Source organism: Vulpes lagopus, chromosome 23 (genome assembly GCF_018345385.1).
Source record: "Vulpes lagopus strain Blue_001 chromosome 23, ASM1834538v1, whole genome shotgun sequence".
Classification (NCBI taxonomy): Eukaryota; Metazoa; Chordata; class Mammalia; order Carnivora; family Canidae; genus Vulpes; species Vulpes lagopus.
The window spans coordinates 39,762,351-39,992,642 of record NC_054846.1 but is presented as its reverse complement, the minus strand read 5'-3'; the positions used below and the strand labels follow the sequence as shown (position 1 = coordinate 39,992,642).

General features: G+C 36.7%; 2 protein-coding genes and 1 pseudogene across 20 annotated transcripts; 1 reads left to right on the top strand and 2 right to left on the bottom strand.

Moving 5' to 3' along the window:
• Nucleotides 1-68,285: 68,285 nt before the first annotated feature.
• On the bottom strand, nt 68,286-77,346 carry CCDC59 (coiled-coil domain containing 59). 2 transcript variants are annotated; one of them, XM_041739211.1, is made up of 4 exons: nt 76,885-77,346; nt 74,275-74,587; nt 71,021-71,120; nt 68,286-68,765 (listed from the first exon to the last, which is right to left on the bottom strand). In XM_041739211.1, the coding sequence occupies exons 1-4, from the start codon at nt 77,036-77,038 to the stop codon at nt 68,604-68,606; spliced, it is 729 nt and encodes a 242-aa protein (XP_041595145.1). In that variant the 5' UTR covers nt 77,039-77,346; the 3' UTR covers nt 68,286-68,603. The 2 variants fall into 2 exon arrangements, with proteins under 2 accessions (XP_041595145.1, XP_041595146.1); XM_041739212.1 differs by having other exon boundaries at nt 74,291-74,587.
• On the top strand, nt 77,223-228,040 carry METTL25 (methyltransferase like 25). Of its 18 annotated transcripts, none has more exons than XR_005985350.1 (17): nt 77,349-77,487; nt 84,445-84,690; nt 85,054-85,152; nt 100,611-100,775; nt 101,460-101,566; nt 109,941-110,537; nt 111,352-111,499; nt 138,904-138,998; nt 141,607-141,636; nt 145,557-145,630; nt 167,095-167,188; nt 180,241-180,315; nt 180,869-180,940; nt 182,567-182,675; nt 197,860-197,966; nt 199,315-199,393; nt 208,536-210,264. XR_005985350.1 is itself a non-coding variant. In XM_041739210.1 (12 exons), exons 1-12 carry the CDS (start codon nt 77,223-77,225, stop codon nt 182,657-182,659), a joined length of 1,815 nt encoding a protein of 604 aa, XP_041595144.1. In that variant the 3' UTR covers nt 182,660-182,869. The 18 variants fall into 18 exon arrangements, 1 of the variants encoding a protein (XP_041595144.1); XR_005985352.1 differs by lacking the exon at nt 77,349-77,487 and adding an exon at nt 78,222-78,324; XR_005985351.1 differs by lacking the exon at nt 77,349-77,487 and adding an exon at nt 83,565-83,652.
• On the bottom strand, nt 171,398-172,676 carry LOC121481355 (annotated as a pseudogene).
• Nucleotides 228,041-230,292: the final 2,252 nt, after the last annotated feature.

Below are 230,292 nucleotides of genomic sequence, written 5' to 3'. Positions count from 1 at the left end.
ATGAAAGCAGTCTCTTCTACAATTTTCTTCTTTCGTTTTATAAATATTTTTGCCATGTGGCTATCCTGATGACCAGCTCTTGAATGAACCAAGGTTACCTTGGACTGTGATATCCTCTACAAACAGGGTTGATACCAGCCTGCCTCTCCCCTGCTTGCCCTCCTTTCTTCCAGGTGTAAGACATGTGGAGGGGGGGGGGGGGTTGTGGTTGTAAGTGATCATATTTTACGCCCCTAAAAAATTATATGCAGAAGTTCCAGTCAATAATCAGATATGTATAATTTAAAATAGTATTGCTATGACATTTGCACATATCTCTGAGATGTGTCTTAAGGCATGAGAATAAGAAATAACTAAATATTATCCCATGTGCGGTAACACACTTAAGATTTTCTTCTGAGATAAACATGATTGTCTGCTTAAGGCACCAATTCAAAGCCATATATTATACTTTTAATATGAGCATTATCCAGTTTTCAACTCCTCCAAGCTATCTTATTTCATTAATCCATTATCATTTTTTCAGAAATCTTGATAAGGGAAAAACTAAAATTGTATAATTTATGTGACTAGGAAATTAATCAATAAGCTAAGGAAATATGTCACCAAAACACAGTTAATTCTAGAGAACTTTTTTTTTTTTTTTTGCTAGTTTTCTTATAAACAGAAGACATTTAAGGTAAATGAAAGTACCAATCCCTGCCTGGATGAGTGTTGCCAGTCTATCATATATCTACAACCCCTGATGCCATTTATCATTTATCCCCTCAATTTTTAGAAGTTCTAAAAATGAAAAAATACTTTCTAAGATTAGTAGGATTAATATGTTGAAGGAGCAACGCCATTTTTAAGTGTTGTTTTCTACTGCTCTCATTTGGGAAAACTAGCTCCGTGCTTCCACCCAGTGGGATTATTTCACAAAAAGGATTAAAGAAAGATAAGGAGAAAGAGAAGGAAGGGGAAAGAAAAGAATAACAGGAGGAGGAAGAAGGAGAAGAAAAGCAAAAGCATTTTTTCCTTTCAAATTTCATGGCTGGAAAACATGGGTGTATGACTTTACCCTTGAATCCCATACCATTTTTCCAAGGATGTCCACTGTTGAGTTACACTCAAAAGTGTCTCATCTCTGTTTAACAAAATGTGATCTTGCTACGGCATGAAGCACCATAATAAAAATATATAATTAACAATAATAGTCCAATAATGGGTTTGATAATATTTCATTCTAATTCAGTAATCTAGAAAAACATACATTTGGAGCTCCAACTTAATACTGCTTAGAAATATGTCTACAATGAAGCCCATTTATTTCCTTCATATTTAAGCCCATTATTTCCTTTCCTTTCAGAAGCCTTACTTTAAATGAGTACAGAAGTATTTTACATAGGAAGATACATAAAGAAAACTAATTTGTATCATTTTTCCCATTAGAATCAATTTAAATGAATTTCCAGAATTGGTAAATTTTTAAATACCACTAATTCATTCATTCAACAAATAGTCATAGAGCTTCTACCAGGTGTTGGGAACCGGGGATGTAAAGACGATGAAAAAGAATGTCCTGCCCTCACAGTTTCCTTTCTTGTAAGGAGACAGTATGCACACAAACAAACATAGAATATAATCTCAGAGAGTGATAAACAGTTGAAGAAAATCACAGCATGGGAAGGAAATATAAGTTAGCCATGAAAGCTCTGAGAACGTGGTATCTGAACAAAGAAAAAAATGATATAGAGGAATAGAACGATATTGAAGAACATCCAGAATGAGAGAATATAAAGGGAGAGGATTAAAAGGGGGGAAAAGACTCAAACAACATTACAATAGTAAGTTTGCTTTTGTCAAATAATCATATAAGACCCCAAAGTTATAAAACATTTTGAAGGCAGCCATTGGCATATTATAAAACATAGTTGACCCAGTTTAACCAAAGACTTTGAGAACTATCTATATGCCTCTGATAAAAGGAAATAGCAAAAGTTTTATTTCAATTACTTTGAGGTAGTCATGAATTTTCAAAGCCATGTTCCTGCATATGCAAATTAAATTTTTTGTTTCTCTATAACCCATCTTCTTCTCCATTTGGAATCAACATTTTACCAAAGGGAAAAAAATAATAATTCCGTTTCAAGTGACTGAAGACACTTCAGATCTTCTTCAGTGACAAATTTAAGAAGGCTTCCACAACACATGGTAGGAAAGTGGACCTTAGGTGGGAAATCAGAACCTGATTTATTTTCTCATCTATTAAAGTCCAAAATCCTGGTGGGTCTACTGATATGTTCTTTTCACTATCCTGGCAACTGCTGAGGGAGTCAGCCTTCCCAGTGAGTCAACAACCACATAAGCCACAGCTGTTCTCTGCTCTGGAATGCCGTTATTACCTCAAGATGCTCTAGGTCTTCATCTTCCTGAGCCACAAAAGAAAACAATGGCTGCTTCCCATATGGCAGGAGGGCCTGTGTAGACGAAAGATGCATCTCCAAATCTCCTTCTAGAGACTGGTTTGGGACCCAGCTGTGGGGAGTGTGGTTAGCAGACCACCTCCCACTGCCAGCCACCTCTTGGTCTGCTTCACCAGCAGTGAGCTGTCTTGCCTGAGCTCATGCACATTGCTGAGTGGCTCATGCCAATGATAGAACAAGGTCAGGGCCTATAAGTCAGCCATGTCAGCCAAGCCAGGAAACTGATTGGCGATTCCTGTTCCAAAGTTTCCCTCAAGGCTGGCCAAGGCTGTATCACAGCTAGACTCTCTTGTCCTGTCTTCTTTCCCCCTTCTCTTCCAAGGTATTAAACCCCTAAAAAAACATCTTGTACCCCAAATTCTGCCTCAGCATTTGCTTCTGGAGAACCTCACTTATAAAAGGCTTACCTTAATTTAATGAGCCTACTGCACCCCCTTCTGCCCAGGCATCTGATACGGTGGCGCCCATTCTGTTTTCCCACATGGTGGATATCAGAGGGATGTGCCATTCTGTCCCACCCAGGTAACCGGGTAGGAGATGAATCACAAGTCCCTTCTAAGCTCCCATCTCCAAACCCAAGGGGGTGGGGGTGGGAGGGCTCAAGTTTTTATCTCCCAACTTGGAACTAACCCCAGAATGAAATGTAAAGGGTCCTTCTCAGTAGCCCAAGCCATTCTCCTACATTGCTGTCTTCACCTCTTTTCTCACCTCTGCATTGCAGCTATAAAACTGATACAGCAAATGTTCCCCCACACATAAAGTCTGATATTTGAATCATGACTTTTCGTCTAACTTTACAAGTAAAAATTCATGTTTCTCTGGGTTCCAGGGAAAACTTACCCTCCTTCCCCCCAAAGATGATGGAAGTATAATGTTTAGCAGCCCGGGCTAAAGAGAAGGGGAAAGGTCACAGAGTAAAAGTAAATTAAATACATAGGTACATACAAACATACATACATACAGAAAACTCATACGTTTCAAATGAGATCTGACCCCCATCTCTTTGGGATAAGCACATGACCTAGACATGATCAATCTAAGCCCTTCCTTGGGTTTTTAATAACTGGAACAGGAGATGGGATAATGAGTTTTTACTATCTACTGGCTAAGTTGCAAGATACCCTGGAAATTGCAAGGTACATCCTGTACAAAGAAAGCTCATCTGCATGCCAAAATATAGAGAAGACCAAGATGATAGATTTAGGAGATCAAACAAAACCACCCTGATGGCTTTCAGGCCCCTGATTCAGTACCTCTGGATCCCGGAACTGTCCTCATTCTTGCTTTCCTGAAGCTGATGTTTTGCTCTGCCTTGGACTCTGAAAACTCTACCAGAATCCTTCCAATATTGTTTTCCATAAGCTGGTATAACTTGGGGTTCATTATATGCAAATAATATGCTTTACAAAACTACACTGGAACACTTAACTGCCTATTGAGGACCTCTGGCCTATGAATTGTAACCACAATTACCCAAGGGTGGTTGTTCCTACTCTATCGACACACGTGTGTGAGCACACGCCACACACACCGAGGCTTCTGGGCCAAGGAATTATCTGAACAGTAACTTCATCAACTTAATATACACATCTATTCCCAATTCAGAACACCATTTTAGCATGTTTATCCTGGGCCAGTTGTAACAGTATCATTTGTATATAAGACCTGAGCAAGATCTGATTGTCCTAGTGTTTGAGTATTATATCTATTTCCTTAAGGGAGTCCAAATTTTCCTGAAAAAAAATTAGTATTACAGCAATGAAAACCTTCAGTTATTCCAAATATCTCTGGTTCTTACTGGCTCTAATGCCCAATCCTTGACATTGCCCATCCCTTTGCATATATCTCCTGAAAAAGATTACATAATTTTAGTGATTCCTGATGGCATAATATATTCTCCAGAGTCTGCATTTCAAATTTCTTTTTTTTTTTTTTCAAATTTCACTTTAAAAATGTTCTCAGCTGCTTCTGATGGAGATTGATGGACCTAAATGGTCATGGCTGCCTTGGAGGCCCAGGGGAACCCTAACTATTGCCTCATGAAATTCTTAAAGGAGCTCAGCCCAACAGAATGCAACTATTCGCTCCATGTGGGTAATGAAACCTCAAGAACCACATTTAATGTGGGATGCCTTTACTAGGAGGGTGGGGATATATTACAAAATAACAAATGCAACCAATTGCCACAGCTTAAAATAACTCTATAAAATTACATAGTTAAGTGGTGATAAAAATAGTAAATGCTGTACTTTGTGTATCTCAATTCCAAGATCATAAATAAGCCTAGAAATCTAACCTAAAACCTAAATATCTAAGTCAGATAGCTAGGCTCAAAGAAAAAATATCTGGCTGTGCTAGAACTGTTAATCAGTAAAAATAGCCTTAGCCCTATTTTTGAATAAGAAATTCATCATTACTCAGCCTACATTGAACTTCATCTTCCTCACCTGGTAGCAGCACAAACTGGTCTGGTTGACCATCTGATTTACTAATATTCACATTCACTCCTATTTGTATCCCTAAACATATTGCATTATTGGTTTCCTTCTATATGTGCATTTTTGTGTATACCTTTCTTACACAAGGGTCCATGGACCTCTAGTTGGGCCACAGCCTTACCTGGAACCATACTCTCCACAATGTCTCTCTTTACCCTTATTTGCCATCTGGTAATTCAACAGGCTCTAAGTGTGATATCTATGCCCGGAGAAAAGACTACTCTCAAAAACTCCAAGGCATTTCCCACTCTTCATGCCAACATACATGGCACAACCACAGGGGAATGATAAGTGACCCTAATCATCTTTGTGCCAGTCTTGTCATCATAGACTCTCAACAAACTGGATTGTTTAATATGTGGCTTGAAAGTCATCATCATATTCAAAACATTCTCCATTTTCTCTGATAGATCTAAATACAAAGGCTCACTAAGTATATAATTAAGATTACAGGACATGGTCATTTTCTATTTCTGAAAGGTTCTCATAAATAAGCCCAAATTAAGGTTTGCTTATAACATCACAATGCTCATAATTTCTGCCCAGTACTAGGCACATAAATGATGGCTATTAAAAATGGTAATTATAACCATAGCAATTTTAATTTGAAATGCTCTGTAAATATTTACTAACTGCTTACAATATGACATCATGCTAGGATATAGACAATCAATAGTAAGGAAATAATTTGGGTGCCTACTATCATGGAATTTAGACACTGGCAAGAATGATCAATAAATTAGTAAGAATAAATAAACATGATTTTTCTGACATAATAAAGAGAATAGAAAGTACAGGATGCTATAGGAGTGTGTAATGGGAATGCACGTTGGAGTAGGGTGGGGTGGGAAAGTACCCTGCAAAAAGTGATGCTTAAACTGAATCCTAAAAATTGGACAATCATCAAAGGAGTTGGCGTAAAGGGGAGAGATGAGAAAAAATTTGAGCTCCAAGCAGAGGAATCAGAATAATAAAAAGGCTGGAGGGGAAAAACAAAATGACAAACATGAAGAAATTAAAGAAGTTCATTCTAGTTGCACAAAAAGCCACATGAGAAGAAGAGAACTGGATTGGGGTGTCTGGGTGGCTCAGTTGGTTAGCATCTGCCTTTGGCTCAGGTAATGATCTCGGGGTCCTGGGATTGAGTCCCACATTGGATTCCCTGCTAAGCAGGGAGCCTACTTCTCTCCTGTCCCTCCACTTGTTTGTTCTCTCTCCCTCTCTCAAATAAATAAATAATATCTTTAAAAAAAAGAGATGGAGAGAACTGGATGGACAAGTAAGGGGCGGACAATAAGAATTTGTGAAAGACCTGCTCAGAGAATTAGAATTTATCCCAAGAGCAATGGAAAATCACTAATGGGTTTTTATGCAAAAGTACAATAAGATTTGTGATTTAGAAGGAAAATAAGAACACAGGACATTCCTCATCACTGCCGTAACAAACTCTACTGCTTTTTAAATTCACATTCTATTGCCCATGAATGTAGATCCATTTCTTGCAATATGGTGAACTAGAAATTGTAAAAGCCTTCAAACTACAAAACTCCTAAGTACACATTAGGTAAATATAAGAAATTTTTTTTTAATACACCATGGGTTTAGAAGTAACAACATTCCAAGGAAATTTGGGGGGAAGAAAAAGTGAAGACTAATTCAAAAGTGAAGAGCGAGCCAAAATCCAGAACTGGAAACACCAAGTCACTGGTATACATGGGTGGAGTGTAATAATGCTGCTTTTACCAAGAGCCTTATCGATTTCCTGCTTTGAGCTCTCGCCCCTCCTCCATTAAAGGAGAATCCTCAAAGGGGGCATCCCCACATGAAATGATAAGCAATAAATATGCACCCAGCTCCTACCAGAGAAAAATGTAAAGATAGGATATTGTTGTGCTCTGGCTCTACAACAGAGAGGAAAACAAATCTTTGCCAATAATTTATAACCACAGGCCTGACCTCAGTCAAAATTGGTGTTTTGATTGCCACTGGTTCCTGGGTCTAAATCTCCAAAGTTTAAAAATTAATATAAAATGTTGCCTGGAGGCTGGATAATCTTTAAGATTCTTGGTAGAACTAAATATAAAATCATTCCTAAAGGATACACCTTAAATTCCATTAGCAGAAGATTGCCTACTGAGGATAAACAATCCAAAATTAGAAAGCACAGAAGGAAACCACCACTGAAGGCAAAAATCAGCAGATACTATAAACAGCAGGTAAGACATCTACGACTTCAGACAACATAACAATCTCATATAAAATACTAAATATATTTAAATGCTTAAATATGCAAATAAGGGATTAGAAACCCTGAACTAAAAAAATAAAATAAAATCAGAAAAATCCAGGCAAATTTGGAAAATAATTAAATATAATTCCTAGAAACTACTAATGTAACAGAGAGTAAAAATAGAAAATTAAATGAATCTAAAAACATGATTAGTAAATTGCTAGTGCTGAGAAAATTACCAAGAAAGCAATAATCATAAACAAGAACAATGATTAATAGAGGGGACATAAAAATCAAGGTGAAACAAAAAATATTTTATCATAATGACATGGAAACATGCTGGGCATTATTAAAGAGAAAAACATTCTAGGTAAGTTATATTGTTTGGGAAGAAAGCAGAAATTCTGATTTGTTTAAACTTTGTTAAATATATATGCTAAAATTTTAAGGTTAACACTTACAGGAAAATATACAATCTTCCTTAAGTGGGAACACGTAATTTCCAAATCAATAGAGGGATTAAAAACAAAATAAATTTTAGCAACCTAATAGAATACATAAGAAGGAAAATGTGAGCATAGAAAAATACAGCACAGGGCAGCCCCGGGTGGCTCAGTGGTTTAGTGCCACCTTCAGCCCAGGGCCTGATCCTAGAGACCCCAGATCGAGTCCACGTCGGGCTCCCTGCATGGAGCCTGCTTCTCCCTCTGCCTATGTCTCTGCCTTTCTCTGTTTCTGTCATGAGTAAATAAATAAAATCTTAAAAAAAAAATAAAAAGAAAAATATAGCACAAAATCAAATGAGAGAAATAAAAATTAACAATAATTACAATAAACATAAATGTAATTTTTAAATACCTAAAACATATGGACCCCAAACAATTGCAGGCAAATGGATAGAAAAAAGACTGCAAATACTATCAAATGCTAATAGCAAATGTTGATCAAAAGAAAGCTGGCATTAGACAAAGTAGGATTTATGGACCAAAATATATATATAAGTACTGTTATGCAAAATGAGTGAACGAATGATAAAAGGTAAGATTCATCAGGAAGACCTTAGAATTATGAACTAAACATGTATGTTCCTAACGACATAACTAGATCATTCTGTCACAACAAATTTAAAAACTAGGTGCTACTATTATGCACATTCTACAAACGGAGAAACTTGGACACAAAGAGGTAAGTAATTTGCCCAGAATCACACAGGATAAAGCTGAGATACACTCATTTATACCATAGTCACTCAAGATTTAAAAGGTCATAAAAGTATAATTGAAATAAAGAGCTGAAAACAGCTGCTCTTTGTTTTGTTCATTGCATCCAGGGCACCTCAGAGTATATACTGTATAGAATACATGTATAAATCTCTCATCCAGTACCTGAAAAGTAGTAGATAATCAATAAATGCTAGTTCCTTCCACTTCAGAATGGGGTGGTAGGAATGAATATAGGAGTCAGGCAAGCAGGTTTGAATACCTGCTTCTGCTACTTCTTGGTTATGTGACCAAGGTCAATTTTCTTAATTCTTCTGAGACGTGATCATCCCATCAGTTACCAGTCCTACGGTAATACTCACCTTATTGCTGTGTGCATTGAGAACGGTGCATGAATACTGACACATAGTAGGTGCTCAACATCATTTATGCTTTCCTTCCATTAGACGACAGCTTGTATATGGTCTTGATCCTAGTGTTTTATATTTGACAGGGTTCTCCAGAGAAACAGAACCAGTAGCAGTTGAGAAGGGCCACCATCTGCCCTATGTATGCTGGAGATGCAAGAAGGCCAGCGTCGCGGTGTAAAGGCTGAGATCCAGAGAGCAGATGATGGATCCCAGTTCTGAGGCTGAGAATTAGGAGCATCAAGGACAGAAGACTGGTTTTCCAGCTCAGCAGTCAGACAGAGAAAGACTGAATTCATCCTTCCTCTGTCTTCTTACTCAATTCAGGCCTTCAGTAGGTTGGATGATACTCACTCACCTTGGGAAGGGTCATCTGCTGTGTTCAGTTCACCAGTTCAAACACTAATCTCTCCTTGAAACACCCTCATAGGCATCCTCAGAAATAACATTTAAACAGCTGTCTGGCTATTCTGTGGCCCAGTCACGTTGACACATAAAATTAACTATCATGAGTTTATTACAGACATCAGATCCATATAAACAAAAGTATTGTTCTTAAATTTTTTTAAAGTACAAATTGTAGGGATGCCTGGGTGGCTCAGCGGTTGAGCGCCTGCCTTCAGCCCAGGGCGTGATCCTGGAGTCACGGGATCGAGTCCCATGTCGAGATCCCTGCATGGAGCCTGCTTCTCCCTCTGCCTGTGTCTCTGCCTCTCTGTCTCTCTCTGTGTCTCTCATGAATAAATAAATAAATAAAATACATATTTTTTAAAAGTACAGTATCAAAAATACTCCCTTGTGTGCTGCAGTCAGAACTAGGGAGTTGTCTCTGTGTGTATATATTTTAATTGGGTATCTTAGGCAGACAGTGAATGTAAAAGTCGGGCTATCCACACTACACAGTCTACAAAAGCTGTCTTCTTGAACAAGAAGGAAAAAATTGTGCATTGTTTTTCAATCTGGATTCCTCCAGTTTGGACCTTCCATAGTAAAACCACAAATTTTATTCTGAAAGAATAGACTGCCCTTGTAATGAAAGAGTAGAGGTCCTCAGGCACTGAGCCTTTTGATTTCTGTACCTTTAGTCATATACCCAAAGCCTAAACCCAAATCCAGGACAGATTATAAACACCCAGGAACAACATAATTTAATCTATTTTATAAAATTTCTGTGCACTAGTGTCCGTGTCTAATACATCTTTACCTTCAGCACCCTGCCATCGTATGTAGTAGGTTCGTTGCTTCAATATATTAGTGAATGAATCTAAAACAGAGGCTAAAAATAGACCTCTACGCTCACACCATTTGAAATTCAAATCACTAATATAACATTATATATTAACTATACTTTAAATAAATGAGTGAATGAATAAAATGTAAATGAATAAAAACTCATGTTTCAATATGAAACAAAAATCTTCGAACCCCTCATGTCAGTTGATTAAGCAACCTGTGTTAACATTTCTCTTGGATGTAGATAATTCTATTTTTCCTGGACTGATCACAGATTCCAATTTTCCCTCTTTAAATATACTTCCACCAACGTATAAGAGAATGTTATTTACTTATGGAACACCTAGCTCAACGGTACTTGAAAAACTCTCTCCTAGCACCCAATAACAAGTCATTTTGCTGTTCACAACTTGCATAGGTTGCTATGCAACCATAATGAGAGAAAGGGAAATTTCAAGGCACAGAATATAGGCACATGAATTAAGGTGTTAGAACAAAATTAGTCGAATGTGTATATGTATGTGTAGGCAAATACTGTATAAATTATCAGACAATAATGAGCTGAAAGGATAAAGCAGTTTTTCTGTGAGAGGGGGGAAAAAAGGAGCCAGAAGAAGCAGATTTTCTAGTTAGAAGCTTGCAAAGTTCTTTCAGTTAATTAGGCCTATCATTTAATTTGATCACTCAAACTGCAGCATAGGCATAAGGCGCAAAGAAGAGAACAGTGGGTGGACAGTTAGCAACTAAATTGGGCAGGCAGCACAAACCAGCATAACTCTCTTTTTTTCTTCTTCTATTCTGGGTAGGAAGACGATAAGAATATATAGAAGGAGAGCTCTGTACTAAATCATGTGTGACAGTCATTGTAACAAGATGGAATACATGGTATTCAGAAACTCACACTTTTGTAGGAATGCAAGCAAAAAATAAAAGGAACACTAGAAATACATGTAAACACAGCCTATGTGATCTATAAAGGCAAAAGCACAAAACAGAGGTGTTCAAATAGAACCTTTTCTCTCCTACTGATATCGTATCAACTCCCAGTGGCGTTTCACCTGAAAAACCCAAAGCTTTATGTGCTTAAAAAGATGTTTTAAAGGCTTTCGCTCTTGGGAAATAGTAGCATGAATGAGATTGTTTCTCTAAAATCTGCTTGGGCAGTTGCACTGCCTTTATTAATACCCTTCAGCTAAAGACCACCAGAGACAGGCCTGTGGTTGAGTCAGTTAGGTTCATTACTCATGGAAGCCAAAGAAAGGGAGGATGCGTGGGAACTGGGGGGCCATCTTAGTAACAGGGTGCTACAAAGAATCTCCTAAGGGATTTGGGCTTTGGTTGGGTGCTCTTGAGGACAGTCTAAGAAAGCAAGGGTTTACTCTAGATGCTATAAGAAAGCAGGGAAATTCTGGGGTTGGGTATCTCAGGAAGTCTTGTCAATGTAGATGCTAGGCCTGCGCGAGGCTAAAGCTGTCCTTGATGGTGAAGTAGCAGTTTCTCAGGCCAGCCAGGAGAGGGAGATGTGACCTTGTTTCCCCCTGTGCTTAAAATGTTAGGATATGGCCCTGTTTTGTCTCACTCTGTCTTGGTCTCATCACGGCCTTGTCTTGTGTTGGTGTTTGATGAGATTGTTTATGCCCAACAGGACAACCACTAGGGGTAAGTACCAGGCCAGTTTCAAATAACCGTGAAGCCTAGGGCTCTATCAGGCAGTTCCCCATGGTGAGAAGCTGTTTTTTCTTCCTCATGTCTGCTTATTTGGAGAATAATAAACCTTTCTTTCAGGGCGTGATCCTGGGGACCCAGGATCAAGTCCCACATTGGGCTCCCTGCATGGAGCCTGCTTCTTCCTCTGCCTGTGTCTCTGCCTCTGTCTCTGTGTCTCTCATGAATAAATAAATAAAATCTTTAAAAAAAAAAATGTACACAACAAACGAGGCTTGAGATCCTCCATACCATGCTGAATTTACTACTGAAGTCCAAAGGCTTACTGCCACATACTGTATGATCTTTCGTTCCCATTGTCGTGGACCTGTTTTCTCTGGAAATCAACAGTCTTATGTCAGTTCAGTAGCTAGGCTGCCCATAAATATAAATGACAAATACACCTGTACTGATGAAATTACTACAACCGTTGACATTTATGGAGTCCTTCTTATTTGCCAAAGAGCTTTATATCATCTTGTCAGTTATTCCGCACATACAGGAGATTGTAGATGACCTAAAGAGATCAGATGGCTTTCTGAAAAGCATAGACTAGTAGAGCCAAAACATGAAGTCATCTTCTGAACTGAGGATTGAGTATTAAATTGTTCACCCTTAAATTGGTACAAACTAACATTTAACAGCCCAGTGTCTGAGAGAGCAGCTCTGAGACCAGGTCACCTCCATTTATGCCCTACTCTGCCATTTACTGCCTTTGTGACTTTGAGAAAGTCATTTTACCTCTCTGTCACGTCGTTTTCACATCTAGAAAGTAGTGTAGCTAGCTCACAGGTTTGTTGCACAAACAACCCAGTAAATAAAAAGGGGCTAGAACACTGCAGATCCCTCATTACCACTTATTAATGGGCTGAATTGGGCATCTTTCTCAAATTCCGATGCTGAAGCCTTTAACTCCCAATCCCTCAGAATATGACTGTACTAAAGACAGGACCACTAAAGAGTTAGGTAAATTAAGTTAAAATGGAGCTCTTTATTTCTCTCTTAGCTGATACTCTGAAGTGAACAGCCTAGGTCAAAAGGTTGCCCTGCTCCATGTAGTCATTCAAAAATCTGGTCCAATCTGAATGGGGTCCTTATACGAGAGGGAAATATGGACATACAGAGAAACACCAGGAATGCATATGCTCAGAGAAAAGATCATGTGAGGACACAGCAAGAAGGTGGCCATCTACAAGCCAATGAGAGAGTCCTCAGGAGAAACTAGACCGGCTGACACCCTAATATTGGACTTCCATCCACTAGGATTTGAGAAAATAGTTTTCTGTTGTTTAAACCACTCACTCTGTGATATTTTGTTATGTCAGCCCTAGCAAACTAATGCCAATACATTATAGACGGCAGATTGCAGCTGCCATTTCTTAAAATCTGTACATAAAGATATTGATGAGAACATGAAATAAGTCTTTCATTTTTTGGGGATCCCTGGGTGGCTCAGGGGTTTGGCGCCTGCCTTTGGCCCAGGGCGTGATCCTGGAGTTCCGGGATCGAGTCCCGCATCGGGCTCCCTGCATGGAGCCTGCTTCTCCTTCTGCCTGTGTCTCTGCCTTTCTCTATGTGTCTCTCATGAATAAATAAATAAAATCTTAAAAAAAAAAAAGTCTTTCATTTTTTAAAATAGATGACATCTCTTAGATTTTTTAACTGTTGTTTTTTTTAAAGCTTCTCATACAGATCTTTCTTTCTGTCCTCACTGTACCATCTTATATACCACTGTATATAAAAGTATACATTTATTACTTCATTACTTCTAATTAGTATGTGATAAAATCCACATAGACAGAATATAGGGAGATCAGTCAAAAAAGGACCAGGAAGATGATAAGGCCATAAATAAATCTGTAACTAAGCTGGAAATGAGAGACAAGCCATGACCAGTCACCAGGAAAAGATTCCTTGTGTTTTGCTTTTTTTTGGAAATGAGCAAGACCTAGCAAAGAGATTCTCGTTAGTGTCAAGAGAGCCTGTGCTAGAACACAAGCTCTGACTACACACAGCCACATACCTTAAGACTCCCAGGAAAGACCAAGACTCTTATGTCCACTCTGGACAGAGAAGTTTACTCCATACAGATCACTGGGAATGCACAACCAGTTCTGACAACAAAAGTGTTCTTTCAATATTGGGATGTCTGAGAACAGGTACTTCCAAGGAAGCCTCTCAACCATGCAATGTCAATGCTAGGTCACCTAAACCAAGGCCAGCTTCCCCACATGCCTGCAAATCTCTCTTTATCCCTCACTTTTCTTTCCTATTCTATGTCCCTTCTTCCCTCAAGCTGTGGACACTGCTTCTATTTCCATTGTACATCCTGGCATCTCACTCCATTATTATTTAGAAAACAAAAATGAACTTGGGGCCAGAGTGGCCAACTTTGAGAACTGGGTCTTCAATCAAGCAACTGTGTGTAATGGCCTAAGCTAGTTATCCCTCTATCTCTCAGCTTATCCCTCTGTAAAATGAGGAAGTGTTGGCCAGGAAACAAATTAAAAAGAGAAATATATTGTAATGGAAAAATATAAAAATAATAAATACTGTATAGAAAACATACATTAGATATATTGTAAATAAAAATATATGATATATAGTATAAAATATAGATTTAGAATGAAACTAGACCTCTCTTTTGCACCATACACAAAGATACTCAAAATGGATGAAAGATCTAAATGTGAGACAAGATTCCATCAAAATCCTAGAGGAGAACACAGGCAACACCCTTTTTGAACTCGGCCACAGTAACTTCTTGCAAGATACATCCATGAAGGCAAGAGAAACAAAAGCAAAAATGAGCTATTGGGACTTCATCAAGATAAGAAGCTTTTGCACAGCAAAGGATACAGTCAACAAAACTCAAAGACAACCTACAGAATGGGAGAAGATATTTGCAAATGACGTATCAGATAAAGGGCTAGTTTCCAAGATCTATAAAGAACTTATTCAACTCAACACCAAAGAAACAAACAATCCAATCATGAAATGGGCAAAAGACATGAAGAGAAATCTCACAGAGGAAGACATGGACATGGCCAACATGCACATGAGAAAATGCTCTGCATCACTTGCCATCAGGGAAATACAAATCAAAACCACAATGAGATACCACCTCACACCAGTGAGAATGGGGAAAATTAACAAGGCAGGAAACCACAAATGTTGGAGAGGATGCAGAGAAAAGGGAACCCTCTTACACTGTTGGTGGGAATGTGAACTGGTGCAGCCACTCTGGAAAACTGTGTGGAGGTTCCTCAAAGAGTTAAAAATAGATCTGCCCTACGACCCAGCAATTGCACTGCTGGGGATTTACCCCAAAGATGCAGATGCCATGAAACGCCAGGACACCTGCACCCTGATGTTTATAGCAGCAATGTCCACAATAGCCAAACTGTGGAAGGAGCCTCAGCGTCCATCGAAAGATGATGGATAAATAAGCTGTGGTTTATGTATACAATGGGATATTACTCAGCCATTAGAAACAACAAATACTCACCATTTGCTTCAACGTGGATGGACCTGGAGGGTATTACGCTGAGTGAAATAAGTCAATCAGAGAAGGACAAACATTGTATGGTCTCATTTATTTGGGGAATATAAATAATAGTGAAAGGGAATAGAAGGGAAGGGAGAAGAAATGGGTAGGAAATATCAGAAAGACAGAACATGAAGACTCCTAACTCTGGGGAACGAACTAGGGGTGGTGGAAGGGGAGGGGTGAATGGGTGACGGGCACTGAGGGGGGCACTTGACGGGATGAGCACTGGGTGTTATTCTGTATGTTGGCAAATTGAACACCAATAAAAAATAAAGTATTAAAAAAAGAAAACTATACATTGTATATGTTGCATTTAAAAAAGCATCAAGAGAAAAAAATAAATAAATAAAAAAGCATCAAGCCAATAATTTTATTTTATATTTTCATCAGAAACTATTTAAATCATCAGAGATAGAAAAAATAGGGGTGCTTGGGTGGCTCAGTTGGTTAAGCATCTGCCTTCAGCTCAAGTCATGATCCCAGGGTCTTGGGATCAAGTCCTACCTTGGACTCCTTGCTCAGCGGGGAACCTCCTTCTCCCTCTACCCATCTGCCCCTGCTTATGCTTGCTCTCTCTCTCTCAAATGAATAAATGAAATATTACCAAAGAAAAGAAAAAGAAAACAGAGCACACAGACCATGGAATGCATTGGATTCTTTAAATCACATAAGTAAGGGTAACAAAGAACTAGATTGGTAAGGAAACCCATCAAGTTGAGTCAAATATCTCTTACAAAATTGCAATGTACATATGGCTGGCAAGACACCAACCCGCCCTACTTATGGTAATAGCAGTGGAATAAGAGAAAGCACAAGTAAATAGAGCAAGCATTAGTTAGAGGTAAAGCCACATACTAACGTATGAAAGAACTGGGGAGGAGTGTGAGATTGTTGCACGAGACTGATGGCATTATGGGGAAGAATGTGTGTAAATGAGCTAACTTGAACTCATGAGTTTCTGAAAACATCTGGATTTATTCCTTCTCTCACTGAATCCAGTCAAATCACTATGTATTATTTAGCCCACGCTGCTGTAATAAAGAGAATCAACAATAATTGAGTAGCCTACAGAAGACAAAAAAAATGTATCTCTTATCTGATACCCTGAAGTGAGCAGTCTAGGTCAAAAGCTTGCCCTGCTCCCCGCAGTCACTCAAAAATCCAGGTTCCTTCCTTCCTGTTCCTCCACTGTCCCACAGGGCCTTATGTTTAAGGCAGGTCAAAGTCAGGTCACTGCCATTTGAATCAAAGTCAGGTCACTGCCATTTGAATCAAAGTCAGGTCACTGCCATGTGAAGGCTGCGTCTGGCTAACGAGCAGAAGACGGTCCAGTGGCACACACCCAGACCAACTGCGGGGGTGCCATCCAGCACTGCTAGTCATAGTATCTTCAGAGAAAGTTTAGTCACATGACCACCCCTAATTTGGAAACAGACTTAGCTGAGGGATGGGGGGATAGGGGTTATGGGATGAGAGGGGCATTTAGAGATGGAGAACGGAGTTGGCCTCAATACCAAGATGACAAAACGATGCAAAAATAACTAAAAGGAAACAAAAATTGGAATTAAAGATGTGATCTCTGTAACTGTGATTTTTAACAAATTCCATCAGTACTTGCTTTCTCACTGAGTAAAAGAGGGCATAATATAAAAATGTCCACTAATAGCTACCTCATACAAAAATCCCCAGAATTCCCTAAGAATGATAGAGAGCAATTTCATTTCTTTAGGGGAAAATGTATAATAAAGTGTAAATCGTCACCACATGTTGTCTGGGATATGTAATTGAAACAAATTTTGTGGTTATCTTATCTAACCATGTAAAATGTGATTTTAAAATCTGTTTTTTACACAGTTCCAAAGCACTTAAATCATGTTATTATTTTACATATGGCAATAGCAGGAATTCAAAACAAAACTTCTCATTTGATAAATTCAGCTCAAGATTATATATTTTTGTGGTTACCTAGGTAATAGTTACCATAGCTCTGGAATGCAAAATCAGTTTAACATTATATTCATAATTGGTACTACATAATAGAGTCACTATTTTACAGTCATAAGTAAATATCTTTGTATTATTTATCTATCAATACAAACACACTTTTTTATTCCTTCCCTGACAATATTTCAAGTGCCAATTTAAAATCTATTCTTCCTTGGGATGCCTGGGTGGCTCAGCAGTTGGGCATCTGCCTTCAGCTCAGGTCATGATCCCAGGGTCCTGGGATCCAGTCCCGCCTTGGGCTCCCTGCATGGAGCCTGCTTCTCCCTCTGCCTGTGTCTCTGCCCGCCCCCATGAATAAATAAATAAAATTTTTAATAAAATAAAATCTATTCTTCCTTGCATATTCCCCTCAAGATTAAGAATTGTATAAAATTTCATAATTGTGTATATGCATTTATATTGGTCTTAAAAATTCAGTATATGACTGAATTTCTATAAAAAAGAAATGTCACAGGATGCCTAGGTGGCTCAGTCATTTGAATGTCTGCCTTTGGCTCATGTCATGATCTCAGGGTCATGGGATTGAGCCCCACATGGGGCTCCCTGCTTCTCCCTCTCACTCTCCCTTTATGATCTCTCTCTCTCTCTCTCTCTCTCTCTCAAATAAATAAAATCTTTAAAAAAAAAGAGAAAGAAATGTCAAGACATTTATATATATAAATGACATTTATATGTAATACATTTATATACAAATTTTATATATTCTTGAAGAATATATAAAATATTCTTCAGAATATATACAGAATATATACAGAACATATAAGTCCCCCAAAAGATTTTTAATATGACATTCATTTCTACTAATTAGGTCAACTATCATAATTATTCAATCACTCTCTATGTAGGAAAACCAAAAAAAAATGACCTTAATTTAAATGCATAATTCTAGGTCTCTAATTATTGAGTTGTAATTCATCCTGAAGTACTTAAAAGTTTTGGTTGGGGTGGGCATAAATGATTGCCTCTTTTAAGCCATTTGATCATTTTAAATCGAAAAGTAGCATAAGAGCCTAATGCCAGACTTGCAAATTCCATGTCTGAAACTAGCTATATGATTTTGAGCAAATTACCTGAAGCTCAGAGCCTCCGTTTTCTCATCTATAAAGAACTTTTAGAGGATCCTTCTCAGTATTAAAGGAGGTATGTGGAAACAATCTAATAATAATAGTATGTATGAGCCCACAGCAATTACTGTAACTTAACTACCAAGGTAGTTGGTAACTACCAACTTAACTACTTAATTTTTCCTCTACTGGTTTAATTACAGATGCAGAAATGTAAATTGGGTACTGCTCCAAACAAAGAAAAATTCATATCATTTATATCGATATATTTAGCCCCTGGCGTTGTGAAAATTAATAAAGTGAAACTTCATTAAAATGGAGTTGAGAAGTTGGACAGGGGGAGCTCTCACACCCTAGCACTTTTCCTCAACTGCAAATTCAACAGGAAGAGACAGACCTGGCATGTGGGTACTATTTGACCATCCCAACGGGAGGTAGAAAGGCTAACCCCCACCCCTACCAGGAAATAGCCCAGCCACTAAGAGGTAGTCACAACTCAGCCAGTGAGAGGCCACTGTACAATCAGCTCCCAGTTTACTCCAGTGGACTTTTGTCTAGGACAGTCTTTCCAACTTGCACTTCCTTCTATGAAAGAGTGTTCCTCTCCTTTGTTCAGTGGACCTGCCTATGCTCTTTGCCATATCTTGCTTGTCCCTAGTTGCAATTCTGTGCCATTCAAATAAACCCATTTTTGGTTGGTAAAATAACTGGCAATTCTATTGTTCAGGTCAACAGCATCCAAGGTAGAAACTTTTGCATTAGCAAAATTCATCCAACTCTTTATTTTACCAAAGCATAGTGTTTTGAAAGGGTTTAGTAACTATCCATATTCTAAAACTATAACAATAGAACTTGACTGGCATGGTGAACACCCTCAACTATATTCCAGATCTCTCACCTGTAAGAGAAGAGAGGAAAAAATGCAGTCCAAGGAATATGATGTATTGTGCCTTTTAGAAAATCATCTCTTCTATGGATAAAATGTAAACACACACATACACACACACACACACCTTTGCATGACTTCTTTTTTCTCAAGCTTCAAAGCCCTTTCCTTAACCTTGCTTTCAAACAAGTCTTTTCACTATTTCACTGTGAAACTGCTTCTATCAGAGTCAACACTGACTTCCCCTTTACCATTTCCAAAAGTCAGCGTCCAGTCCTCCTCTTACTTGGCTCCTCAGCCACATTTGACATAGTTGATCATCGCCACCCTCTCTCCCTCATTTTCCCCAAATACGTCTTTCCAAGATACTGCATCTCCTGCTGTTCTTCATACTAGTCTGTTCCTTCTCTGTCTCCTTTCCTACCTAATTGTCTTCATCTCTCTTTTTGAATTGTGGAGTGCCTTGGGGCTTAATCAAGGGTGCACATCTCTACGTACACTCGCTGCAGCAGGTGATCTCTTCCAAACTCACTGCTGTAAATTTCACCCAAAGTCTAATGCCCAAATTTTATCTCCACTATACGTCTCCTCTGAGCTTCATGTTGCTCTTCTTAAACTAACTGTTTACATATCAACTAGGAATCGAATACGTAGTTTAATTTATCCCAAACAACTATCTCCCCACTAGGATCACGAACCTGTTCTTCCCCTGTCCTTCCCTGTCATTCACACATTTCCTCAAGCCTACAAATCATCCTTGACTTCTCTGTTTCTCATCTCCCACATTCAACTCACTACAAAGCCATAGTTTGAACATATACCTGAATCCTACCTCTTCTCACCATACCACCACTAATACCCTAGTGCTAATCACAATTTTCCAATGTGACTTTTATAAAAATGTAAATCAGGTCATGGTACTTTCCTCTTCAAAGCCTTCCATGATACTCAGAATATCTGTTAACCATGGTCTTATGTTCCTATTATGCTCACAATCTACCCTCCCAATCTCATCCCCTACCTCTTTCTGTGAACTCTCTTCACTTCAGCCACACTGGCTTGTCTGTCAGGACTTTGTCACTTGGTATCCCACCTCCTGAAATATTCTTATTCTAGATCATCTAATAGATTGAGGCTAACTTCCAAGTCTCCACTCAACTATAATCTTATCAATGGCCTTCCTCACTGTCCTATGTAAAATAAACTTCTCACATCACTTTCTATTCTCACCTATTTTTATCTATAAAAATTGTGGATAAAGAGATACTCTTTTCAGAAATCCCTTCTGTTTCCCAAAAGTGAGGACTGGGGTTAACTAACGGCCCCCCTGATATTAACTCTATCAGGACCTGCCTCATCTTCAAGTACAGGTGACATTCTACCCCAGAGGACTTCAGCCAGTGGCTGAGCAATGGTCAGTACAAGGGCATGGACATTTTTAATGAGAATTCCTTGCTCTGGATTGCCTCACTGGACTGTTAGAGACACTGTCAGGTGTAGCATTATAGTTGACCTCTGTCCAGTCCCTCTTCTTCCTTTTTCCCTTCACTGGTCTTAGTCCCCAGCAAACATTTTCACTCCTACACCTATATCACTGCCTACTTTCTGAAGGACCTAAGAGACACAGCAAAATATATTGCATATTCGTTTGTTGTATCTCTCCCTCATTAGAATGTAAATTCCATTAAGGCAGTGAGTTTGTCTTTCCTACTGCTGTACTCCCAATACCCAAAAAAGAATCTAGGATAAAGTAGGTACTTGACAACTATTTATGACCCAAGAATAAATGAATTACCTGATGCATAAAAAACTTTATAGCACCATTAATAAAATATAACTAAAAGAGTAAAATACCAACCCACAATTTCGCCATCCTAATAAATCAAGGCTTTAAATTGTGTTTCTTTTTCTTTAGCTATACCCTTACAAAATTATTTAGTTATAGTTTCAGTCACAGCCTCACAAATATAATTTTTGTTTCATTGGTCAATTTTAATTTAACATAAATTGTTTCTAGGTTACCATAGAGTGTTCAGATTGTGCATTTCTATTGGTGTTTTTGCTTTATTACACATATTAAAAATTTACTAAATTAAGATTTTTTTTTAATCAAATTTTTCAGTTTTAGAAGTAACAGCACAGCAAATTTCCCTTAAATGTCTGATTTGTTTTTAGCAGGGAACAGAGCTAGATTAGGTGTCATTTCAGGAATATTAGGTTGGAAATAGGGAATATATATGTATATTTTATTCTATGAACCCAGTTTGTTGCACTTTGCCAAAAACAATGAGAAAGATAATAGAAAATACTTTTCTTTTATTTGAGATAGGTTTGGTAGAAAGGATATGAATTAAAGGGAGAGTGAATTAAGATTTTTGCATGACCTCTAAAATTGTCTTTGATCTTTGCATGACCTCTAGATTTATTTTATTTTATTTTTTTAGATTTATTTTCTAAATGAACATGCAGACTTAGAATTCTGTCCTCAAGCTCTGTGCATACATGATACAAATACTAATAAAACGTAAATAGATGATGTAAGTTTCATATGGATGCAATCCAACATGCCTGGTCACTGGAGTACATGTTACTTAATTTTAATAGCAAGAAATTTTCTCTTAGTTTAATAATCTAGTAATGGTCTCAGAAAATTGACAAGATAAAAAATTTATATTTTATCACATTTTGTTAATACACTGAGTGAAATATGACTTCAAAAAGTATAATCTGGGGATGCATGGGTGGTTCAGTGGTTGGGCCTTTGCCTTTGGCTCAGGGCATGATCCCAAATTCCTGGGATTGAGTCCCGCATCGGGTTCCCTGCGTGGAGACTGCTTCTCCTCCCTCTGCCTGTGTCTCTGCCTCTCTTTCTGTGTCTCTCATAAATAAATAAATAAAATCTTTTTTTAAAAAAAAAAAAAGGTATAATCTGATGATACTTCCTAGTCCATACTATATACAAGTAGAAGTTTCTTGACATATAAAGTGATAGGGTAAGAGGACTGAGAGGATCCTTGAATCTGCCATAAACTATAAGATCAGATCAGTCACTGGAATTATTAAACATTGTTTCACAAAACTTCACTTGGCCTTGTGTTCTAATTAATTCCTTGCCCTATTTGTAGCAAAGTTTCATAAGGACTTTAGGCTTAACCTGAAGCACAATTGAAATTATTACATTAAATATAATCCCATTATGAAAGCAATACATGTACTTCATTGTATTTAGCTGGGTTTGATTAAGCCTTTAGCAAATTCCAAAATTTGGGGGGCTTAACCCACTCGAGTTTTTCTTGCTCTTATATTAGTGTGGTTCTCTCCCATAAAATTTATTCAGGACTCAGTGCCCTTCCATTTTATGGCTTTATCATTCTCATCAGTCTCCGCAGGCAGCTAAAACAAGAGGAAGGAAATCATGGAAGAGGCCAACCTATACTATAAAAGCCTCAGATGAGAATGCTACATATTATTTCCATTCACTTTAACCACACTTTAACCACAAGGGAGAGATATATAGTCTAAACATGTTCATGACCACATCTTATTATATAGAAAGAATGAAGAAGTTTCGGACGAAAGTTAGAGTCTTTTAAATATTTATATAAAATTAAAACATCATAAAAATATGCTTTCAAAAGTAAAAATTCCCCTTAAAACATTCTTCAGAGATAACTATTGTAAAGAGCTTGTTACATATTTGCATTTAATGTATTCATATACTTAGATATATTTAAATAAGTCCATAGCGTGCCTAACATTTTTCAATTTTAGAATAAAATTTAAAAATTCTTAATACAGCTAACAAGATGCTAAATAGACTACTTGACTTCCTCTCCCCACCTCTCACTGCATGCCAGCCACATAATCCTTTCTTCCGTTGTTAAAACATCCCCATTTACATTTTCAGTTTTTTCTGTTAGGAAACTTCTTATTTTTTTTTCAGGACTAGTGGCTAGTTTCACTCATGCAGCTGCAGTCAGGTGGGAGCTTGTCTAAGATGGCTTTCTCCATGTGGTCTCTCCATGTGGCCTCTAATCATTCACTCTCTAGCCTGGACTTCACACACCATGTTTGCTGAGATCCATGAAAAAGGAGTGGAAGCTGCAGTATCTCTTAAGGTTTAGTGTAAAAATCTCAGAATGTCACTTTCACTGCATTCTATTGGTCTAGCCAAGCCATAGTCCAGGGCATATTCAAGAAGACAAAAAACAGACCCCATTACTTGGAGTCTACTCATGTATGGTGAAGGAGGGAATTACTGACCACCACGTCTGGAAACCATATACCCCAGTGTATGGAAATGCTGGCATAAAAAGTATGAAACAATTTTAGTAAAACACTGTAAAATTGTTTAGAAATAGATTCTAACAATACTGTTTTGGAGTCTGCCATAATTTGGTCAGCCTCCCTCTTTGTAGTCTGATCATCTAAAATTATATATGTTGATTTTAAGGACTTTAAGTGGTTAAATATGGATTATTCTATTTTACAATGACATTCAGAAAATAAATGGTAAAAAATAAATTGAAAGTTTTTCCCTTAGTCAGAAACGCATTCATTATATCTGGGACTTTTGACATAAATACATTTTAGAGATATTTTAAGTCCTTTAAGTTTGGATTTTAGGATTGAAAAAGAAAGATCACATCGTGCAGCCATCAATTCTTTATAGTGCTGATGTGATTATCACTTTCTTGTGATCCAATTATGCTAATAAACTCCCAAAACAGAGTTTAACATATGTGAACTGTTACCTTAATTAAAGAATAAAAATTTATAGAAAATAAATACACATAATAATTATATCACTCCTTTAATTCTTCAGATTGAGTGATGCAGCACATCTTCTGCTTGTGATAAAGCAATGTCACCTTGTGACCTTAGCAAAGTCACTTACATTTTCTAGATCTTAATTTATTTTTAACATAAAGTTAATAATACCGATTTCAAAGTCATAAGCATGTATGAAATAATACCTGAAAAGTGCTTAGTAAAATGCCATATATAAATCCAACACCCATTAAATAGTTTCTCATTCTATTACTGTTGTTACCACATATATTATGAGACACATGTTATCTTTGACAGCTCTTTTCATAGGTACCCACCCTAGTCAGGTTTCCTCCCCACCACTCCATTGCTACTGTTTATGTCAAGGTCACCAATGACTTCCGTGAAACCAAAGCCCATGCACACCTTTCTGATCTTACATTCCCTATTTTCTGTCCTCTCACCACACTTAGAACACTCTCTGTCTCCTTTACGATCCTTTCTCCTCTACTGAACCTCTACATTGTTAAGGTGCTTCAAGGCTCAGTTTCAAGTCACCTTGTCAATATTCTCACAAAGTAATATTTCTAGCTAATTTTGTGCACTCCATGGCTTTAAGCACCAACTAAATACTAATGGCTCCAAAATCCTTGTCTTTAACCCTACACATCATCTTCTACCTCCTATCTCTGCATGCAACTTAAACAAATATTCCAAAGTTAACAGGGAAAAATCAGAACTGCTGGCCTACCTTCCTAATCCCATCTCAACTATATCCTGTGCAAATCTCTGTTTCATATCCTAGTACTACGACTTCTTAAAATGTAAAGCAGATCTTGTTTCATCCTTCCTTAACCTACCAATGGATTCCCAGTATACATTTTTTTAAAAATTCAAATTATTTTCCCTGGTTTACAAAGGATAGTCCATGGTCTTTTTTTTTTTTTCTAACTTTGACATTACAAAAATGTCAAATCTCTCCTTATCCAGGAGAGTTATATCCCATGATATATCCCAAAGGATGCCTGAAACTACAGATAGCACTGAACCAAATACATATTTTTCTTTTATATCCATTCCTATGATAAAGTTTAATTTATAAATTAGGTACAGTAGGAGATTAACAGCAATAACTAATAATGAAGTAAGATAATTATAACAACATACTATAATAAAAGTTTCATGAATGTGGTCTCTCTACCCATATATTATTGTACTGTACTTACCCTTCTTCTTGTGATGACGTGAGGTGATAAAATGCCTACGTGATGAGATGAAGTGAGTTCAATGATGTAGATATTGCAATGTAACATTAGGCTATTACTGACTTCTGATGATATGTCAGAGGGAGGATCATTCGCTTCCAGGCTGCCGCTGACCATGGGTAACTGAAACTACAAAAAGTGAAACCGAGAATAAGGGGAGACTATTGTATAATCCCCACACATCTCAAAGAACAGACGCTAGTATTCAAAAGAATATGCTAAATGCATCAACAAACATATGAGTCCTCTCTACAACTGAAAAATAAAACTTGAAGAGCTAGTGCAAAACATTTCATGGGGGGGGTGAGGAATGATGAGTCATCACTTTCCTTGAAACTTTCCAAACCATTTTAAATTGCTTCTAAATAAATTTTTCAGTTAAGTAATATTTATGAAGCTACTACTTAAATGCCACCCGGAAACAAAGAACAAAACATAAGCATGATCTCTAATATCCAGTAGTTTCCAATTTCAGTGAGGAGACAACCATACACATGAAAAGTTACATACCAGGCAGCAAATACTAAATGCTAGAAGAATGATACAATTATGAATAAAGAGAAATAGTGTAAGATTCGAATGCATTTACTTCACTGGATAACTACCATGAATAGTGATTTTTTTTTCTTTTTTTGCTTCACTGTTGAAGTGCAGCCAGTGAAGATTTTTTGAAGATTTTGATGTCCAACTGAATATATAATCTGGTAAAAAAAAAATCTGAGAAACTCTAAAAAACTATTTCAGACCATTCAAGAAAAATAAAGACAAAAATGTAAATGTTGCTCACTAAGAAAAAAATAATTAAACTGAAGTCATTTTCAGAAGGATTAGTGGTTGGGACAGAGGGGGGAAAAGCCTGTGCTGTTTTGGACAGAAATTGGCACACTTGGTGGATCTGCCTAGTATACATATTTTGGGAATTATATGAAAGCTAAGTGTATATTTTATAGTTGTAATTTTAAAATAAAGATTTCATTGCATATTTCTAAATGCAGAGATTTCTGCCACATGTATGTTTCCAAGAAAATTTATTTTTCTCTACAAGAGTTCTCTCTACAATCATGACTTTTGTGGCAAACCTAAATAATGCAACTCAAAGATGGTGAGGATTTAAAACCATGGATAACTTTGCCAGATTAATTTATTCCTTGTTAGGAAGGTCTCAGATAATATATGGTCATCACATACCTAGAGAATTAAAAGGATACTATTACTGGGGAAGAGGTCACCAAAAAATGAAAAGTGTGAAGATAAATGTTACCTACTTTACTTTTTTTGCAAATAGCCAGCCTGGACATCACCAACAGCAAAGTTCTTTAATTATTCTTAAAAGAAGGCAGAGAGGGTCAATTTAAGCAGAGCCTATCAGCAAAAGACAACAGTCCTCAATCCTCCCTGAAAACAACTCAGCGTGATGTAGTCTTGAAGTCATCCTGTGTGGCCATATCACCATGGTAACCTCCAGCTCAGGCTAGATGATGTCTGCAGAGCAGTAAGAGCATTCCTTTAAAGAGAAGAATGCATCTAGGTCACACACACACACACACACACACACACACACAATGCAACGGAATAAGACAGTCATTTATGGGGAAGTGCAAGCTGCATGCTCTGGGCATGCAACATATGGACAATGAAACCTTTCTGAGTCTTTTATTGCAGGAGACCTGCAAACATTTCACTCTAGCTACTGAAACTGGGAGCATCTCTGAAATGAAAGAAGGAAATAACCAGAAAATAAAATGTGAATAACAGGGGGAAACTTCTCCTGATTCCATAATCCAGAAAAAGTATATTCCCCACCTAAAACTGAGGTGGAAGAAATTTCATTACTCCGTCTCTGGAGGTACAAAACACCTTTTACAGAAGCCATACATATCTATGTAAGGCATTAGTGAAACACATTTGCATAGAAGGAAAACTATACTTCATCTGTTGTTAACAATAACCCATGCCTCCTCCCTATGGGAAAGAAAAGCATTGACAAAAGTAGTTAGAAGTAATTATAACAGCAAATGCTTTCATAATGCTTATTATTTGATAGACACCTGGTATATATTCACGTGTGTAATTCTTTCATCAATCTTGTAGTATAAGTGCTATTGTTTTCTCTTTTTTTTAATATAGATGAAGAGCTAAAACACAAATAAGTAATTTTTCCAAGGCCACACAACTAATCAATGATGATCCAGAATGCAAACGGAGTCTGTGGCTGCAGAGTCCTGTCCTTAACCACTATGATAAGAGTGTATTGCCAGCACAGAATTCCTTTTTCTTTAGGTACAATTGATAAAATGCCTGGAGTCTGCTTGTGTTATTTATCTATTGCGGCATAACAAATGGCTGAAAACAATAAACATTTATTATCTCAAAGTTCCTGTGAGTCAGGAATTCGGGAGTAGCTGGGCTGGAATGGTTCTGGCTCAGGGTTTCTTATGAGATTGCAATTAAAATGTTGGCTAGAGGCCCTGAAAGGCTTGACTGGGGCTAAAAAATCTGCTTCCAGAATGGCTCCTTCTCACAGCTGTTGGCAGGAGGCCTCTGGTCCTTAAAGCTTAAAGCCTGGACTTCTGTGTGGAGCAGTCTGTGTAGCTAACAAAATGTCAGCTGGCTTCGGAGAGCTTCTTCCAAAAGAGAGCAAAGCTAGGATGTCACATCCCATCACTCCGCTCATTTTCTCCCTGTCGTAAGGACCCTGTATCTCTATGAATGCCATCAGGATAAGCAGGGGATCATGGAGAGCCATCTGGGGGGCTGGTGATCACATAGCTGTAATTTGAATTTCTTTGATTAATGCAAAGCTGGGCTGGGACTACAGGCAAGGAAAGGGAGGCCTCCAGGGAGCAGGACTCAAGGAGGCGCCCGTTCCAGTTGCTGACCCAGCAAGCACATGATGCAGAGAGGATCTCTTTATATTTTGCTCCCCAGGCATCTTGCTTGCTTCACCCTAGAGGGTCAGCCGTGGAGCAAAGAACAAATGCTTTTCCAAGCTCGAATTTACAACTTTTCTTATTATTTATTTTACTGTTGGTTCGCACCCTTGAGAAGGCCTCCCAGGTGAAATGGAAACTGGCCCTCAAACTGGGAGGACAGGGAGAGACTGGAGAGAGAGAGGCCAAGCACTGGGGATTGGCAGGTGGCAGTTCCAAGCCAGGGAATTTACCTACACCCCTGGTCTCTGTCAGCTGCAGGGCGAGGGGTCTCCACTCCACAGCCAGAATCTGAAATGTTTCCATAAAGGCGTTAACTGGGTGTAGCCACAGATTCGGTCCAGGTGGTCTCCACAGCTGCTCTGTCCAGGCTGTGTCCTAGGATATAGCTCCAGCTATGGGGATGGCAGCCGGAACCCACTTTTCAAGGTGTTGGAGGAGCCTCAGGTTGCCCAGGTCCCACCCCCGGGGTCAACTGGAGGTCACGCCCTCTCCATGACCTCCTCCAACAATTACAAGATCAAAGTCAACACACGTTGACCGAGTGGAGTGCTTATTTTATATCCCTTGTCTTTAAAATTTAAAAATACTAAGCCTACATTCTTGTCATCATTTTTAGGGGTGCTTTTGGCCTCTAACAAGGAATTTTAATATCATGGTTCTGAATCTTGTCTTAGAAGACTAGAATGGAAATGCTCTTGTAAAAGTGCTCTTAACCTGGAGTCCCACGAGTCTGCTCCATGAATACTCTACTATCATAAGATTTGAGTCATATATATGCCAACGTTTCCTGGGTAGGAGTTCATAATCTTAACCAAAAAGGTCAAAACTACTTCTTCCTCATGAATTAAAGCAACATTTTTTTCAGACTTTGGGATTTGCTCTCATTTGTCCTATACAACTCAGATTTTTTTTTTTTTTAAGATTTTGTTTATTTGATAGACTGTGAGAGAGCAAGCACAAGCAAGGGGAGCTGCAGAGAAAGAGGGAGAAGCAGACTCCTGGCTGAGCAGGGAGCTCAATGTGGGGCTTGACCCCAGGACCCTGGGATCATGACCTGATCGGAAGGCAGACCCTTAACTGAGTCACCCAGGTGCACCTCAGTTATCATTTTTAAATGCAAGAATACGATTTTTATCACTAATTGATGTTTGGAAATAAGAATGAGAACTGAATTTCATTTCTTGAATTCAATTTTGTTTCATCGGACTTTATGAAAAGAGATTTACAGAACACACAGTTGAAGAACACTTAAAATTCATATTTTTGTGTAAACAATAGTATCAAATAAGCCCCAAAGGAATTAGTTTCTCTACTCTAACATATCAACTTCTTTTTTAACTTATTTTCTCCTACTCCTAGTCTAGCTGCACACAATAGATCATAGTAGAGATGCATTTGCTTTGTTATTCACTAAACAAGAAGGGTATGTGCATTTCTTCTGTGCATAATGCACTAAATACCTTTCTATGCACTATGTACTTCACCTTGCCTTGCAATTCGTGTATCATTTCACATTTTGGTTTTCAAAGCTTTTTACTTCAGAAAATTCCAATCATACGCAAATATGGAGAGACTTGTAGATTAAATCCTGTGTACCATTACCTAGTTTTGACAATTATCAATCACTTAATTCCTAGAGAGAAACTATTTTGCAGATGTGTTTCATCTCTTCATACCTCACTAAATTATGAGATTAGATCTTTAATTTACAATCTCCATTTTTAAAGCACTACACAACTGCATGAAAGATGTTCATTGTGTTCTGATCCTTGGGAAGGATACTTTCCATGCAGTATAGCTGACACAGAGACAAGAAGGAACCAAACATCTTTGAGTTACCCAAGAGGCTAGTCTGTATTAAAAGTTCCAGACTGAAAAAAAAAATTTAAAAAAAAATTAAAATAAAAGTTCCAGACTGTTATATATTTTTAATTGGATACAAAATCATATTAGAGGTTGAAAATCATCCTAAATTGATTTAAAAATAGCAAAGCCTCAAGAGTAATCAATTAATGGTTACTTGTTTATCTATTTCACCTGTTTCAATCATTGCAAGAATGTATTTCTTAAAAAAGTTACAAGTTTGAAAAATGATAAATGTGAAGAAAAAAAAGAAAAAAACCAAAATGTGTTTTGTTATCTGAGACCCGGTGAGGAGCTATTGACCGCTGAGTTCAATTAAGTTTCAGAGAAGAAAGTCAGAATTAGCAAATCCTTAACAAGCCACTCTGGCAGGAAGTTAATTTTTGATTAAATGACATGATTATAGAGTGAGGTAGTTTAATTCAGAGGGAGATCCTAAAGGCATCCAAATATATTACTTATTTCTAAAAATTGAAGAATTTAAAGTAGCACAATATGACATTTAAATTTAAACAGCATTTAAATAACAACTCAAAATTGGTAGCAACTAATGATCTCTGGTTAAATATTCAATATTAGCGTGGGTTTGGCAAATAATCCATACTAATGTAGCTTTTAAACTTTCCTTTCACTTAGGACAAAAGTTTTCCATTGCTGATTTGACTACATAGCTACATAAAAGAGGTAACAATGAAGCTCACACTCCAGAGATAATGTTTTTTAAAGATTTTATTTATTTATCCATGAGAGACAGAGACAGAGACGCAGGCAGAGGGAGAAACAGGCTCCATGCAGGGAGCCCGATGTGGGACTCCATCCCGGACCCCAGGATCACGCCCTGGGCCGAAGGCAGAAGCCCAACCTCTGAGCTACCCAGGCACCCCACCAGAGAGAATTAATAGCAGTAATGAAAAGAAAACTGGACTTAGATATCAAAGGATTTAGATTCAACCTTCAACTCTTTCTCTAAATGCTTATGTCTTTGGGCCTCGACACCTTTTTTGTAAAGAGTATTGGGCTAAACTAAGTTAAACGGATGATCAAAATTTAAGATCAATATATGTAGTATGAAAGGATGATTAATCTTAAATGATAGTTCTCTTTAAGCTTCTATATTTAAAACAGAATTCATAGAAAAACCCTCTCATGACAAAGGTGCTACCCGTCTGCACAGAACTGATATTGAGACAGAGGGGGAAAGAAGTATGTTACCATATGATAATGTTACTGTGTGACTTCACTCAGTCTTTAAACCAAAGAATAAAAGTAAAAATAAATGCTCAGCATAACATAAACTGATCTAACACACCTGAAAAATCATTAAATCTGTATTAACATACAGATTAATGTGCAATATACATTTTTAATATATACTTTTTTGTGAATTCAGTTAATATTCTCCATTTGGGAGATAACACTTAAGAGTCCAGTTATTCAACTTTTGAGAAACAATTGTGATTGGCCTGGATTATTTGACACATTCAGAGACAATACTTATTTTATTATAGATTCTGGGTAGGAAATAGAAAATACTTTAGGTCTATGGTTCTTAGAGTGTAATCTCTAGTTCAGCAATCTGAGAACTTCTTCTACATCAATATTTTGGATCCTGCCTCCATGCCTAATAAATCAGAAATTCCAAGAATGGAGCCAGGTAATCAATGTTCTTACAAGTCCATCAGGGCATTCTGAGGCACCCTAAAGTTTGAGAACCACTGGTCTAGATATTATATGTAACAATAAATACAGATTGGGAGTTTACAGAATCATTAAGAAGGCTGCAGGAGAGGACGCCTGGGTGGCTCTTGGGTTGGGCATCTGCCTTTGGCTCAGGTCGTGATCCTGGAGTCCCAGGATGGAGTCCCACATCAGGCTCCCTGCATGGAGCCTGCTTCTCCCTCTGCCTGTGTCTCTGCCTCTCTCTCTCTCTCTCTCTCTCTCTCTGTGTGTGTGTGTGTGTCTCTCATGAATAAATAAATAAAATCTTTAAAAATAAAAAGAAGGCTGCAGGAGCAAGTTCTGCACTGGGCCTCCAGAAATAAAGAACAGGATAGAACTGACCCACTGGGGAATTACCACTTCTGCATCCACTACTGGAGCAACTGATTTAGGAGCATAGACTGTAACTGCAGGGGGCATCTGGATGCTAAAATTAAGAAGCCATCATTACTGCCTCCACATGTGTGCCTGAATACCAGAAGCTGGAGGGTGGAGCCTGAGAAGCCGCAATAGCATGATCTCACCTCTCCAGGAATTCATTTCTTACAGAAAAACAGTCAAAGGCGACACAAAGATGGCTTCTGCCTCTCAAATCTTACACCAGTGCATATGATCAATAGATTCCACGATACAAGCAGAAACAAAGCTACATGGGTATAGACTTAGTGCTACCATTGGCATGAAGGAGACAATAGAATTAAATCACTGCTTGGACATGGTGCATCCTGTCTTAAAGTATGTAACTGGAATTATGTAACTATCATTATCTGGCTTTATCACTATACTGAAGCATAATTTAAGAAATACTAAGAAATCAAGGCTTAGAAGCAATTCAGACATTTAAAAGGAATGGCTACTAATTTGTTATGTGTCATTATCCACAGATATGAACTTATACACTTGCATATATTCATTGGCTAAATTGAGCAAGTGAAATCATACACAGCCATACCCTGAGAAATACACCTACACAATTTATATAGAGTTGATAGATACAAAGACACAGAGCAATAGCTTATATATATATAATATTGTACTTTACTTTTTACATATTATAATTGAGGTATTGAGGTAGGTAATGTATAATATATTCATTTTCATATGAAGAAACTGAATATCAAAATCGTAAAATTCTGCATGGCCATGAAGCTGAATAATAAGTAAAAGAATGTATGGGGGAATCCCTGGGTGACTCAGTGGTTTGGCACCTACCTTTGGCCCAGGGCATTATCCTGGAGACCTGGGATCTAGTCCCATGTCGGGGTCCCTGCATGGAGCCTGCTTCTCCTTTTGCCTGTGTCTCTGCCTCTCTCTCTCTCTCTCTCTTTCTGTGTGTGTGTGTGTGTGTGTGTGTGTCTCATGAATAAATAAATAAAAATCTTTAAATAATAAATAAATAAATAAATAACCAAATCTGAAAATATTGAAAATCTAATACAATTCCAAGTATATTTATGTACTAGTCAAGACAGTTTGGGCTATGCTGAGATAACAAAGAAACTCAATATCTCAGTGACTTAAAACAATAAATGTTTATTTCTTGCTTTGTTGAGGGACACTCGCAACCCTAATCTGGAGAGTCTTCATTCAGGAACTTAAGCCGTGAAGTATCCATTAACTATAACGTTGCTGATCATCAAGGCAGAGGGAAAGCACACCCTAGAGAGTCTTTTACTGGCGTTTAAAGGACACACTTCACTACTGCTCACACCTCATTGACCAGAATAAATCACATGGTATTGCCCAACTACAACAGAGCTAGGAAGCACAATCCTATGTCATGCTTGCAAAGTAGGTTGATAGAAATATGTGGTGAGCAGCATAATGATGACCACAATGTCAAAGCCAAATGAATAAATAAAGCTTTTACCAAAAACTTGGAATGGAAGGTCAGAGACAGCCAATTAAGACAGATGGAACAATGTTGATATATAAACTTGGTATCAGTGAGTAACCATTTTTCCATCCCGGTCATGGAGAAGCAGAAGTCAGTCTATAAAAAAAAAAAAAAAAAAAAAAAAAAAGCAAGGCTGATGTTCATAGTAATACAGAGAAAAGTGGCAGATTATAGCTGGGAGTCCCTTTGGCTTTCTTGATCTTGCCTCTAGTCATTAGAGAAACCTAGTTGCCCTTTCCCATTAGATTAAGTCAATATCTATCATTAAATTTCTGGCTTTTCCTAAATTCACTCAAGTTAATTTCTATTATTTGGCTTAATATTTCTCTATCAAATGAAATACAATATAGGGTCTAACACAACATACGGAAGTAGTTTCTCACATTAGTGGGCCTTGCTTTTTTTTTCCCCTGCATGTAACATGCTGATTACAGAAAAAATTATGTTAGACTTGGAATTACTATCACAGTATTAGAAAAAGTTAGATAATGTTATTCGAGACTTTGGATCCTTCTCTCAAAGTTAAATAAAATGGAATTTCATTAATTTACACGGGCATCAATAAAAATAAATGGTCAGTTTTTAAAAGATTTTTGCCAAAACAGAAACAAAAACCTATCAGATCCTTTTTCAAGAGCTGAGAAAATGCCAAATAAGCAACTTTTGTCTAAGATTTGAAATATTAAAATTTATATCAGCCAGAGAACAAATTATTAGAATGTATAGTCATATTGAGACAGAGAAATAGAAGATAAAACTTAAAAAGAGAGAGACAAATCAAGAAACAGACTCTTAACTATAGAGAATAAACTGACGGTTACCAGAGGAGAGGGGGTGGGGGTAATGGTTTGGATAGGTGATGGGGATTAAGGAGGGCACTTGTTTTTGTTTTTGTTTTGTTTTTTTTAATTTTTATTTATTTATGATAGTCACACACAGAGAGAGAGAGAGAGGCAGAGACACAGGCAGAGGGAGAAGCAGGCTCCATGCACCGGGTGCCTGATGTGGGATTCGATCCCGGGTCTCCAGGATCGCGCCCTGGGCCAAAGGCAGGCGCCAAACCGCTGCGCCACCCAGGGATCCCAAGGAGGGCACTTGTGATGAGCACCAGGTGTTGTGTGGATGTATTGAACCACTGTATCATACACCTGAAACTAATATCACACTGTATGTTAACTGGAATTTAAATCAAAACTTAAAAAAGAAAAGGTTTCTAAAGTCCATAGCATGATACATTCAGTAATACTTCATACCAACTATTGGTGTCCTTAATTGTAACTTTAATGTTTCCATACATTCTCCAGTTGCAGAGTAACAATTCTGGGAGACAAGTTTTATTATTATTATTATTATTATTATTATTATTATTATTATTAATTTTATAAGCAAGAAAATAATTTGGTTCACATTGTGAAAAAAAAATTAGACAATCATGGATAGAAGCTGTCAGATAGTCCAAACTGTCAGTTTGGCTTAAAACATTTCTGAAAAGATGAAGTAATTTGACCAGAACTGCCAAAAATATGCCAACTGCTTTAGTGCATGCTTGAATAAACACGAAACAATACTTGGATATACTGATTAAAGATAAGATTTTGTTATATATTTATTAGATTCCATTCAAAATGTTTTCTCTTAGTAGGAGAGCCAATAATGCTTTTAAATATCAAACAAATACTGAAATCTGTTTCTTAGAAAACAAAATATAAATAAGAGTATGATATTAATTACATAAATTATGTAATTAATTATGGGAAGTAAAACACATACTGCCTACCATAAGATGGTGACTTAATAATTATACCTTCTGGGACACCTGGGTGGCTCAGTGGTTGAGTGTCTGCCTTCGGCTCAGGTCATGATCCCAGAATCCTGGGATCGAGTCCCACGTCGGGCTTCCTGCATGGAGCCTGCTTCTTCCTCTGCCTGTGTCTCTGTCTCTCTCTGTGTCTGTCATGTATAAATAAATAAAATCTTAAAAAAATAATTATACCTTCTTGCATAATTCCCCAATTTTCAGCAGCAAAATACTTGTGTACACACAGGATTTTAAAATATTTTTCTTTTCTATTTACATAAGATACTAAAATTGTGATTTTTTTAATCACTTGAAATCTCTAGTTTCAAGTAGATTCAAAAATACTAACTAACCATAAACATTAGGAGACAGTGATCCAGTGATGAGTGGTTCTCTGCAGCGTGATGGTATTGATTTATTTAAAAAATAATTGAATGTCTACTGAGTGCCAGACTTTATTTTAAGTGCTTGGGGTTCAGCTGGGAACATAACAGAAAAGGTCTCTACTTCAGTAAATGTTACTAACTAGTTAGAAAAATATTCTAAAATAAAAGAAAAATATGTGAGATAAGTGCCATGGAGAACATTTAAATTGGGTAAAATGACAAATGTAATACCTCTACATCCATTTTCAGGACTTAGATTCAGTATTCCAACCACCTCTTAACTTCCCCCTCATAACTTCGGCTTTGCAGGATCTGTAAATACTTTCAGCATGTGTACACAGCAATAACTGTTTTTCTACAAAAAAAAATCATAGCTTCAAAATCCATTGATTAATATTCACCTGTTTTTTCCTCAAACTGAAGGAATAAGAAGCAACTTTAAAAATCTGTTTTACAAATTAGAAAAAAACGAGTCTCAGGGACCTTAAAAAGCTGGCCCAGGTCTATGTGCTACAGCTGGGACTTGAACCTGGGTGCGATGAAGAATTTTATTAAAATTCTTTGATATGTCAAGTACATGATGGATATTATAAATGAATGTGGCATGGCCCTGACTTAAAAATATTTCTTCCAAGATATTCTCAATTGCTGGATAGAAGCAACCATGCATCATCGAAAATTAACCACACACACGCAAAAAAATCTAACCCTTGGAAAACATGAGCCTGGAAATAAGTCAAAGGCTTGGTTTCAGTCATTCTTCTAGTAGATGATTATTTACCTCTAGACCATCAGAGACTGCATGCAACAAAATTTACGTTATCTATTTTAAATGTTAACCTTCCCTTTCATAATTTTCAAATATTATCAAGGGTGAACAGAAGAACCAGAGAGTGAGCTCAAGACAGAACATTAGCAGAGGCTTCCTTGTTTTCCCCACACATGACTACATACATTGGAAGGCTGAGGCATGGGATCCCCACGGCCCCAGGTGATCATAAGGTTGTACTTGGCATCCTATGCAGGACAAAGGAAGTGGCTCTTTTTACCAGTTGAAATGTGATTTGACACAGGTAGCTTCTGGGGATCGTTGCCATGCTAGATGGCTTTTGGAGAATCAGACTTAGAAAGCTAATTGAGAGGCAATCCAGTAGATTTCCCCAGGGGGACCTTAGATAGATTTTCTTTTTTTTTTTTTTTTAATAATAAATTTATTTTTTATTGGTGTTCAATTTGCCAACATACAGAATAACACCCAGTGCTCATCCCGTCAGTGCCCGTCACCCATTCACCCCCCCCCCCCCCCTCCTCCCCTTCCACAACCCCTAGTTCGTTTCCCAGAGTTAGGAGTCTTTATGTTCTGTCTCCCTTCCTGATATTCCCTACCCATTTCTTCTCCCTTCCCTTCTATTCCCTTTCACTATTATTTATATCCCCCAAATGAATGAGAACATATAATGTTTGTCCTTCTCCGTTGACTCATTTCACTCAGCATAATACCCTCCAGTTCCATCCACGTTGAAGCAAATGGTGGGTATTTGTCATTTCAGAAAGAGTTGCTAAATACCTGGAGGGATCATCCTTTAAAGGAGATTCAAAATGGAAGTGTTCGTGTTGGTGCTAAAAGGCCTATTCCTGCCTAGTGCCCACAGCGGGACAGAACAATTAGTAAATGTAGGAATTGCTTTCACTTGTGCCTCCAATAATACAGGCAAGGTTTGCAAATCAAGTTCTTCCTTGCTTCAACGGATTCATGCTTGTTAATAATACTAAAGTACATTTAAGTATATTTTATTGTTTTGCGCTCTACACCTCAGGGAAATCTCACGAGTGTATCACTAGTCAAACATTACCAATTGCATAAAATAACATTTAACCATTAGAATTAAAATATCACAAAGGGAATCATTCACTAATTTCTGAATTCTTTATCTTTACTCTCCTCCCAAAATGATCTAATGGACATGGCCAAACACGTTGGAGAATATGCTTCTTACACAGAATTTTTTTGCACATATGACCTGAGTTGTTAGAGGAGGTCATCTAGAGAATGTGACCACCAGTTGACTTCAAGCTGGACCTAGACAATTAGGTGCTCCTCACCTCCTCCCCTGTCTTTGGAATGTACATGCTACCCAACCGTCCCCATAGCCCAAGCCATTCAAGGATGCAACTTTGAGAGAGCAATGCATTATTGAGGCCATTCATTTTTTTCTTTTTTAAGATTTTATTTATTTATTCATGAGAGACACAGAGAGAGAGAGACAGAGAAACAGAGAGAGAAGCAGGCTCCTTGCAGGGAGCCAGACGTGGGACTCAATCCCAGGACTCCAGGATCACACCCTGGAGTTTAAGTTTTTATTAAGTAGCTCAAACAGATCCCGACGTCCCAGGAGCCGGGTCAGTGAGGCTGTGCGGACACACCTTTGCAAGGCAGCGGCCGTCGGGCTTCAGGGCTGGGGCACGAACGAGCCAGGTGCTGCTGCAAACGTGTCAGCCCTCTCTCTACAAAGCAGGGGTCATTCCCCTCACAAAATGCAAAGTAGCCAGCCGTGTCCCATTCCCCCATCCCCAGCCGTCCTCACCAGGTGCTCCGACCCAGGGGCCGGGAGGATATTTACTCTCTGCTCAGGCGTGCTCCTATTTAGTTGAACCCAGCGGCAGCTGCCTCCGTGAGCGCGGTGCCAGCGGGGTCAGGCTGCCCAGCGGACCAACCGCTTAGGCCAACCCCGAGCTGGGCTGAGGCGTCCGGGAAGCGGAAGGAGCCCGACTGGGAAGCCCAAGGGTGTGTGGTCGTGTCGCTCGTGTGCAAGCCTCAGCTTCGGTGCAGGTGGAGAGCTCGACCTCGCCCCCGGTGCTCTGCGCCCCGCCGCGGACGCTGGGCTCGGTCCCACTCTTCCTGCAGCTGGCAGGAGCGGAGGCCGGAGTTGGCGACGCTCGCTCACCTGTCGGAGCCCGCACCTGGGCAGGAAGCGGGGCCCTGCGGCGGGGGCGCGCTGGGTACCGCAACCTCCGCCGGCCGCCCTCCGGGTGCAAGGACCACACTGCCAGGGAGGCAGGTGTGGGGGCCACTCCCAGAAACTCCAGGCCTCTGCCCCCCAGCTCCTTGCTGCCCCCAGGCACCCTCGGTTTGGCGCACCCCGAAGGCCAACTGGGCCAAAGACCACACTAAACTGCTGACCCACGGGGCTGCCCCCATTGAGGCCATCTTGACCTGATTAAGCCTAGTTAAGGCCTCTATATAAACTTTTAAGGTTCTGGGGTCTTGTGCAGAGACCTACCTGTCTTGAGGCCACCCAAGGCAAGCTTTGTAGGTCAGTTCCCTTGCTTATTAAGACTGTCACCTGCCACTCTGGAGTGGCCTCCTCCTCTCTCTGCTCTTTCCTTGCCTTTCCTGTAAGGGGCTAGTTTCAGATTTCACCTGGGACATTCTTGACATTTTGAACCAAAACCCATCAAGCAAAGTGCAAGTAAATTACAAGGACAAGACCCCAAGAATTCCTGGGACAGTCACATTTGCAACATTTCCCTCCAAGGCTCCCATCCAATCCTGGCACAGGCTCTTGTGGAATCCATTGTGCCCAGAGGATGTGGCCGTGTCTGTGCCATGAAGCTGGAATGCAGATAGCCCAAGCCCAAGCCCCCTGTTTAAGCACCTGCTCCCAAACTCAGGATTGATATTCGCCCAGATTCCAACATTGGTTACAGTGCTTGGGACAAAAGGAGCACTCAATGAATACTTGTCTAATTAATTAATTAGTTAATGACAAAGATAAGTGGCAGAACTAAAAAAGTAAGCATAATAGTGTCAAATTTTAAAAGCAAGCAAAACAAAAAGCATCAAGAAAAAAAGTGAGAACTTTCTATTTAATCTATATGCCTTTGATAAATCATATAATATGCAATATGTTAAAACTGACAAAATCTTAAAACGACCAGAGAATCTAAGAGTTCATTAATTCCACTCCCTTGTTCTCAGAGACGTACATTTCTAAGCTTTCCAACGAAATTGTTCTCTCATCTTCTCTAGAAAGTCTCTAGGGACAAATGACTACACATCTTCCTGAGCAGATTGACATAAAAATTTTATGAGGATAAACCTAATGGTGTTAGATATAAAAGAGATGATTAATCACTGTGTCATTTTGAAACTGAATTTTTCTTACTTTTGCAATAAATCATTCATAAGGGCTGTTTCTATTTAATTTTAGTTTTTCTCTCAATAAGAGAATTATAAATATAAAAATTAAAATCTATTTTCTTTGTAGGAATTTTGAAAAACTGGAAATCTTGAGAATAAAAACCACTTGTGTTCCTGTCAACCAGCATGCCAGCATTAAACTTTCTTTCATGTTTTGATATATTTCCTCCTGAACTTTTTCAATTCACGAATTTAAGTAAAATTAGATTTATTTACTCAGTGTATGTATGTAGCTATATATCTATACATAAACAAAAATAAATAGGTTGCCATCATCTTTCTTTTTTTATTTTATTTTATTTTTTTTAATTTTTATTTATTTATGATAGTCACAGAGAGAGAGAGAGAGAGAGAGAGAGAGAGAGAGAGAGAGAGGCAGAGACATAGGCAGAGGGAGAAGCAGGCTCCATGCACCGGGAGCCCAATGTGGGATTCAATCCTGGGTCTCCAGGATTGCGCCCTGGGCCAAAGGCAGGCGCCAAACCGCTGCGCCACCCAGGGATCCCTTTTTATTTTATTTTATTTATTTATTCATGAGAGAGAGAGAGAGAGGCAGAGACACAGGCAAGGGGAGAAGCAGGCTCCATGCAGGGAACCTGATGTGGGACTCGAACCCGGGTCTCCAGGGTCACACCCTGGGCTGAAGGCAGCACTAAACCGCTGAGCCACCTGGGCTGCCCATCCTTTCTTAATTAAACATTACATCATGAACATTTTTCAAGATTTCAAACAGTAACTAAACTATGATTTTTAATAGCACTGTAACAATGTAGTGTACTGTAGTTGGGTAAATGGTGATTCCCCCCCTCAAAAGATAGGTCCTCCTGGAACTTGTGAATACGACCTTAAAAGATGAAAGTCTTTTTGAAGATGCAATTAAGAATTTTGAAATTAGGGATGCTTGGGTGGCTCAGCGGTTGAGCATCTGCGTTTGGCTCAGGTTGTGATCCCAGAGACACAGAAGTCCTCCCTGTGAGGAGCCTGCTTCTTCCTCTTCTGTGTCTCTGCCTCTCTCTGTGTGTGTCTCATGAATAAATAAATAAAATCTTTAAAAATTTTTTGAAATGAGATCATCCTGAATTGGGGTGGGCCCTAAGTCCAATGACAAGGATATTTTTAAGAGAATAGAAGGAAAGAAGACAGAGAGGTAATGTGAAGATTGTGGCATAGTGATGCACCAATGATTGCCAGCAGCCACTACAAGTTAGGAAGTACGGACGGGATTCTCCCTCAGAATCTCCAGAACGCTGCCAAAACCTTGATTTCAAGCTCTTGGTCTCCAGAACTGTGAAAGAATAAATTTCTATTGTTTTGAACCACCCAGTTGGTGGTGGTTTGTTAGGACCACTGCAGGAAACTAGCACACTTGTGGACAGACCATGATTTATGTCATCATTCTTAGACACAGAGGAATTTTTCCCATTTTTTTCTTTTGCTTTCGTGAATAATACTAGAATTCTTGACATTCATTCATTCATTCAATGAATATTTATTAAACACCTACTATATGCCAGATACTCTTGCAGATAATTGGAGGTGCAAGACATAAGTGCACAAGACCAAGATTTCAGTCTTGTTGAGTTTCCAGTGAACAATACCCATGACAAATATGTAAATTATAGGGTATGTTGGAAGATGTTATGTATGATGAAATAAAGAAAAAAGAATAAAATAAGTTTAGGATGGAAGGGTGGGATTTGCAATTTAAAGAGGTTGGTTAGGTAAGGTCTTAACTGAGTAGTTGGCTGCTGAAGATGGATGAGAAGGGCAGTGAGGGAGCTATCCACGTGGTTATCCTGGAAAGAGCTTCCAGGCAAAGGAAAGAGTCAATGTAAAGTGCCAATTTCTAACTATATTTTTAGGATATATTTCTAGAATGGAATTATCAAGTCAAAGTGCATATATATTTTTAAACCTCTTGATAAATATCAGCTACCTGAAAGATTGCATCAGATTAGACACTCACTGGAAATATGTATCAGTAATGACTTCCCCAAATTAAAACATTATATGTTATCGTTTTTAACTGTCATGTTATAAAGAAAAAAAAACTGTGTTGTTGAAATTTGCATTTTGTGATGAGAACATATATTTTTGTATATCTAGTAATCATTTGTATTTTTAAGAAATTCCTATGTTTTGAAATGTATGCTCTTTTTAATATTGAGCTGTGATCTATAATCTTTAACATATGGTACACTTTTTCCCATTTGGAGCTTGCCTTTTAAGTTTGATTGTGTTTATTTTGGCATGCATAAACATTTTTAAGTTAATGTAGTAAAATATACCCATTTTTTTCTTTATGATTCACTTTGAGGTAATGCTCAATTATTTACTATCTCCGAGAAGGATGGATAATCAAGTATATTTTTTCTAGTTGTTTTATAAGCCTATTTTCAACTGAGTATATTTTGCCAAGGTAGTTATATAACTTTTCATGAATGATGACTAGAAACTTAACAGTAGCTAAATTTGTCTTTCTTGAAAAATTGAAAATTCAAATGCTTATCTTGGGTAAAATATTTTGAAAATAGAAGTGTAGAAAATTCAGCAATGATAATAATTAAAATATATCATTCTAGATATTTATTTCAAAATTTAACTCTGGCTGTGCTACGAAGTGTGTATGTCTGAGATATATTAGCTTTATTTTTAAAATTTTTTATTTATTTACTCATGAGAGACACAGAGAGAGGCAGAGACAGAGGGAGAAGCAGGCTTCATGAGGGGAGCCTGATGCAGGACTTAATCCCAGGACCCCAGGATCACGACCTGAGCCAAAGGCAGATGCTCAACCACTGAGCCACCCAGGCGTCCTGATACATTAGCTTTAAAATAAAACTATTCTAACAACACAGTATTGTACTTTTAAATATTTAATTTCATGTATACTCTATCGTCTTATGTAAATATACACACACACACACAGCTCATAATATATATCGACAACAAACAGAACAAAATGTAGAACAAAATGAAATGGATCCATCAAACTCAGGATAATGGAGTTACCCTGATAGAGCATTAAATTTAACACTAAGTAAGGTTCCTGGCTTAAAAAAATATTTGATACAACAAAATGAGGTCTACCTCTGCTATCACATAACAAGTGGCCCACAGGGCTTTTGTAACCTTTGCTTGATTGAATTACTGCTACTGAGAGGTTCAGTGAAGCATTTTCTGCTTCATGGCAGTCTCCATCATTCTGATATTTATAAATATCAAAGAGCAGCAGGCTAGAGACAAAAACTTCCACTGGAATAACCCAGTGTTTTCCAAATATCCAATATAAATTAGCCTATTTATAAGTTCCTACTAAAATGTCAACCCCTTTTTAGGGTATCATGTTTGCAGTATTTTGTAATTTCTTACTTACACTTTTAAAAAAAAAATAAGTACTGCCAGAATGTTTAGAAGTGTTATTTATGCAAGACTTTAATCTGTTTTATGCATATTCAAGCATTAGAAAACTGTGTTCATATGATCAAATATAAGTGACAAAATAATAAGCATTTATTAACTAATCTTTAGTCATTTTCTCTGGATTTTTTCTGTTTGATTTTCAAAAGTTAAGTCGAGATCCCATTTATTATATTCCATATATTATTTTAATTTTATGTTACCTTCATTGTATACACGAAGTTTTGTCAAATATTCATCTCACTCAAAACGAAATTTAGGTTCTCTAAATTATGTGACTTATGGAGAGCCTATAAATATTTAAGCAAGTTTTGATTATGTAGGTGTAAATTTTGATCAATAAATATATTTGATGGAATAAATATTTTGAATTCTTAAATGTATTCCAGAAATCAGTGAGGGCATATTTATAAATGATTTTTAATTCCTCACGAGTAAAACAGTGCCTTGTACTCCCTCTGCTGGCTTTTGAGGGCAGTTTAACTTAAAAAGACATTCCTGTATTTGCATAATAATCTAGCATAAAACAACAGAAGCACTTAGAAACACTTTAAATGTTACATAACGACCTCAACTATGATAAAAATTCAAGTAAAAATAAGCATATTTATCTTCTTTCAGACTTAAAAAGTATACTTCAATGTCAAGAACATTGAAGGAGTGATAATATAGAATCGCAGTAATCAAAACAGTTTGAGGCAGACACAAGACAAAAAGAGCAGAACAGCCAAAAAAAGGTACATTAGGAGTTTACTAGATGGTAAGTAAAATAACATAAGCAGTGGTGACAATACATATTGATATAAGTGGTCACACTTTTTTAAAAATAACTTTTAAGCCCACATAAACATTGGAATAGTAAATTAGGAAATTTCATATCTCCAGATGAGGATGATCTTCCTCAAAAGATGAGGTTTAAGAGTCACAAGAAAGGGGTACCTGGATGGCTCAGTGGATTAGGCATTCAACTCTTAATTTTAGCTCAGTTCACAATTTCAGGATCATGAGATCAAACCCCATGTTGGGCTCCACACTAGTCATGGAGCTTGCTTAAGGTTCTCTTTCTCTCCCTCTCTCTCTTTCTATCCCTCTCTTTCTCTCTCTCTGAAAACAACAACAACAACAAAAATACCATAAACAAAGTTAAAGGCAAGTGACTGGGGGCAAATATCTACAACAAATGTGATAGGTAAAGGTATAAATTTCCTATTATTAAGAGGCTTTTATAAGGTGGTAAGAAAAAAGAAAAAGAACCTAAGAAAAATAAACAAAGTCATACTAAGGAAATTTATAGAAGACATCCACGTACTCAACACGCATAGGAAAAGCTGCTCATCCTCCCTGGTAGTCAAGGAAAAGGAAAAAGAAATATGCAATGAGAGTTACAAACCATTAGAGGATAGTTATCTTAAGCCCTGTTCAAACTGGCAAAAATTAAAAATACAGTTCAAGTTGGGGCATCTATGTGGTATGGTCGACTGAGTGCCAGCTCATATTTGGCTCAGATCATGATCTCAGGATTGTGGGATGAGCCCCATGTGGAGTTCCAAGCTAGTGGGCATGGAGCCTGCTTGGGATTCTCTCTCCTTGTCCCTCTCTAAACAAAGCAGAACAAAAAACAGTGCATGCTGCTACAGTCTTTTAAAAAATGATTTGGCAATATCTTTAAATTAAATATACACACACATGCACACACGAACACACTTTTGACACAATAATCCCACCTGCGGGAATTTATCCAATACAAATAAAAGTGCCAACATCCAAGGCCATGTATCTAGTGACATTCAATGTAACAAATTTCTAATGACAAAAACTAGGGAACATCCAAATATCAATGAAAGATTAAAATATATGGATAACTTTTGCTACGGTCATTCTAACATACAATTATTTAAAGGAAAGCTTATATATAGAAAGACATAATTATATATATAGAGAGAGATCAAAAATACATATTGAGGGGTGCCTGGGTGGCTCAGTGGTTAAGCATCTGACTTCAGCTCAGGGTGTGATCCCGGGATCCTGGGAAGGAGTCCCCCATCAGGCTCCCTGCAGGGAGCCTGCTTCTCCCTCTGCCCATGTCTCTGCCTCTCTCGTTGTCTCTCATGAATAAATACAAAATCTTTTAAAAAAAATACGTATTGATCATATTTAAGGTGAATCATGATGAATCATTACAAAAAGCAGTAACAGTATGTCATTTATTTATGAATATTCATGTATGTATGAGCATAATAGGCATTGCAGAAGGAAAAGAACTAGGCCTTTTATAGTAGTTACCAAGGGGTAAGAATGAAGGGGGGTGGAGGTAAATTTTACCTTTCTACATCTTTGAATTTCATACTAGTTAAAACGAGTATCAATATGTCTCTAATTTGCTGTTTTAATTAAGAAAATAAATTTTGAAGAGTTAATATGAAGTAGTCACATTTATCTCTCAGGACTAAGGTACATACATCCTGTACAGATTGAAGTGATAGGGTCAAAAAGGTCTTCCTCTTTTTATTTTCCCCTAAAAGATAAAAGAAACTTTAACCACCCAGCAGTGTATGGCCATGAAATCTGGATGGAAGGAGGTGAGAAGTAGCAAAGGAATTTCCAGTATAGAGTAGGGGAACAACACCGCAAGCACACATATTTGGGAAAACTTCCCAAAGAACCCCTAACCTGTGCTGAGAACTACAGCTTTACTGATAAGTTAGGGAACACCTTCTCTTTGCTTGCTTTTTAGAGTTTCACCAGGGGCTGGATGGGATCACAGGCGCCAGCATCACTGATTCCCAAAATTATTCTGGAAAAGTAGTGCAGTATTTTCTTCCTCAACTTTGGCTGCACAATAGAATCAAAACTGGGAACAAACAAAAGGATATCGTATTCAAGCTGACTGGATCAAAAATCTTGGAATTGGGGATTGCTTGTACTGTGCTAGTATTTTTTTAAAAAAAGCTCTCCAGGTGATTCTGAAGCAGAGTGAGAGCTGAGGACCATTAGAGTACAGACCTTAACACTGTGCTAATGTAGTAACTGGAATCTGCGGCTTGCCTCAGGCAGGCAACCTAAAGGGGAGGAGAAGATATATATGGTGTCAGATAGAAGAAAATTAAAAACCTGGAAGTCTAGACAACCTGCTGTATGTTTTCTGTGTTTTTTTTTCTTTAAAAACAGCTTTGTTAAGTTATAATCTGGGGCCATTATGAATGATGCTCACAGGTTCATAGTCTTTGTATGAATCTGGGTTTGTTTGCTTTTTTTTAAGTGAATCGCTTGGAATAGATTCACCAAATTGTACAGTAGGTGTATGCTTAACTTTTTTTTTAAACTGCCAAATTAAAAAACAAAAAACCTGACAAATTTCTCCAAAATGTACCATTTTACATTTTCAACAGTAATGTATGAGGGTGCTGGGAAACAGTTGTTATGTGTCTTTCATGTTTCTGCTCATTTGCCAGTAGAATTAACTGCTCTTTTGTTTCAGACTATCTTTTAAAAGCTTTTGGGTTTTTTTTTTTTTTTTTTTTTGGTTTGGTTTGGTTTGGTTTTTGTTTTGTTTGTTTGTTTGTTTTTGTATAGAGAACTGCCTTGGAAAAGCCAAGAGAATGTTAACTCACTAGCACAATAAAAATAATATCTCCCTCTGGGGCAAAGGTCAGCAGATTTTCTTGCAGCCTTATATAAAAGATGTATATTTCCTGAGCTTAGGGCTCTTCAGGCGTGATTAAAAACAAAAAAAAAAAAAACAAAAAAAAAACAAAAAACAAAGAGCACCTGGGTAGCTCAGGTAGTTCAGCGTTTGACTCTTGGTTTTGGCTCAGGTCATGATCTCATAGGGCTCTGTGCTCACTGGGGAGGCTGCCTGATTCCCTCTGCCCCTCCCCTCCCCGCGAGTTCTCTCTAAAATAAATAAATTAATCAAAAAAAAAAATCAACAACAACAATGAAAACCAGGGCACGCATAGCATCACCTGACTCCCATTGCATCACTCCGTAGGAGTTAGGACTCAGGGAACTGGTGCAGGAAAATAATACTGTGGCTACTGCTATTGCAATAAACTGTCCTTTGTCTCAGAGTCAGGAGTCTTGTATCTTCTACTAGGATCCCCAAAATGTGGAGGTCTAGCTTGTTAGCTTGCAAGTGGGGCAAAATCTCAGAACTTTCAGTTTTTGACAGGAGGTTCCAGTTTCTCCACATCCTCATCAATCCCGGCATTGTACGTTTGGGATATTAGCCATTCTAGTAGGTATGATTGAATTTGAGTTCCCTAATGACCAGATACTGAGCATCTTTTTCTGTGCTTGTTGCCATCCATATATCTTCTTTTGTGGTGTGTCTATTTCAATCCTTGGCCCCATTCTTAATTGTTTTTTTTTTTTATTATTTTATGATGGATTTGTGACATAGCCTTTTCCCTTCTTATTAATTATATCTAGCCTTTGAGAGAGTAGATTGAGTTGTCAGAATTCTTTGTGTATTCTAGATACCAGCTCCTTATCAGACATATAATCCCCAAATACTTTCTCCTGTCTGTGGCTTGTGCTTTCATTTTCTTAATGATGCCTTCGCAAGAGCAAATTTTTTATCTTGATGAAGTTGAATTTATCAATGTTTTCTTTTATGGATCATAAACTTGGCCTGAACCAAGGTCACAAAAATCCCCCTATGTTTTGCTCCAGAAATATTATAGTTTTAGTTTTTACAATTAGATCTGTGAGTTATTTCAAGTTTTATATGGATCAAGGTCCTTCTTTCTTTGCATGTAGATATCTTATCGGTCCAGCACAATTTATTGAAAAAACAGTACTTTCTCCATTGAATTATCTTGTCACCTATGGCAGGGGAAGATCATTTATGCATGGGTCCCACTCTAGACTTTATGCTGTTCCATTCCTCTTTATGTCTATTCTAATGCTAAGAGGAGTGTTTTGATTACTGTGACTTTGTAGCAAGCTTTAAAATTAGGTGGTTAACTTTTCCATTTTTTTCTTCTTTTTCAATATTTTGCCTATTTTAGGTCCTTTACAGACTATTCTGTTTTAACAGTAGTGCAATAAGCCAATTTAGGGTGGCAAGTTGGAGTTGGGTTAGGAGTGATGTTCAAAGGGGTTAAATAAAAAGAGATGTTATAGGGACACCTGGGTGGCTCAGCAGTTGGGCATCTGCCTTTGGCTCAGGAACTGATCCTACAATCCCAGGATCAAGTCCCACATCAGGCTCCCCACAGGGAGGCTGCATCTCCCTCTGCCTGGGTCTCTGCCTCTCTCTCTCATGAATAAATCTTAAAAATCTTAAAAACAAAAAAAGATGTTATAGAATGTGTTGGACATTAAGACAGAGAACATGTATACATGCATCTGGTTTACACGGGGGTAGGTTATTTTCCACTTGCTGCATCAATGAATGAGAGTCTAGTTTTATAGTCTGACCATTTGGTGATGTCTCATTCTGATATTTTTGGTTGCTCTAATAAATTAAATACTTCCATTCATCAGTCATCATCAACTTTCTTCTTTCCATTCATGTTTTCGTGAAGGCTCTGCTACACACTGCATGCAAAAAAATGAGTCAGTCTCGGAGACTCATTGAAAGGATTGCACTAAGTAATATTTCTAGAAATAGACTCCTCATAGTTACAGACTTTGGAGTTTAAGTGAACATTGCTCGGACAATTTTCAGGCTGCCCAGAGGACTGAATTATGATTTTCAAGAATCATTTAGTCCAAAAACAGAGATTTTAAGAAAACATATTCAGAAGAACAGGAATTGATTACATAGATTCAAATACATTGAGGCATATTTAATTGTGGCTATCTCTCTTGCCATGCTGTTAGTATTATTTCTAGAGGTCTATTTTCTGATGGATTTGTGAGAAAGCCTTTCCCTTTCTTATTAATTTATAGCTAACCTTAAACTAGTAGATTATGCTTTTGTAAATTGAAGTCAGACATTTAAAATATATCTGATTCTCACTGACCTCTCAGAGCTCAGAAATAGATGCTTTTATAGTCTTCTTACTATTCATGGTAATGCATTTATTTCATAGGTTCAATAAGATTCCACCATTCTTTTTACCAAGACATATCTGACAAATTGATGGTGGAATCAAGGTCATAAAGAGGTACTACACTTCATAATTAGCCTCAGAAGCTCACCATTAAAGCATAAGTATGGAACCAATATTCAGAACACTCTCATATCAAACTGGACTGGTGCTTATCATATGAATTACAAGGTTCCAGTCCCACACTAGTAAGAAAAATCATTTCCTAGTAGGTCAGAAATCTTAGATTATGTGGGTAACTTCAAAGAGGAAACAATTGACCAAAATGTATAGACATTGTAAGAAATCTTATATAAAGAGACTTTTAAGAGTTTTTATTTAAATTCCAGTTAGTTAACCTACAGTATAATACTGGTTTCAAGTGTACAACATAGTGATTCAACACTTCCATGCATTATCACAGCAAGTGCACTCCTTAATCCCTACCACCTATTTCACCCGTTCCCCCATCCACCTCCTCTTTGGTAACCATCAGTTTGTCTCTATAATTAAGAGCCTATTTCTTGGTTTACCACAGTCTCTTTTTTTTTTTTTTCCTTTTCCTTATTTGTTTTGTTTCTTAAATTCCACATATGAGTGGAATCATATGGTATTTGTCTTTCCCCGACTGATTTATTTTGCTTGACAAAATACTCTATAGCTCCATCCATATCATTGTAAATGGAAAGATTTCATTTTTATGGCTGAGTAATATTCTGTTGTATTTCAATTCTAAAAAAACTCTAGCATAAAAATATATGGAAAAAAAGATGTGGCATATCTTTTTTTTCTATATCTTTTTATGGAAGACAATTATATATATATAATTGAGCAATGTTCACTTAAACTCCAAAGTCCTATATATTCCTTATGAAATTTCCAAACAAAGTTAATTTTCTGGCATTAATTTGCCTAACTCTGTATGCTCTATGAGGTTTGTTTTAAGTAACACTTCTCAGTGAATCTATGTAATAATCAGGTCAAAGAACAATGAAACCAGCCATTTTAGGATTAGGAATAATCTTTGAAGATTATTTGTGATTATAAAAGAAGGACTCTTAAGAAAAATTATCCAAGGTTTGGAATAACAGATATAACAAGTCAATCTAAGGAACATTTCATTATCTAGGGGAATCAGTAATGCTATTGTTTGTTTAAATCATTATCTACTACCGGAGTGCCTCAGTGGCTCAGTCAGTTAAGTGTCCAACTCTTGATTTTGGCTTAGATCATGATCTCAGGGTCCTAGGTTCGAGCTCTGAGTCAGGCTCCACACTCAGTGGGAGTCTGCTTGAAATTCTCTCCCTCTCCCTCTCTCTCTCTCTCCCCCTCCCCATGCGAATGCTCTCTTTCTCTCTCTCAAAATAAATAAAATCTTTTTAAAAAAATCATTATCTACTATTGATAGAAGTCCCAGACTATGTGATTTTTTTCTGTTAACATATGTATTATGTATCTGGCATTTTCTTTCAGTAAAAATATAACCTCCCAAATTATGGTTTTATGTTCTATAGAATATTAACTAGTTTTATATCTAAGTGGCAAACTTATTCAGTATTGTGTTTCCAATAACAATACTACTACTATTCCTTCTAACCAACTTAGACTTCCTGCTACTTATCCCATTAATGAGTTGAATACATTTTAATGAGTGTTCATTCAATATTTTATGACAATCATATTCTTAACCTTTAGAAAAACACTCTAACATGTCCATGGCACAAAATTGTTAAGAGTCTTTGCTCTAGCCAATTAATGAAGTCAGAGAAGTCTCTCTGAAATTGATAACAGAAATTCATTCATTCATACTTTCAACATGTCAGCCAAAAATATTTTTAAACATATACATGTGCAAGGCTCTTTTCTAGGCATGATAATATAATGGTAATTATGGGAGGCTATTTCCCTGCCACGTAAGGGAATTTACATTCACTCAAAGAGACACACAATAAACAAAATCATATCCATATAAATTAATAAGTTTTTAAAAATAAACCAAAGGATGAGGACAGAAGATACATATTTGGAGAGAATGATTATCATTTTATGACAATCAGAGTAGGTGATCTTTAATCAAGATTAAGAAAAATTGAAAGTGAGCTATATAACTGGTAAAGGAAGATCTAAAGCATTGGTTCTCAAACTTTTTAATCTCAGAACCCCCTTATTTTGAGTTCTTAAGACCTATTTAGGGAAGAGCTGTTTTATATACTTATACACATATATCTCACTATTTACTGTATTATGTTAAAACCACACAATTTCAAAATATGTATTTACCTTAAAATTAATAAATAAATCAGATAGTAGGTTTATATGTTAATATAAGTAATGTGATTTGTGAAAATTAACTATATTTTCTAAAATAAAAACTTGCAGTGAGAAAAAAGGCATTGCTTCATGCTTTTTGCAAAACTCTTTAATATCAGGTTTAATAGAAGACAGTTGGAATCCCATATATGCTTCTGCATTCAATTCCTTGCAGTATGTTGTTTGATTAAAGCTTATGAAGAAGTTTCTGCTTCACACAGATACACAGATGGGGAAAGAGGATTGATTATTTCAATAGCCTTTTCAGGTAATTTATTTAATTTTTAATCATAGTTGTGTTTTGCAACCCATTCACAAAATTACACACCTATCAGGCTGGCAGCTTCCTCAATAATATATTTTACAGTGTTTTGTTGAGAGAAATATTCTCAAATATTTCTCTTTGTGGTATGGTAAAACAAGGACTGAGCAGATTCTGATATTTCTATCTTTGGGCCTGTAGACTTCTACCTTTACAGTACGTCAGCAAAGTTCAGGCATTTCCAGTTTATAAAGTAGGTACTATTAATGACTCCAGGCTTCAATTAGCCCGTTTATCAGGTTATTGATTCCTTTTCCCCATACTTAAGCCATTTTATTAAATTCTATATTCTAGGTGAATGTATCCATGACAAGAAGTTCAACCCAATTGCACCTTATAGTTTTATCCTCCTTAAAATCCATTTCCATACATATTCTCTAGTTTTTTGCCAATACAACTTAGGGAGGTCCTGAAATCCTTTGGGTATGTGGGCTGTCTCCTTTTAAAGCAATTCTTATACTTTTCATCCATGCTAGGTCTGGAAGTAATGACAATTGTGTTATGAAGAGAATCCATATGTGATATAAGTGGAACCACTGAAAGGCTTTCATAATAAATAGATTTGTTCTTAGTTTTCTAGATGTCTTCATATTTGAGGGAATTGATGGTGGAAGTGAGGAGAACATCAAAGTTCTCAGCTTCATCCATGCTGTTTAAATATCCCTTTCTTGTGATTTAAGACTCTGCCCCTTCCCCATCAACACTTTCCTATCTCTATAAGAGACCCAGAGGTCTCTTTTGAATTAGAGTTAATGCTCCAAAATCCTCACAATTGGATCTTGAACTTGGTTCTCACCCATTTCTTCATTCTGGCCACAGAAAATGAGGGATTCCTTCAAGACTTCTCTTTGAACTTTCTGGCCATCCATGCCAGATATTTTTAATTCTCAACTGCTGGTTTTTCACATCTACATTCTCCAGGGCCATCAGGAAAAGCCAAGTTTTTCCATAGCAACTGAGTTTTATGATCGCTTGATATGCCAATGTTATAGCCTGTTCATATAGCTCATTCCATGGCAGTATCAGTGCCCATTTGAGTAATCATAATTTCACTGCATGTAATGGATTAGCTGTGTCCCATCTCTCTCCAGCACTCTTCAAATATGTGAGCAATCCATCTCCCAAATGTGAAATTCTGCTTCTTGGTGCCACTTTGGTACCAACTATCATATCAGTGAAAGTCCTGGAATGAAATGACACAAACTTAAGAGGTTCATGAAGAAACTAATTTACACAAGTATGGGCAAAGTATAGAGAAACAATAAGGGATCATGTAGGACTGTGTATGGTAACGTTTCCAAGTTCTTAGCTCCTCTCCCCTTAAGACTTAATTCACTACATGACCCAAAATAACAAATTTGGGAGTCATCCAAGATTATCCCTTGTCTACTACAACCCACTTTTAATTAATTAAATACCAAGTCTTACTAAATATATATCCAAATTCTTTTTTCTTTTTTTTAAGATTTTATTTATTTATTCATGAGAGACAGGGAGAGAAGCAAAGACACAAGCAGAGGAAGAAGCAGGCTCCATGCAGGAGCCCGATGCGGGACTCCATCCCAGGACCCCAGGATCACACCCTGGGCCAAAGGCAGGTGCTAAACTGCTGAGCCACCCAGGGATCCCCAAATTCTTTTTTTTTTACTACGTTCCCCCTACCCAGTGTGGCATCATGGTTTAATTCTTACTGAATCAAGAGAATTTGAATATAGCATAGATTATGTATATATAGGAGTAGTAGGAGAGGGACCTAGAGAAATACGGAGGAACTAGGTTATGGAAGATCTTCCATAGCATAATGAGTTAATTTTCCTTTAATTTATAGCAAAAGAAAAAATAGGGATAGTAGAGCCCTTTATATTTCCATTCTATTTGCACTGTTGCAATTGAATGCTCAACTTGAGAAAATGCATTAATACAACATCAGCACAAAAGATGTGAATTTTAATATGTTAGCACATCCAATTACAGCACCACAAGGAGAATTAGGAAAAAAGCAGCTATAAACATCCAGCTGCAGAGTTTAAGCGGTCTCATGCTGTGACTTTAGAAAATGCAAATTACATGTTCTCATCTTAGAAACTAAAATGTTAAGTTATATTAAAGGCTAATCTATATTAATGACCTAGAAATTATTAACTTTGATACAATTCAGGAAATGTATAGACTTTATTTTGATCAATATTACTGAGTAAATGTTAAACTACATTACACAAGGTGGACAGGCCAATATAGGTAAAGGTCTCCCTATTTCAGCTACCATCCCATTTATTAACTATAAAGTGTCAGCGTGTAACATAATCATAGTTCTTCCACCTATGCTATATTGCCTATATGCTTTGTATTAACTATAATGTAGTACAAACTTTACATCAACCATAAAATGTGAGGGTAAAGCATAGCCATTGGTCTCCTATCTGTGTTGTAGTGATATTTATTAACATAATATGTGGCTTGCTATATTACTTGCACGTTAACATAAGTGAAATTAATCAATCTTAGTTTTTAATCACTTGACAATGTAACTTTATAATAATTTATTTTTAAGCATATATGATAAAGAACAGCCTTTTATGAGACAAAGTGATATCCTAATAAAATATGCATACAATGTCCCATTCTTGAATTCCTTTATCCTATTTTTCTTCTCTCAATAGCAGTTCTCTGGCTCATTACTTTAACCCCAAAATGTAAGACTTACGCTTTGAAGAAGAATCTGCTGCAGGTATATAGACTCAACTCTCATGATACTTCAGTTGTTAGGGGAAATAAGCCCACCTTGGGATCTGGAGCCTCTATGAAGCATTATAGAATAGGACCTTTGTGAAACAAGAGCAAGCTAGGTGAGAAAAAAAACAAACAAACACAAACAACACTTGCCTTTCCTTTCTAAACTCCATAAGGGATTATTTAGGCCAGACAGCCCTTAACAGTTGTGTAGCTTTGGTTCAAAGAGGAGGTACCTATTAAAAAGAAAGAATAAATGTCATGTGTTCCAAGAAAAAGATCTATTAAATGTCAGGAGGCTGGCTGTACTTTTCTGTTATTCTGAAATTAATTAGTGCATCGTAAATGGTTCTTCATGGGTACAATGGAAAAAAAATCAGACTTCAGAAATACATAGTCTAGGTCCCTGCTTTCCCTATGACCACTCCCATCAAAATCACACTATAAATTAACTTAAATTCCCTGATTTAGGTTTCCATTCTTTCCCACTCCCAATCTCTCTCTCTCTCTCTGCTTCTCTCTCTCTCTCTGCTTCTCTCTTTCTCTATCTCTGTCTCTATCGCATTTTTGTTGTAGTTAAGGTTTAAGGAACTTAAAATTCTAAAAGATTGTTTTAAAATTTAAGTTAATTATTTAAACAAAAAATATAGTGTATTTTCTAAAAACATATTTTCTTTCAGGAAGTCTGGGTAAAATAGAATCTCCTAGAAAACTGAAAGTCTCTAGAAGCATACTGAAATATATCAGAATATTATTGGAAAGGAATGTGGTTATTACTTTGCTTCATGTTTTTTTGGAGCCTAAAGCCAATTCTATGATGTGATTTTTTTCCCTATCTCTCATTTGTGTGAACTAACATTTCAAATTAATTGAGAAATTGAAATTTTCTTTCCGTTAAAAAGGGTGGGAATTATTATAGCTTTATGGTAATAAGATTAAGAATACTCATCGTTCAATAAAGCTATGTAAGAAGGGGTTGGAGAAAATAATCATATTTTCTTTCTTTTTCAGAACTGAAGGATGTACAATATTTTTCTACATTTTCTTTCCACGATACCTGATTATTTAGTGTGATCCAAGGGAATTTTTTTAAAAGCTCAAAAAGAAATACTTTATATTATCCACTTAATATGTATTTACAATTATAGTTAATATGTCAAAATTTCCCAAGTAACTTAGTTAACATGAAATGTGGTATAAATTTCTATATGGATATTTTGTATAAAACAGAAATCTTTAAAGAAAATTTATCCAAAAAGTGTTTAGGGACGCCTCGGTGGCTCAGTGGTTGAGCGTCTCCCCTTGGTTCAGGTTGTGATCCCAGGGTCAAGTCCCACATCGAGCTCCCTGCAGGGATACTGCTTTTCCCTCTGCCTCTTTCTCTGCCTCTTTCTCTGTGTCTCTCATGAATAAATAAAGTCTTTTAAAAAAAAGTGTTTAAAATTTTAAATACCCAGTGGTACCTGGATGGCTCAGTCAGTTAAGTGTCCAACTCTTGGTTTCCACTCAGGTCCTGACTTCAGGGTGAGATCAAGCCCTGCCTTGGGCTCTGGGCCCAGCATGGAGTTTGCTTAAATTTCTCTCTCTCTGCCCTTCCCACTGGTGCTCACCCACAAACTCTCTCTCTCTCTTGCTCTCTCTCTCAAATAAATAAATAAATCTTTAAAAAATATTTAAGTACACAAATTTCATTACATTATTTTTATTTTAGGATAGTCATAATCTAAAGTCTAACTCAATAGATTATGAAGGTTCAATATTATAATAAAATATATTCAGCTATAAACCCTTAGAATGCTGATTTATCAGACCATTTAATGATGTAAAATATGTTTGTAATATAGTAAGGGAAATATAAAACACTATATTAGGAAGATGTATACCAATGCATTAATAGTCTGTAATAGTCCATAATTTTTCTTTGTTAAAAATCTGCGTTTTCATCTGAACTAATATTTATAAAAATAAAATATTCATCTCTCTATATATTTTTTAATGTACTGCTATTTGGCTTATTCCTTAGCAGAATACTAAATACTGTAGAGATAGCTGAGGAAACACTTCTGTGTGTACATTTGAATGGAAGATAAGAAAAGACAAAAAATACAGCTATTCGTTAAGTAGAATTTCTTTGGAAACACAACTAGTTGATTATTTTTTAATGTATTTTATTCTTCATTTTTTATAATTACAAAAATTATAATTATATACCCTTCATTTTTGTAATTATAAAATGAGTCACTGGTTTAAAGAAACTTTTGTTAAGTAAGTAATGAATATTCCTATTTGGAAGCAAGATGCTTGAACTAACTGGGGTACTAATTTTGAAAATTTGCTACACAAAGAACGAATTTTGAGGAATTTAATTTGGGTAAATACTATTCTATGTATGAGCTGTATGAATTTGGGTAAATACTATTCTATGTATGAGCTGTATGAAGCCTGCTTGTACCTCAATTAATTTACCAGTTATGATTAAGAAGTTATATCACAAAAATGATAATTTTCTTAACTGAAAATGGCAACAATAATAGTATTTATCAGGGGGGATGTTAAGGGGATTACAGGAGATAATGTGTAAAGAAGTCTTAGTATAATTTTGGCCAATATTAATATTAGTATTTTTATCATCATCATATTATATTTAGCCACTCATAGGGTTGGATGGAATCAGAGTTCATTGGGATTAAATGAGATAAGATTAGTAAGTTTCTTAGCATGGTGCCAGGTAATTATAATAATAAGGATCTTAATCTACTTATTTTTTTAAAGATTTTATTTATTTATTCATGAGAGATACAGAGAGAGAGGCAGAGACACAGGCAGAGGCAGAAGCAGGCTCCACGCAGGTAGCCTGATCCCTGAACTCCAGGATCACTCCCTGAGCTGAAAGCAGAGCTTAACTGCTAAGCCACGCAGGTGTCCCAGGATCTTATTTTACTTCTTACTATGTGTCCGATGAATAGTATCTTAATATCTCTATTTCTCTAACATTCATACCTTTCATGACCTCAAATTATTAGTTTGCTATTAGTTGGCCTCAAAATACCTACCTATATTTCACATGAAAATATCTAATAATTATAAGAAGGAAAATAGTATGTTTAACATTTAGCAAAGTAGTGCTAAAAATCTAAAATGTCTGAGTTCTCAGCTTATATGGATATAAAAATATGTTTAGAGATCTACATTTGAATATGGATTTAAGGTGCAATTACATTTTTACCTTGTAAGTGGCATTAGCATTAGCCTGCTTAAGTCTCTGCTATTAGGTTATTTTTATTCATTCATTTATTTTTAAAGACGTTATTTATTTATTCATGAGAGACACAGAGAGAGGCAGAGACACAGGCAGAGGGAGAAGCAGGCTCCATGCAGGGAGCTCGATGTGAGATTCGATCCCGAGACTCTGCTCTGGGCTGAAGGCAGTCTCTCAACCACTGAGCCACTCAGGCATCTCTGCAATTAGATTTAGAAGAAGATAAAGTTTAATTCATATCCTATGCTTACAATCTCATTTTTTAAGTAACAAAAATGTAAAAAGTCTTCATGGATAAAGAAATAAGGGTGGATAATTCAAATATTGGCAGGTTTTATCTGTAAGGGACCCAGCACTCAAGTGTCACTTCAGGATTTTTTTATGGTTTCTTTTTTTTTTAAAGATTTTATTTATTTATCATGAGAGACATGGAGAGAGAGGCAGAGACACAGGCAGAGGGAGACACAGGCTCCATGCAGGGAGCCTGATGAGGGACTCGATCCCAGGGCCCCAGGATCCTAAGCAGAAGGCAGACCTCACCACTGAACCACCTAGGTACCCCTTTTTTATGGTCTCTTAATGGCTGTAATTGCCATTATTAATCGAATGGGTTAATACCTGTGTTACAAAAATAATCATGCATGACATTCAATTTGACAATCTAAAAATTATTATTAAATATTACCAAGACAGAAACAATGTGATTCATATCTAAAATATTACAGTCAGATAATTGCAATTATGGGTAATTGCAAGTGCTTTATATTGACAACATACGTACTTTTTTCCTAATGCCATTTTGATCTTTAAGAAGTGAAATGTCTGTTTATTCACTAAAGTTATCCTATTATGTGTCTATTATTTCAGGTCACTGATCTTTTTACCTACAGTTTTAAAAGGCAAGTCTCGGAGAGCTTTGGTTTTGTTTTTGTTTGTTTTTTCATACAGGCAAAAATGTGACCTGAATTGATATGACGCTATTTATATTCTTGAATCATCTCTTAGTTTGAATATTCAAATTTACTGCAGCAATTTTAATATTTTAATATGCTGCTTGAGACCCTGCTGTGACTGTTATGTAAATATATGTTGTTTGTGCTGAATTACATATTTAAAATTCAAAACATTCTGAATCTGAAACTTTTGGACTCTTGGAAAATAAATTATGAACCTATATTATCGTGCTCATTTTAGATAGATAAACTGGAGCACAGAGATGGTAAGCCATTTTGCAGTCACACAGCTCGTAAATAAGAGAAATGTTGGGATCCCTGGGTGGCGCAACGGTTTAGCGCCTGCCTTTGGCCCAGGGCGTGATCCTGGAGACCCAGAATCGAATCCCACGTCGGGCTCCCGGTGCATGGAGCCTGCTTCTCCCTCTGCCTGTGTCTCTGCCTCTCTCTCCATGTCTCTCATGATAAATAAATAAAATCTTAAAAAAAAAAAAAAGCACTCTCTCTGTGTGACTATCATAAATAAATAAAAAATAAAAAAAAAAGAGAAATGTGACTAATCTCCATATAAACATTAAATTGGTCTTAAATGCTTTCCCCATCCCTCCTTTCTTTTCCACTGGTTCCCAAATATCAAAAATGGAATGTTTGATGGACACCTGTGCATAGGAGTGTCATTTTTAAAAACATCACTTTGTATCCTATGGAGATCATATTGGTCAACCCAGATGAGTCCTTTAAGACCTGGCTGTTAATTTATTTGAAAGTGTGTGTGTGTGTCATGGTTACTGCAAGGGGTGCCAAATGCTGTGCCAGCATGTACTGTCAAAAAATAAAATAAAATAAAGACCACTGTGAATGACTATATAATAATCAGTCTGAAATGTGGAATTACATAGCAAGCAAAGTTTTCAAAGGGCCTAAATACATCTGTCTTGATTGAAATTTCACAGATGGAATTTCTAGAGTTATCCACATAGCAGCTTGGGGTGAATGTTAGGAAATTCAGTTTTTGTTTAAGCTCAGAAATCAAATTGTCGTGTGACCTTGAATAAATAATTTCATAGGTTCACATTTCTAAATTATATCTGGAGTTCTGTTTTGATGAAATGTAAATGAAATAAATGTACCTGACTGAGCCATTTTTAGAAAGCCCTAAAAGTAGTATTTATTACTATCTCAGTGTCTAATCCTGAAGCAATATGTGGAGCCAAGCTCCGAATTTGTCATCTGCTGTGTGTCCCAAGGTAGAACCTTTAAACTACTTCTTATATTCTTTAATAATTTTTTTGAAAGTGGCAAAACGGTAATAGTTTATGATCACAATTCTATACATAGACTCCATTCTTAGTCAACTTATAAATGTGTAAGTTAATAATTCAAGCCTATTTGTCCCTTTCACACTCTACATTAATGTTTCCCAGTTTTAGTTATTCCTGGGACAGCAAAATACTGCAAGCTCTTAAACTAGTTCAATTAATAGCAAAGAATAATTCTTTCCTTTCACACCAGATTAGTTGTTTCTAATTTCTAGAATAGTGTGTATTCCATTATTGCCAAAACCCCTATATACACCAAAGAGTTGTCATCATGACTCATGTGGATGGCTCATTTATTAGGCTGCTAATGCAAAAAACATTCCTATAAAACAAAGAATGTGGGTAAGCTTTTAGAGTTGATGACAAAGTATATATACCCTGTGAAGAATATATAAATGTGGAAAATTATAAATTGTAGTAATTCATGATGCAGAATACATCTCAAAAAAGTTTTAAAGGGCTAAACATGGGTTGTTGTAAATTGTAACCTTTCTTAACTGATTAAAAATTAGATTTTTAGGGGGCACCTGGCTGTCCCAGTTGGTAGAGCATTCAACTCTTGATCTCAGGGTTGTAGGTTCAAGCCCCAGGTGGGCTATAGAGTTTACTTTAAAAACTAAGATTTTTAAAATTAATTTGTCAATAAAGCATACAAAAAAGTAAATTTGCTTGGAAATGGGGGTAAGAACGTAATGGATGAATTTAGCAGTTTTTCAGTTTTTACTAAGGGAAACCGCTATTGTGAATATTTACAATTTAAGATGATACATTCGATACTATGCCAAATTATACATAGATTGGAAGAAAAGAAATCCAAATTACTCCTTTCAATATGCAAGCACGAAATGCAAGTCACACAAATATGCTAATGTTTTTTAAATGAATTCAGATTTTAATCTACATTTAAAACACAAAAAAGTAACCTTCCAAACCTCCTGCCATGGTAATTAACTCAAGAAGAATTTCCAAAAGACTTTTTCCTAAGGATGTCAAGAGGAAGAGAATGGTATTAAGGATCCACTTGACTTTATCCACTGTGGTGAACAGATACATTGAGGTCTACTCAGATGTAAATTGAACAAACACTTACTAACCCAAGCCAGTTCCTTCTACCAGTTTCTCTATTTCTGTTGTAGATTTTCCATGTAGTATATGTAGCATATTATAAAATATACTATATATAAATTATATATAAATATATACACATATATATTTATATATAAATAATAGCTGACCAAGTACAGGGGGCTCTCATAAAAAAATCTGGGGAAGGAGAAATGGACTAGGTCTTTTATAACCACAAGACAGTGAACTATCTCTGAACTATCTCTGTTGCATCTTAGAAAAACAAGATCTCTCAGTGATGTCCATCGGATGGCTATATCTGGGTTAAGTAAGCACTAGGATACTTGGAGTGTTTGTATGACGCCCATTTTAGGATTATACCATCTAAGCACCTCTGCTTTGTATGTGATTTCACCAGTTTAGGATTATGGTGTTTGGCTCTCTCTGCTTTGTATGTTGTGTGCCCAAGACACCAAAGTTCATCAGTCTCTTCTTGTGGTTATTCTTCCGTTCCAGGGGAGAAGGTTCAACCATAAAGAATTTGGCTCACTCTGCACAGACTCATCATTTGAGTGTGTCTGTGCATCAGAGGTTGTGACGGAAGTGACCTATTGAGAGAACAACATTCTGAACCCTGTATGACTGCGCTGCATTAATATTAAACACAACTGATGAAGTTTTGGAATACAGGTGAGGTCTGGAGCCGACGACCAAGAAAGAATTCTCGAGATGTCTTTGGTGCAAAATGGTGGTTTTATTAAAGCACGGGGACAGGACCCCAGGAAGAGCTGCTGCCCCAGGCCTGTGAGGGGTGGCTAATTACATATCTAGGGGTTGGGGGAGGTAAGCAAAAGGGAAATTGCAAAAGGATTTTTCTATACTAAGGAGGACCTACAAGATACTGGAGGTCTTGCCATGGTCAAGTTAAAGATTGCTTTTTCCTCTAGCAAGGCGTTAACATTAAGACAGTTGGAAGCTTCCTGAAGAAGTCACACATATCCCCCCCTGGGTGGGGGTTGTCTGTGGCTTATCAGCTGTCCTTTGTCCTCAGCTAGCCCTGCTCCCTCATCACAACCACAAGTAGAAGTTGAACCAACCAATGATGACCTTTTTTGACCAATGGAACACTGCTTTGCCATCTCAAATGGACCTTGTACACTTTGCAAGGTTGACAATAAAATAGGCTAAATTACTCAGCATAATCAGTTAACAGGCAACATCTAATAAGCTCCAGCTTGCACAAATGCAATATGAGGAAGAAGATACTAAAAAAAAAAACAAAAAACAAAAAAAAACCAACAACCCTTAAGAAACTTGCACTGATGACACTTCGTGTTATTTCCGTCATTTTTACATTATTTTTCATCTCTCGAACATTACTGAAAGTGACACACACTGGAAAGTCAGTCCCCACTCAGACCCCATGACCTGTGTGGATTTTGACCAGGTAAACTGGCCTCTACAGAGGACCACAGGAAAGGTATCACAAACCTCATGTGGTTCTGGCCATCGGGGACCACAGCAATCACCGGTGCCTGTGCATAATAACTGAGAATTACAAGGATGATTCCCTGGTAGCTTGGAGACTTTCTGCGTGTAAAAAGAGACATTCCCACAGACCCAGCCATTTTTGTAATTTAAAGCTATTGGAAATGCACAGGCTAACTGTAACCATGTATTTCGAATATACCAAGAACTGAATATGGTTAAATTCAGCTATGCTGACAGAAAACGATCTGTTCGGGTTATTTGGGTTAAATCACTAAAGAATACCAGAACAAGAAGTACAAAAAGTGAAAGATTTAAAAAAAAAATCATTGTGCTATGTCTTATTTTGTCAGGCATGGGCTTGCTTCACATCCGTCATTACCTTCGGTTCAGACTATTTTTGAAACTGTCTGCTTCTAGAGACTTTTTTGACTTAGCCTCAGTTTAAGGAATCATGTGAGTGGAAATCCACCGATGTGGGTTGGTCATTTGTGCGGTGACATGTGAACCCATAGAAAGAATAGAGTTGGTGTTCCAGAATGTGTTGTATAGCATTTTTATGATGATATGTGTTATGGGTTGAATCGTGTCCCCCATAAAAGATACATTGGATTCTTATCCCCAGGACCTCAGAATGTGGCCTTGAAAGAGGGTCTTTATAGAGCTGATCAAGGTAAAATGAGATAACTGGGAGGCATCCTACTAGAACATAATCAGCATCCTTATAAAAAAGGGAACTTTGGACACAGAGACAGGCATGCAGAGAGAACAGCATGTGAAGACTGGAGTTATGCTGCCATAAGCCAAGGAACCAGTAGAGCTAGAAGAGAGACCTGGACCAGACCCTTCCCAGAGAGCATGGCCCTTCAACACCCTGATTTCAGACTTCTGGCTTCCATCTCCCTGATGGCCAATTCTGTCTTTCAGGTGGATCTAGCTGCTGGGAGATGACGGCAGCCTGCTTAAACTGAGAAAATGATCTGTCTGGAAGTTTGGGGGGTGGTGGGGAGACCTCAACATAGAGGCATCTCCTACAGCTCAGACGGTTAAGAGATGCTCATTTAGCATGTCGCATTGCGAGGGCATTGCCACCGGCTTTTGGTCTGTATGCACTTCTACCTCCTTAACCACCGTTGCCTTGTGAGTGTTGAATAGCTTCCGCTAAGTCATCAATATTTTTCTTACCATTAGTCAACGTATCTGAAGTTATAAATCCTTCAGGTTTCACAGCATTTCTAAATCACAACTGTAAAATCATACCTACTATCGTTTTATCTTCCTCTGCCTCGGTCAGAGCTATTGCTTCCGTTACCTGGGAAGATCTAATGTATGTAATGGAGCTGCTTTAATGGCTGTATTTTCAGTAGACAAAATAAGAGTGGATGCCTTTGTCATTTTTAAGATAAAATCCATCTTGGGATACCTGGGTGGCTCAGTGGTTGAGCGCCTGCCTTTGGCTCAGGGTGTGATCTCGGGGTCCTGGGATCGAGTCCTGCGTCGGGCTCCCTGTATGGAGCCTGCTTCTCCCTCTGCCTGTGTCTCTGCCTCTCTCTCTTATGTCTCATGAATAAATAAATACAATCTTTAAAAATATAAAATAAAATAAAATCCACCTATAAACTATATCAAATCAAGCGTCAGGTGGGAGAGGATGAATGGAGTAAAAAGATACAGATATCTAGTTATAAAATAAGTCATGGGGATGTAGAAAACTGTATTGCATAGAAGTCCTCTGCCTTGAAGAGCAGATAACACTGATATAGTCAGTTTAGCATATTTTTTCTATCATTCATTTTTTTTTCCCCCCCTTTTTTTTTAAATTGTGATTTTCTTGTTCTAGTTTCCTTTATTTTTTATTTTTTTTAATTTTTATTCATTATTTATGATAGTCACACACACAGAGAGAGAGGCAGAGACACAGGCAGAGGGAGAAGCAGGCTCCATGCACTGGGAGCCCGACATGGGACTCGATCCCGGGTCTCCAGGATCACGCCCTGGGCCAAAGGCAGGCGCTAAACCGCTGCGCCACCCAGGGATCCCCTCTATCATTCAATCCTAAATGAGGTTGCTTTCTAGTGTTGCTGCAGCCTCTGAGGAGGTTCCTGAGGCTCACACATAGTTTAAATATAGTTCAAGGTCAAGCTGGAGTGGCCTGCCTGCACCTGCTACCTGCACTTGCCAATTCCTTTAATACCAGCACCGCCAGGGTGACTCACTGAGCCTCATCTTGGCTGGCATTAGCTGAGGCCATGCATGAGGCCAGTTTCTGGATGAGCCCGCTCCCACATTCTGAGCCTTTGCTGAAGGTTGGGTGTCTACCATTCCCACTCCCCACCCTGCTTCTTTGTTGAGGCCGGTACAACTTCTACTTGAGGCTCAATAGTCCACTCTGCCTCTGTAGAAATACCCAATTTTCTATAGATGAAGCTACCCTGAACTTCAGCTCAAAATCCCATGTGCCATAAGGCTTAAAGTATCTCACCCAAGTGGCAGCAATTAAAAGCCTACTGCGTATTTTTAAAAATCAGATTAACGGGGCAGCCAGAGTGGCTCAGTGGTTTGGCGCTGACTTTGGCCCAGGGCGTGATCCTGGAGACGCAGGATCCAGTCCCATGTCAGGCTCCCTGCATGGAGCCTGCTTCTCCCTCTGCCTCTCTCTCTCTCTCATAAATAAATAAAATCTTAAAAAAAAAAAAATCAGATTAACCATCCAGTATAAGCCTCTGCAAACTGCCAAGATCAAAATCCCCTGCGTCTGTATTAGTTTGAGGGTTAAAACTACAAGCTCCGGCCACCCATAGCTGCTGCACTTCTTGTTTATTTCTTGATGTACGGACCCAGGCAGCACAAATTGGTTTTAGATGTCACATTCCCCCAAACACAGGCCTCTCCTCTGCTCTGCCTCCATGTCCTCTCCCTCCTACCCTTCATCCATACTGCCTGTTCTTTACAATTTTGGTGTAAGAATAGTAATCAAGATTATATGCACTGTGCAGGCAGGCCAGGTGTTCTCCCCAAATTACCATTTAGCTAAGTCACTACTTTGCTGGGCAGAAAAATTAAGAAGAGCAAGGAGACCCTGAGTTCTAGGCTGAGGATGCAGGGAAGAAAACATCAGCAATGGATAGGAAGAGTTAGCTCCCATTCGTAATAAAATACACAGAACTATTTTTAAGACTTTTTTTTTTTTAAAGATTTTATTTATTTATTCATGAGAGACACACAGAGAGAGAGAGAGAGAGAGAGAGAGAGAGAGGCAGAGACACAGGCAGAGGAAGAAGCAGGCTCCATGCAGGGAGCCTGACGTGGGACTTGATCCTGGGTCTCCAGGATCAGGCCCTGGTCCGAAGGCGGTGCTAAACCGCTGAGCCACCTGGGCTGCCCTATTTTTAAGACTTTTAAATAAACTTTTACATATACCACAGGCTTTCTTTCCTTCGTCTTTTCCTCATGCTGTCTTCACCTCTCACCCTTAAAACCTTTTCCCACAAACAGTCTCATCCATGAAATTATCTCTAATTTCAACCACATGAAATCTCTCAGCATTTGTCCGATGCTCCGGAAAATGTTCTGAGGGCCATCCACAACAGAATCATGAGCTGTGAAAACATGTTAGTGAGCCCACAGATACGATCCAAACCTTGGAAGTATGACCCTTGAATGTGCCTTGTAAGAAGTTCTGTGGGGGATTCCCTGGTGAAGTCTGAACCTCTTTTTTTGTACCTAATCATCACAGATTACTTTTGTCCTATGATGTTAATTATTTGGTATTTACCATTAAGTTGGAGGAAGGAATTCTTTCTTTAAGACTAATTCCTTGGGCAGCCCCGGTGGCGCAGCGGTTTGTCGACGCCTGCAGCCCAGGGCGTGATCATGGGGACCCTGGATCGAGTCCCAGGTCAGGCTCTCTGTATGATGCCTGCTTCTCCCTCTGCCTGAGTCTCTGCCTCTCTCTGTGTCTCTCATGAATGAATAAATAAAATCTTAAAAAAAAAAAAAAAAGACTAATTCCTTAACGTGGACCTTGCACTGCTCATAGCAGCTACTCAACAGCAATTTGAAAATGAACTCTATTTTTTGCTCATCTCTCAAAAGTACTAGATGTCTTCCCTGGTACTATCCTGGTAAAGTGTCTCCCCTGTCTTATCTTGATAGCGTCTAGAGGTAACACACACGTGAAATCATCTTACAGCAGTTGAAAAATTTTAGTTGCACAATGTATTCTCTACTGATATAGCCATATTTAGGCTCTTGGGGTTGGCTTGTTTTAAAGGCAATATAATGTATTGCAAATTTCTAAGCACTGTTTTTCTACATAATAAAGAATTCCTCTTCTTTAGTAAGTGGTTTCCTCAGCATCTCCTAATGCATTTTTTTTTTTAAGATTTTATTTATTTATTCATGAGAGACACAGAGAGAGGAAGAGACATAGACAGAGGAGAAGCAGCCTCCATGCAGAGAGCCTGACGCGGGACTCGATTCCCGGACTCCAGGGTCATGTCCTGGGCTGAAGACAGGTGCTCAACCGCTAAGCCACCCAGGGACCCCCTTCCTAAATGTACTTTTAAATGCCAAGTGATCAGTAGAGCACCAGCGCTCCCTAAAACCTTAATGCAGTACCAGGCTGCATGTTTCCATTTATAAAATCTTATTACACAATTTTTTGCAAATACTATCATAGGGTCCTTTTGTTTCTAGGGATGATACACAAGCCCTCCTCATTTTGCAGTGATTGTAAGGGGGTCAGAGAAGCAGTACACCAGTCTTTTTCCTCAGCTCACAGAAAGTACCAATAGAGACAACACTGTTGTCCAGTCACAGCATCCTTCCTTAATAGGGTCTCACAGAATCTGAAAAGCTTAATTATTGCTGTGACACTGCTCAGTTTCCATCATTACTCAAGATTTGACACCAATAAGCTATCTGCTTCCATTTAAGAAAAAGTTTATAAATATACCAGATGGAATTCTTACACCAAACTCTATAAAGACCATGTGATGGGACGTCTGGGTGGCTCAGCAGTTGAGCCTCTGCCTTTGGCTCAGGGTGTGATCCTGGTCCTGGGATCGAGTCCCACATCAGGCTACCTGTGAGGCGCCTGCTTCTCCCTCTGCCTGTGTCTCTCATGAATGGATAAATAAAACCTTAAAAAAAAAAAAAAAGAAAATATAAAGACCATATGGTAATATGCTAATGGTAGAAGATGGCTTCAGCACCCATGTAGCCTGCTCTTAGGGATTAATAAATTTAAACATTTCACTGAAATGATTCATTGAAAGTTGTACTCCCTTATTTTCAAAACATTTTATTTCATCTGAATTTCACATGATATAAAAATATTACATGCTTAAATATGTTCAAATAGAAAGTTCTTTGGACCACTGTCCTTCAAAGGCAAATCAATAAGAAACAAATTATACTATGTAGGGCACACGTAGAAAATTTTCTTTCACAAGAATAAAAATATTTGAACATTTTATACTTAGTATAGCTTTACAATCCATTTTATGTTAACAAATTTAGTTAACTGTTAGGAGGTACAGTACCTATACAAAAGAACTCGATAGAGAGCAGATATTTTAACCCTTAAGAACATGTCTGATTTAATTATCCTCTTGTATTTTTTTAAGAAGATACTCCATTTGTAAATTCAGGTTTGGTTGGCCCTTTTTAGTCTTTTTGCTCAATATTTTGAATACTTCCATTTTCTTTTTTTTATAGAGCCTTTGAGCTTCTTCTCTCTCTCGTTTTCTCTTCTCGAATTCCTAAAATTATTAACATATGTAATTTCCATTAGTAACAGACAGCAGATATATTTCAATAATTGTGTTGAAATAATTATCACACAAATGCTTTAGGATTGTCTTATATTTTGCAAAATGGGAGGAGTTGTCACTGAAGTAGTGTACCCTCTTTGTCTTTATACTATAATGCATCCTATAACATAGAATAATGTAAAGTTATTAAATTTTTAATTCCTTGGATAAAACTAAAATTAGAGCAGAGGAAAGGAAGCATATTTAAGATTTCATCGTTTAATTACATCTGCTAGAACTAGAAGAGACTTTAGAGATTACCTACTCCATATAATACAAAAACCTTCACTTCCAGAATAACTGGTATTCTTTTTAATTTGCCGTCTAACTGCTTTAATTCGGCAAACATTTACTGACTATACACTGGCCAAACACTGCTAGGCATTATGACTTTGATTAAGAATTATCATGTTCATTTGATTTGCTAAGATAAAGACTCAAATTCATTTAAGCATAAGAAAAATAATTCAAATTTATACATAAACCTGAAAAGTACTACTTGAAATGCAGAACATTCCTACTAAATTAAATATAAAAGTTAAATGAAAGTTCATAAATAATGCAATACATATACGGTTTCTCAATCTCCCTGGTAACATATACAGCTCCCAAATGACACAGCGTGTTTTGCATGGTAACATAATCATCAAAGGGCTTTCACATCAGAGCATATTCCATTCTTATAAAATTTTCATGCTAGGCTATTATCATCATCTTACAGATGAGGAGCTGATGCTCAATGATACTGAAAGTGACTTGTCCCAAAACCCAAATACCTGGCAGAGCCAAGTCTTGTATCTAGATCTTATGAATTCAGTCTGTATTAGCACTCGAACTTACGTTCTCCAATGGTATAATACTTCATTTATTTTAATAAGTACAAAAGAGCTGGAACTATTTGCGAATTTAGGTATATATAGTCTAGTTTACCTCAATGGAGTTTCTCTAAACAAAGTAAAAAAAAATTTAAATGGTCTTACCATTTACTATGGGTGCTTATGTGATTTCTTGTGGATTGGGTATTAGCTTTTATACTGACATTTGATATCTGCAAGTCCTAAGAAACTGTCAATTATAAAGAAAATTTTAAAGCATACTCTATCTGTTTTACTGTATGATGGCGCTTGCCTTATCTGGCATATTATTTACAAGGGTGCCTAGAAAAGAGTATAATGTAACAAAACCTATGAAACAAATATCCAGTATTTCCATAGAGGGATGTTTCTGCTTATGCTAATCCACCAGTCTCAGAATAATCAGGAGAATTTAGTTGTTAAACTTCCAGATTTTTTAATTATACAAATTCTAAAGCTAAGACATAAAATAAATTATGTCAGTGCCATCTTTAAAGTAGTTTTTGATTGATGTGTTATCCTCTTTTAAGGCAATAAAAATAGCTTCAATATAAAAAATAAAAACCACAAGTTAAATTTTATCGAGGCTGTAGATACTTTTATTATACTCACTTGAATAGGACTTATATTTTGGATTTCTGAATGATAATAAAAAGTGGTAATTTTCTGCTAAGTTAATCTAGGAAGCTGGGGATCCCTGGGTGGCTCAGTGGTTTAGCGCCTGCCTTCGGCCCAGGGCCTGATCCTGGAGTCCCAGGATCGAGTCCCACGTCGGGCTCCCTGCATGGAGCCTGCTTCTCCCTCTGCCTGTGTCTCTGCCTCTCTCTCTCTCTCTCTGTGTGTGTCTATCATGAATAAATAAATAAAATCTTTAAAGAAAAAAAAATAATCTAGGAAGCTTTTTAATAGGCATATCAACTCTTTTGAGAAAGTATTTATTTTAATGCCTCCTGGTTTTTACTTGCTTTGATGTAAAATTATGATAATCATCTATTCTTTTCCCAGATCAGTAGGTCTCAAATTTTATTATACATAAAAATTTCTTGAGGCACTTTTAAAAAGTGCAAGTCCTCAGACCATACATACTCTTGAAAAACGCTGTTCCAGATGCTCATAACCTATAAGCAATGTCTTTAAAATCCTATTCTTGATCTGCTAGTATCTCTTCTCAAGGGTAATATAAATGATCAAGGAATTTGTTGGAATTCTCTAGCTCTGCTCAAACTACTCATTTATTCAGCAAGTACTTGTAGAGAACATATCATATGCACATACTAAGAAGCACAGCTTTACATAATCTTCATTTAGAATAAATTAAAAAAAGAATCTACGTATTTTGAAAGGTCTTACCTGTCTCTTAGCAGCACGCTCAGCTTGTACTTGCTCATATGCTTCCCGTGCTTTTTGATTTGATGTTTTCTTTTTATTTTTCTTTGAAACGGTAAAGGAACTTTTTAAGATAAAGATATGTAAGTCAAACAATTAAAAGTGACGTAACCAAAGTTATGATGCACTCACATCAAATATAATACTTCCACAGTAAAATCTCACTGATGCAAATTGATAAAGCAGGGGAGAGAGGCTGGCAGAAAGAGGCCATCAACCTTATTAGTAAAATGTCCATATAACACATCAAAGTGGAAAATGGGGACTCTTGAAGAAATATTTGAACCAAGGACAATACAGAAAGCTCTGAAAGATCCTGAAATGTTAACAGGAAACTAGCAGAAGAATGACACAAATGATACACTGAAAAGGCAGTAAATTTAAGGACACTGTAAAAGTTATGGGTGACACGAACTTTAATCCCAAAGTGCCCTGACCGTCTCTACTTTATCTATTCAGTCACGAATGACCACACCTTGAAGGCAGCCCGCAGTTAGGACTGTTCCATCCTGTTGAAGTACTCACCTCTCTGGTGTCCCTCTCAAACCTAATTCAAGTACTCCAGGCTCAGATTCCATCCATTTCCTCAAACTATCTGATTCAGCAATTAATCTTCCTTTATCAGCTTCAACTTTTCACTACGTCAACTGAGAACCACAATAAAACGTATTTCGGCAGCTCCTTTTTTTTTTTTTTTTTTAAGATTTTATTTATTTACTCATGAGAGACACAGAGAGAGAGAGAGAGAGGCAGAGACACAGACAGAGGGAGAAGCAGGCTCCATGCAGGGAGCCTGATGTGGGACTTGATCCCAGTCTCAAATCGCTGAGCCACCCGCGCTGCCCAGCAGCTCCTTTCTTTCTTTTTCTTTTTTTTTAAATTTTAATTTATTTATGATAGTCACAGAGAGAGAGAGAGAGAGAGAGACAGAGGGAGAAGCAGGCTTCATGCACCGGGAGCCTGACGTGGGATTCAATCCCGGGTCTCCAGGATCGCGCCCTGGGCCAAAGGCAGGCGCCAAACCACTGCGCCACCCAGGGATCCTCCAGCAGCTCCTTTCTTAAACAAGTGCTTAAATTACTCATCACCAGACTCTCTGTACTCTTCTAACCACGGACTAATCTTTTCCTCGTCCTTTCACAGTCAAGTACCTTGAAAGCATAGTGCGTAGGCTACAGTCATCACATCACACTCTTTAATCACATTCACTCCTTAACTCTTTGCCATCTCACGTTTGCTCTCTCCAATAAAACAGTCCATGCCAAGACAGTGATGACCTTCTCGCCAAATACGATGATTGAATCAATGGACACTATTCAGTCTCACTTAACTGACCATTCACTACCTTTGCAAATATACTCCCTTAGTTCTAGTAACATTTTTCTCTCCTGATCATTTTTTCCTTCCTTGCTCCAGGCCTTTCCCCAAGTGTTTCTCTTCTCGGTCTCCATTCTTCAATCATATCCATGACCATGGATTCAGACACCAAATGGATGTACACTCAAAAAACTCAGAAAGGCTTATACATTAAAATCTTTCCAAAGTCACCAATGATTACTTAGGCCATAAATCCAAAGACTTGGTCTTAGTCGTGTTTTGTGTGGACTAAGTATTTGATAGATGACCAGCCGACCAGCCTCTACTTTGCACAACTTTCCTCTGCTGACTTCACTCTCTGTATTCCCCTTTCTCCAATTACGACAGTCTTATTAACTTTTTCCTGCTTTGACTCCAAAATAAGTAAACTTTAAGAATATGATGGTCATGGGGCAGCCCAGTGGCTCAGTGGTTTAGCGCTGCCTTCAGCCCAGGGCCTGATCCTGGAGACCTGGGATTGAGTCCCACGTCAGGCTCCCTGCATGGAGCCTGCTTCTCCCTCTGCCTGTGTCTCTGCCTTTCTGTCACTCTCTCTCTGTGTCTCTCATGAATGAATGAATGAATAAATAAATCCTTTAAGAAAATTAAAAAAAAAAGAATATGATGGTCACTTACATATCACATCTTATGGTTCAACCCTCCTCACCTCAATTATTGCCAGGAATGACTGAAATCTACATTTCTAGATTTGTCAGAGCTTTACATCCATTATTAAATAATATGATGCACAAGCCGACCAAAAAAATTTGAATTTTTAGTGTCTTTGTCTCTATCTCCACCACACTTTCTCCTAGGGTATTATTTCCTATTACTTTTACCACAAATAGTTAACAACTTTAAAGAACAGTATTTTAGTGAACTAAAAAGTTACAGTCTCAAGTAACACCTGGATTCTCTGCTGGTTTAGGTTTCAACATACATTTTTAACCTGAGATGTGTGTAGAGAAAGCTTTGTAAGGTAGCTCTTAAAAAACCAAAGTGCTATACACCTATGCCATTTGTTTTTTAATGGTCACCAAGTCTATGTCCTCTGGAAAAAGAATCAAGAATAGTAGTAACAGTTAACATCCACGTAGCACTTCCCAGGTACTATACACCTTTTATGGAAATGAACTCACTCTTCACAACATCATGAAATGGGTCAGAGACACCATAGAGACCATGTGAATAATCCATTCGAGAGTTTTAACAACATGACAGCTCTGGATTATGTACTTTCATTATTTCCATTTCAGAGGGCATCAGGCACCAATATGTTAAGTCCAGCTCCAGAGTCTGGTATTAACCACTACACTTTCATAGCTCTCAAGAGACAGTTGTTTATTTTAAACATAGATTAGTAACAGGAGCCAACCATGGTCCCCAAAAGCTAAATATACTCAAAACACTAAAATCCAAAACCTAGATCTTTTAATTCCAATTTCATTACTTCTCCCATTAACCTATAAACTAGCTTAATGCATTTCAGCTAAAAAGGAAAGCTTTCCTGAAAATATTTTCACATAATCCACTGACTTCTATGATGCCTTAAAATAAGAAAGATTGCAATTCCTTAAACTGTCCTATAATCTCTTTGATAAAATACTACTTACATCTAAAATTAAGGATTTGAGGGGTGCCTACATGGCTCAGTCGGCTAAGCTTCTGACTCTTGGTTTCGGCTCAGGTAATGATCGATCTCATGGTCCTGAGACTGAGCCCTATGTTAGGCTCTGCACTCAGCTGGGAGTCTGCCTGAGATTCTCTTCTCCTCCCTTTTGCTCTCACTTTCTCTAAAATCAATTAATCAATCTTTAATTATTTTTAAAAAACAAAGGACTTGAAAGGAAGTTAATACATACTTTACTCTTATGCTACCTTGTTCTGCAGACTGAGGCTGCTCAAAACTACAATGTTCTTCTGAGGAGGCTTTGTCGATGTCACATGGCTCCTGTGGCAAAGGTTGATCAGTTTGTTCTTCTGACAGAGGCTGTTCAACTTTTCTAACTTGCTTCCGGAGTCTTTCCTCTTCAGCTAAATAAAGGTGTTTCAGATGATCTGGGTATCGATCTGTGAACTGGGATTCCTGAGGGGTTTGACCCTTCTTTTCCCTCCATTGCAATTTCTTATAATTTTGCTGAATCTTCCGTTTTCTTCGGAATGCAAAGCCTTGCCCTGTTAAAGAGTATGAGCCATAAATTACTTTCTCAGAAAGGGAGTTGTATGAAAAATGTAGCTGTTAATTTAAAATGGAAAACTTCTCACATTATCACATTCAGAAACTAGAATTACACGGATTTGCCTAAAAGGTCATTCTAAGAAAATGGGTTTCGCGCGGGGGGGGGGGGGGGGGGGGGGGGGGGGGGGCGGGGTGGTGAGTACGTGGTCCTTTGCAAAAAGACTTGGTTAACATCAGTCATGCATGCTCAGCGGGAATCCCAAAGAACAGAAAAGGACTCGTGCCGCACGACTCCGACTTACCATACCCAGAATCCAAACAAATTCTTTATCTCAAACACTCATTCTAGATCTTCAACACTTAAGAAGAAAACCCACATCCGTTATTTGACCTTAGAGAAACACCGGCGGTACGACTGACTTTCTAAAGTAATTCTGTACAAATGTGAGAAGACAGTGTGCGATTTCTAGCAGCGATGAGAAAACTGAACTTAAACTTAAGACTTACACATTTTAAGTGGAATTTGAGGAAACTTGTTGACAGCAAGACAAAAGCACAAACGAAAGCGAAATAAAGGAAGGTCAGTGAGAGAAGGCTGGAAAGCTCTGGGATATTTGTAATCAGCAAAGAACGGGGGCAGTGCGTTTCCAGCCATGCCTCTCTTGCTTTTTTAAAAAGATTTTATCTATTCATATGAGAGAGAGAGAGAGAGAGAGAGAGAGAGAGAGGCAGAGACACAGGCAGAGGGAGAAGCAGGCTCAAAGCAGGGAGCCCGATGCGGGACTCGATCCCAAGACTCCAGGATCACGCCCTGAAGGTGGCGCTAAACCGCTGAATCACCCGGGGATCCCGCATATAAGCATTCTTAAAAGTGTTCACAAGAAGGGTAAAATCTAAGATGAATGGATAAAGAAGATGTGGTTTATGTATACAATGGAATATTCCTCAGCAATTAGAAACGACAAATACCCACCATTTGCTTCAACGTGGATGGAACTGGAGGGTATTATGCTGAGTGAAATAAGTCAATCGGAGAAGGACAAACAGTGTATGTTCTCATTCATTTGGAGAATATGAATAATAGTGAAAGGGAATATAAAGGAAGGGAAAAGAAATGTTGGGAAATATCAGGAAGGGAGACAGAACATAAAGACTCCTAACTCGGGGAAACGAACTAGGGGTGGTGGAAGGGGAGGAGGGCGGGTGTTGGAGGGGAATGGGTGACGGGCACTGAGGTGGACACTTGACGGGATGAGCACTGGGTGTTTTTCTGTATGTTGGTAAATTAAACACCAATAAAAGTTAATTAAAAAAAAAAAAAAAAAGAAGGGTAAAATCTTATGTGTAAGCTGCTTCTCCTCTTTATAGATAAATCCGAGCTCCTCACTGTTCCTGACGGTTGGAAGGAACCGGCTTTTTCTAAAGAGGACAATCCCAGAGGGCTCTTGGAGGGCAGTTTTGCAACTTTGTTCCCAAAATATAGAGCGGCTTACTTGAAAGAGCGCTGGCCTTTGGTACAGAAAGCCTTGAATGAACATGTATGCACATTTTATATACTTCTTTGAGATTTTGCTTTTATACTTTTTTAAAAAAAATAAGTATATATGCTGCTGGATTTTTTTTAAAAAAGTAGTAGCGTAACTAGTTAATTTGATTCCTTTGTTTTTTAAAGAAAACTCTCTGAGTGTGTGCGCCTACAGGCATGTGTGAGCAGAGGCGGGGGCAGACGGAGAGGGAGTCCCGCGTGGACGCTGCCGAGAACACAGAGCCCGACGTGACCTTTGATCTCACAGCCCCTGAAATCCCGACCTGGGCTGAAATCAAGAGTCGGATGCTTAACTGACCGAGGTGCCCCTGGTTCCTTTTTTAAAAAATATTTTATTTATTTATTCATGAGACACACACACACACAGAGAGAAGCAGAGACACGGGCAGAGGGGGAAGCAGGCTCCAGGCAGGGAGCCCGACGCGAGACTCGATCCCCCGGGTGCCAGCCCCGCCTTCCGACCCTCCACCCTAACACGTGCACGCAGGGACCCGCAGGCGCTGTGCGTGCGGCCGCACACGGAAGCCGCAAAGGAAGACAATTCTGATCGAGGAAGGGGGCAAGTCGGGGACGACGCTTGAAGACCCAGAGTTAGCAGCCCGGGCTCATCCTCCCGTTCGCAGCTCCGGGACGCCCACAGCTCTAGGGGGTTCGCCATGGCTTCCTCTACGCCAACCGAGGCCGGCTCTCGTTCCTGAATCCTCGGCTGCGGCGGGGAGCGAGCGGACCGCGGGCCTGGGGACCTACCCTCGCGAACGCTCCCCTGAAACGCCTGCGGATGGTTCGACCGCCACGTCCTCTGCTTCGCATCCTTACTCCTGAACCCGGCCGAAGATGCTATTGCGCTACGCGTCCGAAGACCGCCCGGCGGCCAGCCCGCGGCCGGCCTCACCGGCGCCATGGCGCACCACCCGCGTCGCCGGAACACGACGGACGCTGTTGAAATACGTCACGAGACGAAAGCAATCAACCCCCCCACCCCGCGTCCAGATCGACGTTCCGCTGATCTGGTCTGTGTCACTTGCGACCGAGGCCTCGCCGTGCGGCCACGTTTGCGCCACCTACAGCCCGGGAGGGTGAGCGTAATGGCGGCTTCTTTCTCGCTCCCGGTGACCCAAGACTTGTTCGCGCTGCGTGCCAAGTTGCAGGAGCTGCTGCAGTTCCTGCGGGAAGCCTTGTCCATTTCCAACGCACACACGGTGGACTTTTACACGGAGTCCGTGTGGGAGCAGCTGATCGATTTACCCCCTGAGGCCGTGCTGGGGGTCCTGAGGAAGTCAGCGGCGGAGGCGGAGGCCGAGGCCCGGGTCTCAGAGGCGCGCCTCCTGTCGGAAGCCGAGAGTCCCTCAGGTAAGCGGCAGGTGGGCGGGGCGGGCAGGGAGCGGAGACTCGGTGACTCGGTGCGGCCCACAGAAGCGTCTCCCTAGCGGAAGAAGAGCGGAAACAGGTGTGCGGCGAGGCGGGCGGAGGCGGCCGGACGCGGCGGAAGTGCGGCGGTAGTGGGGTTGGGGGCACGGCGGAGTGGGCGCGGGACCTTCTTCCGGGTTCTCTCTCCTGTCCGTGGGTCCCCAGGTTCCGGAAAGAGAACCGGAAGTCGCGCGGAGATCCGAGCCGACCGACAGGGACTCCCTAACCGGAGGGAAACACGCGCGAAGCAGCGCTTCTGGGTTCCGCGCGGAAAGCGCGGGAGACGGGTGCGCGCGGAAAGCACAGCAGGATGGATTTCTAAATGACAATAACGTCTATCTTGGATAAATAAAAAATTTTTAAAAATAAGTAAATAAATAAGGATAACGGCCGAGGGAAAAAAACCAGGAACCGTTAGGCGTGATCGTGGGGGAGGCTGCGTCCTTCCCGGGGGGTCAGGAGCCGCGGGGTCCGGGCGCCGCCGAGGCCGGGGGCACGCGGGCGGGGCGGGGCGGGCTGGGGGCGCCGCCAGCCGTCGGGAGCGCAGCGGGGTTTGGGGTGCGGCCCCTTAGGCCGCGGAGGGGCTTCATGTCACTTACCTCCGAGGAGGTCGTCCAGCAGGCGTTGGAGAGCGGCGCGCCGGCGGCCGGCCGAGGCGGGCTGGGCGCGGAGGACTGCGGGGGCCGCGTCGTGCGGCTGCGGGGAACGGCGCGGGGGTCGCCGCGGGGCCTGGCGTCCGCGCCCCGGGGCTGTGGCCTCGAGCAGCTCAGGGCTCCGGAGGTGAGTTCGTTCTGAGGGAGCGGGCAGGGGGCACGTGCTGGCCTCTGGCCCGGGCCGCAGGACGCGGGCCGGGGGCTCCCCGGGGCGCTGCGGGCGGGGCCGCCGCCCGGTCGGCGGGGCCCGGCACTGACGGCTCCGCGGGACGCCGGGCAGCCCTCGCGTGCCCCGCTGCGTTCGTGGAGTGACCGCCTGACCGAGTCGCGGTGGCTGCCCCGAAGAGCAGAGCGAGGGGAGGGAAACCTGAAGCCCGGGGCTGCCCTGCGGGGTCCCCCGCGGTGGAAGTCAGGCCGCTGCCGCGCCGACCGTGCGCCGCGCCGCGCCGGGTGGCCGCCCGCGCTCCCGTCGTGGCCCCGCGGCTCGGAGCCTGCCGCTTGCGGGCCCGGACACCGAGAGGCGCCCCGGGGCCGCCGCGACGAGTCCGCCAGGAGGCCGTGGGGAGCCGGCTACGAGGCCGGACGCCGTTCGCGCGGAGCCGCGGTCTACACGGCCCGCATGCATTCCTCGGTTTTTTGTTTTTGTTTGTAATCGTTTCCCCTTTAAAAACGTGAGGACCGTCGTGGTCGCCGCCGGCGAACCCTCCGCACGGGGCCCCGACGCGGCCTCAGCAGCAGGGCTTGGCGAGCGGTGGGCGCGCGGCCCCGCCTGCCTACTGGCTCCGGCGCTGGGGGAGAGGCTGCTGCTGCCTTTTGGGAAAACCTTACAACCGACTTTTTTTTTTTTTTTTTCCATTTATTTAACAGTGGAATCCTGACTGCACTGTTGTTCGCTTTTGAAAAGTTTCTGGCCCTGCAGACTTTCATACAAACTATTCAGCCGCACAAATGCTCAGCTGTCTTTGGTATTAAAAGGAATGAATTTTCATAAGTCGTGCTTGTAAGGAATGTTAATTCTTGTTCACGAGAAGATTAAAGATCAACATTTTCTCTATCACTCTATGAGATCTGTTAGTGTCAAAGAAGAGCAGTTTTTGTCCTTTGACTATTCCCACTTCACTACAGCTTACATCACATGGTTGCTGTGTACAGTATAATTTAGCGGTAAAATTTTTAGACTTGTTCAGATGTGGTTCAAATTCCATTTTTATCACTTATTAGCTCTAACCGTGGGGAAATTTTGTTCATTCAGCAAACATTAACTAAGTGTCTGCTGTGCGGTGGCACTTTTCTGGGAGCTAGGGAAACAGCAGCAAATCAAACAGTAACCCCTGCCTTCACCTTGCCTGCATTCTAGAAGGAAGAGAGAGTTTTTTTGATACTGCAGAGAAAGATCAAGTGTAGAAAGGGAGGAATAGATACGGGAAGTGCAGGAGGAAAGTATGCTTGCAGCTTTAAATAGGCTGTTCCAGCAAGAAATTATGTAAGTAACTCTAGAAAAGAAACCTGGATAAGGAGAAAAATGAGTCCCAAAGCTCTCCGGAAGGGAAGCATCACAGGCAGAGCGAGAAGTACAAAGGGCCTGGGGTGGAAGCATGCTTGGTAATCTTTGGGGAGGATTGAGGAGACTCGAATGGATTTCCACCAGGGACTCACAATAAGTATTTTCTGCTGATTATGTATGAGGAGACACAAAGAAACAATTCCCAGAGCTGCAGTGAGTTAATGAGCAGTGTGTGAAAGTACACTAGCAGATGTTTGACCTAATCATTTGGTGTTTTATGAGACCAAGTTGTTTCTGAAGATCTTCCTGTAGCTATTTTAGTAGATTTCATTCGCCAGGTAATGTTATGGCCTGGTCAGCCTCCCGCAAATTTCTTCTCCACCATCCATCTAAAAAGAACTAGGAAAGAAAAAAAAAAAATTCTCTAAAATAAAAAGGAAAGATGTGGAAAATAATTATATTTTATGGGTATAAATGACAGGTGTTATGGATTGCATTGGACTCCCCCCAAAAATTCGAGTGCCAAAAAAAAAAAAAAAATTCGAGTGCCAGAATCCTAACCCCCCACTGCGACTGTATTTGGAGGTAAGGCCTTTAAGGAGGCAATTAGGATTAAATGACATCAGTAGAGGTGGCACCCTAATCCATCAGGAAAAGGAAGAGACCTCGGGAGGGCGCACACAGGGAGAAACTATATGAGAACACACTGAGAAGGCAGCCATCTGCAAGCCAAGGATAGAAGTTTCATCAGGAACCTCCATCCTCCAACTTCCAGAACTGTGAAACTTCTGTGGTTTAAGCCACTCAGTCTGATACTTGGTTATGATAGCCAGAGCAGAGTACTGCAGTGGGCTTTGCACACAGGACTGCAGGGTTCAGATCCTGGCTCAACTTCTGGTTAGTTTTGTTAACTTGGACTTCAACTCTCTGTGCTTTGATTCTTTATCTGTAATAGGGATAATTATGATGCCTATTGATGGGGTACAAGGAAAGTAACATGAGTTGACACAATAATGCCTAACGGATAGCAGCACTTTAACCAATTCGTCTATTTGGCTCATGTTTATTGACTACCTTCTGCCTACCAGGCTCTGTTCTAGGCCTTACAGTTATGATACTGGATGCAACAAAATTCCGGCCACATAGAGCTTATGTTTAAGTGAGAGTAGATCCATAGTGACTATATGTCTATATGATATATATGTACATGTACATATATATTTATATACACATATCTATGTAATAAGTGAGATCAAGTGACAGTAAATACAGTGAGGAAAAGCAAAGCAAGGAAGGGGATGTGAAGATGATGGACAGTGTAGTAGAGAGAAATGCTCTTTTAGATTGGGTAAGCAGGGAAGTCTTCTCTCGCAAGACAAAATTAGAACAGAAACTTGGAGAAAGTGAGGGGAGCCAGTTGTGCAGCTAAGTGAGGAAAGAGTGTTTTAGGCCAAGTGAAGACCAGATATCCAAGCTGGAATGTGCAACGTGTTGTTGGAAGCACAGGAGAATGGTCTAGGTGAGACTGGTAAGAGCTAAGGTTTGCGAGGTGGTTTGGGGCAACTTTACATAGGACTTTGCAGGCCATATGATGGCTTGGCCTTTACTCCAAGTGAAATGGAATGCTCTTCAAGGATTTTATGGCAGATGTGATACGTGATTTATGTTTTAAAGGGATGACTCTGGCTTCTGTGTGGAAAGGGACTTTCAGAAAGGGAGGGTGGAAGCAGGAAGGCAGGACATGAGGCCAATAAAACAACTTCAGGTAATGGCCACCTGAAGAGGTCAGAAAGTTTCTCCAGCAGATAACAATGATAAACAGTGGTTAGATTATCAAAAAAAAAAAAAAAAAAAAAAAAAAACTACTGGAAGGTTCTGGAAGATGACCAAAGGTAGATGAGAAGAGTTTACTATAGAAGGTTTCTTTTGATTGGATAAGAACTGGGAGTTAAGAGCTTTCTTGCTTTCTTTTGTGCTCCAAGCCCCCCTAGATCTGGTGGCGGAGAGCTGCATCCTTACTAGATCCAGGTGGTAATGACAAAGGTCAGAGATAAAGCCGATGGACATTTAAGGGGTATATTTTGGAAGCAGAACAGCCACAGAAAGGGCTGAGATCTAAAATAGAAGCTCTAAAAATAAATGAATGAAATGAAGTAAAATAAATAAATCTCTACCCTGGATGACTTCTAAGTTTAGAGGTCACATGCATGGTCACATGCAGAGTCCAGCAAAATTGCTGGCAAAACCAGGGGATAGTGAACCTCTGAGAGAGAATTTCTGGGGAGATTTACAAATTTACTGCACCTTTGACAGAGCATGTTCCCCAGGGTGCACACAGCTTGGGTGGCAAACATCAAGAGCCTGACTGAATTCATGTATTTAGGGAAAGAATTCAGGGCTAGTATAGCAAATGGAAATTTAGGCTGGGGAATCCTGGAAACAAAGATAACCACAGAGTGGGTGAGCCCTGCAATCTGACTATAAAATGTACCCAAATTTCAGGGACTGCTGAACTGCACAGGTTCACGGATGCCCTCAGGGGCAGGCTAGTAAATTAGTAATTGAGCAGAGACATCAGTGCTTCACCCTGATGGGGGACAGATGTCACAGTTGAGTCCAGACTAATTAATTTCAACTACAACAAAACCCTTAGGTGTAAACAAAATGGAATCCTCTACAACAAATTATCCGCAATTCTGCTTTTTTAACTGAAAACTACTAGATGTGCAAAAAACAAAACAAAACAAAACAAAAAAACAGGAAAGTGTGAGTCATACTTAGGAAACTGATTCCAAGTGAGCCCTGATGTTGGATTTAAGTAACTATGTTCACAGAATTAAAGAATTGTGTGACCTGCAGTGGGGAGAATGAGTTAATAGGAGCCAATCCTATTGGGCTCAGGTGTTGGATTTCAGCGGCTGTTATAAATATATTCAAAGAACTAGATGAAAATGTACTCAATAATCTCCAAGAATTAAAGGAAAAGATAGCATTAATGAATATTTAATTATATGACTTACCTCATAATTCTCTTAACTGGAAAAGTACATGCATATTGACACGAGTATATCAATGTTTTATATTATCTGTTGCTGCCTAGCAATCTCACACAGTTCCTATGGGCCAGGAATTCCAGGAGCAGATTAACTGAGTGGGTCTGGTTTGGGGTCTCATGCGACCACAGTCAAGATGTTGGCTGGGCTGCAATTGCTAAAGGCTTGTTTGAAGCTGGTGGATTTGCCTTCGTGATGTCTCACTCACATGGGTGGCTAGTTACCCGTTGGCACGAGGCCTTAGTTCTTGACACGTGCGTGGAAACTTTTGTGTTTGCACAATGGCCTTGTTTTTGTCTGTACTCAGACATGGTTATGAAGTAGTTGTGGTCACGGACCTTGTCTGATATTGGTGTACTGTGACACTTTTATATTCCATAGGAAGACTGTGACCTGCATGTCTGTGCCAGGACAGTTATGAGCGGACATCTGTCTGTCACAACTGATTTTTTTTTTCTTTTCTAGAAGTAAAATTTTACCTATATCGCAGAGTTGTAGTCAAGATTAAAGATGATGTACTATCTCACTAAGGGTAGCACTGGGTGTAATACACTGTGGCTAGTAAATGTTGATGATGGTCGTGGTGATGATACCTGTAGTGATGATGCGGTAATTAGTCTTTCTTTGAAAGAAATAAATTGTCAGGAACTTCTGGAAATGTGTATGCCCTCTGTAACAACCTGTGTTCTCTACCAAATTAACAAATGTCATACTGTTGTCATTGTCCAATGGCTTGTCTGTAGTTGCAACTACATCATTAACCATATACAAACCAAAGTACAATATTTGCTTTTTTCATTGTATTCTCAGAACCTTGTACATTTTCTGGCGTACGGAGGAGTAAAGTAAATGATTCTTAGAGAACAAATGAAGTGAAGCATAATGAGTGTCGCTGAAGGTACCCCTTAAAATGTGCTACTGAACTAGACAGCTAGTATTTCTGGTGTGGTTTCTGTCTATACTGTGTTTATTATTTTTATGTATATGTGATTTGGTCCAATTATTTTAATTTGTGGAGGCAGAAACCAGTAATTATTTTTTTCCCTATGTGAAAAGGGTGTACTTCTTTTAGTACATTGCAAATTACAATAAGATACCCTGAGAATTTGAAGATAAAATCGAGATAGGCATCACTTCAGGTTAAAATTCCTGAAAGTCATTACATACGTGAGATTAACCATCTACAGGAAAACACTACCAGAAATAGTTTCTAAATGCTTTGCTGATATAGGACAAAAGGTCTCCTGTATCTCATCTCAGGTAAGATTTTGTTATACCCCTTCCAGGGAACAAGGCTGTGTCCTTAGGAAGTAATAATTATGTATATAAATCTGTAACATTCTCAAATGAATCATCTCTTGGTCTTCAGAAATTTATTCGTTTTCATAAAGTCTAGAAAATTCTTCCAAAAAAACAAGCGGGAAATGATATTCCGAGTTAGGGTAGCCAAAATGTTTAATGAAGTAGAAATAGATCTAGACTACAGAGACAACCAGTTATCCAGTTTGATTAAAATTTTCTTTAAGAATATCTGTCTTTAAAAAAAAAGAAAAAAGAATATCTGTCTTTAATTGTAATTTTAAAATCAGGAGACTGTCCTAGCAAATGAATAGTATGGGTTATTATTATAAGTATATTTCTCAATGCATATTAATAAATTTGTATTTCAATTTCTTATAACTTTGTTTAGAACCTGTTGTGGAAAACCTCCTCAGCTCTCAGAAAATCCAGTTTCTATACCTGCAAAGCTGTCCTTGGTGACTGCCAAAGCCCAGGGCTGCTCTAAGACCCTGCGTGAGCCTCCAGGGCCTCTCTTGACTCTCTTCTTCCAGCTTCTTGAGGCCATATGCTACTTCTCCTGTTTCTTATTAATGTCACTCAGATGATCCTTACCAGGATTGGCTGCTGAGTAAATGTTTAGAATTGATTCCTTTTGGTGAGCATCTGTGTAATTAATTTACTATCATTTTAATTGAACAATGCAGAAAATGTATGCCTGTGATAGATTATTGTTTTGTTGAGCTTTCTCTTAAATTATTTTTATTGCATCTTAATAGATTGCATTTCTTCTTGGCCATCCTAAGTAATTTCTATTGGTGGTGGTGATGGTGGTGATTGTGGTGTATTGACATTATGCTAACGTTTAATTCAAAACACATGAAACCAGAAAATGTGTTTGAAATATAAAATGAAAACAACAGAGAAATAATTAGCGTCGTCTGTTTTACTCTGTTGTATTCAACTTTTATTCATTCACTTTCCTTGTGTATTTTCCTGAACTCTATTTTCCCTTTTTCAGTTTTTCTGGATCTTTTTAGGAGACTTCAAGTGTGGAAATGATATGACACCATAAGATAGTGGCAAATGTCAGCTCTGTTCCTGGGTTGCTACTGTAATTGTAAGTAAGGGAGAGTAACAAAGCAGCAAATCTGGGAGCCCAGAATAATTTGTTATCATACTTTGTTTATTTGATGTATGGAAAGTCCTTTCAGATTGTTCCTTTTAGGTGAGACCATTTAGAACTTGAATTTATGTTCTGGTTTTTAATGTATTCTCCCCAAGTTTTGATTCCCCACTCCTCTATCTTTCCATTATTAAGATGCTCAATAAAACAAAGTTCATGAAGATCCCTCTCATCTCTGACATTTTCCCCCCTCATTCTACTTAAATTATGCTTATCTTTAGCCAGTCAGAATAAATTTGAGTGCCATCTGTGTGTTTAGATATTCATTTTATGTTGTTTATTTAAATTTTGTCAAATCATTAACTTTTCACCGGAAGCTTGCAGTTACGGTGACCTATCTTTATGGCTTACCATGATTTGGATTCTTTTCCCGGTTTACAAAACCACCCTGCTTGCCTGCATGGCTTCATAACCGCCAGTCTGCATTTGTTTTTGTTTTTTGACCTCATCACCTCAGTGGTTACTCTTCTTCCTGTTACTCAGGCTCATAATCTGCCAACTCTTCTTCCTCAGTTTTTCTTGCATCTGCTCATTCCCATTCCCATAGCAAATAGTTCAGTTCCCTCCTTTTTAAATCTTGCAGCAGAATTTTAGCAATAACTTTGAGCTGTTTTTCTTGCCTTCAGACTCTGTATTTCAGTTACTTCGCCATTCAGTTATCTTCCTGGTCCTGTCATTCCTCTGCTCAAAAGCCATCAATAGGTCTGCATTTCCTACAAAATAAAGTCTGGCCTATCCATTCTCTCCTCTCCACCTGGATCCTCAGCTGTTGATGTAAGCAAATAGGAGGCAGCACATTAGGAAAATTATGGGTTTTGTAGTCATTACAGTTAGTTTTGAATCCTGGCTCTGATACTTTACTGCTGTATTATCTTGTGCAAGTTGCTGCAGGTTTTGAGCCTTAATTTTCTCATTTGAGAAATGGGAATCATAATTCCTGCCCTTAAGGGCTGTGTAAAAGTAAATGAGATAAGTGTTAAACTTACCATGTGAGTGGGCATGTAATGAATACTAGTAATCTCTATATTCTACTCCCCTCAGATAGGGGCAAGCTGGGCCCAGAGTCAGGAGACCTGGATAATCAGTTGCCAAGTCTGATGAGCCATATATCTTGCACAGACATTTAACTGTAGGCCTTAGTTTCCTCATCTAAGAAGTAACCACCTAGGGAGTTTCTCAGTGTCAGAGGTAGAAAATAGCTGCCCCCAGATTCATGTGGCTTGTCAACATGTGTTACACGACCAATAAGTTAACTTTTTTTCCAGGCAGCATTTCAAAATGGACAGATTTAATATATGCACATGCACACAAACACACACCCACAAATCTGGAATTGTAGCTTCTCTTGTAAAAAAAAAAAAAAAAGATCAGAAGATCTGGCTGTTTTGTTGCATACCACTGTGTGGCAAATAGCTCCGTGTATTCCCTCAAGTGTATCCTCACCCCCTAGCCAGCATTGCCATCTGAATTTCCCTGGCCCTCCGAAGTACCAGCGATGATGGCTCTTGGTCTGTGGCCTCCAGTCAGTTTCCTTTTACCCCCCGAAAATGAATTCAGGAGTTTGTTTCACATTCTCAAAGGAGAGCAGCAGCCAAAGATAGCTATGGGTCACGTGGCTAAACATTACCTAAGGTTGCTTCTAGTTCTGAAATGCTATACAATGAAATGATTTAAAACTTTTATCTCCAGACCTTATCAGTCCCTGCTTTTAAACCCATGATCATGTGAAGGGCCTGGGCCAACCTGAATCTTGAGATGAAAGAGTGTATGACTGGTCATAATTGAGTCAGCCAGATTAACAAATTTTTGAACTTCCCACATGATCTGATTCCAGATCAACTTTAATTATGAAAACGGCTGAAATTGGGATGTCTGGGTGGCTCAGTGGTTGAGCATCTGCTTTTGGCTCAGGTCGTGACCCCAGGGTTCTGGGATCAAGTTCCACATCAGGCTCCCCGCAGGGAGCCAGTGTCTCCCTCTACCTGTGTCTCTGCCTCTCTCTCTGTCTCTTGTGAATAAATAAATTTTAAAAATCTTAAAAAAAAGAAGAAAGAAAATATCTGAAATAATTTGATGTGCATTCTCACTTTTAAGATATGTCTTCAACCAAAGTTGAAGGGAGGGAGTAGAAGATAGTGGTATAGTATTATCAAGCACTTCTCTTGGCATTCCTCTCTGCCCAAATACCTCGTACTTCTGCTACCTTATTCCCTTAATGTGCCATGTATTTTTCCCCTCCCTCATTTTGTTCATGCAATCCTCTTTGCCCTACCCCAAATATTTAGTAACTGTCTACTTATTTTGTATCTTCTCCCAAAGCCCAAATCAAATTATATTAAATTAATAAAACTCGCTATTTGTATATTATTTTATTTCTACCTTTATTAGAGTACTTAGCACACTGTATTAGAATGATTTGACATTCCTAGTATGTGAGTTCTGATCTCTAGAATATGGTGAGCACACATAGTAGGTTCTCATTGTATGTTTTTTAAATTTCATATAGCTGAGTGAGGGTACATATGGCTTATCATGGGCATTCCAGTAGGCAGAGCAGTAGAAGCAAAAGGCTAACGATGAAAACTATAAAACATATTTGGAGGCAGGAACAGAAAGCTGAGCATTCATACATTTTTAAGTAGCTGAAAGCAAAGTCAGAAAAACATATTGCAGCCAGTTGCTGGAAACTAGTCTTTTAAACCATTTGGAATCATTCTTCCATGGGACACTGCCACCTTTCTGATGGTCTAGAGTTGAAGTATGAACCTGGGGCCAGATGATGGCAGTGGAAATGCAAAAGTAGTGATAGTTTTAAAAGAGTTTGTACGGAGAAAATTGGTAGTTCTTGGTGACTGATATTTACATAGGGTTTAGGAAAACGGAAGAATCAAAGATAATTCCAAGATTTTGATTTTCAAAATGACTTGAAGAATAATGATGAATGTACCATTGACAAAATTAGGAAAATTGGGAGAGGGAGCTCTTTGGGAAAATGATGCATTTAGTTTTAGATATATTGTATTTAAGGTCTCCCAAATAGAGACATTTAAGATTTCACATTCCTTGCTGCTCATTTTCCTACCACCTTACATGCTTAGAATTAGTTTACATGTTTTGAGCAGTATAAATTATCACTTCTCTAGGCTATAAGGACCAGATGTTGATTGAAATGAAATTAATCCTACTGATAGTGGAGAGGTAGCAATCCTTGAGCATCACTTCTATCACCTCTACAAGTTCAGTATTCTTCAAAATTTGTGTGGTTATTAGAGTTAAGAATAGGTCTGTCTCTAAGCCTTACAACTTTTGAGAGCATGATTATTTTTATATCCTAATTTATTTTTGCAAAGATTACTTAACATTTTCTTAGCATAACACAGTGCTAGGTGTTATGGTTGAATACAAAAGTGAACTGGGCATAATCTCTGTCTTTAAAAAAGTCACATTCCAATAAGAGAGAAAAGACACCAGTAATTGTACAGAACAAAATGGGAAGATGAAGGTTTTCCTTTCTAAACAGAATTTTAATCTAGTTTCTTACCATCTGATAGAGTCTGAGAATTATTATACTTTCTGGACTAAATGATCTATGAAAATCCTATGTCCTAAGTATTGCCCAAGAAAATGGCTTATCTGTGTGTTATAATAATAATACATAGTTATTATATGTAATAATTTGCAATTAATATATATGTATTTTTTATTATTTAATTTCCAGGTATGTGACAGTGTTTTTATCCAAAACTAGTTGATTTCATTTTTCAAATAAGTTTTTCATTATTCTTTATATTTGAAATGTAAAATATCCAGCTGTGTATGTTTCAGTTGTATTGCTTTCATGGGTTTTTATAGTTCTCCATAATAAAATTCTAGTGTTCCCTCCTGGCAAGTTAAGCTGTTCCTCATTTACTGTTCTATTCTTCTATATGCATTTCTTAAGAATGTTTATGCCATTTTAGTGGGGTAATGTGCCATGACAACTGTTTTTTTATTTAAAAAGTGACAATATTTTCACTTTATTCAGAATTTTACTACAGCTGGCTCTTTGTCAACTGTTATTTCCCAAAGATTATTATTCTTAATTGACTGCTCTTTGCATCTGTGGAATGTGAAGGCATTATCTAAACACAGTGAATCTGTCCTTTTGTCTAAAATCCCTACATTTATAAACCTTTAATACTACTTAATGTTTTTAGTATTTTCTACCAAAGACAGGTTTGGAAGTATAATTCCATTATTAAATTATCTGGAAATAATTCTTTTTGTAGGAGGAGGGTCATTTTTAATCAAACTTAAACTATATAAATTATTACTACTTCCTTTTTTTTTTTTTTTTTTTTTTAGGAAAGGATGAGAGAAGGGGAGGGGCAGAAGGAGAGAGAGAGAATTTTAAACAGGCTCCATGCCCAGCACGGAGCCCAATGTAGAGCTCGATCTTAAAACCCTGAGATCATGACCTGAGTGGAGATAGGATTCGGACATTTAGCCAACTGAGCCACCCAGGTGCCCCAGATTACTTCTACTTTTGTTTGTTGTTTTCAATCTTCTTTGCCATCCCCCCCACCCCCCCCCATCCTGTTCACTTAGTATGTGAATGTGGCTTAAGTTCACTTATCTTTTTGTCAAAAAATAAAATGTGTGGTTCATTCTTTTCCTGGATCAGATGGTTGTATCTGTCACTTGAGATGTTTTTGGAGTTGTGCAAACAAGCAACAATTTTACCTTTTTCATTAGAGATTTAAATTTAGATTATGCAAATTTATTTAAAACCATTTAATATTATTAACATTTACTTTGTCACATGGAACAGAGTGACCTATATGTTTTGGTACCTTAAATTATTTGTTTTGCTTAGATGGGCATTATTTAGAAAAGCCAGCCCAGTAACTTTGACCATCAACACTGTGGATCTGCTTAATAATAAAAATACTGAAGACCAAAGGGATGTTATCTTTTCAAAGTTAGATTAAGTTCAAAAATATAAAATTTATATTAGGGATTAGTAGCTTTCTGCTGATGGTATAGAAACAATAATCCTACGTTGTTTTGGTAGCCAGTACTTAGTTTTCATGTTTTGAACATTTAAAATCTCTAGATTCCTCTAGCCAGAGGAAAAATACTTGGTTGAATTGCATGTTACAATATTAATATTGGGCAATATAAAGGGTGAAAATATAGTAAAATACAGTGACTTTCAGGTCACAAATCCCATTAAAAGGCTGTATTAAATGAGTACTATAGAACTCTTTCCTCAAAAAAAAATACGGTATCTTTGTTCATAAATAGATACAAAACTGCATACATCTTTTGATGATTCATAGGCTTCTTGAACTCTTAGACCTCAAGGTAAGAATCACTGGTTGAAAGTTTTATTAGTATTACAAAGCTCTTTGAATTCTTGATCTAGACCACCACTTGTGCTCATTCTTCATTTTTTTCTTGTGACTTTTTGTTACTTATTATGAACTATTTATATATTTGCAAACATTTACTTAACTAATCTTTTTTAGTTTGTAGAGTCTGTCTTTATTTCTTTTTTAAAAAGTTTGTTTTTGGGACACCTGGGTGGTTTAATGGTTAAGTGTCGGCCTTTGGCTCAGGTCATGATCCTGGAGTCCTGGGATCAAGTTCTGCATCAGGCTCCCTGCAGGGAGCCTGCTTCTCCCTCTGCCTATGTCTCTGCCTCTCTCTCTCTCTCTCTCTCTCTCTCTCTCATGAATAAATAAATAAAATATTTTTAGAATTTTTAAAAGATTTAAAAAAAGATTTTATTTAAATTCTAGTTAGTTAACATGCAGTGTAACATTATTTCAGGTATACAATATAGTGATTCAACACTTCCATATATCACCTGGTGCTCATCACAACGAGTGCACTCCTTAATCTCCATCACCTATTTCCCCTATCCCCCCCACTTCCCTTCTCCTCTGATAACCATCAGTTTGTTTTCTATAGTCCGTTTTTTGGTTTGCCTCTCTCTCTTCCTCCCTTTTGCTCATTTGTTTTATTTCTTAAATTCTACATGTGAATGAAATCATAATGTATTTGTCTTTTTCTGACTGACTTATTCTGCTTAGTATGATATTCCGTAGCTTTGTCTATGTTACTCCAGTGGCAAGATTTCATTTCTTGATGGCTGAATAATATTCCATTGTGTGGGGGCACCTGAGTGGCTCAGTGGTTGAGTGTCTGCCTTTGGCTCAGGTGGTGATCTCAGGGTCCTGGGATCAAGTTGTGCATCAGGCTCCCTGCAGGGAACCTATGTCTCCCTCTGTCTGTGTCTCTGCCTCTGTCTCTGTTGTCTCTCATGAGTAAATAAATAAAAGATTACGAAAAGTATTCCATTGTCTGTATACACCACATCTTTGTGTATTTGTTGGTGAATAGACACTTGGGCTGTTTCCATTATTTGGCTATTATAGATAATATCAAGTGCTGAAAACAGTCCCTCCTCTTATTAGGGGAAGCTCCATTTCAGGTGCAGCAGTAGATTATCCGACCAGTATCTCTAGGCAACACCAAAGACCATTACAGAATCTGTTCTTCCCTCTTGATTTCTGAAACCAAAATGGCAAATTTAAAGGTTAGGTTGGCATTTTATTTACTTATACTATTTGCAGCCACCTTGAATAATGACTCATAAAGAATAAAAATGATTTGGTTTTATAAATTATATACACTGTTACAAAAATTATGAACAAGAGTATGTAGGAAGTACTGTTGGAAGTATGGTAGGAACTGTATAGACAAAAGTGTATATTAAATACAAATTCCTTTCTTTTGCATGTTCCTTCTACTTGGCAAATGATTACAACTAAATTTCAGTTAAGAGTAGAATAGACATGGTACCCTGAGTGGCTCAGTGGTTGAGCATCTGTCTTTAGCTCAGGGTGTCATCCTGGGTCCTTGGATCAAGTCCCACATTGGGCTCCGTTGAGGAACCTGCTTCTCCCTCTGCCTGTGTCTCTGCCTCTCTCTCTGTGTTCTCTCATGAATAAATAAATAAAATCTTAAAAAGAAAAAAAGAGTACAATAGACACATCTATTTTGTATTAATGTTGAAATGTAAGTAATGGATTTTAACAATAGCATATGAAATTAAGCTGAAATTAATGAAATGCATAATGGAAAAACAATACTATTTTAAGAGAGGTGTGACTTAATTTTACTCTCTCAAAACGCCCTGTTAGAAGTTAATTATGCTTACAATTACAGTTTACCTGGTACAAAAATTCTTTGTGGGTCCTACCTCAAATAATAAGTAAACTGAAAAGTCTCCTTTATTTTTGAAATCTTGGAAATCTAGGTCCAAGTCAATGTATAGAAAAAGAAAATATTTGTCTTCCCAGTAGTGTTAGTTACTAAGATACTGGCTGGCATTGTTGAGGCACCGTGGGATGATAGAGCCAATAGTGGTGTTTAGAAATGACAGAATAGGAAAGGAGAGCTCTGTGGTAGGAACAAGAGAAGAACAGATGTACTTCAAAGTGCTTACTGGTTGATTTTTAAGGTATCCTTTACAATTATAACATCAATTTTTTTAAGTTTTGCAATCTGGAATTAATTTTGTATTTTGGTAATACCATATTTGATTTATTAAATTTAAAATTTATTCTTCAGAAAATATTTACAAATATTTAATTTACTCTTTTTTTATTATTTATTTATTTATGATAAGATAGAGTGAGGCAGAGACACAGGCAGAGGGAGAAGCAGGCCCCATGCTGGGAGCCCGATGCGGGACTCGATCCTGGGACTCCAGGATGACGCCCTGGGCCAAAGGCAGGCACCAAACTGCTGAGCCACCTAGGGATCCCCTTAATTTACTCTTTAATGCTTTTTTTTTTTTTTTTTTTTAATGGAGTTTGAAGTTGGATTTCTAGTAATCTGTATCTTGGTTTTGGTTATTTTCTGAAGACAGACTTTTGATAATAGAAAATTAAAACATAGTAAAACTTGAAACTCGACGTCAGGTCTTTGAGGCATAGTCAAGCTTCTAACATATCTATTACATTTCACATTAAATACTGTGAGAAATATCATTGGTATTAGAATTCTCTCCTATACTTTAAAGCTGATGGTACAATAGTGGTGGCTACTGCTAACCACTGAGCTCCCAACACTGAGTAATTCTTGCTGTCATCCTGCCTAGAATGTCAAACCGAGGATTGACTTTTCAACTCCTATGTCATGTCTCAAGTTATAGCTTACCTGTCCCTAGTTGTGCCTTCATTCTAATATTGGAGGTCTTACACCCAAGTCTTATACCAGGCCCCGAACCTCCTTTCACCCAGCAGGTTCTCCCTTTAGGAACTGGGTATACGTATTGATCTTTCTTTTGGATTCTTCCATAGTAGCCTATATAGTGTTCTGGGCCTAAATATTTGAGTGTTTTCAACCTTCTTATTCCAACAAAGACCTGAGTATACACAGTTACTAGTTTGGACTCATGGTTTGGGGGTTGTCTACTATGTTCTAGGCTCTGTGTTAAGATGATATGTATGTATGTGTGTATGCATGTGCTTGTGCACATCTGTGTGTACTTACATTAAATACTTGTGTACATATTCACGTGTATATGTTTGTATTTTTTAACGGCATTATAAAATATATATTTTCCTCCCATTTTATAGATAAATCAAGCCTTAGAGCAGATAAATAAATTACTTATGGTCATAAAGGGGATAGACAGTCTGAGAACCAGAATTCAAACCTAATTCTTGCTCATTCATTTACTCATTTTCTCATCAGTACCTTCTAAGTACCAGGCATTATTCTAGGTTCTGAGAAGTCAGTAATGAATAAAAATCTTTGTAATTTTGGATCTTATTTGCTATGTTAGATGGTGATAAGAGATGTGAAAAAAAATTAGTAAAAGATCAGAGAAGGGGCAGCCTGGGTGGCTCAGCGGTTTAGCACCGCCTTCGGCCCAGGATGTGATCCTGAGAACCCAGGATCGAGTCCCACATCGGACTCCCCTGCATGGAGCCTGCTTCTCCCACTGCCTGTGTCTCTCTGCTTCTCTCTCTCTCTCTGTCTTCCATGAATAAATAAATAAAATCTTTTTTAAAAAAAATTAAAAATATTTTAAAAAAAGGTCAGGGAGGGTAAAGGTTGAATGGGGTTGCAATTTTAAGCAGTACTGTCAGAGAAACTTTCATCAAAATGATGACACTGAGCCACAAACCTAGAAGTTTGAGTGAGCCATGAAAACACCTGAGAGAAGATGGTCTTGGACAGTTAAAAACAAGCCCAGAGACCTGAGTAAGCACATCCCATGTGGGCTGTCAGCAGAATTTTAAGTGGGAATTTCTGTGCTCCCTAGAATCCACATGGAACATTTGTTGTCTGTATGCTTTGTAAATGTTGACACATGTCCCATAAATTAATCTCAAATTAGCTTTATTCAGGTTCAGTTATTACCTTGCTACAATGTAGTAATAAGCACCTTGGAAGTGTTTATTTTTTTATTTTATTTTTTTATTTTTAAAGATTTTATTTACTTACTCATGAAAGACACAGTGAGGCAGAGATGTAGACAGAGGGAGAAGCAGACAGGGAGCCCGATGCAGGCTTTGATGCCGGGACTCCGGGATCACGCCTTGAGCCGAGGGCAGATGCTCAACCACTGAGCCACCCGGGCGTCCCGGAATTGTTTATTTTTAAATCAGTCTTACTTTTTATTTACCAAATCAGTTTCTAAATTGCTGTTTCTTTGTATGATATTTTTATTTTCCTTCGACTTTTCGTAGTTTACGAAAATGGTCTGTTATAGTTAAAATATGTATAGTTCAATTTTCCTATTTTTATATTTATTTTTATTTTTGTAAGTAACTAAATGTAAAAAGTGCTTTTGAGATGGCTACATGCACTTTATATATAATATGAAGTTAATATTGGTACAGTAAGAACATGCATGTCAGTTCTTTGTTAATTTTACCTTATTCTTTCTAAGAGCATGGTTTACATGTTGAAATGACATATTTCATTTCATATGCAACCTGAAATTACTCTGAGGTAGCATAGGCAAAAAGTTTCCTAACATGTAATTGAATGATATGTTTTTTTTTTAAAGCAGCAGTATATATATTGTTTTCTTCACTTACATAATTGATAGGATTATGGAGATATATAAACATTCATAAAGTTTAATGCATCCCATCTATAATTTTCATAATTCATGAAGACAGACTTCAACTTTTGATTGAAGTCTGCTAAACAAATATAAAAGATTAAAGCCTAAGTCAATCGTTGTGGAAGTCACAGCCTTAAAATGTTTAATTAAATTTTCATTGAAAATAAGTAAGTTTCTGTTTTAGAAAACATGTTCTTTTTTTCAAGGTTTTATTTATTCATGAGAGACACACACAGAGAGAGAGGGAGAGGTAGAGACACAGGCAGAAGGAGAAGCAGGCTACATGCTGGGAACACGACATGGGACTCGATCCCGGGTCTCTAGGATCACACCCTGGGCTGAAGGCAGTGCTAAACCGCTGAGCCACTCAGGCTGCCCTGTGGAAAACACATTCAACTCAGCCAACATTTATGAGCACTTACTGTGCCTATAGGAGTTTCATCGATTAGAAAAAAAAAAAATCACCTGTGAAGCTATTGCAGTAGCACTGCTGAGAGTTAATAGAGTTTGAACTCTGGCAGTGATAGTAGGGGACTGTGGTTAGTTCCACAGTGAAAGACATTTTTACGTTAAGATTGATGGATTGCTGGATATGTGGATTGAGGGCACAGGGAGCATTTAAGATAATATAAAGACTTAACTTCAGCACTGAGTGAGCAAGGACATTATTAAACAAGATAGGAAATAGGAGAGAAAGATTTGCAGAGCATAAGAATGTGCATTTCAATTTTGAACCTTTTGAATTAGAGGCACCTGTAGGAGATTCATGTAGAAATGAATATAAAACATTTCCATGTCCTTTAAAGATTATTATTAAGAGGGCACTGTTGATTTTTCTTGAAATTCTAGGGCATGGGATAGTTGTAGGCTATGTGATAGCAATAGCGACCTTTGTCCTAACACCTGTAACACGGTTAAGCCTCATTATTTAGCACATGATTATATTTTATCTAGTATCATATTCTAAATGTTCTAAGTTGCTCTTGTCTCACCTTATGATTGTAGACATTAGGACTGAGATGAGATTTTATTCTAACAGGCTCAGCAGTGCTATCAGAGTCCTCTAGCTGGCATCAGTGATCACTACCACCACAGAATCTTAGAATTTGTTTCTCCTAGTAGAGCAGGTGATGCTGCAGTAGTAAGTGCATTAAAGAATTCCTTTTCATCTACTCATCCCCTACTGAGTGCCTACCAGGTATTCAAAGGTATTGTTGCTTTACAACTGGGCATGAAGCAGTTGGGTTGTTTTATTTCTAGAAATAGATACCACAGCAAAATCTTATTATAAAATCTTTTTATTTCCTTTTCAGAGACATCAGTTTTGTGTGTAAAAATTACTTTTAAAATTTCTTGAAACTTTATAATCACTTCTGGTAGACCAGGAGGTGTCGAGAGAAGTAAAGTGAAAGTATTAGGAACATGAACAAAGTGAATATGAACCACCTTAAGATACTACCATTGTATGGATCTCTGCCAGAGGGAATTCTTGCTAGACCCGATTCTGACGGTCAAATAGTTGCCTAGCAATTTTAACTGCTGTCTTTCCTGTTTGTATTTGTTGCCCTCTGAACTTACTGCTGTGGCATGCTAATTATCAAATTTGGGAATTACCAGCAAGGGCTGAACACTGCCTTGGGTCACATCCCTTGCCATTTGGTGTCTGTGCAAATGTGACTGACCTGTAGCCTCTTAATTTCTTCCTCTGTAAATAAGAGCACTATGTAATCACTTCCTAAGACTGTTCTGTTAAATGTAAACTATTGAGCAGGGTGCCTGACATGTAGTGTATATACAATAAGTATTAGTTATAATACTGATGAATTATGAATCCTAACACAGTACTCTTCCTTAAAGTGTTAGGTAACATTCAAATAACTATTTTTAAAACTTAAAAAAATGTAAATATGTAAGCTGTGTAAAATATAAGTATATTGTTTCTATTTTATTTAGTTTTGAAGTATTATTCATTTCTTTACCATGAGATTTTCATAATCCAATGTGTATACATAATTTTTCTATCTCTTTGTACATTGATCTCTGCTGGTTTTTTTTAAGAAAAGATAGAGATATCTCGATCTCATTTTTACACAAAATAGCTTCTCCTCTGCCTCTTCACTCCCCTTGCTGTCATGCCCAATTAACCTATATTACAAGAAATCTCTGTGCAGTAGTGATGTAAGATGTACAAAAAGTAAGAGTAAAGACAACATGCAATCAAGCAGAACAGGTTCTTCCAGTAGGGGGAGATATTTACAAAAAAATCAAGCCACATAAAATGCAGGTGCAGTGGCAACACATTTAAAAACAAAACTTTCTCTGTGTAAAAAAATCCAGCTAATTAATAAATAATTAAATATTGGATGAGTAACACTGTGGTTTCTGTTTTGCCAGTTGCCGAACCCAAACTCCTTCTGCAGGTACCTAGAGAAGCGTGGTGAGGACTACATAGACTGCTACCATTGCCACATAACTTGTATTACATATTATATCAGAGGTGGAAGTGAAGACAAGAACATGATTACCCCCCCTCCCCCCGAATCTTTAAAAGTTGCTGGTGGAAGTTACAGGCTGGGTTACTTGAAAACAGTACAGAAGCTGTATTTCTGTAATTCAGAAAGATTTTTTTCACAGGTTCTAGACTATCTGAATAAACTGGTGTAGCCCTAAAGGATGTAAACTAATGGATGGAGTCAGAATACTATACTATATATATGTGTGTGTGTGTATATATATATATATATATATATAAAGCATCATTAAAAAGATAATAGCTTTGTAATTTAGATCTCCAGATTTCTGAAATTACTGCAAGGCCTATAATTAAAATCAAATTAACAACATTTAGATCTGGTTAGACTTGGGTTTTTTCAAGTATTTTCAATGGATAGTTAAGTTGGTATGAACCTTTATTTTTCCAACAGAAACATCACATTTCTTTCTGTTGGCAGCATTGTCCAATAACTGACTACTATAATAGTCCCTCTGCACCTTGAGATTTAATACTCTTATTCTATCACACTCTAAGCAATTGCTGCCCTGGAACTTGGGGATGTTGAGACTGCCTTTAAACCTGAGAGTCTCACTTAATAGTTGACTGAGTTTTCCCCCTTTGTATCATGCCTAAATATTTTGATGTGGATTTTATTACTTTTGGCCGCGTTAGTAAATTCAGTTTGTAAAATACCCAAAGCACTATATAATACACAAAATATATCTTAAATAAATTTACTATAGTAGTTTTGTAGCTTGAATTTCTATTTAGTTGATTCAGAAATGGAAGTTATAGGTCTCTGCCAATTTTATTCTTATTAATTAATGCAGTGTTGCCACCAACAACTTAATAGATATTAGCTTTAAAAAGATACTATCTTAACCATGTAATTTTTATTTAGAATTTTGCAAACTTCATCAAATTTCCTCTTTTAATTTTTGCTAGTGTCATCATTATTCTTTGTGTTTAAATGAATTTTTATAATTTTTTAAGTATCTATGGAGGGTCAGCTATGCTAGAATAGACTTCATAGTGTATAGTTTGGGTTCTCTGGTAGAACCAAAGTTGTTTTCTGGATTTACCATTCTTTCATAAGATGAACATTTTAAATCCTTGATTTAAACACTGGATGCATGGGGCTTTTTAATTATTAAAAGTAATTTTCAGCAAATGACTTTATTAGACTGAACTATCCGAAGAGTTTATTTGAACCACTACAGACACATTGAAGTGATCTTTTTATGAGCTTCCTAAATAGATTAAGTATATTAAAAATGGCCATAAAAATGAAATTGAGCAAATAAAAAGCAGATCTGTCAGGGTGCATATATGTTTCCACCTATTCTATTAGAATAGGTGAGATTATGCTGTAGTAATAAACCTAAAAACTTAATGACTAAAAAGAATGAGGTTTACTTTTTTCTCTGTGTTGCAGACCATGGTAGTTTGACAGCAGTAATATCCATGTCATAGTCACTCAGGGACTCAGGTTCCATCTTGACAGATGCTTCAGTGATTACAGTTCTGAGAAAAGAAAGCATAGTGAATCCTCCCAATTCTCTTAAAACTTATGTCTGCAAATGACATAGTTCACTTTGGTGAGATGTGTCCACACCAGAGTTCAACAGGATACATGATCCTCACACAGAGAGAGGCGCTGGATGTTTGTAGTATGATGGTTGACCATACTCTTCTTAGTGAGTGAGCATTTGGAACTCAATAGTTCCTACAGTAAACGTATAGAATGTCTGGCTTAAAACTGACCAGGGAAAGAATGTTAACTCTTTTTTCCTGATTTTACCGTGACTAGCTTTAAAAAAAAAAAAAAATTTTTTTTAAAAAGAGTTTACATCTTTATTCATGAAAGACGTACAGAGAGAGGCAGAGACATAGGCAGAGGGAGAAGCAGGCTCCCCATAGGGCACCTGATGCGGGACTCTGATCCTGGGATTCCGGGATCACACCCTGACCGGAAGGCAGATGCTTAACCACTGAGTCACCCAGGCTTCCCACCATGACTAGTTTTAAAACTCATATTGGCAGTGCATTGAATACACACACATACGTACATAAGATTTCTGCATGGTCTTTTACAGTAACAATTATACCAATTGGGATATTGCCATTGTTCCACATGCAGTGTGCACAGGGAGTAACAGTGTAGTGCAGGCTGATTACCTTTTTTTTTTAAGATTTTATTTATTTATTTGACAGAGGGAACAACCACAAGCAGGGGGAGCAGCAGAGGAAGAGGGAGAAACAGGCTCCTCACCAAGCAGGGAGCCGGGCCATGGGGCTCCATCCAGGATCCTGGGATCATGACCTGAGCCAAAGGCAGGCGCTTAACCAACTGAGCCACCTAGGAGCCTCAGGCTGGCTGCCTTTAATTTCACAGTTGTAGGTCAGCCAGGACCGTTCATAAATTTAATGACTGCATTACGGTGTAGCAGGATTTTAAACTTTTCTTTTTCTTTCTTTCTTTTTTAATTTTGCCTTTTGGAAGAAAAACATCAAATTTTGATTTAGAATTTAAATATATAATTTTGTACACTATTAAGAGAAACCTGAGTGCTACAAATAACTAATTGATTAAATATAAATACAGTGAATCCATAAGAGATATTGTTAAAATTCACACCAAAATGAAAATATTATAATTTGATGTAAAGATCCAATGTTTTTCATTTATTTTTTAAAAATCTCATACAAATTAGCATTAAGTAAATATTGCTAACATTTCTCTTTTTATCCTGGTTGTTTTAGGTATTACCAATTTTCCCAAAATATTTTGTGAAACTTCCCAGAAGCTGATGAGTGTGGAAGCCTTTGCTCTGGCTGTGAGATATTATTCTGTAAAAAACTTAGGAATATGTACTCCTTTTGAACAGTTGCTTACAGCCCTTCGAGGAAGTAAAAAACAGAGAACTGGTAAGTGTGTATGTATGTTTTTTTAGTACTAGAAGCGATATACCGTTCATATATGTTCCTACCTTCTTTCCAACGTGTTATTTTTCTATCTGCGCTCTTCTAACATAAGCACTGATAGATTGGCTGGCTTATACTTAGATGAGTAGGTTTTCTTAAGCGTCATGTCATACAGAACAACTCCACATTTTTTCTCTACATTTTAGTCCAGCTATCAGTCTTTTCCACAAATTGCTTTTTGTGTAAAGGAACATTTTTGTTCTATTTTCTGTTTAAGATTTTATTTATTTATTTGAGAGAGAGGTGTCAAGAGAGAGCACTAACAGGGATAGAGGCAGAGGGAGAAGCAAGCTGTCTGCTGAGTACGGAGCCTGACACAGGGCTGGATCCCAGGACTCTGGGATCAGGACCCCAGTCAAAGGCAGATACTTCACTGACTGATCCACCCAGATGCCCCTTAAGGAACATTTAAAAAAAATAATAATGTTCTATGGGTCTTCCTATTTATGTTCTTAATTCAAATTTTGATTTATAGCAGCTAAACTAATAGAAATCTAACATGCAGACAAAATGGAATCTCTTTAGTATTTTCATATGTATAACTACAGAAAACACAAACATTAACTGATGATTTTTTTGTTACATTTTGTCATAGCAATATTTTAATTTTGTTTTATTTTTGTTCAGGTGAAAATGTGAAACTAGATGAATTTATGAATTTGAAAAAATCTCATGAAGTTCAGGCTATGTCAGAGCTGATCAGCGGTATTGCTGATTACTGTGGAATAAAGCAAGTAAGAATTTCCTTGTATTTTCAGGTGTTAAAATTAGTGCCCTCTTTTTGTATCATTTACATCTTATCTACAATTACTATCTAGCCTTTAAATGTCATTAAATAATATAACTGATGTTAGTTATGTCAGACACTTTAAATATATGCTCTCATTGCCCAATATGGTGTGATTATAACAAATTTAAACTAAAAATAGATATGACTATTCATGTTTTGCCACAACTTTCACTCTTTTAAATTATCTTTGATAAGTTTCCAACTTGAGGCAGCATTATATAATGACATTCTGCAAAATTGCCGCTAGGTGTTCTCAGAACCTGGGCTACTGATGTGGTGTGGGGTACCTGCCTCATTATAGTAACACAAAGAAACTATGTTTTAGAACTTGGATTCTTTCACAGTGTCAGAATCACAGTGATTCCTGTTGTGAAAAGTAGCTTTTATGAAGCATAGTAGTGTCTGATAGCAGATGTTAAAATAAAATTTAAAAATTGCCTATGTTGACCTATAAAAATAGTAAGTTATTTTTCTTATCTCTATAAGAACATCTATAGGGGTTAGTGAAGAATCTTCCCTCCTTCAATTTCGGTTAGGTGTTAGAATCTTTTCAATGGATTCTTCCAGACTTGTGGAGAGTTTGAGGATGATTAGAAAACTATCACAACTTGGGTGAGGCATGCGGAGCCATTTGTGATAACATAGCTCTCTAGGGTAGAGGCTAGAGGCAAGAGCTAAGGCAATAACTTTCCACCTTTTCTTTCATGTATCATACTTAGCGGTACCTATCTGGATCAGTAACTGGCTTACTATGGCATTGTTACTCAGCTGGAGTACAATTTAAACTACTGCCATACATATTTACGTGGATGGATATTAGAAACATAAAATTGAGTGGAAAAAAACACTTTACAGAAGACTACATATTTTATTTTATTTTGTTTTTAAGATTTTATTTATTCATGAGAGACACAGAGAGAGGCACAGACATAGGCAGAGGGAGAAGCAGGCTCCTTGCAGGAAGCCTGATGTGGGAGCCTGATGGGGGACTTTAGCTCCGGATCACGCCCAGAGCTGAAGGCAGATGCTCAACCACTGAGCCACCCAGGCATCCCAACTACATATTTTATAATGCCATTTTTTTAAGCTTTAACGTAAAATAATGGTATATTCTTAATACAAAAAATGCATGCAAGTATTACAGAAGCAAGGGAATTATGAACAGTAATTTGAGAATAGTTGTTACTTCTGGTCAAGGAAGCAGTGAGATGAGATATGGATGGAAAACATCGCTGTGTGCAGTGGAGTTAACTCACATTCTCATTCATATGATGGCTGGTGCGTTCACTGTTATGGCAGATACTGTTGGATGCCTAACCCAGATATTCTTGGACATTTCATGGTGTGCCAGCCTGCCTTCTATCTGGCAATATTTGCATTTTCCCCTATGGATTTTGTCTGGCTGCCAAAGCAAAGCACTACTTATATACAAGTCCTGGGAATTAGTTCTTCCCTTTGAACATCCTTGAACATCCTTATTAACGATTGATGAAAGTTCTATACAGATACATCAGCTCCTTGACATTTCAGGTAGGATGATTCTGAGGTTTGTGTTCTACACTAGCTCCTAAAATGTTATCTTTCTTAATAGCGCACCTTTTATTGGGCTGCCTTCCTTTCTGCTTTTTTAGTTCTCTACTTCTCTCCCAAATAATTTTTTTTAAATTTTTTTTATTATTTATGATAGTCACAGAGAGAGAGAGAGAGAGACAGAGAGAGGCAGAGACATAGGCAGAGGGAGAAGCAGGCTCCATGCACCGGGAGCCTGATGTGGGATTCGATCCCGGGTCTCCAGGATCGCGCCCTGGGCCAAAGGCAGGCGCCAAACCGCTGCGCCACCGAGGGATCCCCCAAATAATTCACTTATACTTAAAATCTTTGTTGTAGAATCTGCTCCGTGATAACCCAAACTAAGATAAGTGTGATTTTTTTTTTTTGTTGTACTTCGTAACTTTACATTTAGACTGCGTTCATTCTTCATTTGCATGAAATATCGCATAATAAATAACTTTAAATTCATACAGCAGGTTATATCTGAAGTGCAGAGAAAAAAAATTTGTAATACTTTAATGTATCATGTTAGACCTGCTTTCAGCGAACTTTATTATATAGCACTGAGGCTTGTTCCTTAGGGAATGAAATAATCTAAAGACTTACAAAGTTTTTCTCTCAAGACCACTTTATAGCAGTATTTGATTCTCACATTAGTAAAGTTTAAAGTCTATTATATATGTACAACTTTTATGTTTAAAATGCAGATTTAATAAATATAGATTTCATGAGGATAGATGGAAAACCAGATTCTGAAATACCTAATTTACTAGTGATCATAGACACCAAAGAAAACAAAACAATTCATTTTTTTTTGCCTCAGCCACATAGCTCTCTATATGCCAAAAACCTTTGCTTCTCTCACATTACCAAGGCTTCTTAATTTTTATTTCTAAAATATGTTTGTTCATTCATTTAATAGGTATTTCATTAGCTCCTACCATGTGTCAGCACTGTTACAGATTCTGAGGATGCAGTAGTGAACAAAACTAATGATATCTTTGCCCTTACGGCATTTATATTCTAATGGGGAGAGAGTAATAATAAAATGATTATAAGTGTATTTTTTGTATATGTTGATATACTTTAAAGAAAAAAAATTAAAAGTAAAGGAAGTAGCTAATTCAGAGATGGGAGATTAAAGTTTTTGATTAGGAAGGGAGGAACAAGTAAGAGGTAAATTCATTTGAATTAAAGACCTCCTTCAGGAGGTAAGAAAGTTTCCCATTAGAATATCTGGACTAACAGCTTTTCAGATAGAAGGGTTAACATGCTCACTGGCCCTAGTAGGAGTATGTCTGGTGTGTCCTTGAAACAGCCTGAAAGCCAGATCAACGGCAGTGGAGAGAGCAAGGGCAAAGTAGTAGGAGCTGAGGTTGGAGCGGTAGAAGGCAGGTCATAAAGTTGTAGAGTCTTAGAAGCCATTGTGATATTTTGGGCTTTTATCCTGAATGAGATGAGAAGCCACTGAACACACCGGATCGCTCTGGTTGCTGTGCTGAGGGCTGTTACGAAGCAGATATTTTCACTATCTTTGCACTTTTTAATCATAGTCTTTGTAGACATTCAGGCTGGTTTTTTCCAGAAATTGGCTCCTCCCTGAGTATGTGAAGAGGTTTCAGAGTTAAGGCAAAAATCCCAGTAACAAAGGAAGTTAGTAAGCAAGAGGTAAGATTAAAGAGCTGATGAGAGATTTTGCTAAGAGGAGTGGTATGATCAGACTTTGTTTTGCTCTCCTGAGAGTAGATTTGAGGGAAAGGAGCAGGGGGACTATTGAGGAGGTTGCTGCAGTAAACCAGGCTTAGAGCAGGTTGTGAAATTATGGATTTGCTCGCATTTCACATGGAGGGTATGAGAGAAAGAAGGGAGTCATAATTTCCACCTGGAAAGAAGTATGGAGATATTACTGACTATGATGGAGTATCTTATGGGAAGGGCAGGTTTTACAGGGAATATCAAGAACTTAGTTTTGAACACCTTAAATTTGAGATTCTTACTAGATACTCATGTGGAGATGTTTAGTAGACTGTTGCATATAGGAGTATGAAGTTCATGGTAGAATTTTGTACTGGAATTTTATAAATTTGAAAGTCATTAGCTTAGAATGGTGATTAGATCTCTAGGTTGGACAATAAAACATAACTCTTCTAGACTCTGAACTCTAGGAAACAAACTGAGGGTTGCTGGGGGAGAGGGGGAGGGATAATTGGGAGATGGGCACTAAGGAGGGCACTTAATGTGATGGGCACTAGACGTTATATGCAACCAATGAATCACTAAAGTCTACCTCTGAAACTGAGTTTTAAAAAGATATTTTGAACTCCTTATTTAAAAACAAAACAAGGGACACTTGGGTGGCTCAGTGGTTGAGCGTCTGCCTTCAACCCAGGGCGTGATCCTGGTGTCCCAGGGTCGAGTCACACATCGGGCTCCCTGCATGGAGCCTGCTTCTTCTTCTGCCTGTGTCTCTGCCTCTCTCTCTGTGTCTCTCATGAATAAATTAAAAAAAAAAAAAAAACCCTCATGTTGTATACCTTAAATACAGTTTTTATTAAAAAAAAGGCAAACTCAAAAAAATATAACTCTTCTATATGAAGTTCATTACTGTACTAGTAGTGTTAAGAAATGTCAGCACTCTGTATAACAATGTTTCTGTGGGAAAGTCTCTTAAACAGAATTAGGAGACTAGGAAGATACCTCCCACCAGGCTTTGGACTGGAGAATCCTTTATTTTCAAATCCATAAGATGATCAGGAAGGAAAAGACTATTGTGAGTAAGGGGTAGGAGATCAGAATGGTAGAGATTTTGCTATTCAGACTAGATAGTTTGAAGGCAAAAAGTTGTATGGCTTCTGTTACTTGATTGCATAGAGGTTTTCATTGTCTTGCTGCTACATACTCTACTAAAAGACCAATTTGAAGAGGGGTAAAAATCAACATGGATTATTAAAATAGAAGGATAAGTCAGCCCACAGATTTCCTAGGAAAAGTCGCCTACTAACAAAGATTTATTTTTTTTAATTTTTAAATTTTTTAAAGATTTTATTTATTTATTCATGAGAGACACAGAGAAAGAGGCAGAGACACAGGCAGAGGGAGAAGCAGGCTCTCTGCAGGGGATCCCTGGACCCCGGAATCACGGCCTGAGCCGAAGGCAGATGCTCAACCACTGAGCTACCCCAGGTCTCCCTGAAAAAGGTTATTAAATATAATATTGTGAAAACATGATTCTTAGAGTCTCTACAGCCATCTTAACAACTAGAGGAATTACAAAAAAGATGTCCCATGGGCTCTGTGTGGTTTGGCCTCTGAATGGTTCAGCCATTCTACTGCCAGATTTTATAAGTAAGGTGAATTTTCTTCCTTGTTCAAAACTTGATGTTCTATTACTTGCAGCCAGAATATTTTTGATTCACAAGTAGAATCACCATAAACAGTTAAATGAATAAGCTCAGTTACCTCTTGGTAAGAAAACATTGGTAGGAACAAATGTGCTGCTGCTTATAAGCAACCCACTGGTTGCTAACTTTAAGGTTGTCATCAGCATCAGTAAGTTTTCCCTGGAGATTCAGATAGGGAGGAACTGATTAATAGTTTCTACTGTATAGCCCTTGTATTCATGAGTCTGGGAATGGTATCTTCAGTTAGACTGTAATTCCTTAAAATTAAGATCTATATAATGCTTCTATATTTCCTATAACACCTAGCCCAGAGATGAACATAAAAAAGGGTAGAGGGAATTCTTTGTAAGCTTATTTATGGGGATTATATAGGGAGTCTTACCTATGAGCTCCTTGAATTACAAGACCCTAAAATTTTTAAGGATTTAATTAATGGCATTACTTCAAATATAAAAATGTCTCCTTAATGGGCTCATACTTATATCAGAGTTTAACTGATTTTAGGATAGACATAGATTAGATACTGTTTTCTTGGAATAGTCTTGCTGTAATTTTTCATTTATTTCTTACGAAATGACATGGCAATAAAATAGCAATCTTGGTAATATTTTATTTCTCGTTTTTAGTTCTTTTGAGGTATAATTTACATAGTCACCAATTCTAGGTGTACATTTTGATGAATTTGGTGTGTGCAGTTGTGTGACCACCACCATATTAAAAAAATATTTGTCACCATAAAAAGTTTCTTTTTGCCCTTCTGTAAGATATTTCTTTTTCCACTCTCAGGTAACAACTGATCTGCTGGTAGTTGTTTTTTAATTTTGTTTTGTTTCGAAGTAAACTCTACCCCCAACATAGGGCTCAAACTCATTATCCTGAGATCAAGAGTCTTATGTGCTACCGACTGAGCCAGCCTGGCACCCTTGACCTACTTGTAATTTTGAATTTCTGGAACATCATATAGATGGAATCAAATATATTGAGAACTTCTGTGTTTGAATTTTTTCCTTTAGCACATAACTCTTGAAAGTCATCAATGTTTTTGTATTTATTCTTTGTTTTTCTTTATGCAATGGTATGGCTATTACAATTTGTTTTGCCATTCACAGGTTGATGGACATCTGTGATGTTACCTTTTTTTTTTTTTTAGCTCCTATGAATATTCACATACAAGACTTTGTGTGGACATGTTTTCATTTATCTTCAGCAAATAGCCTAGAATGGGATTTGTAGGTCATAAAATAGGTGTATATTTTAATTTTATGATGAGCCACACTATTGTTTTTCAAAGTGCCTGTACCACTTTACATTTGTGAATATATCATTATGATTTTAGTTTGCATTTGCCTGATAGCTAGTGATGATGGGCATCTTTTCATGTTGGCCATTTGTATATCTTCTTTTGTGAAGTGTGCATTCAAATATTTTGCCAATTTTTAAGTTGTTTGTCTTATTATTGAGTTGCAAGAGTTCTTTATTATTTCAGGTACAAATCATTGGTCAGATGTATGTTTTGCAAATACTTCTTTTTTTTAACTATGTGTTTTAAATAGCAAAAATTTGAATTTTAATGAAGTTCATTTTTTCAATTAGTTCTTTTGTAGTAGATACTTCTTAAGTCCTACATAAGAAATCTTTGCCCCTCTCAATGTCACAAAGATGTTCTCATACTTTCTTCCAGATTTTAGTAGTTTTTATTATCACATTTAGATTTGGGATACACTTCTAATTAAGTTTTGTGTTTGCTGTGTGACAGGAAAAGTGCATTTTTTTTTCCCCAGGGAGACATCCATTATACCAGCACCATTTGTTGAAAAGGTTATCTTCTCTATTGGATTACCTTAGCTATTTTGTTAAATATCAGTTGATTATATAAATGTTGGTCTATTTCTGTATGCTGTTATTTTCCATTGATTTATTTATGTATTTTTATACCAGCACTATACTATCTTTGATTACTGTAGTTTTATTTATTTATTTATTTTATTACTGTAGTTTTATATTAATTCCTGAATTAGGTTATATCTTCCAACCTTTTTTTGCAAATATTTTATTTATTCATGAGAGAGAGAGAGAGAAAGAGAGAGGCAGAGACACAGGCAGAGGGAGAAGCAGGCTCCCTGCAGGGAGCCCAATGTAGGACTCGACCCCGGGATCACACCCCGGGCTGAAGGCAGGTGCCAAACTGCTGAGCCAGCCTGGGCGTCCCTTCCAACCTTATTCTTTTTCAAAAGTATTTTGATTATTCTAGGTATTCTGCCCTTTTTGTATAAACTATAATATCTACTTCTAAATTTTTTAAAGAAACCTTGCTGGCATTTTGATTAGGATTGTGTTGAATCTGTAAGTCATTTTGGGGAAAATTGACATCTTCATTTTGAGTCTGCCATTTTGTGAACATGATGTATCTTTATTTAGATCTTTTAAATATTTTCTCTGCTTTTATAGTTTTCAGTGAATAGGCCATGCAGAACCTTCACTGAATTTATTCCTAGATATTCTATTTTTTTTTGCTATTTTAATTCAGTTGGTTTTAAATTTGTTTTCTAATTGTCGCCCTTTGCCGCTATATTGTGTACGTTCTGATGCTTCATTATTAATCTCTAATGATCCTGTATCCTGACGCATTGCTAAATTCACTTGCTAGTTCTTTTAGTTTTGTATATTCCTTTAGATTTTCTGCATAGTCATGTCATCTATGAAGAAAGACAGCTTTATTTCCCATGTTTATATCTTTTACATCTTTTCCTTGATTTTTTATACTGTCTAGAACTTCTTTTAAAATGTTGAATGTAAATGATAAAAATGGTTGTTTTTTAATAGGAATCAAAAATTAAAACAAAAAAACAAACATAACAGGTTGTATAAGTTATACAACCATTTCTTTACTTGCTTAAAAAATTTTTTTAAGATTTTATTTTTATTTATTCATGAAAGACACGGAGAGAGAGGCAGAGACACAGGCAGGGGGAGAAGGAGGCCTCCTGCGGGGAGCCCAATGTGGGACTCAATCCCAGGAAGCTGGGATCACAACCTGAACCAAAGGCAGATGCTTAATTACTGAGCCACCCAGGTGCCCCTTAAATTTTTTTAAAAAAAGATTTTATTTATTTGAGAGAGAGAGGAGAGAGCGTGCACACAAGCTGGAGGGAGGAGCAGAGGAAGAAGCAGACTCCCCAGTGAGCAGGGAGCCTGAAGTGGGGCTTGATCCCAGGACTCTCAGATCATGACCTGAGCTGAAGGCAAGATGCTTAACCAACTGAGCCACCTAGGTGCCCCTACTTGGTTTTTAAAAAAGGTACTGAAGATGCTTTCTGTTCTCATCTGACTAAAATCCTTTAATTCATTCTGTTTTTCTTGCTTTAGGTAATTGACCTGGGTTCTGGGAAAGGCTACCTAAGCTCTTTTTTGTCCTTGAAGTATGGCTTAAAAGTTTATGGAATTGATTCATCAAATACCAATACTCATGGAGCTGAGGAGAGAAACAGGAAATTGAAGAAACATTGGAAAGCCTACCATACTCGGTCAAAATTAGATGCTAATGGACTGGCATTAAAAATGGCAAAAGATAGGAAAGTACAAGATGAAATTAAATATAAAGTAGATATTGAGGGACTATGTAACAGCAGTCCTGCGAATCAAGAAAAGATGTCTACTTCAGATTTTTTGCCGGATTTTTCAGATTCTGTAATTTCTAACATTAGAGTACAAATGGAAAACCTACACGTGTATTCACATCGAGAAGAAAACTTGTGTTTTGAAAATGCCTTTTCTCTTATAGACCTTTTGCCTATTAATGCTGTAGAACCTACTTCATTTCAAACACCTAAGAGAAAAATGTCTGAAGCAAATAAAGAGAGAAGAAAAATGACATCAAAGTCAAATGAATCAAATATATATTCACCTTTAACATCTTTTATCACTGCTGATTCGGAACTGCATGATATTATTAAAGATCTGGAGGTTATTTCACTTTTGAATTCCTTAATTTCATTTTTGAAAACGCTCTAAGACCTAGAATTAAATCTTAATAGTAAGCTTACTTGACTTAATCTTATTTGGTTACATTAATCTAAAGGACCAAGAAATATGATCAGAGGCTATATGCAAACTATTATAAGAATCTAATATAAGATTAGTTGGAAGAATGTTTTCTGAGTCCTTGAAATATTAAGATCTTTGACTGCATGTATGTGCCCACACATTCTGTACACACATTCTTTATGTGTGTACATTTGAAACAAAAAATTTTTCCTGAATTTCATATTGCCATATTTGATATAGTGAATAAACTATACTCTTGGTGTTGGGGTAGAAATGCCAAAGTAGCACCACCTATTCTCTATGACAACATTTTATAAGTTTTGGTAGGCAGTTTGTGAAGAACTTAATAAAAATATTGAAGAAGCTGTAAATGTGTCTCAGTTCACAAATTTGTCCTAATGTATGCTTCATTTGATTGTCCAGTCTTTAATATGGGCTAGTTGTTAAGCAGATATTAGTTGCAAAAGGTATCAGAGAAAATTCAAATGGATAAGTAACCAAAAACATTAGAAAATAAACTCAAGAGTGTGTTAGTTATGATAAAAGATCACAGTCATTTTGCCTATAAAGGAAATAATTATTCATTTAAAAACATACACTACTTTCTAGGTAGACTGTGATCATTTTTAAAAGCCCCATACATTCTAATGAACATTTAAAATCTTCACCTGAAATTGTTTTTAGCCTTCCTCTTGCTAATGCCAAAATTTATTTTTTCTTTTCATTTTTAAAGGATTGTTTGATGGTAGGTTTACATACTTGCGGTGATCTTGCTCCAAATACTCTGCGAATATTTGCTTCCAAATCTGAAATCAAGGGAGTTTGCAGTGTGGGTTGTTGCTACCACCTCTTATCTGAAGAGTTTGAAAACCTGCATAAAGGTACAGAGTTTTCTATACCTCCTAATTATATTTATTTGAGCATAATGACTGTTTTCTGTCTCTCCTTTTTTTTTTTTGTTTGCAGTAACATTTTGAATTCACATTTACGCATTTTATTATATCATCTTACGCATTTTATTATAGTTTTTTTGTTCATGAAAAGGTCTTAATGAATGCTAAACACTGCAAATATTTAAAAATTTTATGTGGTACATTTGAGAACTTCTGTTTAAAAACACTTGTATGATATACATTTACTTAAATAGTGAAGCATAGTTATTTTGAGATGAATATAGAGTTGCAAAGTTTGCTTTATATTTAAAGCCTCTGTTTTTTGAGCTGTATTGATATTTGTCATAAAAAAAGTTCCTTACTGTATTTTGAAGAGTCAGCGTACTCTGATTTTAACAATCTGCATAACAGAAGTTGCATCAAAATAATATTTAGGGATCCTTGGGTAGCTCAGCGGTTTAGCGCTGCCTTCTTTGCCCTGGGGCGTGATCCTGGAGTCTCGGAATCAGGTCCCACATCAGGCTCCCTGCATGGATCCTGCTTCTCCCTCTGCTGTGTCTCTGCCTGTGTCTCTCTCTCTGTCTCTCATGAATAAATAACTAAAACCTTTAAAAAAAAATAATATTCAAACCATTCCCTGGACTGAGAAGGTACCTGAGGGGTACAGTACAAAGTACTTAGTTAGGACTTGAAGCATCTCGTAGCCCTTCTTCAGAGCCGCTCCCGAAACGCCTGTATCTAATCCATTTTATATGCTCTATCTTTCTGTAAGATGTAGTTTCAAAAGCACTGGTTCAGATTAGCTGGTTATTTAGTATATTAACATTAGCAGTTCTCTTTTCTATTAGTATAATGGATTCTTTATCAACATGCACCATCTTGTTAAGAATTTTACATCAGGGACATGTGTGGATATGGATGGTATTGTATGCTCTTCTCAGTTTTAAAACCCGGGTGAAGATGAAATTGTAATTATTTTTCATTCAGTCATGTCCAAGAGGTAAAAATTGTGATTGTATAATTCTACTGAAATTTGACTGGATGAAACAGAGGTCATCCTTAAAACTGACAAAGATTTTTGTGAAATAAAAGTCCATTGAATTTGAATTCTTTTGTGTGTCTTAAAAAGTATCTTTTAGGAAAAGGTGCACAAAAGTAAAGTTGTGAATATATAGAGATACACACAGAGAAGGCAAATTGGCAAAAAGTTAACAACAGTTTGGTTTACATGGAGAATATATATATTTGTTATGCCATTATTTCCAACTTGTCTCTGAGTACAAAAATTTTCTAGTAGAAATTTGGGGAAGAAAGTAAGCCCAAAAATAGAAAAAAAAAAGTAACCAAAATATATACATAAGTATTTTACATTATCTTACAGTCTTGTTGTACATCTTTCCTAAAAAATGAAGAATAATCTTCTATACAATCACAGTTGTACCATTTTAAAAATATTAGGTGAGTAGTGTTTTCCTGCATCAGCAATAGATTTTATGTAGGGGAGGTTTGGTTTGTAATTCAGCAGCTTCCTATTCTGTGGGTACAGTGAAATGGGTTTTTAAAATATAATTGGCTTATTTAGAGTAGGTGTAGATGCTTGGTGTATTCTTCAGTTCAGAAGTATTGTCCTCTACAGTGTAAGATCTTTAATTTCAGCTGTCTTTTTCTCTCATTCATTTTATCATCATCATACTCCCAGAGATGCCTTCCCCTTCCAAAGGACTTCCCTTGCCTCTGCAGGCAGTACTGTTTTAGGACTGCCATCTCTGGTCCTACTGGACCTTTGCAACCATTGCTGTGTATCATCAGGTCTCAGACCTAGTCTCAATATTTCTCACCAGCCATGGGATCCTCTTTTTTGACTTTGTACTGTATTCTAACACCCATTTTTCCACACCTGATTCTCCCTCTGGAATGATCCTCTCAGCTGGTTCTGCTAGTTTAGGATGTTTATTTACTAACTTACATTTAAATCAAAATTTGTAGTGTAGTTGTGGCTTATGAATAGTTTTCTTTATTCTATGTCTGGTTTTTGTCAAACATGTAATGAAATTCAGATTTAAGGGACTCATTATTTTATGGCAACCAGGAAGTACCATTGGTACATTTTTCATCATGTCTAGTTCTCTAATTCTTTTCCTAAAGGGTTTGGTAGAAAAAAAATTAAGAGAATGAATACTCGTTTGTCTATCCATTTTATTTAATTAATTAATTTATTTATTTTTAAAGATTTATTTTATTTATTTATGAGAGAGAGAGAGAGAGAGAGAGGCAGAGACACAGGAGGAGGGAGAAGCAGGCTCCATGCCGGGAGCCCGACGTGGGACTCGATCCCGGGACTCCAGGATCGCACCCTGGGCCAAAGGCGGGCGCTAAACCGCTGAGCCACCCAGGGATCGCCAAGTCTATCCATTTTATATCAGCCTTTAGGTACTTTTTTTTAAAGATTTATTTATTTTAGAGCATGTATGAACAAAGGGAGGGGCGCGCAGAGGGAAAGGGGGAGAGAGAATCCTCAAGCAGACTCCTTCCTGAGTGTGGAGCCCCACGCTGGCTCCGTCCCAGACTCCAAGGTCATGACCTGAGCCAAAATCAAGAGTCAGCTGCCCAACCAACTGAGCTACCCAGGTACCCCTAGGTACCTTTTCTAAGAGATTATTGCATTAAACTATTGACAAGTGTTTATTGACCATGTATTTGAACAAAAATGAAAAATATACTTGATTAGGGCATGTTCAGTGGAGAAGTCTTTGAAGAATCTGAAAGGAGAGGGAAGATAGTAGCATCTGCATCTTCAGTCACTCCTGCTTCTTTCCTGCCATGGAAAGAGCTGATATGTTTATGAGTCTTTAGAGTGTAGATACTGGTTCTTGGTCACTTTTGAATCTTTAGATACTAAACACATTGCCTCAAACATGATGCCTAGAGATCAGTGTTTGTATAATGTGTGTTGAATAGATAGTTTAGAACAAGTGACTAGCAGTAGAAAAAAAAAAAATCACTATCACTATAATGGCAGCTGCATTTCTTTCTTTCTTTCTCTCTTTCTTTCTTTTCTTTCTTTTTTTTTTTTTTTTGAGATTTTTAAAATTTATTCATAAGAGACACAGAGAGAGAGAGGCAGTGACAGAGGAAGAGGAAAAGGCAGGCTCCCCATGGGGAGACTGATGTGGGACTCGATCCCAGGACCCCGGGATCACGGCCTGAGCCAAAGGCAGATGCTCAACCACTGAGCTACCTAGGGGTCGTGGCAGCTGCATTTCATACTGGTGGGAGACAATATGATTGAATAAACATTTCTTGACTAGCTACTATTTTTAAGGCATGGTACTTGGTACTTCATGTATAGTAGAGATGAGGAGAGGGGCTCATAAAAAGTCAGTACTTTGGAAAAAAGTAAAAAACTCAAATAGATGCCAAGCAGAGTTCAGTTCAGTTCAACATTCATTGAATGCCAGCTGTGTTCCAAACTGTGCTAAGCAATGATGATATTAAAATGTATGAGATACCGTGTTTACCCTCAAGGGATTAAAAAAAATAGCCCTTAATCCTAGAACCAGAGAGTCCCTGTTAGTAACTTAATTTGCAAAAAATCAACATAGAAAATTCAAATAATATAGAAAGATATTAAAAATAAAAATAAAGTCTCCCGACCCATATTTTTACTTTCTTGTGTGATTTTCCAGAAAAGATCATGTGTACACATATGTACACACTTCATGTTCTTCTATTTTAGGGAACCAGAAGATAAACAATTCATTTTTTCACTTAATATATTGTAATCTTTTCATATCTGTACATACAATGTTGCCTTGTTCTTTTAAGTGACTCCAAGGGATATCATATGCTGTTTTTTGTAAAATATGGGAAGAGTGTTTCCCTGAATTTCCTAATCCTCCAACATTAGTTTCAAAAGAGTGTAGTAAGTGCTTATAAGACAGAAATTTATACCTGTGGATCTTATACCAGAATAACACGTAGCTCAGTCTGTGATGAGGGAGTGAGAGTTGAGGTTATGCTCCCAGCGTGGTGATACCCTCTGTGACTTAAAAGATCATTAGGAGTTAATCAGACAAAGAAGTGAGAAGGGTATTACAAACAGTAAACAAAGGCATAGGGTGATGAGTGTTCACAATCAGGTTTCCTTCTCTTTGCTTTCCACAGTCACTGTTTCTCTTTTCTCCCATCCTATTTTTCCTTATGTCTTTCTCAGAAGCAGTGATAATAATCCTCATGGTCATTTCAGTGAGTAAAAAAGCAGCTTTTAGAGAGAATGACGCCTCCATTTTCGGATTTCAGTTTACCTAAAAGTCATTTCCCCAGAATCTCTCTTTGGTTCTTTTAGTTTATTTATTTAGTACCTAATTATTCATAAAATAATCTTTGAGTCTTCTGGGAAAATTAGGTAAGCCAGACAACTACATATCTTCACACTCTGGAAATGGAAGTCTCTCAGTTAACAGATCTCAAGCTTTTGGTCTTGGATCCTCTCCTTCTCTAGTGTGGAAGTTAACCACTGTTCAGTGATGAGTGAATAGGACATTTTTGGCTCCAGGATTTAGACAAGAAAAAGTGTTGGGAAGCTTTATAACAACACTGGCAGCTACAGACTCATTTTCCCTCCTTTTAGGCAGGATTAATTCAAGGAAAGACTTTCCTATCAAAAAATATCTTGAGAATCACTGAGGTTATCAGGTAAACAATACTAGGCTTACCTGACAAAAGTTAATAGTGGTACCTTAGTACTGCTTGCTTTCCTTACACATATCTGAAACAAACAGAAGATTGTGAGTTTTCCTTGTCAGGAAAGCAAAGAATAAGCAGAAAGTGAGGACTGGGTGTTATGATGAAGTAGGTAGAGATGTATACAATAGGAGTACCTTCAAATACTTTGGAGGTTGAGGAGAGGTGGAAAGCCAAGAGATAGGAGAAAAATATAGAAAAATAAGTGATAGGAGCAACAAAAATAACCTTTATTTGTGTTTCAGTTTTGCCTAGCTTTGGACTGTCACATTTTCTCATCTCAAAAGCCAGATGGCAAAGGTAACTTACTCCCTTCTCTTTTTCCCAGGTCTTATCTCCATTTTCTTGCCTTATCTTGGCTATAGCAAAAGGAAAAGATGGGAGCTATCTCCTGCAATTTTTATAACAGTATCTCTAGATTCTGGCTGCCCAGCTAGATCAAATATGGCACTTTCAGTATATAGATGCCAGGGACCTGCTTCTGACCTTGTGAATTACAATCTCTATGAATAGCACTTAAATATAAATATTTTTAAAAAGCTCTTTAAGTAATTCTGATGAACAGCATGTTTGAAAACAGGATATTTATTATGATTCCATAAGGGGACATAACAGAGTTCTAAAAGATGACTTGTGGAAATATATTCAAGATTTATTTATAGTCATTTCAGTCTTTCCCATGTGTAGACTTAGAGAGTCTACTGACATGCCAGTTTGCAGATCCAATTCAGAGACTGGACTCAAAAGCTCCCAAGAGGGTGTATCAAAGTCCAGAATGCAGAGTGCTGGAGTAATTAGCCAAAAAAAGGTCCTTGAGGTATGGAGCTCATAATAAAACCCGGGGAAAACCAAACATAGAGGGCAGGATACCATGTCATGAATGCATAATAAACTTGCTAGAATAGACAAAATCAAGGGGAAAAAGATAGGAAAGCAGAAGAATGTCCAAGATAATTATGAATATTACTAGAATTTTGATAGTTTAACTTTGTTGAAGAACTGTGTGTGTGTGTGAGTGAAGGCAGACAACAACAGTTTGTTATGGACTATATAGCTGTAACTATTTGGATAGATAAAATATGAATATAGTCTCGTTTTGTATATACAGTGTATACTATGTAGTTCTCATTTCCCTTACCAAAGTAAAAATCCATCACTATACAGTTTGATCATTATATTAAACTAACTTATAGGGCAAGAGGTTTGCATGCACAAGGTTAGCCTATTTCCTGTCATATATCTAGCACTTGGGTTCCATGGAATTATATCTCTGAATGGTCAAGTGTGTCATGTGTCTCTCTCTTCATATCTTATACACCTGCCCCTCACCCTCACTTTGTTTGCACAGCTGTTTTTAAGTTTAAATTGGGGCATGGTAGCCCTTTGGGATGTAAATTCGAGTTATTAATAGTCCAACGTAGTATAGTAGGAAAGTCTGGTATGTACACTGCAACTTTTTATGATGATATGTACTATGTAAACAATATGTGTTTTACATGATATGTTTACCCAGTATGCTGTGGTAGACCATGGAGGTGGTCCGCCATGAATGTCAATTTTCAAAAATACCTCAAAGCTCTCTGAGTCATCATGAATACTGAAGTTATACCATATGTTTTAAGAACTGCTTTTAAATATTTATACATTATGAGCCAGTAGTTCCTAGGAGAACAAGAAATACCAGGAACAGTTTTATTTTAGTGCTTTGTAGAACACGTATATTTTCCCAAGCTTGAATTGTTGCAGCCTTTTGTTTTAATACTGATTATTATTGTCATAATTAATTTGAAATGCTTTATTCCTTTCCCCCTCAAAGTTGGGGAGAGAAATTCTTTTGGTTGTTTTCCTGTAAATGTAGAAAAGTGCTATAAGGAAATACTACCTAATGCTTACCTATTACCTGTCTAGATCCATATATCTCTTCTTCCTTGCTAACTGAACTATCATTTTGTTAAGGTATCAGTCTTTAGGAAGATTGTGTCCTTCTATAGCCTTCTATAGCCTTAGAAATAAATTACTTTCTTTTTTATTTTTTAAAGTAATCTCTACACCCACAACCCTGGGATCAAGAGTCAAATTCTCATCCCACTGAACCAGCCAGGCGCCCAAGCATTAGATGACTTTCAATCTCAGTTAATTATGGTAGTTTTATTTATTTAGGAATGGATATGAGACACAGTTCTTACCAATGAAGCAGGAGGAGCGTATCTCCTAGGGGGTTTCCTAGGAAAATTTTAATTTTTTCCTTAAAACTGAGCTCAAGGCAGGAAATCACTTTTTTTTTTTTTTTTTGTCTCTGAACTTGGTCATTTGTGTGTTCTATATCTGCCTGTTATATATACTGTCAGAAATTGGTGTTAATGCTCTGAGTCCTTCAGGCCCAGTCTGAGGGACAAAAGATAATTTTATATTTCCTCTAAGTTTATACGATCATTATAGATGCTTAGGAATACAGAAAGAGTAGAGAAAGATCTAGGACCCTGAAAAGTCACATCAGGCTGTTTTATAAAACTTCTTCCGTGGCGTTGGTAGAAAGCCCCTACTGGGAGTACCTCTTGTCAGGGCCCCAGATTTGTGCTTGGTCTTTCCTCACCCCATCTCCAGCCCAGTGCCTGGCAGTCTTCTAGTATGGTTAGTGCACTCCAACAACTGTAGATTTGCAGATCACATGAACGGTGTAACCTTTGAAAGCCTGCAGTATACCTTCATGTTTACTCCAAGCCTTACTGTGTTACAGGGTATTAAGGTGATTCTCCCATAGGTTCCTCCATTTATTTTTGTTTTGTTTTTAACCAGAGGAGGGCTGTAGATAGTCTTTTAGTGGCATATTTCAATCTGGTTCTGCCATTTCCATATCAAATGGTAATATTTCAAGGGCACATGATACCTCTCATATTGTAGATTCTCTGTTTATATCACCAGTAGGAACTTAAAGGAAGCTAGATACTTATATAGTCGTCTTCACTGTCTTGAGGATGAACTATTGATGTGACTGCTTTAAATTTAGAGGTACTTTACTGGGAAAGATATCTGGAGGGTTTTTTTTTGTTTTGTTTTTCTGGTTTTTTTTTTGTTTTAATTTTTTTTTAGATATCTGGAGGTTAAAAAAAAAACGTTGAGCATATCATTTGAAAATGTAGCATACTGCTTAAAATAAGTTTATCTTTTTCTAGAGATCTTTCAGATACACGGTATATGGTATTAAATACTCTTAAGATGGGCAGCCCCGGTGGCGCAGCGGTTTAGCGCCGCCTGCGGCCCGGGGCATAATCCTGGAGACCCTGGATCGACTCCCACATCAGGCTCTCTGTATGATGCCTGCTTCTCCCTCTGCCTGTGTCTCTGCCTCTCTCTCTCTTTCTCTCTCTCTCTCTCTGTCTCTATGAATAAATAAATAAAATCTTTAAAAAAAATACTCTTAAGACAATATTAGCTGGTTAATAACAGCATTAAACCATACATTGTATCATACAGAAAGGTATGACTAGTTTCTTTGTCATGGTAATAGAAGTGAATTATTCCCCTCATTGCAGCAGTACATAGAATTGCTGTCTTTTCAGTAAAGACTCGACGATATATATTTTCTGACACATATAATATGTATTTTACTAAACAAATCTTTTTGCCTAGTATAGTCTTTTAATACTGGAAGTTTGAGGGATGTAGAGGAATAAGGCATGGTTTCTCTTTTCAAAACAACATGTATTTGACTTTTATTTTGTAGCAGTGTGGGAGATGTGATTTTTCCGAGAAACGATCCTACAATAGTTCAGCTAGATCTTGGCTAAACTAGAACATGAAAATTTTTTAAAGCATTGCTGAATCCACAAAAAGTAAGGGAAATCTCTATGATTCAAGAAAAATCAAAACCTAAAAGTTAGGGATGCCTGGGTAGCTCAGTGGTTGAGCCTCTGCCTTTGGCTCAAGGTGTGATCCTGGGATTGAGTCTCACATCAGATCAGGCTCCCTGCAGAGAGCCTGCTTCTCCCTCTGCCTGTCTCTGCCTCTGTGTGTGTCTCATGAATATTTATTGAATATTAAGATTTTAATGAATAAAATCTTAAAAAACGACAATTTAAGGTTAAAAGGAGAGATGAGGAAGAGGAGTTGAAACCAGAGCCTGGAACTGAAGCCATAAAGTAGCAGACAGTGTTGTCCTGAGGCAGATGCTTCCCACAATGGGATCTAGAGAGTAATATTAGGCCTCCTGCATAGTCAGGGGGCTAACCTGAAAAGTCCATACTAAGCCATGACCTTGAATGAGACAAGAATTTTCGGTCAGATCTATACAGAAACAAAAATCAAATCCCTACGAGGGAATACTTTCTAAATTCACGTCCTTGGAATTTCTGTAGGTTAAAATCTACCAAATATTAGCTCAAAACTTAACAAACTAAATCACAAAACATGTCTGGCTGGACATAACCTGAATGCTCCTTGCCCCTATTCAACTAAAAATACTGAATACAGTTCAATTTTGTTTCTTTTTAAAAGCATTGAAATACTAGAAAGATACATAGTATTTATCAGGTCAAAATGTAGGAGAATGCAGGAGTCCACAAAGATGATGGAAGCACTGAAGCCACTAAGGGTATCTGTGTCATAGACCTTCAAGGGGTAGGCACACAAAGGAGTCTTACAGGACATACTCTCACAAGTTGAGACCACAAAGGTGAGGACTAAAGTCAGGGCAGCAGTAGTAGAGATAGAGTCAATTAGGAGAATTTAAGAAACATTTAAGATTGTTTAGAGTGGGAGATAATGAAGCAGGAATTGTCAAGGATTATTACCAGGTGTCAATTTTCAGCTACTGTGTAGGTGGTGGCACAACTTACATGATAGGAAACACTAAGGATGGACCAAGTTACAGGCAAAGTTTTGAACATGTTTAATATTTTGAAATTGCTTTATGTATAAGTGATGCTATTTTGGGAAAGTTTTATAAAAACAGACAATTAAATACATGGAAGTGGAGCTCTTGTAGCGTAATCATAGGATTTATTTTTCTCTTATTTTCCAGAAAATCTGTAAGGTAGTAGCTGACAGTGTCTCATACATAGTTAAAGGATGTGGAGGCCAAGGTCTCTACAGTTTTATTGGCTTCTCAATTATGGCTACATAATGGTTGCTACTGTCCAGCCATTATAGTTCAAATGAAAAGAAATATGAAGATGAAAGAGTTTCTCCCATCTGAGACAGTGCCCTAGATAGAACTTCCTTTCCTTATAGACTATTTCTAAAAGGCTAGGAAATGGAATCTTCTAGATGGGTACATTGCACCTCCAAATGAAATCAAGATTCTGTGAGTGAGAAAGAAGGAGAAATTGGGTATTAGGTGGGCAATTAGCATAGTCTATCACTGTATGGGTGTGTGTATGTGTCACATATGTGCCTTTGTGTAGTATTAATACATGAATAAGACACAAGAAAGAGGAAAGTGTAAAGGAGTGAGAATGTAACAGCATGTAATCACATCCGTTGTCCTCTTCTTCCTTTCTTCCTTTTAATAATTATAACTCCTCTTAGTTTTAGCAGAGAAAATATCACCCAAGCATCCAGAGTACCCATCTCCCATGAGAAGAATTCAAGGCAGTAGAAAGTGAGTCAGAAAAATGTATGCAGCTTATTTAAAAGTGCTGCTCAGATCCCATTTTTTTCACCTTTCTTGCCAGCCAATTAATGACAGTAATCCCGATACCAGTGCCAGTAGCCAGCTCTTGAGGATGCCAGAGCAGCCCCTGTCATCTGGGTCTCTGGATAACACATTGTATAGTGCCTGGCTTCTTTTGGACTATCACAAGAGAGAAGTAGACTTCTGTTTAATTTAGGGACCTATGTTCTGAGATCCTGTGTGACACCCTATCTAGTGTAGGTTAGGCTAAGGCCTTGTTCTCAGTGCTTCTCCTTTGTGTGAAACTTGTATCTTGAGACTATAACTGTATTTATGTGCTATGAATCTACACAAGCTGATAGTAGTAGCAACAATAAACAATAACGTGATTTATGAATTAATTATGTAGGTATATGATTTATAAGTGATTTATTAGAGGTAAGGAAAAAGAATATGATAAGTGGTAAAAGAACCATTCTAGCTAAAATGTAAAGATTACTTCCTGTCAAGAGATTAGGAAAAGCTTTATGAGGTAGTAACTTTGGAATTGAGCTTTACAGTGTAAGATTTAGATAAGCAAAAATGAGAGGGGCATTCCAGACATAGGAATGAGGTAGGTTAAGTCAAAGCGCAGTAGGTCACTCATTGGGAATGACTGAATTCTCTAGCTAGGTGGTAACCTAATTCATATGAACTATTGAAATGTTGAAGAGTATTAAGAGGAACTCATCTGGAAAGTCCATTTTGGTAATAAAACTTTTGAACAGAACAGTAATGTGACCAAGAGCAGAAGTTGTCAGACCTGTGATTCTCAACCATGAGATTTGTTGAGACCCTAAAGTGAGGAAAGGAAAATAAACCAGAAGCTGTGGGACCAAGGCTAGGGGAACTAATCCAGTGGAAGTATTCACCCCAAATCAGGTAGCTGGTTCCCTAATAGTATTCAGAAGGCAAACTCTAGGGGCACCTGGGTGGTTCACTTGGTTAAGCGTCTGTCTTCTGCTCAGGTCCTGATCCCAAGGTCCTGGAATTGAGCCCTGTGTGGTGCTTCCCACTCAGTGGGGAGCCTGCTTCTCCCATCTCCCTGTGCCCTCCCCCCGCTCACTTGTGCTCTCTCATGTGTGCTCTCTCTCTCTCAAATAAATTAAAGAAAGACCAACTCCAGTCACGTGTAAGTTGGCATCTATCATCTATCATCTATATAGTATCATTACTATATGTGAAGCACTATTCTAGGTACGTTACTTGTATTGACTCTTTTTGTCTTCATCTCTCCTATGAGGTAATAATGTTACCATTCCCATTTTCATTATTCTTCATAACGCCACTATCAGGTGAGAAAGGAGTTAGAATTTTAGCCCAACCAGTCTGGTTCTAGAGTCACACTCTTAAAGCATCTGTCAGAAATTGAGACAGAGAGATAGGATTTGGCCTTCTGGAGAGATTCTGTTAATTTTAAAAACATCAGGGCTAAAACCCAGTGTATTAGTTTTGGATTAATTTCTGGCTTTTATTGGAGTCCGAGAATCTAAACCAGAACCTGAGGCAAAGGCTTAGGTAGATCTTCTGTGTATAAAGTGAGACAAATAGGGGAAGTTCCGGGGATACACAAATGCTAGTTCTTCCTAAATATAGAGGAGGGTCCAAGTACAGAACTGAAGACAAATTCTGGTCCTCACCTCTTTTTAAGAATATCAATCCTTAAAAATGGAAAAGCTTGGTTAGTTTGAGTTTGGAAACTAGGGGGGGATATTGACACTGGTGGCGATCAAGACAGTTTGGAGATTGGTAAATCTTTCCTCACTCATACAGGGTTAGGACAGTTTCCTAATTTCTGCTTCTCTCTCTTCAATTGTGTACCCTATAACTTGTTCGCAGTCAAATAGAGTGACATGGTGCTATTTTCCTTCTCTGGAATATGAAAAGGGTGAGGGGTCTCTGAGTGGCCAAGCTTATATAGAAATACTTACCTTTTGTTTTTAGGAGCAAGCAGCATTATCCTTAAACATCTATATTTTGTGTTAAGGTTCAATGAATATAGGTACTTAATATGAGATAAATGTGTCATCTCCCACATTCTGTAAACTTTCTTTTTATGTTAAATATCAGATGCTTTATTTGCTAGAATTACTATTTTATTAAATTGGCATGATTTTAATAGCTATATCCTGCTTTGATTTTGCCTTTCTTTTTTGGTTTTATGGTCTATACCACGTAATTAGCTTTTTCTATTTTTCTATTCATTTTCTATTTGCGTGGGCCACATGGGCCTTGAGAGAAGGGAGACCGAGACAATTTCAGGATGAGTTTTGCCATAATGTAGGAGGCATGTGGCTTCTGAAGAGACTCATCTTGGAAAGAAAGAAAACAGTGGTTAACCAAACCTAGAATCTCAGCCAGAACCTGAGTTTTAAAATACTTTTGGCTGTAAATAATAGCAAGTTCACCTAACAGTGGCAAAAACAACAAAGTCCTTAATTTCCTCACATAAACAGAAGTCAGGAGTAGCAGTTCTAGGGTTGATGCACTGATTCTGTGACATCAGGGCTCTGGATTCTCAGGGCTGTAGTTACAGACATTATGTCTTCATCAAAAGTGAGTTAGAGGGCAGCCCAGGTGGCTCAGCCCAGGGCCTGATCCTGGAGACCTGGGATCAAGTCCCACATCGGGCTCCCTGCATGACGCCTCTTCCTCCCTCTGCCTGTATCTCTGCCTGTGTCTCTGCCTGTGTCTCTCATGAATAAATAAATAAAATCTTAAAAAAAAAAAAAAAAAGTGAGTTAGAGACTTTCTCCTGAAGCATTCGCCCCTCTGTCCAGGCTCTGTCCAGGAGGGTGAAAAATATCTGTCCAGAAATTTCTCAGAATTGTTTCATGTCTTCTTGCCCACACATATTTCACAAAGTAACTTCTAGCTGTAAAGGAGTCTGTAAAAGTGACTATTTGACTTTTCAGCCTCCTTGGTGAGGCCAGCAAAGGGTACAGGTGTTAAGCAATGTCTGCAAAATACTTTTTCTTATCCTCCCCCACCTCTCCTCCTTTCTTTCTGCTTTCTTTATTGTTTCCTCTAGGTTGTGTACTGATTTTGAGGACTGAGTAAAATGAGAGCACTAATTCTCTAAAAAGAGAGGGGCAGTGATCTCTTCGAGTGCTCTTTTGCTTTGGCACCCACCACATAATTTAATCGTTATTAAATTAACGGTTTAGGTTTAATGTCTTCAGAATGCTTTAGTATTAATTTCTTGGTGTAGACTCTGACAACTTTAAAACAGAACGTTTATCTTTAAAATTTTTCTTTTAATGCCTAACACTCACCAAAATATGTGATATATAGCAAGTACTCAATAAAGGAAATTTTAAGAAAAAACTGATTTAGTACTGGTTAAAACTTAAAAACAAAAGTGTTTGATGAGACATCTTGAGAAGAGATATTATTAAGTAGTTTGGGAATTCTTAAGGTACTGAGCTGGCTTTGCCCTTCTCAGCAAAGATAAGAAACAGAAGGTTAAAGAAGGTTTACATTCCAGAGGCCACTGGAGCAAAATGATGAAAGTACACTATCCTCGTGAGACAGAGGTCTTATTTAATTTTAAATATACACAAACTCAGATTCCTTTGTGATCATAAATTATAATTCCCTCTTTTGTTTTCTTTGAGAAGAAAGAAGAAACTTCTAAATACTCACCTATTAACTATGAAGTTTTTATTTCTCTCTAAAGCATGTAATCTTTAACCTCAAATCATATGATGACCACAAAGGTTGTAAAATATGTTTGTGAAAGAAGAATGTATTTGTTCTCTTGATCATAATAGTGGTTTTACATTTTTTTTGTATATTTTTTTTATTGGAGTTCGATTTGTCAACATCACATAACACCCACTGCTCATCCCATCAAATGCCCCCCCTCACTGCCTGTCACCCAGTCAGGCTCATTTTTTTTTACTTAGATCCAAATTAAGAAGTACATTTTATGTCATTACAGATTAATAGATAAATAAAACTGGTACTGAAATTTCACAAAAATTACTTATTCTTTCTTCTTTTTGGTTAATTAATATTCATTTTTTGAAAGGTACTGGATCTTATAACACACAATGCATGCTAATGTGATTATTTTATTCCATTCTGTTAACATTTTATAAAATGTTGGCCATAATCCACTAAATTGGTTTTATGACCTATTAATGGGTTGTAGCTAGTATTTTGATGGTAAATTTATAATGGCTGCCTTTTGCACCTGAAGAAAAGCCCCCAATATGTGTTTTCTGATTTCCATGGTGTAAATACACCCTACTTGGCCAGTTTCAAGCTACTATCCTGATGTCACTGGGTGTTGAAAGGGGAAGAAATGACACATTCGGCTTTCTCTGGAGCCATTATGAGCCAGCTTCGCTACACCACTGGCTATAATAATATATAGTTTAAAATGAATATGAATTCATGTTTGTTATAAGTAAGTTCATTTAAACTGCAAATCAGGAAAAAAAAACAACTGCAAATCACCTTATCTGTTAAACATCCCAAACGATGTCTGTTACATAGCAGATACCAAGTATGTATTTGGTAGAAGAATAAGTTCTTTATTTTGACAGATATGAAAGAGTATTTGTATCTCTCCAAGTTTGTTTCTTTTTCAGTTCAGTTATTCACACAAGGACTATAATTTCTTATCTGAATGTCATAGAGATTTTTTATATTCATAAACTTAAAGTTGAAGAGGAAATGTTTTACTGTATTTATATGCTATGATGCCTACTGTATCATTTGTTCATCACTGAAATGGTTTTCTAAGAGTTTTAGCCTAAAATTTGATAAAATAAAAACAAATCATTATTAAAAAAGCTATAAGTGATTATATTTCAAAACAATTCTTTGAAGAAATGAAAGCTTCAAAAACAAGTTACATAGAAATGATGGATTACATTTCATATTCTTTTCAATGAACTATCTTTTAGCCTTTCTATAAATCATTAATATTTGATCCAGAATCTGGATATAGAGGCATAGAATTTTTTTTTTTAAGCAACTCCTTTTAATTTAAAATTAACCTGAAATTAAAATGAAGACTCTGAAACAGTTATAGAAACATAAGAGCTGATTTAGTAACAGCTTTGGGCATTGAGAATATCAATAAACATTTATTCAGCCCAGAGTATGCAGAGATTTAGAAGACACTCTAGAACTGTGTACCTACTAACTGACCACTTTGCTAGATACCAAGGATTACTAGATAAAACACTTTAAAAAATTTATAACCCAATGGGAAGACAGATAACAAAAGACAGCTGTAATTCAATGTGTTAAGTGCTATATTAGAGTTATAAGTTACATTGAAAGTGTAGAGCTGGTGACATTTAAATGACCAGGGGAGTCCAAGAACACCACTTAGAAGAGGACATGCTTTGACTACCTCGAGTTTTACTTCTGTCTCTGCAGTGCTACACCATTGGATAAATCAGGTAGCCTTTGTGGGTCATCTATAAATTAGTGAGAAGAAAGGGGCTAACTTCAGTGGCCTTGGAGGTTTCTCATAGTTCCAGTAATGATTCTGTGACTTGAACGTAACTTTCCAAAATATGCCTTTTGTTCCAACTGAACCTCATCTATATTTATTATGACATTTAGGTTTAGTTTCATTATCTTCTTTTCTTAATTATATTGGATTTTCATGAACAGATATCTACCTTCCTACCATGATTCTACATTTGGATGATAATATAGAGGTTTTGAAAATAAGTATAATAATGGCCTTAAGTTTATTTTCCCCAAAATTTGGCCTAAGAAGTAAAATTACCTAATAATTTATGGGAAGTGCATATTTACATTTTCATTTACTTAACTATCAATATTAACAGTTTATTAGCTTATTTAGTAATTTTAGTAACTCAGAAACCATGAGGAGCAGTCTCAGCTTAAATAAGGTATTGCTCTTGTAATCTTATAGCAGATAAGTAGACTTAACTGTCAGCCCTGTAGATTCAGCTGTTTATAAGCTTTCGTTACAGTATCACATTACTATCTCACTATTCAGCTGGGTTTATGTCTCAGAACAATTCTTGCCAATTAATATGGGAAAAATATAGAGGTTTCTAGATGTACTTGGCAGTCTTTATGCAATTACTTCACATAGACAGCTGTATCTAATCTTCATTCAGTTCTACATTTTCTAGAGTATTGGCACTGATTTTACTTTTGCCATAGGGTATCTTCTTGCTGTCTAGAGGTAGTTAAATGTGGAGTTTTAATACATTTTACTACTTTTTTTCTTTAGTTTGCACCTCGTTATTTCTCATGACTAATATAAGTGGTTTCTGAATCTCATGCAGATTGTATTTATTCAGCATAAAAAAAGTTCTCCCTGTGCTCATGGTAAATAAAAGAAGTCAAGAATGTGATTAAATCTAAAATAGAAAATTAATATCTACTTAAAAGAAATAGTAAAGAGAAATAAGTTATGTTTCAAATATAGAGTAATATGAAATCAAAGCTAATAGAAATTCTTATCAGAAGGTTGACTATCAAACTAATACAAAACAGGGCTTTTGAAAAAACTAAATTACATTTTGCTAGGTTTATTTTTTTTAAGATTTTGTTTATTAGAACATGTGTGGGGGAAGGGCAGAGATAAAGGGAGAGGGAGAAGCAGACTCTCTGCTGAGTGGGGAAGCCTGACATGTGGTTTGATTCCAGGACCCTGGGATCACGACCCATGTGGAAGGCAGATGCTTACCCGAATGAGCCACCATTTTACCAGGCACCATTTTACTAGGTTTATATACAAATTTGGGTTTGTATATTGTAAAGCATATGATCTTGAAAAATATTTTGCGATAAATATAGTATTCTCACATTTCTTTTTCCCATGGTAAATAAAGTATGAGCAAGTGGTCTAAATTTGTTTCATCATCAATCTGGCACAGTGAGTAAAATTTTCATTGGAATGAAGTCACACCATGATCCATAATATTAGTCTGAAGACTGTCTCATTGACTTAATGTTTCAGATGTTCAGCATATGTCTCAGTGTAAACTCTTATCAAGACTGATAAAAGACTATGAAAAGAGCTCATTAAGAATGGTAGGAGAAACTTTTTGGGCTCAGTGAGAGCACCATTCGGAAGCTCCTATCACAGTGGTGGCCAGGCCAACACTATTTTCTCTCAGCATCGAGACTTTACCATTCCTATAGTCATGCACAAAAAGAGCCAGACAGTAATGTCTAGATGGATTTACTAAGAAATGATGCTTCAGGGGGTGTCTAGGTGGCTCAGTCGATTGGGCAGCCGACTCTTGATTTCGGCTCTGGTCATAATTTCAGTGTACTAGGATTGAGCCCTGAGCTTATTGGGAAGTTTGCTCAAGGATTCTCTCCCTTTCCCTCTGCCCCTCCCCCCACTCACACACATGCACACATGCTCTCTTTCTTTAAAATAAGTAAATAAATCTTAAAGAAACTGTTGTATCATAGATATGATTCTATAAAAGTAATAGATTATATTTTTAATTAGCTGTTTATTTTCTGTTGTGCATATACTATAATTTACATATTCCCTCCCTTGAGATTATATTCCTAGCTGTACTTTTAACCAAAGGATAAGTGAGATACTAATGCATTGATTATATCGTGGAACTAGAAGTAAAAATGAGATGCAGAAAGAAAAATGTTATAAATAGGACTATATGTGTCATGGTCTAGAGAGAAACAAATGAGAAATAATAAATAGCTCTTTTACCATTGACTAACCAGCTCTACTGCTTTAGAATAGTCTGCATAGAAAAAGTCCATAGGTGGAATATATATCTTAGTGACTTAAATCAAAGGTAGCTTCTCGTGAAGGCAGAAGAAGAGGACCAGTAGGGACTCAACCCATATTTACATAATGTGTCAGTTAATTAACATGAACATATGATCACAGTGCTATGATTTTCCTTAAATGTCTTGGATTCTAGGATCTTTCTCCAGTACTTCCTTTACAACTTAAATCATTGTTGATAGCTATGTATAAATTTTATCTTTTTAAGTTATTACATTTTTATACCCATATTTATTCTAATCATTACGAGAGAATAGAGCAATTTTTAGATACCTAGGATACCTATCAACCTATATTTTACCTATATTGTCATAAAGCATTATAGAAATGATACCAACATGTGTTACGCAAAAAAAAAGAAGCTTTAATTAAGTAATTAAACTGAGTGAACTGAAAACAGTAAACATTCTGACAGCATACAAATGTGCAGTAAAAAGTTAAAGTCTTTGTTCAGCTTCACTACCCACAGTGACACTCCCTTCTCATATTTCTGTCCAAATGTGTATATGTACAGATATCTTGGGTTTTTGACAAAAGGAATCAAACTGAATGTAATCATCTATTCATTCATTTATCCATTCTTTCAAAAAATATTTATTACTATGTTTATAGTGTGCCAGGTACTCTTCTGGGAGCTGAAGAGATTGAAAAAGAAAAGTTCCTGCTTGTATGTCATTTAATATAGATATAGTATATCATATGGTGATAAGTGCTGTGGAGAAAAATAAAAGTGAGTGAAAGTGAGGTAGGAGGGATAAGAGTGAGGAGGGATGCTATTTTATATATAGTAGCCAGGGAAGGCCTTTTTAAGATAACATTTACATAGACAGTTGAAAGATGAGGGAAGAAACCATGCAGTTATCTTGGAGAAAGAGTAACTTTCAGCAGGTAACTGAGGGAATAGCAGGAAAAAGCCCCAAAGCAGGAGCTTACTTGCTTTTTTTTCAAGGAACACCAAAGAGACCATATGACTGAAACACAGTCAACAACAAAAGCACAGAAATCCTTTGGGGAGCTATAACCAGGTGAGGGATGATGGTGGTTTAGGTCAGAGGGGAGAATTAAAAGAAATGTTTAAGTTTTGGATATATTTTTAAAATATTATCAGCAGAAATTATTGACAGCAGAGGTATGAAAAAAGCATAACTCAAAAGTTTTTGACCTAAAATAGTAGAAAGATAGAGCTATCATTTAGTGAATTGGTTATAACTACAGAAAGAGTAAAATTAAAAGGGAAGTTGTTCAGTTTTGGGTAGGTTGAGTTTGACATGCCTCTTAGAAATTAAAATGCAGAAGTTGCATTATGAATTAGATAATTCTGGATTCCTGAGGACAAATCTGGGTTAAAGATAAGAAATTTATAAGTTATTAACATATAGATACTAAGTCTGAGGGAGATCACATAAGGAATAGAAATGATGAAGAAGTACAGAGATTGAACCCAAAAACATTCCAAAGAAGGTTGGGAAGATAAGAAAGACCAGCAAGAGGTTGTGATTTAAAAAAAAAAAAAAAAAAAAAAGAACAATATAGTTTTGCCCTTTTACTTAGCAATATATCTTGGGGCTCTTTTCATGAATTTGTTTTACACAGTACAAAGTATTCCTTGGAATGGATGTATCATATTCGATTTAGCTTCTCCTGTATTGATTAACATTAGTTTTATAATCTTCTCCTCTAACTTTTATAGTTTTTGTCTAATCCAATTACATAATTTATCTGGATTTATTTTGTGTGTACCATTCAAGAAATGGCTCTAACCTTAAATTTTTAAATGCTCTTTATTGAATAATCCATGCTTTGGCATACTGATAAAATGACACTTTTATCATGTAATGTATTTATGAATACTCTTCTATTCCTTTCATCTGTTAATTCCTCTGATGATACTATTCTGCCTAAATTAGTATAGTTTATTGGAACCCTTGAAATCTGGTAGAGGAAGTCCCCAAAAGTTCTTATTTTTTCAGTTTTCCTAGCTAACCTTATGTACTTTCTCTTTCAAAGGGGATTTATTTATTTATTTATTTATTTATTTATTTATTTATTTATTTATGTATTCTTAAAAGAGTGATACTTTCATTGCTCTACCAACTATAAAACGTACAGATACAATTTTACTCTTTTTAGAGACCAGGTTCAGGATTACTGAATGAGTTTCACAAAAGAAGAGATTTAAGCAGGGCTTAATGATAGTAGCACAACCATTGTCTGGGATTGGCAATTCTAGATGGCATGACATTTCACTGCATACTTGGTGAATAACTCCAGATAGGAAAGTTAAACAATAAGGCATCTTTGTTTCATATTTGTAGTATGGATGCAAAAAGCATAGACCATCTTTCAAGGAAGAAGATAATTAATACTAAAAATGCTTATTAAATATTAGCAATTTGGAACAGTTTTAATGTTTGGAGAAGAAATCTTTTATTTATCCAGACAGTTTGCTCAGAGAGAATTGAAATGTTCATCACATCAAACATTTAATAAGGCTTAAATAGAAAAATTCACTTGAGTCTTTCATTTAGGATTAAAGTATATGTAGTTTATAATGCAAATTTATATGAAAAGTTACATAATGATTTGTGCTTAGAAAAAAATGATTTTAAAATTATCTCATTTTCTTTATTGTGTACGCATCATAACAAACACTGCTGACCAAATTAAAAGTAAAAGCTGATTTCGGTGATGGATATATCAAATCGTTTTTAAATTAGATTGTTAAGATCCATAAAACAGTCTGTTGGGATTTTAATTGGCATGCAGTGAATTTAGAGATCATTATGGAGAGAATCTATATCTTTAGGATGTCAGTTTCTCCTCTCTGAAATATAAATTATATCTTCATTTATTTGTTGTGGTTTCAAATATTCATATTAATCTTGCTCAGTGTTAGTTTGGTTTACTCATCACAGTTCTGTAATTTTTTTTCATTCTTAATAGGAAATGTTTGTTGGGTACCTGTCACATGCTAGTCATGTGACTCTTCTAAGTTACTAGGGATACAGGATTGAACAAAACAAAGCCCCTGCCTTTATCAAGCTTATATTCTAATAAGAAGGCTTCAGGCAATCGAAAAATAAGTAAGTACGTAATGTCAGTTATAAACAGTAAAAGAAACTAATAAGCAGGAGAATGGAGGGTAAGGTATGTGGTGATTAAAGCAAAGATTTTCAAAACTCACTTATCTTTGTTTTTTCCTATTCCCCCCACCCCATATTTTAATCATGGTTATTGTGGTTATAATTAAGATATTCTAAAGCTCTCTATTTAGGAAGGCATAATGTAAATTGAGATTATTAACTTAGATGACAAAAATTTATGTCTCTAAAGGCATAATACCTGTTTGTTTTTCCCATATGAAATCATTTCAGTCAGATTTCATTTAGGTTTAAAGAAATGTAAAAAGAAAATATTTTTCCCAAAATATAATGAGAACATGTATATGATCTTGGTTCATCTGTCTGATTTCTTTTTATTCAATTCAACAAAGTTCTGTTGGAGGCACTAGAGGATATAAGTAAGACACTGTCTGTCCCCTTAGGAAGTCTCAGGATCTGGTGAGAATTCAGAAGCAGTTAGAGAACTTTGATGCATATCCGAGAATAATATATTCCTAGCTCATCGACCTTTAATCAATTAAGACTGTGAATTTTTAAAAAAAAATGAATGAAAAGTGATAAATGATGTATGTATAAACCAAATACTGTTAAGACTAGCAGAGAAAATAAGTTTTCATAACTAAGGGATAAAGAAAAGCTTGCTAAAAGAGGTGATGTTTGGTCTTGATTGAGAAAGATGAATGAGTAGGGAAGGACGTTTTGAGAACTTTGTGGAGAAGAGGCATAAAGGCAGAAACTGTGTGGTTTGTTCTGAATAAAGCAAGTCCATGTGGCTATATAACTGAGAGTGAGTTGAGGGTGAGAGTGTTGGAAACAGAAAATATGGCTGAAAAAGCAAATTAGGGCCACAGTATGAGAGCCACACATGCTATGCTGGAGTGTCAGATTATTATTCGGTGGGAGACACGATATGCTTTGTTTCATAAAAACATTTCTTGTGTATTGGTTCAATGCAAAGGAATTGCATACACTCATCTGCATTTCTGAAAGGTAGTAACTTTTGGCATTATAGTGGATAGATTGACATGGAGCCAGATCAGGGATAGAGAGAATAGTTAGAAAATAGTTATGAAAGTTCAGATCAAGAATACATTGGAAAAGAACACGAGGAGGAGAATAAACAATAAATAACCTATGTAGTAAATTAAAAAGAGAATCAGGAGAAACCCCATTAAAAGGTGAGATTTTAGCAAAGATTTGGCAAAGGTAGTTGAGTTACCAAGTGAATAACTGGGGGAAAATCATTCCACACAAGGGAACAAACCGGCGTATTTGAGGAATAGCAAGAAGCCAGAGTGAAGGTAAGAAAGAGTAGAAGGAGAGGAGCTCAGAGAGGCAATAGCTCTGGCTAGACAATACTGAGCATGTAGAACTGCATAGGATATTACAGGCCTAATTCTAAGTGAAATGAGAATCAGGAAGTTAACAGTAAGTAGATGCCTTGGTATGCATCAAATAGAGTAATTTGAAATGAATTTATTTACAAAGGGGCTATTTACAAAGAAATGCATTTAGGAGAATTGTGGGGTGTAGTATAGAAATCTAGGGCTTACAACAGAAAATTCCAAAGCTTTGAGATAGGTATTTTACCAGTTGAGGGAACTAAAAATTTTACAAAAGGCTGAAACAGAGAATAACGTATGAAATGAAGACAGAAAGGTAGACATGAGCAGATCACATTAAGGAACAGTCTTAATTTTTTTAAGTTTTTGTTTAAATTCCAGTTAGTTAACATTACAATGTATATAGTAATTACATTACATTGTAATACATTACAGTGTATACAGGTATACAGTCTAGTGATTGAACACATAAGACCTGTGCTCATCACAAGTGCCCTCCCTAATCCTCATCACCTATTTAACCCATCGCCCCCAATCCACCTCCATTCTGGTAACCATCAGTTTGTTCTCTATAGTTAAGAGTCTGTTTCTTGGTTTTCTATCTGAAAGCATAAGAAGGATGTGTTAAACCAGGAAATGAACGGATGAGGTTTATATTCTAAAAGATCACCTTGCAATATTGAAACTGAGGTAAAAAGGAACAAGAGTGTGTGTTGTTAGCCAATCAAGAGGCCTTCGTAGCAATTTCATCATATGGTAGTTTGGGATAGTGGAAATAGAGAATATGAATGGATTTGAGGAGTATTCAGGAGAAAAATAAACTGGAATTTCTAAAACAGGCTATGTATGAGGAAGTATCTGAGAAGATTCCTGAATTTTTTGACATGTAAATGAATAAACGTCGATGCCAGTCATGGAAATAGGAAACTTTAGGATATCTGGTTTTGTATCATTCAGTTATTTAGATTTTGGACATGTTGATTATCAAATGCCAATGAAATACCTATTTGGAGGTAATAGTTAAGCTATTGGTGATGTAGAATTAGATCTTAGAGAAGAAGTTGGAAACATAATTTAGGAATTGGATTAGGTTGAATAGTGTCTTTCATAAAGTCTTGTCGACCCAGAACCTCAGAATGTGATCTTATTTAGAAATAGGGTATTTATAGATGTAATTAGTTGAGATGAGGTCATACTGGAATAGGGTGGACCTTAATTCCAATGGTGAGTGACCTTATAAGAAGAGGGAGGATACACAGAGACACAGAGGAGACAGCCATGTGAAAACAGAGGCAGAAACTGGAATAGTACAGCTACAAGCCAAGGTTGCCGGCAACTGCCAGAAGCTAAGAAGGGGGCAAGGAAAGGATTCTTCCCCTGGAGCCTTCCTAGAGAGCGTGGCCTTGATTTCAGACTTCTAGCTTCCAGAACTGCAAGAGAATACCTTCCTGTTTTAAGCTACCAAATATGTGGTAATTTGTTACAGTAGCCCAAAGAAATTAATACATGGGTCGTTAGTATATATTGAGGTATAGGTAAGATATAGGTATACTAGGGAAAGTATAGAGAAGGGGTTACACACTGACTCTCACTGATAGTCCCCTCAGACTCATTTTGGGCAATTTTGACAGTTACATTATGGCCAGATTGTATTATAGCATTAAGCCTGAGCAAATGAGATACTTGGTTACCAAACAAGTTGAAATTATTACCTATTTTATTCTATCTAGCTGCTTCATACATTTATTTACCAACTGTAAGTATTAGAGTTTGTGAATCCTTCAAAAAAGTTTAAAGGGAGATAGGATTAATTCTTATGAACATTCAGTAGACAGAAAATGACAAACTATCAGGGGATAGGAAGAGCGTTAGGCCACAAATAAGAGAGCATGGTATCATGGAACCAGAGGGAGAGAGTATTATAAGGAAGGAGTATCGGACCCTCCTGAAAATCCACAGTAAGAAAAATACCCATTAGGTTTGGTCTCATAGATGCTAGTGAGATAAACAAGAGCTATTGGAGTGACATGGTTAGATGTATCTATTTTAGAAAGATAATGTTACTTTTAATACAAAGGATGAACAAGACTAAAGGAAAAGAAAAAAAGATTTATTAAGTATTGCATTTACCCAGTCAAGAGCTAATGAAGATTGAAAATGAAAAGGAGGTATAATTAAGAGGTTGTATATATAAGAGCTTGAGGCTTAAAGGAAAAAAATAATAAAAGATGGTTCTCAAGTTCAAACTTGCTTAATTCAGGGGATAATAATATTATTAACACAGGAAGGAAGACTAGTAGAATCTCTCCTTTTATGAGATTAATGGATTTCTAAAGCCAACAAAGAAGAAATGGGATAGAAGAAAACAACAAAAACAAGAGACTTCATCTATTCCAAAATTATCATTTAAAGATAGCATGGAAGTGAGCCTAGAGAAAAGCAGCTGATAAGGGCAGTTAGAGTTCAGTTTGACTAGATTTGAATGTATGAACACAGTTAAATAGGAGATTGATACATAACTATAGAAACAGCGAACTCTGGGACTTTGATTCAGGACATAGAAGTGAGCCTCCTGCTTCACTGCAGTCAGACTGAAGCTGGTGAAATAGATTCCAAAGATAATATTGAACTTATACGTGAAAGGCTCTGTTTGAGTTTGAGGATGTCCTGCCTCCGTATCAGTTGTTTGCACTTACTCTTAAAAAATGAGCAGAGCTGTGAGGCCACCATGACCTCAATCACAGAGGAAACTGATGTAGCTTCAGAAAACTTGAAGGAGATTCCACAACCACCAGATGTCCAAAGGAGGCAGGCTTTGATGGACCAAGGCTGGCAATTCCTATTATCTATAAAGCCTAGAATGCTTTGGCTAGAGATTCAGGGAGCCATATATATCAAGTAAGACTGCCCTTCTGCCTTCATAGTTCGGTAGGGTTAGAGAGGGAGCTCCTTTATGTACAAAAAGTACTCTTCTGTAAGCTGTTTTTGTGGTGGGAAAAAGTAGCTTTGTGAGCCATTAGGAACACCATAGCTCTTCTCAACACTCATCATCTTCATCAGCACAAGTTAGTGAACATGCAATAAGACCATCTTTTTTGTTTTGTTTTGTTTTGTTTTGTTTTGTTTTGTTTTGTTTGCAGTAAGACCACCCTTTACTAGCCTCCACCCTTTACTAGCCTTCTTCCTTTGGTTATAGGAAGAAAAAAAAACTGACTTAATTCTTTCATTTAGTCTCAGTAAAGTCTCAGTAAAGTTGTAAAGCCTTAAAAAAACCTCAAACTGCTATTTCAAGTCATCTTGGAAATAGAAGTAGTCCAAGGGTCCCCGGGACCTGGATTGGCTTCAAGGGCTCCACAAGTCCTGTGCATTTGTAATTGAAATTGTTTATATAGCTTGGTGGTTAAGAGCATGGCCTCTGGAGACAAATTGCCTACCTTTAAATCCTACCCCACTATGTGGTAGATTTTGCAATTTAGGCAATTTACTTAACCTGCCTGTGCTTAGTTTCCCTAGCTAAACCATGAGAATAACAGTGTACCTACTTCATAGAGTTGCTGTAGAGACTAAAGCTTAAATACACTTACGGCATTTACAATAGAGCCTCATAATATACAGTGCTATATAAACACTAGTAGTAGTATTATTTATATTCCCAAGGGAAGGTCTTTATCTTCCAATTAGTTATCAGTAAGGTCTATTACAAATCTTAATTTATGTACTGAAAGAAACCACTTTCACAGGCTTATGATCTGCATGAAATTTAGTGAAAATAAAATTCACTAAATTATTTTGATTAAAACAGTGAATAAAATTCACTGTTTTAATCAAAAGTCATCTGATCCTTCATAACAGAGAAATTTACTTAGTGGAATTTACTTCAACAATATTTTCTTTTAAAGCATTTTTTTGTTTTGTTTTAAAGGTTCTAATTCTATCTTTACTTTTAACCTAATAAAAATTTTGTACTTTTTTAATTGTCATAGCCTTGATAAAATTTAAGCTCTTATTTTTCAAGCTTCAATTTAAAAAAGAAATGTGTTTTCCTTTTCAAAATACCTGTGTAATTCATACTTCTGCAGTAAGGGTTTTAGCATCAGCAAATTGCATATGCAACTCTGTAAGTGAGTTGGGCAAAAGATATGTGTGATTAAGCAGTGAATGTTGATTTTGTTGTTGTTACTTAAACCATATATGCAACTGAGCCAAATTGGATCACAATTGAAAATATTGCAGCTTTTCAATGTAATGAAGAAAGAAGAGCTTATACAGCTGTTCTTTTTCTGGAAAGTGAATATAGTGGCTGAAAAAAAATTGAGGCTTCATCATTATTAGGGATGAATTAATATTGTTCTACAGGAAATTACCAAATGTCATTTAACAAATCTTTTTTTTTTTTTTAAGAAGGTCAAGTCAGCAGTAAATATCCAGTATCTCATTACTTATTTCCTAAGTTGTACTGAACATGAAGAATACTTCCATTTTAAATTGCTTTTGCTAAATCTTAGAAAGATAGTTTTGGCAAATTGGTTAATATCAAACCTAAAAGCTTAAACACAAAACAGCTATTGTTGAAAATACCACTTTCATAACATTAATATGCTTTCAATTAACAGATTGGAATGAATGTTAAACATTACTACCTCTATGTTTAACTGCTATATGACTCTCAATGACTGCTTTTCTTTCTCAATAGATTGTTTACTTTAACTGAAAAAGGAAGAATCTTATTTAAATAATCCATATTTTTTCCCTCTCTGCAGAAAGTACCCAAGAAAAGTGGGGATTTCCAATGTGCCAGTATTTAAAGGAAGAGAGATGGTGCTGTGGTCGTAATGCCAGAATGTCAGCATGTTTGGTATGATTATATTTCTTTCTGGACTAAGGGCTTTATCCAGATGTTGCAAAATTTATTATTGTTGGCTAATATCATGAATTAAATGCCAAGTTTTACAGAGCATCATTATTAGTGCTTTTGTGCATTGCAAATTTTGAGAAAAAAATGACTTGCCCTTCCAACATTATCTACTACTTTACACACATTGTGGTAACAATTTATAGTTGTACTTTTTACATATAATTTTTATATATAATTACTTTAATTTTCATATAAAATGTATCAACTACCAAGTATTAAATACAGAATCAGTTCAGTGCTTTTATTCATAGTTCTATGGTGTGTTTATGTGTGTTTGTAGATCATTTGGTCTCTTAATTTCTTACAGAATGGGAAAAATATTAATAAGCCACCTACGATATGAAGTAGCTAATTAAATAAAACCTTTAATGTGCCTGATTTGGCTAGTGTCATTAAACCTAGATAACTTTAACCTGTGATATTCTCTGTTCATGGTGCTATGTTAGTTTACAAAGGATAGATGCAAGTTAAAAAGTGTAAGTTATTTTTTTTGTTAGAAATTTAAAATATAGTTGATTAAATAATGTGTTTAATGTCCAAGCCCAAGATAAATTAATTATTCTATGGCCGTTATTTCTATGCCAGTTACACAGCAATATAAAAAATAGTACACCAGTGCTCTAGGTCATGTATCCTAGAATTACTTTAGAAATCAGTTTATGCTCAAATAATTTTTGTAAATCTTCTTAAATTGCTTTTCTTGGAAATTGTCTTGTTTTTTCATTATATCTGTTAGTGATATATGTTTCAGGGTCATGTTCAAATGGACAGGTAATTCTTGGAATGACTTGGTCCTAAGAGTCCTGGCAGCCAGGGTTATACCATCCAGACAAGAAATTAAAAGAGTTGTTCCTCAAGAATCTGACTAGCCTGAGAAAAAAGACCTGATGATGATTTGGCATCAGAGATTCTAAAATAAAGCAGGACCTTTATAATGAAGCCCACAATTAACAGTCCTCACTCATAAGCACATTACTTCTAATCAGTTTTATGATATTCTCATTTTAATTACCAGCAAACAGCCAAGAATCACTAGATGTCTCTTAAAGAAAGTCTCATGTGAAAGAACAAAGGTCAGATAAACAGAAGAAAAGAAACTTGGAGAAAATGGAGACTATACAAAATAAACTAAAGTAAAATAACTATTAATTAATATCTTTTAGATAAAAGGATATACTGCATTCACAAACAAAAATATTTGCTATAAAAATAAACATTCAAAGAAGCAAAAAGAAGCATTTTTGAAAAATAAATTTCAGAATATAGAATGTATAGACCACATTGTACTTAACAACTTTTCCTGACCAACGTCAGCTTCCTATGGAATACCCCTCTCCTTGGCTCCATCCCATTCCCTGGCTACTTTGGCTTTTTTATTGGATGCCAAGGAACATTTTTTTGGTACATATTTTTATTGCCTTTTGCTCCATAACTGACCTTTTCCACCAATAAGGCCTCAGGGGTTAAAAAGAGAAAAAGAGACCTTTCTGGTGACACTTTTGAGATAAATTGTTAATGGTACTAACCAGAGATAAGATTTTAATTAGATTAGCACAATCTTGTCAACATACTTTAACTCTGATAAAACTGCAAAATATTTCAGATTAGTATGAAAGGAACACTTGGTTTATTTTCTTCATTATCTTTATTGGCCAAGAAAAATACTGATGTTTATAAGAAACTTTTTATCACCTACCTGGTTATCTTTTATTATGTCATCATAATTTATCATTTGTATTTCTCAAATCCCTTATCAGTAACACATACTAAAAGTAGTCTCGTGTTGACTACTTTTAACGAGTTATACTTATCTAAAAGCAGATACTTTTATTAACACCAATTTATTAAAGATTCTTGTTTCTTTGTTCAATTCAGCCTTTTAGCAAAAGCCATAACACAAAAATCTAATCTGAAATGAGCACAAACAGTACCATAAATGAAAATCAATGTTTTCTTCAATAATAAACTTATTCTGGGCTTGTTGCTGTTTAATTTAATATGAAAATTATGTAATAGCTTTCTTTTATATTCATACATCTGTGGTTCTAGATGATCAGTAAAAGTATGCCTCAAGTCAATGGAAAAATTGCAATTTTTTTCTTCAAACAATTTCTGTGAAGCAACTTTCTATACAGTGAACTCATTTTTCCACTAAAATCTTCATGGTGTGAGGGCAGGAAAAGCTAGTTAGGGTTCAAAGAACAAGTTTCTACTTCCTGCCCACTTGCTAACTAGCTATACAACTTGCAGCAAGTTACTTTACCTTGTTATTGAGTTTGTGCAGCTGCAAAAATTGTACTTACATAGGATAATTTGTAAATTATCTTTAGTTTTAGGAGTATATGATTTCAGCTATATCTAACAAGTAAACCAGTTAACATTCCTTAATGATAGTAATACTTTTAAATGTTTAAACTTAGATGTTATCACTTAATACTTTTAAATGTCTCTTTTATAAGCCCTTATACAGTGTGTTTATAAGTCTTATAAGGTAAGACTAAATATATGAGTAGTCTCATATTTTTTTCTCCTTATTTTTTCTCCAAAGGCTTTGGAACGGGTTGCAGTTGGCCAAGGGGTAAGTAGGAATGTTTACTCTAATGTAGCAGATGGACATGATAGTTTAAGTACTCTCATACTTGACCTGCTGATGAACTTAAAATCTGATGGCTTTTAATAAATAACATCTCTTCTTTCACCTCTTCATATTCAAATTAATACATTTTCTATAAGTTTACTTTAAAAGTGAACTTTCAGAAAGAGTAAATTAAATCTTTAAGCAAACTTCTACCTTGTATTCTTGTACTAATGTCTCATTTCTTTATAATATACGAAACAGTCTGTAAATATTTCTAAAAACTGCTATTGCTGTTAGGTTCTTATGATGGGCTTAGTTCAAGCAAAGATAAACAAGGTATAATATTCAGTTTATTTATTTTTTTTACATATAGTCCAAAACACATATTTTGTTATTGTTGTTGTACTTAGCTTTTTTCCTTATTTACTTGATTAGTCATTAGTTGAAATAGCCATATGGGTTTGAACATATAAACAAGTTAAATGTACCCCCCAAATATCCATATAATTGTCTTATTCTCTACCTTATGATTTATGACACATATTAGGAATTTGTAAAAAAAAAAAAAATTGAATTCTTTTCAAGCTTTTCATAAGATTTCTCTCATTAGATCGAAATTTTAGAAATCTCTTTTTTGCTTTTTTTTCAAGGAACATTAGTATGTCAATTTGAATTTTTAAAAATAATAATAATTTGAAAATGATAATAACAAATATCGTTTACTGAGTTTTTATTCTGGGCCAGGCATAATGCTTAGAACATTTTTTAAAAATGTATTCATTGTACCTATCTAAAAGTTGATAAAAACTGATCTTTTAAAGGTATTAGAGCATATTTACTCTCAAACTCCTAGTTTGCAGTTAACAGCTATATTGCATATCAACCTAATGGTTTCCTAGAGATATGGAAGAGGAAAGAGCCTTTATCATAATAATGTTCCTGTGCATTTTTGTGGTGTTTTTCAATTTCCCAAGTGCTTACTAATGTTTATAGTCAATCTTACAAGTTGGGTATTATCCCAAACTTACATGAGAACGTGATACACAGCAGAAGTTTAATAGTACATTCTAGCTCCCTTAATTGCAGAGTACTGATGTCCAGCTTAGTGCCCTCTCTGCTGGACCTATAAAATGCATGCCTGAGGTAATATTCTTTAAGGGTGTGCTCTTTTTGCTCCCTCCCATTTAAAATGCATTAAAATGTTAAGCTGATTTATCACTTGTATAAGAAAGAAAGTAACTCTGAGCCACATCCAGTTTATTCTTGGAATAGTCAAACACATAGTACCGGGGAGATGTTGATTCCCTTCCCACTTGCCCCCAGTCTGTATTTACTAGGATGGATAGTTCTAGTTATTCTAGGAATGCACATTTGAAGGCACTTCATAACTCTTTTCCATTTCTCTTAGGAAACAGCTGTAAAGTTCTCATTTACTCAAGTTAACTTGGGAATGATGATTTATTCTATCCTGTTATTTCTGTATGCATTTCTGTATGATCTCTTGTTTAAATGCATTTCTCGGGGTTTCTTTGTCATCTTCAACAGTTTTTAATAATATAAATATACATTTATTTCTAAATTATCCTGATACCATTTATATAATTTTTCTCAAAGGCAAAAACTCTTAAAGAGTTTTTTGGTTTTTGTTTTTAGAAAGAGGAAAAAAAAGAAAGTGGAGGGAGGGAGAGAGGGAGAGAAAGAATCCTTAAGCAGATTCCCCCCTGAGCATGGAGCCCAACACTGACAACGGGGTTCAATCTCAGGACCCTGAGATCATGACTTGAGCCGAAGTTAAGAGTCAGCCCCTTATCTGACTGAGCCACCCAGGCACCACATATTTTTAAGAGTTTTTTTTTTCCCTAAATGGAAGTACATAATAAAAACTAATGATACCTCATCCCTGCCCACGTATCCTAGAGGCAAAATAGCATCGTGGCTTGGTACAGAGACATCAGAGCTAGGCTTCTTCAGTGCAAATACTGGCTCAACTATTTTTAGGATTTCATATAAAATTAAACTTCCTACCTATTTTATAGCTAACCAAATAAAAAGTTAAAAACTTTGTTAGCCATTTATAAAACTAATACTAACATTTTACTTCATATAATAATATATTTCCCAGAATGCCTTGAATTTCAGTAGGACAATAAGTGTTAATATGTGAAAGGAGATTTCAGAATTTTTGTGAGAGAATGGAAAGGATTTGGGGAGAAGTGAGGGACAGATGATAGAGATTTTTGGTACTGCAAAAAAGAATTACTCAAGATGAGAAAATGCTAAATGAAAAATATATCCAGAGATGGGAAATTTGGAATGAAATGTTTTTGAGCAGTCTTCTAGAAAGAAAATTTAGAAATCAGAGTTTGTCTTAAGTCAAGGAGTTGTATTTAGAAAGAGGTTTTATATAAAAGTGTTTCTTTTGAAGGTTATAAATTTACTGTGAGTACTCAAATATGTACGTATGTCTGTTTCTAGTGCATTATTTTAGGAGCCAGATTGGGGTCTTTGGTATTCCTAAGATCATTTCCAACTAGAATCACCCTTCTTGGTATTTCTTCCATCTAGAAAGGATATCACATGTGTTCTTTCCAAGTGTTCTGTCAAGATCCTGCAAGTCAGATGTTGTCCAGTGACTTAAGACAATGCCATTAGGTGAAGACCCAAGAAATAATGGTTGGCCCTTAACTCCCAACATGTGTTTTTGTGTAGTTTCAGCATCCATAGTGTAGGAACTTGAGGTCAGATGAGGAGAGGAGCAGTAGTTAAGTTTTCTGTCTGAGCACACAGGCAAGATTTTGTTTTGTGCTAAACTCCATCTGAATCCAAATATATTTCAGTTAAAAACAGATGAAAATAACAATTCTGTGCTCTGAAGGAGAATAGAAGTTACAAAAGGATAGCTCAATATATCCAGTCTACTGAACTCTGTCTTTAAAACTTTACCAGTCATTGCAGTTTTGAGTTTTCACCTTACTAGACTTCTCAGAACTACTCAGTGTTGTTGGCCTCCCTCCACTCTGGCTCATTTTTCTTCTTCTTCTTCTTCTTTTTTTTTTTTTTTTTCATAATAACTTTGGAGCACGGATGTTGCTGATAATATTTTGTATTTTGTGTTGGATTTATTTATACTCTCAGTATTAAGAGGTCTTTGAGGATATGGGTAGAGTCTGGGTGATTTTTATAGTTTCTTAGTTTGAGTACCACTTCCATTTTTTTAGTGAAGTGTTTTCTTTTATGTATAGTACATTTTTTTTACCTTCTACTTCTTTGAAATTATCATTTTTTCACTGGAACCTCTCTCCAGCCATACCTTCTTTCCTTTGGAAAACCATCATGGACACCTGATCCTATGTCCTTTCCAAAGGACAAAAAACATGCCCTTTTCAACTCTACAGTAGCCAACGCCATGATCCTTCAGACTAAAGACATATTTTTAAAATGTCTTAGTTAGAATAGAACCTTCTCTTTCCAGGTTTGAGTCTTAAGTGATATTATTTCTGTTCACTGTCATTAGGACAAATCCATGTTCTCTTCTCTTTTGCATGTATTACACCTGACTGCTCTCTTGTAGGCTCCAAAGCTGATTTGGCTGGTCATGAAAGTTTATTTCTACATTTTTAACTGAACAGCACTCTTTTTGGGACATTAGCTCATTTTTCTTTGATTTTGCATTTTTGTCCTCATTCATTACCATTTCTTTTATAGTTTCTTCTATTTTCATGCAGAATTACTTTCTCAGTGAGTATTGGCCTCAGGGTAACAATTGAACTTAGTATGGAAAAATTTTTAAAGTGTCCTCTATGTTTTGTAACAAAGTCAGGTTTCTAACATTCACTGATGGGCCTGACTCTCTAGTATTGATTCAATTTGTGTTTTTTATTTTTATTTTTTGTGCTCATATATATATACATTTTTTTCAGCTGTCTACTCAATCACTCTTCTATCGAGCCGTCCTTCAGGATATTATTAAAGAATGTTATGGCATCACCAAATGGTATGAGAATTTTATTTTAATAAAATTAAAGTGAAGTGACTTTTAGCCCAGGTGAATTTATTCAGGATCATTGTTACTGATAGAAAAAGCTTTGAAATTGAGCATAATATCAGTAGTAACAAAGAAGTATGCAGCAACTGTTTCTTAGATTAATCATTATTAAACTGAGGGCTCTAACTATCCTTTTTGTGCTGAAGAGTTAGTATAACTAACTCTGGTCTGTGTCGATTGTAATTCAGAATTTGAGAAGTATTGAAGGGTTACATATAAGTAATTCAGTAAATATAATACTATCATATGAGCAAGAGTTGTATTTGAAATGTTTCACAACTAATACAGTCTAAACACTTAACTAATGAGAACAGAAATCGATCATAAACAATTGTAACCATTGTGATGCTGGTAAAATAGTAGCCCTGCCTGTTTTCTTTGTTTTCGTTTTCTTCCAAATAATTAATTGTGCAGACAGGCAGGGATAGGAGAATTTGTTCATAATATTGGTTCAGTAACTGCTGTAATCAAGCATACATTTGCAATTCTGGCAAGTTTCATGAATACCCTTTTGCTAATTATAATTTTAGGATTCTGATAACCATTTGGTTGTAATAGGATTATTCTTCAAGTTAAAATAGGACAATTTTAAAGTTCTCTAAAATGAATCCACACTTATTAACTGAGATAGAAACTATTTTTAGAGTAGTTGTTATTTCTCTGTAAGAGAGAAAATAACCTTTTTTTTTTTTTACTGATAGAAATTATAACATATAAATACCACATACACCATTGGTTTAAACTATCATTTCTGTTTAAATAACTCCCAAATCAATTGCAGACTCCATGCTCTTCTCCATATGTTTACCAATCTTCAAAATTGTCTATAAGTGAATTTCTCATGCTTTTCTGAAAACTAGCTCCCTCTCTTGAGTTCACAACAAGATACTAACCTTGTTGAAAAAAGTCACATAATTTTGCAAATTTATGTTCATTCAAATATTGACTGCCTGCCCCTTTTGAGACTTCATCTCTTTATAAAATTTTTAATTCTCCTACTGACAGCTTAAAATCATCTCCATTCTTTTCTGAATCTTTCTTCTTGCTTAAATTAAACACTCTCCAGCCCTCCATGTTCCTGCCTTCTTTTACTACTCAGAAGGTAGGTATATTATAAGACTTCTTTCATTCCACAGCCTGATTGACCTTTCAGCCACATTTGACCATGTAGATAATTATTTTCACTCCAAACTCTCTTCCTCCTTATATTCCATTAAGTTGCATTCTGAGTTCCTTTTTCCAGCTATGCACAGTCATGTACTTACTGAAAGGTTCTTCTTCTTACGTATCTCCTGCATATTGGTAGACATTCTCTAACATTTTTATACTCAGCTCCTGTCTCTTAATATTTCCTCTTTCTCTTATGAATTGCTCTCACAACTAATATCTTGAATCAGGTGTCCATTCCCACTACTTTCACTTAAGTAACTTACAGATACATCAAATATAGTATATGCAAAAACTAAAATTAACTTCCCATCAATTGTAGTCCTCTTTCTTTCTTCTCTTGACTTCTTTTTTTATATGTAGAAATGCCAGGGCCATTATCAAGCTTTAGAAATCTTAGTCATATTTAATCTTATTCTTCTCCATTGTCAGGCCACATATTCTTATTAGTTGCCAAGACTTACACATTGTTATTTTTTTCAGTCCAGCAATTAATTTATTGTATGACAGGCAGCTTGTTAGGTTCTGGATGCATAGGATATACTGTCCACACAGAAATATTTTGTATTGTAGTCAGGATACCATGTGCAAAAGAAAAAGACAGTGATAGAAACCCAATTCCAGTAACAGCAGACTAGATAATTAGAACCAACTCTCCTTCTGAGAAAAGTGAAAAACATGAAAGGGGTGGGTGTAGGTGTGTGGACACGTGTGTGTATTTGTTTTTAGTTGGTTTAAGAACATCAGACACCTATCAAGAAAGTTAAGAATTACAGGGCAGGGAGTGATTTCACCAAGATGACAACATAGGTTGTTCCTGACTTTGCTCACAAGAACAACTAACAGCTGTTCAAAAATAATACACCACTAAAAGAATCCTAGAAAATGGGGATAAAGCTGAAGCACCTACCTACCTGTACCTCAGAGGCCAAACAGACTACATCAGAAGGGCAAGAAAAACAGCTACATGTTGACCACATTGCTTCTCCTTCAGGCCAGTTCAGCAGCATGGGAAGTGGTCACCCCTGAGCCTCTGGTTCCTCCAGTAGGCAAAGAACCTAGGGGGTACAGCCAGCCCCCAACCAGCATTGGGGATTACTTTATGAAAGTCCATACTCTAATCTTGCCCCGCAGGTATTGCAGGGAAGTCTGTGGGGCTCAACCACTGAGGATCTGACTGATAGGAGAAGGGGGAAGGGGCTTGCAGTAATCAGCACATCGATATTGGCAGACTAAGTTCATACCTGTAGTGCCCAAGTAATAATCCCAACTGGTGGATTTGTTCGTCTGCTGCATAGCCCATTCAACAGCCCTACTTATTTATAGTGGGACTTGAACAGAAAGCACTACCTATGTCATCCTTTATCTGCAGAACAAAACCACTGACATCACCTGACCGTGTACAGTTCAGTGCACACTCAGACCTTATTTGGGTCCCCAAACAATAAGCTATACAGACCTTGGTTATCCTGCTTCCCTGCCAGAGCAAAGAAGTTAGTTCATAGCCCCATATACTACTGAATATAGGACCCAGTACTAAACATCTGGTAAGCATGACTAGAGAATTCAGGCAGTCATGGAACTAGTTCTATAGCTGCCCTCAAGTAAAGAACCAAGCCAACATTCCTATCCAACTATTCTCAAACAGAGGCACACTCCCCATCCCCATCTTTAGTGCTTAAACAGTTGTCTCACCCCAAAATAGACCATAATGGCAGTCCTTGCTACCTGTGGATATTACCAGTAGACAGATCCAGAAACCCAAATTGAGCTAACTGGTAAAGAACTGTCTCTGTCAAAGAAAACCTGTGAAGTTTGGTAGAGGAGCCCAGTTACTTCAGTGCTCAGATACCAACATAAGAAATCAAGGATCATGAAAAATCAGATAAATATACCACCAAAGGAAACTAATAAAGTTCTAATAACCGACCTTAAAGAAATAGAAATCTAGGATTAACAAATAATTTAGAGTAATCCTCTTAAGGAAATTTAGTCTACTACAAGAAAACACAAACAAGTAAAACTTGGAAAACAGTATATGAGAAAAATGAGAATTTTGACAAGGAAAAAGCAGCCATAAAAAAAAAAAAAAAAACTCCTACAGTTGAAAAGTATAGTTGACCTTTGAACAACATTGGTTTGAACTGTACAAATTCACTTATACACAGATTTTTTTTTTTATAAATACAGAACAGTACTGTAAATGTGTTTTCCTTATGATTTTCTTAATATTTTTTCTCCAGCTTACTTTATTGTAAGAATAGAGGATAAAATACACTTAAATATAAAATATACTTTAATCAACTGTTTATGAGTAAGGCTTCAGTCAACAGTAGGCTATTAGTAGTTAAGTTTTGGGAGAATCAAAAGTTATACACGGATTTTCAACTCTGGGATGTTAATGCTCTTTAACCTCATGGAGTTCAAGGGTCTACTGTACAGTAATTGAACTGAATAATTCTGTAGAGAGTTTCAAAAGTAGACTCATCCATACAGTAGGAAGAATCCGTGACCTAGAGGATAAGACATTAGAAATTACCCAATCAGAGAAGGACAAAGTGAGAGGAATGAAGAAAGCCTATGGCAAAATGGAACACAATGAGAAGAAACAATGCTAATATTATAAGAATTCCAGAACAAAAAGTGTATTTAAGGCAACAGTGGCTGAAAACTTCTCAAACCTGGTCAAAGAAAAGGACATGCTCCTCCGTGAAATCCAAAAGAGCTCATATAGGTTGAACACAGCACTACAGCAAAACATGTAATTAAGTTGTCAAAAGTCAAGGACAAAGAATTTTAAGAGCAACAAAAGTAGAGAGGAGTTACATAGGAGTTATAGCCTCCCATAAGATTTCTCAGCAGAAACTTCAGGCCTAAAGAGAATGGAATGACATATTGCAAATATTGAAAGACAATAACTGTCAAACAAAAGTTCTATACCTGGCAGAGCTGTTCATTAGAAACAAAGAAGGCATAAAGTCTTTTCTAAACAAAAGCTGAAGGAGTTCTTTGCTACTAGACCTGCCTCCTAAGAAATGCTAAATAAGAGTTCTTTGAATGGAAGTATAGAAAAGCTAAATCATAAAAATATAGCAGAACTCTCACTGATAATGATAAACATATAGTCATAGTTATACTCTGCAATATAGTAATAGAGGTGCATAATTCACTTAGAACTCCAGCTTAAAAGTTAAAAAAAAGTAAAAATAACCACAACTATATGGTAATCTGTTACTAGTTATATAATATAAAACAACTTTAATTGTAACAAAAATAATAAAATCTAAGGAGGATGAGAAATAAAAATGATAAGTTTTATGATTTCTATTGAAATTACTCAATTTTAAATAGGGGTTATAAGTTGAAGATGTGTGTCATGGTAATCATAAGGGAAAATACTGTAACAGTTGCATGAAAGAACATGATTAAGAAGTCAAAGCATGCAGATACCAAAAGAAAACAAAAGATAGGAGAAAAAACAAGGAACAAAACAAACACAAAATGTCTGCAAAACAATAAAATGTTAATTAATGACAATAGTAATTACCTGTTAATAGTTACTTTAAATATAAATAAATTCTTCAACTGAAAAACATAGAGTGGTTGAATGTTTAAAAAAGACAAAATCCAACAAATTGCTGCTCATAAGAGATTCACTATCACCTTAAAGATACATATACTAAGAGTGAAGGGGTGGAAAAAGATATTACAAGCAAGTGGTAATCCAAAAGAAGCAGAGGTAGCTATACTTCGAGCAGATAAAATAGTCTTTAAAATAATAAAATAAAAATAGTAAAAGGAGACAGAGAAGGTCATTGATAAAGGGGCCAATCCACCAGAAAGATTTAACAGTCGTAAATATTTATGTGCCAGCATTGGAGCACCTAAATATATAAAGCCAAAACTAACAGAGCTATAAAGGAAAAATAAATACAAGAATAACTAGCTGGATCTCAACACTAGCTAGATCAGATTGAGAATCAATAAGAAAACAGCAGATTTGAACATTCTAGACTAAATGGATTTAACAGACATGTACAGAACATTGTATTGAATAATAGCAGAATACACTTACTTCTCAAGTGTACATGAAACACTTTCTAGGGTAGATCATATGCTAGGCCACAGAAGGAGACTTAGCAAATTCAAGAAGACTGAAATCCTACCAAGTGTCTACTCTGACCCCAGTGGCATGAAATTAGAAATCAAATTGAGACCTTGAAAATTCACAAACCTATGAAAATTAATATCAAATAAGATATTAAAAAGTTTCTTGAAACAAATAAAAATCGAAATACAACATATACCAGAACCTATGGGATGCAGTGAAAATAGTTCTAAGAGGAAAGTTCTTAGCGGTAAATGCCTGCATTAAGAAATAAGACAGGGCAGCGTAGGTGGTTTAGTGGTTTAGCGTTGCCTCTGGCCCAATGCGGGATGCGCTGAGACACACTCTGCCTGTGTCTCTGCCTCTCTCTCTCTCTGTCTCTCATGAATAAATAAATCTTTAAAAAAAGAAAGAAAGAAAGAAGACCCCCACATACCCTAATTCTGATTTAAGGTACTATAAACTCAGAAGAACCAACTGAGCCCATGTTAGAAGAAAAGAAATAATAAAGATTATAGAAGAAATAAATGAAATAGAGAACGGAAAAAGAGTAAAAACAGACTATCCAAACTAAGAGTTGGTTCTTTGAAACTTAAACAAAATTGACAAACCTTTTTTTTTTGGGGGGGGGGGGGAGAGATTGAGAGCATGGGGGTAGAGGGTGGGCAAGGGAGAGGGAGAGAGAGAATCTTAAGCAGGCTCCATGCCCAGTGCAGAGCCTGACTTGAAACTTGATATTACAACCCTGAAGTCATGACCTGAGCCAAAATCAAGAGTCAGACACTTAACTGACTGAGCCACCCAAGCACCCGCAAAATTGACAAATTTAAGCTAGAATAACCAAGGGAAAAAGAGAAAGGACCCAAATCAATAAAATTATAAATGAAAAAGGAAGCATTACAACTGATACCACAAAAATTCAAGGTTCAAAAGAGGCAACTGAACAACTATATGTCAACCTAGAAAATGGAAAAATTCTTATACAATTTATGAAGACTGAATCAGAAAAAAAAAAAAAAAACAGAAAGTCTGGATAGACTAATTACTAGTAAGGAGACTATATCAGTAATCAAAACCTCTCAATGAAAAAAGCTCCGGGACCAACTATCTTTACTGGTGATGTTTAAGAAACATTTATTTTTAAAGATTTATTTATTTTAGAAAGAGAGCACATGAGCATAAGTACAAGTTGAGGGGGCAGGGCAAAGGGAGAGGGAAAGAGAGAATCTTAAGTAGACTCCATACTGAGCGTGGAGCCAGACCGCAAGTTCATGACCTGAGCCAAAACAAAGAGTTGGGCACTTAACTGACTGAGTCCTCCAAGCACTCCTTTATGAAACATTTAAAGAGGAATTAGCATCAATTCTTCTCAAACTTTTCCAAAAAATCAAAAGGAGAGAACATTCTCAAACTTATTTTATGAGGCCATCATTATCTTGATACCAAAACCAGAAAAAAGACACTACTAGAAAAGAAAGCTACCTGCCAATATTCCTGATGAGTATAGATATAAAAATTCTCAGTAAAATACTACCAAACCAAATTCAGTAGCACATTCACCATAATCAAGTGGGATTTATCCTAGGGATATAAGTATAGCTCAGCATATGCAAATCAATCAATGTGATACATTAATAGAATGGAATAATCGTGATCATTTAAATAGACACACAAAATCATTGGACAAAATTCAACATCTTTTTATGATAAAACTCTTAAGTTCAGCATTGAAGGCATTTATCTCAGCATAATAAATGGCAATCCTACAACTAATATCATACTTAGTGGTAAATGGTAGAAAGCTTTTCTGGTAACATCAGGATTGAAAGAAGGATGCCCACTCTTCACCACTTCTTTTTAAATTAGTACTAGAGGTCCTAGCTAGAACAGTTAGGCAAGAAAAATAAAAGGGATCAAAACTGGAAAGGAAAAAGTAAAATTACCTCTACTTGCAGATGACGTGATTTTATATATAAAAAATCCTAAAGATTCAATGAAAGAAACTGAATTCAATAAAGTTGCAGGATACAAAATTAATGTAAAAATATCAGTATTCTATTATCTAACAATAAATTAAGAACTACACTGATCCTACGTACAAGAGTATCAAAAACAATAAAATAGGAATAAATTTAACCAAGAAGGTGAAAGATCTCTACTCTGAAAACTACAAGACATTGATGAAAGAAATCAAGGAAGATGTAAATAAATGTAAAGTTGTCCTGTGTTCATGGATTAGAAGAATTAATAGCGTTAAAATGTAAATACTACGGAAAGCCATGTAGATTCAGTGTAATTCCTATCAAGATTCCAATGATATTGAAAAGAAAAATAGAAAAAACACTCCTAAAAATTATATGGAACGACAAAAGACCCTGAGTAGCCAAAAATTCCTGAGAAAGAAGAACAAAGCAAGCGAGATCATACTTCCTTATTTCAAACTGTAGTCATCAAAACAGGATGATACTGGCATAAAAATAGACCAGTAGACCAACAGAACAAACCTGAGAGCTCAGAAATAAATTGAAACGTAGAATCAACAAATATTTCACACAGGAGCCAAGAATACCCAGTGGAGAAAAGAGTCTCTTCATTAAATGTTAGTGGGATAATTGACTATTCACATGTAAAGGAATGAACCTGGACCCATGTCTTACACCACTAATGAAAATTAACTCAAAATGGGTTAAAGACTTAAGTGTGAAACCTGAAACCAAGAAACACCTGAAACAAAACATAGGAATAAAGCTCCTTGACATGGGTGTTGGTAATGATTTTTTTGTTGACATTTAAAGTACAAGCAACAAAATAGAAAATAAGCAAATGAGACAACATCAAACTAAAAAGTTTCTGCGGGGGGTGGGGAAATCTACAAAGTGAAAAATACCCTACAGGATGGGAAAATATATTTGCAAACCATTATCTGATAAAGAACTCCTACAACTGGATAACAACAAAAATGTTTTTAATGGGCAAAGGACCTGAATAGACATTTCAAAGATAGACAAAGGCCAACAAGTACATGAAAAGATGCTCAACATCACTAGGTATTAGAGAAATGAAAATTAAAACCACAGTCAGATTGGGCTGCCTGAGTGGTTCAGTCAGTTAAGCATCTGACTTTGTTTTGGCTCAGGTGATGATCTCAGGATTGTGAGATCAAGCCCTGCATCAGCTCCATGTTCAGTGCAGAGTCTGCTTGAATTTCTCTCTCTCCCTCTCCCTCTGTTCTTCCCTCTGCTCGTGCATGCACACACACTGTCTCTCTCGAATAAATAAATAAAAACTCTTTACAAAAAGAAAACCACAATGAGATCACCTCACACCTGTTAGAATGGCCATCATCAAAAAGATAAGAGCTAGCATGTTGGCATGGATATGGAGACAAGGGAACCCTTTTGCATTGTAGGTAGAAATATAAATTCAACTACTGTTGGAAACAGTATTGAGAATCCTCAGAAAATAAAAAATGGAACTACCAGATGATTCAGCAGTTTCACCTTTGGTAATACATCTGATGCAAATGAATATTCTAACTCAAAAAGATATCTGCACCCCCATCCATGTTCATAGCATCCTTATTTACCATGGCCAAGATATGGAAACAACCTACGTGTCCATCAGTGGATGAAGGCATAATGGAATATTATTCAGCCATTAAAAAATGAAGGAATCGTACTATTTGCAACAAAATGGGTGGAACTTGAAAGCATTAGGCTAAGTGAAATAAGACAGAAAAAGAAATACTGTATGATCTCACTTACCTGTGGAATCTCAAAACAAAAGCAAATCTAAACAAAAATATCAAATTCATAGAAAAAGATCAGGCCTGTGGTTACGAGGAGCAGAGGGTGGGGGCATGAGGAATTGGAGGGAGGTGACTAAAAGGTACAAACTTGCAGTTATTAGATAAATACTAGGGGTGTAATCTACAACACAATAACCGTAGCTAACACTGCTATATGATATATAGAGAAAAATTAAGAGAAAATCCTGAGTTCTCATCCTAAAAGAATTTTTTTTCCTTTTTCTTTTTTAAGATGTTTCTATATGAGATGATGGGTGTTAGGTGAGCCTATGTGATAATCCTTTCATAATATATGGAAATCAAACCATCATGCCATATACCTTAAACTTGTATTCTAGTTATTTTCTAATAAAACTAGGGGAAAAAAGATAAATTCTGTGTTTATGTGGGTACTTGAATGTTACCATTTATCTTACGAAATTAGCTTATTCAGACTTGAAGTGAATCCTGTTCTAAGACACTTAGAAAAAACAGGCCACTGTAAGTTGTTGAGGTCAAAATTAAATATTAAAGTACTTGTTAATGCAAAAAAAGAAAACAAAAACAAATAATTTCACAACAAAGTTTACACGACAAATACCTAGGAAAAGAGAATACGGCAAACTAGCTCAAGATCTCAGGACCTAAGGAACAAATTAGTGGGAGATCCCTGGGTTTTCTTTTTTGCTTTTAAAAACTTTATATTGGAGCTGAATTAAACTGCAATCCAGAAATGCTATTTGGTACATTAAAAAACAAAACAAAACCAATAAAATACCTTCTTTCTCTAGCCAAAGGACCAGGAAAGAGGGAGGCACAGGAAAACCTTTCGACAAACCTACCATATTGCAGCCAAAAACCAAATCCCCACCCCCCACCATGCCGGCAGAGGATAAGTGGAGAGCCTAGACTTCCATCCTTTCCAGCCTATAAGGAACTTCCTGAACAGGACTTGTGGAGTGGTGTCAAAGAAAGCCAAGTAGGAAACTTAGGATTTTCTTCCACCAAGTGGTAACAAGCACCCCACCACTACTGCCACAGTGTCAGAGACCATGTGGGAATTTAAACTTCCTGTCCACCCAGCAGTAAAAAGGTTACACTCTCTCCCCAACAGTGTGGCATCAGAGAAGACCTGGTAGAAAGTCAGAAGTTTCATCATTGCCCAGGAGTTACAAGTCCACCCCTACCACAGCATCAGTAGAGACAATGTGAGAAGCTGGAAGTCCTAGCACTAACAAGGTGTCAACAGAGGCTGCTTTTCTTCATACAAAGCTTGTGTATGAATGTTTATGACAGCTTTACTTGTAGCCTCTCAACTTAAAACAACCCAGATGCCCTCCAACAGGTAGTTAAATAGTGCTAATCCATTTCATGGAATACTACCCAGCAATAAAAAGGAATAAGCTATTGATACAATAACCTGGATAAAACTACAAAAATTATGCTGAGTGAAAAAAAAAGTCTCAAGAGGTATATACTGTACAATTCTATTTACATGACTTTTTTTTTTTAAGGTTTTATTTATTTATGCATGAGAGACACAGAGAGAGAGGCAGAGACACAGGCAGAGGGAGAAGCAGGCCCCATGCAGGGAGTCCGATGAGGGACTCGATCCCGGGTCTCTGGGATCATGCCCTGGGCTGAAGGCGGCACTAAACTGAGCCACTCAGGCTGCCCTACATGACATTCTTGAAGTAACAAAATTATAGAAATGGAGAAGAGGTTAGTTGTTTCTGGGGGAGAAAGTGAGATGGAAGAGAATTAGGTGTGCCTATATAGAACACCAACATGAGTGATCCTTGTAGTGATAGAAATATTCTCTAACTTCACTGCATCAATATCAGTACCCTGGTTGTGATACTGTATTATTATTTTCTAAGATGTTACATTATGAGACATTTTAGGAAACTAGATAAAGGGAATAACAGTCTCTGAATTCTTTCCTACAATTGCATGTGAATCTACAATTATCATAAAATAAAAATTTTTGTTAAAAAATGTATTTAAAATGTATGTTGGACAAAATATTTTGTCAAAGAACCAAAACATAAACAAATAATCCAAGTGAAAATCCTCCAACTGAAAAATAAAATAATTGAAATGAAGAAATCAGTAGGTAATATTAATAGTGTTGTAGACACAGCTGAAGAAAGAATTAGTAAACTGGAAGACAGGTCAGAAGAAAACCCACAATGAAGCATGAAGAAGCAGAAAGATGGAGAATACAAAAGAAAGACTAAGAGCTATGAAAAATACAGTGAATAGGCTTCACATACTTGTTAGTTGCAGTTTGAGAAAAAAGGAGAGAGCAATTAGAGCAGTAGCAATATTAAGAATTTTCCAATATTGAAAAAAAAAAAGACATGAGTCCACGAAACAAGAAGTACACAAACCCCATGGAGAAGTGAAGAGAGAAATTACAGAAAAATGCAATTAAACAATGAGATACCACTATGCACCTATTAGAATACCAAAATCCGGAACACTGACAACACTAAATGCTAGCAGGGATATGGAACAATAAGAACTTGCATTCAAGGCAGCCCTGGTGGCGCAGTGGTTTAGCACCACCTGCAGCCTGGGATGTGATCCTGGAGCCCCTGGATCAAGTCCCACGTCAGGCATCCTGTATGGAGCCTGCTTCTCCCTCTGCCTGTGTCTCCGCCTCTCTCTGTCTCTATGAAGCCAATTTGGAAGAGTTTGGTAGTTTATTATAAAACTAAACCTACTCTTACTATATGATCCAGTAATCATGCTTGATGGTATTTACCCAAAGGTATTGGAAAGTTCTGTCTACACAAAACCTACACACTGATGTTTATAGCAGTTTTATTCATAATTTCCGAAATTTGGATGTAACCAAGATATCTTTCAGTAGGAAAACTGATAAATTAACTGTGGTACATTTATTCAGTGTAACATTATTCACAGTTTAAAAAAAAAAAAAAAGCTATGAAGTCATGAAAAGACATGGAAGAAACTTAAATATATATTGCTAAGTGAAAGAAGCCAATCTTAAAATCCTTTATAATTCCAATCATATGACATTCTGGAAAAGGCAAAACTATGGGGAGAATAAAAATATCAGGGCTTGGGGTGGGGTGAAGTATGAACAAGTGAAGCATAGAGGACTTTTAAGGCAGGAAACTACTCTGGGTGATTCCATGATGGTGGATATGTGTCATTACACATTTGTCAAAACCCGTAGAATGTACAACACCAAGAGTACACTCTTAACTGTGGACTTTGGGTGATTATGATGTGTCAGTGTAGGTTCATCAGTTGCAACAAATCTACCAATCTGGTGTAAGATGATAATGGGGGAGGCTATGTATGTGTAGGAGAGGGGGCATACAGGAAATCTCTCATCTTCTTTTCAGTTTTGCTGTGAGCCTAAAACTGCTCTAAAAAAAATAATAAAGTCCTCAAGTAATAGGAAGAGTAAATATGAGCTAATCTAAAAATAGTATAAAACTATGGAAGCAAAATTTTGTGTAATTTAAAATACAGAGAGAATTAAACAGTAAAATTATAAAATGTTCTAATTCCTTTGAGTTGTTCTTGAAAAAGTTATCATTTTCTTTGGACTTTGTATAAGTTGGTGTATGTTAAAAACTTTATGGTTTGTGGACACAAAAAGAATGGTAAGAGAATGTAGAACTAGCAAAATAATTCCAATAGGGAGAAAACAATATATTCACTTGGTCTAGAAGAAGAATAAGAAGGCACCTAAAAAGACGGAGACATATGCTTTTATCATTGATAGATCAGTGATTAGTGTTAAGAAATGTACAGGAGATTAGGCACTTATTCTTGGACAAGGTACATAGTGCATGTTTCCATAAAAATTCTGGCTGTCATCAACCTAGAAATGGTGTCATTCTGAATATACCCAGAACTCAAAACTAAATGGCTCATACCCAATTGGACTGAAAGAAGCTGTTTGACTGAATAGTAATAACAGAGGCATTTAGTGCAGTCTCAAAATCTGTGAGATGCGCTGAAAAATATAGTTGAAGACTATACACTAGAGAGGACTATGATAACATTGATTTGGGATCTCTGAACTTTCTTAAATTTATTATTACTATTTGATGTATATATCCAAAAGATAGTATTTTATATTAAACTGTTTTATGCTACAGTAATCTAGTCCATTCTTAAATGCCAGTTGACTGGATAAGCTTATTGATGAATGTACTTAATAAGAGGGAAAAAATAAAATTTTAAATGTTAGGACAAAAAAAAATAAATGTTAGGACAAAAGTCCTCAAAAACAGCAAGAAAAGTAACTAAGAGACTCAGTCTCTGCTAACTTGAGATGGTCAGAAGTCAGGAGGAAAAAAACCTGGTAGAGCAATCTAGAAAGGTATTATGGGGGTACCTGACCAGGTACCAGACTTAAGGGTTAATCAACATGATAATTTAGTATTGGGACAGCTAAGTTCTTGTACCACTGAGGCCATTCTTAAAAACTGATACGCTTTTGGAACACAAGAGCCTTTTTTTTAAATGTTACTAGTTGAAAAGGAACTCTTAAATAAATGGACAAATATGATATGTTCGTGGATAAAAAGATTTAATATTGTAAAAAATACCAGCTCTTCACAAAGTGATTGCTGGATTGTTGCACTTCAGTACATTTAATGAGTATCTCTAAAGTGTATTAGTGTTTGTATTATGGAATTTGTAAGTTGTTTCAAAATATACATGAGAAAGCTACATTATTAGCAAGTAAAGCAAAGACATTACTGAAGAAGAAAAACAAAGTTGAGAAACTTGTCTCACCAAATAACAGCATTTTTTTTTAACTATAATGATTTAGATGATTGTCATACTGGCTAGTGGAACTAATAGTGCAGAACAAACCTTTTGTCCTGTTGGTTTTGATCAGTAGAGAGAAGAGGGAGTAGTCATTAAATAGTGCTAGAACAATACTTATACAGCTATACAATGTATTGGTTTCCATTGATGCTGTAACATATTACTACAAATTTAGTGGGTTAAAACCACATAAAATTACTATCTAGCCCGCTGGAGGTCAGAAGCCCAAAATGGGTTTCACTATGCGATAATCAGGTATCTTCAGGACTTCCATTTCTTGTGGGGACTCCAAGGCATAATCCATTTCCTTACCTTTGACAACTTTTAGAGGAACCCTATGTATTCTGGCTCATAGCTCATAGTTCATTCCTCAGTCTTCAAATCCTGCAGCATAGGATCTTTAAATCTTTCTGTATTCTGATATCCTTTCTATTTCGCTCTTCCACTTTAAAGGATCCTTGAAATTATCTTGGTTCACTTGGATAATCCAGGATTCTTAATTTTAAAGCAGATTATAAAATTTAATTAATTTGCAATATTCATTTCTCTTTCCAAGTAATATAATATATGCAGGGATTCTGGGATTAGAATGTGGACATCTTCGGTGGACCATTATTCTGTTCACTACACACAAAAAAATTAAATGAATCTGAACCCCTACTTTACAACACAAAAGTCAATTCATAATGGATTAAAAACTTAACTATGTAAGGCAGTAGTACAGTACTTTCAGAAGATAGTTTGAAGAATAGTTTTATGACCTCGAGATAGGGGAAGGATTTCTCAAACTAAATATAAACCTGCAAATCTTAAAAGATTGAAAATTCAATCACATTATTGTTTTTTAAAAGATTTTGTTTATTTGAGAGAGAGAGCACAAAGTAAGGAAGGAGGAAAGGCAATGGGAGAGGGATAAGCGGACTCTTCTCAGTTCCTCAGACTCCCCTCTCCTGGGCTCAATTCCAGGACCCTGGAATTATGACCTGAGCTGAAAGCAGACGCCTAACTGACTGAGCCTCCCAGGCACCTCTCAATCACATTAATATTAAGATCTTCTGTTTTCAGAAGATGCCTTAGAATAAGTGACCAGTGGTAGAGACTAATTGCAAGTCCTATAACTGGAAGAAGATTAATAGCCAAAATACATAAGAAATTCCTACAAATTTGTGGAAAAATTAACCTCTATTAAAGAAAAACAGTGAAAAGACTGGACAGGTAGGTTCACAAAATGACACTCAATGCACATAGGATCAGGTGCTCAATCTTATAATGTAAAATGAAACCACAATAGATATAAGTGATTAAAAGCTTGCCTAAAATCATACAGCCTGAAAAACTCGGATTAGGACTAAATTCATGGTCCTTAAGTATTTACACTATCCCATGCTTCTTTTTAATTTACATTTTTTGGAGTATTTTTAATATTTGAGTTGCACAGATCTTTTTATTAGCATTGTAAATCAAGGTTAACTTGATTGGAATCTCTATCCAGTAAGGGTACTAACGTCAACCACATTAACAAAATGAAATGTAAAATTCATGATTGTCTCAATAGATGCAGAAAAAACATATGACAAAATTAAACATCGATTTTTGATAAAAACTTTCAACAAAGTAGATATAGAGGAAATGGACCTCAATGTAATAAAGGCCATATATGACAAGCTCACATCTAATATTCATACTCAATAGTGAAGAGCATAAAGCTTTTCTTCTAAGAGCAGGAATAAGACAAGAATGCCTGCTGTCAGCACTTTTATTCAATATAGTATTAGAATTCCTAGCCAGAGAAGTAAGGCAAGAAAAAATAAATAAAAGGCACCTAAATTTGAAAGGAAGAAGTAAGTAAAACTCACTATTTATAGATGACATGATTTTATAGAGAAAAAAACCCTAAAGACTCCACCAAAAAACTGTTAGAACTAATAAATGAATTCAGGAAAGTTGCAGAATATAAAATCAATGTACAAAAGATTGTTAAGGTTTTATACACTAATGACAAACTGTCAGAGAAAATAAGAAAATGATCCCATTTGCAGCTGCATCAAGATGTATAACTAAGAATAAATTTAACCACGAAGGTAAAAGACCTGTACACTGAAGACTGTAAAATAATGATGAAAGAAATTGAAGAATATACAAATAAATGGGAAGATATTCCATACCCATAGATTGGAATAGTTAATACTGTAAAAATGACATACTACCAAAAGCAATCTCTATAAAAATTCCAGTGGAAATTTTCACAGAAATAAAAAATAATCCTAAAATTTGTATGAAATGGTAGTTAAAGCCATCTTGAGAAAGAAGAAGAAAGCTGGAGGCATCGTGCTCCCTGATTTCAACTGTATAATTAAGCTATAACAATCAAAATAAAGCTATAATAATCAAAACAGCATGATGTTGTTGGCTTAAAAACAGGCACGTAAAAACAATTGACCTGAATAGAGAGCCCATGAATAGACCTATGCATATATGGCCAATTAATTTATGACAAAGGCAACAGGAATATTTAACAAGGAAGAGATGGTCTCTTTAATAAACCTGGACAGCTACATGCAAAAGAATGAAACGACTACTATCTTAAACCATACACAAAAATTAACTCAAAAATGGAATAAAGACTTAAATGTAAACCTGAAACCACAAAACTCTTAGAAGAAGATACAGGCAATTAAACTCCTTGACATTGATTTTGGCAGTGAATTTTTGCATCTGATTCCAAAAGCAAAGTAAACAAGTGAGACTATATGAAACTAAAAAGCTTCTGCACAGCAAAAGAAATGGTCAACATGGGACACCTGGATGGCTCAGTGGTTGAGCGTCTGTTTTTGCCTCAGGGCATGATCCTGAGGTCCTGGGATCGATCGAGTGCTGCATCGGGCTCCCCATGGGGAAGCTGCTTCTCCCTCTGCCTATGTCTCTGTGTCTCTCTCTTTGTCTCTCCTGAATAAATAAATAAAATCTCCAAAAAAAAAAAAAGCAACAAAATAAAAGGGCAACCTACTGAATGTTTGCAAATCGTATGTCCAGTAAGGTTAATATCCAAAATATGTAAAAACTCCTACAGCTCAACAGCAAAAATACAAACAATCCAATTAAAACATGGGGTAGAAGACCTCAGTGGACATTTTTCTAATATCCAAAGAAGACGTACAGATGGCCAACAGGCATATGAAAGGATGTTGAACATCACTAGTCATTAGGGAAATGCAAATCAAAGCCACTGTGAGATATCACCTCGCACCTGTTACAGTGAGTGCTACCAAAAAGACAGGAGTTAATAACTGTTGATGAGGATGTGGGAAAGCGGGAACTCTGTGCACTGTTGGTGGAAATGTAAGTTGGTGCAACCACTGTGGAAAATGGTATGGAGATTCCTCAGAAAATTAAAAATAGAACTACCATATGATCCAACAATTTTATCTCTGGGCATTTGTCTGAAAAAAATGAAATCATTAATTTGAAAAGACACCTGCAACCTTGTATTCATTGTGGCATGATTTACAATAGCTAATACTTGGAAACAACCTAAGTGACCACTGATAGATGAATGAAAGAAACACAGATACAATAAAATACTACTCAGCCATATCAAAGAACATGATGGACCTTGAGGGCATCATTATAGTAAATGAAGTAAGTCACATAGGAAAAACAAATATCATGATTTTACTTATATGTGGAATATTAAAAAAGCGAAACAACACAAAGCAAAATGAAAAACCAAGTTTGCAGATACACAGAACACATTGGTGGTTGCCAGAGAAGAGGAGGGTAGGGACTGGCCAAAATGAGTAAAAAGGGTCAAAAGATACAAGCTTTCAGCTATAAAATAAGTAAATCATGGGGATATAATATACAGCACGATGACTTTTGTCAATACTATACTGAATATTTGAAAGTTGTTAAGAGAGTACATCTTAAAAGTTATCATCACCAGAAAAAAAAAATGTTTTTGTGACTACATATGGTGCATTTTAACTAGACTTGATCATTTCACAGTGTATACAAAAATCAAGTCATTGTGTTGTATACCTGAAAGTAATATAATGTTATATGTCAATTATACCTCAATTTTGGGGGGAAAAAAAGGATTAATACTTAAGGTGGAAAATAAGATTATCTACTTACTTCTTTCTCATTTTTCTTTTTTTCTTGTTAACTAAAATAATGTGCAAGTGATACACACTTTTAGAATATCTGAAACATTATTCTAAAATTTAAGTGTAATTGTTTATAGCCTAAAATTAGAAGTAAACTTTTTCATGGACTTAATTGTAGCATTTTACTCTATTAATTTTAATTATGATTGAGCATTTAACATTTATATTCGAACTCAGTAATTTATAGAAAATTTTTCCTTTTATAATTAGTACTTACCTGGAAAGTTTCCAAGGAGAATAAAATGTCAAAGAAAGAATTTTATGATACAAAAATTTATTCAAACACTTAGGGAACAGGGGAAACATATACACTTTACTCACAGTTATTCTCTCTCATAATGAGTATGGTATACAGCAGTACAATAAATAATTTTTGATATCTATAATTATGTATTACCTAGTTTTTTATTGTGATTTTGCCATAATGAAATAGAAAAGTTATAAACCAGATCACAAAAACTGGCTCAAAAAATGAAAACTAATTACTTAATCCGTAATATGTGGCCATCGAAGTTAGGAAGCCTGTGTCTTTTAAATTTAAGAGTAGTTTGAAGATTTTTGGAGTTCCCTTAACCAGTCACTATTTTCAGCGAAATTTTATGTTGTGGATCTCAATTCTTTCAATATGTATTAGCATAAAACATAAAAGAATTAATTTTATAAGTATTTTGTAGTGATGGAGAAACTGGATTTTGTCACTTTTTGTCCTTCATATGTTTGTTTTCATTTATTTGGTGTACCTCTACTTCACATTTTCCTAAAAATTTACTGCACTAATCTTAACTCTTTGGAGAGTGCTACATGTAAACCATGTTCTTGGAATTGTATTTTCAGAAAAGCATGTGGGTGGTGTTGGATTCACTTGAGTAGAATTTTAATTAGATCTACTGCATTCACTTTTATTAAAAGAAAGAATACCAATTCCTTTTTTAGCATGCTGACCATGCTTTATTCTGACAGAGGGCCCCCTTTTAATTTGTTCTTGAAGTTCCATCATTTATCTTTCAGAAATAGTCATGTCACTTTTCTAACTTCAAAATGTTTGATAATTCCTCTTCTTTATACTCAAAAGATAAAATATCCTTATACCATTCAAGGCCATTTCTGATCTGTCATTAAGATCCTTTGCAACCTAATCAATTACCCTGTTTTTCACCCTCTGCACCTCAGGTAGCTTGCACACTGTCTTGGCACACTGGATTATTCATTGTTTCCCGTGTGATTAATTTTATATCTGGTATGCTTCCTTGGAGCTCCTCCTTCTACGTGGAATATCCTCTCCGTTTCTGCCACCCTTTCCTTCCACAGCTTCTGGCAATTAAAATCTAGGCACTTTTTAAAATCCAGTTTAGAAAACATCTCTGTGATCTTTTTCTTTTCTCCTTCTCACCCTCTTCTCTACTCTTCTCTCATAGGACTTAATCTGTGTGATTTACTGCTCTAATCAAACCTGATAGTACAATTAGTTGTTTGTGTCTTCTCCTCTCCCACCTAGTAGAGTTCCTCGATGGCCAGTGTTCAGTGTTATTAAATGAAACGATGTACCATAGTGCTTAAGAGCATACTTTCTGAAAATCCTTTTGGGACCCCATATTCCCCTTCAACTATCTTTTTATCTGTTCTTTTTTTTTTTTACTAGAAAACTTGAAAATGCTGCCAATTTCTTTCCCTTTTTCTCTTGAATTCCATCACTCCATCAAACCACCCTTTCAGGGGCACTAATGACCCATGTTTCTAAATCCCATGGTATATTCTCAACTATCTTACTTGGCCTGCCTTCAGTATTTCACACAATTTGCCTCTCAAATGAAAGTCCTTTTTCTCTCATATTGTAAGCAAAGTCTTTCACAAAATACTTTTTTCCCTTTCTCGTCTTTTGGCTTATTTTGCTGATTCTGCTTCTTTCAAAACTCTAATTGTTGGAGTACTTTTTTAAAAAAATCAATACTTACTACCTGGGTGATCTCATGACTTTAAATACCATCTATATGCTGATAGATCCCAAACTGTAGCCCAGTTAGTAACAATCTTATTCTTCCTGTTGCTTGAGCTAGAAATCTTGGAGACAACATTGACGTCTCTCTTTCTCACACTGCCTAGATACAGTCCTTCAACAATTTTGTAGTCTCTACCGTCAGAACATATCTCAAATTCTATCACTTCTCACCATCCTCAGGATTATTACCCTGGTCTAAACCTCTCCTCTAGATTATTGTAATAACTGCCTAATTGGTCTTAACTGCTTCTATTTTCACCACCTATAGTAGATAAGATGTATGTATCTATTATGTCTGTTATGCAGAAGATACATATGTGTAGGATCTGAGAATTATATAGAAACTTAGATATAATTTCTGTTTACTGGAACCTATTCCTATTCAAACAACTATTATTTCAAAGCAGTGATGAAATAAATGGGTAGAAGAAGGATATAGGCTATAGAAATTCATAATTAGAAAGGAATGTTGCTAGTCATGGTGCCAAAAAATATATAATTTGAGCTTGTTCATATAGGATGGCTCTAGTTTGAGCTAGAGAGTGGAGAACTTTATAATCCATTTGGAAGTGATTGAATGAGCAAAGACACCAAGAAGTAAATGTGGAGAATAGTCTGAAACAATGGATAGAGGAAACTGAATTCTGGATTATAGTGGGAAAATAGTGCTTAACTATTAAGTGAGCACTTAATTGTTTTTGATAACTTGAAATTGGTGAGGTTTTTTTCCTCTTTTTATATTTTACCTCAGTTGCAATCAAAATTGTATAATGTGATAGTTTAGCATTTCATTATTTAAATTCAAAACCACCTCATGATATTTTGTTTAAACTGTGCTGAAAATCTGCAGGGCATAAATGAGATCAAGTCAGACCCAACTCAGCATATGGTGCTTTAATGGCTGGCACTGAAGGAGTTCTCTTTGCATAGCTGTTGAATTATCGCCACCATTAGCAGGTGTTGCAGTGAAATATGCACTGTAATGTTGCCAGTAAAATTAAATGTGATTTGCAGCATAATGGAAACTTTACAAAGACCTATAGATCCCTTTAAAAATTAAGTTTTTTTTTTAATATTGTTAATTTACAAGTTCTTTCTCATAGTATTATCTTCATAATATTGTTTTTTCTACTGCTGTATGTTGAAGGAATACTCAGAAGCAGATCTTAAACACTTCAAATATATAACTTAAAAGTGTTTACAAAAATATTACATTTTTGTCAAATCTGAAGTGTGTGCCATATACACAGAAGGTATTTAAAAGTATTTCATGATTAAAAAAAAAAAGTATTTCATGATTGAATTTAATGCCATCTATAATTTAAATTGGAAAAATTAAAAAGTGATTCGCTTTTTTTATTGCAGTGATCGGCACGTTGGTAAAATTTATTCCAAATCCTCTTCCTTTCTGGACTATGTCCGAAAGTCTCTTAAGAAGCTTGGATTAGATGAGTCCAAGGTCAGTGTATATTTGTTATTTTTATGGAAGAAAAACAGAAACTCTATGGGGTAATGAATTGAGATGATACAAAATAATTTACCTTCTATTTTTCAAATGTGAAAACATGTAATATATATTAGAAAATATCTAATTATATTGAGACCATTATCTTTATTCCAAGTTCACCTTTCCTGTCAATGTGAGTGGTTTGCTAGCATACATCTCTAGAGAGTTTCCTCCTTTAAGTTTATTCAGGTATCATGTACCAGTTCTGAAATCAAAACAGTTAAAAAGCAAGATAATAGAACAAATGGGGATTATAAGTAAAGCAAGAGCAGTGAGACAATAAAGTCCATTTAAAGACTGTATAACTTAAGTTATACAGTCAAATTAAAAACTTAAATTAAAAAAGTTCTAACACTGAGAAAAAAAATTATCAATTCAGAGATACTAGAATATTAAATTGAACTTGGATCACTCTGGTATTTGGGTGTTTTTTTGTTTGTTGGTTTGGAGGTGGCGTGGTTTTTTTGTTTGTTTGTTTTGTTTTTGTTTTTGTTTTTGTTTTTTTTGGTTTTTGGGGAGGGAGAGACAGGAGGAGAGGGATAGAGACAATCTTAACAGGTTCCATGCCCAGAGTAGACCCCCACATGACACTCCATCTCATAACCCTGGGATTATGACCTGAACCAAAATCAAAAGTCAGACACTTATCTGACTGAGCCACCCAGGTGCCCCACTCTGGTATTTTGAATTGATTATAAATTGAAATAAAGAATAAAATAGTTGGTTTTAGAGGTTTTAAATCCATGAAATGGATTTCTTGAAGAAGTAACACAGGTATAATTATTGTATCAAAGCTAGAGGGTATTATTTATGGTACCAGTTGTTCATTTATTCCCCAGTTGCTTTATTATTTAAAGCTATTAGACTGTTATTAATCAGGTTTCTTCTGTATAAAATGGCTATTCAAAACTATTTCTAACTCTCATGATTTGAGATTAAATGAAGTAATGTACATAAAATACCTAGCACTTTTTTACATAGTAAGTAGAAAGAAAATAATATTAGTTCCTGTAGTTTTCATATATAGTTTTTATTTATTATAGATATTATATATTATGATATTATATTAATGTTATGGCTAATAATATTATATTTTATGTATGGTTTTTATTATTCTGATTTTTGTGTATGTGCTACCAATAATAACATGACTGATATGACTCTTGTCAGTATTTTTATTTAGTCACCAAATGAAGATCCTTCTAGTCTTCATAAGTGAATGAGAATAGACCACTTTTATCCAAGTTATTTTATTTCTAGGTTTTTAGAAAAAACATTTTAACTAAATCAGACTGGCTTTCCTTGCAATCAGTCTCATTTAGTGGATATCTTTATTCCATATCTCAATTTGATGTCTTGCAGTAATGTCAAGAATGTCTGGCATTATTTTACAGATAAAGAGCTAGGTATTTACTTAAACTAAAAATATATTATCCTTTGCCAAAATCTAAACAGCAGAAACCCAGAAAAACAATGTTACTTATCCTTCCTGATAGCTTTCTCTTCCCAGGTTTGTTTTTAATAGTAACTGTAGTAAATGTCCCTTATTGATAGGAATTTTTTTTTTTTTTTTTTTTTTTGAGAGAGAGCACAAGCATCTGGTACTGAGGAGAAGGCCAGATAGAGAGAGGAGAGAGAGAATTTGGAGCAGAGTCCACACTGAATGTGGAACCTGATGCAGGGCTTGATCTCATGACCCTGATATGACCCAAGCCAAAATCAAGAGTCAGATGCTTAACCAACTGAACCACCCACCCAGCCACCCCAATAGGAATATTAATAATAGCTAATAGTTACTAAGCACTTGCTGTGTGGTAGTTATTATGCTAAGAACATCACATCTTCTCATTTACTTTTCATGAAACTCTTATGGTAAATACTATCCTTATTCCAGTGTAATGATCTAGGAAGAGAGGTGTTGAAAAAGACAAGTCATTTTCCCAGGGTCAGAGAGAGGTACCAAGTAGAAGTGGAACATGAGCACAGATTCAGCTAACATCAAAACCTCAACTGTTGACCATCATTATACTGAGAAGTAAAATGAAATAGAAAAGAAAAACAGACTAATGTAGATATGTATCACCATGTAAAATCAGTCTTAAATTATCCCTTGTATTAGTTAATAAAGGCAATAATAGTGTCCTACTGATTTTCTCATAATAATATTTAAGCTCATTAAGAACAAGTATGTCAGACAAAATGAATAAGAAGACAAAAAGGAACATAAGCCCAAACTGGAAGACTTTTGGGGTGAAACGTACAGAACAACATAACATAAATATTTAAAAGGATGAAAGGAAGGAAATAGATGTGTACCTGTTTTGGGAGTAGGGGGTTTATTTTAATTTTAAACAAGAGGAACTAAAGAATTTTTTTCTGTCAGATCAGAGTGATTAGAACATAAACCAACGTTATGTTTTTTTTTTTTTAATTTTTATTTATTTATGATAGTCACACACAGAGTGAGAGAGAGAGGCAGAGACATAGGGAGAGGGAGAAGCAGGCTCCATGCACCGGGAGCCCGATGTGGGATTCGATCCCAGGTCTCCGGGATCGCGCCCTGGGCCAAAGGCAGGCGCTAAACCGCTGCGCCACCCAGGGATCCCCAACATTATGTTTTCAATCCAATACAAATTCCTATTTTTCTCCCACATCATGAAATATCACTGCTCAAATTAAAGTTTTAACAAGCTCAATAAAAGATTTGTGTATGGTTTCACTTAATTTCATTTTATTTTATTTTTTAAAGATTTTATTTATGAGAGACACAGAGAGAGGCAGTGACATAGGCAGAGGAGGGAGGCAGGCTCCCTGTGGGAACTCTGATGTGGGACTCCATCCCAGGACCCTGGGATCAATCACTGAGCCACCTAGTCACCCCTGTATGGTTTCATTTTAAAAATGGAATTAATTTTCACATGAGATTCTAGGCACTGAAAAGTATCAAAACCACCAAAGTTTAAAATGTTAAATATACCACAATACTTAAAAGATCTTTGACTAAATTTGTGATCATTTATTGTTAAGCTTATATAATTGGAAGTGTGGTTAATGTGTTGATGGGTTTCTAATCTTTTAAAGCACATCTTCATATTCAAAACTATGTTAAGTAAGTAAAGTGTCCAGAAAATCTCTTAATGTGCTCTGGATGTATTTTTAGTTACAAGAAATCATGTTAAATGTATGGGAGTAAACAGAAAAATATTCCCAAATTATCATTCCAAAAGGGGAACAGAGCTCCATGTACTAGATATATAAGTGGCTTATACACAGCTTAAAAGCTTAGTCCAGAATTCCTATTGTCAGTTGTAAAAGACAGCATTGGACATTTTCTCTTAGAGCAGGATTTGGCAGCACTGTTGACATTTGGGTAACTCTTTGTTGTCAGGGGCTGCCCTGTTCATTGAAGGATGTTTAGCAACATCCCTGATCTCTATCCTCTAAATGTCAGCAGTAACACCCTAGTAGTATAAAAAAATTATTAATTAAAAAAGAAGTCTCCAGACATTGCCAAAAATTCCCTGCGGTGCAGTGTCCCCACTCTCCACCCCCAGTAAGGTCACTGTCTTCAAACATTTGTCATCTTAGTGATTCAATTTGCAATCATCTAATATTTCCATTATAAACTCCATATATTTTTTTAAATGCCACTTTATATATTACACCAAGAAACGTGGAGAAAGGAAGTGTGGGGAAGAAGCAATGATTCCATTCTTCTGTTTTGAAGGCTTTTTATCAAAACAATCCCCTCCTTAATCTTTCGTTTTTGCGTAGCTCTAACTACTTATAGACAATATTGTTTCAGTCCAGTATAAAGTATGTCTATTTAAGCAGTGTTTAGATTCTGAAACAATAAATTGTGACAGTACATCAACCACCTTGTATCAGGAGCTATCATGTTTATAATGAATGAATTTCTTAGAATGAAACATTTCAGTAAAATTCTTGTAATGTTCAGCTACTTTTTTGTAAAACATTTAATAGCACCTGAAAAATGTCTAAAATATTAACATCCTAATGATTAGCTTTACCTAAATGTTAAAAATAAAAATTAGGTATTTTCAAACTATATCTTCTGTCCCAAACTTGGATATCTCACCAATTTCAGAAAACTTCAAAAATTGTCTTTTTAAGTTTTCAGGATTTCTTCATGGTCCATAGCATTTTGCCTTCTTTTGTCAGTTGATAATTACTTTTCTGCTTTTCTGTCTCTTTCTCCTAGCTTATAATGCATGCACACAAATGCACAATTGCAAACATGCTCATATCCTTCGGATTTTAAAAGCATCAGACCTGGTCTTATTTGCTAGACAAAGAATGAGCTGGAGTATTTGTTTTTAAGAAGAGGGAAAGAAAAGCTTATTTTCTAGAACTTGTGTGTTATACACATAGAATGAATACTCAAATAATTGAAGTTAATTTCAGATGTTAAGTAAAATAAGACCATAAAACTGGTGATTTGTTGGGGATGCTGTAGTGTTGAATAGAGTTGAAAACTACTAAGCTAAAACCTTAATGGAAGTAAGGGATAATATATTTATTTATTTTTTAATGGATCAGTTATTTAATAAAGTTCTTTGTAAGAAATTTAGAACATCAATTTGTGAGGATAAACTCCATTTTGTGAGAGAAAACCGAGTGGAGATCACCCTGAAGCTGAGGAACAGCTTTGATTTTTGGCAGAATTGGAGAGTCTACAGCTTTCTGATCAACCTTGCACTGCTTTGTGGTCTCATGTTTCTCCTTCTCGTTGCCTTCCTCGTGTCTGGGTTTGCACAGCTTCTTCTTGAAGTAAGCATCAGTGAGATCTTTTGGGATTTTCATCCTGCTGATCTCAATTTTGGTGGAGGTGGCAGTGACAAATTTCTGTGTGTTCTACACAGAGGAACTCAGTTAAGACCAGAGATCTCGTCACAAGTAGCAAGCCACTGCTCTGTGGCTACAGAAAAACCACCCTCTTGCGTCTGTGTTGCCCAGTGAGGATGATCAGAATGGTCCCAGGAATGATGCTAGCTCACAATTTTCTCAATGCTTCCTGAAAGGTTTTTTGCTACGGCGGCTCAATAGTTTTCACGGCACATCTTCAGTTGGATAATACCTAGGCATTTTGCAAAGTTTAACCACTCCGGCACCACCATTCTTATTACCACCAACTGGTTTTGTGACAGTACCAAGAACCTTCTTTTTCTTCTCAACCCAGGAGTTATCTGTGAATACTTCCTCTTGTTTATGGCCTTCCAGGAATCAGGAATATCTGCCAGTTCCTCTGGCTACGACAGGATTTCAGCTGTAATGGGACTTCGCCTTTAGTGCTTTAGCCTTGAGGTTACCATTCTTATTTCTTTTTTTTTTTTTTTTTTTTCCATTCTTATTTCTTAATCTTGCCACTAGGATCAGCCTTCTTGGTTTCAGGTTTCTTCTTAGTTTTTTTACCCACCATCTTGCAAAATAGGAAAGAGCAGTAAAGGCTAATTTAGAAAAATACTCTTAGATGTTTCCAAAAGGGAACAGTGAAAGGAAAACTTTTGAGAGCAAAACCATTTAGTTATTCATCAACAAACACCTATTTTGAAAAATCTCCCATGTGTCAAGAGCAGTATAAACTCTGGGGCTACAGAGATAATTAAGAGATAACCCATTTAAAAAGAAAACAAGTAATTATACCATGAATCTACAATAATAGACACATATATAAAGTAGGATGAAAGCATAGAGAAAGGAGTGACTCACTCTGCCTGTGAAGATTTCACAAAGGATATGTGAAGGATATATAGGGGTTCACTAAGCAGACAAGGTGGCAAGGTAGGGTGTACAACATAGCAATTCAGCTTCTTTATATGTTATGCTGTGCTCCCCACAAGTATAGCTACCATCTGTGACTGTACAACACTATCATGATACCACAGAGTACATCCCTCATGTTGTGCCTTTTATTCCACTGACTTCATGCCATAACTGGAAGCTTATATCTCCCACTTCCCTTTACGCATTTTGCCCATCTCTTATCCCCTTCCCCTCTGGAAACCTTCAGTTTGTTCTCTGTATTTTATAGGTCTGATTCTGCTTTTTGTTTATTCATCTTTTTTAGATTCCACATATGAGTAAAATCACCATGGTATTTTTCTTAGTCTAACTTATTTCACTTAGTATAATATCCTCAGGATCTATCTATGTTGTCATAAATCTTTATATCAAATCACATCATTAAAGAACTATATTGTCCTATTTACAACCCTTTGCTTACAGTAGTTCACCCCTCTAGTGATGTATTATCAGAATTATGATTAAATTGTTTGCTGTGGTATGGTTTAAGAAGGAAGATACATGGTCATTTGATTTCAAGAAATAATGACTTACTCAGGTTTTCTAAATAATTCATGGGAGGCTCTTCCAGGAATACATATACTTATAAGAAAAACTGAGATCTCTTGACTTCACAAAAACCAAGAAAGAGATGTACGGCCTAGTCTCCTCAGAATGTATTTTGTTAATGAGAGCTCTGAACTCAGCTATCTCACTCTTCATTCTAGATAATATTTCTCTCCAGATTTTTGCTTATTGATAAATTGTTTATTCATGACTCAGCTCCTCACCTGCAACAAACATTGTACATCACTTCCCTTCACTGAACAGCACCTCTGACCCAGAAAAAGAGGACCTAATTAATTCATTTGATTTCTTTCACAGCTGTTTGGATAGAATTTTTATAAACAAACACCCTAAATCCAGTAAGGTGAGAGAGAAAAGGGGAAACTGTAACTGCAGGAAGATTTTTATGTAAGTGGCAACCCAAGACTGTTTCCCTAAGTAGGGATTGGGCAGAAACACACTAAAATGGGGCTTAGGTTTTAGAGGCATTCAGAATGTTAATGTATTTGGTATGAGGATGTTTTTGGACATTCAATAAAGACAATATTTCAAAACTTTTTCATATCATCTAGGTTCTGTTATATAACAATCTACATAATAATTTGATTTTTCATGATAGGACGATTTCCTTCAAAGAACACTCAGCTTATTTCTTTTTTGCCTTAGCTATCAGGAGGGTCAAATATATATTTATGCTTGATTCCAGCAACTGTCCTTAGCTAGGTGATTTTGGCATCATATTTTTCTCCTTTGAAAGTATACTTTTGAGACTTCATCCTTTCTTTAATGGCCCTACTGTTTATAGGTTTTTATGCTTCATATTATAAACCACCTCACATTATCCTTAAAAATGAGCATACTGTTAATAATAAAGTTTCCTGTAATTTGTGATTGTATGGATTTGTAGCAGTTACATTTGGGAAAAGAACAAAACAAGAGTTAACAATTACACTTCTTTAAATTGAGATCAAAAACGTTATGTCAAAACATTATATGGTCTCATTCATTTGGGGAATATAAAAAATAGTGAAAGGGAATAAAGGGGAAAGGAGAAAAAATGAGTGGGAAATATCAGAAAGGGAGACAGAACATGAGAGACTCCTAACTCTGGGAAACGAACTAGGGGTGGTGGAAGGGGAGGTGGGTGGGGGGTGGGGGTGACTGGGTGACAGGCACTGAGGTGGGCACTGAATGGGATGAGCACTGGGTGTTATTCTATATGTTAGCAAATTGAACACCAATAAAAAATAAATTTATAAAAAAAAACGTTATGTCAATATTACATGCAAAACCATTTGGCATGGCAAAAAACCATGCCAAATAACATTTTAATAACAAGTGCAAAAAAATAAAGGGACAATTCCATTATAGAGAACATTCTTACATGATGTAAGACTAACTCTGTTTAAGAATAGTGACATTGCCTATAAAAATTATCTTTTTTCACCCAGCTAACCACAGAGAAGCCTTAGGTACAGAAATGTCTCCCTGACAATGAATAGCTCTAGGAAGTAGCGGAAGATGTGATATAATCACTGAAAGAATAGGAAAATATATTATGTTTTTGGTTTGTTTATTTATGGAAGAAAAAGAGCTACTTAATTTTCTTAGTTCTTAATGCTGCTTTTAATATAGAAGGAAACATTGGTTTTAATGTTAGGTTATTTTAGATTATTAGAATTTTTTTTTTAACTCAGACTCTTTATTGTAATCAAGTAAAAACTGCCCAGACCCTGGGATAGATTATTAGAATTATTGACATGTATAAAATGTACAAATGACTTAATTCAAATGAAAGAATATATAATAATTATATAATGTATCAATAATTTTTAGAATAACTGAGCTGAACTTAATTCATATGTAAAATCTGCTCTTCATATAGTAGAAAATTCAAATTTTATTTCTATTAGCTAGTTATTGAACATGTATATATTAGACAATATGGAAAGAACTTTATGTACTACATTTTGCCTTATTTTTATGAAAATTTCTTTTATTGTCCATAAATTTTAAGCTTGTGAATATTAGTTACTTACATAATTATATCATTTATAAAAGTAAGAATCAAACTAAGTCACCTTTGTATTATATACTGCAGAAGATTCACAGTGACAATAATCTTTTGAGTAATAGTATGGATGACTTTCTTTGTTAATCTAAGACTATTAGACTATAAGCCTCATTGCCATGGGCTTTGTCTTCCCAGCTCCTCATGTAGATCAGCTAATAGGCCTCATCTCTACATCTTCCTACCTTAGCTCTTAAGCCAATTATGACCAGTCAAGGGTATGTCAGCAGCCTCAGGCTCATCATTTAATGGTGAGAACTGAGTCAATTACCAACGCATCTTTGATTGTGTATGATGTGGGAGGATCTCTAAACAACTATGTATCTCTCATCCAGCTTACTTTCTATGAAATTGCAGTACCGTCCCAAGTTTGTTACCTGGGGCCCCTTATATAGATCTTTAAAAAGACAACTTTAACAAAGGAAGGGAGGGAGAAATCTCCCATGGAGAGGAATTTCAGATAATCTATTTAGATACTCCACCCTCAAGGAGATGAAGTATAACTCCTCACTCCCTAAATGTAGGCTGTATGTAGTGACTTCTTTACAAACTGTACAGTATGAAAAGTGGAAAAAAGAACTTTAGAGGGAAAAATTTGACAAACCCCATCTTAGCCAGCTAGTCAATGTCAACATCAATGATAAGTTATAATAACAGATACCCCTGATATGTCAAGAACATGGCACTCTATTTCTGTGGTCTTCCTCTCAAAAACCCTTTGCCTCAGAGTATTTATGAGGAAAACATCTGCAAATCCAAGTGAAGGAATATTCTACAAAATGTCTGACAGGTATTCCTTAAAACTCTCAAGGTCATTTAAAACAGGACAGTCAGAAACTGTCACAACCAGTAGGACTAAATGATGTGATATCCTGGATAGAATTGTGGAACTAAAAAGACATTAGGTAAAAACTAATGAATTCTGAATAAAATACGGACTTTACCTAACAATAGTGTATCAATATTGACTTCATTAATTATAACAAATAACCACATTGTAAGGTGTTAATAATAGGAGAAATTTGGTATAGGGTATATGAGAACTCTCAATGTTATCTTAAAATTTCCATAAATCTAAAACTTTTAAAATATGTTTATTTAAAAAAAAAAGAACCAGTATAAGAAATGATACTGTTGATAGAACCAATGCTTTGTGGCCGACTTTGCCAAAAGCTTGTTTATATCATCTTACTTAATACTAAGGATAATCTTATGAAATGAGTACTGTTAAACTCATTTTATGGGCAAGGAAATTGAAACATAGGTTAAGTGGATTTCTTAGGGCCAAAATCTAGGAAATTGTGGAGGAAGAACTCCAATCCAGACTAACTCTAGACTACATGCTTCTTTTTGTCATATTTATGTAACCTATTAGCAGACATTGAGCACAAGAAGAATGCTTATTTAGCATTTTTCCAAAACTAGCAGTCATCAGGCTAATAAGGAAGAATAAGGAGAAAATCCATGCTTGCCAAGAAACAAAATAAATATACTTCTAAAGGAAACTGAAGAATTGAGGTTTGAAATAAAGGCAGAAGAAATTCAAGGAACGATGAATCTTACTGAAGAATTAACAATGAGATGCTTGTATTCAGAACTTTGACTCTTGAAACTTTTGCAGACAGGATGAAGTTGGTCAAGCATATGAAATGTGTTGCATAGTAAGACATACATTGTCTAACACACAAGTTATATTGGAGTTAAAATATCTGTCAAAAAATTACAAAAAAGTGGAGAAAAAAGTCTGAAGCACCTGAACATGAACATGACTGCTTGTTTACTGCCTCTTACCCCAGATTCCATTTAGGATTGGATATCTCCATGAGCCCAAAACACAGCCCTCTGAGCTAGGGCTCTGTTACACAACTTAACTCTATTAGTCTCTTTTTCTGGAGCAGGGAGAAATGGAGTTCATTATCAGTACTCTCAACTGCCATTCAATGTGCAATTATAAGTTTCTATGCACGTTCTTGCCTGAGTATGATCTACACCAGGCAGTGACTCAATTCTGATGCCTTCCCTTATCTATAGGATATTGGTTCTGCCTGTGTGCTCCCTGACTTTAACGTTCAATAATGTCATCTATAAAATGAGACTGTGAATATATGTATGTTACAGATTGCTGTTAGGATTAAATGAGATAATGTCTTTTTAAATTTTCCACATAATCTCTGTGATCTAATGCAGTGAAGCTAGTAGTTGAGTGTTTCATTGCAAAAACTGAATAAGAGGCACCTGGGTGGTTCAGTTGGTTAAATATCCTGCTTCAGCTTAGTTCATGATCTCAGGGTCCTGGGATCGAGCCCCACAGTGGGCTCTCTGCTCAGCGGCTTCTTCTTCTCCCTATTTGATCTCATTCGCTCTCACTGTCTCTCAAATATATAAATCATATTTAAAAATTGATTAAAATGTAATCATATCTTAAACATTGAATTTTTCACTTAAAAACATATTAATATACTTGTACTCACCAGACTTTTGGTGTAAATACAAGGCCATTTGTTGTGGTGGTCTTTTGCACACAGCTTTGCATCGTAGTGTCACTCTTTGGAGTTCTCTTAATTTTTTGCATCAGGCATACTTCTAACCCAGTCTATAGTATCCAGCTTTGATTCACTTAAACAACAGACTTCCATTATTTTTTAAATGGAAGAATTAAGATGATGTTCTTACCTTTTTTCTTTATGATCACAGAAAAGTAACAAATAGAAACCAAAACACTGGGGATCCCTGGGTGGCTCAGCTGTTTGGCACCTGCCTTTGGCCCAGGGCGCGATCCTGGAGTCCGGGATCAAGTCCTGCGTCGGGCTCCCGGCATGGAGCCTGCTTCTCCCTCCTCCTGTGTCTCTGCCTCTCTCTCTCTCTCTCTCTCTGTCTATCATAAATAAATAAATAAATAAATAAATAAATAAATAAATAAATAACCAAAACACAAACTCCTTCTTTGACAAAATTGGAAAACGTGTTAAATCCCAAACCATATATATTAAGCAGAATGAAGGTAAAGATGGATGCAGAAAGATACCAAGAGAAAATTCCCAGGGTTACAGATCACCAACAAAACCAACAGAACACAGTTCTCTAAGGTGGAATATCATGGGGAGCCAAATCTACTATTCCTAGTTTGGAACAAATGCAACTGATGACCAGGGTAATGCTTCTCAGATTGGCATAAAAGAAACAAAATATTGGAGAACCCCTGGAATCAAACTGAAAAACCATGTTTATAGGAAGCAGTGTACTGGTAAAGTAGGATTGAAAAAAGATTATGAATTCTGAGTTGTATTCTCAGATGGCAGGAGAAGAAGTAAAGACTAAATAAAGGCTATGATTCAAACACACACACAATTTTGTAAGATGAGAATTTTTGCTGGCTTGAGGTTCAAGCCTGGATCCAATCTAGTATACGCTACTGCAAAAAATTGTGTCAAGAGGTACTCATTTGATTCAAAGATGGGCAGAATTTTAAAAAGGATTGGGAAAGGAGGTGAGGTATAGTCGGCTTGTGTTCTGTACCAGGGGGGAAATCTTTTCAGGAAGGCTTCACTAGAAGTTGAATGAGACAAAAACCTTACTTTTTCACTGTTACCTCTTGTACTTTTTAAAATCAAAAGAAATTTTGTGCAGTATAAAAAAGAATAAGGGCTTTGAAAAAATAATAAATTCATTTAGACATTTGCAAAAAAAATCTGAATATAAATCCTTTCAGCTTTGTTTTTTTTTTTGTTTTGTTTTGTTTTTTTTTTTTTTTACTCTTTTTATCCAGTCTTCCATTGGTTTTGACCACATGTAATTTGATAGCAATTTCTTCTGATGGCTTTCCTTTATCAGGCCTTTCACAGAGGCATCCATTTTACAGAAACAACTTATTCTTTTGCATTAATATTTCATTAGTTGTGTTATATTTATTTATATCATTATAATGATGTAACTGCCATAGCAAGCTGAGAAACAAATACAGTTGACTCAGCAAACATAAAGTTAGCTGGTGTGAACAGAAGCATATGTGTTCTAAAAAGTGGCCTGCAAAGCACACGGGTTCAGTGTACTATATAGGCAGCCCATGTTTTTGAGAAAAATCAGAAAGTAGTGCTTGCTGATGGATTTGTTCAGTGGATGTTAGAGGAAACTACGTTAAGTATGAACATGTGTCCTTATTGTGTTCTTGTTGCTTTTGAAAATTGTTCTCCAGAATATATAGTTTTAGATACATGATTATAAGTCTTAATTTTACTCAAAAAAATATTAATTGAACTCCTACTATATACCTCAAGCATAGAAACAAGTGAAAGTAGGTATTTCATCTACTTGCTGAAGTCAAACAATATTAATAAGATGCTACTGCTGGTTTTATTGATGATATGCTAAATAAACTAGGTGCAGAAGATACTAACAAAAGAACTTAGTTGCATTGACTTGCTTCATGCATATCTTTGGAGTTCTTCAGACATTGAAGTTGTTTTAACTTATTATATTGATTTTACTTTAGGGTATGTTTGATAAGGAAAAGCTTTTTTTTTTTAATGGTTGTTAAACTTTTTGTTTTTGTTATTTTATCTTGAAGGTGCCAGAAAAAGTTATAATGGACTACTACGAGAAGTATAAGCCTAGAATGAATGAGCTGGAAGCTTTTAATATGGTAAATCTCAGAATTAAACATATTAAATTGGGTACGTTGCTAGGGTTCTGTTAAATTTTATTGTGGGACCAACCAATCTATGTTGTTTTTCTCTTACTGCAGAAAAATCCTTTTGGATCATTTCCTATTTCAAAACTATATTAGGTGTCAGTAATGTAATAAAGAGAACACATGGTAGATTTCTCTTAAAGTGTATCATAAACGTACAGAAAGAAATTTCAGAGTTCTTTGAACACATATTGGTCTCAATGCAGTTATTTCACAAGCATTCCTTTTAATGAATTTCACTCTTAGTACCTTTGAAAGCTCTCTATCACATATGTGTGACTGCCTTTGGATTCTAACTCAAAGTCATTCAAAGGACGTTCTCTTCCTATTATCATTAAAGAAAAACTTTTGATCTCTGCAGTATTCATTTTCTGAAGATGTACAGTTGGTACTGGAGATTTGGCCTTATAAAAATTTCTGTAGATACATTTTCTTAAACATAAGTGTTAACCTAGTCTTTTTTTTTTTTTTAAGTTCTGTCATTCCCTTTTATTCTTTCTTTTAGTTGAAAGTTGTTCTGGCTCCTTGTATAGAGACATTGATTCTTCTAGATCGACTTTGCTACCTGAAGGAGCAGGTAAATTATGTTATTTAAAATATATATAACAAGTATCTTCATTATCCAGTAAATGGATCTGCTTATATCTAGGATAAGTTTCTTATTACATGTACCAAGTTTAAATATTCATTCTGTCTTCTTTTAAATGTAAACATATGTACAACAGATGTTTTCAGCAAAGCTGCTATAATAAAAGCTTATATTCTTTTAATTGTATGGTAATTACTATACAGTAGGCAGTAAACACAGCCGTCGTATATGATATATTGTATAGCTAAAATTAATAAAGGCCAGACATTAAAGTATATGTGTGTTTCATTTTATAAGAATTTACCTTTTATGTCACTGTTGGATTTTAGACATATGCACTCTGCAGTATAAAAATTACTTACTGATCAGTGAAAATTGCTTTTGTTTTTTTTTTCATAGTCTTGTTTTATCTATATTGATTGCCCCCCAAAATTGTTTTCTTGGTTATCTTTAGGGAAAATGTTTTTTTGCAGATTTTACTCAGAGCTATGGTCAAGAGTTATGTGAAGTGTTTAAATTAAACCCATATATGGGTTAGGCCTTATGTTTCTACCATGATGCCTTTATTTTAACAATTTTGTTTTATCATAGGGGGTAATTTTACTTCTCTTTTCAACAGACTATTTGGAACAAGTGGATTTTAATAAAAGTTTGCTTTTGTTCTAATTTGTATTTTTAAGGAAAACGGGAGTTTTTAAATATTTGAATACTTGTGTACTTTCTTAAGCTATCAATCATCTCAGAATCACTGGAAATCTTAGGTTTCCAAGTTTATAGGTGACAGAATCAGGCATGTTTTACTAGGTACTCGCTATTTCCCTTTTCAAAACAATTTCCATTGACCTAAATAAAATAAGTAAATGATATAAATAAATAAATTGACCTACATTCCTGAGTTAGTATATCTATAGGACACTATAATCTGACCCTTGTTTCCTGTTCAGTATTTAAGACCCTTGATATTTACTTAATAGATTGGTAATGAAGTGACAGAAATCTTACAAATATTAATTTGTTAATACTTTAGTTTGTTAATACTTTAAATATCGTTTAAATAGTATCATTTTAAATAATATTTTTATAAGAGTAACATTTAGAGAATTTTAAATGAAGAATATAAAAAATTTTAAATAACAATAATTCCATCTTTCAGCATTATTTTAAATGTTTGGTATATTTTCTAGTCTCTAATATATGTATGCTGCACATATATGTATGAGTACATTATGTCTACTTTAATTAAAATTGGAATCAAATGAGAAGTACAGTTTTGCATCTAATTTTATTTTATTCAGAATTTTCTCATCTCATTAGATATATTACAAAAGCTGAATAATCTTTCATCATGTAGTAATTTAAGTAATATCCAGTTGTTTTTGACCATTTTTCACAGTTACAACAAAGAGTAACCTTATAGTTCATTATGTATGTGTGTCTTTATTTCTGAACCGTAATTTCCTGTAGGTGAAATTTTAAGTGTTCATTTCATTCAACAAAGAATAATTTTCTTTTATGTTTATTTTTTGTGTTGTTATTTTACAATATACAGTCTGACTCATCTCATTCTTCTCTTCAACAAATTGCTATATATTTAAATCACTTATCAATTTGCAGGAAGATACTGCATGGGCTGCACTTGTGAAGTTGTTTGATCCTGTGAAATCTCCCAGATGTTATGCTATTATTGCCCTGAAGAAGCAGCAATGATTTCAGTTGAAGCAAGGTATTAGATGTATCTGTTTGTGGAACCTATTGCTAATTTTGCTCATCTAAACATTTGTATTTGTTATGTAAATATTTGAAAAACGTTGCTCTATATTTTAAATAAACAATAAAATTATAGCTAACAACAGAATACCACAATGCATTTTTCCATTGTTGAAGCATACATTAATAAAATCAGAACTCATGAAAATATTTTAAAAGAATTGACCTACATTCCTGAGTTAGTATATCAATCTGACCCTTGTTTCCTGTTCAGTATTTGAGACCCTTGATATTTGCTACATACCACTTTTTGACATTTACTGACTTAAAAACTTTTATTGACAGAGGAATGGTATAGGTGTATATATAGTAAAATTAGTTGGTATAGAAGATCATTTGCATTTTCTTCCAGATTTTGAAAGGATTTTCCCATGTTTTCCAGAGGGGAAATCCACATTTAAAGGAAAGAAACACCCAGGAACCAGGCAGACATAAAAAGTGCTTAAAATGTGTTTTAATGTAAGTTACATGAGGAAATAGTCTGTGCCCTTAAAGAAATACACACCTTGTGAGATATGGACTTTAAGGATAGAAGAATAATTTTTTGCTTTGGGTTGTGATACTAAGTTTGCAGCCAGTAAACGATCGGGTATTTTGTATAGCTAGTGTAATGTTGGGGAAATTAGCATTTTTTAAGCTTTTTATTTGGAAAATTTCAAATGTGTTCAGAAGTGAAGAGTCTAATGAATCCCCATGTACTCACTACAGACTTCAGTAATTGTCAACATTTTACCAATCTTCTTTAATCTGTACACTTACGAGCATGCACACACTCACATTTGCTACCCCACCCCTCATTCCTAGTTATGTAAAATTTTGAACTTCTTCCCTGAGGTCTAAATACTTATATAACACTATTTTCTCCTTATAATAAAGAAAAAAAATTAATATGTGTAGATCTCTGTTTAGCATAGAGAAGTGAATTCCAACTCTTTCAGTACCAAAGAAATTATAGTTTTTATTAGAAATTTGTGTGATTCAAGCTAATCCACATGATATAACCTGTGAGGTTAAGAATTTACCTCAAATAATATCTCAACAAAAGCAAAGAAATATAACATTGTGGTAGGACTATTGCTTTATCAGTATAAATCCCCATTGCAATGTTTGTAGACTCTCATCTCATAAAAACTGCTCTTTTTTTTTTTTTTTTTAAAGATTTTATTTATTTATTCATGAGAGACAGAGAGAGAGGCAGAGGGAGAAACAGGCTCCATGCAGGGGAGCCCGATGTGGGACTCGATCCCAAGACTCCAGAATCACGCCCTGAGCCAAAGACAGACACTCAACTGCTGAGCCACCCAGGCGTCCCATAAAAACTGCTCTTGGAGAGCTCATTTACAGTTGAGCTAAAGAATGTGGGATATTGGCAGGAGCATAAGTTATGACAGTTACATTCTAACTAGGCCAAATTCTTAATATCTCAGCGCCTCATTGGTAAAGTGGGGTTTCATTTAATTTTCATTTTAGAAACATTTATTGAATGATTATCAAATGTGTCAGAGGTTATGCTAGCCACTGGCAGCATGGAGACAGAGGATATGTTCCTCCTTTTAAAGAGCACATGGTCTAGTGAAGAAGACAACAAAATTACTAATTATAGTTATCAGTACTATAATTATTGTATAGGGCTAAGAAGGCCAGGACATAGGATCCTTTATGATATCTTCAGATAGATAGACTTCAAGGGAAGAAGTAATATTAGTAGCATAGTTGAGATTCATGTGAGTTAAATTGTTGTGTGTCCTTGTGTAATCACTTTAGTATTCAGTATGCCTCGATTTCTCATCTGTAAAAAGAACATAAGAATAGAATTAACTTATAAGGTTATTATGCGGATTAAAGGAATAAATATCTTATTGAACTCTCCCAAAATATCTCCTGGCAATCAGTTAATAAAGCAAAACGAAGTTTATTAGAACTCTCTATAGTAATAGAGGATTCCGCCTTGACAGTCTCTGAAGGTAAAGTCAGGAGAGGATTTATAGGATTGTGAAGTCTAGGCTCAAGTGGTTTTAAAAAGTGGCTCTTTTCAGGTGGGCACCAGATTGCAGTTTGGAAAAGTTTATGACAATAGTTTTGTGATTAGTATCTATTGCAAGGGAAGGGTCTTGGTGCTAGTCTTGATAAGTAAACTGTTGCTTGATAAGTGAGTTCTTTGCCATGATGACCAGATTGTCTGAGATAAATTAATATATGAGTATTAATTGTACCTGAAACAATGAAATTATTTATTGGTCTCAGTTCTTAGATCCCATACTCCTGTCATATTAATGCAGATGGTTGAAGTTCTCAATGTAAAGCAATTAATACCTGGCAAGTAATATATATATAAAGCAAATAGTATAGCATGGTAGCCATACATTCAGATATATCAGCAATTCCATTAAATATAACTTAAATGCTTTAATTCTAAAACAAAGATAGACTTATTTTTTCAAGGAAAGTTAGAGTCCAATAACATGTTAGAAGAAATACATCTGAAACAAGCATATAAAAAGTTCAAAATTAATAGAAAAAAGGCATATTTGCAAATACATCAAGAGGAAAGTGTAATACAAAGGAGCTCCTAGTTAATGTCAGGCAAAAAATGTTCTTGATAAAGAGAAGCCCTTCATAATGAAAACCTTTCAATTTACCAGGAAAATACAATAATTAAGTTTGTATTTAGTTAATAACATAATCTCAATATATAAAACAAAAACAACTATAAAAGAAATAAATCTACAGTCATGCTGGGAATATTTTCATGCTCTCCCCATCTATCTTATGGAAAAAGCAAAGTCTTAAAGATACAAGATTTGAACAATAACAGAAGTAAAATTGACCTAATGGACAAATACAATAAACTGTTCCCAACCACTACATTATTTTTTCAAGTAACTGTGGAATTTTTACAAAAAATAACCATGTCCTGGGCTTTGAAGTAAATTTTAATAAATTTTCAAAAAATTGAAATTATAGTTTCTGATCACAATGAATTTAAGCTAAAAAAAATGTTTAAATCTAAGTAGAAAATTTCCATATATTTTAAACTGATAGATTATACATCTAAACAACTTTTGAGTCAAAGAAGAAATCACAGTGGAAATCAAAGTATTTTGAATAATAATGAAAATAATTGAATTATAATGATAACACTGCACATCAAAACTTGTGGGATAAGCTAACCCATGATATAAGAAAACATGAGCTTTGAACACATTAGAAAAGGGAGAGACTAAAAATCAAAAGATTAATAGTGAAAAAAATACACAGAAAGATGATTAACACCTCCAAAAATTGGTTCTTAGATAACTAATAAAATTCATACAATTCTGGCAAGACTAATCATTAAAAAACTAAAACATTCAAATAATCAGTATCAGGAATATCAAAGAGAACATGCCAATCAATTTACCAGTACATTTATGACTATAAATTTACAAAATGGAAAAATGTTTCAAGGAAACAATATGCCAAAACAGCCTCAAGAATGAAAATATGAATATTTTTACAACTATTAAACTAAATCTGCAATTAATCTTTTATTAATTTCCTACATCTCAGTAAAAGTACTTTGTAGATGTGGCACAGAATTCAATCAACCACTGTGTGCTTGCAATCGTATAAGACTATTCTAGACACTATAGGTTGGGGAGAAACATTCATAGAAGTAGACTCTGACAGTTCCTAATCTTTAGGAGTATATAATCTATTCACTGAAACACATATGAGAGGCATATGAAAGAGTTAAGATTTAAAAAAAAAAATTTTTTTTTAAAGATTTGTTTGAGAGAAAGAGAACAAGAGGGGTGAAGGGTGGGCAGAAGGGGAGAGGGAGAAGGAGAAGCAGGCTCCCCGCTGAGCAGGGAGCCTGATGTGGGGCTTGATCCCAGGACCCTGGGATCATGACCTGGGCCAAAGGCAGACACTTTACTGACTGAGCTACCCAGGTGTCCCAAGTTAAGATATAGATAATGACACTTGGGAAGAAAAAAAAGTGTCTACGTAAACACACAGTTCTTTGCTATGAACGAACTTTGTCCTAGACTATTCACTTCTTTTTCCATTCTCCTCTTTAATTATAGGTTACTTTAGGTTGTTTTTAAATGTGGTCAGTAGAATGGCTTATTCTCAGGAAGGAAGACTGTTTAAGAAATAATCTGCTATGTGAAATATGTGCTCTGGTAACCTGTGACCAAAGGAACTGAAGTCTCCAAACCTCCCCAGATGGTTTGTACTTGGCCAGTGATGCTACTGGCTGCATGTATGGGGATTTATTAGTTGATGTATTTATCTCAATGGATTGCCTCATTAAGTTTGCAGATGTTCTGTCAATGGAAGACCTTTAAAAAAAATTATACTGTTTTTATTAGAGTTTTCCAATGCACAATCCAGAATAAGAGAGTTAACACATTTCAGCACAGAACAAAGTAGCATGTATTTAAATCTCGTGGGAGGAAAAGCCTTTAACTTGTACTCAGTTATGATTGAACATGTTGAATTTAAGGGAAAAAAAGGGAAAGTATACAAATTCCAACCTAAAATCACCATTTGGTCAACAGGGGAATCGGTGTGCATCAGCTAATCATGTTGAACTAAGTGTACTTATATTCTGAGTTAGCTCCCCTCTCAGGAAAGAATCCAGCCTTCTAATACTGCTACAGCTCTGTAAGAAAAAGGCTCAATGATGGTTTTCCATCAAGCAAAGTATACCCAAATAATGTGTTTCAAGGGAAAGATAAAACAATTCCAGATACCATTTGATTATAACAACAGACATTTCTGGTGTTCTGGTGACTTCAGAATATTTCTAATTTTAATAGACAGTGTAGCTGCAGGTAAACCTCTATGAATAAAGGCCTAAGGAAGAGACTTTAAACCATAAAGAAAAAATTAAGTGCTCCGTTTCTATTTAAGCTAACTTAAAAGGACAGAACTAAAAATAAAATTGAAGGCAAAGGAGGTTTATTTTTAACATATAGAATTCTGAATATCTTACTGTGTATACAACAGTGCCCAGAGTCCAAAACTATATTCACGTTACCAGTTTATACTAGGTTCGAGAAGCCATCCCTAAAGGGCAGGTTATACTCTACTTAAAGAATGATATTTAGAAGTTTTGAGGGTCAACATTTAGAGTATAAATACTGAAAGCTATTGCAAGATAAATTATTTTCTTGGTTAACTTTTCTCTCATTAAGAGCAAATACTGTTGTTTATCTTGAAAATAAATGAATTTGGAATTCTTTAAAAATATGCTTCATATTTTAGGTCTTTTAGCACAGTTTTAATACCAGCTTTTGTTAATGAGATTACTGGTAATATGTTTTCATTCTAATAAATTGGTTACAGATGCTTGGAGAAGAAAGGATTTCATTAAAATTATTGCCATTAATAGCATAGTTCCTACCTTTAAGATTAATGAAACCGTAGTAAATTCAACCAAGATCTTCTTACCATTCTTTTATTATGAAAATTGAAACTAAATCTCATGGAGCTTTGTTTAGTTAAGTAAATAAAGCAATGTTACTAAGACCTCTGAAGGTCTTAGATCATAGTAGCCTGGTGGATATACATCATGTACCCATCATGTCCTAATTTTTGGATTCCAGCCTCTCTACAAGATGCAAATATGTAAGAAGGATAGGATAGCTGTTTGTTGGCCAGATCAGAATTCCATCTTTAAAAGATAAGAAACAGAAGACCAAATATCTGTTACTTTCCAAAGAGCAGAGTATACATCTTTTTCATCAAGTAAGATATTAGAAAATCCAACAGAACTTCAGTGAACATCTGTGAACTGACTGCTGGGTGCTTTCACATTTAATCGAAATTCAATTACAACAAAATAATTTAGTAACACGCATTAGGGATATATATCCTTAATAATCATAACAGTAATATACACCCAAGGAGCAAGCAGTAATATTTGAGCATGTTTCGCTTGTTCCTCATTGACTCTAGGAATTTAATTATTATCCCGAAAGTATAGTGATTTGATGCCCTGTATCTACTTAAAGACTACCCTTTTGTTCTTTCCTTTGGTCTTCCTCTGTGTTCAAATTCAGTGGGCCAAAGAATTAAGGTCTAGGACTATATTTAAAACTATACAAATAAAGGAAAAAGAAACCAAAAAACCCATGTAGATGTGTTTTCCATAGAAATGTATTCTCATAGGAAATACATTTTAAGAGGTATTTCAGCTCACTGTTTTCAGGTTTAAAAAAAAATGATTGACTAATAAGAATCCCATTGACATTCCAAATAATGTATTCATTTTAACTACTTTAGGTAGTATATTTCATACTTAGTTTTTATTGTCTCATAAGTATATGATAAGGTATAATCAGAACTTTGTAATTTAAAATCGAAAGTTTCATCCTGAGGCCACATTTGGAAGAATTGAACGCTAATAATAGTGGTTAATTATATTGGGAAGACCAATGAAAACCAAGAAGTTTCCTGCCTTAAGACATTAACTTTAGTTTTAATTTTAAAACAAATCTTAATTACTAAAAATAAACCTAAAAACAACTGCTAATTATTAAATATCAAATACCTTGGCATTTTACATGTCATATATAAAAGGGTCATGAAAATAATCAAGGAATTTTATAAAGAGATCCGTTTATAAATTTGAAAATTCCAAAAAAGATTTTGAAGGTAGCCATCCAAGCAGATGTCCACACATCATAATGTTAAGGCAATAACATTCCCCAAAGCTGGTGAGCACAGAGCAATGCATAAGACTTCAACATAAGAGTTACAGGGTGTATTTTTTAGTTACCAATACTGATCTTTCTGGACACTAAAGTGATAAATAAAAATTGGACTCTACTCCAATGACATACTTCCTTGTCCAAAGATTAGTTTCCAGTTATGAATAATATATGGGAAGCAAAGATTAGGCTTATTTTTCTACATCACATTTTTCTCAAGTAAGCTGAGCATCACTTATTTTTCTCAGCTAAACTGAGCTTATTACTCAAAAATGCAGTCTATGAACCAACAGCATCAGCCTCACCTGGGAGCTTGTTAAAATGCAGGGCCTCAGTCCCTACCCCAAATATACTCAATTAAAATGGGTATTTTAAGGGGATTCCCCAAGTGTTTAACATTTGAGAAGTCAGTCTTAAAATGGTTCCTCTGAGATAGTTTTATGCCCAAGAACACAGAATACCCTGCCAGGCTCTGTAGTGTCTACTGCATTCCATTCCAGGGTTGAGGAGTATGCAAATCCTAAGGGTACTCACAGCCTTACCCTAAATGGACCTACATATTGGCTCATGCTCAAGAGGTCTGTATCTAAGAAGGTTAGATCCCCCTTTCCTTCAGTCACTGCCAAAGAATAAATACAAAGGAAACCAGAATTTCACAAACCCCTTCTACCTTCAGCCTACATTCTTTAAACAGGCATTACTCCAAGAGGACTTGTTAATAGAAGTTTTGGGTTTGAATTGTGGGCTTTTTGTAACATTTCTCACAACTGACTATGGCAGTGTCTTTTAATTACAATGTAAAAGATTTAATGTGGAAGTAAATGTTAAGAATGTGAAAATATTCTGTATTATCTATATCTTTCAAGACTCTTAACTTATAAAAAATATATATAGCAATTATGAACAACTTTTCAAAAGGCCTTCATATCTTTCAATGGACTTTCCACCCCATAAACTGTGCTTTGCCTGTTTATCTCTGATTATGGTATCTTTTCACCCACCAGATCTTTTCATATTAATAAAGATAGCAAACACTTGGCATGAGAATTTGCATAGAATTTATTAAGAAAGTCAAGATACGGGGATCCCTGGGTGGCGCAGCGGTTTAGCGCCTGCCTTTGGCCCAGGGCGCGATCCTGGAGACCCGGGATCGAATCCCACGTCGGGCCCCCGGTGGTGCATGGAGCCTGCTTCTCCCTCTGCCTGTGTCTCTGCCTCTCTTTCTCTCTCTCTCTCTCTGTGTGTGTGTGACTATCATAAATAAATAAAAATTAAAAGAAAAAAAAAAGAAAGTCAAGATAAAGTGAATCTATTGAGGCAAACAAGTCAGGTTCTTGGGCTAAAGTTCAAGTTGGTTTAACACATAGACTGTCATTTTTACAAATCCATGAAAAATGAGCAAGAAATTTGCCTCTTGACAAATTTGGTCATGCCACTTAAAGGGCTTACTTTTTCTCTTTTTGTTAAAAAGAAGTGAAGAAAATATATTTAAATTACTCATATTCCCACTATCAAGTAGTTCTTTTCAGTTGGTCCAAACGCATGCATTGTTTGTATTTGCCTTAACAGTCAACATACCCTTTTGTATTTTGCCTCTTTTACCTAGTACTATATAAGAAACATTGTCCCATGATTCTATACTGCCTTCATAATGATCTTTTCTAATGACTTCATGAAAGTCCATCCTAATGAGATATATCCTGTTTACCCATTATTTTATTGTTAGAACTTTAGATAGTTTCTAACCTCTTGAATAGTCTCCAGCCTAGATATCTGTACATAAAATACAAGGAAACATAGGCAAGCAATCTACTAATGACTTGACAAAAATCAGTTACCATAGCAAGTCTTCTACGTAAACGTGCCAGTAAACTTAATTCAAACACACCCTCCAAAAATGCACGAGTGGCCAGTCACGAAATAAAAAAATAAATACAAAGAACTTTTTTGAGTGTTCCATCTGAGTATAAAAAATAACCTATAATTTAATCTTTGTTGCAAACTTTCTCTGGACCAAAGAAACCACCTACAATCTAGTAAATGCTAACAGCATATAGTTTAACTGAAACTTTGAACAGACCCAGCATGCCAGTTTAAACAGATGTCATAATCAAAAAAATATTTACCCCACTTACATGTATTAGTTAATAGATGTCAAAATAGCTAGTTTGACAGGAAGAGAAGAATGGGACCACTTCAGTTATAGATTTCATTGAATCTCCCCAGAAGTCCCATTTTTATTGGCCTTATATTCAGTCCAGAGGTGTTGCATAAGCCCCTTCCTGGCAAGCAGGAATACATCATCAATTTCTTTGACAGTTTTGAAAGTCTACTATTCAAATTGCTCTTTCACCATCCCAGTCTCCATGGAAGGTTCCAATATGTTAACATAATTCCAGATTCAGTATCCTCAAATGTGCTGGCATCTGAGCAGCCCTCTCTGAAGGAGTCTTCTTGAGTGGCCAGATCTGTTTAAAAAATTTTAGAGGGGACTTCAACTTTATATTTCTCTTAAATACATACATACCATTCATACAGAGTGTCCTTGGCAACTACTCAATTTTTAAAAGGTTTTTTAAACTCCAAATGACATGAAGGTTATAATAATAATGCCAAGTAAATATTTATTGAGTGCCTATGCCGTGTTAGGTGCTGTTCTAAGCACTTTATTAACTTATTCAATCCTCACAATAATCCTGAAAGAAAGGGACTATACTTTCTTCTGCTTTACTACAGAGAAAATTCAGATACAGAGAGGTCAAGCAACTGGCTCCAAGTAGGAGGCAGGAAGAAAGCTATGGAACAGTAAAGTCAAGATTCAATTTAGGCATCTGACTTGAGAGTCTAACCACCTAACCACTACAGTGACTGTCTTACCACTGAATTATTTGGGTGTTCTGTGTTGGTCTTCTTCCATTTTTTCAGTTTCCTTTTGAGAAAAGTAAGATATTGCTGGATGCATAACTCTGTAGACCTCAAGCAATTGATGATTTCTTGGTTGCCCTGCCTCTAAATGGGTAGGTATCATAGTCTGCCAGTCAGATGAAATTTTTTTTTCAAATAGCTAGAATAATATCTGGGGTTTTTTTCCTAGAAAATCTGAAAAATGTTTCAGTACTAAGTGAAGGAAAATATATGTGCAACTAAAATCATATGTAAAGTAATTTTGAGTTTTCTGTTTGACATAATAATAGATAATTCCTTTATTTGTTTATACTGGAAAATTAAAGCTGAGACTTCAAGTCACATTTCCCAAAATTGCCTAGATAAAACGTGGAGATGCTAAAATATAAAATAAATGAGTTATGGATGATATTCATTCAGGTGGCACATCTGGAACAAGAGACAAGGTCAGTCTCAACATCATTCTTCTAACATGTAACTAACTCCTGCTTCTTTAGCAGTGACCATCTTCAGCTCACTTTAATGATCCTATTTTTTTAAAGATTTATTTTTATTTATTTATGATAGACATAGCGCGTGCGAGAGAGAGGCAGAGATACAGGCAGAGGGAGAAGCGTGCCAGGAGCCCGACGCAGGACTCCATCCCGGGACTCCAGGATCGCGCCCTGGGCCAAAGGCAGGCGTGAAACCGCTGAGCCACCCAGGGATCCCCTAATGATCCTATATTATATTTAAAAAATCAAAAAAGCAAAGGGGCACTTAAGGTAATACACTCAGTTCAGCAACTGACTGTTGGTTTTGGCTCAGGTCATGATCTTAGGATTGTGAGATCAAGCCCCATGTCAACTTCTGTAGATAGCATGGAGTCTGCTTGAGATTTTTGCTCTCCCTCCCCCTTAATGTTTCCCCCTGCTCTTGCATATGCATACACATTCTCTCTCTCTCTCTCTCTCTCTCTCTCTCTCTCTCTGAAATTAAATAAATCTTTTAAAAAGTAAAGCAAAACCAGTCATTGAATTTCCCTAGCTTTTTGACAATCTCTGATCCAAAACTGGACCCCATGGTTTTAAACTCTCCATAACCATACAATACCCCTTAAATCCTGTAAGAAGCTCCTAAAACTTTCCTTTACTAAGACAACCTATAGTTCCTCTGGAGTGCATTCTCTCAGCTGTAGTATTAAGTGATTAAGTGAAGTAAATCTAACTTGGACTAGAGGGGTTTTTTTCCTAGTGCTCTTTGGTCGAGGGACCAGTTGTTTAGATCATTTGACTAGCTGAAAGGTGGTGCTAAGGTACATTGAAGAGCAATATATGGAAGAAAGCTGACCATTCCATTTTGAATATATTGAGTGTAGGGTACTTTTAAGAAATTCAAGCAATGTTAAAGAGCACTGTGCGTTAAGGGTCTTTATAGAACAAAGGGAATACAAGTTTAGAAGTTATTAACATATCAATGGAAATCGAACCTATGACGTGGATGAGATACTCAGTGCAAAGAGCATAGGGAGAGAAGAATGGGGAAACTAGGACTGAATCTTTAAGGACTCAAGTATGAAGATTCTGTAGAGGAGAAAGCACATTCAGAGATAAATCAGAAAGACCAATTATGTATCATCATATGAACCACAGAAGAAGATATTTCAGGGCCTATAGAGTGACCAATGGTTGAAAACATTTGAGAGATCAAGTTAAGTTAAGAAGAGAATGGAAAATTTTCCTTTGGAGTTCACTGATATTTTTTGTGAGAGATTTTTCAGAATTTTGATGGAAGGAGAAGCCAGATTAAGTGGATGAAGAGTAAGTATGAGGTAAGCAAAGTGAAAAAAGAGGTAGGTCTTCTAGAAGAAGGGGCAGTGTGGTAATGCTATATATAGTGTTAAAAGAATAGATTCTAGAGAGAGACTGATAGAGTTCAAATTCTAGTTGTGTCCCTCCTAGTTGTGTCACCTTGGTTAGGTTACTTAAATGATTTATGCCTCATTTTTTTCATCTGTCAACTGGGAGAAAATAATAACAGATCACTTGGGTTGTGAGAAGGGAGATCTTTATAAATAGGAACTTCTCAATAAGAATTAGCAACAATTATTTCAAAAACACGAGACAGCATGCCACCATAGGGGCCTGAAAGTAGATTGATGTGAACAGTGAGTATGAAGAAGAGACCGCAAAGAGGCTTGACAGGATTCTAGATCTAGAAGACCATGAATGCCCTGCCTAAAGAGCTACATTTCCTCTCAAGGCAGAAGGATCCATTGAGGAGTTGAAGAAGAGAGTATGCGTTTATGTTCCTATTTTAGAAAAATCACTGTGACTATAAGGGTAGAGGATGGACTATAGGAGTAGGCTAAGGCTAGGGAGTAGAACCAAGCTGAAGGCTAGGACAGCAGTTAAGAGCCTGTTTCAGAAACCTAAATGCAAAGTGATAAACTGGCTTATGGCAGAGGAAATAGAAATGGAAAGAAAAAAATAATTAATTCAAGGGCTTAAATGACCATGACTTGGGTTACTTATTGTATACTACGGGTAAGGGAGAAAATGAAGTTTAGGATACTCACCCTTTATATCCCCCCAGGTTTCTAGTTTGGGAGGCTAGCTGTGTAGTAGGCCATTTCCTGAGGAAGAAAGTCTAGGGTTGCTTGAGAATTAGGAGGATTATTGTTCAATTTTGAATATGCTGTGTCTGTGCAACACCCAAATGATAAATATATCTAATATGCAACTTAAAACCCATAGGAAAGTTAGAGCTCAAGATCCATAAATGGTTGTCTAAGTTATAGGTATTCAAGTGGTATATCTAGAGAGAGAAGAATACTTGAAAAAAATTATTCAGAAAATTTATATAGGAAAATAACATCAATTGACAGTAAACAACATATTAAGCTTCAGGAAAGGTAGTGAAAAAGGTGGTGAAAAAGATGATGGCATAAGGTAGTTGGTTTTCTCTAAAGAAGGATTTCCAGAAGGCCTCAGTGGAAAAGGATAGCAGCAGTAGAATGAGTAAGAAGGAGGAGAATATAGCAGTATAGACTTAAAAGCATGATGGGGCTAACTGATTGGAGATGCATATGTTTTGTTCAGGCGACAGAGCAAAGGCATGTAGTTCCAGGTCTTTTGGCAATTCCCAGGTCGTAAGAGGCCTCTGGTGGTCACTTTCTGTGAATGATACTGTACACTTAGCTCAAGTCAAACCCCTTTCCTTACCTTCTAGCCTGGTGACCTCTCTTCATATTTCATGACCCACCTCAAATGTCACTTTCTCTGAAACTCTTCACTCTTCCCCAAGTGACCTTAGCAGGCTTGATTATTTCTTCTTCTAAGTTTCCACCGTATATTGGTATTCCTGTGTCATTGTAAGTAAAATATTCCCACTCTACAGTGGAATTCAAAGACATGGACATGATTTTCCTAAGGGGACCCAGGTTTTCTGACTCCCAAGATCAGTACAATTTCATTATATCACTGCTCCCCTTCTCCTCCAGGAACAGAGAGGAACCTCATGACTACAAACTTCTAGCCACTATAGGAATTTGTTTGTTCATTTGGTTAAGAAAGTGTGTAAAGGCCTGTGTTAGGTAAGGTTTGGAGTGAAGGGAGAGAGACTTTGCAAAGTAGAATTCAGTCCCCTTTTTTCAACATCTTACTTTTCCAACAGATCACCCACCTTGATTTTCTCCTGCCCTCCTTCCCACAGGCTTATTTAAAGAGATCCTTTCTTGTTCTAATGGTAGTTCTGTTATCTGTGCTCCAAAGTCCTGACTCACAGTTCTACTCAACAAGGGCAAATACCTAAAAAAATAAAATGTATGTTTGAGAAGGAAAAAAAGGACAACTACCACTACCCTCTGTGTCCTGTATCAATATCATCCCCTCCTTCCTTGCCTTTATATTATAAAGATTGAGGTTAAGATTGTGGTTGAGGGGAAGCCACGACTCTATGTCTCTACTTTGTGCCTTCATTTATTGCCAGCTCACAGCAACCAGATGCCTCTTTGCCATGCCAGCAACTGGCCAGTGCCTTAGCTGGCATCCATATCATTAGACCCAGAGGACTCTTTGTTGACATGCCATGGTATCTGCCATTGTTGAGGATTCCCGTCTTTACACTTACATTAACTATGGATGACATTCTTGACCACTTTTTGTTTTTTCTTTTTGCCCATATCTCCTGCCAAAGGATGAACCTGGGCAGCCATATTTTATACCTAAGATCACAGGTGATAGGAGTGGGAGTAGAGACACCTGGTCATAGTAGCCTAGATCCCTGATTTGACCTGACTCAAAAAGAAGCGTCAGACCTATCAGATTCTCTTTCTTAGGAATTAGAAATAGAAAACACTGGCATGGGAGCTAAAAGGTCATGATGTACAAAGAGATTCTGGAAGCAACATTTGACCTTGTGAAACCAAAATTGTGAGGGTCAGAAACTACAAATGAGCAGAGGAAGAGATCCTGAAACAGAAGAAAGAGAGAATACAGAAAGAAACAGGCCATAAGATTCAGGGAGGTGGAGAGGACACGTGACCCCCAAGAACCTCCTTCCCAGAAGCCAAAAGAGCCACTTCTCTAGAGTTTTCTCCTTCCACTGTTTGTTCCCTCCCAACCTTCTTTGCAGACTGTTCTCTATTTGTCATTTAAATATATTTGTTTTTCCTTTGAATGCTCTGTGTTGGGCTTTTTTCAATCCACACACTTTTCAAGAAACGTCATGGCCTCCACAACTGCCTGTGTCTCAAGAGGCCCACTCAGATTTAATTTTTAGGCTAACTCTCGCTCCTGAATCTCTCTCCTGAGCTTTTAGTCATGTTTACCCAACTGCCTGATGGACATTGCCATTCCCCATGGCTGTTCCCCTAGCATCTCAAGATCAACATGTCCAAAATTAAACTTTCCTGTCAAACCAGCTAAAATCACCCTAGACTCCTCCCTCCATCCAAATCATTTAAATATGAAGTCATTGTCATTCAACCACTTACATTTCTCCTCACCATCTCTCCTCTCCTCGCTCCTGCTACTCTCTCACTCGGTTCAGGGCCTCATAAGTACCCACCTGGTTTCCTTGGCATCAGCCTCCTACCCCTGCCTGTAACTCTTCTATGGCCTTCCCATTTTCTTACAGGAAAATCCAAGCTCTTTAACATGGCATCCTAGTCTTCCATGATGCTTTTCCTGGTTACTTCATCAACACAATCTTTGGCTGCACTCCATCTACCACAGTTCCAAAGCATCTAGACTTTCTGTGATTCCCACAATATCTCAAGTGTTGCCTCCATCTGGACTTTGCCTTCGCTGATCCCTCTTCCAGGAGAGCTAACATCCCTTTCTCTTCTAGTCAACACTTTTCCTACATCATCCTTCAATATTTATGATCCTGCCTCCACATATAATCACTATCTTTTTTTATTATGTCCCGACTTCACTGTGTACAGAGGAACATGACACTATTGCACTTACTTTTAAATGGTTTGTATTTCTCTGTCCATTCCTGGAGGGGTAGAAAACATACCATTTTTACTGTTTGTCCTATGCCTAGCAGTGAATACGTTCAGAACATGCTGTGGAGAAAAGGAAGGAAATGAACACAGTGATCCTCCATGGGGAAAATACTGCCTTTCCTCTGAGAGAAAAGAATAATGCCAGGTAAGTGAAGCCATGAAATTTTATGGTCATGATTAAAATGCCTACCAAGAGCAACAACAAAATTCTTCTCCTACCCAAGAGCAAGAAAAGGCACCATCCTCTTTCTCAGAAAGTGTAATGTCACCTCAGTAATTAGAAGTGGAAACCTCTAAAAGGTAGGCAGTCTGTTTCCCAACTGAGCAAGATGAAACAATTTCCCGAACTAAACAGAGCCCTGGACTAAACAGAAGCCATTAAAAATATAAAGATTTTACATCTACAGTCCTATCTTTATGAGAATATCAGGGATATGAGGCTGGAATTCACTCCATTTAGGTCCTGATAAACAAAGTGAAAATGGAGCCCATCACAGAGAAAGGTCCCAGTATCCTGGCGGACACAGGCAGGAAAGACTGTCACAGCTGATAAGAGTGCTAAAGAGTCAATTAGTCCCTAATTACCTGAGCAGCCCCTGCTGCTGCCTGGCTTGAGGACAGTTTAAATAGGAATGTCTCTTAGGAACAACAATCTCTGTTTAGGATGTAATGAATGACTTATTCAATCCAGGATGGGAGAGGATCTCATTGCTCTAGACTGGGTCCCCGCGGCTGAAGTGCTAAAGAGATCCAGGCTGTGAGCCTGCATCTGAATATCAGATATGGCATCCTTACTGTTGGCCCATGGTGTCTAAGTGCGTGATCATGCACCACCCACCAGTCTAGGAGTGAAGGAGACTGGCTACAGCCTTGGAGACACATGATGGAGGAGACACAGAGCCTGTGGAGGGCGCCCTGAAGAAGGCACAGGAAATAGGGAGGGGCCCTTTCAAAAAGGGCTCCACTGGCCAAGGGCTCAGCACTTAACAGCTTCTGGGGAGAGAAGAAGGACCTCAGAGAAAATGCCTGTTAGACTGGTAAATGCAAGCTGAATATTCTTTTTTTAAAAAAATATTTTTAATTTTTTTCAACTTATTTATTTATGATAGAAAGAGAGAGAGAGAGAGAGAGGCAGAGACACAGGCAGAGGGAGAAGCAGGCTCCATGCACCGGGAGCCCGACGTGGGATTCGATCACGGGTCTCCAGGATCGTGTCCTGGGCCAAAGGCAGGTGCCAAACCGCTGCGCCACCCAGGGATCCTAAGCTGAATATTCTAATCAAGAGTGGGAAGCTGTTTGGGCTTCTGCACTGTTGAGAATGATGGTCTTCCTTGACACATCCCAGGGGAGTTGGGGGTAGGCAATGCATCGTTCCTCCCTGGGCCATTCTTCTGCCCCAGGGCTCCAGGCAGAGTTTAATTGGATGCTTGCTCATGTTTCCTCTGTGTGAAATAGTCTCTTCCCGTTCTAGTTACTGCTTTCTTGTTTTCCAGGTATCCTCATATGCATCAATTCCTGTGGGAAGCATTTGCTGATACTCGGCCCACACCTCCACCACCATCCAAGTGAAGGGTAAGAACATTATCTTTCTCCCATGTATGCTCATTAGGGCACATAGACTGTAAATTGCCATGCTTACTTCCTTATCTGCCTAGTGGAACCTAAATTCCCCAAAAGTGGGAACCATGTGACATACCTTTGAATCTCCAGATTCTGACCTGCAGCATTGTCTAATCTCACATGTTTAATAAAAGCTTTTGAACCTTTCTTAATAAGATGCAATAATATACAATATATTATAATTATATATAGTATAAGATGAAATAAGGCAGAGCTGGTAATATTGCAGTAGTCTAAACTGAAGCCATAAGACACTTTTAATGGGAGACAACCTAAGCAGTAGGTCTGTGAAATGGGAGTACAGAGGACAAAACCAATTTCTGTGCCACAGACCCCTTTGGCCATCTGGAAATATCTTTGGGCCCCTTCTCAAACATTTTTTTTTCTTTTTTTTTAAATATTTTCTTTTAAATACAAACTGAAATACATAATACGACAAAGCAAACCAATCATATTGAGATCATTACTAAAAGAATTTTTTAAAGTTATTATTTAGTAATATGTGTATGTTTCTTTATTAACTCAGAGAATAAAAAGATCAAGTAGCAGTTCTAAAAACTGATTTTTAAGTAACAATAAATGTCAACAAACAGTATTTGAAGATACTGGCCACAACTGTAATGTGACATGAAAATATCTGACCTTCTGTTGGCAAGAGTTGCAGGTACTGCCAATACTGCTGAGGTTTGTTGTCCACATTTCTAATGGAAGGAAACCCTAAATTAGAATTAGCAATTAGTGAAAATAAAGAAGTACATTTTCTCCAAGATCCAAGACATGGGTGCCCTGAATTCTATCTGTGGGTCCCCTGGGGTATAAACCCCCTGTCTGTGGAACACAGGAAAACAAAACACCTAAAATAACTACCAAGAATAGCAGTTCTTTCATCTTGGAGAAATGGTATCTTCTTAAATCAGTGCAGGTCTTTATCTACATTCTATAGTAAACAACTGTTTCAGAGGGACTTAGGTTTCTGAAGATAGCAGTATTCACTTTATTTATGTAAAATATAACAGTTTACAAGACTTACTAGAAAACCACAATAATAATAGCAGGGTAGTAATTTGTTTAAGGATAGTTATATAGATGAATGGCACAAACTAGTGAACTCAGAAATCGACCCACACTTGTTTGGTCAGTTGACTTTAGACTAAGGTGCCAAAGCAGTTCAGAGGGTTTAAATATTTTTTTCAACAAGTGTTGCAAACAACTGCCTCTCAGAATGAAAAACCAAAAAAGCTTAATTAACCCTTACCACATACAAGTGGTAAGCATACAAGTTACTCAAAATGGATCTTTGTCCTGAATGTAAAAAACTACTAGAAGAAAACATAGAAAAAAATATTTGTGACCTTGGGTTAAGGAAAGGTTTCTAGGCACCAAAAACATGAACCATAAGTGAATATTTCACAAATTAGACTTCACCAGATTTAAAATGTATGCCCTTTAAAAGACACTGTTAAGAAAATGAAAAGACAAAAAATAAAATAAAATAAAAAAAGAAAATGAAGAAATAAGCCACAGATTGGTTTAAAAAAAAAATTTTTTTTGCAAAGCTCCTACAGGATAAAGAGTTTGTATTCAGAATACATAAACAATTAGACAAAAAACTCAGTTAAAAGAGAGGCAAAAGATGTGAACAAATATTTCACCAAGGAAGATACACAAGTAGCAATGAACACATATAAGGATATTTATAATTATTCATCAGGAAAATATGAATTAAAAGCACAAGGAGACAGGGAGATACCACTATACAACCTTTCAAATGATTAAAAATTAAAAGGATTGATAATATTGTTAGAGACCACATAAAACAACGAGAGTTCTGAATGCTCATGCAAATGCAAATGATAGTTATTTTGGAGAACAGTTTGGCATATTTTTATAAAGTTAAACATATACTTACCATATGACCCAATAATCCCACTCATAGACATTTGCCCAAGAGAAATGAAAACATACGTTCACACAGCAAATGTTAATAGTTCCTTTATTCCTACAGCTGAAAGTCTATCACCAGCAGAATGGATAAAATTATTGTGATATATTCATACGATGGAATACTTCTTAGCAACAACAAGCAATGAACTACACATTCATGCAACAACATGGATGGATTTCAAAAGCATTACCCTAAGTGGCTAAGTGAAATAAGACAGACACAACAGATTACATTCTGTATGGTTCCATTTACGTAACATTCTAGAAACGTCGAAACTGTAGAAACAGAAAACAGATTGATCACTGGTTGCCAGGGGGCTGTGGATAAAGGAAGGGATTGTCTACAAAGGGGCATAAGGAACATCCTGGGGTGATGAAAATGGCCCATATGTTTGTCAAATTTATTAAACAGTACACTTAAAAATAGGGTGAATATTATTGCATATAAATAATTGTACCTCAGTAAAACTTGACTTTTAAAAAAATTCTAAAGTTTTATCTTGGAATTATCTTGGAATCATAAGACATTATGAATGATATTTTGTTACTAGACCTAAATTGTCCTTTCAGGGAATACAGCCTTAGAATTTTCCCTCAAAATGAAAGACATTTGTGCATATTCTATAGAGGGGAACAAATATGCATTGGCTCAGTGTCTTGTTGAGTTTGTATGCTATTTGGAAATTGGATTGCTTTGACAAATTACTTGCTAGCCAGGAAAAGCATTAAAGGATTATTTGTCCACCACAATTTCAAATTTTCCCCTAATGATAAAATCATTTGAAATAAAAGGTGGCAGCCAAAGTAGTTTTACTCAGGGAGGTATTATTTCATATATAGACATGTAAGAAACAGTATAAGCAAGAAGAGGAAATATAGTCTAATTTTTAAATTGTTACACTTACTTTAAGTATTATAAATAACAGCAGCAAACGATTTCAGTCCTAAATAGCACATATTTCAGATTTCCTTATAAGTGCTTCTCAACTTAAAGACTTGAAATCACATGTGAATGTGGGTGTTTAAACTTCACTTTGCAATTTGAATCTTTACTTTTCAGGCCACTTTAATGCCTATTTTAATGCTTAATTGTTTGAGGATACTGTTGGATTATATCGTTGTTTTTACCTGTTTGTGTGCTCTAATGTTTTCCTACTGTGCTATAGAATATTTTGCTTTAATAGCATTCTATGTATTTCAAGAATTTCTTTGTAAATAAGTGATGTGTCTTTCAATAAAACAACTTGGGGAAGCCTCAAAATCTTCATAAAAGCAGTGTCCTTCATTTACTTGTTAATAGAACATTGTCTGTCTTATCCAAAATAATTTTTTTCATTCATAGTTCATAGATTGAAGAACCAACTACCACTTACATTTTAAATGAGTTCCTGTGTAACTGCCAAATTAAATGAATTAATTTTTACCTTTGGGCCTTGTATTGTCATAATATTAGTTATTGTTTTAATGAACTGGTGATAATTTATTTTATTTTTTTTATTCAATTTTTTACCAGAAAGTCCAAACTAACTTCAAATATGTTTCATTTTTTCCAAAGATATGTTTGATCTCCAAATAAGTGATTACTGTGTTTACATGATGTCTATTCTTTTGTATATCTAGATCTGCTGCTAATGCACTAGCTACTAGCCATATGGGCTTTATTTACATTAGTTAAAATGAAATAAAAGTTCCATTTCTCAGTCACTAGACAAATTTCATGTGGTCAATAGCCATATGTGGTTTGTGTTTATCCTATTAGAGGGCACAGATATGTAATACTTCATCATTGCCATAGTTCTATTGGAAAAGGGGGACTAAATCAGGGTCAGGAAACTTTTTTAAGGGCTAAGTAGTAATATTTTAGAATTTATGGGCCAACAAACAAAACTGAGGTTGCTATTTAGGTACTTAAATTACCATTTGAAAAATATATCCACTTACAGATAGAAGAAGAAAAAAATCAACATTCTTAACTTGATGGCTGTAAAAAGCAGGCAACAGGCTGGATTTGAGCCATGGTTTGCCTACCCCTGGTGTAGATCTTTCAGTCCTTGATTCATTAAACATATCTTAGCCAATGTGCTAAATATTAAGCAAAGTGTAGTGAACAAGAAAACATAGTTCCAGACCTTATGGAATTCAGAATATAATAGGAAAAGCTAACAAAAATTGCACAGTTAATCAATTATATATATAACAAAAATTGCACAGTTAATTATATATATATATATTGTAAAGATTTTATTTATTTATTTGACAGAGAAGGAGAGAGAGAGAGCACAGGCAGGGGAGGAGCAGAGGGAGAGGGAGAAGCAGGCTCCCCACCGAGCAGTGAGCCCTTTGTGGGGCTCCATCCCAGGACCCCAGGATCATAACCTGAGCCGAAGGCAGAAGTTTAACTGACTGAGCCACCCAGGCGCCCCTAATCAATTATTACAATTTAACAAATAAAATGAAAGAGATAAATAGGATGTTATAAAAGGAACAGAGGAACCTAAACTTGTATGAAAGACTGACTTGCTAAAATTATAAATTATCTGCAACTAATATTAATTTGTAATATATGGCAACTACTCTTTATTATAGACTTTCTAGTTGGACTAGAAAATGTGAGAAAGATGCTATAAAAACTGACAGATCTAGATAATATTTCTAAATAGATTTATGTTTAAATACATGACATTCCTGTATACCATCTGTCTGTTTTATATATGTGAGGTAATAGTACATCTACAAAATGTATTTGCTAAAATAACATTTATTGATGTTTGGTGGTTTATTTTCCTCTACTAGAATCTTTTATAAGAATTAAAGTGTATAAATTAAATGGTCCCTTGTACCCAGGAAAACTTTGCGGCAAATTAACTTATAAAATGGCCCCAGTTTCCTTTCAATTGTTTATAATCAAAATTTGAATTGAGCCTCCGTTAAACAAAACAATATGATGCTACTTTAACAATTTTTTTAGAACCTACCTTTTTTTTTCATTATGAGAACTCAGTATATAAATCAGCAAAATAAAATAAAATAAAATAAAAATTTATGCTGTACTATCTTCCCATGTATTGACAATGTTCCTCAAGATCTTACTTGGTTTTCTGAGACTTTAATTGCACTTTGCAGTTCATAGAAAGGTGGCCTCTTTTATTGTGATGTCAAGAACTTTAGATAAATCTGTTTAACCACTGAGCATGTGAGAGAGACCTGAGTGAGCAGAAGCCATTCTCAATGGAGCTCACGCCTCGACTGACAAATAGGCCAAGCTGAAGTGGTTCAGAGATTACGTCATGGGCCACATACCTGCTTTGTTTCAATAAATAAACCCCAGGCTGTGAAATATGGCTGATTATACATCGAGATGAGGATGAACTAAAGGGAATGAAAGATTTTCTGAGGTCATGACATAGAGTTTTAATTCTTCAATTTCACTGTAGTTAACAGGCCCAGGAACTCCTGCTTCTGCCGATCTAGGTTTAAGTTGTTCTTTTAGGGTGACAAATGAGGTACACCAAGAAGCTAGAATTTCACATTCCCTTCATGGCTTCTTAGAACAGTGCATGTTGGGATAAAGCCAAGAATAGTGGCGTTTAAAAACCAGTTTAAAAAAAAAACAAAAAACAGTGACCGAATCCATCAAGAAATGATTTCCACTTTTGAGTCACTCGCTGCTGCTCAGCTCTTCTATCACATTCACACAGTTTTCAGCACAGAGCTGCTACTATTATTCTTTAATTCAACTGTGTATATAAATTAAAGATTCTGGCTCCTTCAAGGCAGATATTCTGAATTCATCCTTACTGAGAGAGACAAAAATGTTAACCTACTTAATCCAGATTGAAGGCCCCAAGCAGGAATCAGTTCTTAATGTCATCTGGGGTGGAGTCATACAACTGGCATACATTTACTGCATGGAGCATGGGACTTCTTCAGAGCGCCCAGTGGCCAGTCTGTAGATGGGCTCATCCTGGGCTTCCTCCATCTGAGATTCCTTTGGTCTCCAGGACAGAGCCTGACCCTCTTCACTCACACGGTACCATCACCGTGGAAACCAAGGTTGCTCCTGTGATGGTTTCCATTTGCTGGAATCTTAGACACAGGACAGGTGCTTATACAGAAGTGGAAGAGGGACACAGTCGGCTGCTGCAATCGTAGGAGGTGGTGAGGTAGGAGCAAATAATTGGCTGCCTTGAATCTCCCCCACCCTTTGTTTCTGTAATAGCACCTGTGTCAGTTGGATCAGTGTGTCCTAATCCTTATGCTTGAGACTCCACTGTACCAAGACATCACTTGGCACTTGGCACAGGTTCAGACTACTTGCATTTTATCCACTATTATCATCAATCACCGAGACCCTTCACATTTCCTTTTAAGTCCTTTAGCCCAGAAGAAATCTAAAAGATTTGCTGGGGTCTCTTTTCCCCAGCAGAAGCTCCCTGCCTCAGCCAAGATGAATTCTCAAACCGTAAGCAAAATGATGGCCAACAATTGCCAGCTTATTTCAGAAAGTGGTTCTCCTTTCTCTGGAATTTTTCTTTATCCTATTTCCTTACTCTCTGATATCATTTAAAATATGTGTTTTATAGTTTTTATCCTTTTTTTTTTGGTTTTGCAGTGAATGTGTTGACTTGTCACAACCTGTTCTATCCTGCCTGAAAGCAGATGTATTAAATTTAACATGTTGACATTTGTTTAATCCACCTAATTAATGCCTCTGTTCTGTACAGCAAAACAGAAACCTATCACAATGTAGTCTCTTTGGTGAAGGGACATAAATGAGTATAAAGTTGTGCTTTGTAGAATTTGAAAACAAAGTATAATCATATTTCTTGGCATATATTTGAAGATACCACAAAAAGACACAAAACTGTTTTAAAAAATCAAAAGTGTGCAAAAAAACAAAAGTTGAAAGTTGTCCGATTATGATGACCTATCTTTTTTAATACGGTGACAAATATAAAGTTTAAATATATTTGTTATTATTTACTAATATGTTTTATTAAGATATTTACTTTATGAATAAAATGTTTAGGAACTCACTTTCCACCTTCATTTATATTCTTTTAAACTTTGAGCAGCAGGGCTCAAAGGAAAAGATTGAAGCTTGTTAACTGTTTTCACACATCTCCTTCCTGTCCACTTCACGTACACACACTGCCACCCACACATACAGACACAAATGTCATTTAACCGCATGTGAATTTTGCCAGCCTACTCTATTCTGTTGGATGCTGTAAAGGCACAGATTAATATTCTTACCTATCCTGTGATTTTTTTTAATATAACCTTTTTATTTTGGAATAATTTTAGATTTACAAAAAAGTTCCAAAAATAGAATTCCTGTATGCCATAACACCCAAGTTTCCTCTAATGTTAACATCGTAAAGTCCCACAGTGCATTTGTCAAAGCTAAGAAGCCAACATCGGTACATTACTATTAACACCAGGCTTTATTCCTACTTCCAACAGTTTTCCACTAGTATCCTTTTTTCTGTTGTATGATATAATCCAGGATACCACATTATATTTAGTGTTTTGTGATTTTGTGTCAATTGATGTCTTATAAAGCTCCACATTTAAGAATTCAGTGTCTGTTTGTCCTTATATATAAGTATTTAATTTCGTTTGAGCATTGTTTTCGAGTGCCAAAATGCCATGTTTTTCACACTCCAAGCTCCTAAGCAGGCCTCTGAAGACAACTTGTCCTTTATTTATGACACTATATATTAAACTAACTGAAAATATTCAAAATAATGCTTACTTTGTGCAGAGTCCATGAACTCCAACCAGAACACATAAAAGTCAAATTTGAGCAATAAATTTTGATTGATTTTGAAATTCCATTTAAGGCGCTATTTTCTGAATAGATCCTCATGGAAAATATTTTAAAATATTGTTTTATAAAAAGTTGTTTCCTATGGGATCTAAAAGTTCTTTAGGTAGATTTTTTTGTAAAATATCTGAACAGTTTAAATACTATTTCAGATTGTCAGAATGACGAATGTTTGTTAATTACTTTATTACAATGATTTCGCATTCAAGTCTCAGTACTCTGAACATAATTTTTTTTTCATTTCAACTAAACAACTGGCATTTTCCTGTTTTGTTCTTTTCCTCATTGTGTACTTTGAACCACTTTCAAATTTAAAAAGGGCTTTTTATTTAGGGGCTATTAGTGAATGTGCATAAGCCATTATATTCAGTGAAATAAGCATTGTGTGATTGAAGATTAAATAAGGGAACGGATTATGGTTCCATTAAAGGCATCAAGATATTCCTGGAAAAGCTATGAAAATATGCTTTTCCATTAAGGAAGAACACTTATCAATGGTGCTGGTCTGGGTAGAGATTGCCTACTATAATATAAAGCAGACATTTCTTATAAGGCTCATGAGGAGGGCATTAGGCTTAAACATAGTGTAACTATCTGCCAGGTAGGAATTCAACATCTAAAGGTTAACTTTGTAACTGGCGTCAACTACAGATGATGCAGAGCTTGACACCAGTTAGAGGGTGCAGCCGTGATTCTCATTAAAGGTCTGGACCTAGAGATCCACTTGGAAAAGTTTGGAATTAAGATGATTTAGCCTTGAGAAAAAATTGCTTAAGTATGGGTCACACCCTTGTGTTTTGAAGTCTTAGTTTGTTTGACCCAGAGGACAAGTTTTATTTGTTTATTTGTTTTTAGTATTTGAGTTAATTGTTGAACTTTTAAATATTGGGAAATTACACTATAAAAATGTGAATTGCACTCATTTCTACATGTCAGTAATAAGCTAGAGATGAGGAGCAGGCCCGTTTTTCAAGGGGGCACGCCCTCTCCTGCTGAACACAGTCCCCACCACACATGATAGTTTCTTTACCCTGCAACCATCAGATACCATCACAGCTTACATGTTTTCCTATGGGAAAAAGGCTCTGTTTCCACGGTGTTATTCAAAGTAGAAAAAAAGAACTGAGTTTGAGAAGACAGTGTTCTCCTTTCAGTGATGTTTCTAATTGGCCCCAAGGATATTAGACCTCATGACCCCAAGAAGGCAGAAAATTCATCTGAGAATAGTTTCCACTCCTCTGACTTTCAAAGTGGAATTAAGAACAGAGTCCAAACACAGTGATTTTTACCTTTAAATTTCTTTCACCTTATCTCTTGCAGTAATGGCTTAGTGTTTTGAAGCCCAGATTTTACAGCAAGACTGCATCAGTTCAGATCCCCTCTCTGCTACTTCTAATTATGTGTCCTCAGTCAAGTTACTTAACTCCTTATGCCTCAGTCTCCTCGACGGTAAAAGGAAAATACAGGTAGGTCCTGCCTATTGAGTTGTGACGATTCCGTGAGTCGATGAATGGGAAACACTGAAAACAGGGCCTGATACATGTAATGAGCCACAAGAGTGTTAGCTAGTGTAGTTGGTTTTTGTTTTCTGATTGTGCTGATGCATAATTTATTTTATGTTGGTCATATAACCTCCTGATTTCTAAGTGACTGATAAAAAGAAACTCACCCTGGTGTGTGGGCTTCACCTACACCTTGCGCCTCTACGTGTTCCCACCAGCTCCATGGTATTTGCATATTAAAGGAGCTAAATAACTACAGAGAATAGAATACATTCAGAAATGGCAGGGACCTTAGAGATCATCTAGTCTAGGAGTTGGCACAACTTTTTCTGTAAGCGGACAGATTGTAAATATTTTGGCTTTATTGCCATATGGTTTGTGACAACTACGCTATTGGGCTGTTGCAGCACAAAAACAGCCGTAGATGATGCAGAATGAATGGGTGTGGCTATATTCCAATAACACTTCTTTTTTATAGACACCGAAATTTGAATTGTGGAGAATTTTTTAATATCATGCAATATTATACTTCCTTTGATTTTTTTCAACCATTTAAAAATGTGAAAACCATTCTTAGCTCACAGGCTATAAAAAACAGGTGGACAGCTGAACTTGGCTGACCCCTGGTCTAATCCAAAGCTTGCAAAACCCTGTATTTTCACCTAGGAATTCCACTTGGAGATTTTTTTGTTGTTGTTGAAAAGTAAAGCTACCCTGGGATGCCTTGGTGGCTCAGTCGTTGAGCGTCTGCCTTCAGCTCAGGTCATGATCCCGGGGTCCTCAGATCAAGTCTGGCATCAGGCTTCTCCCTCTGCCTGTGTCTCCGCCTCTCTCTGTGTCTCTCATGAATAAATAAATAAAATCTTAAAATAAATAAATAAAATAAAATAAAAACAAAAGTAAAGCTACTTGAGCCCCACTCGAAACCCACTAAATAAAAATCTCTAGGTGGTGGGCATTGGAACCTTTGCTGTAACCACATTTTGACAATACCCAAGACCTTCATATGAGTATGGAAACTTCATGGCTTTCTTCGGAGATCTAGGAATGATTTAGAAAAGTTGATATTACAAGTGCTACATCACAAAAGTTAATGGGATCATTTGTGCCCTAAATTATTTAAATTTATTCTTTACATTCTTTTATCTTCATTATCAATGTTTTCTGTCAACAAAGATTATTATTCTCTTACTATGTTTGTAAGCACCTTGAAATTACTCTGAAATAACTGCACATTAGAGAAATCTCATGTTTTGTCAACATAAGAACATGTACATATTTTTTTGACACATTCTTTGTGGTGACAAAAAAATAAAATCTGAAAACAAATGGTCTGGTGAATAAATTCTGGTGCACACTTGCCTGAATATTATGCCTGTACTGTCCTGGAAGAGAGAGGTCCATCACATACCAATAACAAACAAAAAAAGTGTAGAGTGATATGTACAATATGATTCAACTTTCATTAAAAAAGGAAATACATTGATGACATTGGCTACCTCAGGCAGATAAGACTCGAGGGGGATGTGTAGGATGAAAGACTATTTCACTTCTTTTTTTTTTTTTTTTTTTTTTTTTTTTATGATAGTCACACAGAGAGAAAGAGAGAGGCAGAGACACAGGCAGACGGAGAAGCAGGCTCCATGCACCGGGAGCCCGATGTGGGATTCGATCCCGGGTCTCCAGGATCACGCCCTGGGCCAAAGGCAGGCGCCAAACCGCTGCGCCACCCAGGGATCCCTCACTTCTTTAAACATATCTTTACTATTTCGCTTTTTATAGGAATAGTTTTATTTTTATTTTTTTTTTTTTTTTATAGGAATAGTTTTAAAATAGAAAATTTTTAAGGTGTAAATTAGAAACAAAATCTCTAATAACCTTCATAGTCTATTTGGGACAAGATTCCATTTTCCTGGTAAGACAAAGAGGTCTGCTTCTGAGACCAACTCTGACAAAATAGAGAAAAATTAGTTTATAATGTGAATCTGCCTGGAAAATCACACAATTAACATCTTTTTTTTGTTTTTTTTTCTAACTCAAGTCAGCAGTTCAAGAGAATCTTTGAAGTGGAATTCCACTATAAGTCTCATTTAAAGTTAGATAGAACCCTGACTTTGAATAAGCTTTACAAAACAAGTCAGAAAGAAGCAATCCATTCTGCTTCTCTGGTCTTTATTTTCAGTATAGAGAGTATAATTTTAATAGTGTAATGGCTTGCTCCATTACAGAAAGTTTCTTAGAAAAGTAATCCAACTAAATAGTTGCTAATTACATAGCTCCCATTAGACTTCACTTTACACCAGTGTTTTCTCAGCACCAGCTTTTGTAGGAATTGTGGAGAGCACCATTATCAAATGCTCATCTAAATGATTCTGATTCATTTGGGCCCAACTGTCATTTCTGTGTAATTATGTTTGAGCATTAGGTAACTGATGCTTTCTTAAGTAAAGAGAGAAAAATAGATGAATCTAATAGATCTATGAAGTGGCTCAAAATTAAATATGCTCAAGTTCAAAGTGAAAATTTCAAGACTAAAAAGGGAAACTTCTTTCTCTAATTGCAATTTATCCATTTGTTCACACATCTGTTAAGTGTTTACTGTGTCAGGACCTGTGCTAGTAAGTGTATTTTGTGCTAGTACCCAAAGAAGGCAGTTCATCTTTTTCCTCCTTAGAAGAAGGAAGCTCCGAGAAGTTGGATAATGTGCGGTCACCCACTGGTTAAGTGCACAAGCAGAGTTATAATGCAGGTCTATGCGTGTATTTAGCAAATGTAGCAGCCACTCTTCTAGTATTCTATGAATATCCATATATCGCATCTTCATAATAACTCTAGGAGTGGGGACTTTTGTCCATGCCGTTTACAGATGAGTACATTTAGGCAGAGGCAGTTTACAAAATGACAGCACTGGAATTGGAACCCATGCAGTCGAACTCCAGAGGCCTTCTTTTGAACCATCACACTAGATGGCCTTTTCTGTCCTAAAGGCATTGTTGCTCACTGCACTGGTCTGCTTTGGAAGTCAGACCAACACCGAAGGATAGAACTAGATAGGGCTGGGTGCTGAAGTCAACAGCAAGGACTGTAGCATTTGGAATTCTGTTCTATTAAGTGACTGAAAACCCTACCCATTGCCTCTGGGGGAAAAAGGGAGAATTCCTTGAGTCATGCTATGGACTGTGTCATTCATATGTTAAACCCTAACCCCCAATGGAGCTATATGTGGAGATAGGGCTTATAAGGAGATAATGAAGGTTCAATAAACTCATAAAGGTGGGGCCCTGACACAATTGGATTAGTGCCTTATAATAACAACCTGATCCCCTGCCTCACGCCCATCTTTCTCTTCCTGGGGACGCACAAAACGGAGGTTCTGTGAGCAGGATGACAGCTGTGTGCAAGCCAAGAGAAGAGACCTCAGGATGAAACTAGCCTCACTGGAATCTGGATCTTGGACTTCCAGTCACCATTAGCAGGAGAAATAAATTCCTATTGCTTAAGTCCCCTCCCTCCCCACCCCCCACCCAGTGTACAGTATTTGTGATGGCAGGCTGAACAGACTAAAATACATTACGGTTCTGACAAGTCCCGGGGTTAATCTAATTAGGCACAGTTGGATTCTGGGACTCAAATAATAATATTAGGCTCTCAATCCCTCCCTTCCTCTCCTGCTCTCCTTTTTACCTATTCTTATTTTTGTTTTGCTCTAAATTGACCATATTCTCAGTCAGAGTCCTCTCAGTGCCCCAGCCCCACAGACTGACTAGTGATTCTCAGTCACTAGCCCATGCTAGTCAACGCTAGTGCAGGACCCTAGTAGAACCCCCCGGGAAGAATGCTTCTCTTCCCCAACAGTTCTGACAAAAGGGAACAATTGAGCCTTACTGGACTAGCTTGGATCAGATTCCTGAACCAATCAGCATGGATTGGCCAGGCCCAAGTTACTGCTTTCCTCCTTGGAGCAGGCAGCCTGGGGCGAGCCTCCTTTGAGCTATTGGCTGGAAGTGGAGCAGGGTGTCTACCTGGAAGAAAATCAAGATAGCTGCACCAGGAGAGAGAAGGGACCCAGGCCGGTCACACTAGTAGGTCCACTACAGTGTTATCAACCTTCTACTAGGCCACTAATGCTCAACGAGACTGCGTGCTGAAAGGATTTGGGAGCTTATAAAAAAAACTGCAGATGCCAGAGGCTTACCTTCAGAGATTTTGATTTCACACTTTTCCGAGAAGCCTTCCCAGGTTGCAGAGTCCAGGGGTTCTACTCGGAGGTACTTTTCTTTTTTATTTGGTAGCTTAATGAAATATGGTCTTTTCGAGTGTAAGTTATTAGAAACCAATGAGAGTGTGATATTGTGATTAAATATATATTTGGTCTTCATCCCTGTTTCTAGCATAGAGCTTCTAAACCTTTGGAATTTCCCAAGTGATGAGTGATAATGGTGTCTTGGTATTGCTAACAAACCGCTTTCAGCCTCACCTGAGTTTATGTTAATGATGTAATTTATGGAAAGCAGTAAGCTTAAGGCGGTGGGCTGGTGACTAGTTGCCAGGGTAACCAGCCAAGAGGTTAGAAGATTAAAACTTTTGGTCCTACCCCCTGGCCTTCTGAGAGGAGAAAGGGACTGGAGTTTGGATCAGTCATCAATGGCCAGTGATTTAATCAATCATGCCTGTGTAAAGAAGCCTCCATAAAAACCCAGGAGTAGGTTTGGAGGGCTTGGGCGTTGGTGAACACGTGGAAATTTGGAAGAGTGGCACCTGCATTGAGCATGGAAGCTCCACACCCTTCACCCATTCCATGCCCTATGCATCTCTTTCATCTAGCTGTTCCTGAATTAAGTATTTTTATAATAAACTGGTAATGTAATAAGTAAAATGTTCCTCTGAGTTCTGTGACTCAGCTTAAGCAAATTAATCCAGCCTAAGGAGGGGGTTGTTGGAACCTCTAATTTATAGCTAGTGGGTCAGAAGCACAGGTGACATCCTAGGCTTGCAGCTGGCATCTAACTGGGGCAGGTCAACATGTGAGAGCCTTTACCTGTGGGATTTGATACTATTTCAGATGGATAGGGTCAGAATTGAGTTTTAAGACACCGTGCTGGTGTTGGAGAATGGCTTGTTGGTTGGTGGTTTGGACCCCACATACACATTGGAATTGTTGACCAGAACTTTTAGAGACTCCTAATTCAACCATTTCTTAAAGTCTGTGTAAAATATGCCTACTAAAACGCAGCTGTGTACCAAAAATGGAATTCCTTTCCCTGAGAACTAGTAAGTAAAAGAAATAAAATTGTGCTTTGAGAAAAATTATAAGATATGCAATCAATGGATTAGTGTATAAATATGCAAAGCAAACTACAGGAATCAGATTGGAGCTTAATGCCAGCAGGACGACATGACATGCATTCTTACTATTTTATTTTTTTGACTTCTCATGTGTATGTGGTGCTGATAATGTTAACTTCCAACAGGAAAAAAAAAAAACTAGTGTATTTTTGATCCATATGCAGCTCTCTCCTTCAAGTATTGATCATTGCTAAATTTGCTAATTTTAGGACTGCCGCTGATATATTTATTTCTGGGGTTTATTTTGGTTTTGGGTTTTTGTTTTTGTTTTGCCTGTCTGAGAAATAAACACGGAAACAACCTAAATGATAGCACAGAGTAAAACAGAAAAGAAAAAAAATATAGAGCATGGAAAGGCTGTGAAAGCACATTCTTCAGAACTGATGAATTTCCTAGATGAAGAAGCAGCATGGACATTCAAAGAAAAAGGAACAAAGTGAATCTCATTTCTGATAGCAGTTGCTCAGTCTGCAGGAGAGCCTAAACTTCTATGAATATGCATATTAACAAAAGTGAGAAATCTAGCTCTGAAACTGTTGGAGGAAGAAATGGAAACTATCATTTAGGTAGCAGTTGGAAAATATGATATTCTCTTCACTGTATGCAACAGAAAATAATTCTGGCCTTCTACACTTAAGCAGAAATGGAGTTTGTTGAAAGAAAAAGTTTAGCTCATAAAAGCACCAGAAAACTAGGCTTAGAGTGTATGCAGAAACAAGGTTAGACCAGAACCCAAATCATGCTACAAGCCAATATGATGAGACACCATGAGAATCTGGACCTTGCAGTTGCTTGCTCAGGCCTAGGCACTGGGTGTCCTTGCCATATGCATTCTGTGGCTGGTTTCACACATACTCAGTGTAAATAGTGATTTCCCAATCAGCAACACCTTCATATAAGGAAATCTAACTGTAACCAAATTGTTTGTATTTAACTTCTCAGAAGAATGTGCAATTTATCGATACCGAATAAAAATGAAGATGCTTGTATCACCCTAATTCCAGTAATTCGGTGAAACTCAGTGTGCACAAGGATCTGCATATCCAAGGATATATACTGAAAAATAATTGTCCTCTTCAAATCTTTATCAGTGGCTTATGTGGAGATTTGAAAGAACACTTACAAAATGTCAAATAGCCAGAGCTGGAACAGAGAAAAAAACAATTTCTAAAAAAATCTATCTGAATGAGAAGGATTCTAAATATTTGTGAAAGCCTGAAACACTATGGTAAAACTGACAAAATGAAGTATAACAAAGGTACTTTTTTTCTTCTTCACTTTTTAATAACCAACTTTATACATACAGGATGAGGAAGACCTGACTTGTGGAGGAATTTCCTGTGAAAATAACTTGATGGGTTGGAATTGACCACAGACCTACTATGCATGTCATGTGGCTGCCAAATTAGCTCGGCTCTCATGTTACATCTGGGCCTCATGTTCAGTTCGGGAGGAGAGACATCAACAAACCAGAAAACCTGCAGGGGAGGGTGATCAAAATGATCAGTATGCTATGTTATATGAAAAATAGTTGGAGGAAATGGTAACATTTAGATTGAAAACAGAGAATAAAGGAAAACATAACTATTTTCTAGTATTATGTAGAAGAGAAGAAATCCCACAGAATTTCAGCTAAACGTGATCTATATTCCTCTAGCAAATAAAACACGAACACATGGATAGAAATCATATGAATATGCATTTTGTTCTGGAATAAGAATGAAATTTCTAACATCTGTAGGTTTCCAATAGGCAGTTTAATGAGCTACTGAGTTCCTTCTTCCGGGAAGTAATCAAGCAGAAACTTGATGGCTTATTATTCTATTGGGTGGAAGATTTTAAATATTTTAAATTTTCTTAATATTTTTAAGCATTCAAAATTTCTATTTCAGATAAGAAAATAGGTCTGCAAAGCAAAAAGAATACTAATCACTTGAGGACCATATTATATTCAAAATTCTTTACCTAACTGATTTTAGTCAGAGGCCATGGATGTAATTACAAAATAATCTTATTTTTGTCTCTCTCCATCCTTTTAATCCTGCTCAGTGGGGCTATTCCTTTCCCTCTTTGGATGACGTCCTGGGCCAGCCTATGACTTCACAAGTTATATTTAGGTAACAGTCCTATAGTCACTTCAAATCACAAACATGATCTGATTTACAATTTAAAACATCCATTATTGTGTTACGATCAAAAGTTAGAACTTGATTTGAAGTGAAAACACTCCTGTCTTCATGTCCTCATGGGCCTCAGACTGCTTTTTGGTTGGCTGCTCGCAGGACAAGAAGGCTGAGCCAAGGCAAGAGAGGGAGCAGAGAAAAATTTTCCCCAAAAGGCATGTTTGTTAAGATGATTGCATATTCTCAGGGGGCTGTTGGGGTAGGAGTTGATGTCAACTTGTTCTTACACAAGAATCTTTTGATTTCTGGGGGACTCCTCCTGGAACCCTCTAAGTACAACTCTGTTGTCATGGCCTGGGCCTCAGCTTTGGCTGGACTCCACTGTCCTCTCTCAGTTGCTGTCTCAGCTGGAATAGTCATAGGTGTGCCTACCACCTCCTCTCCTTGGTGTAGACCATGTTTCTGAGGGAAATCCCTTTAAAAAAAAAACATAACAACATCACATTCATAGTGATGGGTTGGATTGGCATCACATTCATAGTGTCCACATTTCACTGTGAGCTCAACGACACCTTTCACTTGGTATAGAACAAGGCAGGTGCAATTACTTCCCAGGGGCCTCTGTTTGCTCTGTTGTCATCAGATGTTTTCACTTCCTCAGGCATGAGGTAGCTCACAGTCCATGGGGCCCGGAAACACCTATGATGTTCTCTTAGTGGTTCTGCTGAAACCTCTCTCACCTGACCTAGCACTGGGACGCAGCATCACATACCACTCCCCACCTGGCAGGTGAGAGTGCAGCTCTCACCTAAAAAAAAAAAAAAAAAATGTCTCCCGACAAATCTGTCCTAAATCTCAGCTTGTCTGGTTCTTTTGCATCTATATGCACTCTGAATGAAGTGGGTAAAGGACTCCTAATCTATATGGACTTGAGTGTTTCCTTTGTAATTTTGCATTTTGAGCATCTGTTATACCTGACATCTATCATGGTGCCTTGGCCAAAAATTCCAATTAAACATCCCAATTATATTAATTAATCCCTTCAACAGGCCTATTTGACAGGGGTCAATATCCACATTCTATAGATAGGAAAAACTGAGCACAGAGAGAGGAAATAGTTTGTTCAAACCGTAATCAAGTGGCTTGTAGAATGTGAGACAGGATATGAGTCTAGAATCTGTTATTCACATGCGCACCATATTACGTTTAGATTAGCTGATTTCACTGTATAGACGAATCAACCTATGTGTGTAGTTTTCCTTGTGGATGCAGGGGGAGCAGAGTTGTTACTGCTGAAGAGCTGGAACCAAACATAAATTTCCAATCATTATATTTTAGTTAATGGCTACTCAAAAGCTCTGCTTGGGGGTGCCTGGCTGGCTCAGTAGGTGGAACATGTGACTCCTGATCTCAGAGTTGTGAGTTTGAGCCCCTTGTTTGGGTGTAGCGATTACTTAAAATCTAAAAAAAAAAAAAAAAAAATGAGTTCTTTGTAGACCAACACAGCCTGATGCATGTGCGTGTTAGCTCATTTATCTGTTTATATGACAAGTAAAGGGTAACAATAAACATTTGTTGAGCACTTACTAGGAGCCTAAGTGTTTTACCTAAATTCTTTTTAAATTTTTTTTTCCCTTCAAAACACCACAAAGTTAGCATCTTTTCCATTGTACAGATAAAGAAAGAAACCCATGAAAAACATGGGAGAAAACACTGAAGACAAAAGACCAGACTTTTTGTTCCTGTTCTTCCCCTGATTCGAGCTTGCTGGTCTAGTTCTGGTCTTAGACCAGCTTAGCTGGTCTAAGTTACTCCTTACGGCCACATTTCTCCTCATCTATCACCTGTGAAGAGTAACATCTGTCCTGTTTGCTGTGCAGGCTCCTCGTGGGATCAGATGAGACTGAGTGGGGAAGAACTTTTCAGACTCATGAAGTAGTGTCCTGAGTCCGGGAATCATTTCTGTCTGTGTTATTCCCGGTCAGGGAAGGCAGCCGCACTAAAGAGCCTGCAAGTGCATCCTTAACCAAACGCCCCATGACAAGGACCACAGAGAAGTTGTTGGACAGAGAGGAGCTAGTTTGCATCGCAGAAGAGAGACTGCATCCTGAAAATCATTTGAAAAGGAAAAGAAACAGAAAAAAAAAAAATCTCAAAATTGTATTGCTGAGACAGGGCCAAGCTGGGAAACCTTTGGGATACATTTGTTGCTCTTGAGAACTATTAGAAGGCTTGAAAATGAGAGCCAGGTGGAGGAAAAGAGAGAAAAGCCACGAACGATGAGCAGAGAGAAAGAAGAGGCACAAAATCACAAATTCAGGGAAAGCAAACACAGCGATACAGAAAAGTATTTTTAAATCCATTCAAAAACTGACCAGAGATTCTAAGATAGGACTGAATGTTTGCAAAACACAACAGCTGCTGCATTCCACAGTCTACAAGAGAAAGAGTGGAAACTTTCTTTTCTCTTTTCCAACAAGACATAACAAAGGCAGAGCTGATGTAATTAATGAAAAAAAGATGGCTATTTGAAACAGTGAAGGCACTGAACAACAGAATGGAATGGAAATGAGGTTCACATTTAGGGACAATTCATTATTTACCCGCTGTACTTTTTTTTATGCACACTGCGTTCTGCTAATATTCCTCTCTCCAGGGATAATACCAGACCAGGTTGGTGAGCTGTGCAAGCATGAGTAGTTAGAGGCTGTGATGGAAGGAGTGGGTGCATGGAGTTGGTCCTTGAATATCAATTAGCATAGTCCATCCAGCCTGAAGACTCTTACAATTGAATATTTCAACTTAATGGATCTGTTTTCAAATTCCCTTTAATGGCCCTTCTGTGACCATAATATCTACTTTTCCAGACATCCTAAGTAGAAACCATTATGGACAATGTATGTAGAATCCCCCAAGGATGGCATATGGAGGAGAGAATGCGGATTGCCAAATTTAGCAGCTCTGGAGAGAGTGTTTTTGAATTGAACTTGAGTCTACAGGGATTACCTTTCATTTATGACTGGCAAAACATATCTTCCCAATTCTGAAAGATAAATCCCACTGATATACATGTGGATTTCACAAGTGTTTCTCAAAAACCGAAAGACGAAAGAAAGAAAGAAAGAAAGAAAGAAAGAAAGAAAGAAAGAAAAAGTCCTTTTTACGAAATGCAGAAGTTCCGTAACTTTTAGAATTATGATGTCACATGTTCTTTTGGCAGTGTTTTTACTGCTAAATAGGGGATCTTGTGAGTACTGTACCACCTGAGGAAATGTGGTTCAGAAGTTTCATCCCTGAGACATAGGGTTTGATGATTTTTTTGAAAAATGTAAACTGGTGGACTGGCAGGGCAATAACTACACTCTTTGGTATTTTAAAGAAACATTTGGTATTTTTAAGTAACATTTCAAATGTAGTGGAAGGAGGAAACCAGAGCATTGTCATTTTTTTCTCTTTTGCCGGGTAAGATTAGTTTTTATTTTATTTTTCTTAATTTTAGTTGTATTATTGGCAGCACAAACACAGACAGCTTAAAGCACAGATCTTCAATGCACTTAGCTTCATGAAAACTCATCCTGGTTTATTTTAGTGTTCTAATTTCATTGTGGACCAGTGAAAATATTGTGGCAAACCCGAGCTGGTCTGCAAACCCGCAATTGAAAACCACTAGCCTGATTCACTTCATTAGCGTGAGCTGGTTCTCTACCCTAAGTCGTCATTAAAATCTTGTTCAAAAATGTATAACATCTAACTAGAAAGGAAACTCTTGGAATTTAGGACAAATGATTAAATCTTCTCGTGAATGTTTACATTTGTTGGAGAATGATATTTTATTCTGTCTATACTCTAAAATTCCTTAGAATAGAATTTTTTAATCCCCATTTCCAAGGACCTGATATAACTAGGATTTTACCCATCTTTGAACAGTTTCAATCAAAACTATTACCATATCTTGAGACGTTTGAAAACTTCTAATTTGCATGCAGAGAACATTCTTCATTCTAGAAAGGAACACTCTTCTCTCTTTCCCTTTTTTTTTTTCATCCTGAATAAGAAATCTTTTTGATACTCATTCTTTTTCACAGGTTAAATCAAACCATGAACTCCAAGAAACTTTGAAGATCGTTTTTGGGTTTTGTTTTGTTTTGTTTTACATTGTCTTGTGTTGATATCTAGTAATGAATAGTCTGCAAAAGGAGAATTAAGAATGCTTATTATTCAGCGATTTTTGGTGCTTTGATTCCAGCTTTGACGTTCACAAGATATGTCCCCTCTGTGAATTAATGTTCCCTCCCAACTATGATCAGAGAAAATTTGAAGAACATGTTGAAAGTCACTGGAAGGTGTGCCCAATGTGCAGCGAGCAGTTCCCTCCTGACTATGACCAACAGGGCTTTGAAAGGCATGTGCAAACCCATTTTGACCAGAATGTTTTAAATTTTGACTAGTTACTTTTTCTTATGAGTTAATAATACAATTTAGCAATTTAAAAAAAATCATCTCAAATAGACCACTATGGAGACCACAAGGTATCACTTATGTGCACCCTCTACCACACTTTTCTGACCAAGTGCTACTTTTGAGTTTTGTGTTACTAGGGTCAGAGTCAGTTTTCAGCTTATCAATAAAATATAATTGTAACCCTTGTTAATCTTACCAGCTTAATAACAACAAAAAAATCTTACCAGCTTAAGAAAAGTTTTTCTGTGTTTGTATCTTTATTTATTCCCCAGTTTGCAAAACTATATCAGTAAAGGAAGTGGATTACTTTAATGTTGCCACACTGAAAATATATGTATGTAGAGTGTGTCATTTAGCATATTTACAAGTTTCTGTTGACCTTGTTGATTGAGCATGACTACTAAATATTATGTAATAAAAGTAATTTATCATTTAAAAAAATAGTTTTATATGAGATTTGGCCAAATATGAAAAGTAACTTAATTTTATTAATGCTGGTAGAGTCGCTTTCCACTGAAAGTGACGACAAGACTAAGGATCAAGTCCTACCTTGTACTAAATTTTGAAAACCTACATGTGGGATATCTATATTCAAGCACATTTTTTTTCTTTTCCCTATTTCCTTGGAAATTCTTATTAGCAGTCTGACACTTACAGAAGAAAGAACTGGTTAAGTTCTCCCTCTAGCAAGACCAGCAGGCAATTTTCTTGAGCATTAAGTTCTTTAAGGGCATGGAAAGAATGTCTTTTTTTTTTCTTCCTCCTTACCCTATCACTCTAAATGCCAATGCATACTTAAATTCCATCCACCTAAACTGAGCCTAAAATCCCAAACCAAGTAATCCACACACTAAAAGTAAATTTTTTCATGGTAGATTAATCCAAATCCTGGAAAGTAGGGCTGGGCGAGGTGTTGATGAAGAGATTCACTTTTTTATTGATACCTTTTTGGGAGTGTTTGAATTTTTTTTACCTGATTGTGTTCCTTTTGTACTAAGTAAAATATATATTATCAAGTATAATTATATAAGTAAAAATATATCAAGCATCATTTTTTAAATCTGAAATATGTATTTTGCTAACCCTTTCCAATAACTACTTTTATTCTCAGAAGATAAATAAAACACAGATGGGGAGGTAGTAAAAACCCAACATGCATTTCTTAAACTAAATATATTATTGAACATAGAACTGGAAACTGTATTAAAACCAGCAGAGATCTGTTTATTTTTCTTAAACATTTGCTTTTCAATTCATGCTAGCAATTTTTCCTTATGCATCACACGAAGATGTGGCTACTCTACTGAAATTTGTTGGTGATTTTACCTACATTATCAGAGAACCAGTAGAGGTCGCCATCTACCACGTTCTAGCATGTTAGGGGCAAGGAAAAAAAAATCTTGAGTATTTGGTTAGTAAAAATGCACAAAGGGGTCAGAAGTTTTCAATATGAAGCTTTCCTCTTGGAAGCTTTGCATAATTGAACCAATATTCAAGGAAGAGAGAAAAGTATAAATAAAAATAATGGATACAAGATGTTGGTGTTACAGGACTTCAAAAAAACAGAATTTCTTAGAAATTACATAAAAATTTTTCTAGTTGACTTGGTTAATACAAATCCTTCTTCATGTCAGACTATTGGAACAAAAACCTCAAAAAAGTTATCAAATCCCAACATAGTAAAATCCGTATATTTGTAAAATGGCTTTGTGGTCTCTTTCTACCACTATGTTGGAAACCCTTGAAAAGCTCAAAGGTTTGTTTTTGCCCTGACTTATCCTGTGACTTTCTTTCTGTATATTAGACTTTTTTAATGTCTTTGTTTTCTCAACTACACAATAAAAGTTAACCTGTCATACAGTTAGTGGCACTGGTGGCTCTCACAAAGAACACTGAAACTTTGATATGTAAATACTGCTGCTGGGTTTCCCAGAGATAGCTTAAAGTTTATTTTCTTTAAGGCATGATTTAATTGAAATAATAAAAGATCTGCCTTTCAGAAGAGAAAATAAACTGAAACTTGGTAATTCCAGAATGGATAAGTGGGTAGACATATAAGGATATGCAACTTGAAGCAGGGAAAGCTTTTCCTATAAACAGGACTTTCTTAATGATAAATGATTGCCTCAGAAGTTAGTAAACTTTCTACCACCGGAAATATTCAAGTGGATGAGATACTCACTTGGTGAGTGTGTGTTAGTGATTTAAATTCTCAGGTGTGGGCGAGAAGCTATACGAAGCTTCTAAGACCAATTCTATTTTTTAAATTTTAAATTGATTAACAGTGTTATATTAAATTAATGTCAGGATAATACTAACTAATGCGACAAATACGTCTGAAAATTTTAGTGGCTTAAACAACCATTATTTCCAACTCATGTACTGGTCCCATGCTGTTATTGATGGTTGGCAGTGACTTCCTCTATATGGAGACTCAGGGACTTAGTTTCCATCCATCTTGTAGCTCCACCATCTCCTAGGGCCTTGAAGTACTTTGCCTCCTGGAAAAAGGAAAAACAGGGGATACATACCTACTTCTTAACTACCTAATCCTAGAAATGACACAATTGCTTCTGCTTATAATCCTCTGAAGAAAGTAAGTCCTATGTTCTCATGTGGATGTAGGGAGAAAAGGAAGCAAGACTTTGATGCACAGCTGTCTTTTCCACCACCCATCCCCCTGACTACTAAAAACATTCGTGAATACCCCTCTTCTTGTGAATGCGCCTCTTCCTACACATGAGACAAACTCCTTACCTCTTCAAGGAAGTCAGCTCAGAGTTGTAATCAGAAACCTCATCCAACTCAAAATCCAGAAAATCTGGAGGGTGCATAATCCTCTCCATCATGTATGGACGTGACTCCTTATAGTCCAGTGACCATGTTTATTTCCTGATGTCGATTACATCATTGGCCCAAATCCTGTCTACTTCTTGGATCCACATCCTTTTGCCATGTAACTTTGCAGTGTTCACACACAGTAGATGAAATATTGTGCCCACCCTTTGACACTGAGCTCTGCTACATGAGTCACTTGGAGCAATAGAATGATAGTAGACAAGATGTACGCAGAAGCTTGTCCTCTATCAAGAGAACATACTCAAGGCTAGTCTACACAAAAGTGAAAGGCACGTGGAACAGAGCCAGTGGCCCCAGTCAAGCATCCTAGGTTAGTTGACAGCTACCCAGTGAGCTAAGCCAAGGCAGCGACACCTGGTTAACCCCAGTTGATCCTAGACACATGAGTAATAAATGCTTAATGCTATATGACACTTGGGTTTTTATAATTGTTTATTATGGTAATAGGTAGCTGATACATTTCCTAAACTAGACTGTCACTCTTAGTGCACAAACTTGTTTTGTTTTCTGTAGTTTGTATAATAGCTAATAGTATGCCTTCCTAGGTTGGATTTTAATTTTCACTGTGCTCAGTTTCACATATAGCAAGACTTAGCTGAGAAATGCTTTAAATAATGTGAAACATAAGCCTAAATCGCTTTTTATATAGTGAAACACTCTTCTCAAATCACTTTCAGATCTTTCTTTGATTTCTGTAGGAACCCTCATGGAAGGTAAAACAGATATTAATTCTATACCATTGACTACCAACTCTCAGTGACTGAGTGACCTGCTCCTATTAACAACTAGTTAGTGACAGGGCCAGACCAAACACTCTGGAATCCATATCTCCTGGCTACCAAAATCTGTTGCCATCACTGAATAGGTCTTCATTAGAGAATTAAGGACACAACTCTTTTTCCGTTGCTAATCTATGATAAATATGGTCACAGCATTCTTATCTCGGTGCATATTTTTGAGTGTGAGCTTTCTTCCTTTAGAAATCTCTGATCCCAATTTATGACTATTTTTTCTTTTTTAAAAAATATTTTATTTATTTATTCATGAGAGACATAGAGGGAGAGAGAGGCAGAGACAGAAGCAGGTTGCATGCAGGGAGCCGGATGTGGGACTCGATCCCCGGTCTCTAGGATCATGCCCTGGGCTGAAGTCAGCGCTAAACCGCTGAGCCACGGGGGCTGCCCATGACTATTTTTTCTAATGGAATTCTTGCACCGATATTTTCTTCTTAGGTGAGCTACAGAACGAACTGTTCAGTCAAGAAGAATTGAATGCAAAGGGATTTTGGTGTAGAGCAGAATTTCTCAACCTCAGCACTATTGACATTGTGGGCTAGGTAATTTTTTCCCGGAGGAAGGAGGAGGCACCCTCTTCATTGCAGAATATTTAGCGGTGTCCCCGACCTGGACCTACTCTATGCCAGTAGAATTCCCCAAGTCATGATAACCCAAGTGCCTGCAGATATTGTCAAATACCCGTCCCCTCATAGAGAAATACGGGCCTACAGGTTAAATGAAACCTGGATTTTGCGAGTGTCAGGTTCCTTGAATATGAGAGCTGAGATCTAAGGATGAGATTACACAAACTTTTATTTTATAAGTGAGGAAACTGCATCCAAGTTATACAGGGTCATGGAGCTGGTTAATACCATTTCTCTTGACACATAATTAAAGCATTTTATATACCATATATCTACTCCCGTTTACCCTGCAAATGAAGGGATTTGGGGTAGTCTGTCTATCTTCTGATGCCTGTTCTTGGTTCAAGTAGTGATGTATTAGCCCATCTGTGGGTTTCTATAGGTGCCTGATACTACCCACGTAAGGCCTTAAACCACTTCTCTTCTCTGCCTCTGTAGCTCTTCCACAAGCTTGACTGTGATTGCCGTTCTTCCCCAGGCTGGGTCCTGGTGACAGTCTTGTTTTAAATCGCTTTCCAATCTATGCATTTAGGATCAGCTCTCCAGCTGTTCCCAAGACTCTGATTTTTTTTGACTGAGCCAAGATATAATCTTCTGTTTGTCCTCTTTTTCTATTTTAGGACTTCCTTGAAAACATCCTTCTCACGCCAAATTCTAAACCTTTGGATAACAAATGTTTCAAGGCAAGATCACCTCAACCCAAGATCTCCTTTTCTTTTCTTTTTTTTTTCTTTTTTCTTTTTTTTGAATTTATTTTTTATTGATGTTCAATTTGCCAACATACAGAATAACACATAGTGCTCATCCCATCAAGTGCCCCGCCTCAGTGCCCGTCAACCAGTCACCCCCACCCCCCACCCACCTCCCTCTCTACCACCCCTTGTTTGTTTCCCAGAGTTAGGAGTCTCTCATGTTCTGTCTCCCTTTCTGATATTTCCCACTCATTTTTTCTCCTTTCCCCTTTATTCCCTTTCACTATTTTTTATATTCCCTAAATGAATGAGACCATATAATGTTTGTCCTTCTCTGATTGACTTATTTCACTCAGCAAAATACCCTCCAGGTCCATCCACATTGAAGCAAATGGTGGGTATTTGTCATTTCTAATGGCTGAGTAATATTCCATTGTATACGTAGACCACATCTTTTTGTCCAAGATCTCCTTTTCTACAAAAAAATCTGTGTATCTCCTTTTAATTGTCATTACTTTCCCAAATCCCCATTCAGATATTCTTGAGTCATATTTATACCTTAATAGGTATAAACTATCGGTTTGCTCTTAAAAGTTCTGTCATCTCTTTGGAACATCTCTGTATTTTTGTTTCAATATACCAGTATTTTGCCCCCATTTCCAACTTGGAGTAGCCTGTCATTTTCATCACTGCTTTGGGGCACAGGGTATATTTTGCAATCCTGTCCTTTCTTTGAAACATGTAAGTGAACAAAACAAAATAGCTTTGTATGAAATGTGGATTAACAAATTCAGCCCTTTGGGAAGACTGTTCTATGAAATGAGTGGAAAATAATTATTTGATAAGGGTATGAAACTACAAGGGAAAGTTCATAATTAAAAAGCTTGCTATCATAGCATTCAAAGAGAAAGATGTCCTCTAGTTGCCTTCAGGAAATTGACTCCTTTCCTTGTAGCCTATCAAGAATATAATCTGGTTTCAAAGGATCATGTATTAACCTGTTATCAAAAGTTGCCATCATGTGGAGTAAAGAGAAAAAGTAGCATCCCATAGAGTGTCCATTCAGGTAACAGGCACTTGGAAGCTGGGTATTTTTATCCCTTCCTTCAGAGTGGTTACTCATTCCCTTTTAAAATTGTCTGACTCATTTAAGGAAGAGATGGAGGTTCGGAAAGACATAGAAAAGAAAGAGACTCAAAATCTCTGAGATTTTAGTCAGGGCAAATAACAACAGAAAAGATGTACATGCAAGGGTGCCGTTTGATTCGGTCATAGATAGAGGGGCTAAACAAATTCTGCTCTGGAAGGGACCTAAAAAGAGCAGAGTCCAAGATAAAGAAGAGTGGTGCAGAAGTGCGTGGGTGCCTTGCATGGTTCTGAGTGCCCCGTCGGCGTGCCGGCTACATTAATAAATCTCACCTGGAAAATGTGAAGGGTTCATTCTCAGCTCTGATTTCAAGTTATATACTTCTTTGTTTTCTTGAGGTTTTCTTTAATTTCAGGAAAAGTAATTTTCCAAGCTTAAGGAGATACTTTTGGCTTGTTGTCTGGGTTGGAAAGGAATAATTTTTATAGTTAGCATAAAAGCAAATCATTTAAAATGAAAGCCACTTGTTTAAAAAGTCGCTCACAGCTCTATGTTTTTAAGATACCTACTAATGAGTACTTTTATTCCAGGTGGACATTGTGTCTGAATCTTGGTGGCCACAAAGTAAAGAGGAAAGTTAATGATTATCAAGTAAATTCAGGCTGCGGTTATGTGTTTGTATAGGAAAGTTGGTTTTCTAAAATGCAGTTGCTAAAAAAAAATAAAATAAAATGAAATAAAATAAAATGCAGTTGCTCTGTTCGCTTGTGCTCCTCTTAATGCCTCTTAAAACAGGATGATTAAATCGTATGATTCAGTTCTCATTCCTTATTTATTTGTGGAGACTCCTGATTTTTTCAGGAGTCTCTGATTCCGACCTCTCAGTAGATGTTATCTAGCAGAAAGCAAACCACTTACACTTTGCCATGATAATGTTGTATAAAAAACAAACACAACACTTCAGAGGAACATACACCAATAAACATTTATTTTGACTTGGGAGCATATGGGTTCGCTGGAGTATTGCAGAGCTCAGCCGGGCTCTGTTAAGCTGAGCCGGGCTTGTGAGGGCTTCTGCGGCCTGCAGAGGAGCAGCCAGCCAGTGGCTGGCTCTTCCAGGACAGCCTCCGCAGGGACGATTCTTTTCTCGCTCTTGTGGCAGGGACCCAAGACAGCAAGCAGAAGTGGACAAGGCCACCTGAAACCTAGACTCAGAACTGGAGTTCTGTGGCTTAGGCCACTAAATAGGGCTAAATATGGCCAGTCGTAGGGCTAGCCCAGAGTCTGGCAAACCTCAGGACTTCATGGAGACACTAGAGAATCCCATCTCAAGCAGCGTAGACAGAGAGGGATGGAAATGGGCACATTTTTGTAATAAATCCACCACATGGGACAATAGTCTTGGCGAAAATGGGAATTGGCGGGGGTGGGGAGGTGGGGGGGTGCAGGTGGGGATGTCTTACAGCTGCATTTTCCACAGCAACATCCCACTTTTATGTAGATGTATATTTATTAGGAGCCATGTGATGCAATCTCTTTTTCGTACTATTTCTGCTGACAGTTTTATATCTAAGGCACTGTGGAAAAATCAGATAAACCAGTTCAAGTTTTTGGTATATTTTAATGATTCAGGACTTCATTTATCTAAGTAAATTTTTCTGCTGCCACTAACCTAATATTGTCAAATCTTCCCTTCTGTGTACAGAAATTCTGTGTACAGAAAAGTGAGGTTTTTTTTCTCAAACTTTCCATGGAGATTTTGACTAATGTGTTTCTTCTACTTACTCATATGTATGCATTTCCCCTATCACTAATTCCCCTCGGTCTGGAAATCTCTCTCTCTCTTCTCTTAAACTTACATTCCTCCTTCTTACAATAGCAGTACTTTGATTTTTCTGTGGGGAATTATCCTTCTTCCTGTCCGTGAAGACTGGTTATGACTATCGAGAGTTAGGGACACATCTCAAACTTGTAAATTGGCTCCTCTGCCAGGGGAATTTTAATATTTGGTTTCTTGGCCTCTCCTTTAATTCTATGAGTTACTTCATATGCTTCCAAGAAACTTATTTGCAAGTTCCTTATAATCAGAGGATACTAAAATATGTATCCCTTAAATTTTAATTTTCCTTGCCTGAAAAAATAGAGAGTATTGCTGTCACTTTAAGTTCTTATCTAAGGAATATAACTTAGATATTTCTACTTAAAATAAAGAAAGATATTGAATATTTGGTTGGGTGAGCAGCCATAGAGATGTTGGAGTAGGGACCATGGTATTAAGTGAAATACTATGAATACCATAGTATTTATTTATATTTGTTGACAGTAAAAAGAAGCTAGAGACAGGAAGGTTTGTGACTTAAAAATATATAAATATAAATATATAATATAAAATATATAATATAAATACAAATATAAAAATATATATATATTTTATTCATTTATTCATGAGAGAGCCAGAGACACAGGCAGAGGGAGAAGCAGGCTCCATACAGGGAGCCTGATGCGGGACTCGATCCCAGGACCCCGGGATCACGGCCTGGGCCAAAGGCAGATGCTCAACCACTGAGCCACCCAAGTGCCCAAAGGGTATGTGGTTTTTGAAGCTAATTCAGAGTTCTAATTATAGACCCCGAGAGGCACTAGATTTTAGTCTTGGGTAACGCATTTTCATTCTTAGCTATTAAAATGTGATTTATAACGCATCATCATACCAATCCTAGTGAGAACTGGAGATAATATATAAAGTGCTTGCCACATTATAGATGGTTTATACTGATTTATAAATATTAGTGTGATGCATTTAAATAGTGTAAAATTAACTTTACCCAAAGAAAGCCTGACCTTTGCCAGTGCTCCTGGTGTGTAACCTCTAAACCCCTGGAGTTTCCCAACTGACAGGAGCCTCTTTGCTATTCATGGTGGCTCCCTCAGACCATAGATGATATTTTATGGTAATGAGGTGACTTATGGTGGGCCCCTAGATAGTTCACAGTAGCAAGATGGCTCAGGATGGAGGCTTTACCAAGTGATAAAAAAATGAGGTTTTTTTAGTGCATGCACTATATATGCTGTCATTGTTATTATATTTTGGCAAATGTAAAAAAGCGTCTTAAGGACCTTCATGTATTCACATGTAATCTCCTAAGACCCTACCCTTTTTTAAATTAACATCTTATATTCTTAAATCCTTTAATTCTGCCGAAGGGATTTTCAGAAATATAACGTTTAAACTTGGGAAAAGATATCTTTGCTGGTATTAGGCTGCTGAGCAGGATAAAATCTTTCCAAAACTTACCTATAATAGTAATAATGCAAACCATTTAAAGAGTCCTTGAATATGCCAGACACTATGCTTAGTACTTTTATAGGTACATATTCTAATCTTTATAACCAAAGTGGAAGATATTATCATTCTTTTTAAGATGACAATGATTATTTTTTATTGAACTATAACTAACATACAACATTCTGTTAGTTTTAAGTGTACATCATAGTGATTCGCTATTTTTATACATCACAAAATGATCTCCACAACAAGTCTAGTTACCATGTGTCACCATACAAAGTTGTATTATTGACAATATTCC

Excerpts from the sequence above, each read along its gene's own strand:
- CCDC59 (XM_041739211.1), bottom strand. The coding sequence starts at position 77,038 with ATGGCGCCGGTGAGGCCGGCCGCGGGCTGGCCGCCGGGCGGTCTTCGG. Across the intron at positions 71,121-74,274 it reads CAAGGTAGCATAAGAGTAAA|TTCCTTTACCGTTTCAAAGA; the intron begins GTATGTATTAAC and ends TATCTTAAAAAG. Across the intron at positions 68,766-71,020 it reads AGCGTGCTGCTAAGAGACAG|GAATTCGAGAAGAGAAAACG; the intron begins GTAAGACCTTTC and ends TAATAATTTTAG.
- METTL25 (XM_041739210.1), top strand. The coding sequence starts at position 77,223 with ATGGCGGCTTCTTTCTCGCTCCCGGTGACCCAAGACTTGTTCGCGCTG. Across the intron at positions 100,776-101,459 it reads AAGTAAAAAACAGAGAACTG|GTGAAAATGTGAAACTAGAT; the intron begins GTAAGTGTGTAT and ends ATTTTTGTTCAG. Across the intron at positions 138,999-141,606 it reads CCAGAATGTCAGCATGTTTG|GCTTTGGAACGGGTTGCAGT; the intron begins GTATGATTATAT and ends TTTTCTCCAAAG.